This window comes from Lygodium microphyllum, chromosome 3 (assembly GCF_053477565.2).
Source record: "Lygodium microphyllum isolate KBCC chromosome 3, Lygodium_microphyllum_v1.1.10, whole genome shotgun sequence".
Lineage (NCBI taxonomy): Eukaryota > Viridiplantae > Streptophyta > Polypodiopsida > Schizaeales > Lygodiaceae > Lygodium > Lygodium microphyllum.
Genome location: NC_141137.1, coordinates 152,706,910 through 152,995,267, shown reverse-complemented (window position 1 = coordinate 152,995,267; position 288,358 = coordinate 152,706,910). Strand labels below are relative to the sequence as shown.

Here is a 288,358-nt window from a genome sequence, read left to right as displayed (position 1 = left end):
TTTGCAATACTTTTAATTATATTTTGTTCCTTGCCATGTGGTCCACATGCTCTCCTACTTCCATCACATCACCATGTTGGCAACAGTGATTGCTCTTGATTGTATCTTTGAAGCTCTTGGCTGTTAAAAAATATTTTTATCATTTAAAAATATCACATACTAATGCAAAATCTCTTGGTACTTGATTTCCATACCTTGAATTTGTTAATACAAAAACACTCAATACTCAATCCCCACACCCTAAACTAGTTAGTGCATAAGCTCTTCAATAGTTCTTAATAAGCAATGGATAGAGACTTGAATACAACCTACAACACCACACTTTCCCTCTCAAAGATTGGTATAAGGAATTTGTGATTATTGGGGTATAGACTTGCAACGGACCTTTTCGATAATTCTTACACTTAAGGAGATTTTTGAAGACTTTCTCATTGAATTTTTTGAAGACTTTTTTTTTTTTTTTTTTTTTTTTGCAACCCATGCCCATAGGGCAAGAGGTAGTCATGCCCAAAGATTTCGAACTCTGGTATGGTAGAATTTTGAATCCTATGGAGATCTTACATTGTTGCATGCAAAAAATTGCCATGAATTGCTTGGCGGTGACCCTCAAAGACCATAACACTAGACAAGGGTCACTGCCAAGTAATAGAGTCTACCTTGTGGGAATGGATTACCATGAATTGCTCCGTGTTGTGACCCTTGAAGACAAGAATACTATATGAGGATCACCACCAACAAGAGATAGAGGTTACCCCTAGGAAATGGGTAGCCTTGAACAAGAACATTGAGTATTCAATGCTTGGTGATTTTTTGGAAACAAAATAAGGCTTTATTAGTGAAAAGGTCATGATGAGATTGGCACTGTCATCACAAAGCAGCTTCTTGTGGGGGCAGACTCATAGTGTCGACGGGCCCAGTGGAGGGCAAGAAGGCTCAATGACTAGGTATAACAGAGCACTAGGCAAATGCAAGAGTAAGAAAACAACCAAATGCATGTAGAGTCTAGTTTTGTCTCGTCTCTTCACCAATGACGAGCTAGACCAAAATCTTCCATCTTCCACGAGAGGAATACCCACTTATAGAGAGTACTAGTAGCATCTCAACCTGAGCCCATGATAGAGCTCATCTCACCAGACTACATTGATGCTTACAAAGAGCATGAGCATCACCCTAGCTTGACCCTTGGATAGAGCCCATCGAGCCCCATGATCTTGAAGCTTGACCACTAGTGCTAGTCCCAACATGATCCCGAGCCCAAGGCCTAAGTTCCCTTAGCCCACGAGCCTCAACCCGAATCCCAAGGTTGAGTGCTTGCCCCCCACAAGCCATGATTGAGCCCGAGCCTTAGGTCCAAGTGCTCCCTCTGCACGAGCTTGAGCCCTCAATCCAAGTGCCCCTACCCCATGAGTTGGAGCCCCACCTCATGAATCAGAGCCCCAACCCCAACCCCAACCCCAAGTACCCTCAACTAGGCATCACCATAGCTACTAGTCCCTGCCTCTTCTACACAATGTTTATCCTTTGGCTCTACTTTAGCTTATCCCAATAGACCTTACTAACCACCACCACTTTAGATCATTCTAACAAACCTCACCAACCACCACCACTTTTGATGAAGGAGAGGTGTACTCTTGATAGAGAGATGTGGCTAACTTGGGGGGGTGTAGTGTTAGACCACTTGGGTCTTTATATCCTTGAGAGGGTAGCAGATGGAGGTTGAGCTCAACACTCTTGACACTCAAGCGTTATCCCATCATGATGAAGAGGTGTTGACCTGTTCTATTATGGTTTCCATACAATAATAAGTTCTTAATGTTTGATGTTTGGGAATATTTATCCTTGATCCCATTAGGTATGTTGCTGTAATCATCTTTTTTAACCCCCCTTGTTTTTGATAGCTATGTTGTAACTTTGCTACCATTGCGCCTACACAATTTTGTATAGTCTTGATCTGCTATTATCAAGGGGTCTACAAGATGAGAGCACCTCATACCCTATAGTTTTAAGAATGTCTCCTTACATGAGGATGGATGATGTGTGATTTGTTTTCATTTCCTATCATGAGCAATAAGTTCTTGATCAAGAGCATTGCTTGTTTGTGTTAGAGAATACCGATATAGTTCTACTCTCTCATAATTATACTGTCTCATTAGGCCCCTGAGGCAAGTTAACACAATATTAGTGAGTTTGGGAATCTCCCAATTCCCATTTTTTGAATACTAAAAAGGTGGCACCTGGATAACATTCCCATAAGTTTCTTAAAACCGTACGATGTGACCTATCATTGGAAAGTGCTTGAAAAATGGAATCTATTGAGCTATAAAGCACTGGATTTGGAGTTATAGTGTTCAAGTTATGACAAATCCAAAGATTTGACCACGTGTCCCAAACTTATGGGAAATTCCATATTCCCCAATATGGTGTTAGTTGGTTTCAACACTGTCTTGGAGATTTCTTTGATTGTAGATCTTGCCCATGTGTTGGAGCTTGGCCCTAAGTGCAATATAGTTCCAAGTCTATATTGGAGACCTCTTTGGATGCATAGCTTGGCCTTGCATTGAGGGCAATATAGTTTAGAGAATACTAATATAATTCTACTCCCTCATCAAGGCCTTGAGGACAAGCATTACATTGAGAATGCCACTATAGTTCCACTCCCTCATCAAGGCCTTGAATGCAAGCATGGAACTCTAAACACCATCTATCCTAGTTTTAGTACTAGTGCTTTGTAATTCTTATCTTGTTTGATGATTGAATAGGGATCACTAGAGTCTTATATTGTACAATATGTAGATATATATATATGTTATTTTACAAATAGTGATGGAAAGGGCTACCACAAAAGATTTTGATAGTAAGTATCATGTCTTTGCTTTGAGATTACTTTGTGCTCTTTGAAGGTGTTGTCAAGAGAATAAATTTGCCCTATGTCTCTAGAGGCACATATAAGCTTGTAAGCTACATGTAGAGCCTTCTATATAATTAGGAAGACCTTGTGGGTACCATGACTACATGGATTGTGCGAGTCCGATAATAGCCTGATGATGATGTTAATTGCGGGTGGAGAATATGCCTCAACATATTTCATATCTTGAACACTATATATGATTTTCCAAATGTGAGTGGTTTCTACAATACAAACTTATTTTTGCCAATTGAAGCTCACATTTTGTATCTTTGTTTTTTGTGCATAATATTAATATATGAAGCTACTCTAATTTTGATGTCAAAAAGTTCAAAATCACTACCCTTTATTTTATTGTAGCTTGGATTGCCCAATGTTATAGGGAGGAGGTGGTTTGAAGATATGAATTTGCGAAAGAGAGTGCAGAGGTGGCATGAGGAGAAATAAGATTAGTTAATGGCTATGCATTCATATGAACAAGCCATATAGCAATTTGAAGTTGATATGGTAGATGTTGGAGAATGGGTATAATTGAGGGTGGCTTTGGCGAGTAAGTCACAAGCAGTGGATAGTGGCTGCGATAGGGGTGAAGAGAGGGGAGCCAATATTCAAAGGTTTGTGGCATGATATGGATAATGCCACATGTCCTTACATGCGCATGGCATGTCATGTGGGCACACACCCCCTTCAATCACTTTGTGTAATATTTAGTAGTCAATGTGACTTGTAAATTATTTCACACACACACACACACACACACACACACACACACACACACACACACACGCACACACACGCGCACGCGCGCGTGCGCACGCGCGCGCGTGCGCACACACGCACACACGCACACACGCACACACACACACACAGAGGAGGGAGAGGGAGGGATAATACCTTTCTAGAATCTTGTCATCTTGAACCCTTAGGGAGTGAAAGGAAAGATTACCCCAACAAAAAAGCTATTATAGATGAGAAGGATGACATGGCCAACCTAAGAGCAAGAGAGGAAGGCCAGCATGACCTATGGGATAATCAATTATGACTATATGTAGTGTGTTACAACTACATGGAGAAGAAACAATTATCATGGATGATGTAAGAACTAAGATGCCAAGAGGTTGGGGTACAAAACCTAGCATGGATATACATAATATATGAACATGGCAATAATATACATGATTGATGTACATATAAAAAAAGAAATCCTTGATTTATCATTGTTAGATATAGTATCAATCTTTTCCCATGTGTACAAGAAGTTGAGGGGCCTACCTCTAGCTTGAGCAATAATCTCATGTATCCTCTTGTGCATGTATTGTAGGTGCATGGGTCCAAATTTAGGATGTCTAGATTAGCAAAGTTGGACTACTTAATGAAGTAACATCCTTTGTGTAGATGTATAAGGGGTCCATGTTTGGAGATCGTCAAAGCTCCTAGATGCATATGGGTTTTCTCTAAAGTTGCTTTGTGCGTAGATGTAGATCCGTCTATGTTGGGGCCTCCTCAATACTCCTAGATGCATATGGGGTTGCTTTAAAGTTGGTTGGATATGAGAAAAACTATAAGCTACATTTGGATAGGCCCTTAAATTATCAATTATTTTCTCTTTAGAAGTGTCTCCTTAATCCATTGTATCTCAAGAAGAAAGACACTCATATATATTTGATCCTTGTAATGCAAGACTCTTAATAGTGGCCTGAACATGTCTATGAAGAGATAGTGAAAGTACATTGAATCTCATGATAGGTCAGACAATGGAAAAGCTAATATTCTCTATCTTTGATTGTAGCCAACAAATTCGGCATATGCGCTCCTTAAGAAGTATGGATCTATATCTACTAGTGTCAATCTCCTTAAAAATTATGGATGTACCGATGCCAATCTCTAGTTGATGTGAAGAGGCTTGCAACTTCCCGACAAGACACTTGATCTTTGAGAGAGATGGCAACCATATATTTGAGAAGAAAAATAAATGCATCATTTGTAGTGTCTAGGAGATGCTCTCGATAGAATGCCATTATCATCCCCAACTCTTGTATTAGTATTAGCCATGTCCTCTTAGTATCCAATTGAATAATGTCTTATTTGATGATCTTGCAAATCCCTATTTAGTCAAAGTGAGGAAAGGTGCATCCAAAGAATACCTAAGGGTGGTAGATGGCAAATATTAAGACTACATAACTCAAACTAGGATGAGGTTTGGGGAATCAAGACCCAATAGTGCATATCCATGTTTGGGTAACTCACATAGATTGTGTATGAATCATATTGATTCGGTGAGGGATTCTACCACAATTGGTGTTAGCCCTAACTTAGCTTTGATGAGCTTGTGTGTGGGACCAAAGCCTTACATCTAAACACCCTACAAATAATTTACACCAAGGGTCTCTCCATTGATCTCCATCCATTATATGTGCAACTTGATTGATTATAGTGATTAAGACTAGGTTCCCATAGTTATACTCCATATAATAATGTGGATGTGACCAATTTATCAAATAGCTACAACATAGTGAAGGGCTCCTAGAACTACATATGTGATCACATGCTCTCTAAACTATCCATTTTTTTGAATTCTCCAATGAGTCTAGTCTTTTACTACCTCTCTCATATGAAAGATAGGCCATGTGAATAAGAATCCTAATACATGCATAAAAATTCACATCCTCCATTTCCTCCTATCCATAGATAATACATGTGCCAATCTCTTGACCCATTGTGGTGTAGTCTTAAATACCCTAACCTTAGTTTTGATCTAGGATCAATGAAATGCCACTATCTTTTGCATTGGAGTATCCAATCACTGGCTAGCTGATAGCTTCCATCTCCTTCTTGGGAGATACAGTCCATGATCTCATCAATGTATAATGTAAATAGGGTCCAGGAGAGAGGGCATCCCTATTTACCACCATATTAGAATGAACATGTGCGGATAGAACATTAGATGTCTATACCCTATCAATCGCCCTCATATATAATGCTAGAACCACCCAAATGATCTCTCTAAGAAATCTCATGTGATATAGCTTGTGTATCAATCTATCTCTTAAGACTATATCAAATGATTTGTGGGAATCAAGAAAGCAACATTAATTCTGTCTCCCATGAGAGATCTATCTACCTCAATAATGACTCTGTGAGTGCAATCCAATGTAGAAAAGCCTTTGTTGGATCTAACCTATCCCTATGCTCTAAGATCCTCTCTCTCTACTAATGACTCAACTCATGCTAAAAAAAGGGAGCCATATAGATTGGCCAATATGTGACCATAGTAGGATAATGTCATAATTAAGAGGTTAGGTAAGATTACCTATCTTTGCGTAGAGGTACAATGTTGTAATATATATGCTAGAAGTCATGCTAACATATCTCTAGCATGTATTAGGTGCCTTACTAACAAGCTATCATGATTTTGTGACTTTCTTATGTGAAGTTGTCAATAGCCTCTTGGACCATGCTCTACATGAAGAAAGTAGATGTTTGTGGAAAAGCTTCTAGTGGATTGGGGCGGGGATGTTGATATGCCAATGTGATTGCCCCCATGTATTAAGAGACATAATAGGTGTGGTTGGAAAACACCTCTAGAAAGTCACCAAGCCTCTTTGAAATCCAGGCTCAAGAATAATTATTACAAGTCTCTCTTGAACTAGGCTAATGAAAACTCTCTCCTTTTAATGCATGATGCTTGAAGAGTAATTGTGCCTATTTGTAAGCAATGGTTCCAAGAGCCGCCTTGCTTTGTAGATGAGTTCTAGTCTCATGACATTCATAATCATGTGTAAATTTTTTTAAGGCATCGTGAGCTCCCTACATGGGATGTGAGTGTCGAAAAGCTACACCTAAAATTGCATGTAAAGCCTCGATGAACCATTGTGTAAGCTTAGCATATAACGAAATGTGGAGTTGGCATAATATAATTTGGATGTCTCCATTGAGTATATATTCTCTATCTTTTTGTAGAATTAATATATCAAGTGGTGATGGTTAGCCTTATGAGGGATCTTGGCCATGAGTAACAAGGACTATGAAAATGGTCTATTGCAACCCCAATGAGTGAATAAGATAATGAGATTCTTAGACATGTGGGATGAGCACAAGAGGGTCGATTACATAGACCACCTTGTAAGCAAGAATATCTAGATATACCATTGAGTTTGGCTAATCCATGTGATGTTTCCGTTTGTGTAAGGTACCACATGTACTATGTGTATTCCCCCACATCATGGAATTCTAGTTCCCTAGCTCATGCAAATCTTGCTCTTATAGCATCTTCTTAGATGCATTAAAGAAAGATACATGTGTGTAAGCCTTCCTTGAGAGCTTCAAATGTCCTCATCAAATATGGTAAATGGTTATTATACCTTGGCTAGGGCATATCAGGATGTCACAGGAAAAATAACATATAGTAATTTTCGGGACCTAAAATGGGCCCGACATTGGCTCTCTAGCACTAGCCGGACCTCGAGGACACACAAGACACCCCACACAGCCTCGTGGCTAGGAGCATCTAAGACTCACTCTACACTAACTACTAAATTAAATAACAATTTTGCATTTGTATTAGGACATAGTCCAATGTTTACATTCCCTTCTCCTCAGAGGGAGATCCCCATTCCATATAGGTCTAATACCTCGTAGCACAAACATAGGGGAGCACCTCTTGGCTGACTGCTGTGGCTCCATTGCGACTCTCCTACACCTCGGGGATTGGCCCAATGATGCATCACTCTAACCTAAAGTACACACGATACAAGATCCACTCTTTCATATTGAACGTATTCCAGGAGATACCATGTGTCCTTACCAAATAATTCCCCAAGAAAATGATAGACTAACCTACAACTTAGGTCATCTCACACACTGAAGTGTAGGTCATCATAACAGAAAACATGTGCTATGCATCCACTTCTTTGTATTTTGATACCATGGTTGATATGCACATGCAAAGGTGTATGATCCTAAAGTGCTTAAACATAATTTTCAATTGGAAACATGTCGTGCACAAGTAGGTTTTCCAATGCTCATTTACTAACTCGTTGTGGCAATGTGAGGATAGCACTGAGATGACACTCATGCTACTATCCTCTTAATAAAAATACAAAGAACCCTATATCATGATATGCATAAGCAAAATCAGCAATAAACAACACCCAACTCGCATCATTCAAACACCCCATCCCCTACTTTTAGGTAGTGCTTTTGTTGCATAGGTATAGGGGTTCATTTTGTCATGTTTTGATGTATGAAAAGTGATAAATCGCGAAATTTGACAAAGTGATAGGGAAAACTAAGGCTAAACCTCATGCTTCGCCACTACCATACATTCACAAACTCATTATATTTTTTCTTATTTTTATGAAGTGTATTTCTATTTTTCCCCTTATTTTCTCTTATTTTTAGCATTTATTTGTCAATAATCACTATTATTTTTTGATTTTTCTCATACCAATCATTTCAACATACTGAAATTCAATTTTATTTTCCATTTTCCCCCATGGGAACACATTTCACCCACTCGAAACGATAAAACTATCATTTTACCCTTAAAAATTGCATTTTGGATTTTGTGGGATTTAAATAGCACATGTAAATCATTACGAAATCAGAATTTTCTGATAAACAACAATTAAACATGATGCAATCAGCACTCAAACAAATTTTCATCTCATAAGAACATCATTTCCATCATAAAATGTCGAAAAACCTTCATTTCCTTCATAAAAAATAGTCATACCATATTTCTACAAAACCCGAGACGCATTGAGTGACTGCATGACCAGTAGACGGAGGTCCATCACTCTCGATTCCATGCTGCACATAAATCTTCAGCATCTCCATTAATCTCAGTCATCATTTTCTTCAATCTCCTTTCCGATTCCTCCTTCAAGGTAGTGCACATGAACAACCCATAGAAGGGAGAGGAAGGGAGGAGAGAGAAAGACTAGAACAAGAACTTAGCAACCGGGCAGCCATTGGAGGAGTGAAGAGTGGCAATGGAGAGTGAAGGAAGCAAGCATCAGGCTAGCATAATTAGTTTATATGGTTGCATTGAGGTAGCAAATGGCCTATAGTCCCTCCTCTTCAAATCATCATCGTTTGCAAGGCGCCATTTTTTTCCCTTCATGCCATCATAAAAAATGGTTCCCTCCCCCTTCACGTGAATTTTTGGGGGGCCCCAAGGGTCACATCCTTTCTCGATCCTTAAATCTTTTTAGACTTGGCCCTTTGGTCTTGGCTCTCCTTTTTGGCCTTTCTTTTGTGTCCGGTGTCCGTTTCGCAAGCTAAAAATTCATGCACACTCGTCTCAAAGTCCCCCTCTGCTGGGCATCTCTCGAGATCCAATTCAAAAGTTGAGAAAATTGTAAAAAATTTTGCAACTGTCAGTCGGTGCATCTTGAAGTACTTTCAAAACCTGTCTTTGACTTGCCACTTAAAATCGAACTGACTGTAGTTGTCACCTTCAACAAAATTTATTTTTCCCTTGAAATTCGGATTTTTTGGCAAACTTTAAGCACTTCTTGGAGTCAAAAATCACTACTCAGTAATCTATAAAGGATACCTCAAATTATCACTTACACATATCTAGCATGCTCATATCTACAAACTAATTGGATAATTGGATATACTTCCTTCCTCAACAAAATTTCCACACTACTTGATCTATGGCTATTATGTTCAATACTTGTCTCTCTCTTGTATGTTGACTCTTGTCTATATCTTATCACTTGTAAAAGCGTGTTTCATGGGTCCTAATGTGTCTCTGAAGATCCTCTCCCCATGATCACAACTCTCCCTTCCCTGCAAAAAGCTATCTCACCTTTTTCCCTAGTTTCCTTGATTCAAGGAACATGCACTTCCTCATGCGAGCCAATCTAAGGTAGTTTGAAGTCATCGTTTAAGGATATACCTGTCCCCTTTAGTGTTGTTGTGTTAATAAATCCTTAGCCTCCATGGTGGGAAAGCATAAGATGGGGGCACATTCTTTCAAGCTCTCCCTCGGTATCCACTTTCTTTCCCAACCTCCAAGGTGATGCACCTAAAGTCTCCTTAGTACTTGTGTTCATGTATAAGTCCTTAATATTCTCTTCCACAAAATCATGTGCTTTCAAACCTATCACTTGCATGCATAGTACTTGTAACTTCTCCTCTACTCCTCTTCGAACATATCCTTAATGATGGTGGTAACGGGGGTAGAGTTTAGAGTTGAGATGTACCCTTTTTAACCACTTGTATTCATTTCTTTACTTTCTCCACCTACTTTTGACACTTCTTGAGCATCTCCATTCAATAAATTACCTCCTTTGTACCCTTCCTTTTCTTGAAGATTATGCATATTCTCCTAAGTGCATGACATTTAAGCTAATAGAAGACTTACCAAGCTAGTGCAATTCATCTCTAGCATAAGTAGATGAATGTTATATCTACCTTTTTTTTCTTATACAGATGGTGCAAATATGTCATGCCAACATTTTTTGAAACTTTCAGCATTTCTCATTATTAAACATTCACTAAATTCTTTATCCTAACACAATTCTAAATGTATTTGGAATCTACAAACTCCCCAAAGGACAATAACAAAGTCATAAAGTAGGCTAATAACATCAAGTCACACTCATTGGGTATACTTATTATGAGCATAGCCATAATATGATTTTTGCATCTATCTTATTCAATTGTTTGTACCTATATTTTCTAGGATACAAAGGTAATACAACTCATTGGGCCACATTATGGTCGTCGTATGTGCTATTTTGCTAATGATCATTGTGTTAGCTTTCAAGTTTGTAAATCTTGGAGTGCCAAATATTGGGAAGCAAATGCAACTTTATGCTACGGGTGATTTACCCAAATACTCCTCTTTCATATCAAGTTGTACCAATGGTCATCCTTTGAGATCTCAAAAGAGATGGGTCCATCCCCTAGATAACTAGGGATTTCATGAGAAGTACATTTAGGTGGTTTATCAAATGCTTCTCTTTTATGTCAACTTGGAACTAATGGCCATTCTTAGAGATATCAAAAGAGATTGAGGCTATCCCCCAGATAACTAGGGATTTCATAGGGTTCTACATTTAGGTGGTTTACAGGCCTTAGATGCTAAGTTGGAACTTAAGGTTCTTCTTTGACATGTCAAAAGATGTTGAAATTGTCCCTAGGTAGCTAAGGCTGTCATAGGAAAATACATTCAAGTGGTGTCTTTGATGCCAAGCTATAATTGATGGTCCTTCTAAGGGATTTCAAAAGAGATTAGGTCCATCATAAGGTAACTGAGACTTTCATTAGGGAGAAATTTAGTTGGTTTATTAGATACTCCTATTAAATGATGTCAAGTTGGAATAAATGGTCATTCTTTGAGATATCAAAAGAGAATGGGCTCCTACTTAGATAACTAGGGAATTGAAAATAAAAAAACTCCAAACTTTGGGTGGTTTATTAGGATACCATGCTTTAATGTCAAGTTGGAACTAATGGCTCTTCTTTGAGATACCCAAAGAGATTGGGCCCATTTCTAGATAGCTGTAATGATTGAAGCTGAGAGGAGAGTAGAGAATGAGCTACAGAGAGAGAAAGAGAGGAGGAAGAGAAAGAAAGACTAAAAAAGAGAGAGAAAGGTAGAAAAGAGGGAAGAAGGGAGGAGGATCCATGGAAGCTTAAGGTGAAGGTGAAGAGTACGTTCTTGATGATAAATGGTTACCCTAAACCCTCGGGCCTCTTACACCTTATATACCCCAGTCAATGTGACTAGGTGTCTAACCCCTAGTTCCTATGTATCGTGCTTGTTACAATCCATCCCCACCCTGAAAGTTTTTGCCCTCAAAATGAAGATAGTTGGAGGGAAGTGATAGATGGGCTTAAGGAGTGGGGTGCAGAGTACTACTCTGAGCAACATTACAATGAAAATGGGTGGGTAAAGCTAGTGTAATGTCCCCATTACTTAGTTTATTTTAATGTGCGTATATATTCCAAAGAAATTTGATTTATGTTGCACATTTTTAAAAAGCAACTCTAATTATGAAACTGACTCTCATTATAAAGATAATTGTTATTATTATATGCCAGTTCATGGAATAAAGACTTGGGAGACCCTCCCAAGACTACCTTATTAAGACTATGTTTGTAGTATAGAACAACAAAAAGAACTAGCCTAGTGGATAGTCACTTTGGCAGTTAAGTGCACTTGGGTGACAACACTGTCGGGATGGGTAGCCTCTCAGGAAGATTTTCCTACAAGGTAGTGGGAGCTTCTCATGCATAGCCAATGGCGCTCACCTGGCATTGGAATTTTTCCTTAGTCGGAGTATACATGACATGTATTTTTATTAACAATCAGCATGAGATGCATTGGAAGGGAAACATTGGGTCGTTTCATGAGATGCAAGGATGAACAAAAGAGCTTGGATAGGGATTACCTTAGCAATCCAGTCCTACAAGGTAGTGGGAGCTTCTCATGCATAGCCAATGGCGCTCACCTGGCATTGGAATTTTTCCTCAGTCGGAGTATACATGACATGTATTTTTATTAACAATCAACATGAGATGCATTGGAAGGGAAACATTGGGTCGTTTCATGAGATGCAAGGATGAACAAAAGAGCTTGGATAGGGATTACCTTAGCAATCCAGTGACTCACTGGCTGCTACTTATCCATTTACAAAGGCTTATTACTCACTTAGGATTACTCCAAACCATACATGATCAAGAAGGAGTTTATATCACCAAATGTAATTGATTTAGGATTAGTCATGATGCATTAGGAGGCAAATGGGGTATTAATTTCATTGGAACATGCATACAATAATGGATTGAACTAGTGAAGTCTATGCAACCTTAATATCTCCAACAAAAGGAATTAAGCTCAGTAAGTGGATTAAGATGAGATACCAAGATTAGATTGACATACCTCTTCAATGTTTGGGGAAGACATTTAAAGCATGATCCACCATGATGCCAATTTCTTTGTAAATCAAGCATGATTGGTTGGAGCATTCTAATGGATGAAGCCTTCAAGCATTCAAATGCTTCCACTGATGATGGGGCTCTCAAGCTTGTAGCAAGCTTATCCTTCAGTGATGGAAAGCTTCAAAGAGATCTTTGATGGCTGTCCACAAGAATCCCTTGTATGTTAAGCTCCATGTCTTCAATCCAAGTAAAAGGGACAAAAGGGACTGAAGGATCTAGCTATTTAGGGCACGGAACATCAATGAACTAAACCTTGCTGTAGAGGTGGGAGATCAAATGTTGAAGAATGAGGGCTAAGATCTGATCAAGGAGGTACAAGAGAGCTACGGATGCCATGGGAAAACATAGGAGGATTGGGTAGAGCTAGAAGATGGAGTAGCCAGGGCAAGGAACACAAAATGTGCCGCAATTTGTAGGCTATTCCCTGAGGCAGCTACTTGGAAGTAACCCTTCATAAGGGTATTGATCTTGGTCCTGGAAGGGTGGGAAAGACTCATGGAGTCTCAATTGGGTACATTTATGGCTACTTTGAGGGGGCGAGAGAAGTTTTTTCTACTGAGTGGCTATGGCAGCTTGCATGGGAAGAGAGATAAGGGGGTTGAAGCAAAAAGTAATTGAGTTTTTGCTCTCTTCTAACTTCTAAGTCTCTAAACTTTCCTTGGAACCCCTAAAAATTTCATGAAAAGGAGTGATGAACTAGTAAGTTATCCATTTTACCTCCAGATATAGTCTCTAGCCATAGCTTCTACTTGCTCCAAAAAGTTGAGACTAACTGTGGTCCTTCTTGCTATACCTGTACCTATAACCTGAGTACTAGGGTTTGAGATTTGAAAAAGGAGAAAGAGAAAAGAAGAAAAAGACCAAATCCTGATGCTTTGATACCACTTGTAATGAGTTCAAGAGAGAGAAAGAGAGGAGGAAGAGAAAGAAAGACTAAAAGAGGAGAGAGAAAGATAGAAAAGAGGGGAGAAGGGAGGAGGAAGCCATGGAAGTTGAAGGTGAAGGCGAAGAGTATGTTCTTGATAATAATTGGTTTTCCTAAATGGGGCCTCTTACACATTATATACCCCGGTCAGTGTGACTCAATGTCTAACCCCTAGTTCTTATATATCCCACTCATTACAATAGCTAGGACTTTCATAGGGAAGTATATTGAGACGATTTACATACTCCTCTTTGATGCCAAGTCCATGTTTGATATGTTAAAAAAGATAGGGCCTATCTTTGGATAATTGGGGCTTTCATAGGAAATATATTTAGATAGTTTATGAAATAAACCTCTTTGATGTAAACTTGAATTGATGTCCTTCTTTGAGATCAATAGATACTTATATTATTGCCATAAAAATAAGATGTTGTTTATTTATTTTATATATCTTATTGTTATTATTATTTATTTACAGCACAAAAACTTGTTGCACATGTATATACATGTAATACAAGCTACGTCATGCTAGCCGGTTAATGCATTTTCTAATTTTAGTGAGATTATTAGTAGTCCGAGTAATGTGGATCCAATTATATTTACCAGTGCGGCACCTTTGGGGTGTAAGATTATAATTTTGGGTGATTTCAAGTTTTTGTTTACCATCAAAGGACTCCTTTAAGTTTTAGAGAAGGCATCTCACAACTTATTCATCAATTGTGATCATTTGATCAACTCTCTCTCCTCATTATTCTCTCATCCCCCTTGCTACTGTCTGATGCCCACTACACTGACTCTTAATGCTACATCTTGGGGTTGACTGTTGTAGCCTTGTATCTTTCATCTATTAGTCAGTCTGTTCCTCTTCTCTCCTATGTTTGATTTTGTCTTCTTCTCTATTTGCTTCATGTTTCCTTTCCTTTGTGCTATATAGTGTGCATGCGCTGTTAGAGGGGTTTTAGTCAAAAGTCGTATCCACTGGGGATCAGAGATAGAAGGAAGTAGAGAATATGAGATGGAAGAGAAGAAAAAGAATAAATAAGAAGTACACAAGATAAAGACAAAGCTTAATGAATCAAATCACTATGTATTGATAGAACCTAAAATTCCTTGTTTGGCATTATTTAGAAGCAATCTTCAAGCATTAGATCTCCTACAGCTCCCTCGTAGTCCAAAAATTTCCATCAAACAACAACTTCTTCTCTGCTGCTCAGATCACAAATCTCCTTATTTTGTTGGCTTCGAAAGGGGGGTAAAACTTCAGGACACCTACTCAAAATTCTCCCAGATCACTCCTCCTTCCTCTCCCAGTTTGGAGCGTTGTTTGCTACCTGTTAACTGCAATCGCACTGCAACGATTTTGTTAATCCTTCTTTTTTCATGAAATCTCCAAAATTGATTGAAAAAGCCACTTACTTTTTGCATGTCACCCTATTCTATAAGTTTTCTATAACTTTTTAGGATATTTACAAGATATAATATATAAAAGATAAAAAATAGGCTAAACTTGTCCAAAACTCTAGTATTTTTAAACCATCCATACTATGGACACTAGCACTAATGACTATGATGACATTGACTCTCTAGATCAATAAGAAAGTTGGATGATGATGCACTCTAAAGTTTTTCACACTGTGTTTGCGTGTCCGCGTAGTGGTACAACACCCACCCCCTCTAAATCTACACATCCTTTGGTATGTGCCAAAATCCTAGTTGTCACCAAATTCTGAGTCCTTCTCATCCTCTACAACCATATCCTTTGCTTCTTCGTCTTCCATATCTTCTTGGCTAGCCCCTATATCATGCCCACTATTTTCTTCCAATTCTGGCAAGGCTTCTTGCCTCTGGAATAATTTGATTATTTTCCCTACTACTGGAAGTTTTATGGCTGTCCCATCCAGCTCATATAATGCATAAGTAGCATTATCAAACACCTGCCTTACCACATAGGATCCAGATCATCTTTTGGAGACTTTATGCATGACACTATGCTGGTTGTCTAAATTTCTATCATAAACTAGTATCCAATCTCCATCTTGTATGGTTCTTGGCCTCAATCTATGTCTTTTGTCAAACCGTTTCTTGTTCTGTATCCTTGCTACCCTTAACTTTGTAACTGCTGCCTCTATGTCTTCTGACTTTATTTCCAACTATCTAATACGTAAAGCTAACAACTCCTCTCAATTCAACTCCTCTTCCCAAGGTAATACACTCCATGTGACTGTCATCTCTTCTATTGGCATGATAGGTTTTTAACCATACATCAATTCAGCAGGCATATATCCTTGTAATAGCATTATGAGTTGTTCTGCCAGCCCACAAAGCATAAGGGAGAAATCGTGGCCACTCTTTTACCTTCTTTCCATATGCTTTTGCCAATGCCTTTACAATAGGTGGATGACCTCTTTCACTTTTGCCATTTCCTTCAGGATTATAAGCTGAAGTTAAAGCAAGATTTATCCCCAACCATGCAAAGAAATCATGAGCTTCATCTGCATCCAGCTCACCCCTATTTGTTGTAATTTTGCCCACACAGCCATACCGACAAAAGATCTATTCTAAGAGAAAAGTACACACTACATTTGTTGTCTTAGTATGTAGAGCTCTCCCTTCCACTTGGTTAGTCAAGTCTTCATGAGAAAATACAAGATATCTCATTTGCCAAAAGACCTGTAGGCATCGTGACTAAATCCACCACCCACTTAAAATGAAGAGACAATGGATATGTGGGCTGCAATCCATCCGAATGTTTCACAAATGAACACATTTGACATGTCGTCCATGTTTTCACAAAGTGAGAAACATCCTTATACATACCTTGCCACCAATATCTTTCTTTGATCTTTGCAAAAGTACCCCAGATACCTCTATGGCCAGCCCATAAGCTTTCATGAAAATCTTGCATAATGTTTACTTGTGAAGCTCTGTCACCCAAAACTCGCGATGGCATACCCTATTTCTTTTTAGCATGTTTCGACAAGTATCCATCTTTTAAGAAAAACACATAGGCTTTCGTCTTGATCTTCTTACACTCCTCATCCAACCACACATTTCTCTTTGTTAATGTATTGAGGTATTGACCAATTCTCAGCCACTCTCTTATATATTTGTCTTCTAGAAACACTTCTACACAAGATACAAAACATCTAAAGTGTCTACTCTTTGCTATCCAAGTTTTTGTTATTAGTGCTGTAGCAACTCCTTGCATTGCTAAATTGACTCTTACAACATCATTTTCAACTGCAAGAAAGTCATATTCTTCCTCCTCATCCATCATCCCATCTTCATTCTCATAGCATGCCCGAGATAACATGTTTGCCACTGGATTATCTCTTTCTACAATATGCTGAAGTTTAGGGTTCAAAGATTTGATGTATGCAATCCACCGAAGCATAGCAATGTCCGAGGGGGGTAGCACAACTAGTAATCATACCCAATATTGTCAAACAATCAGTTTCAATGACTGCATGAGCATCCATAAAATACTCCTTATCCAATTTAAGGGCTATCACAATTCCCCATAATTCTCTTTTTACTTGTGGATACCTTCTCTATCGTTCAATCAATACTTTAGCACCAAAGCAAACTGCATATCTTTGCCCTTCCTTATCATCTTGCTCAATTGCCCATCCAATCCTGATTGGGCTCGTATCAACATTAATAATGATAGGCTGTCCATGTGAATAATTAGCTTTTTTCAATGTAGGAGCGGATTTCAAGAGCTGCTTCAATTTCTTCATTACTTTTTGATGCTTCCTTTCCCAACGAAATCTCTGACCTTTCCTCAGGAGCTGATATAGAGCATCAACTACATGTGCAAAGTAAGGAATACATATCAAATAGAACACACATGCACCCAAGAATATATGCACCTTTGATACATTCGTACATACATCTTGCATTCTATCAATCCTATCTATTTTGGCTGGTGATGGTCTCTGCCCCCATAGGGCCCACACATATGCCCAATAATCAAATCCTCTTCAACTCCAAATATAGAATTTTGTCCAGAAAGAGTTAAATGCACCTCTTCTAGACACACCAAAATCCTTTCACAATCCACAATATGGTCTACAACAAACTGTCTGCATCCATGAGCATCCATCTCTTCATTCTTTTCATCCATTGCACACCCTTTGATTGGAACATCATCCAAGAAGGGCATTGTCAATTGTGGTATAAAATCCCCGAGTATCCTATTCATAGCATTTGTCATGTGTGCCACTGAGGTTGTTGCACCCTGTGGGAGAGTATACATCCATACTAACCCCAAGGGAGTCTTCATGGTCGTGATATCCTTACTCTCAATCCTTGCTCTCAACTGCAAGCTGAAACTGATCATACCCTGAGTAAAGATCACCCAAAGAATAGATCACTCTGCTTGTAAAATCCTCTGCAAATTCATCAACCACAGGACTTGCACCCACATTTCTTATGGTCACTTTATTGATCGGTTGCATGTATTGAATAAATCTCAAAGCCCCATTATTTTTGGGCATAGTAAACCAACGATTTGAGTACGAAGCTGAAGAGGGCTCCAGGATCTTCATGTAAATATTTTCATTTAACAAACCCATTAACTTTGGCAAGTAAGCTTTACGCACTGGAATACGCCTCAAGTTCCATGGCACATGTGGCACAATAAATAGGAGAGACAACATTAAGATCCACACAACCTATTTTAGTTGGTTGAAATGCGAATGCTTTTCTATGCCAAGCCAACATTTGTATAAAACAATTTCTTTCAGCAGGCAAAAGAAACCCTTTTGCACCAACTTTCAATTCCTGTAATGTTTTAGCTATAAATTGATGACTTGTATCTTTAAGATCCCATAAGCTTGGCTACCTTCACACTTTTTCATACATACCCTCACTTTCTAGTGGAAGTGACAAAGCAATTGGTTTAACCTTTTTGTCAACTGTCTTATACTTTGTCTCCACAAGTGGTTCAACCCATTGTAATCCTTCTTGCTGAGCAAACAATGCTATAACATCATACACGTCCAACGAACATATTGACAACACTCTATTTTCAGCTTCATTTTCTGCATGTATAGTTGCTAAAATTTCAGCCAGAGTGTCATTAATATTTGGCCCATAAAAGATGACTGAAATGCCTTCACTTTCAGCTAACAACCCTGGTGCTCTCATTTCCTTAGTAGTCCGTTTCATAGATGTGTTCAGCCTTGCACATAGCTTCCATAGGCTTAAACCAACATGAACTATTTGTTGTAAATTAATAATAACCAATAGTAAATATATGCTTCATTCCATCAAGAGGTGAGTACATCCTTTGAACGGCCCTACTGTAGCCTTGCATTACAGCAATGCTTAATGAAAATCCAGGTCGTGAATTCCCTTGCATTTGGAGGCAAAGAAGACTCTCGAAGCATATATCAATTCCTAGGATGATTAACACAAACAATAAGAAATTGGACTATTTTCCTCCCATCCTTGCTTTTGACTCTTGCATAAGCAGAACCATCATCAAGCACCTTTGTTTCCATATGCACTCCTGTAATATAGGGCTGTCCCAAAATCACTACATATGAGGAATTATCTTGCACAAAGAAGTGTTGCTCTTCTCGTACATCACCAATCGCCACTTTTACATTAGGACATGTAGCATAGAGCTCCCCCAAAGAATTATTTGCAGCCCTCATATGCCAACCATGATCAATGTCCACAGGCCATGCACCATTTTCATACAATCCACACTCAATGACATTAATCTTAGACCCATGGTCAAGCAAAGCAACACAGGGAGTTTCATGCTCTCCTATTTTCACTACTGTTTCAGTGGTAGCCTTGGCCCAATGATTTCTTGTGTAATGACTTTGAGGAATAAATCCTAGAGTCTCTTCTCCATATTGTTGCATTTGCCTTACTCCACCATGCATATTGCTACAAGAAAATGCATTTTCAACCACATTCTTCTATTTTCTACATGCTATCCACCACTGATTAGTAGCATCCTACATAGATAATCCAGTACTTACATCATGCTCATATTCAGCCCAAATACCCAACAAACCAGTTTCCTCTTCAAATTGCAGCAATGCACTAATTGTATCACCAAGAAATAGATGCTTCCTCTTAATTATATCAATGATTTTATGATGAAATTCCCGCTTGGCGATGCCAAGCACCTATCCCAAGGTGAATTCCACCTAACTATTTAAGATCCGTTCTTCAAGAACCTTCTTAAGATCTATGGCTATCTCAATATCAGTATGCAACTTATATCCTAGATGTTTGCCCTTCTTTTTGCCTTCTTGTTTTCTATCCTATTTTTTCTCCTCACTGACCTATGCTCGGAAGGTGGATGATTTGTAGCTTTAGGCTGGATCCACACTTCTTCTTGTCACTCTTTTAGATGTCCTTCCATTATCTTCATTTCTCTTTTGTTTCTCTTCCACAAACACATCCGTGTTTTGCACTTTTGCTAAACATGCATACATTGAATATGCATCTATCTGTGATTCCTAACCAATTATGTCACAAATGTTACCTTGCATGAGACATTTCACTATCAATAACTTTTCTATTTTTAGCTGCATGCAAAGCATGTGTCCATATTGTAGCCTTTGGACCAACCATCACTTGGCCATGCATTTTATCCAAATGTAGACAAAAAATAGAAGCATGTACAACTGCATGAGCATTTTGAACAGCCAAGTCTTCCAACAACTTTTGCAAACCTCCCTTTCCAAAATTCAAAGCGAGAGACAATCTCGTTTCTTGTGCATAGATCTTGCCATCTTTCCAAAAGCACAATCCTTTCTCTCATGCTGCAAACTATCACACCACATACATATTTTCCTTGGTTTAGGGGGCTACTGCCCGTCCTCTTTCCTCTTGTCCTTTTTCATCCAATTTTGCGACCTTCAATTGAAGATCCCACATGCCTTTAACCAATTCATCTAATATATCTTCCCTAATAGTAGGAACAACAGGTACATCCATAGGTTTAGCCATAGAAGTGGGTGGCTCATTGGATACATAAACTATTTTGGCCATAATAGTGGGCAAGCTAGAGACACACAATATTTCTCTTCTTCTATGCTTTTTCACCGGTGCAGTAATAGCTTCCTTGACATGCCTCCACTTTATTTTAAGACATGTCTTTGTAGTATGATACTCTAGCAAATCATCAAGCTTGCTGTTCTGCAAGATCTAAATTGACTTTCAAATTCTCTTAATAATTATGTAGCTTGCAAAGCATTCATCACAACAATTTCTGTTTGAGCAGAAACCTGCATCACCTATTGTTGTTGTTGTACCTACATAAGCATATTCATATTCTGCACTAACTCTTGCAAAACATCACTGGAAATTGTGCTCAAAGGTTCTCCCATCTCGTCTTTCCTTTTAATGACCTTTCACGTTGGGTTCACCAATATCAGAGGTGTTTTAGTCGAAAGGTCGTATCCACTAGGGATTAGAGATAGAAGGAAGTAGAGAATAGGAGATGGAAGAGAAGAAAAAGAATAGACAAGAAGTATACAAGATAAAGACAAAGCTCAATGAATCAAATCACTATGTATTGATAAAACTTGAAATTCCTTGTCTAGCACTAAGAAGCAATCTCCAAGCATTAGATCTCCTAGAGCTCCCTCATAGACCAAAACGTCCATCAAACAACAGCTTCTTCTTTGTTGCTTAGACCGCAAATCTCTTCATTCCGTTGGCTCCGAAGGGGGGGTAAAACTCCAGGACACCTATTCAAAATCCTCCTAGATCACTCCTTCTTCCTCTCCCAGTTTTCACAGTGCTATTTGTTGCATGTTAACTGCAATCACGATGCATGCAAATTTGCCAATCTTTCTTTTTTCATGAAATCTCCAAAACTGGCTGAAAAAGCTACTTACTTTTTTGCATATCACCCTATTCTAGAAGTTTTCTATAGCTTTTTAGGATATTTACAAGAAATAATATCTAAATATAAAAAACATGTTAAACTTGTCCAAAAATCTAGTTATTTTGAACCATCCATACTATGGACACTAGCACTAATGACTATGATGACATTGACTCTCTAGATCAATAAGAAAGTTGGATGATGAAGCACTCTAGAGTTTTTCACACTGTGTCCGTGTAGTGGCGGTATGACAACGCATGCAAACATACACTTACATATAAATGTATATATAAATATAAATATAAATATATAAAAATAAATACACACACACACACACACACACACACACACACACACACACACACACACACACACACACACACACACACACACACACACACACACACACACACACACACACACACACACACACACACATGTATATATAAATATAACGATACAAATAAGTACACACACACACACACACATGTGTGAGTATGTATGATACTAATAAGATTTCTAAAAAATAAAATCCTAACTAAGTCACTCATATATACCCTTTTATTCTTTGATTTATTGTAATAATATTTTAATCTCAAATAATAAAAATAATTATTTAAGTTTTCATTTAAATTAGCATATAAGTGAATCTCAAACTTGGAGTTCTTATGTTTGTTTAGGGCTAGAGATACTCCATTTGATGTAGATGAAAGTTTGAGACTATCGATGCATCCCTATGGGGATATCCTTGATTTCAACTTGGATGGTCTTATTGATATCATTGGATTCAAGAGGCCCCAACATCTTGGAGATTTGTTGTAAAGCCCACAAAAACCTTGATGGGCAACATGGCTAGATTGTATACGGGCCGACGTCCAAGCTAAACACGGCACTCCTTTATTAGGAACCTGTTGGGATGGCGTGTTTTATTGGGTGAGGGTTAGGGCAATCCTTTCTCAAGTCTCGAGTTCCCTAGGCCTCTATACAGGGTGTTGGGTGCCTATCCTTGTGCTAGCATAATGTTGGCATCTATGGAGCTATCAATCATAAGGATTAGAAATAAGTAGCATAGTTTGACAAAAAATGAGGCTTAAGGGTTTGGCCCTATAATAGCATTTGCATGACCTAGTTAGGCATACTTGACCATTAAAAAAACATGGCTAGATTATGCTATGTGAAGAATATATTTTTGTTGAGATATTAGCAATCACACCTAATGTAGCCTCTTTGTATGAGGAAGTTTTGGGCTTAGGACATGTAGGTAGACTGAATCCCATATGCATAGATAGGAAAACTGTAGCCATCCAACAACTATAAAGCATTGTACTTGACTACCACTTTTCATATATGAATGAATACATGATGATGCTTTTCTTTATTAGTCAGTGTCAGTCTTGTACCTTTCATTCCTACACAAGATTGTGTTTATGAGTCCAAGATTTCATCTTGGAACCTAATTCACTTGTGTAACATTTGTGGTCTTCAATCAATGTCATCATGAGTTTAGTCTATGCTTACAAGCCACCATAGCCATGCTCTAGATCCACGTATTTTAACATGGTATTAGAGCTCAGCTAAGCATGGACCAACTCTCCTTTCACTCCTCTCAGCTCCTTTCCATCTTTGCTTAGCTCAGTTTGAGTACTGGACCCTATCTCCAACTTCATTTGCATTCCTACCTTCAATGAAGCTTCCATGGCAGCCATAGCCAGCATCACCCTGTCAGCTTGAAGCTTTCATATCTCTCTCCACAGACCAAATCTCTTTGAACTTCCTTCTAGAGGCAGTTTTGGGCTTAGGATATGTAGGTAGACTGAATCCCATATGCATAGATAGGAAAACTGTAGCCATCCAACAACTATAAAGCATTGTACTTGACTACCACTTTTCATATATGAATGAATACATGATGATGCTTTTCTTTATTAGTCAGTGTCAATCTTGTACCTTTCATTCCTACACAAGATTTTGTTTATGAGTCCAAGCTTCCATCTTGGAACCTAATTCACTTGTGTAACATTTGTGGTCTTCAATCAATGTCATCATGAGTTTAGTCTATGCTTACAAGCCACCATAGCCATGCTCTAGATCCGCGTATTTTAACATGGTATTAGAGCTCAGCTAAGCATGGACCAACTCTCCTTTCACTCCTCTCAGCTCCTTTCCATCTTTGCTTAGCTCAGTTTGAGTACTGGACCCTATCTCCAACTTCATTTGCATTCCTACCTTCAATGAAGCTTCCATGGCAGCCATAGCCAGCAGCACCCTGTCAGCTTGAAGCTTTCATATCTCTCTCCATAGACCAAATCTCTTTGAACTTCCTTCTAGAGAAGTGTTTCTCTACTTCTAGAGCTCCTCCTTGGCACCTCAATCATTGAGATTGGGCAACTATAGCTTTAGCATTGCCTCTTTTCAGAGTTGCTGCCATAATTGTGTTTGTGGACAACACCTACCTACCTCTGTTGGAGTAGCTATATCTCATCAACCAGCCATATCTATTCAAGATTTCTTCTTGAGAGTTGTTCTTTAGGTCAAGGCACAACTTATTGGTACAAAAATCAAGGAGATTGATGCACACCATGCCCGACATTTGTATTTTCCCAAATATGGGCACAGTTTTGACAGCGATCACTTTGAAGGCTTAGATCTCTCAACTCGGGCAAAACCAGTACAAACCCTCTTAGGGGGAGTTAGATCCATTAGTGAGGGTCCTTCATCTCAAAGGGTCTGATCAGATTCAACCTGTGGAGCTCGTGGGAGCTCATTTACCTGTCGTTGGTCCCTGTTTTGTGGTCCCTGTTTTGACAGGACAGCCATAGCCACTTACCTTCAAACTAAATTTTCCTTCATTTTCTCTCTCTTGCCACTTAAACCAAGCCAAAGGCCACTCTAATATGAAGTTTTTAGTAAGCATTCAACCATCAAATCAGTAAGGAGGGAAAGCTATGAAGAGTTTTTGAAGATCATTAAGTCAAACTCAAGCAACAAACAAAGTGAAGTACAGACAAGAAGAACTACAATGAATCGAAGATCTATGTGAAAAGAAATGCTAAAAACCACAAGGGCCTTATGGTCCTTGATCCTATTTTTTATTGACTTTTTTAGCCTTGTATTGCGTAGCCCAAATGTCTTTATCATAAGCTTGTAAACTCCTCATGTAGCATTGTACTCGAGCCTCTATAAGGCCCCTGTTATAGCCTCTGGATGACCATCATGTTTGTGGTGCCCACACTTAGCCTTTTCTACGATAGCCTCTGGTGTTTTACTACGTTTTTGGTGTGCCCACACTTTGCAGATGTTACTTTCACTAAAGCCTCTACACACTTTGTACTTTCTGGTTATGATTGAGGAGGGAAGTTGAGATATTAGCAATCACACCTAATGTAGCCTCTTTGTATGAGGCAGTTCTGGGCTTAGGACATGTAGACAGACTGAGGAAAACTGTAGCCATCCAACAACTATAAAGCATTGTACTTGACTTTTCATATATGACTGAATACATGATGATACTTTTCTTTATCAGGTAGTGTTAGTCTTGTACTTGTCAGTCCTACACAAGATTGTGTTTATGAGTCCAAGCTTCCATCTTGGAACCTAATTCAATTGTGTAACATTTGTGGTCTTCAGTAAATGTCATCATGAGTTTAGTCTATGCTTACAAGCTGCCATAGCCATGCTCTAGATCTACGTATTTTAACAATTTTTAGACTGAATCATGTTATACTCTAATTTACTTTTTGTTATGTGTAATAGACATTGTGTAAGAAACCAATGAATTACACAATAATGAGCTGTTGAAGATTGATTTATAAGCCTTGCATAAGTGAAAATGAAGGCCAATGACTATGTAAATGGTAATTTTGAGTTGTGTAACCCTTCAATATTGAAATGACCTTAACTCAATGCATCATGGACATCGAGAAACATAGTATCTTCTAGGAGGTTCTAGAAGGTTCTAGGGAGATGGAGGTTCTAGAATATTCTAAGAAGATGGAAGGTTCTAGAACATCAAGATTGCTTATATAATTGATTATGTCATTAATGATATCATCGTCTATACACTTCTCTTTAACATAAACTCTAGTATAAATAGGGGGTCTTAGGCTACAATACCTTCAGTTTTGCCAACATTGAGTGTTAGGATCGTGCAAGGTAAGTTTTCTCTAGTTCTAGCTCAAGCCATGAATCTCTAGTTCTTATCTTGTAGTAAGAAATATATTGTTGCAATTCATCCTTTTGTAATAAATGAATTCTTCTTCAAGTTATTCTCTTGTAAGTTATGAGGTAGCAATCATTGTCCTTGCCAAGTTCTTGTCGCTCTCACAACACTTTGGCAAGACTCCATACTTGATCTTGCTTATTTATGATAGATATGGTGGTGAAAAGTGTCATTGCCACTTTACAATTTAATAATTTCTTGTTACTTTTATAATAATTTGCCAAGTTCTTGTTTCCCTCCTAACAATTTGGTAATACTTCATACTTGATCTTGCCTATTTATGATATATATAGTGATGAACAATGTCATCACCACTTTACAAAATATTCAAGAATAGATTCAAGAACTTCATAATTACAAGTGGAGAACACCCCAAGCTTTAGGGTTGGCCATCCAAGATCTTCAAAACCAACTCCAAAAACTCTTGGAGGCAAGTATACATCAAGAAGTCCTTTTAACATCTTGTAGATACCCCCCTAGTTACATGGAGGAGCCAAAAGTTAGCCTATTTGAAATGTTTGAGGCATTTTGAAGCAAATGCAATTGCTCATCCTCATGCAACTTGAGCACTAATCATGGTGATGCTTGTCAAGTGGGGCTTATAATCACACTCGTCTAAGGTACAGAAATCTCTTTATATGTAACCTTACTTGAGAAGAAACATCCTCTGCTTTATGATTTCAAAGCTCTTATTCAAGAATTCTTAGCTATCTTTGAAGACATCGATAGAGCTAGAGTTACAAAGACTAAAATAAGAAGTCAATGTCAAGGATCTAGACCGTTATGCATATGAATTCTGACAACTCACTTGTGATTTGGATTGGAATGAGGATTAGCTTATTAAACAACTTCATTGGGGATTGAATGATGATGTGAAAGTTTTTTTTTGACAATGACAAGAGTTTACAAATCAACCGACTTTATTTCTCATAAATAGGTTATGATAATCAGCTATTTAAGAGACATCAAGAGAAGCACCATGGGGCTGTAAAATATTACACGGCGCAACGAACAGAATCTGAGAAAGAGATAGAGAGTACACGACAAATAAGAGGAGAATCAGTAAATTCTTTAACTCCAAACAAGTGATACAAAGATGGCTCTGTCCACCCGTGCGCTTCCACTGTGTGAAGCTTAGATGGCGATCTAGACAAAAGATAGGTGAAGAGCTTAAGGCTAGCTGGAACAACAACTCTGACTGGGTGAAAGATGAGTGTTAGATGGCTGCGAAGGGGTTTAGATTTTATAGCCCGTGAAGGTCGTTAGGTCGGCCTGCTGACCGACCTACCATATGAGCCTCCACTAGTCGGCCAGGGAATATTCCCTGGAATATTCCAGGGAATATTCCCTTTACCATCGGGCCGGGGGTGCTGCCCCCGGACCCCCGCCAGGGGGGCCGTTGGCCCCCCTGGGACCCCCCCAGCCAGGGGCCGCTTCCGCGGCCCCCGGACCCCACAATAGGGGCCCCTTTTAACTCCCTTACCACGCAACTCAATGCAATGTGCCTCGAGTTGCTACCAGCTTAACCACTCCGTCTAACCCAAAGATTAGACCCACAACAGTCACCTTTTTGCCATCCGATCACATAGACCTCATCTGATATACAAGTCAGGACTCAACCAATGTCCGGGCTCACATTTGGCTTCTCCTCATAATGGGGGCCTTACAACTTTGAGCACCATGGATCATTGGTAGCACCTAATGAGGGTGGGGCATTGATCATATCTAACAGGGGCTTTAATAGGTCTAGATACCATGATAACAATGACCTCCCAAGGAAGGTAATAAATCTATATTGACTCTATGTAGATTGATTTGGCTCAATTCAAGCCATTGTTAGCTCAAAAAAGGCAATGACAACACTCTCGAGGATTATGTTTGTATTATAGAGGACCTGAGCATATTGGTCAATCTTTTTCTAATGGAAAACATGCATACTTAGATGTAGTAGGGGCCAAGCAATTGGGTGAAAATTAATTCTTATAAGGCTCCTCCTTGTTTGCTAAGGCTACTTCAAGTTTTATGTTGTCATTAAGAGTTTATACACTAAATTGACAACTAGATGTTAAAGTATTTTTGGGCTTTGTTTCATGGATGAGAATTTTGTTAGGCGACATGGTATTAGGATTGTGGAGACATCTAGCCTAGTTCGTGCAAAAGTTATAGATGGCTATCCTCTTACTTCACATGATGTTAGGTATGAAACTCATCTTATACAAGTAACATCAAGAGACTAGTTATAGATGGCTATCCTCTTACTTCACACGATGTTAGGTATGAAACTCATCTTATACAAGTAACATCAAGAGACTTGGTAATAACCATAGTATTCAATATTGTATGTTGCCCAAGCAATCTAGTCATCATTTGTCTACCTTGGCTCAAACTATACAATTCCAATATCAATTGGAGAAATTAGAAACTTGAGAAAAGGCCAATACAAGTTTCTAAAGAGGAGAATGCAAGGCCAAATCATGTTGGGGAAAAGGTATTTATGAGAGTAGCCAAGAATAAGCCTAGTTTTTTAATATATACTTTGCCAGTCAAATTGGTGACAAAGGTAGAGAAAAGGCATACTATAGCTCTCCCACTCTAATATCATGATTATCAAGATGTGTCTAAAAATAAAGAAGAAGATATGTTTCTCAAGCATCGACCTTATGATTGTGCCATTGAGTTACAAGAGAGATCTCAATCACCCTTCGGCCCACCAACCTATAAGTTATCTTAATATAAATTGGTAGAGCTAAGAAAATTTATTGATAAGAATCTAGGAAAGGGTTTCATATGACACTAAAAGTCACCAGTAGAAGATCCAATATGATAAATTGTCAAAAAGAAGAATGACTCTCTCTGTATGTGTGTCAACTACATAGAACTCAACAAGATAACCATTAATAATCATTATCCACTTTCCTTGATCCCAGAACTCTTGGAGTGACTTGGACGAGAAAATATATTCACAAAGATTGATATTTGTGGAGCTTATATGATCTTGTCAAAATAAGATAAGATAATGAATGAAATACAATTTTTCATACAATGTCACAAATCGTGTGGTGGGGGGGGGGACTTGCTCAAGATGCTGTGCCGAACGAACACACATAGAATGCACAAGGAGAAGATCACTCAAGAGACAAGAAGAGAGATGCAGGCCAAAACGTTTTCTTGCTAGTTTCTTTTTCTTCTTCCAGACACTTTACAATGTACACAAAGTATAGATAAGATACAACATAAAGGAAAGTGCCCTACTAAGTCAAACAATGTATAACCGACTACACTAGTCGACTGGCGCTATAACTATGCTAGCTGTAAATAGGTGTAACAACCTAAATATAGTAAGTAATGAGTTAGTGGCCATGTGAGAGTCATAATGACCACTGACGTGCTAAGTGTAGATGTGTGGACCCATCTAACCAGGCGATCCATCATTAATGTCCGCATGTGTTGAGCTTGTCATCTCAACACTCCCCCTCAAGCTCATCTGCATCTCTGCAACTCCAAGTAAGCTTCAAAACTTTTGAAGCTTCTCTGTACCTAATGCCTTCATGAAGATGTCAGCTATCTGATCATGTGTGCTGACATACACCAAGTCAATCTCACCTGCTAGTACCTTCTCTCTCACAAAATGGTAGTGTACCTCAATATGTTTTGTCCTGGCATGGAACACAGGGTTCCTAGCCAACTATATACTACTCATGTTGTCACAATAAATGACAACTGGACCTTCCACCTGCACATCTAAATCAGCCAATAACTTTTGCAGCCATACTACCTCACATGCTGCAACAACATCAACTCTATACTCAACCTCTGTACTCGACAAAGCAACTGTAGATTGCTTTTTGCTGCTCCAAGTAACTGCTGGACTACCAAGAGAGAACATGTATCCATTGGTAGATCTTCTATAAGACATACTACCAGCCCAATATGCATCTGTGTATCCAAACACCTGTACATTTGTACCTGCCTCATAGAAAATTCCATAATGTAATGTGGACTTCACATATCTCAATATGCGTTTGACTGCATCCAAATGTGGCTTTCTAGGTACTTGCATAAACTGACTCACAAGACCAACAACGTAGCTCAAGTCTGGCCTTGTAATGGTCATGTAGATCAAACTCCCCACTATCCTCCTGAACATAGTATGGTTTTATCTCATCCCCAACATCAACACTCAACTTTACATTTTGCTCCAACGGGACTGAAAGTGGTTTGCATGCTGTCATGCCATACTCGGACAACATATCCAAGCCATATTGCCTATGGGACAACCATATACCATCATCACATCTGATCACCTCAATGCCAAGGAAGTACCTTAGCTCACCTAAATCCTTCATCTCAAACTTCTTCTTCAAAAAATCCTTGACTTTAGCAATCTCACTATCACTATCACATGCAATAATCAAGTCATCCACATAGATGACTATGATGAACCTGCATCTCCCTTTCTCACATAAAGTGAGTGATGAGCATCAGAAACATAAAAGCCAATACTGACAAGATACTCTCTAATCTTGTCAGACCATACTCTAGGTGCTTGCTTGAGCCCATAGAGCGCCTTCTTTAACCTGCACACATACATGGGATGCTCTAAATCTTCACAACCTGCTGGGCTGATCCATATACACTTCTTCCTGCAAATCACTATGCAAGAAGGCATTCTTCACATCCATTTGCTGCAACCTCCAACCTTTGGCTACTGCCAAAGAAATCACACATCTGACAATTGCCATCCTAGCAACTGGGCTGAAGGTTCCTAGCAACTGGGCTGAAGGTTTCTTCATAATCTATGCCATATGTATGGGGATAGCCTTTTGCAACCAGCCTAGCTTTGTACATACTAATAGAACCATCTGCATTGTGCTTAATCTTATAAACCCACTTACATCCAATAGCTTTCTTTCCCTTCAGTAATGATACTAGATCCCAAGTCTTATTGGCCTCTAATGCAACCATCTCCTCATCCATTGATGCATCCCAATGAGCATGACCAACAACCTTCTCAAAACATGTGGGCTCAATATCCTCAATCACATTCACCATATAAGCATAATGGTGAGCTGCATAACCTTCAAAACCAAATCTATTAATAGGGTATCTCATCCTACTAGACCTGCGTACCACTGGATCGCTCAATGGAGTCTTTGCATTGATGTGTGCTCTCTGCACACCTGGAGTCCTCACTGAAGGAATGCCAAGCTCATCATCCAAGCTCTCTGAGCCACTGGAGTCTCCATCAAGAACTGCATCAATGCCATCTGACACTTTATTCTTTCCTTTGTCTTTACCTGTAGTGCTACTAGATGCACGTGAAGATGTAGAGCTACTCCTTAGTCTCCCAGACCAAGGACTACCAGATGATGTCTCTGGTCCACTAAGAGTCCATGATTCTTGCTTTTCAGCCTACACATGAGTGTCATGATCATCATCATCATCCAATGCATCACCATTAGATGCATACCAACTGCTCATTTCATCAAAGATGACATCCCTGCTCACTTTGAACTTACATGTGACAGGGTTATAACAACAATACCCTTTTTTCTCTAAAGAGTATCCAATAAAGACACACTTTTCAACCTTTGGATCCAGTTTCTTCCGCATCTCATCTGGCACATGAGCATATGCAATATAGCCAAACACTTTCAAGTGTGAGACATCAGGCTTCTTACCTGTAAAACATTCTCTGGGGGTCATACCATGAACTACAGCTGTGGGAGTTCTGTTCATAATATAAACAACAGTATAAACAGCCTCAGACAAAAAATGCTTAGGTATATTTTTTTCAGCCATCAAGGCGCGTGTAACTTCTACAATATGCCTGTTTTTCCTTTGTGCAACCCCATTTTGCTATGGGGTATACCTGCATGTGAACTGTCTCTTTATCCCATGAGACCTCAAAAAATCACTGAACTCATTCGAGAGGTACTCTGCCCCTCCATCTGACCTCAAGCACTTTACTTTCAATCCTGTTTCTCTTTCAACTGCAGCCTTGAAAGTTCTAAAGTGCTTAAACGCTTCACTGTTTTCCTTCATAAAATATACCCATCGCTTTCTAGAACAATCATCAATGAATGTGACAAAGTATGAACTGCCTCCAAGAGATACATTTTGTGTAGGCCCCCAAATATCTGTATGGACAACATCAAGGATATTTCTTCTTACATCTCTGTCATGTGAAAAGGGTTGTCTTGCCTGCTTACCAAACTGACATGCTTCGCATACCTTATGAAATTCTGCATATCTAAATGTAGGCAAACCTGTAACCAACCCTTTGGACTGCATTAATTTCAGCCTTTGTACATTTGTATGTCCAATGCGTTTGTGCCAAATTTCAATATCTGCAACAACACATTTTCCTTTAGCATACATAGCAGCATTCATAGTAGGAATTCCAGCATCCAGAGTAAACATACGTCCAACTCTACTTCCCTTTGCAACCAACTTGCACTTGTCATTGAAGTCTTCTACAAAGCAACCCTTTGTATTAAATCTGATTTGCAGCCCTTGCTCTACCATCTGACCGACTGACACCAAGTTCTTTGTAATAGATAGCACATGTAATACATCTGAAAGACTCTTTGTCTTACCATCATGCAAGGACAAGGGAACTTTTCCAATGTGTGAAATTGGGTGGCATGAATCATCACCCATCTGCACATAATCTATATTTTGCAAATCCTGCATCTCTTGAAACCATTCTGCATGGCTGATCATATGATTGGATGCACCTGAATCAACATACCAAACATCATCATGTATTCCCTTTCCTATAATAGAATTCAAGATATGTTGCATAACAAACATACATTCATTTTTGTCTTCATTCTGTCATGAAGACGATATATAGTTTCCTTGCTGCAACTTACCACTGCGAATATCATCTTTCTTAGCATAACACTGGGCTGCAATATGACCTGTTTTGCCATAGTAGTGACACACAATACCAGAGTTGTTAGAACCTCTGTTGTGCCATCCACCTCTTTGTTCAAAGAGGAGAGAGAGATAGGGAAAACACCATATCCATGAGCCTTCGGGCTCCCGGGCTCATTTCTTCATATTCCACACTCTAAACTGAAAAGCACTCACACACTACAAGATAAAGTGACCTAGTGTAAATGTAGACTAGATTGACTAACTCTAGTCAGGTCACTAACTGACTACTAACCTGACTTATTTAATGTAGTCACATGTATACAGCTGTACACACTAGCTGTCATAGATGTCAGTCATAGATGAAGACACACTGACAGTGAGCTTGATTTCTAACACTCCCCCTCAAGCTCAAAAACAAAACTCAAATCATCTGCATCACTCCAAGTAGCTGTCTAAAGTGAATGAACTTATCTTTACCAAGTGATTTGGTAAAGATGTCTGCTACCTGGTCTTCAGTCTTCACATGCTCCAAGTCAATCTAATCTGCTAAAACCATTTCCCTGATGAAATGATAGTGAACCTCAATGTGTTTTGAACTTGCATGATAAACAAGATTGCTTGCTAACATAACACTGCTCAAATTGTCACAATACATCTTGACTTTGCTGTCCAAGTGTACTCCCAAGTCATTCAACAACTTCTGTAACCACTTAGCTTCACAGGCCGCTAAGGCCGCACCACGATACCCTGCTTCCGTACTAGACAATGCAACTGTAGGCTGTTTCTTACTCTGCCAAATTGATCATGCTACTACCCAATCCAAATGCATAGCCACTGGTTGACCTCCTGTCATATGTGCAACCAGTCCAGTCAGCATCAGTGTACCCCATCAAGTCAAGGGGTTTCCCATATGCATAAAACAGCCCATGATCTGTGGTACTCATTATATATCTCAAAATTCTTCTGACTGCATCCAAGTGTGGTTTGCGATGCTTCTGCATGAACTGACTGATCAGCCCCACAGCATAACTCAAGTCAGGTCTAGTGATTGTGAGATAAATCAAGTTGCCTACCATCTGTCTGTACAGAGTAACATTCTCAATCTCTGTCCCAACATCAATCTGCAGCTTGACATTCTGCTCCAAAGGCGTATCCATAGGCTTGTAATCAGCCATACCATATTTCTGTAACATGTCATGAGCATACTGCTTCTGTAGCAGCCATATGCCTTGAGGTGTAGAGACAACCTCAATCCCCAAAAAGTATTTCAACTCTCCAAGGTCCTTGACCTTAAATTCAGTCTATAAACATGTCTTTATTTCAGCAATCCCATTTTCATAATCTCCTGTAATGATTAAGTCATCAACATAGACAACTAGGAAAAGATAGCCATTATCTGTCTTTTTCACAAACAGACTATGATCAGCATCTCCCAATCGGAAACCATGTTGCTGTAAATAACTGCTGATGCGAGCATTCCACGCTCTAGGTGCCTGTTTCAGCCCATATAATGCCTTTTTCAGCCGACATATATGTGTTGGAAATTCTAGATGTACATAGCCTTCAGGCTGTTCCATGTAAACCTCTTCCTGTAATTCTCCATTGAGAAATGCATTCTTTATATCCATCTGCCATAGTCTCCAGCCTCTAGCTGCTGCCAAAGTAATCACAGTTCTAACTGTAGCCATCTTTGCTTCAGGTCTGAAAGTCTCCTCATAATCAAGACCATACTGCTGCGCATACCCTTTTGCAACCAGCCTGGCCTTATATCTTTCCAATGATCCATCTGATTTACATTTTACCTTATACACCCACTTGCATCCAATAGGTGTTTTGCCCTCAGGCAACTGTACCAAATCCCATGTACCATTTTCAGCCAAAGCTGAATATTCCTCATCCATAACAGCACACCAATTCTCATCTGCAGCTGCCTCATCAAACTTACTTGGTTCTCTAAAACCTGTTACTTTCGTCATATAAGCATAATGACGGGCTGAATATCCAGTGTAAGTATACCTGTCAATAGGTCGTCTGACCCTCTCTGATCTCCTGAGCTGTGGCTCACTATGAGCTTGCCTCTCATGAGGCGGCACATAACGGCTCTGCCTAGCACATGGTGTCATAACAGTCGGAATCCCCAATTCACTATCTAAGCTATCACTAGTAGATGAATCATAACCTGCAGTGAGTGGACCTGTTACATCTTCAAAAACCTTTTCTTTTCCCTTATCTGTTCTCCCCCTCACTGACATATTCATGTCAGTGGATGCAGTAGTGCGACTCCGTAATCGTCCTGTCCAAGGACTCACTGTAGGTGATACATCACCTGTCTGACCAGTCATGGAAGTACTCTCTGTAGGAGTATTTTCAGCATGACTCATACTGGGTGAGCCATCAGTAGGCACTGCAACAGGATTCCCATACCAAGATGCTAACTCATCAAATACTACATCTCTGCTTATGAGTGTCTCATGCGTAGAAGGTGCATAAGACTTATAAGCTTTCCATTCCTGTGCATATCCAATAAACACACTTTTCACTGCCTTAGGATCCAATTTCTACCTCTTCTCATCCGGTATATGCACATATGCAATGCTGACAAATACCTTCAAGTGTGAAATATCAGGTTTATGACCATACAACCGTTCATACGGAGTGACATCATGAATCCCTGCTGTAGGGGTTTTATTCAGCACATATACAGCAGTCACCACTGCTTCAGCCCAATAACCATTTGGCAGACATTTCTCATTCAGCATAGCTCTAGTTGACTCCATCAAAACCCTGTTTTTCCTCTTTGCAACACCGTTTTGCTGCGGTGTATAACTGCATGTGAGCTGTCTTCTGATCCCATGTTTAGCAAGATACCTGTCAAAGTAGTTTGAGACATATTCACCTCCTCCATCTGATCTCAAACATGATATGTAACAGCCCAATTCATTTTCAACATGTTTCTTGAAGTCTTTGAATGCATCAAACACATCATCCTTATGTTTCAAGATATAAAGCCAAGTGTACCTGCTGAAATCATCAATAAATGAGACATAATATCGTGCACCGCCAAAAGAAGCATTATGTGAAGGACCCCAGACATTAGAGTGTACCAACTGTAAAGGCCTAGTGCTGTTTTTTACATGTCTCATGAAAGGAAACCGTGCCTGCTTCCCAAACTGACATGCAAGGCATACATAACCAAAATCATTATACTTGAATTTAGGTAATCCAAGTACTACTTCTTTCTGCTGCATAGATTTCAGCTTTTGTACATTGACATGTCCAATCCGCTTGTGCCAAATCTCTACATCCCGAATGGCACTCTCATCATGTGCAAACATGGCTGCCTTGAGTCCCGGAATGGTCGCATCCAATGTAAACATCCTGCCATCCCTTCTGCCCTTGGCAATTAACTTGCAGCCATTTCCATACTCCTCAATGAAACACCCATCTTTGTTGAACCTCACTTGCAAATTTTGTTCTGCCATTTGACCCACAGACAACAGATTCTTTGTTATGGTTGGTACATGTAATACATCATGCAGGCCTTTCTTCTTGCCATCAGGCATCATAAGAGGAACAATCCCTTTATGCTTTATGTCATGTTGGGTGTCATCCCCAGTACATACATGACCATGTGTACCTACAACCATCTCATCAAACCACTCTCCATGCGGGGTCATGTGGTTTGACGCTCTAGAGTCAATGTATCATTTGTCATCTCTATCATGTCTCGATGCATTTTTAGATATATGCTGCATGGCAAAGAGTCTATCAACTGACTCATCATGAGCACCACTGGAAGATGCATAGTGCCCATGTTGTCTGCCCTTTGCCTTCATATCTCCTTGCTTCTTGTAACAATCCTTTGCAATATGCCCATACCGGCCACAATAATGGCAGTCCTTGTCCCTGTTGGACTGATCAGACGACTGCCATGAACTAGAACCACCACCTCTACCTCGGGGTGATCTCCCCCTGCCTTTAAACCCACCAGATCCACACTGGCCTTGTGTATTTGCACCATGCCAATTACTCTGCTGCTGCTGCTGTCCATAAGTATTACAAGTGTCACCACGACCTCGAAATGAACCACGACCTCTAGATCCTCTACCACGCTGGCTAGAGTACAAGACAATGTCTCTACTCTGAGATGCACTAGAACCTGTATTCAAACCAAGTTTGACTTCCTCATGCAGCAACAAAGCAACTAGCTCTTCCCAGCTAGGGGGATCTTCTTTGACAGAAATGGAAGTGTCAAAAGCTTTGTACTCTTTGCTTAAGCCATTCAAAGCAACAACAATCATATCATCTTCTGATACACTTGAGCCAATAGTAGCAAGTTGATCAGCTATGGTCTTAATCTCCGTGGTATACGTCTGGATGCTCTTGCCATTCCTAGACATGTTGTTGAACTGCTGTTTCAATTGGATCTTTCTTGCATGTGTCATGGTTCCATAATTTTTCATCAGTATGTCCCAAGCATCCTTCGGAGTCTCACATCCAGTGATTTGAATTACCATAGCATCAGATATACATAAGGAAAACCAATGCAACACCTTGCATGCTCTTTCATTCCATAGCCTGTAGGCTCTTTTCTGTTCATTTGTTGGATTGTGTGCAGGCAACTCAGGAGCAACTTCATCTCCTGTACATAAATCCCAATAACCTCTGCCAACCAGAAAGTTTTTCATTCTGAATTTCCATAATGTAAAGTTTTATTATCCAACTTCTCTCCAACTATCTGAGTGATATTGTCAGTCCCATGTGCATTAGCCATGATGCAATAGACTATCTATTAAGTGCCTGATTCCCTGCAGTCCAATAAGTATAACTGACTAAGTTCAATCCGTAATAGTTTATGACAGTTTTCTGCACTAAATTGCAGAAAAAAACCAGGGTATTTCAGCCCACTGACACCCCAAAACAACCCACAAACAAGTGGTCTCAACTATAGATATAATTATCAATACATAAGCTATGTGTTTGCTTCAGCTTAAGCTTCTGTAACCTCATTGCCAGGGTACATACATGCAGACTGAAAACTGTAAACTGTGAGTAACCAGCAGCAATTTCAAGTCCACAACTGAGTGTGGTAATCATGTCATACATGTTCCAAAATCTCCCAGGTAGCTGCTAGTACATTTGGTAGTCAAGACATGAGCATAAGGGCACAGAACAGTGCATAACTAGCACATACAAGTGTCAACAAATTCAGTTGCAGGTTGCAGTCAACCAGAATTCACCATACCAAGCTCCGAGAAGCTCCAAAATTTCTTTCAACCATGTCATACATTTACTTTGTAGTGGCAAGTTCAATACATGAGCATTTGAGTAGGCATAGACAACCTGTCTTCATTGACCAATGACATAACCTTCATGAGATGTTTGTAATTAACCAGGACAGTGTAACTGCATTTACTTCAGCTTCAGAATTCAGTTTTCAATGATGCTCATTGCTTGCTTCAGTCCTCCATACATTCAGCATGTATAGGCCAGTTCATATAGATGATGGAACCCCCAAGATGACCTGTATTGCTTGAGTAATGCATAGTACTTGTCATTGACTGTGTATGACAGTTTTCAGCCTATCAATGATTTTCAGATCTGAGTATTCTGAGCAAAAGATCTCAGCTCCAAGACATTTGATCCAATGTATACATGCTTTGACACATTCTTGTGCTCCAAAGATGCCTTCTGAGTGTAGTACAAGGTTCTTGTGTGTCAGTAATGACTGAATGCATGCTGTCCATTCATGTTTACAATAGTTTAGAACTGATTACAGGTCTGTGTTTGTTACTCCAGCTCATAACAGAGCTCCCACACAAGCATTTACTTCTTGCACACTTCAAATACCTTCAATAGTGAGCATACATGCTCTATGAACCTTGTCCAGGTGCCCCACTGAAGATTGACAGGTTGTTGTCCACCCAGATCAGCAGGCGCAGATCATGCAGAATTCCAGGCCTTGTTTTCAGCTGGTCCTCCTCATCATGAGGCTCAATGACCACTTGCAGATGCTCAAAGATGCCCACCAAGGCTCCCAGGAAGGCCTCAACCACAATGATAAAGCATGGAGTCCAAGATGAGCAAATGCATACCTTGACAGAGTAATGGCAGCCTGTTCTTGTTTTTAAAAGACCTTGTTCTTCAGCTTCTTCAAGTCTTCTTGACTCCTTCCTGCTCCAGAGAGCTCAACCTGGAAATGCTTTGATACCATGTTCAAAGAGGAGAGAGAGATATGGAAAACACCATATCCATGATCCTTCAGGCTCCCGAGCTCATTTCTTCATATTCCACACTCTAAACTAAAAAGCACTCACACACTACAAGATAAGGTGACCTAGTGTAAATGTAGACTAGACTGACTAACTCTAGTCAGGTCACTAACTGACTACTAACCCAACTTATTTAATGTAGTCACATGTAGACAGTTGTACACACTAGCTGTCATAGATGTCCGTCATAGATGAAGACACACTGACGGTGAGCTTGATTTCTAACACTCTTTCTCTAAAGCTCCCCTTGCCTCTAAAGTTACCATGACCTCATGAAACCTGCATATCGCCAAATTGTTGATTCAATCTGTTTTTTTGGTTGTTTCTATCACGTCTTGTACCACGGCCTCTTGAAGAGGACCTGCGACGTCCCCTTCCTGAACTGGAGTAGAAAGCTTGGACCTGTTCACCACTTTTTTCAGATGTCTCACTCTGCATGTTGATCTCTTCAGTGATCATAAGGGAGACCAACTCATCGAAATCTGAAAATGGCTTACGATCTCTTCAGTGATCATAAGGGAGAGCAACTTATCGAAATCTGGAAATGGCTTTCTGACATATATGGAAGTTACAAAAGACTTCCAAGCCTTTTCATTGTTAAGTCCACCCAAGGTAAACGACACCAAATCATCATCATCGGGCATTGCATCAATCGCTGCCAAGGCATCTGCAATGCTCCTTACCTTCAATGCATACTCATTGATAGACATCTTCCCTTTCTTCAATGTATTTAACTCTTGCTTGAGTTGAATCTTTCATGCCTTTGTATTTACGGAAAACATACTTTCAAGTATGGTCCAAGCTGCATATGAATTCTCTGCATTTCTAATATGTCCCAGTATATTATTGTCAACTACTGCAGACAGCCAATACATGACCTTTTTGTCTTTTGCATTCCATTCCTTCCGTGCCTTTGTCTCTTCTACAGTTGGAGGATCACTCACCTCCGGCTCCTTTTCTTCACCTGAAACAAACTCATAGAGGCCTTTTCCAATAAGGAAGTTCGTGACACGGAACTTCCATGAAGGGTAGTTGTTCTTGTCGAGCTTCTCAATGATGGGGTTTCCACTGTTCTCTACCATTATTACAAAACTAATACCAAACAACAAGCAAATCTTCTACACCCTCGACCTGTAGTGCACGGCAATACACCAGACAACCTTTTTCAATGTTTGCTCAACAATACATGCAATCTGCAAAACGAATTTGCAAATAAACCTTGTGTTTATTTGCTAATAAATACCTTTGAACTTACAGATCTGAAATCTGTAACCTGTGCACCTGTATACGGCAGACATAGCTGAAATTGTAGGATACCTCGAACTGCTGTCCGCAACCTTGCGAGTCTAAAATAGGGCCTAAAATGACCTCGGATGGCCAAAATAGTAGCGGATAAACCCTAAAGGGCTTATTTGCAGAATACACAACGCTCTTCACGCACACCAAATCTCATTGCAATCTGAGATTTTTGCTCTGCCCTGCTTCCAGTGCCTCCACAGGCACTGTCCAAGAGAAGAAGTAGAGAATGGAAGAGCTTCTTACCCGTTGCTTGCTTGCTCGAATCCTTGGCTCCTCTCCTTTGCTTTAGCCTTCAAACCGGCCTCAATCAGTGGTGCAGCTCTAATACCATGTCACAAATTGCGTGGTGGGGTGACTTGCTCAAGATGCTGCGCCGAACGAACACACACAGAATGCACAAGGAGAAGCTCACTCAAGAGACAAGAAGAGAGATGGAGGCCAAAACGTTTTCTTGCTATTTTCTTCTTCTTTTTCTAGACACTTTACAATGTACACAAAGTATAGATAAGATACAACATAAAGGAAAGTGGCCTACTAAGTCAAACAATGCATAACTGACTACACTAGTCGACTGGCGCTATAACTATGCCAGCTGTAAATAGGTGTAACAACCTAAATATAGTAAGTAATGAGTTAGTGGCCATGTGAGAGTCATAATGACCATCGACATGCTAAGTGTAGACGTGTGGACCCATCTAACCAGGTGGTCCATCATTAATGTCTGCATGTGTTGAGCTTGTCATCTCAACATACAAGGTATGGACACTTTGAATATGTTGTTATACCATTTGTGCTTAGAAATGCTCAAATATCTTCTGTCTAATGAATGCTATCTTTCATGAGTATTTAGATGAATTTATGGTAATATATTAAGATGATATTCTAATATTTTCTAAGAATTAAAAGGAGCATAAGAATAATGTATATCTAGTTCTTAATGAGCTATATGAAAAGGGCTTGTGTGATAAATTGGAAAAGTGCTCCTTTGATCAACCAAAAGTGGAATTCATTGGATATATTATCTCTCAAAATGGAGTCTCAATGGATGGGAAGATACTGAACACTATTCTTGAATGGAAAATACCAAGATCAATTCTAGATGTGTATTACTTCTTAGAATTCACAAAATTTTAGCAAATCTCCATTAAGGATTATTCCAAGATCAGTGTATCACTTACACAATTAATTAGGTGCGTGGCCAAACTTGTTCTCTTCTTGCTTCTTTCTCTTGCTTTCTTCTTGTGCACAAGAGGGAGAGAGGAAGTGTGTGAGAGGGAGAGAGAGTGTGTGTGAGAGTGAGGCATCGTGGAGAAGCTCATCTTCTCCTCTCTTCATCATCATCATCATCTTCTCCTCTCCTTTGTCATGCACATGACTATGGAGTTCAAAGCTTAGATATTGGAGATTGAGCTTGCTTGAGAGCACATCTTGGATCATGGAGCTACTGGTGGATTTGTGGAAGAAGGAAACTTGATAGGCTTCAAAAGTAAGTTCACTACATTTGTGTGTGGAGGAGTGGCATGGCTATGTGAGAGGTAGCCATAGCCCTCAACTTGAAACACTTGAAGTAATAAGTGGTCCGTGGGTCTTGGTGGTTTGCTCGCAATAGGAATGACATTTTGGTTCCATAGTCGGAACCAACGGATTCAAGCTTGAGTACTTATGTGCTCTAAATTGAGTGATAGAGTAGGATTCCATCTCCAAAACAACACTTGGTTTTAGGTAGAAAGTGAGGGAGTCAGAGGCCATTCGATCTCTCTTGTGAATTAGTTTAGGTTTAAAAAGCTTTTTGTGCATTGGTTAGAGTAAGAGAAGTGTATTTTGATCAAATTTGAGACATTAAGGTTTGGAAAATAAGGAAAAAGAAGGAAAAGATAAGTCTCTATAGAAGTAGGAATAGGGGAATAGAGAAAGAAAGAAAATATATTTTTGATGTTTGGGAAGAAAAATAGAGTGTAAGGGGAGAAAGAGAGAATACAAAAGTGAAAAGGGGGAAGAGAGAGCTCATTTGCACATTGTGAGATTGAGAGACAGCTATTGAGAGAGACAAAGAGCTACATGTCTAGAGGTAGCAACAACAACAATCCTTGACAGATTCACATTTGAGTGCTCCAGGTATGTTCTGAGTGATATTCATTGAATGAGGTTAGCACCCTAAGTGCATTAATAGGCACTGCATTTGATCAAGTTCATCCATTTCTTTTAATTTCATGCTTTCCTTGAGTCACTCGATGGCAACCACAGGCCTCAAACAATCAAATTTCCATCAGGGTGCTCATACGTCTCGAGCCACTTAAGTCCACCGAGATGTTTGGCTAGAATAAGAGTCCACCCAGACTGAGACTTGTCTTCGAGTCTTGGATGGCCAGGACCTCAAGCTTTGATTGGTCGAATTGGACACTCACACATGTATCTCTTGTCTGAATCTGAGACCACTTAGATGGCCACTTTTCTTTAGGAGCACCTTGGATCGTTGAGTCTAGGACTCAGACGAGTTGTCTAGAACTCTAAATTTTACCATTTTTGGCCACTCTAAGACTTGTTAGGGCCTACAGCTAGGTGTCTAGTAACCTAAGTTGGAATCTAGACCAACACATGAGACCATAGAGTTGCTTGTACTCAAAACTTTGACCTAATAGTTCAGAAGTGACTTAAGTAACTGATTATTGGCTACTTACCCCTAATAGAGACCTAAGTTGATTGTCTCAATTGAATACCCATTAGATCACTTATTAAGACCCACAAAGGACCCAAAATTGACTGTGAAAAAAGTTGCAATGGTATAAAACTAATTGTATATGATTGACTTCATCGAAGGTTACACTCTGCATTGTAGACACTTAAGTGCATGTGAAAGAGGAAAGTCTAATTTTGCACAACTCACATTGAGTCACACTGCTTTAGCATATAAGTGTTTGGATTAACAAGGAGCACACTAAGCTGGATTAATCTAAAATGAACCCACCAGTAGGAGTGCAACCCTAGAAACTAGACAAGTGACCCAAGACACCAAGAACAAATGTTTAGGGAAGATAGAACCATTAGATTATTGAGGGAAGGAAGGACTGGCCAAGATTAGAGACACATCTTTAGCTAGCCTAATTGACCTCATAGAAATACTAGTGGTTTGGGAAACAATCATGGATCACATTGTAACACATAGTGAGCTATAACTAGGAGCAAAGGGCTCAGAGGTTGCACCAAGAGAGAGAGCTCAATATGAGATTCACAAGATCCTAGCAATATTAGGTGGAAACAAAACAAGTGGCAATGCCAATAGGGATATAGCCTTACAAGATGACTTCACAGTGAGCAAGCTACTCACAAAGCAATATATTGACAACACTAGCACCAAGCAAAGTGGAGGAGCCTTGGCAGCATCATTGCTAACTGGGCTGGGAATCACCCCAAAATGCAAGGAGCCAAATGGGTGCGCAAGCCACCACCGAGGTGCCTCGGAGAGAACCTGATGTGGATGTTGATCGTCCTAGCTCTCCTGAAGATAAAGAAGATCATAGCAGCTCTCAATGTCTGTCAATGATGCCTCTAATGTAGCACAGGTGATTATCTTGTCACCAATGCCATAGTGCATAAATGACCATGGATTCCCCTTCTTTGGCTAGATCGCCAAAGTGTCCCCTCATGTGAGCTCTAGATGAAAACCACCCGCTCTCTATCAAATAACCATCCGCTCTCTATCAAATAACCATCCCATCATGAACCTAGATGTCAATCCTAGCTCTGGGATTTGAACCTGCCAGACTTCGGTCGATGCGTCATGGACGTCCCCCTCGCTAGATCTTGTGCATCTATATAGAAATATAGACGAGGCATAGCTACCCTATCTCACCACCCTCTCACACTCCCTCTCTAGCACTGGAGAGTCATGAGGGATGACCTCATCACCATCGCTAGAAAGTAGCTAAGGAAGGGGCCACTAAGCCCTTTCCACAATCTAAAGAAAAGGATCCCTTCCGCGCCTCGGACTTTGCCTTGGCCGAAGGATCTGAGTTAGAATCTGAGGTAGATGATGACTTGTTGAAGGAGTTTGCATCCTGCTTTGTCTTTTGCTCCTTTTTCTTCCTGGAAACCATTAACTCTTTGCAGTCCTTCTGTAAATGCCCTTCTTGCCACAATGGTAACATTGGGCCTTTGACTTCATCAACTTCAAACCACTCTCTGAAGATGCAGAGCCTCACTTGAACCTCCATAATGTGATGGAACCCTCCCATGTAGTCGCAAAGAAGCCTCATGCTCAAGTAGCATCGAGAACATATGAAGAAAATTGATACGAGTTGTAGATGTCTATGCCTGTAAAGCATTCGCCAATCCATCAAACTCCCGAGGAAGCTTGTAGAGTACCGTACCAACAAGATGTGTCTCTGATGGGGCAGACTACATAGTGCAAAGCTAGTCTTGGAGTTGGTTAACTCAAAGTAGGAATGATTGAATCATATCTTTGGGTTCAAACTTTAGTTGTTGGAGCTCGCCATAGAGAATAATGACCCGCATGGTGGAAGGAGCCTCGTACATCAACTACAACTTCAACCATACATCTGAAGCTCTCCTGTAGGAGGTGATCGCTGGTAGGACTTCTTTGGAAATACACTGAAGTAAGGTCGAATAAGCACAAGTATCATCTGAATCCAATGTAAGCACTTCCTCCTCATGGTTGTCTTCATCAAAATAAGATGGAACAGGAGAAGGCAGTTGAGGACGTGCCATAGCTTTGCCAACCATGTACCATAACCACTTTTGGATAAACTAGGCCTTTATCACTGCACTCCACGTGTAATAATCAGATCCATGGAGCTTGTCATCACAGTGGATGTGCATGGAGGAGCCATTTGTAGAGGATTTAGAAAAGAAGTAGAGAAAAGAAGGGATTTTGAGAGGGAACATAGCCAAAACACGAGCACAAACTACAAAAAAAAAAGTTCACATACAATATAACCCAAAATCTGATCAAAATAAAACAAAAGCTACTATAAAGAGTCAGGAAATCAATCAAAAACTACCAAAAATAGCAAAAATGACCTTCAAATGCAAGCGCCCAGTCAAGAGGAGATGCTGAAGCACCAAAACATAGACTAAAACAGACATGCAAGTTGTACAGATACTGACGTGAGCAAAAAACACATGTAAAATAGGCCATTTGGTTGGAGCAGTAGCCACTTGATCAGCAAGGGTGAAAACAATCCTAAAATTATCAAGAAAAAATGGCAAGAACAAAATCCTAAAATCTAATACCATGTTAGAAGTGATGTAGCAATGGAAGTATAAACATAAGCTGTAATAAAATATTGAAACACAAAACAAAGAGAAAGGGAAAGAAAAAACACAATGCACATGAGTACTCAGATGTATGCTCAGGAAATGGAATCCATATAACAAGACACAAGACTGTACAGAAGCAATGTGAGTCACTGACTATGGAGGCATTGGCACATGCTCCCTCTCTTCCGGCTGATGAATGAATGTTGAGGAGGGAGCATGAGAATATATAGGCCAAATAAATGCCAAAAATATGACTAGTCAACCAGCATTAAATGTTGGTTGATTGGCTGCAAATAATGCCAAAACACAACAAATACTGGCAAATAAAATGCCTAAAATATCTATGTGCCCAACCTGTTGTACCATATGTACAGACCCAACCATGAACTGACTAATCCGCTAACAAGTACAATCTCATGAGTAGTGTGTGTATTATGGAGGGAACCACCTGCCACCTGAATGTCTTGATCTTAGGTCTTGGCCTTGTGCAAACTGCGAAAGATTTGGGTAGGATGCTATACATTGCTGATTTCCAAGATGGTTGCCATACCAACAACCTTACACTCAACCATACTATCCATGAGTTAGGAAGCCTCACTTTGGAAGGTGAGCCCCTGTGGCTCTACGTGCACTGAACAATTCAAAGCTAGCTTAGCATCAATCCAATAGGAATCCCTCGACCACCAAGACCTATAGTGACCCATACCCATTCACCAAAGTGACGCTCCATTGCACTTTGTAGAGGAACCACTGGAGTAAGACTCATATGTGAACCCTTATGTCTCTTATGACAAGGAAGGTAATCCCATGTTGATGGACTTTAGCCTGTGTCGAGCATGGCTTTAGACAGAGGAAGAGGTAGAGACCTAGGACAAGGGAAAAACTATGAGCCCATAGCATGTTGAATGTGTGGCTATCCAGAGTATATCTCATATTTCTACCTTGAGAAGGAGTAAGAAAAAAGAGAGAAGGCAAACTTGAGGTGTCCTGAATATAGAGTTACACACATTTTCATTGATTGCCCTAGGTGAAAACCTTCCACTAGTTCGGCAATCATACCATCTATGCTACTTAGACTCTTTTGTGTTGAGCCACTTGACAACAATGCCACACTTGTCCCCATAAATGTAATGAAACGATCCCAAACAAAACATGCCGGCATCTCATTATCTAGATCTAGTAACCTAGATGCATCCTTTGTAGAAAAGAAGAGATGATGAAGGAGAAGAAAGAGGTCTGAGGAAAAAGTGACACTTAAAATAGAGAGTGTGACCACCTTAACAAAGGGGCAAAGCAGGTTACAAATGCAGAAGTAGAAACATTTGCTTCGAAGATGAGGGAGAAGGAAAGTGCTAAGGTTGGAGAGTGTTTTGATCCCAACCAACAATTAAAGGTTGTGGATAAACTCAAGGAATGGATAAAGGAAGCACATACTAACTTGCGAGATGCTGAACTTATCATTGAGGATGAGATCAATGAAGTCTCAACCATGAGCCCACTAGTCTCTCCCACGTACTTGAGAGCAGGAGAGGTAACATCACCACATGCACAGACACATAGGTAGAGCATGGATACCATGAATAGACAGGCCACCCAAGAGCATTGGCAAGAAGCCCATGAAGTAGAGGAGGGAAAGATGGTTGGAAATTTGCTAACCACACTAATATCAACTCCCGTGCAACATTATCACTAGGAGAATTGCTTAGGCAAAACCCCGATGTCATGTTGCTATGTGGACATAGTGTGGAAAACACTGGAGTACATCATCATTTGGCTTTTGTATTAATCTAGAGAGTCAATGTCATATTAGTCATTAGTGCTAGTGATCATAGTATGGATAGTTTCAAAATACATGATTTTTGGACAAATTTAGTATATTTTTGATATTTTGGATATTATTTCTTGTAAATATCCTAAAAACGTGTATAAAACTTCTAGAATAGGGTGACATGCAAAAAGCAAGTGGCTTTTCAACCATTTTTGGGATGCAAAAAGAGGGGCTTCCGAATTTGCATGCAACGAAATCGTAGTTTTCAAGCAGCAAGCAACACTCTGCATTTGAAGGAAGAAGAAGGAACAATCTAGAAGAATCCTAACTAGTTGTTTTGGGGTTTTATCCCCCATTCAAAGCTAAGAAACCATTAGATTTGTCGTCCAAGTAGTAGAGAAGAAGCTAGTGTTTGGAGTGCATTTTTGGTCTACCAGGGAGCTCTAGGAGATCTAATGCTTGGAGATTGCTTTTGAGCAATCCCAGACAAGGATTTTGTTTATCTTCTTAGGTTCTATCAATACAGTTCTTTGAATCATTGAGCTTTTTCTTAATATTGTGTAAAGGCTTTGGTAGATTTGAATCTCTTGCCTATTCTTTTTCTTCTCTTCTATCTCCTATTCTCTACTTCCTTCTCTCTTTGATCCTCGGTGGATATGAATTTTCGATTAAAACCCCTCCAATATTGGTGAACCTAACATGAAAGGTTATCAAAAGGAAAGACAGGATGGGAAAACCTTCAAGCATAATTTCTAGTGGTGTTTTGTAGTAGTTAGTGTAGAATATGGACATGCTTATGTGGGTACAATAGCAACAAGATGAATGCTCTGCAAGCAATAGAGCGTGAGATGAAGTTGTTTAATGGCAAGAATGTATTTATATATTTTCATACCTATGCTCAAAAGATGGAGTTCCTTGGGGTGGCTCAACTTGCATGGAGCTAGTATTTTGTACGGGTCACTGTACATGAATTGAAAACCTGAGTTACAGAATTGTACATGCACAATGTTGACTGTGTATCTTTCAAGAAGACACTTAGGGAAGAATTTTACATTAAAGACACCACTTTGATTACCTGCAAGACTTTCCAGGAGTAGGTTCTACAACCTAATAAGAGTCTTGTGGTGGCTATAGAGTTATTAAGAGAATTCGAAAGTCGATTTGAGCAGTTAGATCTTGTAGAATAACAAGCTCTTACAAGTTAGAAAATCGAATTGTTTCTACAAGTTACAAATCATAAGTTTCAAGAGAAGATTGATGATTTGTTAGAGGATCAGACATTAGAGACAAGGCTTAAAATACAGCGGAGACATCTTAAGGAAGCTTTTACTACACTGATGAAAAAGCATAGAAGAAGAGAAAGATTGCAGTATCTAGCTTGCCCACTGCTATGGGAAAAAGAGTTGATGTATCCAACAATCCACCCACCTCTGTGGCTAACTCTATGACTACACCTGATGTTCCCACTATTAGGGAAGATGTATTAGATGAATTGGTTCAAAGCATGCATGATCTTCAGTTGAAGGTCTCAAAATTAGATGAGAAACGATAAGAGGAAAGGGGACAAGCAACAACCCCTAAAATAGGGAAAAGATGTGTCTAGTGTGATAGTTTGTGACATGAAAGGAATGATTGTGCTGCTTATCAAGAGACCTTGGCACAATAGCTCATCTTTTGGAAAGATACCAAGATCCATGCACGAGAAATAGGACTGTCTCTTACTTTGAATTTTGGAAAGGGAGGTATGCAGAATTTATTGAAAGACTTGGCTGTTTGAAATGCTTATGTGGATGTACATGCTTCTATTTTTGGTCTACAGTTGGATAGAATGCTTGGCCAAGTTAGTCCGAAGGGTGCAATATGGACACATGCTTTGTATGTAGCTGAAAAGAGGAAAGTTACTAATAGTGAAATGTCTCATGCAGAGCAAGACATTCATGACATAACTAGCTAAGAATCGTTGGTAGATGCATATTCAGTGTATGCATATTTAGCAAATGTGCAAAATATGGGTATACTTGTGGAAGAGAAAAGAAAGAGAGATGAAGATAATGCAGAGACATATAAGAGAGTGACAAGAAGAAGTATGGATCAGTTTAAAGTTGAAAATTAGCCACCTCTTGAGCATGTTATGGAAGAGGTTGGGTAGGAGCAAAAATATAATAGCAAACAAGAGGGCAAAATGAAGGTCAAGCGATCGGGATATAAGCTGCAGTTTGATATTGAGATAGACACGAATCTTAAGAAGGTTTTTGAAGAACATGTTTTAAATAGTCGAGTGGAATTCACCTTGGAAGAGGTGAATTCCACCTCTTAAGAAGGTTCTTGAAGAACATGTTTTAAATAGTCGAGTGGAATTCACCTTGGCAGAGGTGATTGGCATCACCAAGTAGGAATTTCATGATGAAACCATTGACATAATTAAGAGGATACATTAGTTTCTTGTTGATACCACTGGTGCATTGCTACAATTTGAAGAGGAAACTTGTTTGCTGGGCATTTGATGGGCTGAATATGAGCATGGTATAAGTGCTAGTTTATCTATGCAAGATGCTGCTAATCAATGGATAGAATATGGAAAAGAGAAGAAAGTGGATGAAAATGCATTGTCTAGTAGCAATATGCATGGTGGAGCAAGGCAGATGCAATAATATAGGGAAGAGACTCTAATATTTATTCCTTGGAGTCATTACAAAAGAAATCATTGAGCAAGGGCTATCACTAAAATGGTAGTGAAAATAGGAAAGTGTGAAACTCCTTGTGTTGCTTTGCTTGATCACGGGTTTGAGATTAATGTCATGGAGCATGGAATGTATAAGAATGATATTGGCTTTGGATACTGATCATGGTTGGCATATGAGGGCTCCAAATAATTCTTGGGGGAGCTCTATGCTACATGTCCTAATGTAAAAGTGATGATTGGTGATGTACAAGAAGAGCAACACTTCTTTGTGCAAGATAGTTCCTCATATGTAGTGATTTTGGGATAGCCCTATATTACAGGAGTGTGTATGGAAATAAAGGTTCTTGACGATGGTTCTGCTTATGCAAGAGTTAGAAGCAAGGATGGGAGAAAAGCAATCTAATTTCTTACTCTTTGTGTTAATCATCCTAGGAATCGGGATATGCTTTGAGAGTCTCCTTTGCCTCCAAATGCAAAGGAATTCAAAGATCCAAATTTTCATTGAGCACTACTGTAATGCGGGGCTATAGTAGTGCTATTCAGAGGAGATGTACTCACCTCTTGATAAAATGAAGCACATATTCACTACAAATTATTCTTCGTTTAGAGCAAACTGTTCATGTTGATTTAAGCCTATGGAAGCTATCTGCAAGGCTGAATGCATGTCTATGAAATGGGCTACTAAGGAACTGAGAGCATTGCCATTATTAGCTGAAAATGAAGGTTTTTAGGCCTCTTTTATGGGATCAATATTAGTGACACTATGGCTGAAATTTCAATAACTATACATATAGAAAATGAGGAAAAAAATGAAGTGTTGTTAGTATGTTCTTTGGACATGTATGATGTTATAGCATTGTTTGCTTAGCAGGAAGGATTACAATGGGATAAAGTAGTTGTGGAGACAAAGTATAAGATGATTGACAAAAAGGTGAAACCAGTTACTTTATGACTTCCACTAGACAATGAGGGTCTATATGAGAAAGTGTTAAGGCAACCAAGTTTAGGGGATCCTAAAGATATAGGTCATTAGTTTACAACTAAAACATTACATGAACTGAAAGTTAGTGCAGAAGGGTTTATTTTGCCTACTGAAAGAGATTATTTTATGGAGGTGTTGGCTAGGCATGGGAAAGCATTTGCATTTTAGCTAGCTGAAATAGGCTGTGTGGATCCGAATGTTGTCTCTCCTATGGTAATATTTATTATGCCACATGTACCATGGAACTTGAGGCCTATTCTAGTGCCTAAAGCTTACTTGCCAAAGCTAATGGATTTTCTAAATGAAAAGATTTCCATGAAGATCTTAAAGCCCTCTTCAACCCAGTACTTAAATCACTAGTATGCCCAAAAAGAATGGGGCTTTGAGATTTCTTCAAGGCATGCAGCTGGTCAATAAGTGACCATAAGAAATGTGGGTGTAGGTCCTATGGTTGATGAATTTGTAGAGGATTTTGCAAGAAGAGAGATCTATTCTTTGGGTGATTTTTACTTGAGATATGATTAGTTTTAGCTTGTAGTTGAGAGTAGGGATATCACAAACATGAAGACTCTCTTGGGGTTAGTACGGAGATGTACTCTCTTGCAAGATGCAATGAACTTAGTGGCACACATGACAAATGCTATGAATAGGGTACTAAGGGATTTTACACCACAATTGAGAATGCCCTTCTTGGATGATATTCCAATCAAAGGGTGTGCAATGGATAAAAAGAATGAAGAGATGGATACTCATGGGCGCAAACAATTTGTTGTAGACTAGATTGTTGATTGTGAAAGAATTTTGATGCATCTACTAGAAGAGGTGCATTTAACTCTTTCTAGAAAAAAGTTAATCTTTGGAGTTGAAGAAATTTTGATTGTTGGGCATATGTGTGGGCCCTATGGGCAAAGACCATCACTAGTGAAAATAGATGGGATTGATAGAATGCAAGATGTATGCATGAATGTATCTGAGATGCGTAGATTCTTGGGTGCATGTGTGTTTTATTTGATGTGGATCCCTCACTTTGCACATGTAGTTGATACCCTATATAAGCTCTTGAGAAAAGGTCAGAGGTTTCACTGGGAAGAAGAAATTAAAGCGGCTCTTGAAATCTACTCCTACATTGAGAAAGAGTGATTATTCACATGGAAAGCCTATCATTATTACTGTTGATAATACGAGCCCAATCAGGATATTGGATGGGGAATTTGGCAAGATGATAAGGAAGGGCAAAGATATGCAATTTGGTTTGGTGCTGAAGTATTGACTGAATGGCAGAGAATATATCCACATGTAAAAATAGAACTAGGGGGAACTGTGACATCCCTTAAATGTGATAATGAGTATTTTATGGGTGCTTGTGTAGTCATTGAGACTGATTGTTTTCTAGTAATGCATGTGATTATTAGTTGTGCTACCCCAAACATTTCTATGCTTTGGTGGATTGCATACATCAAATCTTTGAACCTTGAATTTTAGCATATTGCAAGAAGAGATAACTTAGTGGAAAACATGTTATCTCGAGCACCCTATGAGAATGAAGATGGGATGATGGATGAGGAGGAAGAAAGATGACTTTCTTATAGCTGAAAATGATGTTTTGATTAGTGAAATTGAATTGGAAGGTATTATAACTACATGTACAACTCTTATTAATGCAAGGGCAACATTAAATGTAGTAAATATAATAGTTGGTTTATTAAGTACAAGTGTTGTAAGAGTGAATTTAGTAATGCAAGGAGTTGGTACAACACTAAGAGAAGCTTGGAGAGCAATGAGAAAACACTTTAGATGCTATGTATCTTATGTAGAAGTGTTTCTAGAAGACAAATATGTAGGAGAGTAGCTAAGACTTGGTCAATATCTCAGCACATTAACAAAGAGAGATGAGTGGCCAGATAATAAGTTTAAGAAGATCAAGAGGAAAGCTATGGGTTTTTCTTAAAAGATAGGTACTTATGGAAATAAGCTAAGAAGAAATAGGGTATGCCATTGTGAGTTCTGGGTGACAAATATTCACAAGTAAACATTATGTAAGAGCTTCATGAAAGCTTATACGCTATCCATAGAGGTGTTTGGGATACTTTTGCAAAGATTAAAGAAAGATATAGGTGGCAGGGCATGTATAAGGATGTTACTCACTTTGTGGAAACATGTACGACATGTCAAATGTATTTATCCATGAGACATCATGATGGATTGCAGCCCACATATCCCTTGTCTCTTCATTTAAAGTGGCTGGTGGATTTAGTCACACCTATAGGTATTTGGAAAATGAGATATATTGTACTTGCCCGTGGAGACTTGACTAATCAAGTGGAAGGGAGAGCTCTACATGTACCAAGACAACAAATGTAGTGTGTACTTTTCTCTTGGAAGAGATCTTTTGTTGGTATGGGTGTGTGGGAAAAATTACAATAGATAGGGGTGAACTAGATACAGATGAAGCCCATGATTTGTTTGCATAGTTGGGGATAAAGCTTGTTTTAACTTCAATTTATAATCCTGAAGGAAATGGAAAAAGTGAAAGAGATCACCCACCTATTGTGAAGGAATTGGCAAAAGCATGTGGAAAGAAGGTAAAAGAGTAGTTAGGATTGCTTCCTTAAGCTTTTTGGGCTGATAGAACAACTCATAATGCTATCACAAGACGTATGCCTACTGAATTGATAACCTATCATGTCGATAGAAGAGATGACAATCATATGGTGTGTGTTACCTTGGGAAGAGGAGCTGAATCGAGAGGAGTTATTGGCCTTACGTATTAGACACTTAGAAAGAGGAGCTGAATCGAGAGGAGTTATTGGCCTTACGTATTAGACACTTAGAAAGAGGAGCTGAATCAAGAGGAGTTATTGGCCTTACATATTAGACACTTAGAAAGAAAGTAAGAAAAAATAGAGGCATTAATTGCAAAGCCAAGGGTAGCAAGGATACAAAACAAGAAATGGTTTGAGAAAATACATATATTGGGGCCAAGAACCATACAAGATGAGGATTGGGTGTTGATTTATGATAGCAGTTTGGACAACCAATATAGTGCCATGCATAAAGTCTCCAAATGACGGTTCAAACCCCATGTGATAAGACATATATTTGATAATGCAAGTTATGCATTAAATGAACTAGATGGGATAGCCATAAAAATTTTGATATTAGGGAAAAGAATCAAATTATTCAATAGGTGAGAATCTACTACCTATGAGTTGCCAAAACTGGATGAAAATAGTGGCCATGATACTTGAAGGGCTAGCCAAGAAGGTATGGAAGAGGAAGAAGTAAAGGATATGGTTGCAGAGGAGGAGGAGGACTCAGAATATGGTGACAACTAGGACTTTGGCATATATCAGAGGATGTACAGATATATCAGAGGACTTTGACATATATCAGAGGATGTATTGCTACACGAACATATTGTGAAAAACCCTAGAGTGTATCATCATCCAAATTTCTTATTAATCTAGAGAGTCAATGTCATAATAGTCATTAGTGTTAGTGTCCATAGTATGGATAGCTCCAAAATATGAGATTTTTGGACAATTTTAGCCTATTTTGGATATTATTTCTTGTAAATATCCTAAAAAGATGTAGAAAAATTCTAGAGTAGGGTGTCGTGCAAAAAGCAAGTGACTTTTCAACCAATTTTAGGAGATCTTATGAAAAAAGAGGGACTTTTGAATTTGTGCGCAGTGCGATCACAATTTTAAGACAATAAACAATACTTCAGACTGGGAGGAAGAAGAAGGAACGATATGGGAGAATCTTGATCAGGCTTACTTGGGTAGTTTTACCCCCCCCCCCCCCCCCTTTTGGAGCCATTGAAACTATCAGATTTTCCATCTGAGAAGCAGCAGAGAAGAAGCCAGTGTTTGGTGCACGTGTTTTGTCTACTAGGGAACTTTAGGAGATCTAATGCATGGAAATTTCTTGTGAGTAGTCCCAAACAAGGATTTTATTTATCTTCTTAGGTTCTATCAATACATAGTCCTTTAAATCATTGAGGTTTGTCTTAATAGTGTGTAAAGACTTTGGCAGATTTGAATCCCTTGCCTATTCATTTTCTTCTCTCTTCTATCTCCTATTCTGTACTTTCTTCTCTCTCTAATCCCCAATGGATACAACCTTTTGACTAAAATCCCTCCAACTTTGCACTATGGCAAGGGTTGAAGCGATGGGTAGAACAAATTGACAAACAGGAACCATAAGCTTGCTTGATCATGATGCCATGACACATATACCAAGCCTAAAGCTGAATCCAATGTCTAAGTCCCCACAAGTGAATGCCTTTTGGAAAGGCATTGAGATGCACATAGTCTTACCTATCATTGCCCTAGGAGATACTATGAAAAAGGGGATAGTAGACACAAGAGCAAGAGTTAGTGTAATTAGCCATGTAGTCCTACAAGCTTGGAGAAACCCATCGGTAGAAACTACATGGTTCAATGTCATTCTAGCGAGTGGAATGAAGGTTAGACCTTTCAGAGTCCTGAATGAAGGATTGTCCTTTAAAGATAGCGAGAATCGAATTCTCCGTGAACTTTATAGTCATGAAGGGAGTGGATTATGATATCTTGCTAGGCAAACCTTAGATGAGGAATGCTTGAGTGATAGAGGATTGGGATAATGGCCCGATATTCTTAGGCAATAGATCAGAAGCAGTCTAAGTAGATATCAACACTTGGAAAACCTTGCTAGTGGAACTAGATGCCATCTCTACCATGCTAAAGGGTGACTCAAAGGCTAAAAGTGAGTATGGACCTATAACAAAGTACATTCCTTGTCTTGAGGATGAGCATGATTGGTCGCATGTATTGGCAACCATTGATCTTCCATTCTCAGAGGATGAGAATGAATATAGGCAAGTTGTAGACTCAATTAGCAAACCCAACAATACCATAACTTCAAACCTACCCACAATGCCCCTATGTATGATGGCTAGGAGTTCCATCAACTGACAAACACCAATCACCTATCGCATCCCAACTAACAAATTGGAGCTCCACAAAATCCTTGAGTGCCTATCAAGTAAACTCACTACCAATCTAGCTGCAAACTTAAAGCTCTGCAAGGATCTCATGGAAAACAAGGAGTGGTGATGGATTGAGGTGCACGACTTAAACTTGTCATATAACTAGACTCTCATAACAAGTGAGAAAAAGCTTGAGAGAAGGAACCTTGAAAATGATGCACATTCCAAGTATGAGGATTCTGAGGATGAGTACGAAGACTACAGTTTCATCAGTGAGGGAAGCGAAGAGAAAGTAAAGACCATAGAATATGACACGAATTGAAGAGTGATTGAGCAAATCAGAGCAAACACTAAACCCCAAGAGGTTAACATGTTTAAAGTGAACAAAGGAGTTTCCAAGGTAGATTGTGATCGAGCTTGGCTACAATGCCTAGAGGTAGTAGAATATGAGCAAGAAAGATTTTTTCAGCCTTGCACCACACCATTATTTGGAGTGGAGTTAGCCTCGGAGCTATGAGCACCAAGGGAGACAACCTCTTCCAATGAGGATAGTGAGTACAACTACGAGAGTTAGAGGTGAGCTCTGATAGTGACCCCAAAATGCCTCAACCACTTGGGTCCAAACATACCAAGGGGGACCTCCTAGTCCACCTAGGCTAAAAGAGGAGAGAAGGAAACAGCCAAAGTCTTCCAAAGTTGAACGATAGAAGAAACCCTAAGACCTGTCTAAGCACTTCAAAAATTTCAAGAATGGTCATTGAATAGTGGTGTTAGTAGGAGCCAAGTGGAAGGGGAAGGCAAGTGAACACATCGAAGGACCAAACAAAGTTAAGGAATTTGACTTGGTGAGGGAGGAGGACAAACCTCAACCCATGTACATAGCTGACAACCTATCTACGGAGAAGGAAAATAATCTCATAAATCTCTTAAGGGAATTCTCTGACATGTTTGCATGGTCCTTAGATGAGCTAAAAGAAATGAATTTGAGTATCGTAACTCATAACATTTCAATGACTCTCTCCTGATGCAATACCAGTGAAGCAACGATCATACACAATGAATCCTAAGTATGCACATGTAGTAAAAGAATATTGATAAGCTAATGAAGGTAGGATTTGTTAATGAAATAGAGCATACAGACTTGGTATCACCCATAGTCAGTCATGAAAAAGAATGGAAAGATTAGAGTGTGAGTAAACCATAAGAAGGTCAATGCAACTACAAAGAGAGACAACTACCCATTATCAATACACTGAGCACATGCTAGAGAGAGTGGCAGGAAAGGAGCCTACAACATTCTAGATGGCTTCTTAGGATATAACCAAGTGCAAGTCCATCTGGAAAATAGACACAAGATGACATTCGCCACCAAATGGGGGGTTTGCCCACATAGTAATTCCATTTGGATTGACCAATGCCCCTGCTACCTTCCAGCACCTCATGTGTGCTATCTTCAAGGATATGCTCAGAAAATGATTGGAAGTATTCATCGATGACTTGTGTGTCCACGCCAATTGGGAAGAGTACTTGGAAAAGCTATGAATAGTCTTTGAATGGTGTCAATAATATGGTCTCTTACTAAACCTCTCAAAGTGTCAATTTTTGGTGAAGCATGGGTGTATTTTAGGGTACATTGTGTCGAAAAGTGGGATAGCCATAGACTCCTTGACAATTAGGGTAACTATAAGCCTTCCCTCTCCAACCAACTTCAAGGGAGTTCAAATCTTCTTAGGCCACATAGGGTACTACCGATGATTTGTGCTAAACTATGAATTTGCTAGACCTTTGTACAAACTATTCATAGTATTCGAGTGGATCAAAGAATGTCAGCAAGCCTACGAAAGGCTTAAACACACTCTAACTTTAGCCCCTATCTTAAGATCCCCAAATTGGTCCATTATCCTCCATGTGCACATTGATGCATCAAAACTTGCTGTGGGGCAATGTTGTGCCAACATGGTGAGCATACCCTTGACAATCCAGTGAGCTTTGCTAGTAGACAACTCATTGATACAAAAATGAACTATTCCATAATAGAGAGGGAAGGGTTAGCCATGGTGTTTGCCATCAAGAATTTTAGACACTATCTTTTGGAAACACCCTTTACCTTCTTTGTGGATCATCAAGCATTTCTTTATCTTTTGAATAAACCATGCACAATAGGATGCATTGCTCAGTGGTTACTTCTACTTTTGGAATTTGACTTCTCTATGGTACTTTGCAAAGGTAAACAACACAATATGGCAGATTACATGTCCCACATACCCATAGGTGAAGTGGCTAGATAGGGCATCAGTGATAACCTACCAAATGCACATCTTTTAGAATGTCCAACAAAACGATATTTTTTTAGACCTGACCTCACACCTTATTGGGCAAATGACATATTCCACATCCTAGAGAATGACCCATAGAAAAAGCTAGGTTAAGGAGACCGATCTTGTGAAGATCCAACCCTATTAGTTGATCATTGATCAATTGTATCAGTTAGGATAGGATGGACTCTTAAGAAGATGTGACTATGAACATCAAATGCATGGTGTCCTCATGGAAGCACATGACAGGATTGCTAGAGGACATTTCAGTGGAGACACCACAGCAGCACGCAAGGTGCTTTAATCTCAATTGTGGTGGTCAATGCTAATCCACGATGCAACTAAGTTTATGAAGCACTATGATGAGTATCGATAGACCAAAGCCCCTAATATTAAGGACAAAATGGAGTTGACCCCCCGATGATGGTGCACCAACCATTTGAAAAATGGAAAATTGACTTCATTGGTCTAATCAACCCTGCGACAGCATAGTACTCACAAGCCAAGTACATCATTGGTGCCATAGAGTATCTCACCAAGTGAGTGAAATCTTGAGCAACTCACAAAAATGATGCTAGGACCATAGCCAAGTGAGGAAATAATCTCAAGGTGGGTTCGATTGTCCCATAGAGTTGGTCAATGACCAAAGTCACACACTTCATCAATGAAGTGATTGCTAACTTGTTATCCACCTTCTTAATAATCCATAAGAAGTCCTCACCATATTACCCTCAAGCCAATGGTCAAGCCAAATCCATGAACAAGATATTGGTGAATGTCTTAACAAAGGTAGTCTCTCTGCTTCACGTAGTGACTAGGACAACAAGCTCATAGCAGCTTTTATGGGCTTATAGGATGGTCTACAAAACAGCCGTAGGATAGACCTAATTCAAATTGACCTAATAATCGAAGTGATTCTACTAGTAGAGTTCTTTGTTCCAAGCTTGAGACTTGCAGTCTAGGAGAGATGGGAGGGTAAGGAAGCATGGACAAATTAGTTGGGTAGAGCTAGAACACCTAGCTGAGATTCATCTCATTGCAACCCTTGCCTTGCGAGAAGGTGCAATGCAAGAGTTGGTTTGATAAACACATCAAACAAAGAGACTTCGGGCAAGGATACCTAGTCTTGTTGTACTCTGCCAAGGAACACAAGCAGAAGATGAAATTCAAGGGATTGGTACCTTTCAAGGTTTGCAATATTAGTAGAATAGGAAAAACGTGGAACTTAAAACCCTAAAGGGGGAGGGCATAGGCTTTTTCAATGCAAGTCTCATTAAAAAGTATTACCCTCCACATCCACTTCATGAACCTCCAATGATGGAACCACCAATGAATGTAAGAGTTGCAACCACCATCACTAAACTAGAGGAGGAGGATGCGGAAGTAGTAGCACCAGTCTACCTATGAATAACCATGATGACTGCTCAAAAGGCATACACATTTGATGCACTAATTGATGAGGATATCTTAACATATGATCACTGGACCGTAACCCCAATTGTAAACAACCTATGCAAAATTCAGCTTGTTTTGGGGGCAGTCCTATCCAGTCTTAGGGAAATGCAAATTAATGGTTTCTATTGAGACTCAGAGCCTACCCATCATCTTTTATATGCTACCTAATAAGCAAGGTTATTGGTGAGGAATCAGTGTTGGGTCACATGTTCAAAAAACAAGCTCACTGTAATGTTGACTATGACTCATAGCATATCCACCTTGCTATCATGGCAATGTTAGAATAGTAACGGCTTTTAGTAAGGGCACCAAAATCATCCAAGAGTCTACAGTGCCATTGATAGTTAAATTTAGTGTCAACCCTAAGGAGGGGGGTATTGCACCACAACATAATCCCATAGTAAAGTCACATCAACATCTAGAGACCACAACCAAAGCTACGATCCAAACACTTAAGTGGGTAAGTGGGTCCCCAAGCATAGATCACAGTCTCACAAATACCAATCATTTGGAACTCATAGTTTTTGTGCTTCACACTCTAGATCTAAATGGAGAATTTGGCACTCCTATAGTTCATAGGTGATTAGGCCACATTGGGTTCCAACAGCCCTATTGCGAGCCCACGACTACTATGAAGATAACACCTTGGTGTGGCTGCCTAAACTTACAAGTGGCATGTATGATCCTCAATTTCATGCTCCAAAAACTAAAGCCCAAAAACATAAATCAAAATAGGGGAAGAGAAGAGCAGTGCTCAATCCATGAGTGCTTCAATGGTTTATCGACCCAAAGCTCAAACAAGCATCAAAATGAGCGACCACTCGTGAATGAGCTCCCACCTAATAACTCTAATGTGATTATCACAACAAAATTGATGACAAAGCAAGCATCAACCATCCTCCAAACTTCTCAAACCAGGCTCATCAAACCAATGATAATCCCAACGTGAAACTACCACATCCCAACTTGTCAAGTCCAACAAAACCAAAGCCACTGATAGGCCTTAAGCCACGCAACAACGATGATACATTCTTGAAGTGGCTTCGAACATGGCCATGGGCATGGGGGATGACTTGGTAATGTGCATCCTATGATTGGACTCAGCTTTATTTTGTTTGATAGAAGCTATGAACATTTGGACTTAGGCCTACTTGAGGAACCCACAGCAAATGAGATACATTCCTTGCAATTTTCTTGGAAGAATACAAATTCATCTTCACTAAGATCTCCACCATTGCAAAAGAGATGACTGCCAATGAAATCTCACAAGAAAAGTCCTTGAGCCAATGCTTAATCACGTCCTACAAGAAGAGAAAAATTCCCATGCCACCATGGGAGCTTACAGAGATCCAACAATTAGTTGAGTCTGAGTCCACTTTCTTATGCAAGTGGTATACTCTGCATATTTCATGGGCTCAAGAGGGTTATCAAATCATGAAAAATATGAAGCAATGATGTGCGATCAAGAATTTTGAGTACAATCCAACGTATGTGGCCCCAACCTCATTTAGGATATTAGCCATGATAGGAAACGGACATTAGATGACAATATCATGCTACATCCATACTTGGATAGAAAACTGGAGAAACTCTGCATTGCAACCCAAATCAACTTAGGTGACCTCTTGATTGACATATTGACTTACATCACACGAGTGAGCATTCATCAACAAGATATGTATTGTCATGTGACACTAGAGTATAATCTGAAGTTTTATGACTGGCTCTTGAAAAAGTAAGGCACACCACATATGCTTTGAAGGCCCTTACACCTTGATTTCCACAATCCTAGGAAGGATTTTCATCATTTCCAAGGGAGAGGGGATGAAAGTGGAAGATGAATGAAAAATCAAAATAAGAGGAATTGAACTTCAAAGAAAAGGATGAATGATTGTTCTTCTTCTTCTTGTAAATATGCTCCATTAAGTTCTTGTGTAAAATGTATGAATTGATTGATATGAAAATCCTCCTTTCATGATTTATACCTTTCATCCTCTAATACAGACCTTTCTAGTCACTTTACCTTCTGTGCAAGAAATGCAGAAGAAATGTCCTTTAAGGAGAACTAATTGTGGGCTGTTATGTGGTGACAGAAACCCAAATGGCAAGGTAGTAGGATAAAGCCAACATGCCCCTATTCTTGAATGAGAAACAAAGAAGATACAGTTTAGCCATGGAAATACGTGTGTTCAACCAACTAAAATACTATAGCATCCACAACCTGGGGAGGTTTGTGACATCTGAAAGAGGCCATTAGGCAGATAATAGAACAATGCAACCTTGCCAACTTTTTGGAGAAGGTGGGGCAGTATATCAACCATAGCAAATGCACTGAGTTCATGAGGACCTGTGATGCCTAAAAGAATAGTGGTATGATAATAATTAGGCAAGGAGATGCCACTAGGAAGGGTGAAAATAGAACTTAGCCCAAAAATTGTGGAGAAAGCCCTAGGACTAGTGGACAAACTAGATAAAAGGCCCAAGATAGATGTCTACGGAATTCTAGGAATGGACATAAAGAAAGTCTACACAAATAACGAAATCAACTTGACTGACATCCTTAATCCCACCACCATCAGACTACAAACAACGATGGTCCAAACACTATTCTCAAGCCAAAGATACAATGTCCTCATGAACAGAATAGGAGTGCCATTTCTTAAGTGCCTTGTGGCAAACACACTAGATGAAATAAAATGGAAAACCTTTTCAAAAAAACAAACCACATCAACAAAGATGCTAGCAATAGTGCCAAAGGCAGCAGGGGGAGTCTTCGCTACGACAACAGAATCAAAAAGGAATAAACCAGCTTCCAAGGCATCAATCGTAGGGTTTGGAGGGATCCTAACGGCTATAATTTAGGAAGTCTTGGGGGAGGTGGAAAGAGAAGAAGTGGTGGAGGAAACCCCTGAACTGTCTCACTAATCTAAGAGGAGCATTGCTCCTTCACTCTAGTGAGCCCTCCTATTTCATTTTCAACAAAAGAGCAAGGGGAGGAAGAATTCAATAGGGATTAGTAGGAAAAAATAGAATAAGTTCCTAATGAGAAAGAGGCTGACCAACCCACTCAGTAGCAAGGAATCTTGAGTGAAAGGAGAGTCGGTGAAGCAGCAAGGCTTGGAGCTGTCAAGACAAGGAGGAAGAAGAAAGATCACACTAAAAATCCCCATCAATAGAACCCGATTTACCACAGAAGAAAATAGAGAAATGCAAAGGGTAGAAGAAGAATCTAGGAGGCTTGAAGAGGAGCATAGGAAGAAACAAGAGAAAGATAAAGAAAGACTGAGATACGAGGAGGAGGAACAAATAGCCTTGGCTAATAGGAGGTCAATAGAGTAACCCTCCCCATCTCAAGAATTAGCAATGATGAGCCCCACTCAAGAGGATGTGCCAAGCACAAGTGAAATGGTAGAAGAGGCAGGATAAAGACTAGTGGTGGAAGGCAAGGATAAGGTCCCTCTACATGCAATCCCACCAATCATGGTTACCCCAACAATCACCCCAATGCAAGAAACCATTGAAGGGGCAATTAATGAAAGCAATGTCATGGCTTGGATTGTGCAGTATTTAGTAAGAAAAGTGGTAGAACTTGCACCTACACCAAGTGAATGAGCCCCCCTTATAGGAACTTGAAGGCCAGTAGCAGTTGATACCAATTCACCTTAAGGGCCGAAGGTATCCTATTTGGAAGTATTAACCACTTTGGTATCTTATCCATGCATGACACAAAAGACTACAACGATTTGGTAAAAGAAATTCAGAGCCAACTTGATAAGATGATTGAAGAGAAAAAGGTTGCACTTGTTGTGGAATTAGAAGAAGAAAAGAATGCCTTTGCAACCTACAGGGTAGGAAAAATGAGGGCAATGAACATCATAAGTAGGGAGATGATTGCAATAAAAGAGGCCTCAAAGGCAAGGCAAGGTTTAGAAAGCCTAAAAGATCTGTACAATGAGAAGAAAGAGACAATCATATGTCTCTAAAGAAAATGTACGCCTTCAACTCCATGGAAAATAGACACCTAGAGCTAGAAAATGAGTTAAAGAACCAAAAAGAGGAGGCAAGAAAAGAGTTACATGTGGCAAAAACACAAAAAGATGAAGAGACCACGAGGAAGTTGGTAGAGTTGCACAACCACCTTCAAGCGACTCTCCACAAACAAGCAATCCTAAAGGAGCAAATAGAGCACCGAAACCAAGAAAAAGGATAAACGTATGTATTATGGTGGGAACTAGAGCAGGTAATTGCCACTCTAGCCCAATACTAGAATCAAGGGCTAGAGCGAATGAAAGAGAAAGCAGAAGAATGGGCAGCTAAGAAAGAGGAAAAAATCAAAGACTTAGCTTACCAACTAGCCCATTCTCTGAACACCTCATGGAAGAGAGCAAAGCAACTGTAGAGATAGGTATGTTGAAGCAACAAAGGGCTTTTTTAAACACAGTGTTAAATATAACATAGTCAAGAGAAGAAGAGACCCTTGAGAAAGTCAAAAGGAAGTTAGAGCAGTTGGCAACAAGGAGAGCACTTCAACATGGCCTCCATGCCAAGACACCCAAACCTAGCATCGGCTTAGGAGTGGAAGAGCAAAGAGCCCATTTGATCTCAACCAGCCTAACCATGAAAGAGCTCGAATTACTAGGGCTTGGGGAGTTGAAGGAGTAGATGCAGCCTCTTCCACAAGAGCCGACAGAGTCAATCCATGAAGAAGGGCTAGACTTGGAGCATGACCCAGTGGAGGAAGAACAACTATATAGTAGATGAAGAAGTGGGCCAATATATTCCTTGATTCAATAAATGCCAAGAGAGGGATGATTCTTTGATCCCTCTCAAACAAGAGGATGGAACTCAAAAATGGATGAAGAGAGAGTCCAAGAACTATGAGACATACCTCAAAAATACTTGAAGAAGTGGTGGAAGGTTACCCGAATCAAGAATCCATGCTTCTTCTCTAATTTAGCCCCCATGGATGGAAGTTAGAGATCTCAGTCAGAGATGAATCTTGCTCAAATGAGTGCTAGGATTTGGGGAACCCCTCTGCAACCACAAGCATGACTAGAAGAGCAAGGGGAGAAAGCCATACCACTCTAAAGAATGGTGGAAATGAGGCACAAGATGCGGAGAGACCAAATATAACTAGGATGTGAAAAACTTCAAGACAAGCTACAAGTTCCACATGTGGCTATCCCTCAAGGAGAGGAGCACAACCCTATAAACTGGGTCCAATAACTTGAAGTGTGGGAGTAATGAAAAAATTACAACTGCCCTTTGGACTTTACCTTCACCTTCCCTCAAATTCTAGATAGGGTACTATCTCCAAGGGTGGTGGAGGATGTAATAAAGCTCTCAAAGATGTTAGGGAGGAGATAGTTGGAGGAAAGAATGAGATATTCCATGAGGTGGCAGTAGGAGCTTGTCGATTATTGGAAAGACAAGGCAATAGAGATGCCCTAGAGAGTGGAAGGGTACGAGGCTCAATCTAAGGCATAGAAACATTTGGGACTCTAACTTAGAGGCGTAGATGGCTTTCTGTATCACCCTACCACACGAGAAGGATGATCCTACCTACATGTCCTACTTACAGGGGATAAGACGTAACTTCAATGGGGAGGTGCATGGTAGGTATGACTTTCCTATGATCTACAATGTGAATGCCTCATGTCTCTTGAATAATGCTTGACCTTCACTAAAAGGGACCTCCGTCCATCAATAGAAGGTTTCCTAAGAGATTTCTCCTCATACCCAAATCTTGCTTTTATTATCACATGTAACTATCTCCTCCTTTTGCGAATACTACTAAAACAAAAACCTACTGCAAAGAAAAAGTGATTATCACCTCTTTTTTTTTATATTAATGCAATAATAGATAGTTGTGCAATGGTCCATGAGAGCCACCCTTTTGCCAACATTTTGTATGAGCCTATTAGAGGATATGCATGATAATAGGTTCACTAGGTGCAAGCACCCATTTTTGTCATCTATATCCCTCAATGTAAGAGCTAACTTAAAGGGTTATATGCAAAGTAGGGCCTTCCTAAGCAAATCCCTTAAGCCTCCGTACAATTCTCTGTCCATGAATGGGATGCCACTTAATGTGCTCCCTTTGTAATCCAAAAAAGAAGAAGAAAAAGAAGTAGAAAATAAAATAAAAGAAACAAAAAAGAAAAGAAAAAGGAAAGGAAAAAAGAAAAAGAAGAGAAAGACATGGAAAAGAAAAGAAACACAAAAATAAAATTTGAGATCCGTATGTCTATAATCTATGAGTGTCACAATCATTACACCTAGGGACCACCCTAACCATCTCCTACTTCACAACTTAGGGTACATTAAGGGCAAAACATTTTGATAGACATGTATCCCTAAGTCACTCATAGCACCTTGTTTTACATGAACTAGATCCTCAAGTGTGGGACAAAACCTTAGGCTTGTCGGTCCATCTCCTAGTTCCATAATCACTTGCATAGTGCACTACACAGTGAGTAGACACAACCCCCTAAGAAGTGCAATATTCTTCTTTTCAGGTACATTGTATGGTGGCATGGCAAGTCAACAACTACGAAGGCCTTCTCCAACCAACCATCTGTCTCCAACATCGATAACCTTAAAAAATCTACTTCACAGAGCATTTTCAATATGGCCTACCTCTCCAAAGGCACTACAAACCATTCCACACCAACCCTCAACATTTTCAGCCCATAGCATCATGTGATATGGGATTGGCACTCAACTAGAAGGGGAGTAATATTAACCCTCAAAAGACCAAGATGAAAATTCTAGAAAATCAAAACCAGAAGACAGTCCAAGACAAGAGGAAGATGGAGGAAAAGGATGCAAAGGGGAAGATATTAAGACACAAAGTGTAGGAAAAATCTAAATGTAAGAGGAAGGTGCACATGAATAAGCATGCTTTAATATTTTTACAAAAAGAGCGCTAGATGCCTTGTAATTCATCTTGTAAAAGAGCATCGGTCTCTCTCCCATGCAAGTTGTAAATAATGAGAGGCACAGGTTAAGGCTAATGCTAATAGAAAGAAGGAGGAAAGAGAGTAGAGAAATGGAACAAAAAGGGAATGGCTGCCCAAGGAGGGGATAGGGCATATAAAAGTCAAAAAATGAATGAAGAAGCTCATTCTTGGTGTCTGGTTAAACTTGCTTTCTTCTTACTTCTTGCTCTTGCTTCCTTCTTGTGCATGAGAGAGGGAGAGAGTGTGTGTGAGAGAGGGAGAGAGTGTGTGTGAGAGAGGGAGAGTGTGTATATGAGAGAGTGAGGGACCCTAGAAAAGCTTATCTTCTCCTCTCATCATCATCATCTTCTTATCCTCTCCTTTCTCATGTTCATAGCTATGGAAGTCGAAGCTTGGAGCTTAGAGATGGAGCTTGTTTGAAAGCACATCTTAGATCATGGAGCTAACAATGGATTTGTGGGAGGAGGCAACTTGATCGAATTCAAAGGTAAGCTCACTATATTTTTGTGTGGAGGACTATGTATGGCTATATGAGAGGTAGCCATAGCTCTCGGCTTGAAACACTTGAAGCAATAAGCGGTTTGTGGGTCTTGGTGGTTTGCTTGTAAGAGTGACAACAAAGGCAAAATGCTTTGTTGAGAGAATTTCAATGTGAAAATTTATAGGATTCTCATCAATCAAGATCATGACAAGCTCAATAGAATTTTCCTCTATCAAATCCTTGATGAAGTGATAGCACACCTCAATGTGCTTTGTCTTCACATGGAAGACCAAATTCTTGGCCAAATAAATGACACATATAGAACTTGAATGCAGTGTAGGGATCACATCAATAATACCAAGGTCTACAACCATATGGCCTAACCAGAGAGCCTACTTGCAAGCCTCAATGGATGTAATATAGTTTGCCTCTGTAGTAGATAGGGCTGTGCATTTTTACACCTTGGATATCCAAGAAATAGTGCCTTAGCAAAGGTGAAGACATAGAGAGAGGTGAACTTCCTACTATTATTTGCATATCCTGCATAATTATAGTATATCCCATGAATCTTGTATCTTGGCTACCATAACATATACACATATCTATAATACCTTTAAGGTACCTCTCATGATACCCTTCATGGCAACTCAATGCTGCCTACTAGGTGTATCTTGGCTACCATAACATATACACATATCTATAATACCTTTAAGGTACCTCTCATGATACCCTTCACGGCATCTCAATGTTGCCTACCAGGTGTAGTCATATATCATGCCACAACTCCCACTCCATATGGAATCTTGGCCATCTCAGCCTTTTGCATCCCAATAAAATATGAGGCCTGTCTCATGTCATTCATCCCAAAGCTATTTTTAAGCTACTTTTTTAAGGCATCCAGCTCATCATGGGTACTCCTAGCAATCAACATATCATCAACATAGAGTACCAAAATCATATAGCTTTGCAATCATGAGTCTTCTTCTGTATAAACATGAATCCATATCACTACTTATGGGCATATCCTTAGGAATGCATGTAAGCATAAAATTTGTGGTACCATTCCCCAAGTGCTTGCTCAAGGCCATAAAGGTTCTTTTTCTCAACTTACACACTAGATGTTCCTTGCCTTTTTTGTCAAAGCCCTTAGGCTATTACATATAGATATCATCATGCAAGTCTACATGTAAGAAAGTTGTCTTGACGTCTATCTGATAGAGGTCTAGATCAAGCTATGCAACCAAAGCCAAAAGCAAGATAGGGTAGTAATCTTAATATTAGGAGAGAAGACTTCATCAAAGTCAACACCATGCTCCTGCTTAAAACCCTTAGTGACCAATCTGACCTTATAGGATGGCTTGGGGCATCCAAGGGTGCTCTTCAACTTGTACACCCACTTGTATGGCAAAGCACGTTTTTCACTAGGCAAAAGAACCAAATCCCATGTATGATCTTTCTGCAGTGAGTCATACTTTGACTACATGGCCTTCTCCCAAGAGTGACTATCACCTTTACACATTGCCTCATCATAGGTAAGAGGATCACTAGCATCTATCACCAGAACCTAATCCCCATAAAGGATGCAAACTGATTAGGTTGGTATCCATGTCTAGTATATTGCCGCAAAATAGGCTATGGAGCCTATACCTTTTGTCTAATGTCATGATCCTAGGCCACTAAAGCATCAACCTACTGTAGGCTATCTAGCGAGTTATACAATAATAGGAGCCTCCTCCTGAATATCACCTTGCATACCTCACAAAACTACTCAAAGGATTTAGAGACATGCCCTCCCCTATTATCATAATGTAAGTATTTTGGCATATGCCTAGACTAGTTCTTAATAAAAGCAAGCCAATACTAAAATGTAGCCAAGACTTTTGATTGTTGCTTTATGGGATATGCCCAAACCTTATGCAAGTAATAATTAATGAAAGCAATGAAATACTATGTGCTACTTAAAGACTTGCAAGGGATAGGTCCACAAACATTACAATGAACAATATCCAAGGGCCTACCTATGCATGTAATGCTAGACTTTTTATATGAATTATGAGTCTTCCTTGCCATAAAGACAATGATCACAAGAATAAAACTACTTATAGTCAAGGGACAAAAGACACTACAAACAGGTAAGCATTTTCATTCCCTTTAATGACATCTACCCAAGGTGGAGATACCTTTACTATACATGTGGTAATACAACCACTACCAAAACATGGTCAATGGACCAAGATACAAGGAAAGGGTAAAGAGTGCCAAACTTGGTACCTCATGCTAGAAAAGATTTCCATGGCATGCTTCCATGAGAAATCACTAAAAGAGACACCATAATTTATATCCACTGCCTAAAGGAAATTGCAACTGAACATCTCCAATACCAATAATATCTAATTCTATTTCATTACCCAATCTGACAGATCCTATCACCAAGGACAACCAAGAATCTTGTGACCACAAGTGATAAAGTTCTGCATTGTTTCTATTGCAAGGAGTTAGGTCATTTCAAAAGGTGTGATATGGAATGAAGCCCCTGAATCAAGCAACCAATACTGAGCATAGGTAGATGAGGCATTAGTTAATTGTGAAACATAAAGAGAAGATGCTACAAGTATGTAGTCATAATCAAAATCATTCTGCACAATATTAATCCCTTCAATCTTAACACTGGACTTACTAGTGATAATGTTGCGATCATCATTCTTTTCATGCACTTTATCCTTTCCCGTTTCCTTGCACTTGTCATCACATATTTTCTGGCATTATGACTGAATATGACCCTACTTCCCACAATAGTGACAAGTCAATGTGGATTTATGACCATGAGATTTATTACAAGACTGTCTGCGTGGTTGAAAACAAGACTTTTGAGAGTCTCTCCCATGGAGATCATTATTGCTCCTACCATTATTGCCTCTAACTGTCAAAGCATGAGAGGTGTGTATTGACATTCTTAATGTTGACTTCTTTATTCAAGAGAACACACTCTACACCCTACAATCTTAGCCCATCAATAGGTATATTTGCATGCATAGTAGTATGGAATGTGTCCCATGACTCGAGTAATGTAACCAACAAAAACAAGGGAGGAAGATTGTCCTTAAATTCAATTCCCTACAAAGATAATTTGATGAAAATAGAATGAAACTCATTTAAGTGGGTGTACATGAAAGTCTTCTTCTTCATAGGTCCATGAGTTACTTCAACCCCACCAATACATTTGAGAGGCAGGGCTTTGCTTATCATAGACATTGAAAATCTTGTCCCATAACTCCCACGCAATCTGCCCATCATAGACAACATTATAGTAAACCTATGTAGAGAGTGATAGAATGATTGTAGATCTATATAACTCATCCAGTTCATCCCAATCCTTTACATCAAAGCATTTGGTCTTTATACCCCCTTGTCTCACTGGCTCAATCTACAATTTTAGCACTATTGCTGTAATTTTTGTCATCCAACTTCTCAATGTTAAAGATAACACTATCATTCGACCCATCAGCCATAATACAAGAAATGAAAGTACAATCCAAGATAAATAGGTAGCTGTAAATAATAGCAAAACAGCCCCAAAATCATAGTCAATAAATCAAGGGCTAAGCATGAGAAATTGCCAAAATGGTGAACTATCCACAAATTATAATCAAGTAATTGTCAAATCCAAGTGGCTTCCCTAAGATAAAATGCACAAAACTAAAATGATAGGATGTTGTAATAAATTACAGTAGTATGCCAACAAACAACTATGAGTAACCAAGAAAGAAAGATCAGGATCAACCTGCACTGAAAGTTGTCACAACTGCAATGTGTTAGTAACCATACATGCAGTAGGCATAGATATTATATACATACAAGATATCAAGGTAAAGACAAGAGAACTGTCAATTGTATAATCCATTGAGCAAAGCTCAAGACAAAAGCCATAACTATGTAAGCTATTAAAGTAATCAAGTTATGTAACCACAACCAAAAGCAATGTAATGGATCCTAAATCTCAGCTTAAAAGCATGCCATAGTATATCAGAAACTATATATAAAATCAAAGTAGTAGTACATTCATTGAGTATTCTATAAAGCATCAATGAGCATTAGACATGAGTTTTTCACTAATAAATATTTGTTGCCATGTTATTATAGCATAATGATAGTGAAACCTAAGCTATTTCAAGCTCAAATTACTCCCAAAAGCATAAGCATACCATTCCGGCACCAAAATAACATCCCTAAAGCATCAAACATATATTATGGAATTTGTTATTTGTTGTCTAAACCAAAAATATTCTATTTTTGTGGAATAGAGAATTAAAAACTGCACAAAATTAACTCTGTGAGTGCTTACATATATGGCTCTTGTCACACTCTTCATTTCTAGCTACAAAACACATAAATTCAATATTGTATGGAAAAATTATGGCCAAAATATGATAGTGCTGTCAAGCTACTATAGCTATCCATGACTTAGATAGCATGCTTTGTATCCACTCAAAATGGATAAAATGACTGCTTCTCATCTCAGTAAGCACTTAATAAGGCCCTATCTAAGCCTTGGAAGCTCCTCAACAAGCGGTGTAGAGCAAGCTGAAACAAGCCGGAAGTGTTGAGAAATGACAAACGATGTATGCTCTGGGTAGAGATGTCCTAAATCCCATATGCAAAGTGAGGAGAGTGGAACAACCCAACTTCTATAAAGCATTGTACTTGACTATCACTTTAAGAATCATGAATACAATATCATGATGCTTTCCTCTTTCCATTGGTATAATTTTCATTGTCAGTCCAATACACAAGAGTGTCTTTATGAGTCCAAGCTTCCATCTTGGAACCTAATTCACTTGTGTAACAAGTGTCTACTCATTGTCCATGTCAACATGAATTCAGTCTTCATCTTCCAACCTCCATAGCTCTTGCCTTGCTCTATATCTGACATTTTAACATGGCACTAGAGCTCAATTGAGCATAGTCAGCTTTATCAAATACATGTTTTTCCTAAATAATACTTTTAGGACCATTGTACTAAAGTTTCCTAAATTTTTAATATTTTTTCTATTTGTTAGATACTTTAGAGCATGTTATAAAGACTTACTTTCAACAAATGGGAACATTATAAATTTACACTTACACAAACTATGTAGAATAGACACTCCCTTACATGTAACTTTAACTATTTCATGTGTGTTGCGAGGAATGTGGTTACTCTGCAAATCATTGGACTACTACTACTGACACTATGTTTGACCATTGATGCAAGCTCTTTGGGCCTTACAATCACTCCAACATCCTTTGTTCATGCATAATCATGGCTCACTTGCTTCTATCTCACCTATCCCCCCTCTCTCATATGAACTGGTTTTTATGGTTATGGACGCATAGGAGAGAAAGACTAAAAAGTCTTTATTTTGATATGCTTCATATCAGCCTATAAGAGTGGTATAATCAACTAGAGAGTGAAGCGTAGGCTTGGTTTCTATATTCACATGCTTGATTTGGTATATCATAGGAGGAGGAGAAGTAAAATATCATCTCACTTTTTTTTCACGTTGTCCATCTCTCCATTTGTCTTCTCTCTTCACTATGGAGCATGTACTCAGTAGCATGGCACAACCATCATGACGATGATGATTGATTTTTGGATTGGAGTGCTGTGAAAACATGTGATGCATAATGTAGAGTAATTTTATGTCACTATAATAGATTATATTATGCATAGAATAACACATATTGGGAGTGTACCATTGCTTATAAGAATGGAATTGAGAATAAGCTTGGGGATGTACTCTATTTCCCACTATCATAAAGAACCTTGCATTAGTTAGAACAAGGCTTACAAGTGTGAGTTGATACATTTAGATTATCTATAGAGGAGTTTTGCAATGGAAGGCTGCGCATGTTGATTTGCTAGAGGCCACAAGAAAGGTAGACATTTTATATCGGATGTTGGAACTCTTGATCCTCTATGTGTGTGTGTGTGCGTGTGCGTGTGCGTGCGTGTGCGCTCAAGCTAGAGTGTGCAAAATATTTGACATGTTGTTTGAATACATTTGTCATTTGGTATGATATGTGCAATCCATGTCCTTTAGAATGCATAATACACACCCAATGACACAACATAAAGCAAAACATCAACTTGAAAGGAAGCTCTATATATATCCCAAATATCCACTTGAAGGGTAGTTCCTTCTTCACTTTGTATCAAAGGATGTCAATGCCAATGCTTCCTTTTGTCTAGGATGAGTGGACTTATGCTAATAGTTCAATGAACCTCTATGTGTGTTTTGAAATATTTACTAGTATTAATCTTACATGTGTGAAGTATTTCAAGATAATTGGAGTTTTGAGGTCAATTCTTGTCATGATCTCACTCATGTTAGGTGACAGGTAGGACGAGATCCACCACCAAAAAATAGAGAAAGGACCCTCCATTGGTAGTCACATTGATTTCTAGAAAAACCAAAAGTAAGGAAAGACAATGCACATGCTTAAGCAGACACATTTGAGGTAATCCTTCATAGGTCTATGGGAGACCCATAAATCTCAAAAGTGTGTTGAGATTTGCATATCTAGAATACGATTCCAATGGCTTTGTAGGAAGGTCATGTATCTTTTTGGGAAGCTTTTGGAATAGATATTCTAGTTAGGCAAGATTTTGGGGGTTAATGCCCCTACTAATCCTAACCTACGTTTCCCTACCATGTATGGAAATGCTCAACTTAAGTAGTTCACATAGCCTCCTAAACCCCAACTTTGAAACCATGCAATGAACATCAATGATTATAACATTTGTAATTAGTACTACATGCTTGCTTATGCATGTGAGGACTTTTGGGCCTTGCAAGATCATTGCTTTATTGATTGCTTTGCAAAAAATTAAACACTAATATTGGGGAAAGTACCTTGAAGTTACTAGTATCTCCAAAACTACTTTAAAATTTGGATCCATGAACAAATATATAAAAGCACAAAATCTAGTGATTTTTACCTTAAAATTGAGCTTAACTAGCCCAAAATCGTAAAAAAGATTGTAAATATGATATATTTTAGCTATAGATAAATTTTAAGGGCAACAAATTTTTAGCTCTGGCCCAATTTCAAGGAGTCTGCTCTTTTAGCTTTGATATGGTACAAACCATGCTAGATATCAAAAATTGTCTCCCTATAACTCTATTGGAGTGCAAAATCACCCCAACAGGTTTGTGCTATTGTAGACCAACTTAGAGCTAAGAAAACTACCTCTTTAGGACTTCGTCTAGAGCCAAATTAAGCCATATTTATAATTGCTATCAAGGGATTTAGGCATGTTGAGCTTATTTTTGGAATCAAAATCACTAAATTGTGATTGCTAATGTATATTTTGTGTAGGTCTATTTTTTAAAATAAATCTAGGCTACTTGTAACATCAAGTTGTTAATCTAAAAACGGATGAACTTTCATGGACTAGTTTGCTTTTTTGAAAACCTATTATTGAACATTTCTCACAAGATCTCACCTATCTTATTCTCAAGGACTTAATAATCTAGCCAAATCGATCATATTTACAGTTCTTTCCAAGATTTTTGGGCATTTTGGGCTCCTTTTTAGGGTTGGAATAATTAGTTACCTACAATACTTTAAGTTTAGGAAATAACAACAAAGTCCATGTAAGGGGAGAAACCCACAAAAGGAAGCACCAAGAAACTAGTGAAGTGCATAAAAAAGGCTTTTTATCTATAGGGCCCTTTTTGTATGGATTCACATTTTAAAAATATTTTTGTGATAGTGGTAGTTCAAGTTGCTTTACCCAAAAAGGAGGTTCTTTCATGGACTATGCCAATAATCTTTTCTCATAAAAGCTTCGCCTATCTTTAAATTATCTCAAAAGCTTGCCTAAATAAACTTGACAAAAAAATTCCCCATGTAAGAATACTTACTTAATGTTAGATGGAAAATATTTGTGCAATTGATGCTATAGGAGGCCTCTAAGGTTGACTACTAAGGCATTGCAATTATACGTGTGTTGTTCTTATACATGCATATCAAGTTACCATCATGGACAAGGACTAACATATGCTCGAGATGGTTGTGCAATAGATTGCTCCATCTTGCACAGTTTATTGACCTAAGAAATGGGATATTCTTATATGTCCATCTAGGGCATTGAGAGATGAGGTAAAAGTGGTAGAGGTGATCCATTAGGTAAATACTAGGGTGAAGTTGCAAGCAAATACAAGAAAACGTGAGGAGCTAAAATGACTGATGTTGAAGCGATAGTAATAATGAAGGAATAGGATTCCCAATGAAAGGTTAAGAGAAAAAGATTGACAATGAAAGGATTCAACATATAAAATAGATCAAGGAGATATGTGAAATTAATAGGCTGTTTAGTCTGCCTTTTTATACCTTAACAAATGGACAAAGGCAACTGTCTCTACACATTATAAATTTGAATGTTTTGATGGATCCTGAAGCGAATGTGTGAGGCTTCTTCTCTAGGGTTGAGGTGGGCCTAAGGAGGCAAAAGTGCCACATGGACTATTCATGACAAGGAAAAGAAGGACAAGTTTTGTGCCTTGAGGCATGAAGGACTTAAGCTACAAGGAGCTTTTTCTTTCTGAGACAATGTGGCAAGGTTTTTGTAATCGCCTATAGCAAAGGTTTTACAGAGCAAGGTTTTACCAAGTGACACAGTCAAAGAGCGGGCGGGGGGGCGGCCCGCAATATGTAATGGACATCTCCCACAAGTTGGGTAAAACCAAGATCAGTGATATTTAGATAAGCTCTTTGAAGAGCTTACAGAGAGAGGCTTGAGGGCCTCTGTTTTTAAAAACATTTGCTGGAGCTTCCATGAACAGCCTCATTCCTGACAGGCCATATCCCAACACATGCAAAGGAGGAGAGTTCATCAAGCTAAGGCCAAAGGCTTGGGAGTTCATCCAATTCCTTCTTAGGCACTTTCATCTTTGGATCTAGTCCTTAGTAGCTCATCACAATTTCACACCATTGTTGACTCATTCTTTACTGGGGCATTTGTACTTGGATGAATTTGTCTTCATCTATGAGCAATCGTGATATTATGAGGATCCTAAAAGGAGTGTATTCTCAAAAACGGTGAGTGGGTTTACTTTCAAAGCCTTTAGTGTAAGATAACTCTTGGTGGAAGAACATTTTGTTAATTGATGCTACCTTGGAAAAGGAACCATTCAATCTATCAAGTCCATGTGTATCTCTTTTACTAGTTTGCGTGGTGACATTGATGATTATCTAGAAAAGATACGCATTCTCTATTCATATGGATCGTATGAATATTCATATACTCTACAATTGCATACACTATGCACCCATTGTAGCAAATATCACTTTGGAAATATTGTCGCATCTATATCTCTTGCAAAACAACCATTAGTGACAATTAACATAGAATATTATTTATTGCCCAATTGTCTAGAAAGTGCACCTTTAGTTGTGAAGTTAGAAAGTAAGGATTGATAGTAATCTGAATACACTAATATGCCAAGGAGTGGTTAAGAAACAACAATTATCCAAAAAAGTTCAAGGAAAGCTAGGTTTGATAATCCCAACAGGAACGCTACCACAACCACACACTGTTCCTTAACACAAAATATCATCTTAGGTCTCAACCTATGATCCTTTCTTCAAAGTACTCTTTATGATGGATATCACTCTCTATCCCCACAAGAAATTTTCCCATCTACTACTTGGTGCTAGTCCTAGTTGATGTTCCTTAAGATGCTTGGCTTGGTTTCTTGTTTGGGGTTTTCTTTAATTAGGTGTTGCTAAAGTTTCCTAGTTGTCAAGAATCAAGTGGTGGGGGGAGTTGCTCAAGATGCTGCGCTGAACACACACAGAATGCACAAGGAGAAGCTCACTCAAGAGACAAGAAGAGAGATGGAGGCCAAAACGTTTTCTTTGCTAATTTCTTCTTCTTCTTCCACACACTTTACAATGTACACACAGTATAGATAAGATACAACATAAAAGGAAAGTGGCCTCCTAAGTCAAACAATGCATAACCGACTACACTAGTCGACTGGCGCTATAACTATGCCAGCTGTAAATAGGTGTAACAACCTGAATATAATAAGTAATGAGTCAGTAGCCATGTGAGAGTCATAATGACTACCGACGTGCTAAGTGTAGGCATGTGGACCCATCTAACCACATGGTCCATCATCAATGTCCGCATGTGTTGAGCTTGTCATCTCAACACTCCCCCTCAAGCTCAACTGCATCTCTGCAACTCCAAGTAAGCTTCGAAACTTTTGAAGCTTCTCTGTACCCAATGCCTTCGTGAAGATGTCAGCTATTTGATCCTATGTGCTGACATACACCAAGTCAATCTCACATGCTAGTACCTTCTCTCTCACAAACTGGTAGTGTACCTCAATATGTTTTGTCCTGGCATGGAACACAGGGTTCCTAGCCAACTGTATACTACTCATGTTGTCACAATAAATGACAACTGGACCTTCCACCTGCACATCCAAATCAGCCAATAACTTTTGCAGCCATACTACCTCACATGCTGTAATAGCAGCATCTCTATACTCAGCCTCTGTACTCGACAAAGCAATTGTAGATTGCTTTTTGCTACTCCAAGCAACTGCTGCACTACCAAGAGAGAACATGTATCCGCTGATAGATCTTCTATCAGACATACTACCAGCCCAATCTGCATCTGTGTATCCAAACACATGTACATCTGTACCTGCCTCATAAAAAAGTCCATAATGTAATGTGGACTTCACATATCTCAATATGTGTCTGACTGCATCCAAATGTGGCTTTCTAGGTACTTGCATAAACTGACTCACAAGACCAACAACGTAGCTCAAGTCTTGCCTTGTAATGGTCATGTAGATCAAACTCTCCACTATCCTCCTAAACATAGTAGGGTCTTCTATCTCATCCCCAACATCAGCACTCAACTTTACATTCTGCTCCAACGGGACTGAAAGTGGTTTGCATGCTATCATACCATACTTGGACAACATATCCAAGCCATATACCATCATCACATCTAATCACCTCAATGCCAAGGAAGTACCTTAGCTCACCTAAATTCTTCATCTCAAACTTCCTCTTCAAATTGCCCTTGACTTCAGCAATCCCACTATCACTATCACCTGTAATAATCAAGTCATCCACATAGATGACTATGATGACCAAATCTGCATCTCCCTTTCTCACATAAAGTGAGTGATCACAACATCAGAAACATAAAATCCAATATTGACAAGATACTCTCTGATCTTGTTAGACCATGCTCTAGGTGCTTGCTTGAGCCCATAGGGCACCTTCTTCAACCTGCACACATACGTGGGATGCTCTAAATCTTCATAACCTGCTGGCTAATCCATATACACTTCTTCCTGCAAATCACTATGCAAGAAGGCATTCTTCACATCCATTTGCTGCAACCTCCAACCTTTGGCTACTGCCAAAGCAATCACACATCTGACAGTTGCCATTCTAGCAACTGGATTGAAGGTTTCATCATAATCTATGCCATATGTCTTGGCATAGCCTTTTGCAACCAGCCTAGCTTTGTACCTACTAATAGAACTATCTGCATTGTGCTTAATCTTATAAACCCACTTACATCCAATGGATTTCTTGCCCTTTGGCAATGATACTAGATCCCAAGTCTTATTGGTCTCTAATGCAGCCATCTCCTCATCCATTGATGCATCCCAATGAGCATGACCAACAGCCTTCTCAAAACATGTGGGCTCAACATCCTCAACTAGTTTCACCATATAAGCATAATGGTGAGCTGCATAACCTTTAAAACCAAATCTTTTAACAGGGTATCTCACCCTGCTAGACCTGCGTACCACTGAATCACTCAATGAAGTCTTTGCATTAACGCGTGCTCTCTGCACACCTGGAGTCCTCACTGAAGGAATGCCAAGATCACCATCCAAGCTCTCTGAGCCACTGGAGTCTCCATCAAGAACTGCATCAATGCCTTCTGAAACTTTATTCTTTCCTTTGTCTTTACCTTTAGTGCTACTAGATGCACCCGAAGATGTAGAGATACTCCTTAGTCTCCCAGACCAAGGACTACCAGATGATGTCTCTGGTCCACTAAGAGTCCGTGATTCTTGCTTTTCAGCCTGCACATGAGTGTCATGATCATCATCATCAACCAATGCATCACCACTAGATGCATACCAACTGCTCATTTCATCAAAGATGACATCCCTGCTCACTCTGAACTTACATGTGACAGGGTTATAACAGCGATACCCTTTTTGCTCTAAAGAGTATCCAATAAAGGCACACTTTTCAGCCTTTGGATCTAGTTTCTTCCGCAACTCATCTGGCACATGAACATACGCAATGCAACCAAACACTTTCAAGTGTGAAACATCAGGCTTCTTACCTGTAAAACATTCTTCGGGGGTCATACCATGAACTGCAACTGTGGGAGTTCTATTCATAATATAAACAGCAGTATGAACAGCCTTAGACCAAAAATGCTTAGGCATATTCTTTTCAGCCCCCATCAAGGCACGTGCAACTTTTGCAATATGCCTGTTTTTCCTTTCTGCAACCCCATTTTGCTGTGGGGTATACTTACATGTGAACTATCTCTTTATCCCATGAGACCTCAGAAAATCACTGAACTAATTTGAGAGGTACTCTCCCCCTCCATCTGACCTCAAGCACTTTACTTTCAAGCATGTCTCTCTTTCAACTGCAGCCTTGAAAGTTCTAAATGTCAAGATTGTGGGAGAGAAGGAAGGAGTCTCGCTTGAAGCTTTCTTGCTTGCACAATGGGGGAAGACACACAAGGGTGGAGGCTGAAAACAGTTTTTCTCTTCTTGGTTGTGTAAGCCAAAAAGAACTCAAGTACAAAGAAATAGAAGAACCCTATATATGGATCTCAAACCAAACTCAACTAACTAAGGTGGCATACTAATTGAGCCTCGAACGAGAGTAGATAAGGATAGCTATCATGTAGCTATTATTCAGGGGCGGTGTACCAACCGCATCTGCAACTGACAAGTCGGTGACATAAATACACAACGGTCACCCTGGCGTATCACGAGTGGAGCTCGATATCTCAACACTCCCCCTCGAGCTCAATCCCAATTCCTGCACACCAAGCAGGTCTCTGAACTTGCGCAACTTCTCTGTGCCCAATGCCTTCGTGAATATGTCAGCTACCCGATCCTCTGTGCTGACATAAACTAGATCAATAAGACCTAGTAAAACCCTCTCTCGCACATAGTGATAATGCACCTCAATGTGCTTTGTTCTAGCATGATAGACTGGGTTATTTGCCAAGTGTATACTACTCATGTTATCACAATAAATGACAACTGGCACATCTGTAGACTGATGCATATCATAAAGTAGCTTATGCAACCAAGCTACCTCACATGCAGCCATTGCTGCACCCCTGTACTCAGCCTCTGTGCTCGACAAGGCAACTGTAGGTTGTTTCTTACTGCTCCAAGTGACTACAGCACTCCCAAAAGAGAACACATATCCACTGGTAGATCTTCTATCAGAAATACTACCAGCCCAATCAGCATCAGTGTATCCATGCAACTGTATCTGAACCCCAGTCTCATAAAATAGTCCATATTGCAATGTGGACTTCACATACCTGAGTATGCGTCTAGCCGCATCCAAATGTGGTTTCCTTGGAGCCTGCATAAACTGACTTACCAATCCAACAGCATAGCTCAAATCTGGCCTGGTAATAGTCATATAAATCAAACTTCCTACTATGCGTCTGTACATAGTAGGGTCTTCTAGAAGCTCACCTGCATCTGTGCTCAGCTTCACATTCTGCTCCAAAGGAACTGAAATAGGCTTACAGCCTGTCATCCCATATTTGGATAGCATGTCCAATCCATACTGCCTCTGCAAGAGCTGTATCCCAGTTGGTGATCTAATCACCTCAATGCCCAAGAAATAACGCAGCTCTCCCAAATCCTTCATCTCAAACTTCTGCTTCAATAGCATTTTCACATGAAGGATATCTTCATCACTGTCACCTGTCATAATCAAATCATCAACATAAATGACAATTAGCATAATACCTTTCTCTGTTTTTCTCACATAAAGTGAGAAATCTGCCTTGGAAATCTGAAAGCCAATAGTGACAAGATACTATCCTATCTTGTCAGACCATGCTCTAGGTGCTTGCTTCAAGCCATACAAGGCTTTCTTCAACCTGCAAATAAACTCAGGATGAACAGCATGCACATAACCTGGTGGCTGCTCCATATAGACCTCTTCTTGCAAATCACCATGCAAGAAGGCATTCTTTACATCCATCTGATGTAAAGACCATCCCTTTGATGCAGCCATAGTAATGACCGCTCTTACGGTTGCCATCCTTGCAACCGGACTGAATGTTTCTTCATAGTCAATACCATATGTTTGTGCATACCCCTTGACTACTAATCTTGCCTTGTATCTGTTCACAGAACCATCTGCATTGTGCTTCACCTTATAAACCCACTTACAGCCAATTGCATTTTTACCTTTAGGCAAAGGTACCAATTCCCATGTAGCATTAGCTTCCAAGGCATCCATTTCTTCATCCATGGCTTTCTCCCATTTTTCTTTTCCCATGGCTTCCTCAAAAGAAGTGGGTTCTGGTTCCTGTATCACTTTGACCATATATGCATAGTGAATGGCTATAAATCCATCATATTTCAGCCTATCCACAGGATACCTAGCTCTCGTAGACCTGCGCAAAGTAGGTTCACTCCCAGGTGCTCTCAAAACATCCTTGGTCTTCCTTACTCCAGGTGTAACAATAGAAGGAATACCCAACTCATCATCAATGCTCTGTTCTGAGCCACTGGATTCACCATCCACATAAGAATGACCTACATTCACATCAAACATGGGCTGATCAACCTTCTCTTTTCCTTTTCGTGATACATGCATACCACTATCTGCATTACTTTGAGAAGATTCTCCTGATCTCAATCTGCCTGTCCATGGCGAAGAATGTAAACCACTGCTAGAGGACGCTCCATGTCCACTAATATTTTGTGACTGCTGTTGTGAATTTTGTGCAGCATTACCATTTTGTGCATCTACATCATCAATCACATTTACTGGTTTATACCAGCTACTCATCTCATCAAAAACATCTCTGCTCACTGTAAACTTACGAGTAGAAGGGTTATAGCATCTATACCCTTTTTGCTGCAGAGAGTAACCAATAAAGATGCACTTCTCAGCTTTTGGATCCAACTTGGATCTCAGCTCATCTGGCACATGTACATAGGCAATGCAACCAAAAATTTTCAAATGAGAAATATCTGGTTTCCTACCAGTATACCTCTCCTCTGGAGTCATTCCATGTATTGCTGCAGTGGGAGTCCTGTTCATTATGTAGACTGCTGTAGCAACTGCTTCAGCCCAATAAAAATCTGGCAAGTCTTTTTCATTGAGCATGACACGAGATACCTCTCCAATATGCCTGTTTTTTCTTTCTGCAATTCCATTTTGTTGTGGGGTATGACTGCATGAGTATTGCTGCTTTATGCCATGCTCCTGCAGGAACCTTGCAAACTCATTTGAGAGGTACTCTCCCCCTCCATCTGACCTTAGGCATTTTATTTGCAGGCCTATTTCTTTTTCAACCATCGCTTTAAGAGTTTTGAAATGCCCAAAAACTTCAATTTTCTTTTTCATAAAATACACCCAAACTTTTCTGCTATAGTCATCAATAAAACTGACAAAATAATGATAGCCTCCAAGAGATGCAGCTTTAGTTGTCCACACATCAGAGTGGATTAATTCCAATGGCTTCTTACTCTCTTGAACATGTCTAGGAAATGGTTTCCTTGCCTGTTTTCCAAACTGACAGGCTTCACATACCTTATGCATTTCTGCAACCTTGAATTTTGGCAATCCTGCAACAATATTTTGGGCCTGCATTGATTTAAGTCGTTGTACATTAACATGACCAATGCGTTTATGCCAGATATCAATATCTGCAACTACACCGGTCCCATGTGCAAACATTCCTGCACTCAATTCAGACATGTCTACATCCAATGTAAACATTCTGCCCTTCTTCTTTCCTTTTGCTATCAAGCGACCTTTATTTTTCATATCCTCAACAAAGCATCCATGAGGATTAAATCTGACCTGCAAGCCCTGTTCAACCATTTGACCAACAGAAACCAGATTCTTGGTGATATTCGGGACATGAAATACATCGGACAGGTATTTCTTTTTCCCATCCTGCATAGACAAGGGAATTTTTCCAATCTGCACAATAGGATGTGCAGTATCATCACCAGTCTCCACAAATCCTGGTTTTTTCATTTTCCTTGCATCCTCCATCCATTCTGCATGACCTGTCATGTGGTTTGATGCACCTAAGTCAACATACCATACATCGTTGCGTTCTTCTGCACTTGTCACAGAATTGTTCATGTGCTGCACCATAAACAGATGCTCATTTCTGTCATCACCCTGTCTACTAGAGGATGCATAATTTCCTTGTTGCAGTTTTCCATTCATGATGTCATTCTGCTTTTTATAGCAGTCTTTAGCCATATGACCCATTTTACCACAATAGTAGCATTCAACATTACTGTTTGCATTTTGGCCTCTTTGCCATCCACCACGATCTCTTTGGCTCCCCCTGCCTCTAGAGTTACCACGTCCTCCTCCATAGGACTGGTTTTCTTGAGTTTGCTGCATATTCTGATTTCTACCACGGCCTCCAAATCGGCCTCCTCTACCTCTGCCTCTACCTCTTCCAGCATTTGAGTAGAAGACAGCTTCTTTTGAAGTTCCTCCTGAAGAAGATGCACCACCATTTCTTTGTTCCTCAGAAATTAGAAGAGCAATCAGCTCCTCAAAATCAGGAAATCTTTCACGAACTGAAATGGATGTCCGAAACTGTGCATAATCCTTTCCTAGACCATTCAAGGTCACAGAAACTAAATCATCATCTTCCACTGGTGACCCAATGGAAGCAAGTGCATCGGCAATCTTCTTCACCTTCATGTGGTAGTCGTTGATGCTCATATTTTCTCTTTGCACATTGTGCAACTCTTGCTTGAGCTGCATTTTCCTGGCTTGCGTATTTGTGCTATACATTTTTGACAAAGTATCCCATGCCTCCTTTGGCATACTTGCATCTTGAATATGCACAATCATAGAGTCTGAAATGCTGATAGACAGCCAATACATAACTTTCCTGGCTCTCTCATGCCATGCTTTAAATGCCTGCATTTGCTGTTGATTGGGAACATCAGGAAGAACTGGTTCTTCTTCATTTCTTGCAACAAATTCCCAATATCCTTTTCCCATAAGGAAATTCGTCATTCTAAACTTCCATGCTTGAAAGTTGTTCTTGTCAAGCTTTTCAGTGACAATCTGTGAAAGAGAATCAGATGCCATTACAGAAGACTGCAAAAAATTCTGTCACTGCAAAAACCACAGCTTCACCCTCACAAGGGAAAATCTGCAAAACTGGCGAAAGTGGTATTTGACCACCCAGTCACTTCCTAGTGACGATTTTGCATCAACAGGAAACAGGGATGATTCTGTAACTCCCAATGTCTCTGTGCACAAGCATACAATGCAATTTTTACAGTAACTATTCACCGACCTGTAGAACAGTGGCTGCACAGCATAAAATTGGGCCTTTTCCTGAGTGCGTGCAGAAAACTTCCGCCTCCAAAACAGGCCCCGAAATGGCCTCAAATCAAAAAAACAAGGTCGCCAAGGGCTAATGCCCTTTCCCACAGCATATACTGCCCTCTTGCTTCACTGCGAAGGGCGTCTCAACCTGAGACAATGCACTCCTGCACTTTTCGGCTGTGCTACCTGCAGAGATCTGCTCCCGAAACAGAAAATGAAAGCAACACTGCTCCTCTTACCAGAACACCGTGAGCTTGGCTTGCTTTCTTGAGCTCCTTACCACGAACAAGGCTCTGATACCATGTCAAGATTGTGGGAGAGAAGGAAGGAGTCTCGCTTGAAGCTTTCTTGCTTGCACAATGGGGGAAGACACACAAGGGTGGAGGATGAAAACAATTTTTCTCTTCTTAGTTGTGTAAGCCAAAAAGAACTCAAGTACAAAGAAATAGAAGAACCCTATATATGGGTCTCAAACCAAACTCAACTAACTAAGGTGGCATACTAATTGAGCCACGAACGAGAGTAGATAAGGATAGCTATCATGTAGCTATTATTCAGGGGCGGTGTACCAACCGCATCTGCAATTGACAAGTCGGTGACATAAATACACAACGGTCACCCTGGCGTATCACGAGTGGAGCTCGATATCTCAACACTAAAGTGCTCAAACACTTCGCTCTTTTCCTTCATAAAATATACCCACAACTTTCCAGAATAATCATCAATGAATGTGACAAAGTATGAACTACCTCCAAGAGATACATTTTGTGTAGGCCCCCAAATGTCTGTATGCACAACATCAAGGATATTTCTGCTTACATCTCTGTCATGTGAAAAGGGTTGTCTTGTCTGCTTACCAAACTGACATGCTTTACATACCTTATGAAATTCTGCAACTCTAAATGTAGGCAAACCTGTAACCAACCCTTTGGACTGCATTAATTTCAGCCTTTGTACATTTGCATGTCCAATGCGTTTGTGCCAAATTTCAATATCTGCAACAACACCTTTTCCCTTAGCATACATAGCAGCATTCATAGTAGGAATTCCAGCATCCAGAGTAAACATACGTCCAACTCTACTTCCCTTTGCTACCAACTTGCACTTGTCATTGAAGTCTTCTACAAAGCATCCCTTTGCATTAAATATGACTTGCAGCCCTTGCTCTACCATCTGACCCACTGACACTAAGTTCTTTGTAATAGATGGCACATGTAATACATCTGAAAAACTCTTTGTCTTACCATCATGCAAGGACAAGGGAACTTTTCCAATGTGTGAAATTGGGTGGCATGAATCATCACCCGTCTGCACATAACCTGCATTTTGCAAATTCTGCATCTCTCCAAACCATTCTGCATGGCTGGTCATATGATTGGATGCACCTGAATCAACATACCAAATATCTTCATGTGTTCCCTTTCCTATAACAGCATTCAACATATGCTGCATAACAAACAAACGTTCATTTTTGTCTTCATTCTGTCGTGAAGACGATGCATAGTTTCCTTGTTGCAACTTATCACTGCGAATATCATCTTTCTTAGCATAACACTGGGCTGCAACATGACCTGTTTTGCCATAGTAGTGACACACAATACCAGAGTTGTTAGAACCTCTGTTCTGCCATCCACCTCTTCCTCTAAAACTCCCCCTGCCTCTAAAGTTACCATGACCTCCTGAAACCTGCATATCGCCAAATTGCTGATTCAATCTGTTTTGCTGGTTGTCACTACCACGTCCTGTACCACGGCCTCTTGAAGAGAACCTACCACGTCCCCTTCCTGAACTGGAGTAGAAAGCTTGGACCTGTTCACCACCTTTTTCAAATGTCTCACTCTGCATGTTGATCTCTTTAGTGTGATCATAAGGGAGACCAACTCATCGAAATCTGAAAATGGCTTTCTAACATATACGGAAGTTACAAAAGACTTCCAAGCCTTTTCATTGTTAAGTCCACCCAAGGTAGACAACACCAAATCATCATCATCGGGAATTGCATCAATCGCTGCCAATGCATCTGCAATGCTTCTTACCTTCTGTGCATACTCATTGATAGACATCTTCCCTTTCTTTAATGTATTCAACTCTTGCTTGAGTTGAATCTTTCGTGCCTTTGTATTTACAAAAAACATACTTTCAAGTATAGTCCAAGCTGCATATGAATTCTCTGCATTTCTAATGTGTCCCAGCATATTATTGTCAATTACTGCAGACAACCAATACATGACCTTCTTATCTTTTGCATTCCATTCCTTCCGTGCCTTTGTCTCTTCTACAGTTGGAGGATCACTCACCTCCGGCTCCTTTTCTTCACTTGAAACAAACTCGCAGAGGCCTTTTCCAATAAGGAAATTCGTGACACGGAACTTCTATGAAGGGTAGTTGTTCTTGTCGAGCTTCTCAATGATAGGGCTTCCATTGTTCTCTGCCATTATCACAAAACTAATACCAAATAGCAAGCAAATCTTCTGCAACCTTCAACTTGTAGTGCACATCAATATACTAGACAGCCTTTTTCACTGTCTGCTCAACAATACATGCAATCTACAACCTATTTGCAGATAAACCTTGTGTTTACTCACTGGTAAACACCTTTGAACTTATAGATCCAAAATTTGTAACCTGCGCAGTGCCTCCACAGGCACTATCCAAGAGAAAGAGTGGAAGGATGGAAGAGCTTCTTACCCGTGGCTTGCTTGCTCAAACCTTGCTTCTTCTCCTTCGCTTCAACCTTCGAAATCAGTCTCTCTCAGTGGCGCGGCTCTGATACCATGTTAAGAATCGCGTGGTGGGGGGAGTTGCTCAAGATGCTGCGCCGAACACACACAGAATGCACAAGGAGAAGCTCACTCAAGAGACAAGAAGAGAGATGGAGGCTAAAACGTTTTCTTGCTGATTTCTTCTTCTTCTTCCACACACTTTACAATGTACACACAGTATAGATAAGATATAACATAAAAAGAAAGTGGCCTCCTAAGTCAAACAATGCATAACCGACTACACTAGTCTACTGGCGCTATAACTATGCCAGCTGTAAATAGGAGTAACAACCTGAATATAATAAGTAATGAGTCAGTGGCCATGTGAGAGTCATAATGACCACCGACGTGCTAAGTGTAGACATGTGGACCCATCTAACGAGGCGGTCCATCATCAATGTCCGCATGTGTTGAGCTTGTCATCTCAACACTAGTTCATTATGAGAGTTTGAGTTCTTTATTTAGAAGTCTTGAGGCTCAAGAATTTTTAGCTCATCTTGGAAGGATTCTTCGTGATGTATCTTCTTAGTTGCTATTAATTACAATGCTCACATAGAATTGATTGTGATCAAATTGGACATGTGGTTGTAAACCTCGATATCAATGAGTTTTTTTTCCCCCTTAATTAACAAGATCTTCTTCCACCAAGAGAAATCTAAACGAGTGCATTCTCAAAAGCCATGAGTGGGTTGGCTTTCAAAGCCTTCTAAATATACTAAGATTCCTCTTGGTGGAAGAACACACCTAATGGCAAGTTTATTTTCTATAAGCTTGCCATTAAGTATACCATTAAATCAAAAGGAAAAATTTACATGTGTTGCCACCATGTATTTTGCAATGATAGTCTCTAGTGTAAGTGATGGGCCAATCAAGGAGGTTCTCATCTTCCCACGATGATAGTAGTCTCAATTGCCCACGTGTGTTTCTGTTGGTAGTTCATAATAGTAGTATTTAGAGATATATTCCTCCATCCACAAGTGCTATCCTACTTCTCCCCTCGTATTGTAGCCATGCAATATGCAAGTGAATCACAATTATGCCTCCCATGATCCACTCACTAGGCAACCGCTACTCCTAGCATGAGGGGCACAAATCTACATGAAAGATATAAACAACATTAGTTGTGTTAGCAAACTTAACATACAAAAACCTGAACAATAGAAGAATGTTCTTACAACTTATTATGTGTAGGGGTAAAGTGTTCCCCATATGCCTCTTAAACAAGCTCACTTAGCATGTATATATACTTCACTAGACCCACCTTGATGGTTTGCTTCCTAGTCTCCCACTTGAAGTCCTTCACCTTGCCTTTCCACATTCTTGAATACATTTCTAGTGGTCATCGTTCAGCCTTCGTGGTTGCATGAGGAGCCAAGAGCTCTTCATCACTCGGCCTTCTGCTGGGGGTAAAGGCGCCTCCGCCTAGCCGCCCGTGTATTACTACACTGACAACCACAGCCACTGCACACTATAGGTGGCGGGTGCCCATCACCGTCACTTTATTCTTTATTCTTTTAGTGATAGTTTGAATAAAGAAAGGCCTAGTTACACATTGTGACTGTTGGAGTTCCCATTTCTTGTCTCTCTCTTTCTTACTCTTGCTCTCCCACCATAGCTCTCAAGTGCAAGCTTCGATCATTCTCTCCTTTCAACTGGTATCAAAGCATAGCATCCCGACTCTTGAGCTTGGCTCGTGGCATTGGGTCTCCTTCCCGATAGCCATAGCTCATTCTCTTGAGCTCTTGCCACTCCCCGGCTTCCCGAGCTTCTTCTCGGCATATTGAGGCACCATCAGGGCATTGACATTGAGGTATTGCTTCATTATTTCAAATTTTTTACTTCAGTCCATAGGTCTAGGTAAACAGGGCAACCACCATTGAAGCTTCCAACCTTCATATCTCTTTGCTATCGGTTGTGGGCTTCTAGAGGCTTGTACCCAAGCCCCCTTGGCTCATGTTTGAGCCCTCCAACCACTCTAGAGTTTCCACATGGACCAGTAGGACTAGCAACAACTCCACACAGATTTGTGCATGTTTTGTGGATAGCAACACATCAATTACTCCAACCCCAACTCTAGGTTGGCATTAAGCACTTGTTTGGGGCTCCATTTCAGGCCTTTTACACATGTATTGATGCTTGGCATTGATCCTTTGGGATTAGGCATTGGTTGGTGGCTGAAAATAGTGTTTCAGGATTGTTATAAATAGTCCACAGACATTTGATGCTAGTGCTACATTCACAGTTTATGCCTATGCTTGTTTTGGCATGACTACATAACCGGTTTGATGCCTATTGCATCCTGATTGACTTGGGGATTGAGGCTACATGTAATGCTATGATTTTGGCCTGATTGTAGGGCTAGAAATACTCAGTTTATAATAGTAAATACATGCTGAATACTCTTGGGCTGAAGCTATCTTTCATGCTTTGACATATGCCTACTGGTTCCAGGTGTATGTCTTGGGTTATGTTATGATGTATTGATCATTGAGGGACGGCTCTGAGCTTGTCATTGGATCCGGATGCTTTTGGAAGCTTGAGCTTATTTCAGCCCGCACTTATTGACATTGGTCTATGCTTGATAGTGGTCGGTGCTTTGACAGTTATATTCTCCTTGGGTACATGCTTACTTGACGCCTACGGCTTGATGCATTTGTCTTGGCACAATGTACCATGTAGTTGTTGAGCTTTAGTACTCTCTGAAGACTTGGCTTGGATTCTCATTTGCTTTGGTGACATGTTTGGGTGTTTGCTCAAGGTCTTGATGACTGTTTGGTGCTGATTTATGCCCGTTTATGGCTGGTCGTGTCTTGGCTGTCATTTATTGACTTGGTGCAGTGATTTGGTCAGCAATTGACTCTCACAGTACCCTGTTGTCATTTATTACAGCAAGCATATAACTCTAGACTGACATGGATTTTTCATGCTGAAATATTCTAAAATGATGTACTTTCACTAGTACTTGGTGGGCACCAGCTTTGGTTACACTTTTCTCATCATTTTCTCTTGATTTTGGTGATTTTTTTGTCATTTTCTGCAGTAAACAGCAAGCAGTTTTGAACTGTTTGCAATCTTCCAGTCTACATTATGGCAAGTTCGTCTACTAATCATGCTATTTTCAACATCACTAAGCTTGATGGTATAAATTACTCTTATTGAAAGAGCCAGATTTGGTAGGTGTTGGTGTAGAAATCGCAGATCAAACCATTGAGGTTCAGTGGGCAGCTGCTTGCAACTATGCCAGATGAGGAATGGTTTGAGCTTTATGAGTTATGCAAGTCCACTATTGTATTATCTCTCACAAAATAGGTTCATTACAATGTATTTGAGGAAGAACATAGCGCATGGCAGTTGTGGGATAAAATCAATAATCTCTATGACAAGAAAAGTCCTGCGAGAGTGAGATGTATCGGCTGAAGCAGCTTATGGATTTGCGCATGAAGGAGAATGTGACCATGTCTGCTCACTTGAGCTAGTTCCATGCTATACTCAAGAACTTGACTTCGCAAGACATCACTTTTTCAGAGGATGTCACTCCTCTTTTGTTGCTTGGTATACTCTTAATGAGTCATGGGATGTATTTCGCACTGCATTATGTGCCTCTGCTACTACCTTGAAATTATCTAATGTTGAGAGTACTCTTCTGCAGGAAGAGGTTAATCGTAAGAAATTGGATGCCTCTTGTGTGTCGCATGCTATGACAGTTAGAGGCAGGAATGATGGATATGGAAAGCATGGCAGTGGCAGTGGTCGTGGACGAGATTCTCAGAAATCTTAGTCCAAGTCTCGTGGGAAGTCACGTAGCTTATCCCGTGGCACGAATGCAGATGTTACTTGTCACCATTGTGGAAAAAAGGGCCATATTAGGCCACAATGCCATGAACTGTGCAATGAAAGGCGCAAAGATAAGGGGAAAGACAAAGTGCAAGATAAGTCTTCTGATCGCAGCATAGTGCCTGCAAAGTCCAGTGTTAAAAGATACACTCTATGTATGCACAGTGTTGGCTCTTGGACTCAGGTGCGTCCTTTCATGTGACACCTTACCGAGAGTGATTTCATTCATACCGTACTGTTTCAGGTTTTGTGCACTTGGGTGATGATAGCTCTCTTGACATTGTGGGCATTGGTGATGTTAGGCTGCAGTTTCCTTCTGGCAGTAGTTTTGTTATGCAGGATGTACGTCATGTACCTACTTTGACATGCAGTCTCATGTTAGCTAGTCAGCTTAATGACACAGGTTATCATGTATCTTTTGGAGACTCTGCATGGAAGATCACTCGTGCCAAAGAATTATCTGATGTTGAGAGTGCTCTTCTGTAGGAAGAGGTTAACCGTAAGAATTTGGATGCCTCTTGTGTGTCACATGCTATGACAGTTAGAGGCAGGAATGATGGATATGGAAAGCATGGCAGTGGCAGTGGCCGTGGACGGGATTCTCAAAAATCTCGGTCCAAGTCTCGTAGGAAGTCACTATGAGCTCTTTGTACACCTGGTGTCCTGACTAAAGGAATATCAAGCTCATCATCCAAACTCTCTGAACCACTAGAATCTCCATCAAATCCCAAATGACTAGTAGATGCATCATTCTTCTTTCCTTTGTCTTTGCTTGCAACATTTATAAATACAGCCAAGACTGACAGCCTCTATCCCTTGATTGTATCCGCTTCTTCCCTTGATCATGTTTTGTCTGTGGGTTCTATCCCACATGTATCTCTTTGGCATGCCTGTTTGGGCCATATGTCTTTGAAGGGAATGAAAATGCTTTCTGGTACTTACTGCCCCTTGATTATGCATGTTTTGATTCATGTGAGCATTGTCTTTATGGCAGGTAGACTAGGTCTACGCATAAGAAGTCTGGTAGGCCACGCATGGAATTGGTACATTCGGATGTCTGTGGACCCATGCCTTGTCAGTCTCTGTGGGTGGTGCAAAGTATTTTGTTACTTTCATAGATGATTTTTCACAAAAAGTTTGGGCTTATCCCATTAAGCTGAAATTCGATGTCTTGGCTGTGTTTCAGAGATGGCTTGCATTGGCTGAGAACCAGTTTGGGTATATGCTAAAATGCCTAATGACAGATAATGGGGGTGAGTATGTCTCACGTGCTTTTGAGCAGTTATGTGATGATAGGGGTATTAAGCGTCAGTTGACCACCCCCCCCCTCCCCAGAATGGTTTGGCTGAGCGGATGAATAGAACCATCCAGGAGCATATACGCAATATGCTTAGCCATACAGGCCTACCATAGAGCTTTTGGGCTGAGGTAGTTAGTACAGCTATGCATGTCATAAACAGATCACCTTCTAGTGGTTTGGATTTCCAGGTTGCAAAGGAGGTATGGACTGGAAAACCTCCCTCTTATACGCATCTCCGTGTCTTTGGATGTGAGGCATTTTGCCATGTTCCCATGGACAAAAGAAGTAAGTTGGATCCTAAGAGTGTCAAATGCATTTTCCTTGGTTATGGGGATGTAGGTGAGATGGGTTACCGTCTCTGGGATCTGTAGACGCAGAAAGTTATTCGCAGTCATGATGTAGTCTTCCATGAAGACAAGATGCATAGGCAGCCTCAGAGAGTTGTTGAGATCCGCGTAGGGTCATATTTCAGGAGGAGCCGAGAGCTCCCACACAGCCAATTGGACAACCTCCAGCTGCATTAGATGCTCATGGTCAGGGTGTTGGACAAGCAGTTGGGCAGGCAGTAGACCTTGCCGTGAGATAGTCTACTAGAGACAGACGTCCACTTGATAGATTTCAGCCCTCGATGCATTATGTCTTGGTTATAGATGCAAGAGAGCCTTTCACCTATGATGAGGCTATGCACAGGGGTGATAGTCACTCCTGGGAGAGGGCTATGCAGTCTGAGATAGACTCCTTGCATAAGAATGAGACTTGGGATTTGGCTTCCTTGCTTGAGGGCAAGAAGGCTTTGCCATGCAAGTGGGTGTAGAAGCTGAAAAGTACCCCTGAACACCCCAAGCCGACATACAATGCTAGACTGATAGCAAAGGGTTTTAAGCAGAAGCATGGTGTGGACTTTGATGAGGTCTTTTCTCATATGGTTAAGATGACCACCCTGCGCTTAGTCTTGGCTTTGGTTGCTCAGCTTGACTTGGATTTATACCAGATGGATGTCAAGACGGCTTTCTTACATGGAGACTTGTATGATGAGATTTATATGGAGCAGCCTAAGGGCTTTGCAGAACCTGGTAGGGAGCACCTAGTGTGCAAATTGAGAAAAAGTCTTTATGGCTTGAAGTAGGCACCTAGGGAGTGGTATCATAACTTTGATGCCTTTATCCAGTCACAGGGCTACAGCAGGAGTGCTATGGATCCGTGTCTTTACACGAAGAAAGCCCATGATGGTTCTTTATTGATTTTGGTACTCTATGTAGATGATATGTTGATAGCAAGGAAAGCTCATGATGAGCTAGATGCTCTTAAGGCTCAACTCAAGAAGAGCTTTGAGATGAAAGATCTGGGACAGGCCGCTCACATACTTGGTATGCACATTAGACGCGACAGGCATCAGGGACTCCTCTACTTGTCATAGAGGGAGTACATTCATAAAGTCCTTGAGCGCTTCCGCATGCAGGACGTAAAGCCTATTAGTTGTCCATTGCCTTCTTATGTGAAGGTATCACAGGCTGATTGTCCGCAGACAGATGAGCAGAGGGCCGAGATAGCCAAGATTCCCTATGCATCTGCAGTGGGCAGTCTTATATATGCCATGATAGCCACTTGTCCAAATATTGCCTTTGCAATTGGTGTTGTGGCATGCTATATGGCTACACCTGGCAAGAAGCATTGGGATGCCGTGAACGGTATCATGAGGTACCTGAAGGGCACTACAAATAAGTGCCTATGCTATGGTAGCCAGGATACAGGAGTCGTGGGGTACACTGACTCTGATTATGCAGGACATGCAGATAGTAGGAAGTCCATTTCCGGCTATGTATTCACCTATGTTGGAGGTGCTGTTTCTTGGATGTCCAGGGTGCAGAAATGCACGGCTCTTTCTACTACAGAGGCTGAGTATGTTGCAGCCACTGAGGCTTGCAAGGAGGCCATTTGGTTGGGTCGTTTGGTTGCTGACCTTGGTATTGATGCTATCCCTACATTGCATTCGGATTCTATGAGTGCTATTCAGTTAGCCAAGAATCCGATCTTCCATGCGAAGACAAAACACATTGAGGTGAGGTATCACTTCATATGTGGGGTCATTGAGGACCAGTCTGTTGACCTTTTCAAGATCTCCACTGACCAGAATCCTAGAGATCTGCTCACAAAAAGCCTCTCTACAGAGCACTTTACCTTCCTCACGAGGTTGATGGGCGTGGGATGAGATGACGTCTTTCCTCATCCTGTTGTACATGTGTACATGTTGTACTGTCTTTTTTTTTTTTTTCCTTTTTTCTTTTTCACTCCTCACTAGGGCAGATTCGCCTTTAAGTGGGAGGTTGTTGGGGGTAAAGGCGCCTCCGCCTAGCCGCCTATGTATTACTATACTGATAGTCACCGCCATTGCACACTGCAGGTGGTGGGCACCCATCTCACAGTCACTTTATTCTTTATTCTTTTAGTGAAAGTTTGAATAAAGGAAGGCCCGGCCACACATTGTGACTGTTGGAGTTCCCATTTCTTGTCTCTCTCTTTCTTGCTCTTGCTCTCCCACCATAGCTCTCGAGTGCAAGCTTCGATCATTCTCTCCTTTCACCTTCAAATCCATATTTTGCATTGAAGAGCATGGCCTTCTGTCAAGATCGAGTATTTCCAATTTTCCCATATAGGGATGAGACTTTATTGTTTGAATTAGATAGGTCTTTGCATTGTGTGAGAAAATTAGAAGGATGAATGTGAAACAATCGAGTATTTCCAATTTTTCCATATAGGGATGAGACTTTATTGTTTGAACTAGATATGTCTTTGCATTGTATGAGAAAATTAGAAGGATGAATGTGAAACAATGATAAGGTGGTGAAAGGCTTTGTGAAAACTACTGAAATGAAAAGGTAGGGTTCAAGGATTAATAGAAGGTTAGATTTGTGGATGTTCATGTTGAGCAATAAGCATGAGAACTCTCCTTATACTAGAGAGGATAAGGGTAGCTAGGTGTAAATGGACTAGAAGACAGGGGAACAAAGGGAAACCCTAACCCTAACTCCTCCAGAGGCTATATATAAACATCCTAAAGTACACACTCAATGATGAGGAGAGTGTACTAGTTGTACCTTGAACAATTGACTAAGGAAGATCTTATTTTTGTACTTGAGCTCTCTCTCTCCCTCTTGTGCACACTCTCTCATGCTTCCAAGTCTGATCTTCAACATGGTATCAGAGCCAACTTTGATCCCTCGGCCTTTCTACACACCTAAGTGCACAAGAAGAAATCTTGTCTTCTCATTTGCCCTCATTTCCACCATAGCCAGCTTGACCCACCTCTGTTGGAGGACTTGGGGAGAGCAGAGGAGAGAATTTCACCTTCTAACTTCTTCTCGAGATATTCTCCTCAGCTTAGGGCAACTTGGCGTGGCACATCAGAGGCCGACATAAGGTATCGTGGAGGGCAGCATTGCACAAATCGTGAAATCTGGCGCAGATTTGCAGGCGGCCTGATACAAGCTTAAGCACAACATGTAGAAGGCACAATCATGGGGGCCACCATAGGCTTTCAAAGCCCCTCCAGTGGGCCATCTCCCTCTAAGAGGGTTTGAAGAAATTCCTCCTATGCTGGTGGCTATGAGCCAAACCCTAACTGTGGGTTTCTAACAGCCATAGCCAAGGAGCTTCAAGCTCACTCATTTTCAGCTTTTCTCAACCTGGGCATTATCAACAGTGATTTTAATCACTGAAAAAACACTTGTCAAGATTTGTTCCTGCCATATGGAGCTTAAATGCAGAGTGCTTCTCAATCCATGGGAAATATTAAGCTTGTAAAGATCAACCGACATTATGAGTACTAGAATGGATTTTGGTAAGAGTGCTTCTTAGCACTATTGATGCATTCAACTGATGCTCCATATTGTTTGTTGATGGTAAACCAGAGATACGAGTATTATTGTACTCTCCTCTGATTCATCCCATAGCATAGAGTTGATTGATAAGCTATGCTCCACCAAGAATTCCTCTAATAGGCCACATTATCAAGAGGAGCGTGAAGTCCAGTCAAAGCTCACCTCATTGAAACCTAGGAAAATAGTAAAGCTTAAATCAAGGGTTGTTCAAAGAACATGACCTTCTAAATCCTATCTTGAGATATTGCATATGTATGATTTCCAACCTTTTTCAACTCTACAACTTTAAAAGTTGGTTATAATTTGTAAGGCTATCAGTTCTGCTATTCGGTTGTACTTGGCCACATGTAAAGGACTAGACACTGCCATTGCTTAAGGCAATAGGTAAGACCTTTCTATAATGGCCATGGCCCATGCAAATGTAAGGCCTCAAATTTACAAGTTTGATGGAAAAGATTTCCATCCCTGACAAGTTTTGATAAAATATAAAATGATGGAACAAGGCTACTGGCTCTTCATAAAAGGAACCAAAGTGATTGACCCATCCAATCCCCTTGATGTAGAAGATTATGAAAGAGCTCAAGCCATCATCATTCTTCATTTAGATGAATCTTTTTAACTCATCATATTGACCAACTCTCCACTGCCAAGGAGAAGTGGAATGAACTTGAAAGGCTTTACGATGGTACAAAGAAGAATTCCAAGATCTTTCTAAAAATTGAGTTTTTGAGCTTGGAGTATAAATAGAGAGAAGATCTCATTGATTTTATTTCACATATGAAGGGGCTTATGACACAGTTGGCCTTCGTTCAAGCACCCATTCATGATGAAGATACCATTGCAATCCTTCTGAAGTCTTTGAAAAATGTATTTTCAACCTTTGTGACTACCCTAACTAATATCCCAAACCCAACCTTGGCAAATACCATCCAATCATGCCTGGATAAAAAAAAGAGAAACCATACTGAAGAGACTTCAACATTTACTTTCCATAAGCAAGTGTTAGTCCATACAGCTTCTACTAAGTGCTCCTTCTATCACAAAAAAGAATATACTGTGAGCAATTGGTGGAAGAAATATCCTAATAAAATGAAGTGCAATAAATGTAAAAAGACCAAGCATATCACCAGTAAGTGTCCCAATGTTCCAGAAGTATCTAAGGAATTAAATGCCAACTTTGCCTCCCAATCCACACATGACCAACTCTTTTGAGTCTTATAACACTCTCTACTTATGACATTCTTTTGTAGCCTGATTTATAAAGGCATCCCATTGTAGATTAAGGGGGGAATATCCTATCATGCTTTATCCAATGCCACCTGGCATTGAGGGGGGGTGTTGAGAAATAAGCATGGAAACTCTCTTTATACAAGAGAGGATAAGGATAGCTAGGTGTAAATGGATTGGAGAACAAGGGAACAAAGGAAAACCCTAACCCTAACTCCTCCATAGGCTATATATAAACATCCTAAAGTACACACTCAATGATGAGGAGAGTGTACTAGTTGTACCTTGAACAACTGACTAAGCAAGATCTTATTCTTGTACTTGAGCTCTCTCTCTCCCTCTTATGCACATACTCTCATGCTTCCAACTCTAATCTTCAACAATTCAAAGAATGACAATAGTGGGAGTTTTGATGAACACTCAATGATAAGGAGAATATACTAGTTGTACCTTGAACAACTAAGCAAGATCTTTCTTGTACTAGAGCCCTCTCTCTCCCTCTTGCGCACACTCTCATACCTCCAACCCTAATCTTCAATAGTTCAAAGAATGACAAGTGGGAGTATTGATGAAGATTTTGAAATGCAAACTTTGAAATACAGTTCCCCATGGGAGAAAATAGCTATATTTTCCCTCCTTTCAACCATTAATGCATTTGGTTGTAGAAATATCCTCTTTTCAAGGGACTTCAATAACATTCAATGTAAACATGGACATTTCATGGAGCAATTTTCCTAACAAACTTATCTTTAACCAATGTAAAGAAAGGCAAGTTCCCAAAGTGACCAAAATTTGATGTTCAAAAACTATATGAAAAGCCAGTTCTATAACTAAAATACAAAGAAAATTGCTGATATTGTTAAGAACACAACAAAATTCCAACCTATATAAAATACTAAAATGCCCTTACTTGGTGCAAATACACTAAAAATGCCATCTTTTATTAGAACTGTTAATATGAAGAATTAAAAACATTACATTGCCCTGCCCTCATTCTCATTGGGTGCACATGCATTAAAGTGAATTTTTTGAGTGGTTTTGAAAATTTACTGATACTGTATGCATGTCGGAGTTTGGTAATAAGCTCCTGACCTCTCATGCCTGATGTTAGGCACAGATACACCCTCCTTGATAATGTGGCATAAACTCCCAAATTATACTCTCTCCTTAGTACTGTAGCATAGACTTCCAAAATATAGTGTTTACACATTTCCAGATCCATCCAATGTTAGACCACATCTTTCAGCAAATGTGCTAGATTTTAATATACACAATTACATTGTCTACATATTTCCACATTTATCAAATGGCAAGACCATGTTTGTCATACAATACACTCATTTCCAAGTTTCCTTTGCGGTCCTCTTCCTTTGTGGAAGAATTTAGAAGAGGAAAGAATTGTGAACCAATTACTTGGCATGCCAATCTGTTGAGATGACCAAATAGGAGTCCAGGCTTGAGCCATCTAATAAGGTCCAGACTTGAGAAAGAATGAGGCAGTAAAGATATAGGTACATTTTGAAGCAAGAGCTGTGTGCCTGACACATCCTTGTATAAGCTCTGAGTTGATGCTATGGTGAGACATTGATGGGCAGCGGCTGGAAAACCTGGCATCCAACTAGATTTCATTCGGCTGAACGTATATACAGACACCGCAGAGCATCTGCATCGAACTTGGCAGTTATGGATGGGACAAAGTAAGGGGCAATCACCAAAAATGCCATGAAAAGAGTGAACTGCATTGAAAACATCAGACAGCCATAGGTCATTCTCAGCCATAGAATCTTAAACAACTACAAATGCATTAGGGAATGGACGAGTCTTACAAGCATTGGGAACGTTAGAAAGTGCCAGACTGGCCAAAGTGCATAAAGGAGCCTGCACAAAACAAAAACTAGACATTAGCATAACTAGAACTTTTGCTGACCTTGTTATGCCTTTGTGTTTCAAGATTCCAAAAAGTCCCACAAGCAATAGATTACTGCACAAAAGCCATCAGCAGCAATGTAAGATATACTAGATCTTCCAAATAACTTGCCCAAACAAGGTAAATCTGCGATTAACAGAGACTTTTGCCCAATAAATCTGGGTTTGTGGCTGATCTAGATCTAAACACTTTTGAGTCTAGCAAGCAAACACAAGTAAGAACCAGCAAGATGAATACAAGGGGAGGGCCAAAGGTTGAATTCCCATGAGCCACATGTGCACTGATGGTTCACACCTGCCTTGCGTTGCCAGTCTCAGATTTACACAGGCAATTGTCAATCACAATTTGTGCAGAGGAACCCAGCCAAAGCAAAAATTGTGCACAAGGGCTGAGTCTCTTCCAAGCCACTAACGTGCTCAAGATTGTGGAGTGGAGCTACCTGTGCACACACACACACAAACAAGAAAGGGACATCTGCCAAAAGAAAAAAGCTTATTTCTTGTAGATCCTTACATAAAGAGCCAGTAGGTATTCTCAAATGGGAGACAAGTTCATCTCCACCATTTGATCTTCAATTTGCAGAGAAGCCCATGTATGCAATGCAACAGTTCACAAACATTTTTACTATCTGACGACTTAGAGGGAAAAACATATGCAAGTCCTGGAACCTGGAAGGGAAATTATGGAAGCAACAGCTATCTGAAATTAACCTAACAAACGTGCAACAGGATTAAGAAATGAGTTCATTTGGAAAAGGGCTTACAGCATGAAGGCCATCAATCCAAGGGCTGTTGCAGCAGGAATGGCCCCAGAGGTGATGACTTCAACCCTGTCTTTCCCTGTTCGCATGCGAAATGCTAGGTAGATGAAAATGCCAAGATCCACCATGGCACATACCAGTCCCAGATTGAGAGGTGTTCTGCTCAATTTATCAACAGACGATGGAATACGTCAGAGACTTAAACAAATGAGCAGAGCAGGGAAGGAAAAAAGGGCCAATTGCACTACATGACAGAGAACAAGACAAGAAATAGGGACAACATACCTCCGGATGCGTGTGTCAGTGAGAAGCAGGGTAACAAGATTCGACCGGAAATCGCCATAATAGATTATGAAAGCAGCGGATGCGATCCAGAGAAGATTTTCAAGGCGGAGGCGCCACAGAGATGTGGAGAAGGAAGGAGAGGGAGAGGAAGATGGTGATGGAGATCGGGAAGACGCAAGAAAAGAAGGAGAAGAGCAAAAAGAAGAGGGAGAGGAAGAGGAAGATGAGGGTGAGTCCAGGAATTCCAGACTGTGTGGCTGCTGAGACTCAAGCTCCACAGGATGATGGCCAGATGGAGACCCATACACAACCTGCGAGAGGCTGGACCTTTGCCGCACCTTCAGAAGTGACATTGCTGCTGAAGGCGAAAGGTACAAGATGATAGCAATTCTCTGTTAAACTGAGAATGTATGTACACAGAGGAATGCCATAGCCAAGATCACAAAACGAGATGAAACAAGATTCGTCCTGCACACAGACGAAATCCAAACATGCTGTCACAAGAAGTTTTGGACTTGATTGGCATGTCGTGAATTTAGACAACATCATGAGCTTCTGCAAGGGACGAACTGCATATCCGCCCAGGCGCGGTTGGGGGCAGGGGACTGCTGGCCAGGGGTGCGGCACCTAGCCAGGTATACCGTGCTCCCGAGTAGAAGCTCATGATGTTGAACGATGTACCCCGGACCCGCAGCCCCTCCCCCCAACCACACCTAACCGTGAATGCGGTGCCTCCCAGTTAGAAACTCATGCGTAAGAAGCTCATGATGTTGGAAGTTGAACTCTGTAGGGAAAAACACGGGAAAAGATCCCCTTCTCGTGTGAGTCACCCCCATAACTTGTAAGCACAGTAATCTTGTCTTTTGATTCCGATATAAGAGATCAAGTGCATTGCAGATTTGGCATGCAGTTGTGATTTCACCTATTCTGGTTTGAAAGATCAAGTGCATTGCAGATTTGGTATGTGCTGCTGCAGATGATGCATTTCCCAGGAGCAAATTTACAAATCTTTATGAACATGCCATGGCAATGTGCCGTGAATTGAACAATGCACAGGTACATGCACAAGAATCGAGACACTCCAGGCCTAGAAAACAACTCTTGGTGAGCAGATCGATACCTTCTTCTTTCTGCTGATCGACCGATGGAGAGCAATGTATGCTTGCCCTAATTCCCCCTTCGCAGCTCACATGCGAGGCCCAATGAGTCTTCTTGCTGCACACGAGGTCTACCAAACGGGAAAGGGATCGCAGATATTTTGCTACGCGAGAATGGTGTTTGGAATCTCTTTTGGTTGGAAAGGACTGACAAGGGCAGAAGAGACGATTCTGAGACGAAGATATTTTGTTCACCAAGAAGAACAAGAGCAAAGGACAGCGCAGAAGAAGAAGAAGAAGAAGAAGAAACACCACTGGGAGAACATGAAGCAGTAAGTAGTACCTGAATTCTGACGATGACGATGATGGTTGGAGAAATTCTTTTGGGAATCTTTCCAGCTCTGCAAATCTTGGACTTTTTCGTCTACAGAACTTTTCTTCTAGAGCCTATACGATTTACAAATAGCTTCACCTTTGGACAATGACTAGGTTTTCCTTCACATCTTGCAAGGTGCCCGGGTCTTCTTATAAGTGACATAACCCTAGATTTTAAACTTAGAGAACCTTATCTTTTAATATTTTTCGTTTTCCCAAGCCTACCAATCTTCTTCTATTAACGGAAAGCTTAGCTTTGGCAAATAAGGGACTTTGGAGTTCAGCCACATGGCAATCTTACAAATTTTTAATGTTTGAAATGTTTTTTTCTCTCTGTCTCCTCTCCAGTGGTTTTGAAATGTTTTTTTCTCTCTGTCTCCTCTCCAGTGGTTTTGAAGTAGAAGAGAGGGCTTCCGAAGCTAACCTTAGATCTTGGCACCATGGACTCGAGACCTATCCACCCAAGGGAAACACATCTCTCTCTCTCTCTCTCTCTCTCTCTCTCTCTCTCTCTCTCTCTCCTAAAGGAGGGCTACTAATATGATGATTGTTTGAGAGCTCTTGTAAAAAAGTCTTGACAATATCTAAGCTATCCTTAACTACAAGTTCACTAGGCTCCTTAAACAATTTATGAGGAGACAAAAAGACACCTGAATTGAGATGCTAAGAAAGTGTATCATCATATGTGACATAATTAGATGTGAATAAGATCAACACATTGGAAAAATCAATCTCTAAACTCTTTGTTATGGATTTCTACATACCCAAGATTGATGCCTTCTTAATCTCTCACATGAAAGAATGCTTGAATCATTGATATGTTTGTTAATGACTTGAGCATTCTTCCCCAAATTTGGTAACCTTGAATTTGTTGAAATTTTTACAAGCCTTAGCTACATCCTACTTCTTCCCACTTTTGTACTCATGTTGATGCTATTATAGGGCTTCTCTCATGTGATATTTGGGTACACTCTAATTCAACTAGGTTTGATGGTCTAATTCAATAGAGTTGCATTGGGTTGGGTGTCAACTAACATATGCTATGAGAAGAAAGATTGCCATAATTTTGGTGTCCGTGTTGCTACCACGATTGTTATTACTAGTGTTTTAATAGTCCATAGATAATTATTGGCACTAATGTTTTTGCAGTCGAGAAAAGTAATTAAGTATTGGTGTGGATACTACTATTGTTGGCATTATCTTTGTGATCCATTAAAGTATTGATGTGCTACTAGTGTTGGCATTGTTTTTGTAATCCATTGAAGTATTGGTGTGGATGCTACTATGCGCACTCGTAATAAATTAAGGTTAGGATTGAGTTCTAACCAATTTATTTATTTTATAGTTGAAGACTGCTAGGTATTTACTTTTGTTGGTTTAATTTTATTATTTTCTAACAATTGTGAATGCTTCAGTTGATGTGTAGAGCAGACCAGTGGTGGCATTGGGAAGCACTGGAGGATAGCGTATATTCAAATTATTATCATTTTTTATGGGCGCGCATCTTAGGCATGGCGCCAATATTTTGACACGCTTATTTATTGAAGCACTTGATATTTATTTATTATTTTTGTATGTGCATGGGCGCACGATTTAAATATTTGTATTGGACATTGTATTTGGGTACCGCCCGATTTCTTGGGCGTCCAATAGCTTTAATTCTTTAGTGGAACAAAAGCAAACACAAAAGCTAAAGCGTGCTAATTGTAAATTGGGCTATTTTTTTAAGCTTGGAGATGAATAATATATAAAATACATGCTTTGTGGAGCGCTCACACAAGGCATGGGGAAAAATTGTACCCAATTAGTCTCTTGCTTCATGTCGTGCTAGCTTTCTTCCTTGTTCTTTGTGCAAAAGTAGAGTTTTTTTGTTCTTGGGGACCTTCCGGTGCTCACTACGCGTGCATACAGCATCCGATCTATGCACCAGTGGTATCAGAGCGAAGCTGAGATCGAGAGCTTCTAATTGCCTACCATCTCGTGCGAAGGCGGAGCTCTTGGAACGATCGAGCTCTACAATCAATCTCATGGCGAACGAACAATACCAGCATGTTCTTGGCAGTCAAGAACCCCCTCCTACATACTCAAATTGTGAAGAATCTGCTTTTGCAGGGCTGAGGACCATGCGGGAAGCTTTTGCAGGGCGGAGGACCATGCGGGAAGCTTTTGCAGGGCGGAGGACCATGCGGGAAGCTTCTTCAACAAGACGTTTTCTTTCTCTGCTCTCAGATAAGCAATTATCATTAAGCTTAGATTAGAAGCTTATTAAGCTTTAGAAAAAAAGCTTTTATTAAGCTTAAAGCCCCCCAATTTTTCCATCGACGACGGCAGTATGTACTGCACGTTGCCGAAACTGTCAACGGTGTCCTTTTGTCCTCACGAAATTACAAAATTTATGTAAGCTTTAAAATTCAAAGCTTTCTAAAGCTTCAAGTTTCAATTCCAACCATGTACCATAGCGGCAGTTCCTACACGGCTAAACATGAACCTGTTTTTAATTCTCTGGAAGCCCCCGTTTACACCTGTGGACTGACAGAACCAGATTCCAACGAGCAGTTTGCAATACACAATATACACGCAAGATTATTTTCGGGAAGACGACGGTGATATCAAATTCCACATCCGCAAAGAAGAAATACTACAAAAAAGCCATTATAAAAAAAAAGAAATAAGCCTTGTAAACCCGACTTTGAGCTACGCTCATTCCACTAACAAGATTTCGAGTGTGTAAGGTTTTTTGGAATTTTGCAAGATGTCTGATCAAACCATGGAAGATTTTATGGCTGAAGGTGACCTACCCGAATCAATGATGGAGCAAAAACTAGATTTGATTATGATGCAGCTTCAAGAGGAATGAAGAGCACGACAAACCTTGCAAGCTCAATTGGCCAATCTGCAACGATCTACTGTTGACCAAGATTGACCGCAATTTGAAGATCTTATACGACGTACGATCGATGCAACACTTGAAGCGCAATCTATTTGGAAAGAAGCAAAGATAAGTAAAAGAAATTTCAAATTTCATACTTTCAATGGGTCACGCGATGGAAAGACTATACTTGCTTTTATCAGTCAATTTGATGATTATTTCCATGAAGAATAGTATGCTCAGAAAGACAAAATTAATTGTGTCACTAATCATCTAGTTGACCGAGCATCCCTATGGTGGATTGTTGTCCGCAAAAGTATTGATTGTCCTACAACTTGGGAGACTTTCCAAAATAAATTTTTGCAAAATTTCCTTCCACCCCAATTCCACGAAAAAGCAATCAAACAATGGGATCTTCTGCAACAAAGGGATTGTGAGCCTATTTCACAATATACCGAGCTTTTTTGGAATGCTTTATTGCAACTACGAATGCTTGAAGATGTACCTGAGGCAACCCATAAACGCAAGTTTATGTCTAGCTTACTTGGACATTTTTATGCGGAGGTCAACATGTTCAAGCCAACGACTCTCGAAGATGCAATTTCCTTGGCCCATGACAGTGAATACAAAATTCGAGGATGAGAGAAGCGACCACAACAATTTCAAACTAATGGTAACTTTGGTTCAAAAAAATTCAATTCAAATTTTTGAAGATTCAATCAAAGTTGTTTCCTTCCATCTTCATTCTATAAATCTTGGACACGACCACCTGCTTTACCATCAAACACAAATCCAAACCCTAAGCCATCTCTCTAGTAATCCCAACATTCCTAAACTTCCTGCTATTACCAATAATGTATCCAAAGCCAAACCCATAGTCTGTTACAAATGTCATCAACATGGACACCTAGCGGCCAATTGTAATCCAAAAAGCCAACTGTTCATATCAATTATTTGGGAGCCACAGAAGATGAAGAACATGAGATTTCACGGAAGACGATGACGACATTGGTACTACTTCATATACTTTACTAGGTATGCCAAATCCCCATTCTTTATTAACGATGAAATGTCTTGTGCATGGTAAAGAAAAGACTATTGTAATGAAGGAGACCTAGGAGAGAGAAGGAGAGAAGGGAGAGACTGCAGAGAGGAGAGAGAAAGAGGGTGACGAGGAGAGAGAAATACTAGGAGTAGAGAGAGGAAGGCAAGAAGAGGAGAGAGAAATGGCTGGCAGCCATGGAAGGACAGGGAAGAAGGTGAAAGGACAGATGTATATTCATAAAAATGGTACCTATGCAGTGTCCCTTACACCTTTTATACTTAGGTCAACTTGACCTAAGTATTTCCCTCCATTACAATCCATCCCCACTCAAAATGAAGTTTTTGTCCTCAAAAACAAAGATCGGACTTATTGGTATAGCCAAGTAGTGGGCTGCAGAGTCTACTCTATACAGCGTTACAAGTGGCAAAAGATAGTGGGGAGGGGGGTTTCTTGGCATAGACCCAGTAAAAGATTGCCTAATATTCAAGAGTAGTACTAGTCTATGCAGAGGGTCAAGGTCAGCCTGTAGCCACCCGGATCAAAAGGGAAAGTGGTATCGTTGCCATGCATTGGATCAGCTTCCATAAGGTCAAAGTCAAGTACAACTGGAAGCATGATCAATATGGTGGTATTCGCTAGCTCTTCCATAAGCCTCTCAGGCATCACCATGCTCTGTATGACTGAAGCATATGAGGCTGAAGTCACCATTGCATGGACTACATCAGCCCTTAAGTGCTGCATATTCATGGACCCTGAATTCTTAGTGATGTCCAAGCATTTAAACTATAGGTCTGTGGACTGAAGGGGCTCCTACATGGGGTCATGATCATCCAAATCCATGTGTTGCCCATGATCTTCTTTCTTGAGCTGAAGTTCTTGTTGTGGATGTTGAGATTCAGCAATCACACTCACTAAACAACCTCTTTGTATGGAGCTTCAGGGCCAAGGACATGCAGGCTAACCTATCCCATATGCACAGTGGTGCCTACTAAAGTTTCCTACTTTCCTATAAAGCATTGTACTTGCTTCCTTTTCTTAATGCAATGATAGTACTCTTTTCTTTTCAGTGAAGTGTCAATGTCATTGTCCACATACACAAGATTGTGTTTATGAGTCCAAGTCTCAATCTTGGAACCTAATTCACTTGTGTAACAAACAATGTCTTTGTCTTCTCCATCATGATTCCACACTTCTCCTTCCATCCACCTTAACTCACTGCCATGCTCTAGATCCCGCATGTTTCTCAACATGGTATCAGAGCCCAGTCGGGCATGGCTCAGCTCGGCTTAGCTCTCCTCTGCTCTCTCTCAGCTCATGTTAATCTCTGGTCAGCTTAGTTCCATCCCATGACTTCATCTCCCAACTCTACCCTCACTTAAGCTTCCATGGTAGCCATAGCCAGCAGCACCCTGTCAAATTGAGCTGCTTATATCTCACTCCACAGGTCAAATCTCTTGGAGCTTCCTTTTGGAAAAGTATTCTCCAACTCACAAAGCTTCCCTGTATCACATCAATCCATGACATTTGGCTATTTGAAGCTCAGCATTGTGAAAATTCCCAGTCATTGCCATAGTCTTCAACTATGACCTGCAGGACATACCTTCCATGGAGCCTTCATATCTCTCTCTGTAGAGCATATCTTCATGAACTTTCTTCTAGACATATCTTCCTCTACTTAGGGCGCTCCCTCCTGGCACAAAAATCGACCACATTGGTGATCTACAGCCCTGGCATTGCAGACATTCGACATCGCTGCCCAAATCTGCGTCGTGCCTGTTTGTCCACTCTGCGTCGCACGCCATACAGGCCGCGATCTTGACGAGGAGGATAGGGCTTTTGAAGAGCTTGAAGTAAGCTTCATTTCCATAAAAAAAGTTTTGGAAATGATCGACCATAGCTCCTGCAATCTGCAAAAAACCAGGCCCCTATCTGAAACCCTAAACTGTCAGCCATAACCAAAATCTCTCAAGCTTCTTTTTTCCTCATTTTTCTCACTCCTGACACTAAACCAAGCTAAAGCCCACTCTAATCCATTGACCCAGCATCAAATCAAGGAGGGGAAGGACCTGAGAAGATTGAAGAACGATTGAACGATCCCGAACAAGAAGAATCAAGCTCAACATCAACACTGACATAGTGTGTTTTCACACTGTCATTAACTGTGTCTCTTGACACATTGCAATCTACTCTTCTACTGATAAAATCTCAGAATTCTAGTGTTGATTTGCTGCTGATCTTGCAACCTCAACATGGGAAAAGACTCTCCAAATGCTCGATTCAAAGGAGTCGGGTTCCACACTTGGCAAACCCGCATCAAGCTCATCTTGATGAAGAAGGGTCTTTGGGCCATCACAAATGGTAAAGAGAAGAAACCCCGAGATACGGACCTTGCAGTTACTTGGCAGAAGAATGATGACAAGGCACAAGCCATCATCAAACTGGAATTGGACGACAGCTACATCCATCATGTGGATGCCTGTGACACGTCCCATTACACTTGGGATAAATTGGATACCCTATTTGGTGCACAGTCAAAGTCGTTCGTCTAAGTATGGTCTATTAATTGAATTTTTTCGACTTGATATGAAGCCTCATACATCTCTGGCATCCCATCTGAACTACATGGAAAGCCTGCTCACTCAACTTGCAGGAATAAAGCTAAAAATGGATGAAGATGTTTGTATTGGTGTCTTGTTAAAAAGTTTGCCTCCTGCCTATGATAATGTATCAACCACTCTAACCAATATGCCTGATCCTCAACTTGTTGATATTAAAGCCTCTCTGTTAGAAGAAGAAAAGAAAATTAAAAGCAAAGAAGAGCCCAGCACTTCAAAGGATGAACAAATGTTATATGTAAACAACAGATACAAAGGTAAAAAGGAACCGCTCTTCTGTGACTTCTGCAAAAGGACTGGACATACTGAGAAGTTCTATCATGCTAGGAAGAGGTCCCAAAAGGCCTATCTTACAGTTGTGAAAGAAGAAGAAGACCATGGACCAAAAGATGAAGAAGAGATGAAGATGAAGACCACCAGGATCGGAAGGACAAGACTCATCAGTCCTTCTACTCTCATTACTCTGATAGACTGTTTTAAAAGCCTTGTACTTCCTTGCCCTAATTGCTTCCTGCCATAAGCTTTGTAAACTCCTCATGTAACTTGGCATTATAGTCCCTGTACACTTTGTGAGGCCCCTGTTATAGCCTCTAGATGCCCATCATGTTTTGGTGCCCACACTTAGCCTTTTCTGTGACAGCCTCTGGTGTCTACCATGTTTGTGGTGTGCCCACACTTTGCAGGTGGTTCTCATTACAGCCTCTACACACTTTGTGCCTTTCTAGTTGTGATTGAGGAGGGGTGTTGAGATTCAGCAATCACACTCACTAAACAGCCTCTTTGTATGGAGCTTCAAGGCCAAGGACATGCAGGCTAACCTATCCCATATGCACAGTGGTGCCTACTGCAGTTTCCTACTTTCCTATAAAGCATTGTACTTGCTTCCTTTTCTTAATGCAATGATAGCACTCTTTTCTTTTCAGTGAAGTGTCAATGTCATTGTCCACATACACAAGATTGTGTTTATGAGTCCAAGTCTCAATCTTGGAACCTAATTCACTTGTGTAACAAACAATGTCTTTGTCTTCTCCATCATGAGTCCACACTTCTTCTTCCATCCACCTTAACTCACTGCCATGCTCTAGATCCCGCATGTTTCTCAATAGTGGACCCATACCAAAATGGTCTTCAACAAGATCTTCTCCATCCTTTGCATCATAATACTCTAATACCAAAAGTATTTTGGCAGTCTTTGCCCTGCATGTGGCTTGATGATTACAAAATATTGGCTTGATGATTACAGTTGTTGTAATGAAGGAGACCTAGGAGAGAGAAGGAGAGAAGGGAGAGACTGCAGAGAGGAGAGAGAAAGAGAGAGAAAGAGGGTGACGAGGAGAGAGAAATACTAGGAATAGAGAGAGAAAGGCAAGAAGAGGAGAGAGAAATGGCTGGCAGCTATGGAAGGACAGGGAAGAAGGTGAAGAAGGTGAAAGGACAGATGTATATTCATAAAAATGGTACCCATGCAGTGTCCCTTACACCTTTTATACTTAGGTCAACCTGACTACGTATTTCCCTCCATTACAACTATTTTACATGATGATGGGAGCACACACGACTTTATTTCTACAAAATTAGTCAAAGAATTGAATTTACATATTGTTTCTATACATTATCACATCAAGGCTGCATTCTTAGGCACTAGATATAATGGAACACAAGAGATGCATGACTTAGAAATTAAAATTGGTGATTATATTGAATGTAGAAATTCCTTAGTGGTGCCTTTGCAGTCTAGTGATATTATCTTAGGAATGCCTTGGCGACATCAATACAATCCTGATATAGATTATTCCATGCATTCAATGAAAATTCATTCTAATGGGAAACAAATCACATTGCATGGTATGCATACTTCCAATAATTTTCCATTGCTTAGTTGTACTCAGACTAAACGTGCATTACAGAAAAGTAGCAAATCCTATTTAATATGGGTGAATGAAACCGAAGCTAAAGAAAATCAGATGCATCCTAGGCACACGCAATTTCTTTCACAATTTCAAGATTGTTTTGCTACTGACTTACCACCCGGATTACCACCTGTACATTCTGAAGATCACAAGATAGACCTAATTCCTGGATCACAACCACCATGTAAAGCACCATACAGACATAACCAAATTGAATAGAAAGAAATTCAAGCCCAAATTGTAGAATTGTTAACCCGAGGACTTATTAGACCTAGTAGTTCTCCATTTGGTGCACCTGTCTTATTAGTGAAGAAGAAAAACAATACCTATCGCATGTGCATTGATTACCGTGCCTTAAATACAATCAGTGTTAAGAATAGATATTCGATTCCTAGGGTAGATGATCTTATGGACAAGCTACAAGGATCTGCCATATTCAGCAAGATAGATCTTAAATCTGGATACCATCAAGTAAGATTGGACACATCTGATATATTCAAAACTGCATTTAGAACACAATTTGGACATTATGAATTCCTGGTTATGCCTTTTGGTTTAACTAATGCACCAGCCACATTCAGTCGTATGATGAATCACATATTTTTGAAGCATCAGCATTGTGTCATTGTTTTCTTTGATGACATATTGGTTTTTAGTAAGAATGAGAACGAGCATTATGAACATTTATCTTTGGTTTTTAAATTATTAAAAGAGAATCAATTATATGCCAATCCAAAAAAGAGTGAAATTTTCCAAACAAAAATTGAATATCTAGGACATATTGTTTCATCTGAAGGTATTAAAGTTGACCCTAAAAAGATAGAAGCAATTTTGAATTGGCCGATACCCAAAAATGTGCATGAATTACGTTCTTTCTTAGGTCTTAATGCTAGCTTTTACATAAAATTTGTGAGAAATTTTTCATTGCTTGCATTACCTTTGACAAAACTATTAAAGAAAGGCATTGTGTATCATTGGTCCGACAATCAACAAAAGTCCTTTGATTTACTAAAACATGCTTTAACTCATGCTTCTGTATTGCAATTATCTGACTTCAATAGACCATTTTTCTTAGTAGTCACTGATGCTAGTGGGTCTAGAATAGGAACAGTCCTTATGCAAGATTCTCATGCCATAGCCTACTCTAGCTTCAAACTTAAACCCTCTGAACTTAAGTATTCTACCTATGATAAGGAATTGCTAGCTGTAGTATAAGCTTTATGTCAATGGAAACATTATTTAAAGGGATCTAAATTCATGATCAAAACTGGCCAACAAAGCATTAGACATCTCCTTAGTCATATATGACTGACACATTAAATGGGCTGCTTTTATTCAAAGTTTTCATCCACTCATACAATACCAACCCGAAAAAGAGAATGTTGTTGCCGATGCTTTAAGTAGAAGACCAACTATTCATAATATTTTCGTGATATCTTTTGACTCTCTTCTCCCTATGAAAGACACTTATGACCAAGACCCTACTTTTCAAGCCGATTGAAATAAACTAGTTGCAAATAATTGGATTCCCATTGATTCATTGTCTTACACTGATGGATTTATGTTTTATGAAAAAAGATTATGTGTGATTGTTCCATTTCGATCATTTGTTTTACATGAAATTCATTGTCCCCCATACCAAGGCCATAGAGGCACTATTTCTACTTTGCGTACACTGATTGAAGATTTTTATTGGCCACACATGAAATCTGATGTATCTAACTTTGTATGTGAATGCTTAATTTGTCAAAGAGTTAAAAGACACCATGGTAAATAATATGGTTTATTAATGCCTTTACCAATTCCAGAATGACCATGGGAACAGATTTCAATGGATTTTATCACTGGTTTGCCTGATACTAAAGCTAATCATGACATGATTTGGACTATTTTTGATAGGTTTAGCAAACAAGCATATTTCATTCCATGCAAGAAAACATTAACTGCATCTCAAGTTGCTCAATTATTCTTGAAAACTATTTTCACTAGTCATGGTTTGCCAAAAGTTATTATTTCTGATCGTGATTCTAGATTTTGCAATAATTTTTGGATTACTTTATTTGCTAACTTAGGAACAAAGATTGATTTTTCATCTACAATTCATCCTGAAACAAATGGCCAAACATAAGCTACTAACAGTACCATTTTAGATCTTTTGCGTGCATACACAATTTCAAAACCACAAACATGGGATACACATTTACATTTACTTCAGTTTACATACAATAACACACCACATACAGCTGCACAGAAAGCACAATTTGAAATTATTTATGGATATAGATTGCCTATACCTTTTACATCATTGTCAAACAAAGTTCAAGTTGCTGATGATATTGCTAACATGCATGCTACTATTTTTTATGAAGTTAAAGATATGATTGCCAAAGCCCATAAATCATACACAAAACAAGCCAACAAGAGAAGAAAAGCTATGAGTTTCAAAGTTCATGATTACGTTTGGTTACGAATTGAAAAGCGACGATTACAAAGTGTTGACAAACACCCTGTTGTAAAATTAGCCCCTAGATTTTATGGACCTTTTAAGATCATTCACAAAATCAATGACAATGCATTTAAACCAAAATTACTACAACACTGGAAAATTCACAACACTTTTCATATCAGTTTATTACAACCTTTTAGAGGATAATTACCTGTACATCCTGTATATGAAAACCCTCCTTTACTAGAAGAAGAAACTGAAATCCTTGAGCCTAAAACTATTCTAGATACTGACTTTATGGCCACTAGAACTGGCCGTAGATATTCTAGATATTTGGTTAAGTTTAAAAATCATCCTGTTGAAGAGGCCCAATGGATGCACGCTTGAGACCTAAGTGCTTACCCCACACTGCTGGCTCCACATTGAGCTAATAGCAATTGAGGACAATTGCTATCCCAGCCCGGGGGTATGATGGCAGGAGGCATATTCCACGGTGGATTTCGTGAAGTTTTGTGGTGGATTCTGTAAAATTTTTATTTATTGTCGGGGCTTATACACAAGGTGGATTCCTTGTGTGAAAAGTTGATAGGGATGCCTGTCCTTTTTAGGCGTCTTGTTAATTTAATGTGCAAGTACGTGATTCCATAGCAAGTGATTCCACAAAATATATATTTAAATTAGTAGACGTTTATGAGTTTAGAGTGCGCACTCGTAATAAATTAAGGTTAGGATTGAGTTCTAACCAATTTATTTATTTTGTAACTGAAAACTGCTAGGTATTCAATTTTGTCGGTTTAATTTTATTATTTCCTAACAATTGTGAATGCTTCAGTTGATGTGTAGAGCACGCAGCGGTGGCGTTGGGAAGCACTGGAGGATAGCGTGTATTCAAATTATTATTTGTTTTGATGGGCGCGCATCTTAAGCATGGCACCAATATTTTGACGTGCTTATTTATTGAATCTCTTGACATTTATTTATTATTTTTGTATGCGCATGGGTGCACAATTTAAATATTTGTATTGGACATTGTATTTGGATACCGCTCGACTCCTTGGGGACCCAATAGCTTTAATTCTTTAGTGGGACAAAAGAAAACACAAAAGCTAAAGCGTGCTAATTGTACATTGGGCTATTTTTTTGAGCCTGGAGATGAATAATATATAAAATACATGCTTTGTGGAGCGCTCACACAAGGCACGAGGGAAAATTGTACCCAATTGGTCTCTTGCTTCATGTTGTGCAAGCTTTCTTCCTTGTTCTTTGTGCAAAAGTAGAGTTCTTTTATTCTTGGGGACCTTTCGGCGCTCACTATGCGCGCATATACAGTGTTTGAACTGTGCACCAATTACATAAAATGCAACCATGTTGAAGTGTGTTTGTTTCTCAAAGGTTGTTTCTCTCAACAATTTGGGAGTCATTCAAGAATGACTAATCCATGAGTGCACATGCAAGTAACATTTTTCACTTTAAAGTATAATGCCATTCATTAAGCATTGCAGGTAGCTATATCATTTACTCATGTAGGAGTTCAAAATCTCCTACACCTTTTCCCTCCTCTTAGTTTATCTAAAACATTAATGTGATGGTATGTAATGTCTCATGGCTATCCAAGTCCCATAATAGAGATATGGTATTGAGATGTTGCTAATACAAGTCTAGATGGATCACTTTGGTGGAGGTGTCCTACTCTGAAAAGACAATGTAACATCCATGTGAACAAAGTTCAAGGTGACCCCAAATTCTTCATGCTTGTGAAATGGGGGATATCCTTTCTATAAGGCCATATATATTAAGTTTTAAAAGCTTAAATGATAAGCATTTTAGCATACCTTTTTGCATTTTCTTTTATGATGATGAAAATGCCAAAACAAAAAGTGGTAATAGCAAAGCTACAATAATATAGGCTTAGTTGGCCATTTTGAGTAGGGTGGTGCTTTCAAGCATGATTGTAGAGTTGATATAAGGCATTGCGGTGATCAGAGAAGAAGGAGGAGGGTGAGGTTGTGGGTTGTACTACTATAGGTCAACTTAGAGAGGAGTTAGAAGATATTAATGGAACGTGGAGATGTTTGCAGTGTTGAAAGTTGCTAAATGCCAACTTGAATGTGCAGAGGAAGAAGATGAGGAGATTGTGAAGGAGTATGAGATGGCGGCAAGCATGTGTGGAGGTTGACAAGAGTGGAAGTACCATCATAACAGTAGAGTTGACCAAAGATTGAAGGTCCTAGTTTCCATCTTGAACTTACATGTATCAGTTTCATCTCTAAGTGATTTATATCATGAAAATACCCTTACACGCTGTATTTCACTTGATCACGGCCTAAGAGTGCAATATTGTACCCAATTTTGAGCTATACTGTGGTTTGACTTTTTATCTTATAAGAGCATCAAACCCTTTGAGTTGCTAACCAAGGCTATTGTGTGGTGTACTTTTTTCTAGGATTGGATTGGTGTACTTTTTCTAAGATTGGAGTTGTTTGTAATTGGAAGTGTCCTTAGGTTGTGCTCTTCTTCTTACTCCTTTTACTCATTACAATGTGACCAATTATAACTTGTTGATGGTTTTTCTTCCTTCTTTTGCACACTATACAATGTATACAAAATATAGGTAAGATACAATATAAAGGAAAGTGACCTACAAAGGCAAACAATCATAATTGACTACAGTAATTGGCTGGCACTATAACTGTGCCAATTGTAGGTGGATGTAACTAACCAAATGTAATATAAGTAATGGCTCAACAATAGTGTGAGGATCATAATAACCACCGACATGCTAATTGTAGACATCCAGAATCATCTAGCTAGGTAGATATAACAAACTAAATATAAAATAAGTAATGAGTTAGTAGCAATGTGAGGATCATAATGATCTCTGGCATGCTAATTGCAAACGTCCAAAACTATCTAGCTAGGTAGTCCATTATCAATGCCCATAGGTGTTGAGATTGCCATCTTTAATACTCCCCCTCAAGCTCCACTATATCTATGCAACTTCAAGTAAGCTTCGAAATCTTCAAAACTTCTCTACACCCAATGCCTTCATGAAAAAGTCAACTACCTAATTGTATATGTTGTCATATACTAAGTCAATCTCATGTGGAAGTACCTTCTCACTCACAAAATGGTAATGCACCTCAATGTGATTTCTCTTGGCATGGAACACAAGGTTCCTGACCAATTGTATGGTGCTCATGTTGTCACAATAAATAAGCTGAACCATCTACCTCTACATCCAAATTGCCCAATAACCTTTGCAACCATATCACCTCACATACTGTCATAGGAGCACCTATGTACTCAGCCTTTGTACTTAATAAAGGAGCTATAGGTTTCTTTTTGCTACTCTAAGAAACTATTGCATTACCAAGAGAAAACATGAATCCACAGGTAGATCTTCTATCATACATACTATTAGCCCAACCTACACATGTGTATCCAAATACCAATACATCTTTACCTACTCCTAGAAAGATCCATAATGCAAGGTGGACTTCACATACCTCAATATACATTTGACTGCATGATGCCAGGAGGCATATTTCACGGTGGATTCCGTGCCACGGTGGATTCCATGAGGTTTTACGGTGGATTCCGTAAACTTTGATGACCGGGGCTCATACACAAAGTGGATTCTTTGTGCGAGAAGTTGATGGGGACGCTTGTCCTTTTCGGGCGTTTCATTAATTTAGTGTGTACATGGGTGATTCCATAGCGGGTGATTCCGCAAAATGCATATTAAATTAATAAACGTTTATGAGTTTAGAGTGCGCACTCGTAATAAATTAAGATTAGGATTTATTTCTAACCAGTTGATTTATTTATGTAGCTGAAGACTGCTAGGTATTCACTTTTGTTGGTTTAATTGTATTATTTTACTAACGATTGTGAATGCTTCAGTTGATGTGTAGAGATAGCAGCAGTGGCGGAGGAAAGCATTGGAGGATAGCGAGTATTCGATTTATTGATATATTTTGATGGGCGCATACCTTAGGCATGACGCCTATATTTTGTCACGCCTATTTATTGAGGCGTCGGTTATTTATTATTATTTTGTATGCGCATGGGCGCACGATTATGTTATTTCTACTTGGACATTGTATTGGGCATGCTAGACTATTTGGGCACCGTCCATTAGCTTTATTCCTATTTTGTGCTAAAGCAAACTCAAAAGCTAAAAGCTTGCTATTTTGTAATTTGGGCTATTATTTGAGCTTGAAGATGAATAATACATAAAATACATGCTTTGTGGAGCGCTCACACAAGGCATGGGGGGAGATTGCACCCAATTGGTCTCTTGTTCATGTCGTTCATGCTTTTTACCTGGTAATTTGTGCAAAAAGTAGAGTTCTATTGTTCTTGAGGACCTTCCGGCATTCACTACACGAGCGTACAACATCCAATCTGCGCACCAGTGGTATCAGAGCGAAGCTGAGATCAAGAGCTTCCAATCGCTACCCATCTTGTGCGAAGGCGGAGCTCCTAGAACGATCGGGCTCTACGGTCAATCTCGTCGCGAACGGTCGATACAGGCAGATTCCTGGCGATCAAGAACCCCTGTTTCCATCATCAAACTGCGAAGGACGGATCCAGAGGCGGAGGACCACTCCTATATCTTCTTCATCAAGTCGTCAAGAACAGAGATAAGTAAAAAAAACTCCATATCTTCAAGCTTTAAAAACTAAAGCTTAAGAAGCTTTAAGCTTCTCAAAATTTTCGTGAGGTCTCAGAAGACGTCGCGAAAAATTCACCGCGTGGAAAAACGCCCCCCCCCCCCCCCCCCCCCCCACGATTTTCGCCGTTGTCAGTAGATTAAGCTCCCGAGCTTAATCACTTAAGCAACAAGTTACTTAAGCATTAATCAGTCAGGTCACACAATCAGATTCAGCAAGTCTATCAAGTCTAAGTTCTGCAAGTTCCACAAAGCAACTAAGTTATGCAAGTCTACACACTCTGCAAGTCAGACAAGTCAATTGGAGTCAAAACTGACTTCTATTCAAAACTCATAGAAGGGTTGTTCCTGCGCAGAAACTCCAAACTGCAAAGTTGTTCATTGGAAGGTACTCTACGTATACGTAGGTTTGCTGAAGCATTTTCAGCATACGAAGAAGGATAAAACACAGATTTTTCAAAGATTGTGAAAGCCACACCCAAAAATACATAAGCCTTGTATTCCTGAACTTGAGCTACGCTCATCCCGCTAACTTGATTTTGAGTGAGAAAGGTCTTTTGAGTTTTGCAGGATGACAGAATCACATATGGATGATTTAATGGCTGAAGGCAACCTACCTGAACCTACGATGGAGCAAAAGCTGGATTTAATTATGATGCAATTGGATGAAGAAAGACGGGCTAGGCAAGCATTGCAAGTTCAACTAGCAACTTTACAAAGATCGTCTACCGACAAAGAAGAACCTCAATCTGAAGATCTTATCTGACGTACCATCGACGCAACTCTTGAAGCTCAAACCATCCGCAAGGAATCAAAGATAAGTAAAAGAAATTTCAAATTCCTTTCAATGGCACTCGAGAGGAAAAAACTGTTATTGCATTCATTAGTCAGTTTGACGACTATTTTCATGAGGAAACATATGCAGAAAAAGATAAAATCAAGTGTGTCACTAATCATTTAGTGGATAGAGCATCTCTTTGGTGGACAATGGTACGCAAGAGTATAGATTGTCCCGCTACCTGGGAGAATTTCAAGAAGAAGTTCATGCAGAATTTCCTTCCTCCACAATTTCATGAGAAATCTATAAAGCAATGGGATCTTCTTCAGCAACGGGATCATGAGCCTATTCCTCAGTACATAGAGCATTTTTGGAATGCACTACTCCAGTTACACATGCTTGAAGACGTACCTAAAATGACACACAAGCGCAAGTATATGTCTGGACTCCTTGGGCATTACTACGCTGAAGTTAACATGTTCAAGCCTGCTACTCTTGAAGACGTAATGTCATTAGCTCATGACACTGAAGACAAGCTGTGAGGTAGAGACAGACGTCCATAGCAATTCCAAGCCAATGGTAACTATGGATCTAAGCAATTCAACTCAAATTTTAGAAGATTTAATCAAGGTCGTTTCTCTTCATCATCTTTCCGTAAAAATTGGGCAAAACCACCTGCTTTACCATCTAATGTCAATCAAAATCCTAAGCCTATTCCACAGCCAAATCCTAATGTACCTAGACTCCCTATCATTGCAAACAATGTAACCAAAGCCAAACCTATAGTATGCTATAAATGCCACCAGCCTGGACATCTAGCAGCAAATTGCCATTCGAAGAAGCCACCTGCCCATATCAACTACCTTGGAGCAATGGAAGATGAAGAACATGAAGATATGCCTGATTTCACGGAAGATGAGGACGACACTATTACTCCTTCAGATACTTTACCAGGTATGCCAACTCCACATTCTTTATTGATTATGAAATGTTTAGTGCATGGAAAGGAAAAGATTATTTTGCATGATGACGGTAGTACTCATGATTTTATTTCAGCAAAGCTAGTAAAGGAATTGAAGTTACAGACTGTACCTACGCATTATCGTATTAAAGCAGCATTCTTAGGCACTAGGTATAATGGTACACATGAAGTGCATAACTTAGAGATTCAAATTGGTCAATACACTGAAAGAAGAAATTTTCTAGTTGTTCCATTACAGTCGAGTGACATTATTTTAGGTATGCCTTGGCATCATCAGCATAACCCAGATATAGATTATTCCACACATTCAATTAACATTAATTTTCAAGGAAAACATATTACATTGTATGGTATGCATGCATCTAATGTTTTTCCACTGCTTTCGCATACTCAAGCTAAACGTGCATTACGCAAGAGTAGTAAATCTTATCTCATTTGGGTGAATGAGCTGCAAGTAAAAGAAAATCATATGCACCCTAGGCATAAATAATTTCTTACACATTTTAAAGACTGTTTTGCCGAAGACCTACCACCTGGTTTACCTCCTTCACGTCTAGAAGACCATAAGATAGATTTGATTCCTGGTACACAAGCACCTTGTAAAGCACCATATAGGCATAACCAGATAGAGCAAAAAGAAATTCAGAGTCAAGTTGAGGAATTACTAAATAGAGGATTGATTAGATCTAGTAGTTCTCGATTCGGTGCACCTGTTCTGTTAGTCAAGAAAAAGAATAATACCTATCGTATGTGCATTGATTATCAAGCTTTAAATAAGATCACTGTAAAGAATAGGTATCCAATTCCTAGAGTTGATGACCTTATGGACAAATTGCAAGGATCTGCTATATTTAGTAAAATAGGCCTTAAGTCTGGTTATCATCAGGTGAGACTAGATAAGTCAGACATATTCAAGACTACATTTAGGACACAGTTTGGTCATTATGAATTTTTAGTGATGCCATTTGGATTGACTAATGCATTTGCTACATTTAGTAGAATGATGAACCGTATATTTTTGAAATATCAGTATTGTGTAATTGTCTTCTTTGATGATATTTTGGTGTTTAGTCAAAATGAGAAAGAACATTATGAGCATTTGTCATTGGTTTTCCAGTTATTAAAAGATAATCAACTGTATGCAAATCCTGAAAAGAGTGAATTCTTTAAAGCAAAAATTGAGTATTTAGGTCATATTGTATCATCTAATGGAATTAAAGTTGACCCTAAGAAAATAGATGCAATATTGAATTGGCCTGTACCTAAAAAAGTGCATGAGTTACGATCATTCCTTGGTCTTGCTAGTTTCTATATGAAGTTTGTACGTAATTTTTCATTACTTGCCTTACCATTGACTAAACTTCTCAAGAAAGGTATTGTCTATCATTGGTCCGAAAATCAACAGAAATCCTTTGACTTATTGAAACATGCATTAACCGATGCCCCTGTCCTACAGTTGCCTGATTTTAATAGACCATTCTTTTTAGTAGCGAACGATGCTAGTGGATCAGGAATAGGAGCTGTACTTATGCAAGACAATCATCCTATAGCCTATTCTAGTTGTAGACTAAAACCCTCTGAACTGAAATATTCCACATATGACAAAGAACTATTAGCTGTTGTACAAGCATTAAGACAGTGGAAACACTACTTAATGGGTTCAGAATTTATGATTAAGACCGATCAACAAAGTATTAGACATTTACTTAGCCAACCCCAAATATCTGATCGACATATCAAATGGGCATCTTTTATCCAGAGTTTTCATCCTATCATTCAATATCAACCCCGAAAAGAAAATGTAGTGGCTGATGCATTAAGTAGAAGTCCTGCCATTCATAATATATCTGCTATATCTTTTGATTCTTTGATTGCTATGAAAGATACTTATCATCAGGATATTACTTTTCATGCTGATTGGAATAAATTAGTTCAAAATAACTTGATTCCTATTGATTCACTGTCATATAATGATGGATTTATGTTTTATGAAAAGAGATTATGTGTTACAGTTCCATTCAGATATTTTGTTTTGAATGAGATTCATTCTCTCCCATATCATCATATCTACTTTACGTACATTAACTGAATATTTTTATTGGCCGCATATGGACACTTATGTATCTAACTTTGTTTCTGAATGTTTGATTTGTCAAAGAGTTAAGAGACATCATGGTAAATAGTATGGATTACTTATGCCTTTGTCTATTCCATCTAAACCATGGGAACAAATTTCTATGGATTTTATTACTGGTTTACCTAATACTAAATCTAACCATGATATGATTTGGACAGTAGTAGATAGATTTAGTAAACAAGCATATTTCATTCCATGTAAGAAAACTTTAATAGCATCACAGGTAGCACAATTGTTTTTGAAAACTGTTTTTACTAACCATGGATTGCCAAAAGTTATTATTTCAGATCGTGATTCTAGATTTTGTAACAACTTTTGGATTACTCTGTTTGCTAACCTAGGCACAAAAATTGATTTCTCATCTGCATTTCATCCTGAAACTAATGGACAAACAGAAGCCACTAATAGCACTATTCTAGATCTTTTACGTGCTTATACTATTTCTAAACCTCAGACATGGGATACACATTTGCATTTATTATAGTTTGCATATAACAGTACACCACACACATCTACAAAGAAAGCACCGTTTGAAGTGATTCATGGTTATAGATTATCTACACCTGTTGCATCTTTGTCAAATAGAATTCAGAGTGCTGATGATATTGCTAGTATGCATAATACTATTTTTGATGAGGTTAAAGATATGATTGCCAAAGCCCAGCAATCATATACCAAACAAGCCAATAAGAAAAGACAAGCAATGAATTTCAAAGTTGATGACTATGTTTGGTTGAGAATAGAAAAACGTAGACTACAAAGTGTAGATAGACACCCAGTTGTGAAATTAGCCCCTAGATTTTATGGACCATTTAGGATCATTCATAAAATTAATGACAATGCATTCAAGTTAGAATTACCACCTCACTGGAAAATTCACAACACATTTCACATTAGTTTATTAAGACCATTTAGAGGCCAATTACATGTACACCCTGTTTATGAAAACCCACCTTTGTTAGAGGAAAATACTGAAATACTTGAACCTGAAGCTATCATAGATACAGATTTTATGACCACTAGAACTGGCCGAAGATATTCTAGATATCTAGTTAAATTTAAGAACCATCCTGTAGAGGAAGCACAATGGATGCACGCTAGAGACTTAAATGCTTTCCCCACTCTCTTAGCTCCACATTGAGCTAATAGCAATTGAGGTCAATTGCTATCCCACCCTGGGGGTATGATGCCAGGAGGCATATTTCACGGTGGATTCTGTGAGGTTTTACGGTGGATTCCGTAAACTTTGATGACCGGCGCTCATACACAAAGTGGATTCTTTGTGTGAGAAGTTGATGGGGACGCCTGTCCTTTTCGGGCGTTTCATTAATTTAGTGTGTACATGGGTGATTCCATAGCGGGTGATTCCACAAAATGCATATTAAATTAATAAACATTTATGAGTTTAGAGTGCACACTCGTAATAAATTAAGGTTAGGATTTATTTCTAACCAGTTGATTTATTTATGTAGCTGAAGACTGCTAGGTATTCACTTTTGTCGGTTTAATTGTATTATTTTACTAACGATTGTGAATGCTTCAGTTGATGTGTAGAGATAGCAGCAGTGGTGGAGGAAAGCATTGGAGGATAGCAAGTATTCGATTTATTGATTATATTTTGATGGGCGCATACCTTAGGCATGACGCCTATATTTTGTCACGCCTATTTATTGAGGCGTCGGTTATTCATTATTATTTTGTATGCGCATGGGCACACGATTATGTTATTTCTACTTGGACATTGTATTGGGCATGCTAGACTATTTGGGCACCATCCATTAGCTTTATTCCTATTTTGTGCTAAAGCAAACTCAAAAGCTAAAAGCTTGCTATTTTGTAATTTGGGCTATTATTTGAGCTTAAAGATGAATAATACATAAAATGCATACTTTGTGAAGCACTCACACAAGGCATGGGAGGAGATTGCACCCAATTGGTCTCTTGTTCATGTCGTTCATGCTTTTTACCTGGTAATTTGTGTAAAAAGTAGAGTTCTATTGTTCTTGGGGACCTTCCGGCATTCACTACGCGAGCGTACAGCATCCGATCTGCACACCACTGCATGCAAATGAGGCTTCCTAGGTACCTACATAAACCAACTCACAAGCCCAATATCCTAACTCAAGCCTAGGATTGAGCTCACCCAAATCCTTCATCCCAAACTTCTGCGTCAAATGTTTATTAACATCAACAATCCATTATCACTATCACTTGTAATAATCAAGTCATCCACATAGATGACTATAACAACCAAACCCACATTTCTCTTTCTCACAAAAAGTGAGTGATTAACATCAGAAACACAAAAGCAAATGTTGACAAGATACTCCATGATCTTATCTAACCGTGCTCTGAATGCTTGTTTTAGCCCATAGAGTGTCTTCTTTAACCTGCACACATACGTGGGATGCTTAAAATCCTCCACAACCTACTAGCTACTCCATATACACTTCTTCTTGCAAATCACCATGCAAGAGGGTATTCTTTATATCTATTTGCTATAAACTCCAACCTTTGGTTTACTTGCCAAAGCAACCATACATCCTTAGGGGGGGGGGCTTCCATCAAAGCCTCAATCACTTTATTCAAGAAATGTATACCATAGTTAGAGAGACAAGTTCTTTAGGTGGACCAAAATAGCAAACAATCTACTCCAAAGTGAAACTAGCCATCTCCTTGGCATTATTATTCATCATAGCACGAGCTTCAGACCACTTTGTAAAGTAGTCTGCCGCCACAATGATATAACATCTCCGTGTAGTAGACGAAGGATACACATGTCTAATAAAATCAATACCCCACTTTTCAAGGGGCAAGGTCACTAGAATTGGGTTTATCGATCTCTTATGATTTTCCTTAACATCATGTCTCTGACAAACATCACATATTTAAAAGCATCTTGGAAAACCATTGGCCACCAATATCTAGCACATAAAGTAGTTTGGGTGATAAGCCATCTAGGAAAATGGGACCCACATCTAAATCATGGCATTCCTCTAAAATCAATGGTATCTCATTCGAAACCATGCAGCAATGACTATACACTTCATCCAGTTCCCTTTTGTACAAGACACCAGCTATAATGGAAAAGTGAAGTGCTTATTGCTTAATCTTCCTCTTCTTGGATTTGGAAAGAGCTTCCATTAGGTTGTGGATAGATAAAACACAATAGATGCATACCATGATGGAATTGTGGCTGTATCAATTCTACATAACTCTTCACAATCATTGATGTCAATCCACTCTTCCTTAGGCTCACCAAAATCCACGAAACACTCAACAATATCTTGCAATTTTGGTAGCTTACTTTGAATCTCATAGTCAAACTCCTATACAGATGTAAACCACTTGGCCAAAAAATCCAAGAATTGAAGCTTATTCAATAATAAGCATAGTCCCTCAGTCTTGGTGAAGGACACCACCTTCTCATAAAGAATGTAATGTCTAAATTTCTTGGTGGTGAACACCATAACCAAACATACTTTTTCTAAATAACTATAATGAAGCTACCTAATTTTTGGCTATTAAATGTGATTGGATGATAAAGCTATGCTTCCCAAATTTTGTATAGGCAACACACTTGATGTTGTGCATAGTCATAGCCATAAAGATATAGAAAACTTTGCCCCTTTGAGGAGCCTTAAGTACTTGTGTTTTGGAAAGTCCCATCTTAACATCCTCAAACACTACCTTACATGGTTCATTCCATTCAAACACATGGTTATATGACAAGAGGTTTGTCAAAGGTAAAGAACACTTAGCTAACGCATTAATGAACTGACAATAGTACTATACATATGAGATAAAAGTATGAACCTCCCTAGAGTTGATGGGTGGGCTCATGGCCACAATGACTACTATTTTCTCAAAATCAATGGGAATACCAACCATACTCATACAACATGGCCCAACAACAGGCCATACAAAATCTTGAGTACATACTTCCAAGGATTTAGTACGATATAGTACTCACGGCAATGAGCTCAATAGTGACTTTCATACACTCAAGCTCATTGAGACGGACCTCACAAGACCAACCCCCATGGCTATGTAGCCATGAGCAACTAGCAATAGACTAGGAACTCTCTCTCTAAATCTTAACACATTGCCTTGTAGTCCCAATCTCCTAACTGTCTGCCCTTAACTCCAAGTAGGAGTACCCAAACTCAAGGTATCTAATACACCGCACAAATGTCACAAAGGCACCTACTTGGTTGATTTTCGTTGCCTCAAATCATTAGCGTACTACCCAATTAGGGATTTTATCTGTGAGTCCCCTCAATTTTTAGCATAAAGGTAATACTTACTCTCCACTCATCTTCACTAGAAACCCCTTTGAACCCTTGGGACTAATTGGGTTGGATCTCCTCACCCGTTCGGTCAACATAGGAATCAATTGTTATGCAACGATATATACATAAAAATGCTTCAATGCATAGTGTTCATGAGAGTGCACAAGTATTTATAATGCAAGAAAACAAGAAGTGGGTGTAGCAATTAAACCTTTATAACATTTCATGACTTTTAACTACATATTGCATTGATGTTGTATACATTCCCAAAAGCATTGATTGTTCCTCACTCGTGATACTTTTGGGTATATATTTCACATATGATTGCCCTAGTTATGATATAAAAACAAAAAAATAATATTCTCAACATTTTTCATCAAAATTTAATATATCATTTTATTTAGATCACTATGCATGGCACTGAGACCAACCTCATGCTACCAATATGCATGTTTCATGCTTAAAAACCTTAATTTTTCGAAATTCCAAAAAGAAAAATATGATATTTTAGCATGTCTAAGTTTAATAAAATTCTTAGTGTTTTTCTATTTATTGATTTTTTGGCTAATTATTCTTATTTTTTGGTATTTTTATTCATAAAAATCAAAATTTTCAATTGAATTTATTTGCTATAAAAACTACTCCACTTACCCATTGATCGCCTACATGCTATGACACAAACAAGTCATCCAATGGTTCCCAAGGTCGCTAATGCTTACCATATTGCTAACGTGCTTGAGGAGTCCTCCATAAAGACCAACAATATGCTACAAACCATTTCTTTCACATAACTCTCACCTCTCCCTCTCTTTCATCAATCCCCCTTCTCATAAGAATTGCCATTATGCAAGAGGAAAGGGAGGAGAGAGAAATTTCATTTTGATGGAGAAGAGAGAAATACTAGAAAATCAGCATTTTCATTTTCCCAAATGAAGCCTCAAAATTTTTATGAGTACATAGAGGATGGTGAGGGGGATCCATTCTTCATGTTCTTTGTGAGAGATGATGCATATGATGCACACAATAATCATGAGAAGCTATGAAATGTGTTGCCCAATTATCTTATTCTTTATTCCTCTCTCTCTACAATTCTTACATGAAAAAAGTGCATACATTAAGTGCCCCTTCAGCCTTTGGCCCATGTCCCATTAAATTTGATTCATACCCTTTCAAATCTTGGCCAATTTCCAATCTTGTAGGCTGCCCATACAATATTCCTCCATAAATTAAGGTCTCCTGACCTTAAATTCTACTCCAAACACACGGAATCAATAGCCAAGTGATGGCTAGATGCTTCTTCATTATTTGTAGACTTGACTTTGTGCTTTGCTACATCTGGAACTTCAAAATGTTCCATCTCTTGTGCCTTGGCCAATTTGCACCATGAACCAATTTGGAGCCTAAAATGTTCATTTTCTCTCACAAATAGGTCCTTGTGAATCTACCTAAAATTGTCCAAAATCATAAAAAACACTTACTTAAATCTGCCTCTCATAGCCTTATTATCTTGGTACTTTGTGTTGATGATATGTTGATTGTTGGGAGAGCTTATGAAAAGCCAGATGCTTTGAAGATTAAGCTCAAGAAGAGCTTTGAGATGAAGGACATGGACTAGGCCTCATATATTCTTGATATGTGCATCATGTGCAATAACTCTAAGGAGCTCCTTTACCCATCATAGTAGAGGTATATACAAAAGGTGCTTGAGCGACTCTATATGTAGGATGTTAAAACCTATTACCTATCCTTTACCATCCCATTGAAGGTCAGTGAGGCTGATTGTCCCCAGTTAGATGAGAAGAAGGCTAAGATGACCAAGATCCCTTATCCATCAAAGTGGACAATTTGATGTATGCCATGATAGCCACTCACTCTAACATAGCATTTGCAATGGGAGTTATGGTATGCTATATAGCTACACCTAGCCAACGATATTGGGACACCATGAAGGGCATCATGAGGTACCTAAAAGTTGCTATAAATATGTGCATTTGATATAGTGGTTAGGATACTATAGTCATGGGTTACATTGACTCTGACTATGCAAAACATACAAATAGTAGGAATTCCACTTGTCGATATGTATTCACCTTGGTTGGAGGTGTTGCTTCTTGGATGTCTAGCGAGCAAAAATGCACTGCCTTATCTACTACTGAGACAGAGTATATTGCAACCACCAAGGCTTGCAAGGAGGCCCTATGATTAGGCCATGTCAAGCACACAGGTGCAAGGATGGTCCTGATTAGTAGCCAAAAGTAGCATTCGTAGTTGGCAACTAAAGTGGCAATCAATGCTTAAGGCAACAGCACAGTAATGGAAGGTGGTGTTTTAACCACAAATTGTGCCTAAAGGACTTTAAGATACCATGGGTAGCCAAAGTCTACAAAAGTAGCAAAGAGGAAGTAATGAGAGTTCCATATCTACAAATTGTGACCCCTTTGTCCTCATTGTATTACTATGCATGCAGCCATGGCCATCTAAGTTGTTCCTTGTGTTTCTTTGAGGGTGTTACCCTTGGAGATGCACTTCATTGACTGAGTCACAGACATCTTCTTGCAAGACCATGATGCTTTGCATATAGTGCACTAAACTGTGCCATTTGAACTATGATTATTTTCTATGGTAAAGCCTTTTGATAATCTTTCTTTCTCGCTATAGAAAACAAATATGCAATGTTTGATGGTGCCAAGATGGCAATCCACTCACAATTCTAAGCCACCAGATAGAATAGATGCCTAAAATTTGGAGAGATTTCATAGTCTCAAACAAGGTGATGCTATAGTCTAGAGCTATACAACTCATTTTATGATGTTGAGAGAACAAATGTCCCTAAACACACAATCCACTAGTGAAATGTTGCACTTCCTATATATGCAAGTGGTGCATAAATCGGATGTTGGATGCATATGTAGCAAGCGCCGGAAGGCCCCCAAGAACAAATAACTCTACTTTAAGCTCAAAAATCAAGAAGATAGACTTGCATGACATGAGGCAAAAAGACCAATTGGGCACACTCTCCCCCCATGCCTTGTGTGAGCGCTTCACAAGGCATGTATTTATAAATTTATTCATCTCAAAGCTCAAAAAATAGCCCAGTTTTACAATAAACATGCTTTAGCTTTTGTGTTTGCTTTTTCCAAATAAAGAATAAAGCGGCTGGGCGGCCCAAGAGCTGTGCCCAAATACAATGTCCAATAATAAAATATTTAAACCATGGACCTGCGTACATACAAAATAATAAATATTTGTCAAGCACTTCAATAAATAAGCACGCCTAAATAAATATTAGCGCCACACCTTTAATGATAAGATACACACCCATCAAAAATGATAATTCCTTCTAGGTGATTTGAATACACACTATCACCCAATGCTTCCCAACGCCACCACCGCCTGCTCTACACATCAACTGAAGCATTCACAATTGTTAGAAAATAATAAAATTAAAATGACAAAAGTGAATACCTAGCAGTTTTTAGCTACAAATTAAATAAATAGGTTGGAGCTCTGTCCTAACCTTAATTCAATATGAGTACACTCTAAACTCATAAACATCCATTAATTTAAATATGTATTTTACAGAATCACCCATTGTGGAGTCACCCACGTGCACATTAAATTAACATGACGTCCAAAAAGGACAGGCGTCCCCATCAACTTCTCGCACAAAGAATCAACCTTGTGTACGAGCCTTGGTAAATAAATATAGTTTTACGAAATCCACCACAAAATCTCATGGAATCCACCGTGTAATATGCCTCCTGGCATCATACCCCTGGGGTGGGATAGCAATTGTCCTAAATTGCTATTAGCTCAATGTGGAGCGAGCAGTCTTCCCCTCCTTGATTTGATGCTGGCAACTTTAGATTTAGTAGGCTTTAGCTTGGTTTAGTGGTAGGAGTGTGAAAATGGAGTAAAAGATGAAGCTTTTAAACTTGTGGCTATGGTGTCCCATAGTTAGGGTTTTTAGCCTGACTGAGTTTTCTGCTATAGCAGCCCGTAAACACGATCATCCGGCGTCAAACTCGAGCTGGAGGTAGCTTAGGACATGGGATTACAAAGCCCTATGGTCACAGAGTAAATCACGCAGCGTGGAGAGAGAATCGATGTACGGACTGGAAACAGGCATAGAGATTACAGTGAGCTCGAATTTCCACAATATTGCCTTCTGATGTGCACAATCTTGAACTATGATGTAATAGGAGGTTGCGCCCTGACCTAGGCAAGATATCTCCAGAAGAAAGTGGGTTAAGATATTGACTATGGAAGGAGATCAAGAAGCTCCAAGGAGGCAGGGTGCAGTCCTGGCTATGGCAGACAACAGTTCAAGATGAAGGTCAAGTTGAAAATGGAGTCATGAGCTGACATTGAACTAGACTAAGGTGTGGACATGAGCTGAGAGAGTAGTGTCATGCCCGTCTGGGCTTTGATACCATGTCAGAATGAGCAGGATCTAGGCATGGTAGTTAGTTATGGTGGATGAAAGGAGAAGAGTAAACTCATGATGGAGGAGACAAAGACACTATTTGTTACACAAGTGAATTAGGTTCCAAGATTGAGACTTGGACTCATAAACACAATCTTGTGTATGTGGACAATGACACTGACACTTTACTGATAAGAAAAGAGTACTATCATTGCATTAAGAAAGAAAGCAAGTAGAATGCTTTATAGGAAAGTAGGAAACTGCAATAGAAGGCACCACTGTGCATATGGGATAGGTAAGTCTGCATGTCCTTGGCCCTGAAGCTCCATACAAAGAGGTTGTTAGTGAGTGTGATTGCTGAATCTCAACAAGTGAGGGGCTTAAAGCACTTAGGTCACGGGCGTGCATCCATTGGGCCTCTTCAACAGGATGATTTTTAAACTTAACCAAATATCGAGAGTATCCACGTACGGCCAGTTCTAATGGTCATAAAGTCAGTGTCTAGAATAGTTTTGAGTTCAAGGATTTTAGTTTCTTCTTCTAACAAAGGAGGGTTTTCATAGACAAGGTGAATATGTAATTGGCCTCTAAAAGGTCGTAACAAATTGATATGAAAAGTATTGTGGGTTTTCCAATGTTGGGGTAAATCTAATTTAAATGCATTATCATTGATTTTGTGAATGATCTTGAAAGGCCCATAGAATCTAGGGGCTAACTTAACAACACGGTGTTTCTCAACACTTTGTAATCTTCTCTTTTCAATGTGTAACCAAACATAATCATGAATTTTGAAACTCGTAGCTTTTCTTTTCTTGTTAGCTTGTTTAGTGTATGATTACTGGGCTTTCGCAATCATGTCTTTGACTTCAGCAAAAATTGTTGCATGCATATTGGCAAGATCATCAGCAACTTTAACTTTGTTTAACAATGATGTAACAGGTGTAGGCAATCTATGTCCATAAGTGATTTCAAAAGGTGCAATCTGTGTAGCTATACGTGGTGTATTATTATATGCAAAATGAAGTAAATGCAAGTGTGTATCCCATGTTTGTGGTTTTGAAATTGTGTATGCACGCAAAAGATAAAAAATTGTACTGTTAGTAGCTTTTGTTTGCCCATTTGTTTTAGGATGAAATACAAATAAAAAATTAATATTTGTACCTAAATTAGCAAACAAAGTAGTCCAAAAATTATTGCAAAATCTAGAATCGCGGTAAAAAATAATAACTTTTGAAAAACCATGGTTAGTGAAAACAGTTTTCAAAAACAATTGAGCAGCTTGAGATGCAATTAATGTTTTCTTGCATGGAATAAAATATGCTTCTTTGCTAAATCAATCTACAATAGTCAAAATCACATCATGATTAGCTTGGATGTTAGGCAAACCAATTATAAAATCCATTGAAATATGTTCCCATGGTCGTTCAGGAATTGGTAAAGGCATTAATAAACCATATTGCTTACCATGGTGTCGCTTAACTCTTTGACAAATTAAACACTCATATACAAAGTTAGAAACATAAGATTCTATCTGTGGCTAGTAAAAATATTCAACCAATGTACGCAAAGTAGAAATAATACCTCTATGGCCTTGATATGGGGAACAATGAATTTCGTGCAACACAAATGATCGAAATGGAACAGTTACATACAACCTTTTCTCATAAAACTTCCATCAGTATAAGACAATGAATCTATTGGAATCCAATTATTTGCAACTAATTTATTCCAATTAGCTTGAAAGCTAGGGTCTCGATCATAGGTATCTTTCATAGGGATAGGGAAATCAAAAGATATAATAGAGATATTATGAATAGTTGGTCTTCTACTCAAGGTATCGGCAACAACATTCTCTTTTCCGAGTTGATATTGGATAAGGGGGTGAAAACTTTGAATAAAAGCATCCCATTTAATATGACGATTAGAGATTTGCGGCTGACTAAGGAGATATTTGATACTTTGTTGGTCAGTTTTGATCATGAATTCAGATCCCATTAAATAGTGTTTCCATTGATGTAAAGCTTGTACTACAGCTAACAATTCCTTATCGTAGGTAGAATACTTAAGTTCAGATGGTTTAAGTTTGTAGCTAGAGTAGACTATGGGATGTGAATCTTGCATAAGGACAGTTCCTATTCCAAATGCACTAGCATTAGTGACTACTAGGAATAATGGTCTATTAAAGTTAGGTAATTGCAATACAGGAGCATGTGTTAAGGCATGTTTCAATAAATCAAAAGACTTTTGCTGATTTTCAAACCAATGATACACAATATCTTTCTTTAATAATTTTTTCAAAGGCAACGCAAGTAATGAAAGATTTCTCACAAATTTTCCATAAAATCTAGCAAAACCTAAGAAAGAATGTAATTCATGCACATTTTTAGGTATCGGCCAATTCAAAATTGCTTTATTATTTGTAGGATCAACTTTAATACCGTCAGATGAAACAATATGTCCTAAGTATTCAATGTGGATTTGGAAAAAATCACTCTTTTTAGGATTAGCATACAATTGATTCTCTTTTAATAATTTGAAAACCAAATATAGATGCTCATAATGCTCATTCTCATCCTTACCAATATGTCATCAAAGAAAACAATGACACATTGTTGATGCTTCAAAAATATGTGGTTCATCATACGACTGAATGCGGCTGGTGCAATAGTTAAACCAAAAGGCATAACAAGGAATTCATAATGTCCAAATTGAGTTCTAAATGCAGTTTTGAAAATATCAAGTGTGTCCAATCGTACTTGATGGTATCCAGATTTAAGATCTATCTTGCTAAATATTGTGGCCCCTTATAGTTTATCCATGAGGTCGTCTACCCTCGGGATCGGATATCTATTCTTAATAGTAATCTTGTTTAGGGCACGATAATCAATGCACATCCTATAGGTGTTATTTTTCTTTTTAACCAATAAGACAAGTGTACCAAAAGAAGAACTACTGGGCCTAATGAGTCCTCGGGTTAACAATTCTTCAACTTGGGTTTGAATTTTGTTCAATTTGATTATGTCGATAAGGTGCTTTACATGGTGGTTGAGAACCTGGAATTAAGTCTATTTTATGATCTTCAAGACATGTAGGTGGTAAGTCGGCAGCAAAACAATCTTTAAATTGTGAAAGAAATTGTGTGTGCCTAGGATGTATCTGATTTTCCTTAGCTTCAATTTCATTCACCCATACTAAGTATGATTTGCTTCCTTTTCTTAATGCATGTTTAGCCTATATGTGACTAAGTAATGGAAATTTATCTAAAGTGTGCATACCATGTAATGTGATTTGTTTCCCATTAGAATGAATATTCATTGAATGCATGGAATAATCTATATCGGGATTATATTTATGACACCAAGGCATTCCTAAGATAATGTCACTAGATTGCAAAGGCACAACTATGAAATTTCTGTGATCAACATAATCACCAATTTTAATTTATAAGTCATGAACTTCTTGTGTACCATTGTATCTAGTACCTAAGAATGCAGCCTTGATGCAATAATGAGTTGAAATAGTATGTAAATTCAATTCTTTGACCAATTTTGCAAAAATAAAATTGTGTGTGCTCCCATCATCACGTAAAACAATCTTTTCTTTACCTTGCACAAGACATTTCATCATTAATAAACAATGAGGATTTGGCATACCTGGTAAAGTATCTAAAGTAATACCGATATCATTATCGTCTTCTATGGAATTGGGCATTTCTTCACGGTCTTCATCTTTAGTCGCTCCCAAGTAGTTGATGTGAATAGTTGGATTTTTGGATTGACAATTCACTGCTAAATGTCCAAGTTGATGGCACTTGTAGTAGACTATGGGTTTGACTTTGGAAACATTATTGGTAGTGGCTGGGAGTTTAGATATGTTGGGATTTGGTTGGAAAGATGGCTTAGGATTTGGATTTGTGTTGGATGGTAAAGCAGGGGGTCGTGTCCAAGATTTACGGAAAGAAGATGGAACAAAGTGATTTTGATTGAATCTTCGAAACTTAGAATTGAATTGCTTTGTATCAAAGTTACCGTTAGTTGGTGATGAATGAAATCCGGTATGGCAACCTCTATACTATGCCAAACTTCCTTCTGTCTCACAAAGTGAATGAGGTAAGGGAACCACCTAGTCATGGAAGAGCGGACTAGGACGCTCTGCAAGAGGGAGAGGAGCTTGTGAGAAAGAAGAGACGAAAACTAAGAGAGGAAGAGAGAGAGATATATATATATATATATATATATATATATATATATATAACTACAAAAAATAGATAAATCAATAAAACTTAAGAGGGCACAAGAGATGGAGAACCCTCAAGAAATAACCAATATACACAATATGGATACCAATAGCATAGGCTTATTACACTGTAGAGCATACATAAGCTATAGTAAGGGAATGAATTGCATAAGCTCATGAGAGAGAATGGGGAAGGCTCAATAGGGTTGAAGAAGGCATCTTGGCTCTCTCTTTTTTTTTTGCAAATTACAAAGGAGAAAGCCTTCTTATATAGGCCTTGAGGGTGTTTAGGGAGGAGGTTAAGATAGAATAGGAATTAACACCACCAAAGCTGCATTAAGGCGGTTCCACCAATGTGGAAGCTCCATCTAGATGTTTTGTTAACCAATTTTGTACTTAATCAAGTTCCATCATAGGTGATTTGTCTCCATTCTCCCCCCCATAGCTTGAGTCCAAGAGCTCTCCTATAAAAAAATATAGAGAATCTTCATAAAATAAGATCATATCTAGCAATAATGGAGAGAGAGTAGTGAGAATTCATACATTACTACTACAATTAAGGATGATTTGAGGGTGATTTAGGAGGGGAATTCTAATGGTCTATTAGCTTGAGAGAGAGGAGAAGATAGGGGAAAGGGTTGGGAGTCTAATGAATGATGTTTTATGGAAGTATTAAGTGTTGGGAAGAAAGTGTGGGTGTGTATAAAATTGGGAGGTGGTCTCCACCGTAGTTGGAAAGAGTTGGCGGCCACCATTTTGTCCATATCTCTCGACTCGTAGCTCCAACAAATTATAAAAAAATACCAGTTAAAACTTCAGCTCACACGCTAAAACTTTCATGTTGAAATTTTTTTTTTGGATCAGAGTGGAAGTATTTTTAAAAAATCTTACAAAATCATGTGCCTGATTTTTCTTCCACTAATGCTTCCAAGAAGGGTCCCATTTGTTTGAATTATCATAAGGCTCCAAAGCCATGACATTATGAGCCTCACATGCCCTTTGAATGGCTCCAAATCCATTTCATGTCTATCCTTTTCACATTACACATTTTCCCTTCACCTTTCTCCATTGATCTTTACTCTTCACCCCCCCTTGGTAAACCAATCTATGAAATATTTCCATCCATTGATTTCTTGGATTTCCCAAGAGGTTGTTCCCACCCTCTTCTTTATTTCAAACCTCCAAATGTACAAAAAATCAACAAAGTGTTAGAAAAATATTTTTTTGTGATTTTCTCGGATCATATAGCCACCCCCAACCTGGCTAGAGGTATTTATGTCTCTAGACACTCTTTGGTATCTTGAGCTGACCCCACCCTGATGTGATAGGGTTTTAAGTGCCATCCATTTACCTTGGTCTTGTGCACTTTTCCCTCAATTTCTTGAAGTTTGTAGGAGCCATTGTTTGAATTTTTTTGTTAGCCAAAACAGTCCCTCCCACCGGTAGAGAGACTTGCCATCCTTTATTTTATCAAAGCGATTGTCATATCGAAGCACTAAAGATCCCTCCTTGATGTTTTTATCTGTTAGCTTCTTATTGAACTTTCCTCTACGCTTCTCAACTTCCTGGGAGTAGTGGTTGATGGCTTCTTCACGATCCAATTGTAGCCTTTCTAGGTCCAGTAATCTTTGATGTAACTTCTCCTTTTGAGAGCCTACTGTGCCACCTAATACCCGAAGACTAGCTAATTTCACCTCAATAGGCAAAAGAGCCTCTTGTCCATAAACTAGATGAAAAGGTGTGAATCCTAACATGGTTTTGAAGGAGGTTTTGTAAGCCCATAGAGCTCCACTAAGGTGCTTGTCCCAATCGCAGGGCCTTGAATGTACCTGTTTGCTGATGATTTTACAAATAATTCCATTTACCTTTTCCACCAATCCATTGCATTGAGGGTAGTAAGGGGTAGAGTGTCGACGTTGAATATTTAGCTTTTGCATGAGTTTACCCACCACATTAGCTCTAAACCCTGGTCCTCTATTTGATAGTATTTCAAGAGGGGTACCAAACCTACAAAAAATGTGGTCAAAGATGAATTTACTCACTTCCTTAGCAGTGATTCTTCTAGTTGGCATAGCCTCGGCCCATCTAGTCATGTAATCTACCCCCATGATAATATACTCTTTTCCTAATGGAGTGCGTGGTAGAGGCCCTATGGCATCAATTCCCCACTTCTCAAGGGGTCCATAGACCTTGATTGGGGTTTGGGGTTTTGCTATGAGCCGTCGTGGTCCTGATTTCTGACATTCTTCACATGTTTGACACCAATATTTGACATCTTAGTGTAGACTGGCCAAGTAAAGCCGGCTTGTAGATCTTTCTACTTGTGATGTTGTGTGCAAAGTGGCCTCCACACACATCATCATGGCAATTTTTTAATATTTCTTCAATTTCTCATTTTGAAGGCACTTTCCTAAGCACACCATCCTTACCAAGACAATACAAACTATCATTTACCATGCGATATCTTGTAGCCTTCCGAGCTAGCCACTGTCTTTCTCCCTTAGTCAGGTGTTGGGGAGCCTCTCCTTGCTCTAAGAGGTGTAGAATATCTTCTAAGTCTTCCTTGCCTTGCTGAAGTGGGGATTTGATAGCCATTGCTCCCACCATTGACTCATTCAGCTTTGATGATGCTAGATGGTCAACATCCTTGTTCTGGTCTTTTGGCACATGATGTACTTGTGCCTTCCTAAAGCTTCTCATAAGAGATTTGGCCTCTCTCATTTTACTAGAGAGGTTTGTATTTTTGCATGCCCATGTACCTTGCATCTGCCTTACCAATAGCATGGAGTCTCCAAAGGCATTCAACCTCTCAATTGAATTACTAAGACACCAACAAAGACCATGAATTAAAGCTTGATATTCTGCCTCATTGTTAGAGTGGACACCTTCCAAGATGATTCCTTTACCATAGATTTTCTCTCCTAAAGGAGAGAAAACAACAATGCCTATGGATGCCTTATCCTTAGTTCTCTTGTATGCACCATCAAAGTAGAGGCTATAAGCATCTACAAGAGTCTTTATGGATGGGGGTGGTGAAAGGTTCTTTCTTTTCACCTGAGATTTTTCTCATAGCACCTATTTGTCAAAATATCAGCCAAGCGTGCTCAAGTTTTTTTTTCAACATGCACTATATAATCAAACTCTTAAAGTCGGACCACCCACTTTGCTATTTTGTCAGAGATTTCCATATGTTGTAGTGCATAGGGAAACATATTCTCCATAGTGATGATCACAAACCTCTTTGGAAGCAAATATGGCCGAAATTTGGTTACTGCAAACATAAGGGCCAACACTAGTTGTTCCATGGAGGTGTAAGCCTTCTCTGAGGCTTTCATGAGGCGGCTGGCAAAATACATAAGTCTCATGCAGGATGTTTTTGGATCTTTTTGTAGGAGAGTAGCACCAATGGCCTCTTCTCCCACTCTAGGATTTACAAAGAATGTTTCTTCCCAACAAGGTTGGAGGATTATAGGAAGTGACACCAACATTTTCTTTATCTCCTTAAAATGTCCTTCACTTTGTTCACTCCATACAAGTGTTTCTTGGCGTGTCAGTTGGCTGCAGGGGATATATGGCCTGAGAGAGTAAGTGTATAAATCTACCCAAATATCTTACCTTTTGTAAGAAGGAGACTAATTGTTTGATGGAGGTTAGGGAAGGTAGAGCTAGCAATGTTTCTACCTTTTTTGGATCTACCTCAATTCCTTAAATTGACACTACATGCCCTAGTAGTGTAACCTTGCTTTCCCCAAAGTGACATTTATCCTTATTTAGTTGTCCACCCAACCTAGCTAAGTGAGTAAATCCTTCATCAACCTTGCATAGATGTATGTTCCTTGAGCTGTAAATACAAAATTCATATATGAAAACCCTTATGGACTTACCAAAGTAAGGCTGGAAGACCATATTCATGAATCGTTGAAAGGTTGCTGGGGCATTTGTGAGACCAAAGGGCATGACCCGAAAGGCAAAATAGCCCCATGGTGTGATGAAAGTGGTCTTCTTTTGATCCTCCTCTGTAATGCGAATCTGGAAGTAGCCAGAGTAGCCACTACACATTGTATACCGCTCATGTCCAGCTACTTCATTTAAGATTTCATTCTGAAATGGGAGAGGGAAGTGGTCCCTCTTTGTTGCAGCATTTAGTGGCTTGTAAGATATGCATACTCACCACTTACCATTTTTCTTTGGACTTACTACTATTGGGGAGACCCATTCTGAATCTCCCACTAGGTATATGAATCCTGCATTCAAGAGTCTCTTCACCTCCGTCAACAGTGCATCCTATTGCACAACTTCCAGTCTTCTCAATCTTTGTACTACAAGTTTGCTTCCTTCTTTGAGTTGGATGTGATGCTTCACTGCAGTGACAACTCTAATGTGAGTATAATCAGAAATAAACAATGATGCATGCTTCTTGAGAACATTCACATAACCCTCCCTTTCTTCATTCTTTATATCTTGGATATCATCTTCTCTAGGCTAGCATCCCACACATCTTCTCCTTGGATTCCTAGGTTAGCTTCTGATGAGGTAGGTTCCTTTAAGGTGACGCCCATAACTTCGAGAGTGCTATCACTCTCTCCACTTGAACTCTCTTCCTCTTCTATCGATGAGGAACATCCACTTGAGCTCCACTCATCGGTAGACGTTTCTAGTTCAAGGTTCTCTTAACGCCCACTCTTCAAGTTGTAAACCACCTTTTGATCGTGGCCACCCACTTTATGTGGCCTCAACTCTAGATCCCCTATTGCCCAATCTTGCCTAGCTCCGATGCCCATAAGCCAAGGTCTCCCTAGGATGAGAGGATATCCTTCTCCCTTTACTGGCATCACATAAACATCCACTACTGCAGTGATTCCAAAAACAAAAACTCTAAAAGCTTTCACTACACCCACACATGTGACTGCATCATTGTTGGCCATTTTTTCCCTAAAGGTTGAGGATTCCATTAGTTCTAAGCCTAATTGATGCATAAGCTTTTCTGTCATGACACAAACCTCTGCTCCACTATCAATGTATGTTTTTTGAACCCATTGACCTTTGATTTGAGCCTCCACTAAAGGCACTATACCTTTGAGGCCATATGCCTTGATTGCACTAACCATTTTACCTTGCCTTGACCTTGTGCTTACCATTTTTTACCATTGTCATCGTAGCTTTGGAGAGGCATGAAGTAGTTGTGGCCAAGTAATTTTTGGCCCTTGAGAGCTCACATCTGCTATCAGATCATAAGGTTGTGTTCGAGAACCCAAAGGGAAGTCAAAGATATCAATTTTAGACCTAGTTCGAGTCTTTCTCTTATTCCCTTCATCTCTAGGTGCCCGTGATGTACTTGCCTCATTGATTGCTTCCTTGCTTGCCTCAGTTTGGACACGTACCCGCTTGATAGGCATGGTCTCTACTACATCTACCTTCATCTTACCTCTTGCTATTTCTTCTTGGAGCCTTCTATCCCTGACCACCTCCTCTAGTATTATGACATTAACATTTGGATGAACAGCAAGGGTTTCAGCTTGAATATAAGGTGGTTGTAATATTGCAGGTCGTGACTGCTCTTGCTCTTGAGTCCTAGCACGGGGAGGGCTTACTTATTGTGGAGGACCTCTGGCAGGGTGATCATATCTTCTTCTAGGGTGAGGACAATTGTACATGCCATGTCCATTTTCTCCACAATTGTAACATAACATCTCCCTTACTTGTCGCCACATTTGTGGTCGATTCCTACCATTCCCCTCGATAGGTCTTCTTGCACCTTGCACAAGATTCACTCTCAAGCCCTCTAGTTGATTAGTAAGATTGTTTATTTGTTGAATCATGTCTTCTTGACCTCTAACAAGGCCTGGTACATTAGATACATTTGGGGGAACTTGAGAGGCCTCCATAGTTGTGATGTTGTTTCCCAAAACTGCTTGGCTAGCTTGGGCTTGGTAGAGAATCTTTCGATTCTTTTCCCTAATGATTCTCAAAGCATCTTCAAAAGTGTTTGGAAATTTCACCTTTACCTTCTCCCTGAGCAAGGGGTACAAACCTGAAATAAATCTATCCTTTTGAAGGCAGTTTGGAGCTCTCTCACCACGATTCAATGAGTCTAACCACTGTCCCCAAAGCTTAAAAAACCCTTCCTCATAAGTTGCATAACCATAAGGATCACTTTAATGGAGGGCCAAAAGCCATTTCCATAACTCTTCAGCTGAGTTAGTTTGTTGAAATCTTTGCAAGAAAGCTGCATTCAATCCCTCCCATTCAGCTCTTTGGGCTAGATTTAGAGTTTGGAACCACATTCTAGCTTCTTCCTTGAGCACCAAAGGAAAAGCCCTCAACTTTAATGCTTCATCATCCCTCCCAAAGACAAGGAAGCCCATCTCAAGGCTGTCCAAAAAATCCACGACATTTTTTCCATTGAGCCCAAAGAAGTTTGGAAATGCCATGTTACCTTAGTAGAGTACAAAGATAAACACGTCTAGACTTAAGTTGTATTTTATGAGGGAAAGGATGAATGGGTTCATAGATGCATTGATTTCAACAAGACGTCTAGGCCCCAGTATGCTTCTAATAATACCTTGGAATCTAAGCTTTGTGCTGGCTACAATATGCACAGTTTGCATAGCAAGAGGTTGGATTGGTCCATAGAACTCGTGGTGATTCATGAGAAACTATTATAATAAAATAAAGACATGTACATTGAAGGATGCATTGTAATCTAGCATTGGGAAGATTATAGGTTCTGGTGATACAAGAATCTCCCTTAATCTTTCAGTCCCAAAGTACATGACAAGACACTACTGGAAGAAAATCTTCCTACTAATGCATACATTAACTCGGATGTTTTGTACAGAGTGGAAGGTGTAGAAATTTAGGCCATTATTATTATTTATAAGTGGAGACTACTTAAGGGAGTAGAGCGAATGCACTTTCTTGAATTATAAAGGATTTTCCCCAGAGCGTTTCTTTCTGGAACCCACCAAGTTTACTATACAGAGAATTTGCTCACCAATGATTGTTCTTGCCTTAGTGTATCCATCCTCAGCGACATATATTTCATAAGGTGTGATGGCCACCTTTTCAACCACACCCAATCTTCGAGCTAGCAATAGTTGAAGGTAGTCTCCATACTTTGCACATCTACAAAACTCCACACCATTCATGCATAGTTGTCCTCCTTTGATGTGGATTAGGCCAAAGAGAGAGGGATTTGATGATTTGGAGATGAGGACCTCTTGAAAGAGCCTTCACTTTGTTTACAAAACACTCACCACAATTATGAGAACCTAGAAATTGATGGCAACAAGATTTTTTCTGTTCTGAGAGAATGGAATTTCTAAGGTGAACACCTTTTACCCGCATACGTGCCATCATACGGTAGGCATACTTCCTTTCTTGGGCTTTGTAACGTGTCCACTCATATCTTCATGACACTTCTTAGCAGCCCATCAGAAAGGATGTCTAGAAAGCTCCGCCTGACACTCCCATGGAATGTTACGGGGTTTGCAATCTAGGACTTTTTGCGTCTGCCACGTAGCGGAAGTATTCCGATCGTTCCCACTTAGGACCGACTTGAATTAGGGTTTTTCCTATTAGTCATTTCCTAATGGCAACTAGCGTCGAACCCAAGCGAACTACTTTACGTAGAAACGCTAGGTCCGAAGTAGATTCACGCTGCACTTGGTTCAAGGAAAATGAGAAATGAGAGGGATGCGAAGCTCAACCTCTCTGCCATAAGACATAGTCCCATTCCGTTCCCCTAAAACAGTGTAAATCGGGATCAACTTATAACTCTAGGTCAACACTCTTGTTGTTCGTGTTCCTTGAACGATCTTCCTGCTGTCCATCTTGATTGAGAAAAGTTCTTGGCCAACTGGGACCACCCATCCGTAGGACGGACCTATGGCCACGTCCACCGCACTTTCCTCAAGTTGTTTTAGTTATTTAATTACTTGACACATTTAGTTGGACATGTATTAATCAGCTTCCTTGATTAACCTATTAGGCACTCGTTCCTTCACGTAATCATATCACTTGACATAGAAAAGCAATGTCAAACAAGTTCCTTGTTAAAATGTTATCATATTTATCTTGGAAATACATAAAGTCCAACCCGTAGGCTTATCCACAATCCGCCCGAAGGCTATCTAGCAATCCACAGGGATCACTAATCCAAGTTTCCACCCGTAGACTAGTATGCGGGCCTCGAGATCCAATCCCGAGTCACGTTAGCCTCTTGTGTAGAGCCCGGAAGGCGAGGGATTTACGGTCAGAGCCCCCCCTGGCACCCAACTGTCCTCCTGCTCCAAGTAGCGCTTAACGGAGAGACCTCTCGCAGCGGGTTTGGTCCACCTTCCCGGCACGGTAAACAACCCCCTTGGTTAGGGTCAGGCAGGCAGTCGGGGGTAATTGAAGCTGTCCCTCCCTTCAGGCCTTCAACCTGAAGTATTAAATATCCATTTAACCTTTAACTCATTGATCAAACAAAGCAAAACAATGCTCTTAAATCTGTAACAAGCACAAACATTTCCATTGGTCATTTATTATTGGCCAACTGCTAAGGAATGAATCCTTTTTTTCGAATGCACCCAGCACTCGCTCCGGAATGACTTGCGACTTGGCAAGATCCCCTATATCCTGGGTTAGGGCCGTACCCTATTAACCCGGCTTGGTCAATTACTTAAGTTCATATGTTATTCTAATTTATGGGTTTGTCCTTTGCTCTAAGTAATTATCTCTACCCCAGAAAGATGCTATATTAGGACGATTATTCATCCTCTTGCAAGATAACTTGCGTAAGAATCTGCCAACCTCATTCCAAGTGCACAAGTGTCGCATCGAACTATGGGGCTATTCCATCCATCAAATGGAGTCACGAAACAATCTGTTCCTGATTACATTAGGCTGACATTGTCAGTCCTAGGGTTCCAAGTTCCATATTTTTAACGTAAGATTCTTAGGGACAACCCCTAGATCACTTCTCAAGTATGTTCCATTGTCCCTGCATTCGGTGAATGGGGGCAAGTATTTAGGGTATAGGAGTTTCGGTTTTAGCAATACGTGCGACTAGGTCACGTATTAAATCCTAGTGAGTTCTTTGGAATTGAATTAAATCTTTCTAAAACGAGTACTCCGCGTGTTTAGGTGTTTAGGTTTATGCCAATTTAATCTATCTATTTTTGGCGATAATTACGTTATGCTATCGTTTCCATAACCACATGACTCATTGTCTATGTGTAAGTTGATTTTCAAATCCCAACTTATCGATTTAAGATTAAGCATAGGTTAGGTTATAACCTAATTCCAATTTATCATCGAAACTAAAATATTTGATAATTTTTTTTTCGAGGACTTGCAAACAATATTCATGCTAAAACAGGCAACCTTTTACTAATAATTATGCAATTGAAAAACGATAATTGACTAGAGTTATGCAACGTAAGAATCATTTCATGCCTTGCAATTCCCTATGGGTTATTAGCACTTTCCACAATGGCTCATTTGCGAAGAAGATATGGCCTAATAATGCGACATGCAATGTATACATCCATGCCTAAACGGAGTGCACTATCTTAATTCCGTTTTTGTAAATATGGACATTAATCTAAGTTCAGTTCATTGAAATGCACAAAAACTAAATGCATATCAATTTTTTGCTCACTTTATTTTTGTTTGTTTTATTGAAAATACTTGTGACCAAACTTGTTCGTCATAAGCTAATTCTTTTAAATTAATCAAAGTATTCAAGACAAAAATTGCATCCTATCTCCAAAAATTATCTACGCACGATTGAATTGTAACAACGAAAAATAAAAATTAGGACTTGGGGTGAGGCGTCCACGTGGATGCTAGGAGACAATCCTCCTGCGGTTGCGCCTTGGGCTTTCTTAGGAGGCATCGCGAATGCAGCCTTTCCGTCATGGATGTAGCTTTGCAAACTCCCTTTTTGAAATACCACTGTCCTTTATGAGTCTTTTGTTCTTTCCTTTCGTAGAAGCTCTTTGAAGGGATACTTGTGGAGGAGGGGAGAAACCACAGAAAGGGTTCCAAACCCAGAAGGGGGTGTTTCAAAATCCTCCGCGAATAAGGCCCATTAAAGCCATGGGAAAGGCTTAATGGCCTTTTAAAGACTCACAAGAAAGGGGAATAAAAGGTGTAGAAACCCTTATGAGGGATTTTGTATGGGGAAAGAAGGTGTCAAAAGACCCTTAACACTCTCTTTCCTTTTTGTAAGGGGGTAAAAAAAAAAGGGTCCTTAGGGAGCCATTAGGAGGGAATTATTGCTAGGGTAGAAAAAAAAACTTAAGGGTCCATATGAGGGCCCTTCACGGCAAAAGTCGGGGGGGGAAAGGGGCCTAAGGGAGCCCTTAGGGGGAATTTTGAGGGGGGAAAAAAGGGGCCTAAAGTAAAACCTTTTTGGGAGGGGGGAAAGGGGGCTTATAGAGCCCTAAGGGAAAAATTTGAGGGGGAAATAGGCAAAGGTGTGAAAGGGGGATCCTAAGCCCCCTTGGAAGCTTCCAGAAGTTTCAAGGGAAGCTTCTGTGCTTGTAACGTGGAATGGAGAGGGACAACGAATCGGACTGATGGCAATGACAGTGGCGACCTGAGACGTAGTTGGCGGCAGCTCACGGCATCTCCCTTGCTCTTATGGCAACACACGGCGTTGCAATGGCATCGTCCACCACCCCTCTCATCCCCTCTTGCCGGCCAGCCTCCCTCAGCCTGCACCCCCTCGATTTAAATAGGGGAGGGGATAAGATCCTCCCTCCCCCACGCGTCGAGGCGCATGGGTCTCCCTCCCTTCAAGCTCCAGCAAGGAGCGTAGTGTCCACCCTTCCCTCCCTCTCCCCCAGCTCGACAGTCGGCTGGGGGAAGGAGGGAATAAAAAAATTTGCCTAATTCAAAAAATATCATCCCTATGATTATCCCTATGACCCCTTCCCAAGAGGGAATTCATATGCGGAATGGGTATTTCTATTACGGAGTTATTACAGGCTTTCTTGTGAGACCATTGTGGGAGTCGTAGACTTCCACCAACTTCAAAAAGAGTTGGTGAAGGCGTTGGAGAAGAGCCACTTGGAGCACTTGTTGTAGATGATGCACCACTGTGTATTGTATCGTCTCGCATAAGGAGGTAGAGAATTGTGGATGAGAATGTTCTCAATGGGGGCACTAATTTATGATGAAGGAAATTCGGTATGGCAACCTCTATACTATGCCAAACTCCCTTCTGCCACAAAGTGAATGAGGTAAGGGCACCATCTAGTCATGGAAGAGCGGACTAGGACGCTATGCAAGAGGGAGAGGAGCTTGTGAGAGAGAAGAGAGGAAAACTAAGACAGAGAGAGAGAGAGAGAGAGAGAGAGAGAACTACAAAAAATAGATGAATCAATAAAACTTAAGAGGGTACAAGAGATGGAGAACCCTCAAGACATAACCAATATACACAATATGGACACCAATAGCATAGGCTTATTACACTGTAGAGCATGCATAAGCTATAGTAAGGGAATGAACTGCATAAGCTCATGAGAGAGAATGGGGAAGGCTCAATAGGGCTGAAGAAGGCCTCTTGGCTCTCTCTTTTTTTTTTTTGCAAATTACAAAGGAGAATGCCTCTTTATATAGGCCTTGAGGGTGTTTAGGGAGGAGGTTAAGATAGAATAGGAATTAACACCACCAAAGATGCATTAAGACGGTTCCACCAATATGGAAGCTCCATCTAGATGTTTTGTTGACCAATTTTGTACTTAATCAAGTTTCATCATAGGTGAGTTGTCTCCATTCTCCCCCCCATAGCTTGAGTCCAAGAGCTCTCCTATAAAAAAATATAGAGAATCTTCATAAAATAAGATCATATCTAGCAATAATGGAGAGAGAGTAGTGAGAATTCATACATTACTACTATAATTAAGAATGATTTGAGGGTGATTTAGGAGGGGAATTTTAATGGTCTATTAGTTTGAGAGAGAGGAGAAGATAGGGGAAAGGGTCGGGAGTCTAATGAATAATGTTTTATGGAAGTGTTAAGTGTGGGGAAGAAAGTGTGGGTGTGTATAAAATTGGGAGGTGGTCTCCACCGCAGTTGGAAAAAGTTGGTGTCCACCATTTTGGCCATATCTCCCGACTCGTAGCTCCAAAAAATTATAAAGAAATACCAACCAAAACTTCAACTCACACGCTACAACTTTCATGTTGAAAAGTTTTTGGATCGGAGTGAAAGTATTTTTTAAAAATCTTACAAAATCACGTGCCTGATTTTTCTTCCACTAATGCTTCCAAGAAGGGTCCCATTTATTTGAATTATCATAAGGCTCCAAAGCCATGACATTATGAGCCTCACATGCCCTTTGAATGGCTCCAAATCCATTTCATGTCTTTTCTTTTCACATTACACATTTTCTCTTCACCTTCCTTCATTGATCTTTACTCTTCACCCCCCCTTGGTAAACCGGTCCATGAAATATTTCCATCCATTGATTTCTTGGATTTTCCAAGAGGTTGTTCCCACCCTCTTCTTTATTTCAAACCTCCAAATGTACAAAAAATCAACAAAGTATTAGACAAATATTCTTTTGTGATTTTCTCGGATCAGTTGGAAATTGTTGTGGTCACTTCTCTCGTCCTCAAATTTTTTCTTCAGCATCATGGGCCAAAGAAATTGCATCCTCGAGAGTCATTGGCTTAAACATATTTACCTCCACATAAAAGTGACTAAGCAGACCAAACATGAACTTGCGCTTATGGATCACCTTAGGTACATCTTCGAGCATTCAAATTTCCAATAAGGTGTTCCAAAAACCGTCGGTATATTGCGAAATAGGCTCACGATCTCTTTGTTGTAGAAGATCCCACTATTTGATTACTTTTCGTGGAATTGAGGTGGAAGAAAATTCTACAAAAATTTCTTCTGAAAAGCCTCCCAAGTAGTAGGACGATCAATACTTTTGCGAACAATAGTCCACCATAGCGATGCTCTGTCCACTAAATGGTTTGTGACACACTTGAGTTTGTCTTTTTCGACATAGTGTTCTTCATGGAAATAATCAAAAAAACAAACAAATAAAAGTGAAAACAGTCTTTCCGTCATTTAACCCATTAAAAGTATGGAATTTGACATTTCTTTTACTAATCTTGGCTTCTTTCTTGATGGATTTTGCTTCAAGTGTTGCATCGATCGTACGTCGTATAACATCTTTGGGTTGCGGTCCATCTTGTTCAATAGTAGATCGTTGAACAGTGGCCAATTGAGCTTGCAAAGTTTGACGTGATCTTCGTTTCTCTTGAAGCTGCATCATAATTAGGTCCAATTTTTACTCCACCATTGGTTCCGGTAAATCACCTTCAGCCATAAAATCTTCCATATTTTGATCGGTCATCCTGCAAAATTTCAAATAACCTCACACACTCGAAATCTTGTTAGTGGGACGAGCGTAGCTCAAAGTTGGGTTTACAAAGCTTGCTTCTTCTTCTTCTTTTCTAATGGCTTTTTGCAATCTTTCTTCTTTTTTGCGGTGACGAAAATTGATGAATGTCTTCTTCAAGCAGGAAATATACTGCGTGTATCAATTTGCTTGCAAACTATCTCTATCAGAATGCAAATACAAATAGGGGCTTGTAGGAATTGCAAAACCGGTTTGGGATTAATTTTGTGTGAACTGTTGCTATGGAGAAGACTTAAGATCGAAATTCTGAAGCATTAATAAGCTTAAAACTTTAAGATTTTTTAGAAAATCTTAACTATTGAAAATTAAACATGGCAGGATGGTGGTATGTTGACGCCGAATTCATCGCTAAGGAGTACCTGCTGCCGCCATCAACGTTGAGTTTTGGAAAAGCTTAAGATTTTTAAGCTTAATAAACTCAAACGTAATGAAAGTTTCTTCTCTGTTCTTTGTTATACCAAAAACTTACAAAGGATCTTCAGAGGTGGTCATTCGCTTCTTGGGTGTGGTTCTTTGAGTTTTGATAGCACAGTAGGGGATTCTTCATCGCCAGGAACATGGTGGTATTGATAAATCATCGCGAGATTGACTATAGAGCTCATTCATTCCAGGAGATTCACCTTTGCGCGAGATGGTAAGCGATTGAAAGCCCTTGATCTCAACTTCGCTTTGATACCACTGGTGCGCAAATCAAATGTTGGATGCGTACGTAGCGAGCACTGAAAGGTCCCCAAGAACAAAGAACTCTACTTTAAGCTCAAAAATCAAGAAAATAGACTTGCACGACATGAGGCAAAAAGACCAATTGGGTACAATCTCCCCCATGCCTTGTGTGAGCGCTTCACAAGACATGTATTTATAAATTTATTCATCTCAAAGCTCAAAAAATAGCCCAATTTTACAATAAGCATGCTTTAGCTTTTGTGTTTACTTTTTTTCAAATAAAGAATAAAGCGGTTGGGCGGCCCAAGAGCTGTGCCCAAATACAATGTCCAATAGTAAAATATTTAAACCGTACATCCATACGCATACAAAATAATACTTGTCAAGTGCTTCAATAAATAAGGGCGCCTAAATAAATATTAGCACTACACCTTTAATGATAAGATACGTGCCCATAAAAAATGATAATTCCTTCTAGGTAATTTGAATACATGCTATCACCTAGTGCTTCCCAACACCACCGCCGCCTACTTTACACATAAACTAAAGCATTCACAATTGTTAGAAAATAATAAAATTAAACTGAAAAAAGTGAATATCTAGCAGTCTTCAGCTACAAAATAAATAAATAGGTTGGAACTCTGTCCTAACATTAATTTAATACGAGTGCACTCTAAACTCATAAACATCCATTAATTTAAATATGTATTTTGCAGAATCACCAGCTGTGGAGTCGCCCATGTGCACATTAAATTAACATGACGCCCAAAAAGGACAAGCGTCCCCGTCAACTTCTCACACAAGGAATCTACCTTGCATACGAGCCTTGGCAAATAAATATAGTTTTACGAAATCCAGCGCAAAACCTCACGGAATCCACGTGGAATATGCCTCATGGCATCATCAAGGCTTTAACCGAGATATCCTTAAAGCCTTGGCTTTGAAAGATCTATCTAGTAATAACCTAGAGTATTTCTACCAACATGCCATTCACATTGAGGTGTTTCTAACTAAAGAGAAGTCGAAATAAGTAAAGAAATTGGCAAAATCTGTTGATAAAACCCATCATATGGAATCTAGTGACTCTAATATGAACTCAAATCTAGAGGAGGAGAGTAGCAATGATGAGGATGACTCTGAGGATAAGGATTGTTGAAAGCCCATAAAGTCCAAGATAAAGGACAAGGGCTGCAAACCCTCAGAGGGTGCTCAAAAACATGTAGTGAAAACCCTCTACTATACCAAGTGCAAAAATCTGAGTCATCTGGCAATGAACTATGGTCTTAATTAGTAGTGGTGCAACATATGCCATATGGCCACTCACAATATAAAGGTGTGCCAATACAATACCATGAGTCAGATGGAACACCCTAAGACATGGCAATGCACGTGAGCAGCACAACCTACCAATTGGCAAAGTGTAAGAGGAGTGTAGTCTACCCATTGGAATAACCCTAGCCCATTAACAGCAATAGCACCGGCAATTGCTTATATGCAATGGGATTACCCACCCGCTGTCGAAGGGATTTGAAAGCAATGTCGCAACTTCAGAAGTCCTTGATAAATTTCAGGATAAAAGATTAATCAATTATGACATTTACAACCTTGTAGATAAGTTCAGATAAATGTATTATCCATGTGTAGCATTTGTTTGTTCCAATACATTCAGATACATTCAGATCCTTTTAAGAATCATCTTTTAACGTGACTGAAATCAGTAGTCTCTATTTATACAAGAACTGAAGTCTCAAAGTACTATTTTTGATATTAATTCTTCAATGGCACTCTTGATGAGCTTCAAGAAAAGATACAGAGAACACTTGGTCACTTGGAAGAAAGTCTGGACTGTTTCTGAGCAATATTCATCAATCAAAATCTCTCATTTTCTCTTCAGATGGTCGACGGCTCCAGTTCAGAAAAACTCTCCCTAATGAAGCTCAAAGCATGCCTAGCAGCTTCTGTGGCTATTGAATTTTCTTCAATATGAATCCTGAAAGGTCTTTGCTCCAAAGCACCCTTCCAGTCCAGACAATTATCCTCCTCTTCTTCACACTCCGTAAAGCTCACTGTTCATCGAAGTTGCCCAGAGAACCAGTCCCCTGTTACTTAGATCATGTGTGATGACATGTAAGAAACGTGTCTTACTGGCCCATCCAAATGTGGAGCAGTCCAAAAGTCTGAGAGCCGTTTGTATTACGACCGACATATGCCATTGATTAAAAACCCCTCGTTCTGAGTGACTGTGGATGAAGTTCTCATCAGGGAATTTTCCTCCATATATGCTTTTCCCTTCGTAGGATTTGTTTATCCAAGCCTTCCATTCAACTCAACAACAATCTTCCTAGCCCTGTGGTCATCTACCAGCTCAAACTCCCCAATGTATCCAAACTTCTGCATGACCGTGAGAAACTTGATGAACACTTTCGAGGAGGGCTTAATGAGAACCTGCCTCTTCCCACGTTTCTCTGCATTGTACATGTTCTTCAGGCCGTCCATGCTTCCAACTCAGCAACTCCAACATCGTATCGTGGACTGATGACTCCACACTTGTTCAGCCTTCCAACCTTTGACAAGCTATGGCGCCATTAAAGCGTGAGAAGGACGCTCATTCCACAGGCAGAGTATAGAGAGAGCTTTAAAGCGTTTGGCGCAATCATCCACAGTGAGAATTGTGGTCTGTGAACTGTTCTGGAATTCAGCTCTCGATTAGGCTTCCAATTTCAGCATATGGCGGTCCCCTGGCAATGCAATCCGTCATCGATTTAATAAGTCTTTTCGTTGTGCTGAACTTGAGACTTGCAATAAAAAGGTTATTCCCTGGCTTTCCAAGACCAGTACTTGGAGGAGATCGTGCCCGTATGCTTGGAGAATGTCTGCGCGTAGATCAATAACTGGAGGGAGGGCTTCATCGTCTTTACAAATTCATAAGCAATGCTTCATCTTCTGACTCGTCAACTTTGGCTTCCCATCCTCTGACTCTCCCGACGTCACAGCTCTTCTTCCTTGTCTTCAATTTTGTCTTACTTGTTATAGCCTCTTCCAATACTCCTCCAAAGAGCATAATCATTGATGCATCTACGATCAGATGACGGTGCCTATCTTCCTCTCTGTCGCATTAGCAGTCGGACTCCTTTGCTGCGTCTTCCCACCCGATACTCTGTCTGCCCTCCTCGTAGCTCTCCCTTCAATCCTTTTTCCTGCGATGCTTTTCCTTCCGCCCTCATTCGATTGAGGAGCCTCTCTTCCCTCCAAAATACCTCCTTCTCAAAATAGCTCCAAAAGCTTCTCCTTTTTCCCCTCAAAGCACGGCTCTCCTTTTCCCTCCTTCTTTAGCCTTTCAAAAATCCCCTCTTTAGCCTTCGTAGCTCACATATCATTATTGTTGGTTCAAATTCAAATTATCTATTCTAGAGCTTGTAGAAGTTTTAGCTTATACAAAAGCTCTTGGCTATACTGCATATCTCTAACAATTGTAGTTTGAAAATCACCTATTTTTCACATTCAAGGATCAGCATTAAACCACAACTCATCAGTTCTTCACCTTCAATGGTCCGCATCTCATCTGTTCTTCAAATTCAATGATAAGCCTTAGCTTCTTCCTTCTCCTCCGATGCGTGTGTAGTCACATATGCATGCACCTGTGTGTGCTCATGGCCATGGCCACCGTGCTCCCATGGATGCCACAAACCCAGAAGGACAGGGCCATCCTCTTTCGCTCTGTAGAAAACCCAAAACCACATGATGAAGCAGCCTCAGTCATTAAGCTTAAACCGTGAATCCGTCCAACAGTCAATGGCTCCTCTTTTTACTGAGTCTACGAGCAATAGTGCTGATGGATTTTGGCAAACAATGATTCCAAACCTTTTTGCAGCAACATGTATCAACATAGGCTGAAAGCATCTCATCATGTTCACTCATGCGTAGAAAATAAATGTAAACACAACAACTGAGTATATACAAAGTATCAAATCACACACACAATTTTTGGGTGGTTTTCACACCTCGAATGCACAGCAATACAACATCCACCCCCTCTAATCCTGCGCATCCTCCGGAAGGGCCAACTACCAATGATCATTATCATCAAGATCCACAAACAAATCAATCTCTTGGTTATGCATTTCCGGTAGATCAACAAGATTTTCAGCCATATCATCTGTCCCTTCCATTGGAGTTTCTTGTCGTTGTTCTTCTCTTGAAAATTCTTCCAATGCATAATCCTCATCATCTCTTTTCTTGAAAATCTTGATTCTTTTTCCAGCAATTGGCACTCTAAGCACTGTCCCATCCAATTCTGTCAGCTCATATGTTGCATTATCAAAGACATGTCTGATTATGTATGGCCCAAACCATCTTTTCACCATCTTCCAAAAAATCTGCAATAACTTCCTCATTTCCCTCATGGCTCTAGTGTGGCTCTCATCCCAAAATAATTTCTGCCACTTTCGAAACAGCTCATATAAACAATTTGCTATGTGTGCAAAATGGGGTGTCCAAGTCATGTAAAACACACAAGCTCCAATGAATCTCTGTATCTCTGAAGTGGTAGAACAATACTCCATAATCTTGCCTATAAAATCCACTTTCTTATCCACAATTTTGTATTTCGTGTCAACCCTAGCTTCATTATGCTCTTCTGCATTACATAAACCTTGCTGTAAATCAGCAATTCTGCACTCCAATGGCTGAATATTCTCAGCCCTCTGCTCTATGAATTGCATAAAAACAGCCCCAAACTCTGAATGCTGAAATATTTCAGCAGTAAACTCTGTTGGCTGAAAATTTTCAGCCCTCTGTCTCTCTGAAAGCTGATCATAACCAGCTGGAAACTCTGTTTGCTGAATTTCTTCAGCACTCAACACTCTTTGCTGAGTTTCCTCAGCCTCTGACTCAATCTGTGACACAAAATCTGCAATTTCATGAAACATGTCCAGGGACTGCACTAATACATTACCATGACAATTCAGCATATCAGTTTTCAGCATATCTCCCATCTCTGTCATCGTATCTACACAAATCACACTGTCATACATACCATCTATGTGCTCATCATCCTCCAAAATTCCTACATTTTTCAAATTTTTCTCCTTCCTGCATATATACTGCCTGGCAGCTCTAGACAATCTAGAAGTCTTCTGATAGCTCATCGAACTGTTTGCTGAAATCCCAACATAACCGGAGGAGAAAACACTGCTGCCAGGAGGCGAGAACTCCAATCTCCTCTCCTCTGTACCACCATCGTCTCGCGAAACGGCGGTACCTAGTGAAAACCCGAATCCCTCACAGTGGGTAAGGGTGCATCTCTGAGAGTATCCCTGTTTCTAACATGATTCACACATACAGTCATAAACTGAACTGCTCTCATACCATCTTTACTGCGAATCCGTGCATAAGCAGATCCATCATCCATGACCTTTGTCTCCATGCGCATCTCTGTAATGAATGGCTGACCAAGAATTATGGGATAAGAGCATGAATCCTGCACAAAGAAATGAAAATCCTCCTCTACATCACCAATAGAAACCCTGACACTAGGGCAAGCAGCATATAAATCACCTGCAGTGTTATTGGCGGCTCTCATACGCCACCCATGCTCTACATCCATAGGCCATCTGTTACTCTCATAAACTCCACGAACTATGAGATTAATCTCTGAACCATGATCAACCAATGCAACATAAGGCACCTGTTTCTCTCCAACCTTTACCATCGTCTCTGTAGTTGCCCTAGCCCAATGGCTTCGCGAAAAGTGACTACACGGTATCAAAACAGGCTCATCAATTTCAGCATAATGCATAGGCTGAACCCTCTTCTCTACCTGCGGCAAAACAAAAGCATTATCAACCATAACCTCATCATCATCATCATCCAACTCTCCAATCAAAACTCCCTGTGTATCAGTGGTAGACAATGCATGTCTTTTCCTCTTCAGGACCTCCTGAAACTGATCCTGAAACTCTCTTTTTGAGATGCCCAAAATCTCAGAAATAGTGAAAGTCACCTCACTGCCAAGTATCTTATCATTAAAGATTTTCTTCATGTCTGTAGATGTCTCAATATCGGACATCAATCTGAATCCTGGCTGCTTTCTCTCTCTAGGCTCTTGCCTCTTTTCCCTCTTTGGAGCATCCTCCATCTGTCGATCTGGCCCTGGTCTTGAAGACGGTCCTACAGTAGTTTGAGTAACAAACTCACCCCCTCTAGTCTTCTTAGCTGCACTTGGATTTTCTTCATCCCTCTTACGCTTCTCCTCAACAAATACATCTGCACCATGAGATTTAGCCAAATAAGCATAAATAGAATACCTGTCAACAGGCGAGTCCCAACCTGTCTCTGATCTGATGCTAGAGCCTGCGCTATTCAAAACAGTTTGCTGAATTTTCCCCTTGTTTGTAGTCTCCATAGCATAAGTCCATAGTGCGGACTGAGTCTCTGATCCCTTTTCAATCTGTACTCCATATGCAGAAGCATCACCTCTAGCCGTCACATAAGAAGTACGCGCAGCCATGTCCTCCACTAACTTCTTCATTCCACCTTTACCAAAGTTGGTAGCAAGTGGAGCTCCTGTCTCAGTCAACCAAATCTTACCATCTTGCCCCCAATATACCAAATTCTGCCTCCTTGCATCCTGGAAAGAGTCACAATCCCTGCAATGCTGATGCTCCGTACTATCACACCAAATACATCTCCGATCTCTCCTAGGTGCACTAGGAGCACTCCTAGGTGCAATAGGAGCACTAGAAGAAGTAGCAGGCGCAGTCGAAGCAAACTGCTCCTTCAACTTACCCACCAACTCCGCTTTGACTGACTCAAGTGTCAAATCTGTGATACCTTTGATTATGTCATCAAGAGAAGTAGGCACCGATGGAGCGGATGGTTTTGGAGCAGAAGGTGTAGGCATCGGTCGTGGAACAGGAGGAATAGGTGGAGTAGAAACAGTAGGCACTGGCATAGGCCAAGAAACTGGCTGAGGAGGAGAAGAAATAACAAGGATAGAAGTAGGCATAGGAGCAGATGATGGTGTAGGTGTCATGGAACCATTCTGTAGACGAGTCTTCCATATCCTCCTCTTAGTCAAAGTCGAAACTGCATCCTGAGCATCCTGCCAATCAGTTTTAAGACCCATAGGCTTCGTGCAATCTTCAAGAAGCTCACCCAATTCTTCTTGAAGAGCAGGATCTGCAGCTTGCAAGAAAAGTTCAACTTTTTCAACATCTAATGCTCTTTGTTCAATGGCATCAAGCTGACTATACCTTTCCTCAAATTCTCGAATCAACTCCGAAGCAGCAAGACCTTTTTTTGGCATGTAGACCCACTCTCGGAATGACCACCGAGTAGCCATACCAAAGTTCTCAAGGAAGTATTCTTCTTTTAGAGCCTTCTTAAAATCTTGCCAATGTGTATTTTGAATAAATAGATCAATCACTTTTGTCCTCAAAGCAGGTGTGACAAGACGAAGGAAGTACTTACTCATAAGTCCAGCAGGAACTCCAAAGAACCCCATCTTGATCTCATATGTCTTCAAATATGCTGAAACATTACGCCCGTCAAATAGCTTCTTCTCACTCTCAACTGCTTCAACAGCCTTAGTCGCGCTGTTTGCATTCTCCTGCTCCGAGTAGAGTTGCCTTTGCTGAGACAACTGCTGTTGATGCAATTGTTGTTGCTGCTGCATATACATTTGTGTTTGCTGATTTTGGAGCTGCATATACATGGACATATTCTGCAAAATCTGTTTTAGATCCTCCGTTGAAGTACTTGACGCAGCAGTCATTGAGGGAGCTGAAGTAGAGGCAACTGGAATTGTAGAAGAAGCTGAAATAGAGGCTAAAGTGTCTCCCATCCTGAAATTTCTGCGACGCTTTCACGTCGGGTTCACCAAAGATGTCGAAGGGATTTGAAAGCAATGTCGCAACTTCAGAAGTCCTTGATAAATTTCAGGATAAAAGATTAATCAATTATGACATTTACAACCTTGTAGATAAGTTCAGATAAATGTATTATCCATGTGTAGCATTTGTTTGTTCCAATACATTCAGATACATTCAGATCCTTTTAAGAATCATCTTTTAACGTGACTGAAATCAGTAGTCTCTGTTTATACAAGAACTGAAGTCTCAAAGTACTGTTTTTGATATTAATTCTTCAATGGCACTCTTGATGAGCTTCAAGAAAAGATACAGAGAACACTTGGTCACTTGGAAGAAAGTCTGGACTGTTTCTGAGCAATATTCATCAATCAAAATCTCTCATTTTCTCTTCAGATTGTCGACGGCTCCAGTTCAGAAAAACTCTCCCTAATGAAGCTCGAAGCATGCCTAGCAGCTTCTGTGGCTATTGAATTTTCTTCAATATGAATCCTGAAAGGTCTTTGCTCCAAAGCACCCTTCCAGTCCAGACAATTATCCTCCTCTTCTTCACACTCCGTAAAGCTCACTGTTCATCGAAGTTGCCCAGAGAACCAGTCCCCTGTTACTTAGATCATGTGTGATGACATGTAAGAAACGTGTCTTACTGGCCCATCCAAATGTGGAGCAGTCCAAAAGTCTGAGAGCCGTTTGTATTACGGCCGACATATGCCATTGATTAAAAACCCCTCGTTCTGAGTGACTGTGGATGAAGTTCTCATCAGGGAATTTTCCTCCATATATGCTTTTCCCTTCGTAGGATTTGTTTATCCAAGCCTTCCATTCAACTCAACAACAATCTTCCCAGTCCTGTGGTCATCTACCAGCTCAAACTCCCCAATGTATCCAAACTTCTGCATGACCGTGAGAAACTTGATGAACACTTTCGAGGAGGGCTTAATGAGAACCTGCCTCTTCCCACGTTTCTCTGCATTGTACATGTTCTTCAGGCCGTCCATGCTTCCAACTCAGCAACTCCAACATCGTATCGTGGACTGATGACTCCACACTTGTTCAGCCTTCCAACCTTTGACAAGCTATGGCGCCATTAAAGCGTGAGAAGGACACTCATTCCACAGGCAGAGTACAGAGAGAGCTTTAAAGCGTTTGGCGCAATCATCCACAGTGAGAATTGTGGTCTGTGAACTGTTCCGGAATTCAGCTCTCGATTAGGCTTCCAATTTCAGCATATGGCGGTCCCCTAGCAATGCAATCCGTCATCGATTTAATAAGTCTTTTCGTTGTGCTGAACTTGAGACTTGCAATAAAAAGGTTATTCCCTGGCTTTCCAAGACCAGTACTTGGAGGAGATCGTGCCCGTATGCTTGGAGAATGTCTGCGCGTAGATCAATAACTGGAGGGAGGGCTTCATCGTCTTTACAAATTCATAAGCAATGCTTCATCTTCTGACTCGTCAACTTTGGCTTCCCATCCTCTGACTCTCCCGACGTCACAGCTCTTCTTCCTTGTCTTCAATTTTGTCTTACTTGTTATAGCCTCTTCCAATACTCCTCCAAAGAGCATAATCATTGATGCATCTACGATCAGATGACGGTGCCTATCTTCCTCTCTGTCGCATTAGCAGTCGGACTCCTTTGCTGCGTCTTCCCACCCGATACTCTGTCTGCCCTCCTCGTAGCTCTCCCTTCAATCCTTTTTCCTGCGATGCTTTTCCTTCCGCCCTCATTCGATTGAGGAGCCTCTCTTCCCTCCAAAATACCTCCTTCTCAAAATAGCTCCAAAAGCTTCTCCTTTTTCCCCTCAAAGCACGGCTCTCCTTTTCCCTCCTTCTTTAGCCTTTCAAAAATCCCCTCTTTAGCCTTCGTAGCTCACATATCATTATTGTTGGTTCAAATTCAAATTATCTATTCTAGAGCTTGTAGAAGTTTTAGCTTATACAAAAGCTCTTGGCTATACTGCATATCTCTAACAATTGTAGTTTGAAAATCACCTATTTTTCACATTCAAGGATCAGCATTAAACCACAACTCATCAGTTCTTCACCTTCAATGGTCCGCATCTCATCTGTTCTTCAAATTCAATGATAAGCCTTAGCTTCTTCCTTCTCCTCCGATGCGTGTGTAGTCACATATGCATGCACCTGTGTGTGCTCATGGCCATGGCCACCGTGCTCCCATGGATGCCACAAACCCAGAAGGACAGGGCCATCCTCTTTCGCTCTGTAGAAAACCCAAAACCACATGATGAAGCAGCCTCAGTCATTAAGCTTAAACCGTGAATCCGTCCAACAGTCAATGGCTCCTCTTTTTACTGAGTCTACGAGCAATAGTGCTGATGGATTTTGGCAAACAATGATTCCAAACCTTTTTGCAGCAACATGTATCAACATAGGCTGAAAGCATCTCATCATGTTCACTCATGCGCAGAAAATAAATGTAAACACAACAACTGAGTATATACAAAGTATCAAATCACACACACAATTTTTGGGTGGTTTTCACACCTCGAATGCGCAGCAATACGACACCGCCCCCCTCAACATGGGCCATGGAGGATACGAGATGAATCAAGGAGGCAGAGGAGGATACTATCGCACCTAAATAAACAATATTTCTAGAGCACATTATAGAATTCATTTTCCATCTAGAGAAGCTCTTGTAGGAGTGAAGGATTACTTTCTAATGTCCAACTATTTTCTATAGTAGCAATAGCAGATTAACTCAATGTCGGGACTAAAAGTGGGCCTAACATTGGCTCTTGGGCTCTAGCCAGACCTCCTAAACTCACCTAAACAACCCCATGGCCTCGCGACCAAGAGCATATGGACACTACAAACTAATTGAACTATTGCTAAATCATAATCCAATGTGTTGCCCTTCTTGACTCCAAGCAATTAGAGTGCCCAAACAGATTGGTGTCTAGCACCTCATATCACATACACAGGAAGCACCCCCAGCTGATTATTGTGGCCCACTATGGCTCTCCTACACCCTAGGAATTAGCGCCCCAAGATGCATTCTTTCAACATAAAGCACATGTGAAACATAGTTCTCTCTTTATATTCGCTCCAAGAGATAATTCAATCCTTACCAAATCAGGCCCCAAAGGAAACGATCATCTAAACCTACAACTTAGGGAACCTTGCACTCAATGTGGGTCTAATATTCGCAAATAAGTGCCATGCATCTACGAGATAATACTCATGATACCACATATAAAATGTAGATGAAAAGTGAATGCCTTTAAGTGCACAAACAAGTAAGCTTATTGATCAAATAGTGTGGATTGTGCACAAATAATTATTTTCAAGACTTTACTATAGCGTAGTGCATCGTTGCTAAGGCAGTACCAAAGTAATTCGTGCTACTGCCCATCTTTGAAGACTTAAAATGAATGAATCCTATATGTCAAGATATGCATAAAATCAGATTTCAATGGATTCTTAACTCCCCACAACCCTTTCCCCTACCATTTATGGTTTTGCATTCATTGGTAGGTGTAAAGAGTATTTTTATGTGTTTTTCGTATATAAAAAGCAATAAATATGCACTTTAACATAAAGAATGCAGATAAACTAAGGCTAAATCTCATGCCCTAGTCCCACCATATATTCACAAGCATATCCATAATTTTATGTAAATTTTCCATGCGTAAAATCTAAATTTTCCCTTTTTCTTGATTTATCTTATTATTTATTTATTTATTTCTAATTTTCAAAAATGTAGAGCTTGCATGAACCAAAAACCAACATCATTCTTCATATGACCCCATATGAACACCAAAAGAACCATGAAAACTCATAAAACCGTCAATTTTTCCAAAATCTCGCAATTCTTGTATTACAAATTTTCTTGAATTTGTCGATACCAACAAGCGCAATAGAAAGTTCTAATTCTCTGGATGAAAATGGAGCAAGTGCAATAAAAGAATGAGGCTCTTTGGGTCCAAGTACAATAGCAGTGGGGGGAGGTATAGGAGTAGCAGCGGTGTATTATGGCCTGTCAAGAGGCTCACTTGGATTTTGTGGACTCCATCTAGGACCGAATCCAATGAGTGGAAAGGAACTCCACGTTCCTACATGAACATATGTAGTGGTCACCAATCATGCTAGCTTTATGTGCATCAATCTAGAGGTTCTACATAGGAGTTGTATGACATCTTCCAAACACAAGTGCACACAAATCCTGGGATGAAACAATGCAAAAATTTTGGGCTATGCTCATGGATTCCTATTTCTAATTACCACTCTTGCCACATTTGGAGGATAATCCAAATGTTGATACCCAATCCTAGCATTCAGCCCATGGTCACCCCTACCCAGTCATCTACCACTAATCCTAAAGTAGGCATCCCCTCTTCTTCTGCTCCTACTTCCTCTCCTTTTGCCCATAGTCTTGACAACCACACTTCAGAAGGAGGCTACTTCCCCCACTACAACATGTGTTCTCCAAGGCATGCCCATAGAGCTTGGCAAGGCAAAAACAACCTCATCTCCTAGTTTGTGGCTACCACGAATATTGCAACTCATGGTAGAGGTCTCAAACCCCTTCTAATCCATGGAGATCGGACTCAAGAGGAGAGGAAGCATGCCTTGCAAACTCGGGGGGTTCACTATATATATATTCTCTATATAACGTGTGTTCATGGCCAGTTTATAAATATCCTAATCTATGAATTTTTTTTGAATAAAACACAACCCTTTTCTATTCAATATGTAAGTAACCCCTTTATATGACACCCTTCTATATGTAAAAAATGGTATTTTAAAAACCCCTTGTTTTGAACTCACGCTATATATACATATATTCATGAGTGATTCCCCCCCCAAACATCCAAGACATAGCTTGGAACCACCCTAGTGTTAGCCCTGGCTGGTAAAGGTAAGAATGTAGTTAAGAAAGAGCCCATTCCCCTTAGTGACGATGAAGCACCCCAAAGAAGCCTTGCCTAGGACTTCTTTGATTTCTCAATAGGGACTTTCTCTAAAGACCCCAAATGACTTCAACTCATGAAACATTGCAAGGCCCTTGAGAAATAGTAGGATGAGGTCCTAGAGCGAGCTGAAGTGCTCCAAAATGATCATTGCCAATTGTTGGTTGATGTGAAAGCAAAGACGAAGTGCTTGTGGAAGCATATATTGCCATCGATTCGACCAAACAATGTAGTGGGATGTTGTTTCTTCTTTTGATGTGGTCTAGTGACAGCCACATCAATAACAAGACCCCACACTCAAGCAAGAGCATCCGCTACTCAAGGCCCCACACAGAATAAGTGCATCCTATAGAAGAAGTCTATGAAGGATCCCAAAGCTTAGTAGCACCTAGAGTAGAAGTTGCCTAAGCTCGACATAAAGTTACACATCAAGGTGGAGCAACTTAAAGGGAGGTTGATATATGTGGAAACCATCTCTTTAAAGTGCATCATGCTCATTCACTCCTTGGAGGATATTGCTAATTTTCAAGTAGAATGAGTCAAACATTTGGAGCATCACCTTGTGATAGCAAGAGTGGAGCGCGATCAACTTCATTAGGTTGTTTGGATGGGTGCTTACTACCTAAAAATCTTGGCTACAGAACTGTTCACACACCACATTCCCTAGCCATCCCATTGGAAACGTCTAGACCTCTAGCTCTAACAGCACCATTTGAACTACAACCTGCTTTCACCCTTACCACCAACCCTTCTTGAATAGTGCCTAGTTTGTGACCTTGGCCCCCTTCCCTTCTAGTTCTGCCCATCCCTCTAAAATCACCACTATTGGCTTTGCACAATTTTGGTATGGCCCTTGCACCAACACAGCCACTAGCAATACCCTAGGATGATACTCCCACTTTGAAAGATGCCCAGAGATATTGAGGAGTGACTCATATGGGTTCAAGTCTTGCATGCATGCCATGTGTCAAGCACACATGTAGGACAATTTGAAAGTGGTAGTTTAGCCACAAATTATGGTAGAAGAACTTCTAGACACCACGAGCAGCCAATGGCTATAAAAGGAATGGAGAGGAAGTGATGAGAGTTCCACACCTACAATTGGGACCTCTTTGTCATCATTGTATTTTTTTGAATGCAAACATGGTCATCTAAGTTGTGCCTTGTGTTTCTTTGAGGGTATTACCCTTGGGAATGTATTTCATTTCATGAGTCTGTCTGTTCTTAGAAATGTCTCCTTGCAAGACCATGATGATTTGTATATCGTGCATTGACAATGCTATTTGAATATATGAGTATTTCTTATTTGGTTAAGGATTGTCTATGGTAGAGAATTTTGGTAGTCTTTCTTTTGATATATTGTAATGTTGAACTTGCAATGCCATCATATCCCTATGTCAGCTTTGAGTAAGTTAAGACTCTATTGTCCCATAGAGTTGGTGCAATTTGCTTGCACTTGGCGACCACAATTGGAACTTGGACCTAATTACAACCTTGGTATTACTGCTACTCCTACATTGTATTCAGATTCTATGAGTACTATTTAGTTGGCCTTTGGTCCTCTAGCACTTGACACACATCTTGGAAACTCCCTGGTGAAAGGTAGAGCCCAAGTAGGAGCATACAAGGGGAAGTAAGAGAAAAATAAGCGCTAAGTGGATGGAGAGAGAGAGAGAGAGAGAGAGAGAGAGAGAGAGAGAGAGAGAGAGAGAGAGAGAGAGAGAGAGAGAGAGAGAGAGAGAGAGAGAGAGAGAGAGAGAGAGAGAGAGAGATTATATGGGAACTACAACATCCACAATGGGTGACTAACCTTCCATTATTCAATAGTCCCTAAGAGAATAAAGAATAAAGTGACAGTGATGAGCATATGCTATATGCAGTGTACATGTATGTGATTACATTGTGTGTAGTAAATACAAGGCGGCGTAGGCATCACAGGTGCCTTTATCCCCAATACCCTCCCATTTAAAGGTGGATGTGGCTCTAGTGAGGGAAGAATAAGAAAAAAGTGACAAAGTATAAATGTACATAAAGTACAACAAGATAAGGAATAGACACAATCTCATCCTACACCTATCATCTTCCTATGGAAACAAAAATATTTTGTTGAGAGACTTTTAGTGAGCACATCTGCAGAATTCTCATCAATCAAGATTTTGATGCTCAATAGGTTTGTAGGTACTAGAAAATGTTAGGTACAAGGAGCTAATATACTAGTGCAAATCATGTTGATGTTGCTGCCCAATGTGCTAGTCGTATTACTCACTTCAGAGCCTTTGAACAATGTCTCTTGAATCCCTTCGTTAAGCCTCAATGGGTGGGAAGAAGTGAGAGAAAAATGCATATCTCGGGAAGAAGGGGGCTAAGATGCCATGAAACCTTCAAGTTGAAGATTTTATCACGAGTTGAAATAATGATGAAGAAGCATCTTGAGTGGTTGGCTTTGATATCAGCTGGAGGAAGAAGCCCTAGTGAAAGCACGAGTAAGGGAAAGCAAGAGAGATGAAAGCTATGGAGGATGGAGCAAGAGAGAGACACACAAGATGTGAGAACTCCAACACTCATAATGTGTGACCATCCTTCCCTTATTCAATAGTCATTGAAAGAATAAAGAATAAAGTGACAGTGATGGGTACTTGGTTCTTGCAATGTATAGGTGCGCGATCATGGTGTGTGTAGTAAATGCATGGCAGCATAGGCACATACACCTTTATCCCCAACATAAGTATGTAAAAAATATATGAAACACATATATAAAAAGTCATTTCTTTTGAACCCATTTGATATGCTTACATATTTCTGAGTGACCCCCCTCCTTTTATGGATTCAATGGGTTGGGTCACCCTATTCCATGGTTGTTGAGGCAAGACAAATTTCAAGGCATGCTTTTTGGGAATTTTGACAATTTTAGGCAAATCTACAAGGTGTTTGTGAGTGAAAATGAAGATTTTAGGCTCCTAAGTGGTTTGTGGCGCAAAATGGTCAAGGCATAAGAGACAAATAATTTTGAAGTTTGAGATGTATCAAAGCACAAAGTCGAGTCTATAAATAATGAACATGCTTTTTGGGCATTAATTTTTCATATTTGGGGAGGAATTCGAGACCGCAAGATCTTAATTTGTGGAGGAATAGAGTCTGAGCAGCATATGAGATAAAAAATTGGTTAATATTTGAAGGGGTATGGATTAATTTTAATGGGGCATGGGCCAAAGGATGAAGGGGCACTTAATGTATGCAATTTTTTCATACAAGAATCGTTAAGAGAGAGGAACAGAGAGTAAAAAAAGTGGGCACCATTTTTCAAGGCTTCTAATGATTATTGTGCATGGAATATGCATCATCTCTTGCGAAGAACATGAATAATGGATCCCTCTCACTATCCTCTATGTGCTCATGTAAATCCTATGGCCTAATTTGAAGAAAGGAAAATGATGATTTTCTAGTATTTCTCTCTCCTCCCTTTCCTCTTGCATAATGATTATTCTTATGAGAGAAGGGAGATGGGTGAAAGAGAGAGAGAGAGAGGCGAGAGTTACATAAAAAAATGGTTTGTACCATATTGCTAGTCTCTATTGGGGGTCCCTCAAGTGTGTGAGTGGCTATGGTAAGCGTTAGCAGCATTGGGAACCACTTGACATCTTGTTTGTGTCATGGCATGTAGAAAATCAATTGGTAAGTGGCCTAGTTTATTGTAGTATCTTGTATCTATACTATTACATAGAGATCTATTAAATTCTTTACTTAAAAAAAAAAAACTCATAGTAAGGGATTTATAAATATTGCTAAAAAGTCACATAAGGGCTAAGAAAATATTACAAAATAGGTTACATAGGGATATATAAAACATGCCTTGAATGCACGTGATGCCTAGGATTTATACATAGTAACTTACCCGAGGTGTTCCTTGTGTATGTGATATGAGGTGCCAGACACCATTATGTTTAGGTAATCCAATTGCTTGGAGTCGAGAAGGGTAACACATTGAAGCTACAATGTAGAAATAGCATCTACAAACAAATTCTTTGGATAAATCTGTTCATAGCGTCTATACACTCTTGGCTCAAGACTGTGTGGATGTTTGGGTGACTTTAGGAGGCCTAGCTAGAGCTCTAGAGCCAATGTCGGGTCCATTTTTAGTCCTAACACATGCACAATGTCATCATCATCAAGTACAGCTGATAGATCCAAGAGCTTCCACAATACTCTTGATCTTCAAGGCATAATCATTAATGGATAGGTTCCCTCTTTTCACTTGGTTCAGCTCTCTGGCTTGAGTTGCAGCTTTTTGGCCTTTGTATTTACTTCGAATAGTCTTGCCAAAATTTTCAATGCAATAGCAGAGATTTCAGATTCCTACAAATAGGCCATCATGCTATTTGTGATACTGATAGACAACCAATACATGACTTTACTATGTGTTTACTCCCAATCTTTCTTAGCCTTTAACTATTCTATAATAGCATTTCATGTAGGAACTTCAAGTGCTAGTCCCATGTCTCCTTCAATGTAATTCCAAACATCTTTGCCCTTCAAGAAATTTGTCATCTTGAACTTCTATGCATGATAATTGTTATTATCAAGATTTTTGTTGACAATTTGGTTGAAGTTGCCATGCATTTTGACAAAATAGAAAACCTTACAAAAACTTGCAATCTGCAAGCAAGCTCATACTAGGTGCACCATAACTACACATGAAGCCTTTTTCATTGGCTACACAATAATAACTACAATATGTAATCTTTATAAAAATGCCTATTGTGTCTACAATCCACCAAACACCTGAAACCTTATAGATTAAAAATCTGTAATCTGTGGACCTATAAAATAGTGGACACAATCAAAACTATAGTATATCCAAAAATTACTATTGGGACCACTTATAGGTCCATAATGGAGGTCAAAATAACCTTAGATGACCACTTGTAGGTTCAGAATGAAAGGCCCTGAAGGGATACAATACATATGCCATTTCACCAAGTCTCACTACAATTGGAGACTGTAGCCCTACCGACCTCAGGAGCCTTCTATAGCTATGACCTAAGGAAAATCAAATAAGGTGGAAGAGCTTCTTACCCATTGCTTGATTGCTCAATTTCATTCTCCAATGCCTTCACCTCAACCTTCAATCGAGCTTCATGTAGTTGTGGGATGGTTCTAATACCATGAAATAGACAAGAGGAAAGAGAGGTGAAGCATTTAAGAACACACACACACACACACACACACACACACACACACACACACCCCACACACACACACACACACACACACCCCCACACGCACGCACGCGCGCGCGCGCGCGCGCGCACACACACACACACACACACACACACACACACACACACACACACACACACACACACACACACACAATGGAGACTTAAGAACATTGAGAGATAGGGCTATTATCTTCTTCTTTTTCTTCCACACAAAAGAACTAAGTCTACAACATGATAAAAGAATAATATGAAAGTACCATAACATATGTACACGCTGAGACTAAGTGTGAACTTGCTAGGAAAGAACAGATGACACAATAAATATGCCATAACCAAGGATGGACTACGTGGGTGTAGTCTAGATGTAGAATTGCTAGTGTATCCTCATGTCAGTCACCTAACACGCCATTGAATAATATCATGCCATATCACCAAAACATATAGTGGATGCCTGCTCTCATGTAGAGCTTGACATCTCTATAAAGGGCTTTATGGAAAAGGGCAAGAAACACCTAGTGTGCAAGAGCCTTTATAGCCTTAAGTAGGCATTTTAGGAATGGTACCATAAATTTTATACTTTCATGCATTCACATGGATATACTTGTAGTAATATGGATCCATGTTTATGCACAAAGAAGACTTGTGATGGGCAGCAGCTCACACACTCAAGCTCATCAAGACGAACCTCACAAGACCAACCCCCACAACCCTGTGTCCATCAGTGAGACAATTGGGAATAGACTAGGAACTCTCTCTCTAAACCTTGACACACTATGTTGTAGTCCAATCTCCTAACTGTCTACCTCAAACTCCAAGCAAAAGTGCCCAAACTGAAGGTATCTCATACACCACACAAATGTCACAAAGACACCTACTCCGTTGATTTCCATGACCTCTAATCATAAGCATACTACCTGGTTAGGGATTTATCCCATCAATCCTCATCTTTTAGTACAAACGTAACACTTATTCTCCACTCATCCTCACTAGAAACCCCTTTTGAATCCTTAAGACTAATCAGCTAGGATCTCCTCATCCACTTGATCAACATATGAAACCAATTGTTATACAATTGTATATGCATAAAAATGCTTCAATGCATAGTGTTCATGAGAGTGCACAAGTGATAAAACAAACAATCCTTTATATCATTTCATGACTTTCAATTACATATTGCATTGATATTGTATAATTCTCCAAAGCACTGAGTGTTTCTCACTCATGTTACTTTTGGGTACATATTTCACACATAATCGCCTTAAATATGATATGCAAACAAGAAAAAACATTATTAGCATTCTTCATCAAAATTTAACATGTTATTTTATTTAGATTACTACATAAGGCACCAGGACCAACCTCGCGCTAGCAACACACATGTTTCACCCTTAAAAATCTTAATTTTCTAAAAATATAAAAAGTGTGATATTTTTACATTTCCAAATTTAGTAGAGCATTCTTAGCATTTTTCTATTTATTGGTCTTTTTAACATTTTCTTAATTTATGACAATTTTATTCATAGAAACTCCAAAAAACTCAAAATAGCCAATGTTAAGTACTAATAATTATCTTCATACCTTCCTTTACATGCATTTAAAACAAATTTTCAATTGGATTTTATTTGCTAAAAAGAATTGACCACAAAGCAACTCCCAATGGTTCATAAAATCTCTTAGTAGTTCTAGTGAGTATGAAAATATCATTGTAATATTCGACATACAAATATAGATTTCAAATTTTTATCAATAAAAGTAAGATTTTAAAATAATTTCTAGATAGAGACATCAAGTATATAGCTAGAGCATGCAATTCTCAACCCAGAACTAGTTAGCAAAGGGCATTCACGTTAGTATCTTTATGGCTAGCATTGCCTAAAGCTATGATGCACAATTACTAGGAAGCTAGACTAGCCTAGAGTTAGTCTTAGATGTCTTTAATAAAAAAATACAAAACTAAATACTTTGACCATCCTATTACTATCTTTGGGCTTGCTTACATTGCAATATTGATCTTGATGTTGCACTATTATGGTGGTAGTAGGGCTCTAGCAAGGTATATCATTATATCTATTGTATCTAGTTCATCTCAAAATATCCTCTCCACCACTACTCTTTTCTAGATCAAAGGCATATATGTCGCACACACACACACACACACACTCACTCACTCACTCACTCACTCACTCTCTCTCTCTCTCTCTCTCTCTCTCTCTCTCTCTCTCTCTCTCTCTCTCTCTCTCTCTCTCTCTCTCTCTCTCTCTCTCTCTCTCTCTCTCTCTCTCGGAGATGACAAGAGATAAATGCTACTCAAACCATAATTCAAGCAACACAATGAAGCCACGCTTCATTTGTACTTCAAGGAGGTAGGTACATTAAAAGCAAAAACATGTTGTATTTCTATAGCCCACAAGTAAATTCTAGAATAATCCACATAGTTGATTTTTACATTTGCAAAAAACTTATTTTGTGTTCCTTTATAAAGTAGATGTAGCTATACAAAAAATGTGAATATACAAAATACACATGATGATTCAATGAAAACATACGGTTTTTGATTTTTGCATTTATACAAAACTTATTTTGTATTCCTTTACAAAGGAGATATAGCTATACAAAAAATGTGATATACAAAAATTTTCTCCAATCCATAAATGTGTTCTACTCAACACCTTGGCATTTTCAAAGCTAGAGTCCATAATACTGATTTTGACATGCTTAGATGCATCACCATGATCCACTAGTCGCATTCCTGACGCAAATATACAAATATAAAACATTAACATGAAGGAAAATGCCAAAAAATCACTCTATAAGACTTTTTTCCTTCACTCAATTTACATAGGAGATAATACTAAAAAAGAGAAAAAATAATATTCGTTTATCTATCCTCAATGGTCGTTTACGAATTCATTGAAAATCTTCCGATCATTTTCATCAAGCTCATATTTGTTATTATTATAATAATATGTGAGGTTTGCAAGAGCAATGACACTTTCAATATCTATCATATCAAGGTCTGTTAAACCATATGTAAAGGTCCGTGTTCCCTTTGATTTTTGATACCATCCAAGTTGAACCTCCACTCCCAAGGGCCTATCTAGGAGGCTAAACCCTCTCTTGTCAAACCATATGTAAAGGTCCGTGTTCCCTTTGATTTTTGATACCATCCAAGTTGAACCTCCACCCCTAAGGGCCTATCTAGGAGGCTAAACCCTCTCTTGTATTCCACATAGGTGCCACCAACTTTTCTTCTCATCTTTTGAACTCGTCCTAAGTACCACACACTTTGCCTTTTATTTTTTAAATACTTTTTGAAGATATTATCAATAGTCTTGTGATCTTTCCATTGGTATGCTCTTCTTAGAAGAACACAACACAATCTGAATCAATGCCAAATAGTTTGTCATTTGTTTGAGTATGATGTTTCTCCTCCTTATTATAGTATACTCCTTCTCGCACCCTTGAACCACCCTATCTTTGGACAATGTGGGATTGCCATTGAGTTGACTTACCAATGTTGATTTAAAAAGAAACCTATTATTGTCAATCTCCTCTACTGGATTTACTTTGCTCTTTTCATCTAACAAAGAATCTACTACATGTCTTATCTCACTTGTGGATACATCCTCCTTTGAATCCACTCCATCATTTGTAGGAGTTGAAGATTCCTCACTTGTATCGGAATCTTGGAAATTTGAACTAGCATAAGCATAAAAAAAACCTTCAGACCAAGGCTCTATCCACCATTGCTTATCCTCTTTACCTTTTGGTTTCATTTGTAAACGTTCACAAATGTGGTGAGCACTTTGTAATCCCCTTTTCAAGGCATCAATTATCTTCTCATCAGTTGAAACACATCTGTAATCACCTAAATTTTCTTCTTCCATGGTCTCCTTGAGATTCAAATCTCTCCATATATGCTCTTGTTTCTTATGGGCAAGTGTGAATTTTACACTATTCTCCTTGCACTCAAAATATGAAAGCCTATTCAAGATCCCTATACTATGTAGCATGTCCATCAAATCATAAGTGCACTCTTGCCCAACCATGCTCCCAACTTTGCTAAAGAAGATTTCAACTGCATCAGATCCAGTCAAATGTATTGGAAGTTTCTTATTTGAATGGAAGTCTTTAAAATATTTTATGAGTAGTACAATAAAGTGGCACGAGAGTTGTGCATCTAGGAATGCCTCCTTACTAATAATTTTTTTTGACAATGTATATGTGGCATGTTTCATAATCCAAGATCTCCAAACTTGAAAAAAGAATGCCACTTTTACTGCTAAATAGACTCTCTCCACCAAGCTAAAGTGTGAAGACAAGAAAATACTCTCTCCACCAAGCTGAAGTGTGGAGACAAGAAAATATCAATGTAGTCTCCTACAATTTCAAGGTAAGCTTGTGTTGTTATTGGCCTACCCCAAGTTTAGGGAGGATACAACTCCATCATGGTTGTGGTTGACATGCTTACTAAGGTTGCACACCTTATTCTAGTGAAGACAAACTATAAAGCCTCAAACATTGCAAGATTGTTTATCAAGGAGATATTCAAGATACATGGGCTACCTAGAAGAATAATTAGTGATCGTGATTCTCTCTTCACATCACAGTTTTGGAGAGCTATCTTTGAAGCCATTGGGACTCAACTCTATTTTAGCACAGCTTACCATCCCCAAATGGATGGCCAAACAGAGTGAGTCAATCAAATCATTGAGGATATGCTTAGGGCATACTACTGTCATAAGCCAAAAATGTGGATTCAATACTTACCTTTGGTTGAATTTGCCTACAATGCTTCTTATGAACAAAGCATTCAGATGACCTCTTTCTAAGCATTGTATGGTCATGACTGGCGAAGCCCCCTAAACTTCTCAGATCCAACCTTGAGGGTTGAAGCTTCAAGGCAAATGTTGGAAGAAATGGATGACCAAATAAAGTCAATAAGACAAGACATCCAAGTTGCCAAGGATAGATAGAAGGCATACACGGATTTGAAGCGTCAAGATGGAGTCTTCTAAGAAGGAGACATGGTCTTCATTTGCATACACCCTAAGAAGAGTTCCCTATCCTTAGGAGATTGCAAGAAGCTAAGTCCAAGGTATTGTGGGCCGTACAAGATCCTCAAGTGCCTAGGATCTAATGCTTATAAAATGCAACTCCTTGAGAACCTAAAGGTTCATAATGTATTCCATATCAGCCTATTGAAGAAGTATGTACCTAATCCTAACAATGCACTTGATGACCAATAAGTTGTAATGCCTAGTCAAGGAGTCCTTGAACTAAGGTCTGACAGGATCTTAGATGTTAGGAAGAGACAACTGAGATCCAGAACCTTGAGAGAATGCCTCGTCCAGTGGAAAGATTATCCTGAAGAGGATGCCACTTGGATAGATGAAAGCACTCTCAACCATCAATATCCCCAGTTTATCTCGAGATGAGGACATCTCGAATCCTCCAAGGGGGAGAGAATGTAATATTTCTACCAAAAATATATATTGAGTCCATGTGAATTCTCGGCATTTGATCCTGGACGGTACGAACTTAGATGCGATGTAGCATTATCTCCTTTTGCAAAAACTGGGACTCTGAAACCGCAGATGTCACATGAATCCCCTCTTAGGAAGAGGTCATGGGGATAAGAATATTTGATTTGGATAAATAATAGTATAGTGAATTTATTATTATTATTATTCCCCTTATCCCCCCAGCCGACTGTCATGCTAGAGGGGGAGGGGAATAGAAGGTATGTTCAAGCTCCTCCATGGCGCTTGCAGGGGGGAAAAGGGCATGCGTGATGCCACGCAGGGGAGGGAGGATCCCCCCTCCCCTCACCTATATAAATTGAGGGTGTGTAGGCAGAGAGGGATGGCTAAGGCACTGCCGTTAAAGCCAAAAGGAGACGCCGTCGAATTGCAAAGAGGGAGAGAGTGAGTCTCTATGTGTAAATCGTGAGGAAGGGAGAGATTGAAGATGCCACCCAAGCCCAGCAGAGCCAGCTGCCATTCAGCCCATTCGTCATGTCATCTACTGCCAGCTCGGTGAGAAGTCACCTCCTTTCCCCTCCACGTGAGAGTCTGAACCCCCCAGAAGCTTTTGGAAGCTCCTTGGAACCTTCCAAGGGTGGGCTTCCTAAGCCCCCCTTCCTATAGCTTCTTAAGGCTACCCCACAAATTCCCTCCTTAGGGCTTTTAAGCCCCTATCCCCCCCCTCGTTTGCCATTGAAGGGATTTTCATGTGCTTCTTAAGCCTTTTCCCCCCATGAAAAAAATTCCTTCTTAGCCCTTTTATACCTTTTTTTCCCCCCTTTTTCCTTTCCGCCAAGAGTTATTTTCCTTTCCCCCCCTGGGATTCAAAGCCCCTTCTCGTGCCCATTCATAATACCTTTCAAGTGGGTTGAAATCCCAGTTACTTCGTGATTTAACCCCTCACTAGCGGGTTATACATTCTCCTTCCTTCCTTTTTCGATCCACTAAGACCGTTTAAAACCCTCCCGAGGTTTAAGCACCCCCTTTTTCGTGAAATCCCTACCTCAAGGAGGAAGCCTTCTAAAACCGTTTCCGACGGACGGTGCAAGTTATCACAAAGGGAGCTACGGTGGAATTTCAAAAAGGAGTTCGCAAAGCCGCATCCAAGACAAAAAGGCTACATTCGCGATGACTCCTAAGAAAACCCAACGTGCAGCCGCCAGGAGGATCGTCTCCTAACATCCACGTGGACATCTCACCCCAAGTAAAGGTTTTCCTTCCTAATTTTTATTTTTACGTTGTTAAAATTTTACGTGCGTGGATGATTTTTGGTGATAGGATGCATTTTCCGTCTTAGATATTTTGGTTAATTTAAAAGAATTAGCCTATGACAGACAAGTTCGGTCATTAGTATTTTCAATAAAACGAACATAAATAAAGTGAGCAGAAAATTGATATGCATTTCTAGCAAGTAGTTTTTGTGCATTTCAATGAACTAAACTTAGATTAATGTCCATATTTACAAAACGGAATTGAGATAGTGCACTCTGTTTAGGCATGGAAGTATAAATTGCATGTCGCATTATTAGGACGTATCTTCTTCGCAAAAAGTCATTATGGAAAGTGCTAAGAATCCATAGGAAAGTGCAAGGCACGAAATGATTCTTAAGTTGAATACCTCTAGTCAATTGGTATAAATATTGTTTTTCAACTACATAATTATTAGAAAAGGCTGCATGTTTTAGCATGAATCTTGTTCGTAAGTTATAGGATGATTAATTGGAATTAGGCTACAACCTAACCTATGCTTGATCTTAAACTGGAAAGTTAGGATTTGAAAATCAACTTACGCATAGATAATAAGTCATGTGGTTATGGAAATGATTGCGTAATTATCTTCAAAAGTAGATAGGTTAAATTGGCATAAATCTAAACACCTAAACCCGCGGAGTACTCATTTTAGAAAGAGTTAATTCAATTCCAAAGAACTAACTAAGATTTAATACATGACCTAGTCACAAGTATTGCTAAAACAGAAACTCTTATACCGTAAATACTTTCCCACATTCACAAAATGTAGGGACAGCGGAACATACTTGAGAAGTGATCTAGGGTTTTTCCCTAGGAATCTCTCGCTAAAAAAAGATGGAACTTGGAACCCTAGGACTGACAACGTCAGCTTAATGTAATCATGAATAGATTGTTTCGTGACTCCATTCGAAGGGTAAATAGTTCCATAGCTTGATACCACACTTGTGCGACAAGTAGTAGAGTCACACGATCTTGTGAATTGAACACAAGAAAATGGCCAAATTCCTCGGAATGAGGTTGGCAGATTCTTACGCAAGTTATCTTGCAAGAGGATGAATAATCATCCTAACAAAGTATCTTTCTTGGGTAAAGAATTGAAAGAAAAAGACCAACCAATAAATTGGGATAACATATGAACTTAAGGTATTGACAAAGTCGGGTTAATAGAGTACGGCCCTAACCCAAGATATAGGGGATCTTGCCAAGTCGCAAGTAATCCCGGATCAAGTGGTGGATGCATTCAGACAGAAGGATTCACTCCTTAGCAGTTGGCCAACAATAATGACCAATGGAAATGATTGTGCTTGTTACAGATTTAAGAGTACTGTTTTTCTTTGTTTGATCAATGAATTAAAGGATAAGTGGATATCTAGTGCTTCAGATTGAAGGCCTGAAGGGAGAGGCAGCTTCAGTTACCCCCGACTGCCTGCTTGACCCTAACCAAGGGGGTTGTTAACCACGTCAGGAAGGTGGACAGAATCTGCCGCGAGAGGTCTCTCCGTTGAGTGCTACTTGGAGCAGGAGGATGCTTGGGTGCCAGGGGGGGCTCTGGCCGTAAATCCCTTGCCTTCTGGGCCCTGCACAAGAGGCTAACGTGACTCAGGATTGGATCTCGAGGCCACCATACTAGTCTACGGGCGGAATATTCTTGGATTAGTAATCCCTGTGGATTGCTGGATAGCCTTCGGGCAGATTGTGGATAAGCCTATGGGCTAGACTTTATGTATTTCAAAGATAAATATGATAACCTATTAAAAAGGAACTTGTATGACATTTATTTTCTATGTCAAGTGCTATGATTACGTAAAGGAACCAGTGCCTAACGGGCTAATTAAGGAAGTTGATTGATACATGTCCAACTAAATGTGTTAGGTAATTAAATAACTGAAACAACCTGAGGAAAGTGCGGTGGATGTGGCCATAGGTCCGTCCTACAGATGGGTGGTCATGGTTGGCCGGGAACTTTTCTCAAATTACAATGGATAGCTAGAATATCATCAAAGAACACGAACAACCAAAGCGTTGACCTAGAGTTATAATTGATCCAGATTTACGTTGTTTTAGGGGAACAGAATGGGACTATGCCTTATGGTAGAGAGGTTGAGCTTCGCATCCCTCTCGTTTCCCATTCTCCTTGAACCAAGTGCAGCGTGAATCTGCTTCGAACCTGGTGTTTCTGCGCAAAGTAGTTTGCTTGGGTTCGACACTAGTTTCCGTTAGGAAATGACCAATAAGAAAAACCCTAATTCAGGTCCGGTCCTAAGTGGGAACGGTCGGAATACTTCCGCTATGTGGTAGGCGCGAAAAGTCCTAGATTGTAAACCCCGTAACATTCCATGGGAGTGCCCGGGCGGAGCTTTCTAGACATCCTTTCCGATGGATTGCTAAGACGTGTTGTGAAGATACAAGTGCACATGTCACAAGAAGCAAGAAAGAGCTGAAAGGACTAGATGGTGGGCCTAAATTATTAGGAGATATTATCCTCAACAGAGTAGCCCAATATTCAAGGGAGGATACTTGGAAACCCTAGTTCTACGAAGAGTTCGTTAGGAGGAGGAGGAAGCCCTAGCACTTCCTCTCTCCTAGTCTGTCAGCCCGCTTCAAGTGGGGTAATAGTTCCAACAATGCAGAGACCTTAGGAAATCCAGTTGTCATGGCGCAACCCATTGCAATCCTAGTAGGGGCGCCAAATCTTCTAGCCTTAGGATTTCCTCTACCCATTTCTAATGGGCTAGCAGCAAAGGAAGATGTAGATCTTTATAATAATGAGTTCTAAAAGTTAATGCTCAATTGTCAAGTCCAAGATGAAGGACACCTTATGATGTTCTTCAATATGACTATGAAAGGATAAGATATTGTATGGTATCACAACATACAAGCTAAAACCATAACTATGATTTATCTATTTTTTGCAACATTCCAAAGAGAGTTTTCCCTTGAAAGAGGAGGTCAGTGTATTGGCTACGTGTTCTCAATGTAATTACATCAAGAACCTCATGAGAATGTTCGAGGATATGCTAAGAAACTTAAGGAAGTGTTTTGCAAATTATAGACATATATTACCATTCCCATTGCTTATCAACTACAATAATTTTTGCACAGGCTGGACTTTAGCATCCAGGTGCAATTGAGGAGCGTTGCTCCTGCTGACATTGATACGGCCATTATATGAGCAAAGGATGTACAACCATGATTGCAAGCGGACTACGCCTCTAGGGCATATTCAAATTTGATTTTAGGGCTTGGAATTAATTTGTCATTAACCAATGGAAGTCAAAGGGTACATATGATCAGTTTGAATGGGGGAGGAAACATAATGCAAAGTGTGCCTATGCTACCAAATCTCCGTAATACGACTTTATTGACAGCTAGTCAGATGGCTTCACTGAATAATGAAAGCCAAATGAAAAACCCTAATGTTATTCCACTTAATCAACATAAGAAATCGATCCCTAATTAGTTGGTTAGACTTCCTGAACAACAAGTGGATGATCATGGCTATGAGTCTAGTGTATCAAATGTGCTTGGCAAAGTCAATTACATGATGAAGCATTATACTAATATGATAACAAGATAGTATAGAAAAATTTCCATAGATGTTAATTTTCTAAAGAAGCAACAGAACTTGATAGGAAATCAATGCCCTGAAGAGGGTGTCCCATAAAGATTTAGTCATAAGTGGTATGGAAATTAGCACTTTCTAAGAAACTACCCTAATGTCAAGTGTGACATATATAGGAAGTTTGGCCACTTAGCTAGTACTTGTTGGAATAAGATTAGCTCTCTTGAGCAAGGGAGTAAGTAGCCAAGTCCAATAAATCATCCAGCACAAGAAAATAAATTTTAAAAAGATGAAGAATCAAAACAAATAGTGCAAAGAGGAAAAGATACCATAGAGAAGCTACCCAATGGTAGTGGTATCAAATGATCAAAGCTATGCATGTTAACACCACTGAGGCTTCCGATTTGTGAGCTATCATAAGAGGAATAAAGGCTAAAGAAGGTGATAGAATAATGCAAAACCTCGTGTGATAAACCCTAAAAAAGATGATAAGGGTACACAAGTCCTTAACCCTGATGTGGTAGTTGGTCCATTGAAAGCGGTTGATGGAAAAAGTGATCCCAATAAAGTGCTGCCAAAGAAGAAGATAAAAGCCAAGAAAGAGACACCAAATCCCATTCAATGACCAAGAGAAAGAATGGTCTGGGGGAGAAGAGAACCATTGCTAATTATCATGAATTTGATTTAGCAAGTTCTCTTTGCAAGGTGAAGCCCACGATGTGAATCTCCTATAGTTGATCAAGTTATCTCTAGGAGTGTGTTGAGATTCAGCAATCACACTCACTAAACAGCCTCTTTGTATGGAGCTTCAGGGTCAAGGATATGCAGGCTAACTTATCCCATATGCACAATGGTGCCTACTGCAGTTTCCTACTTTCCTATAAAGCATTGTACTTGCTTCCTTTTCTTAATGCAATGATAGTACTCTTTTCTTTTCAGTGAAGTGTCAACGTCATTGTCTACATACATAAGATTGTGTTTATGAGTCCAAGTCTCAATCTTGGAACCTAATTCACTTGTGTAACAAACTGTGTCTTTTCTATCATGAGTCCACACTTCTCCTTCCATCCTCCATAGCTTCCACCTTTGCCATGCTCTAGATCCCGCATTTCTCACATGGTATCAGAGCCTAGTTGGGCATGGCATTGCTTCTCCAGCCTCTCTTGATTCCTCCCAACCTCAATCTAGCTCAGTGTCAGCTCATGACTTCATCTCCCAACTCTACTCTCATCACTGAAGCTTCCATGGCAGCCATAGCCAGCAGCACCCTATCAGATTGAGCTGCTTATATCTCACTCCACAGGTCAAATTTCTTGGAGCTTCCTTCTGGAAAAGTATTCCCCAACTCACGAAGCTTCCCTATATCACATCAATCCAGGACATTTGACCATTTGAAGCTCAGCATTGTGAAAATTCTCAATCTCTGCTCTGTGTCTGCCATAGCCAGACAGGACCTACCTCACTTGGAGCTTCAATAACTTCTCAACTAGGCCATTTCGGCTCTTAATTCCTTCTAGGGAGTTTTTCTTCTACTCAAGGCGCTTCATCCTGGCACAAAAATTGATCACATTACTGCACCCTGACCCCGACATTACGAAAATCGTGGAAACCTATCCTGAACTGCGTCGAATCTGTTCGAGCTGCCTGCGTGCTTCATACAATCCACGATCTTGACGATTATCATGGGGCTTTGATAGCTTATGAAGTTAGCTTCCTAGGCATGTAAATTTTTTTGAAAATGATCAAGTATAGCTCCTACAATCTGAGAAAAACCAGGCCCTTGTCTCAGAAACCCTGATTCCACCATAGCCAAAATTTCTCAAGCTTTTTTTTCCTCAGTTTTTCTTTCTCCTGACACTCAACCCAAGCCTCTGTCACTCTAATCCATTGATCCAGCATCAAATCAAGGAGTGGAAGGACCTGAGAAGATTGAAGAACGACCGAATGATCCCGAACAAGAAGAATCAAGAATCAAGCTCAACATCAACACTGACATAGTGTGTTTTCACACTTTCACTAACTGTGTCTCTTGACACACTGCATTCTGCTCTCCTACTGATAAAATCTCAGAATTCTGGTGCTGATTTGCTGCTGATCTTGAAACCTCAACATGGGAAAAGACTCTCCAAATGCTCAATTCAAAGGAGTTGGGTTTTACACCTGGCAAACCCGCATCAAGCTCATCTTGATGAAAAAGGGTCTCTGGGCCATCACAAATGGCAAAGAGAAGAAACCTCGGGACGCGGACCTTGCAACTACTTGGCAAAAGAATGATGACAGAGCCCAGGCCATTATCAAACTGGAGCTAGACGACAGTTATATCCATCATGTGGATAACTGTGAGACCTCACAGGATACATGGAAAAGACTTGACACCCTGTTCAGTGCACAATCTAAATCATCAAAGTATGGTCTCCTGATTGAGTTCTTCAGGCTTGAAATGAAGTCTAGCACATCACTTGCCACACATCTCAATTACATGGAAGGACTCCTAACCCAACTTGCAGGAATCAACATTAAAATGGATGAAGATATTTGCATTGGTGTTCTACTTAAGAGTTTGCCTTCTGAATATAATAATGTATCAACAACCTTAATCAACATGCCAAATCCTAAACTTGTTGATATCCAGGCATCACTGTTAGAAGAGGAAAAGAAGCTAAAAACCAAGGAAGAACCAAGTACCTCTAGAGATGAGCATGCATTATATGTTGGCAACAGGTACAAAGGCAAGAAGGATCAGCTCTTCTGTGACTTCTGCAAAAGGACCGCACACACCGAGAAGTTCTGCCACGCAAGAAAGAGATCCCAAAAGGCCTATCTAGTCGTAGTCAAAGAAGAAGAAGAAAATGGAGCAAAGGAAGAAGAAGATGAAGATGAAGACCACCAGGATCGGAAGGACAAGACTCATCAGTCCTTCTACTCTCATAATTCTGATAGATTGTTTTAAAAGCCTTGTATTTCCTTGCCCTAATGCTTCCTGCCATAAGCTTTGTAAACTCCTTATGTAACTTGGCATTATAGTCCTTGTACACTTTGTGAGGCCCCTGTTACAGCCTCTGGATGTCCATCATGTTTTGGTGCCCACACTTAGCCTTTTCTGCAACAGCCTCTAGTGTCTACCATGTTTGTGGTGTGCCCACACTTTGCAGGTGGTTCTCATTACAGCCTCTACACACTTTGTGCCTTTCTAGTTGTGATTGAGGAGGGGTGTTGAGAATCAGCAATCACACTCACTAAACAGCCTCTTTGTATGGAGCTTCAGGGTCAAGGATATGCAGGCTAACTTATCCCATATGCACAATGGTGCCTACTGCAGTTTCCTACTTTCCTATAAAGCATTGTACTTGCTTCCTTTTCTTAATGCAATGATAGTACTCTTTTCTTTTCAGTGAAGTGTCAATGTCATTGTCTACATACACAAGATTGTGTTTATAAGTCCAAGTCTCAATCTTGGAGCCTAATTCACTTGTGTAACAAACAATGCCTTTTCCATCATGAGTCCACACTTCTCCTTCCATCCTCCATAGCTTCCGCTGTCGTATTGCTGCGCATTTGAGGTGTGTAAACCACCCAAAAGTTGTGCATGAGATTTGTTACTTTGTACATATTTAGTTGTTATGTTTGCTCTTTCATTCTATGCCGAAGATGGAGAGTTGTTGGATAGCATTCTCTCACGGGCGAAAGATACTCTGAGGAGGATGCAAAGGTTATTGTGGTGCAAATTTTGAACATAGTATCCTTCTACCACTAGCAAGGTGTGAAGGCTATTGATTTTTGGTCTATCGGTTTTTGTCAAGCCAGAGGAGTCATGGAAAGTGCCTACTATGTTACACCTCATACAGCACAGAGGCTGATGTTTGGGAGCATTGGAGTTATTACTTATATTCTTCTTTGTGAAAGTCGGCTTTTTGGGGCTTTGTACTGAGTTGGGGATATTTCGGGCTGTAGAGAGCTTTATGGGCTGTTTTGTTTTTGCTTTTTCGGAGAACCTTAGCTTGGAATGGGGCTTAATCAGAAAATAGGAAAATGATAAAAAGAGAGGATCAATGTTGGATGGATTGGAGGGAAATCTGAAAAGGGAGGAAAGTTTTGAACGATGGAGAAAAGCGGGAGGGGGGAGCCTTGCTTTAAGGAAAAAGGAGCCTATTTTGGTAAAGGAGGAGATCAGGGGAGCACCCCGTCCCACTCACAATGAATCTTCGCAGAGGAAAAGCCAACCATAGAAGAAGACGACGCGCGGCATATCCTCAGTCTGGATTACCAGAGGCCCATGCTTAAAGCAAGAAGAGCAGCAATCATTATAACCACCACCGTAGCAGCAGCAGCAGAAGAAGAAGACGCAAATAAAACGCAGGAATGATGATGATGAAGAGGAGGCAACAACCGAGGCTCTGTGTGGCTCGAGGACGGCGACGAGAATCCCATCTCCTTTGCCACTCTGCCGTATGCGGACTCAGCTGAGGATGCGGTGGCAGTCTCTGATAAGAGAAGTATTGAATTCGGCTTGTGAAGCCCCGCAAGAGTTACGAGGAGATCATTAGAACCATTGTGAGTGTTGCCCAATTTCTCAACTATGTTGCCATGAATCCTACTGATTCAGAGCGTGTCGCATGGAATTATGTCAATGAGGATTTCAGCTCTTGGGAGACACAGCCCAGGCGCAATGACTTGCCTGCATATTTACCTCTTATTCGCCATCTTATGTCTATCGATGAACGATTAGCTGGTGCCACTGCTTTGGAAGGCATAGGTACAGGTCCCGGAGTGATGTCAAAGAAGAAATTTATTTCAGCAACAGAGGACGAGAGGGAAAAGCAGACAGAGGGAGACGCAGGAAAACTGTGGAAAGTTCAGGATGAAGAACAGAGGGGACTCGGCAACTGGGAAGATGACTCAGGGCGGATGTTGCTGTGATGAGGATGGAAAAGAAGAAGACGCAGATAAAACGCAGGGATGATGATGATTCAGCCGTGCTTGTCTGCTTTGCTTCTCTCTCTCTCTCTATACTGGATTGACGCCCGCAGCTCTCAACAACGAACGAGCTGATAAGGCTCCTTTCATCCATGACAGATCCGAATATGCCATCTATCCTTGCTTCTCTGAATGGCAAAAGAAACCGTTGCCAGCGTCTCTACGTTTAGATACTCAGAGCCTCTCCTTTGATGCCAACAGCCGCCATAATACTCTTGAAGAAATGATGAAATTCTTGGCATGAAGGAAGTGATCTTTTGGCCAAGATTTCTCGTAAGAAGCAGCACCTGGCTTTCTCGCAATCGGTATGTCACCATAATCTTGACGATACGATGAAATTGATGGCATGAAGGAAGACTTTTGGCCAAGAAATCTTGTATGAAAAAACACCTAGCTTTCTCCCACTCGGGTCTCTCTCTGCAGCTTGGCTTCGAAGCTCAAAGGCAACTGAACTTGTACTGGCCAACGGTCGCCCCTCCCAAGTTATGGAAAAATCGAATTGTCTACCGTTAATGGTGCTCAAACTCCTGATGGAATAACGGGAGAGGCGAAGAAAGCTCCAAATCAAACAGAAAAAGCAGACAACACGAGGTCTTGTTGATGATTGGAATTTTGAAGATTGGCACGATCCATCCTCGTTGTCATCAGCAAAGGATGTGAATAGGAGTAGCAAGAGCAATATCATTGAAAGCTTATATCATCTTTCCTTTATACACACACGTAGAGTGGATCTCCTTCATCAGTATTTTTTTATATTTGCTTTGCTATCGAAGTCTGAGAAGCATCTACATGAGGAATTGATAAAGAATATGACTTTTTATTACCTTATGGATGTCATCACTACTTCGGCCCCATCTTGTTCCTTTGAGTGAGCTTCTTTTACCCCAATGTGCTCTCCCTCAATCCACTGACACTGACTTTAGTGCTACACTAAAGACACAAACTAGCTGATCTATCAGTTGAAGAAGAGTCTATTTTGAAGATATTCTTTTGACGACTGGATGACATATCTGATGCTCTTGTATTCTGATTTATAACATAAAGTGGTTTTCTTGCGAGGCTTTTGGTTGCTCCGTCTTGTTACTTGTACTTGAACCAAAAATTGTAATACACTTAAACCCTGGCATCATATTCGTCTTGATTATTTATTTGCTTGATCTTTCATCTTGGAATTTCTCAAGAACCTCTGTGGTTGCGACATTGCTTTCGAAAACCCTTCGACACCGCCTTTGCCATGCTCTAGATCCCGCATTTCTCACAGAGTGCATAAAGAGTTTAAGAAGATTATTTGCACTCGGTATATTGTTGAGCCCTTGGGAATAGCTCAAGTAGGAAATGATTGGTTTGAACATGTTGAAAAGCATAGCCCAAGGTTAGTAGCATATGCTGATGGGATATTGGTGGAACGTGCCATTGTAGATTTTAGGTAAGTTACTCATGAATATATGTGTGCATCACGTGGGTTCAAAATAAGGTATTTTTAAAATACCATTTTTATACATTTTTTACATATAGAAGGGTGTAATATTAAGGGGTTATTTATAGATTGAATAGAAAATGATTATATTTTATTCACAAAAAAGTCACAGATAAGGATATTTATAAATAGGCCTTGAACACACGTGATGTAGAGGATACACATATAGTAACTTCCTCGAGTTCTAGATACAGGATCCTCTATCAACATTATGAGTTCAGAATTGATGGAAAGATTAGGGTTGGAAATCCAAAAGGGTGCCTCCACAATTCTCCAAATGGCAAATGATAGTTCAAGGAAACTTGAGGGTTGCATTATCAAAGTCCACGTGATTGTTACTAATGTGAAATGCATTGTGGACTTTAGGGTTATCAGGTTTAAAGGGCGGCCAAAGCTATCAAGTCTTGTTAGGAAGGCCATGGATCTCACAATCTGATTTCCAAGTTGATATATCCACTAGTCGTCTAATTTTTGGTAGAGGTGCTCAACGTGTGATAATGGATGCATATCCTAAATCTCCTCAAAGAGAGAGAGTACATTTATCTTTGTCAGAATTAGATACATTAGATGATCCATTTGGTAGTGGAATTTTGTCAAGTTGTGACAAGACATGTCACAAACACAGACCATGCAGCCAAAAAGAAGTAGAGAAAGACCAAGGAAGCTCAAGTAAAAAGTGAATGAAGAAGCTCATTCTGCCCAAGCAAGAAAGTTGAGGAGAAGGCAAGCTCACAAAAAACATGGGAGACCACGAAATATTCTAGCAAGGCTCTCTCAAGGATCAAGAAGGTCCTCTCAAAGATGAAGGAGGTCCTCCCAAGGATGAAGGAGGTCCTCTCAAGGATCAAGGTGGCTCTCTAAAGACTCTCACAAGGAAAGTGTGGGGCACAATGTAATTCATTTTATAAGAGTGCCAAGCTCCCTCCTGTGCAAGTTGTAAAGTCTAAACTTGCATAGGTGAAGGGATAAGGCAACTAGAAGGGAATAGGGAAAGAACCTTGGCAAGATGCCCATTCATGTAAAAAATGGGGATGGATGCCCAAGAGATTTAGGGCTTGTATATAAACCTGAAAGGTGAATAAAGAGCTCATTCTTTGGTGTGTGGCAAAAGTGGTCTCTTGTTCTTCTCTTCTTCTCTCCTTCTTGCTTGCTTATGTGTGCTTGACAGAGGGAGTGCAAGGGAGTGAGTGTGTGAGGGTGAGGGATCTTGGAGAATAAACTCTCCATCATCTCCTCTCTTCTTCTTCTTCTTCTTCTCTTCTCTTCTCTTGTCTCATGCGCGGCTATGGAGGATGGAGCTTAAAGGAGAAGGCTTGAGGTTTCTTGATCTCGCATTTCAAATTGTGAAGCTACCAGCTTGCATAAGGGAGCAAGCTACTCATTTGGCACTCGGATAAGTTATTGATGAATATATGTGTGCATCACTTGGGTTCAAAATAATGTATTTTTAAAATACAATTTTTATACATCTTTTATATACAGAAGGGTATAATACAACGGGGTTATATACATATTGAATAGAAAAGGGTTATGTTTTATTCAAGAAAAATTCACAGATAAGGATATTTATAAATAGACCTTGAACACATGTGATGTAGAGGATATACATATAGTAACTTTCCTGAGTTTGGGCATCAAGGTAATCTCACTACACCCTCATAGGATCGAAGGTGCGTGGATTAAGTGAGAGATAGACATTTGTGCTCGCTTGAAATGCTTGAAGTAAAAAGTGGTCCATGGGTCTTGGTGGTTGAGCATGAGCTCTCACTACATTTTGATTCTGTTGTGGCTGGGACCAATAGATTCAAGCTTAAGCACTTTCACACCTCAAATCGAGCATCAAAGTAGGGTTGCATCTGTGAACTAGTGCTTGAGATAGATAAGAGATTTAGGGTTTCTAATCTTGAAAACAAGTAGGTATTTTGGGTTTTTGATGAGTAGACAAGTAGGACAAATCATTTTAGTATTTGGATTTTGATTTTTGTTGCATTTAGAGTAGGATAGGATCAAGAAATCAAAGTGAATAATTTTAGGGTTTTTTCCTTAAACATGCTCAAAATAGGGAAAAAATAGGAGAAATATGGGCTTACAATCGATTGACAAGGTATAAGCACTAGCAAGGCGACAATCGTGCATTAGAACAAAGGTTTAAGACCCAAGCAAGGGGGGTGGAAGGCTCACTTTTAGCTTCTGTAGTAGAGAGAGAGAGAGAGAGAGAGAGAGAGAGAGAGAGAGAGAGAGAGAGAGAGAGAGAGAGAGAGAGAGAGAGAGAGAGAGAGAGAGAGAGAGAGAGAGAGAGAGAGAGAGAGAGAGAGAGAGATCTTGTGAGCAAGGTGAAACAAATGGATTAGTCGACTTGTGGTGGAGTTTTTTTGCCATCCTAGGTATATATAAACCTTGCCCCTTGTCTATTCTTACATTTTGGAAGGTTGTGAGGCTTGGCATGCGCAAAATCATTGCCATCAATTCGATTTTGGTCTGGATTGGAAATAGGAATGGTGAAATCAGATGGGAATTCCTAGAATCAGACTTGGACTATTTGATTCTAGATAATCGTATGATCCAATTTTGGAAATCAAATCACTTGGACACCACCCAAGCCATCCAATCGAACACATGGCCTATCCAATTCAGACAATTAGGCACTCACATGATCGCACTCACACAAGTCAGACCACCGAGGAATTGGACACAGACTTAAATCGAGACAAACGAGAATCGAACTAACGGCTATTGGGACCAGTGTAAATGAGACACATAACATTCGGATGCCAGAATCAGACCAATTTGAATTGGACACTAAAAAATTAGATGTCTAATTTTTGAGGATTGAATGCTGCAGAATCGGATACTATCAAATTGGATCGAAATTTTGACAAGAAAGATTGACAAATCTAGCACATCCTCAGTGAGGCAGAATACCTCCCACCATCGGGAAAGACTCCGAAAGCCTTATAGGCACAATCAACCTTAGAAATCACAGCCCGATGGCTAGACACATCTGTTGATAGTCACGTCAGCTTTTAGTCCCTTTTAGAGTTGTAAACTGACCCTTAGACCCCATTGAACCTTGATTGAGCTGAGTAGAGTAGCATAGATCCTAGAGACCAGAGAAAGTGGTCGATAATTGAGTATAAAGCCCTATCCGGCTGAGAACTTAGACCAAAGTGTGGAAGCTATATTCATTATCTTGTGTTTGCACCCACATTGTTTTCAACACTTAAAGTGCACTTGGAAAAACTGAAATCCTGATTTCGCACAACACATGAAAAAGAGTACCATGCACACACTGAGTGGACGTAAATTGAGGATTTTCTATAAATAAAAAAGGAACAAACTCAGACTTAATTAACATAATGAACCCACCAATAGGAGATGGCCCTCAAACTTAGATAGGGGATCAAGCAACCCCAATTGGTAGGACCAAGTGATAGAGACAACATGGAAGGTCAGAAACATTGAGGGAGAAACACCATTGGGAGCATGTTACTACCTGACTTGATCAACCTCATCAACAATTTATTGGAGAAGGAGACCCAAATATGGCAAAGCCCAATATAAATTGCAAAAACCAAGAGCTTGACCTGGGGGATTTTGCGGTCGCAATCCAGTGAATGGTGAATGAATATGACACACAAACTAGACTGGATCACAATGGCAAACCATTAAAAGACATTATTGCGGACAAAGCATAACAGCATATAAGTAGTAGCAACAGACTAGAAGATTACGATAGGACATTGAAATGTGAGAGGTTAGTTAGCCCTACTGAATAAGAATCGAACAGGACCAAATGCAGAGAGGGAAAGAGTGCTATTATGAAGTTAGACTTAACACTAAGCGAGCTTCTCATTGTTGAGAATCAGCAATCACACTCACTAAAACAGCCTCTTTATATGGAGCTTCAGGGTCAAGGATATGCAGGCTAACCTATCCCATATGCACAATGGTGCCTACTGCTGTTTCCTACTTTCCTATAAAGCATTGTACTTGCTTCCTTTTCTTAATGCAATGATAGTACTCTTTTCTTTTCAGTGAAGTGTCAATGTCATTGTCCACATACACAAGATTGTGTTTATGAGTCCAAGTCTCAATCTTGGAACCTAATTCACTTGTATAACAAACAGTGTCTTTGTCTTCTCCATCATGAGTCCACACTTCTCCTTTCATCCACCATAACTCACTACCATGCTCTAGATCCCGCATTTCTCACATGGTATCAGAGCTGAGAGAGAGCAGAGGAGTGAAAACACACTATGTCAGTGTTGATGTTGAGCTTCGGTCGTTCTTCAATCTTCTCAGGTCCTTCCCCTCCTTGATTTGATGCTGGGTCAATGGATTAGAGTGACAGAGGCTTGGGTTGAGTGTCAGGAGAGAAAAAACTGAGAAAAAAAAGCTTGAGAAATTTTTTGGCTATGGTGGAATTAGGGTTTCTGAGACAGGGGCCTGGTTTTTCTCAGATTGCAGGAGCTATACTTGATCATTTTCAAAAAAATTTACATCTTTGGTCAGCTTAGTTCCATCTCATGACTTCATCTCCCAACTCTATCCTCATTGAAGCTTCCATGGCAGCCATAGCCAGCAGCACCCTATCAGATTGAGCTACTTATGTCTCACTCCACAGGTCAAATCTCTTGGAGCTTCCTTCTGGAAAAGTATTCCCCAACTCAGAAAGCTTCCCTGTATCACATCAATCTAGGGCATTTGACCATCTGAAGCTCAGCATTGTGAAAATTCCCAGTCACTGCCATAGTCTTCAACTGTGACCTGCAGGACATACCCTCCATGGAGCCTTCATATCTCTCTCTGTAGAGCATATCTTCAGAAACTTCCTTCTAGGGGATTGTTCTTCTACTCAAGGCGCTTCACCCTGGCACATAAATTGACAACATTGCTGTGCCCTGACCCTGGCATTACAGAAATCGCGGAACCTGTCCTGAACTGCGCCGGAATCTGATCGAGTGCCGCTTCATACAGCCAGCGATCTAGACGTTTTTCATAGGGCTTTGATAGCCCATGAAGTAAGCTTTCTAGGCATGTAAATTTTTTTAAAAATGATCAAGTATAGCTCCTGAAATCTGAGAAAAACCAGGCCCCTGTCTCAGAAACCCTAATTCCACCATAGCCAAAAATTTCTCAAGCTTTTTTTTCTCAGTTTTTTCTCTCTCCTAACACTCAACCCAAGCCTCTATCACTCTGATCCATTGACCCAGCATCAAATCAAGGAGGGGAAGAACCTGAGAAGATTGAAGAACGATCGAACGATCCCGAACAAGAAGAATCAAGCTCAACATCAACACTGACATAGTGTGTTTTCACACTGTCACTAACTGTGTCTCTTGACACACTGTATTCTGCTCTTCTACTGATAAAATCTCAGAATTCTGGTGTTGATTTGCCTGGAAAACCCGCATCAAGCTCATCTTGATGAAAAAGGGTCTCTGGGCCATCACAAATGGCAAAGAGAAGAAACCTCGGGACGCAGACCTTGCAACTACTTGGCAAAAGAATGATGACAAAGCCCAGGCCATTATCAAACTAGAGCTAGACGACAGTTATATCCACCATGTGGATAACTGTGAGACCTCACAGGATAAATGGAAAAGACTTGACACCTTGTTCGGTGCACAATCAAAATCATCAAAGTATGGTCTCCTGATTGAGTTCTTCAGGCTTGAAATGAAGTCCAGCACATCACTTGCCACACATCTCAATTACATGGAAGGACTCCTAACCCAACTTGCAGGAATCAACATTAAAATGGATGAAGATATTTGCATTGGTGTTCTACTTAAGAGTTTGCCTTCTGAATATAATAATGTATCAACAACCTTAATCAACATGCCAAATCCTAAACTTGTTGATATCCAGGCATCATTGTTAGAAGAGGAAAAGAAGCTAAAAACCAAGGAAGAACCAAGTACCTCTAGAGATGAGCATGCATTATATGTTGGCAACAGGTACAAAGGCAAGAAGGATCAGCTCTTCTGTGACTTCTGCAAAAGGACCGCACACACCGAGAAGTTCTGCCACGCAAGAAAGAGATCCCAAAAGGCCTATCTAGTCGTAGTCAAAGAAGAAGAAGAAAATGGAGCAAAGGAAGAAGAAGATGAAGATGAAGACCACCAGGATCGGAAGGACAAGACTCATCAGTCCTTCTACTCTCATAACTCTGATAGACTGTTTCAAAAGCCTTGTATTTCCTTGCCCTAATGCTTCCTGCCATAAGCTTTGTAAACTCCTTATGTAACTTGGCATTACAGTCCCTGTACACTTTGTGAGGCCCCTGTTACAGCCTCTGGATGTCCATCATGTTTTGGTGCCCACACTTAGCCTTTTTTGCAACAGCCTCTGGTGTCTACCATGTTTGTGGTGTGCCCACACTTTGCAGGTGGTTCATTACAGCCTCTACACACTTTGTGCCTTTTTTAGTTGTGATTGAGGAGGGGTGTTGAGAATCAGCAATCACACTCACTAAAACAGCCTCTTTATATGGAGCTTCAGGGTCAAGGATATGCAGGCTAACCTATCCCATATGCACAATGGTGCCTACTGCAGTTTCCTACTTTCCTATAAAGCATTGTACTTGTTTCCTTTTCTTAATGCAATGATAGTACTCTTTTCTTTTCAGTGAAGTGTCAATGTCATTGTCCACATACACAAGATTGTGTTTATGAGTCCAAGTCTCAATCTTGGAGCCTAATTCACTTGTGTAACAAACAGTGTCTTTGTCTTCTCCATCATGAGTCCACACCTCCTTTCATCCACCATAACTCACTGCCATGCTCTAGATCCCACATTTCTCACACTCATGAAGTGACTAATAGACAACATGTCTGCAGAGCAAAACATGGTTGCACTATCAATATCGTTGCTTGGAGGACTAGGAGTTACCCAAGGCTCCAAGAGCCAGTCAAGAATCCCTGTAGTTGCGAAACAACTAGACAAGTACCAGCCAAGCAACGATCCCATATAGTTTTGTAGAGCAATTTGAGCAGATCTTTGAGGCTAATAGCCTTACAGATCTCTTCAAGCACTAACAAGCTTTTGGCATATGCTTAGGCTATAAGGGTAGGATATGGTACACAAGCCTATATGCTACAGAGCACAACAATTTCAATGACCTCAAGAGTTTCTTCATTAAGAGATTCTCATAGGCCACATACTCAAATAATCTTATCATGCGACTGATGAATGTCAAGTAGGAAGACGAAGAGGACATTAGGGACTACGCTACTCACTTGTGGAGTCTCTATAAGAGAATCCCACTAATGAGTGACCCACCGATACAGCGGTGTCTGTAGTGTTCATCAATAGAATATGTAGTGAGGAACTCTACATGCCTTGGTACGTAACTCAAGCTTGTAGAGAGATGCAATAGCTAGGGTCTTTGAAGAGATCATACGAGTGGACGACCAGTTTAAGGAAAGAAGCTCTAGGACCTCAAATTGAGATGATGCTGACTCTAGAACCCTAGAAAGGGCAATGCCCTCTAGCAAATGGTCAGGCCCAAGAAACCAAGGTAAAGGGAAGGGCATCTAGGACCCAAACCCAAAGCTAGTAGATATGAAAACGGAGCTATCCAAGCTGCAAGAGATGATGAGAAGACTTCCACGATCACACGTCCAATGCATGTATTAAAGAAAAAAGCACCTTCCAGCCAAGTGTTAGGACCTTAGGTCCTGATCTTGTGCCAATTTTGGAAGGTTCGACCACAATGCCTTACACTACACAAGACTTCCGCGGAGACTCCCGCACTTATAGCCTTACAACTAGCCTTACCTAGAGAATAGGCCTCCAAATTTCTTTGGGAGAGGAGCCCCATTGGTCCTCCCAACACATAACGATGCAAAGCTAGCCATCCCTAGGATAGAGATCAATCCCACAGGCATACCTAGGCCTCATGGACCTTACGTAGCCCATCGATCGAGCGATGCTCTAGTCCACTACATGAAGGAACTCATTGATGAGGAGCCTTATATGAACCCCTATGTCTCATACAATGAAGAGGGAAATCTAGTTCTCATGGACTATCGACTAGTGCTTGTGATGGTGTTAGGAAGAGGGAGATGCAGAGGCTTAGGAGGGAAGACCCAAGAGCCAATTTTGTGTTGGTTGACCCAGAATAGATCTCTTGCTATACTGCCTCAAGAGGGATCAAGCCAATCAAGATAAGGCTAATCTCATATGTGTTGAGTATGGAATCACTTACCTTTTTTTTGATTACCCTAGGCGGAGACCATCATCTAGTTCGACAATGATACTATCACTTCCATTAGGGTTGTTTGGTGTCGAGACACTTGACGGGGAGGCCACACCCATCTCATTGCATGTTATGACCCGTGTATAGAGACAAAGAATGATGGCATATCATTGCCAGGGCCTAGTAACATGGATGTAGCCTCAATCAAAAAGAAAAGTCCTAGGCAAAGAAATAAGAAAAGCAAGGTAAAGGTCACATTGAAAACCGAGAGCACAATGACACTACCTATACTGGAAAGAAAGTCACGGATGTTGAGGCTAAAACATCTGCTCCAAAGACACTTAAAAAAGAAAGTTCCAAGGTAGAGGAGCACCCCAACATGAAGTGTCAACTCATAGCCCCCATTGAAAAGGTCAAGGAGTGGGTGAGAGAAGCCTAGAAACACCTAAAGGATGTTCAGACCATTTGGAGATGAGATTGATGATCTCTCTAGCGTAAGCACACCAATTTCCCCCACATGACTAAGAGACGTGCTCGCACTTCAAATCTTGCCGCCTAGACATAGCTTGAATGCCACATGCCACCAAACTAGTTGAGGCCATTGGCCAAGAAGCGTAGAACTAGGAGAGAAGCAAGCGGGTAGCAATCTTCCCACAACACTAGTGACCACCCCCATAACTGTGAGCTTAGGAGAGTTGCTTAGGCATTATTTGATACTATGGCAGGAGCTAAAGCAATGGGTGGAAGGATCAATGGAGCAAGCTACTACTGACTTGTAAGACCACAACGTGGAAATGGAAATACCGACCCTGACACTGCACTTAGTACCCAAGTCTTTGCATGTTAATGCTTTCTAGAGAAAGGCACTAAAATGCACACAGTCTCGCCAATCCTAGCTCTAGGTGATACTACGAGGAAAGGGATTGTAGACATGGCGTCCTGAGTTAGTGTACTTAGCCACTTAGTACTCTAAGATTGGGGTAACCCACCTATCAAGGATGCTAGCCTCAATGTCACACTGGCTAATGGAACAAAAGTGAAGCCATCGAGAGTGCTAAGAAATTAGCCATTGAAGATCACAAGAGTTTAGTTCTTTGTGGACTTTATACTCATGAAAGGAGTGGACTACGACATCCTGTTGGGCAGGACCATGGATGCATAACGCAGGAGCAACATAAGAATTGGGTAACAGTCTGATCTTCCTAGGCATCTTCCTAGGCAATTGAATGGAAGTGGTAAGAATGGAGATGGATACTTGGAAGACTACACCAATCGACCTAGACACAATCTCAACTATGCTCAAGGGTGAAGATTAAATCAAGAAATCTTATGGGCCACTAACTAAATATATCTCTTGCCCTGAGGATGAGCGAGATTGGATGCATGTGCTAGCCACAATTGATTTTCCATTCTTAGATAATGAGGAATATGAGAAAACTGCCCAAGGCACTTAGTAAGCCCAGAGACATGCCCTTAGTGCCAATCTCCATGATGGCTGGGAACTCGCATGGGTGACCCGTCTCTATCATGTTTCACGTCCCAAACAACAAATGAGACCTCCATGATATCTTAGAGAATCTAATGGACAAATTAGTCCATAACCTAGCCACAAATCTTAAACCACTCAACAATCTCTTGGATGAACCCAAGTGGTGATGGACCAAGGTGCACGACCTAAAGTTGACGTACAATTGGGCCTTGGCCCCACTGCTAACAAGGAAGCATAGTTAGGAGATGAAAAGAAGTTGGATGAGGATGATTCTGATGATGAGTATGAAGATTGTTGTTTTTCCAATGATGACAGTGAAGAAGAGATCAAAACGATAGTGTACAACATGGAGGGGCATGAGATTGAACAAATAAGAGTAGAATCCAAACCATAGAAAAAGAGCATCTTTAAAGTCAAGAAAGGAGTCACATGAATGGGCTATGATTGCACTTGGTTGGAGCACATAGGAGTGATTGATTATGAGAAAGTAGGTCTTGCCTAACCAAGTGTCACACCAATACTCAGGATGAAATCACCATATCAAAGCTATGACCTTCAAGGGAGACTCCCTCTTCTAGCAAACATGGAGAGTTTGATTCCGAGTTGGAAGTAAGCTTGGACAGTGATCATGAGATACTCCAACCACCTATAAGACCAAATGCACCAGAGGAGACCTTCCAATCCACCTAAGACACCCAAGGTTAAAGGAGAAAAAGAGGAAAAAGACTAGGGATCCACAAGCTAAGGAGCAGAGGAAGCCGCAAGACCTGTTGAAATGATTCACGAGATTTAAGAAAAGTGAGAGAGTTGTGGTCTTGCTAGGAGCCAAAAGACGAGGGCAAGCGAGTAAGCCTATAGAATGACCTACCAAAGTCAAGGAGGTCAATCTAGCTGAGGAATGGGAGATGCCTCGACCTATTTTTATGGCTAACAGCTTCACTAAGGAAGTGGAAGCAAATCTTATTCTCTCTTACAAGAGTACATAGATGTATTCACTTGGTCCCTTGATGAGCTGAAGGGGTTAGATTTGAGTGTAGTGACTCGTAACATCCTGATGACACTCGACACAATGTCAGTCGAGCAACAACCGTATCTAATGAATCTTAAACATGCTCACGATGTCAAGGAGGAAATTGATAACTTACTAAGAGCACAATTTATTTATGAAATTGAGCACACGGATTGAGTGTCACCCACAGTGATCATGATGAAGAAGAATGGAAAATTGAGAATGTGCGTTAATTACAAGAAAGTCAATGTTGCCACGAAGAGAGACAATTAGCCACTACCATAGACTGAGCATATGCTCAAGAGGATGGATGGTAAAGAGGCCTAGAGTTTCTTGGATGGCTTCTCTGGATAAAATCGAGTGCAAGTACATCTGGATGATAGTCACAAGACCGCTTTCGCTATTGAGTGGGGTGTCTTTGCCTACGTAGCAATGCCCTTTGGGTTGCCAAACACACCAAGCACATTTCAATGGCTCATGTGTACCATTTTCAAATATATGTTTAAGTGAGAGCTAGAGGTATTTGTCGACAATATATGTGTCCACTCCAATTGGAAGACATACTTAGGAAAGCTCCGAGTAGTCTTTGAAAGATGAAGACTATATCATCTCTCGTTGAACCCCTTGAAATGCAAGTTCTGAAAGACATGCTTAGGTGAGAGCTATAGGTATTTGTTGACAATATATGTGTTAATGGGACATATGGTGTGATGACTACTTTTTCTTCTAGAGTTTGACTTCTTTGTGGAAGTAGCACTACATGGCCGATCATATTTCTTGCATACCCATAGAAGAAGCCACTGGTGGATAGGGCATCACGGACGACTTTCTTGACATGCACCTATTTAATCTATCCAACAAAAGGGACTTGTTTAGAGCGGACTTGATGCCTTATTGGGCAGATGACATATTCTAAGTGCTTGAGCACAGACTACTTGAAAGACCTATCAAGAAGGCTTGACTTAGGTGACTCATCCTTAAAATACAATCCTATCAGTTGATAGCAATACAAATCTATAGGTTAGGGCATGATGGCTTGCTCCATAGATGCATATGCAAACATGAGATTCATGACACACTTGTAGAAGCACATGACTGAATTGCAGAAGGACACTTCAACAGAGACACAATGGCCCATAAGATACTACAATCTCAAATGTGGTGACCTACTCTCTTTTGAGATGCAACACAATTTGTAAGGCACTGTGACGAGAGTGCCAATGGACAAAGGTACTCATTCACAAGGACAAAATGGAGCTAATTCCAATCATTGCAAGATGACCATTTGAGAAATGGGGGATTGACTTCATTGGACTGATTAGTCATGCAGTATAATACTCACAGGCCAAGAACATCAGACTATCTCATCAAGTGGATAGAAGCGTGAGCCATGCGGAAAAATGATGTTTGAACCAATACTAAGTTTCTTTGGGAGGACTAGGTGATCTCACACTTTAGTTGCCCCATTGAACTAGTTAGTGATCAAGTCACACACTTTATTAATGAATTCATGACACAAAAATAGAGTAAAGCAATTCCTTCTTAGTAGTGCCTTTTACAAAAATGACATTTTACAAATATTTTCTTGTTCAAATGTATTATTCTCTCCAAGTTGTGTTTCCCAACTAGTATTAGAACTTCCAAGATGACACAATCTAGAAATCGAAGGGTAGTTGATAGTTTGTAAGAGCTTGATGAGTTTACGACCAAAGTCCCCCTAGTATCCTTGCCTCTTCCTATCGACTAGAGGTCCCTAAAACAAGATCTTTGGCATCATGATTGGTCTAAACTCATTAACATGAAACAAAAAAAGAAAAACCCCTTGGAGGAGGTTTTATTCACGTTGGCCTTGGGGAGGTCCATCACCATATCAAGAACACTGTCTTAGTTGGTGTTCTGTGTTCACCGGATTACTACCTCAATCAATGATTTGTACTCAGTCATCCATATTTTAACCTAATGATTTTGGGAAAGTTCAGTATCTAGCTTACAATCACAAACATCTTATTTCGAATGCATTACACATAAACAATTGTTAACAAGTTTATTTCCAAGACAAATCTTTTATTTCCAATACTAATAACATCGAGGAAAATTAGCATAAGTGAAAAAATAACTTCTAGAAAAATTAGCATGTGGCAAGTTAACTTTGAGACAATGTAGCATAAGTGGAAAAGTAACTTTGAGACATATTAACATAAGTTCGAGACAAATCAACATAAGTGGCAGTACCTTCTTCCAATAGTCTTCTTGAACTTCCTCTTCCTTGGGGATTAGTTTGGACTAAATTTAAGCAAGAATCTCATACTTAAGGATAACTTCCTTACAGTTTAGTGGGTCTTTGCCTACAATAAAAGAAAATCTTGGTTAGTTTAATTATTAACAATACCATTTGGCAATTTCATCTCAAGATCTCTTTTATATTGAGGGTTAGCATTCATTATTACCCATCAAATATTTCATTTGATCAACACAAAAATAAAAAATATTAAATCTTTTAGGGATACAATATCTTCCTTGTACTCGCTTAGGTTCATCTTGTGCAAACCCAAGTTACCCCTTGGAATGTGCTTGTTTGATGGTATTTGCAGCTTCATTTGTAATCTCTATGTACTTGCCATTCCGTTTGTAGTAATTGTGTCTACAACGTTATTGGCAACTACTGCCTTTGCAACCTTCATAGCTTTCTTCTTCAGGGCCATGGTCTTTAATCGTGAGATCACAAAAAAAGAGAATTTGGCAAAGGATCTTGGAGGTAATTAGATCGACAAAATTTGACCGGGGGAGGGGGGAAGGAAGCAATCACCAAGAATTCCAAGAAATCAAGAAGAGTATTGATTCCATAGGGGAATAGGATAGAAGGGACGGAGGAATTGAGTTTGAGAGTGCAGAAAGTATCCTCCTTACCTTCTTGATGAGAAATTCTCATTTTCATGCTTCTCTTGCCACCCCACCTCTCTTGCTCTTACTCCTGAGAAGGGCCTCTCCTCTCTTGCTCCAACTACCCTCAACAACTCTCCATGCCTCATACTTATAGCTTAATTGGACAAGAAGGGTTGTGGCTAAAAGGAAGTGCTCTTTATGGAAGGGATCTTAGCAAAATCAGCAATTTGAAGCTTCCAAGATACAATCTAATGGTTTTGTTGGCTCCAAAAGGGGGGTAAGACGCGTGCAATTTTGCCAATCCTTCTTTTTGCATGAAATCTCCAAAACTGACTGAAAAAGCCACCCTACTCTAGAAGTTTCCATAGCTTTCTAGGATATTTACATTAAATAATATCCAATATATAAAAAATATGCTAGTTTTGTGCAAAAATCTAGTATTTTTGGACCATCCATACTATAGACACTAACATTAGTGACTAATATGGCTCATAACTCTTGTTTACATGGTAACCGGTCACACGGGTGGTTATAGTTCCTGTCAATCCAGAAAAATATTGGGTTACGATCCTCAGATCCTTTTGCTCAAGATATTCTCTATTTAATGATTTTAGAGTTATTCAAGTCCATTCTACGAGAAGTCGGCAATAATTAAAATCAAAGTCAAGATATCATATCCTCTCCCCCTTAGAGGAATCAAGATGTCCTCATCTCGAATGAAACTAGGGATATTGGTTACATAGTGATTCATGGTCAATCCAAGTGGCATCCTCTTCAAGGTAGTCTTTCCACTAGATGCGATATTCTTTAAGGGTTTTGCTTCTTAGAGTCTTCTCCTGCATGTCAAGTATCTTTTCTAGTTGAATTTTGAGGACTCCGTGACTTGGCTTTACAATTTGTTGGTTGTTAAGTACATGGTCTGGGTAAGGGACATATGATTTCAATAGGCTAATATAAATACATTATGTACTTTCAAGTTATTAGGGAGTTGTAGCTTGTACAAATTTGGTCCTAAATACTTTAGCACCTAATATAGTCACAATAACAGGGACTTAGCTTCTTGAATTCCCCCAAAGATAAGGAACTTTTCTTTGGGTGAACTTGTAAGAAAACCATGTCACCTTCTTTGAAGATGCGTTCTTGCCTTTGTTGATTGGCATATGCCTTCTGTCGATCCTTGGCGGCTTGAATATCTTGCCTTATAGCTTTCACTTGTGCTGATCCATTTCTTCTAGCATTTGCCTAGATGCTTCTACCCATAGGGTAGGAGTGGGGTAGGATAAAAAAAAATTAATGGTGTAAAACAATCTTACGTATATAGTTCTTGAAAAGGAGTCATCTGAATACTTTGATGGTATGATGAATTATAGTAAAATTCAACTTAGAATAGGTATTGGATGTACCATTTGGGTTCCCTATTGTAATAAGCCCTTAGTATGTCCTCAATAACTTGGTTGATCCACTTTGTTTAACCATCAATTTGCAGATGGTAAGCAGTACTAAAGCAAAGCTGGGTTCCTAGAACTTCAAACAAACTCTTCCAAAATTTTGAGTTGAAGAGAGAATCACGGTCTCGCTGATGATTCTTTGGGTAATCCATGTAGCCTAAAATTTTTCTTAATGAAAAGCTCGATGATATTAGAAGCCTTGTAATTGGTTTTTACAGGAATAAGGTATGTAACTTTTGTTAGCATATCAATGACTACCATTAGGGAGTTATATCCTCCTTGTACGAGGAGTAATCCAACTATGAAGTCCATGTTGATATACTCCCATTTCATTTTAGGGATGTCAAGTGGTTGGAACTTTCCTGGCAACTTGATATGCTCTCGTCCTTAATTTGTTGACAATTTAGGCATTCGGTGATATAGTTGAGTACATCACCCTTGAGTCTTTCCCAACAGAAGCTTCTTGTGACTGTATTAAGAGTCTTAGTATAATAACCAAAATGGCCCAAAAATGGGGAATCATGAACTTCCGAGACTATTTTTCTTTTGAGTTCCTGACCCGAGGTGTCCACCTATAAAAAAAATCTATATAACGTGCATTCAAAGGATATTAAGAAATACCCTTTCTTTATATGCTATAAGGCTTTAAAATGACCCCTTTCACTTTGTTAAACTTATGGATTTTTTCAACTTGTAATTAAAAAACCCATTTTGTAAATATGATTCTGTAAAATTTACTAAATATAATACCCTTTCTTTTGAACTCATGTGGTATCTTACATGTTTCATAAGGTGTGGACTCACTAGGGTTTGTGACTTGCAGGAATACGTAGTCTTGTCTTGTAATAGGAAAGCTCCTCGTTTATGGAAAAATATTGATACTTATTCTTGAGCTTTGGATTTGAATCCTTGATGGAAATTTCTCTTAACAAGCTTTGATAGCTTGGATCCTTGGTGCCTCTTCACTAGCCATTTCTATGAGAGGGTTATTGGGCATTGAAATCATTGTGGCAAGAGTTCGAGCCCTAGAGGGTTCTTCTAGGATTATAGCATTAAGGAATTATTTATGGCTTAGGGCATCTGCAATCACATTCTCCTTGCCTGGTCTATACATGATTTCAAAGTCAAATTCTTGCAAGGTCTCAATCCATCAATGTTGTCTCATATTGAGATCTAGTTGAGTAAAAATCCACTTTATGCTCATATGATCAATGACTAGAGAAAACCTATTACCAAGCAAGTAATGTCTCCATAGTTTAAAGGCATGAATTACAATAAGTAATTCTAGATCATGTGTGGCATAGTTTCTTTCATGGATCTTTAATTTTCTTAAAGCATAGGATATTGGATGTCCTTCTTGCATATGCACACAATCCAAAGGAAGAGAGCTTGTGTCAGTTATGAATTCAAATTCTTTGCTAATGTTAGGTGGCCTTAGGATAGGGGTGGTTACTAAAAAGCTTCTCAATGCTAGATTGTTCATTGGAGGTCCATGTAATGGAGACCTGCTTTTCGAGAAGGTCGGTGAGAGGTGCAAAGACTGAGGCATAGTCTTTAATGAAGACTCTATACCAACCCATTAGCCCTAAAAAGATCCACACTTCCTTGTCAAGGGTGGCCAGTCCTATACATCTTGGACCTTGGTAGGATCAAAATGCCATTTGCCGATACTATGAACCCTAGATATTCAATCTACTTCTTGAAGAAAGCACATTTATTCTTTTTGGCATAAAGTTAGTGGGACATCATTGTTTCAAGAAGTGTTCATAGATGTGGTTCATGGTCTTCTTCATTCTTGGAATACATTAGGAAATCATCAAAGAAGACAAGGATGAAGTCGTCAAGGTAGGGTTGGAAAATGTATTGCATCAACCTACTGAAGGTGGCAAGAGCATTTATTAACCCAAACGACATCACAATAAACTCATAATGACCGTACCTTGTGTTAGAAGAAGCTTTAGGATTATCTTCCTCCCTAATTCTTATTTGATAATATTCTGGTCTCAAATCGATCTTTGAGAATACCTTTGCTACCTGGATTCGATCAAGCAACTCATCTATCTTGGGAATTTGATATTTATTGTTCAGTTTCACCTGGTTTAATCCATGTTAATCGATACAAAGGAAGAGTGTTTCGTTTTTCTTTTTCTGAAATAAAACCAGGGCTCCCTGTGGTGAATTATTTGGCTAGATGTATCCTGGTCTAATAGCTCCTTGAGTTGTTCTTTTAGCTCAATGGCTTTAGGAATTGACATTTGGTAAGGTCATTTGACAGGGAGGCAGCACCTGGAATAAGTTGAATTTCATAATCTATTTCCCTTGCTGCTTGGTGGGAGCTCTATCAGGTCTTCTGGAAAAACATATGCATATTCTTTTAGCCAAGATGGTTGATCCTTAGCTTCACTATCATACTTAGCCTTGTTGAGTTTAATTAGATAGATGGGTAATCCTTTCTTTAGTCCCTTTACTATTTGGGAGGCTTTATCCAAAGGAGGCTTTAACCAGTTGAGAACCTTAGGATTTCTTACTTCTCCCTAAGTGGTTACTTGTTCTCTCTTTGAGTTATGGAATGTGATTTGGCCATTTCCGCAATGGATATGTGCATTATTTGGAATTAACCAATCCATACCTAGAAGACATTCATAAGCCTTGAGGTTCATAATTGGGAAGAAGAATTGCCACCCCAGCTAAATTCTACCTTGCTAGTTTGTTGTGTTGATAGAACTTCTTTGCCATTTGCTAATTGCACAAGCATTCTAAGTGTGAGATTAGTGTTTATGCCTAGCATTTTTGCACATTTTGGTGATACGAAAGAGTAGGTACTTCCATAATCAATTAAAATTCGAAAGGGTTTACCTTGATAATCTGTTGGTGTTTGAATTACTGAGAATTGATGATTTGAATCCTTCTTATTGAGAGTGGTATGTACTCTAGCTCTTTTCATATTGGATTCCATCATGGGATCTTTGTCATTGTATTGATCACATTTAGGTTTATTCCAGCAACCTTCCCCCCCTGGCATCTTGGCTTTGCCCGCGAAACTAACCTTGGCTAAGCTTCGGGCACTACCTCTTAAAATGTCATGGTTCCTTGCAACAGAAACAACTTGGAGTCTCATTGCTCCTTCCTATGGGTATAAAGTTTCCTACGGCATTTGATTTAGCTTTCTTCGTTTTGTTTAGTTGGTACTATCATTGGGCTCTTTTTGCATAACCTTGGAACTTGCCCTTATTCTGACTATTTTTGTTCCAAATTTTTACATTTCTTGGCCTTTGTTCAATTTCCCAAGCTATTAGAGATGCTTGAATCAATGCATTTTGTAAATCCGATGGTCTTGTTGATTCAAGATGCGTATTCAAGGGCAGATTTAGACCATTGCAAAAATTGGATACTTGCTGTGAAACATCCGTCATAGGTGCATATTTTAAAAGTGTTACAAATTTGGAGTAGTAGGCTTCTAGGCTTGGGCTTAATTGCTTTAGATTGAAGAACTCATTTATCTTTTGGGCTTGATATATGGGCAGAAGATATCTCCCATGTATCACATCATTAATTTTGTCCCAAAGTGATAGCACTTTTGGGCGTTCTTTGGTCCTTGCACCATTGTTTCCACTAAAGACAAACATCTCTTGTGAGTTTTAGCTTGGCGATCATGGCTTGATTTGACAGTGCAGTTCTTGCAATAGTGAAATAGTCCTCCATAGATTCTATCCATGTTTCTACTTCAGTTGGAATGTCCCTTCCTTTACCATCAAACTCTGATGGCTTGTACTGCTTGAGAAGAAATTTCTTCTCTTGGGCTTTTGTAGTATTGATATTTGGGGTGATGTTCTAAGAATTATGCAATTTTATAATCAATTTTCTTTCCAATTATATTCAGAAAAAAAAATCACTTTCTTACTCTACCTCATTAATTTAGGAGGGAAATTATATACGACTTGCCCTTCTGATAATAATCAGGGTTTATACTTCAAAAGAGAGTTTTAATTTGTAATCATGAAAAAATGTCTATCTACTAGTTTTGATTTATCAAGGAGACAAACGGATGGATAAAAATAATTCTTTACATCAATAGGAAGAAAATATATTATTCGAGTAGTTTGGGAGCAATTATTATTCTTGGAAAATATTGTCCTACCATAATCAAGGCATGGCATTATGATACATCCATTGCATAGTAATTAGGATTCCGAGAATAAATATCCAAAAATCTATATTTCAGAGGAAGATAAGGTAATCCATCTTTCTTGTAGTTGCAGCAATCGGAAACCATGACCTGATTAGTTGGTACAACCCTTGTAACCTTCTCATATATGTACCAGTTTATTTTGACCTATCGCCCTCTAGTGAACATGTTTGAGTTTACTCTGGTCTCATAGAAGAGAAAATTTCTTGGAAACCTTAAGGGCTTCCATCCACCTTAATCTCTTTAAATTATTTTGGAGGTAAGCAAGATGATTTGCATCAATGTAACAATATTCTCGGCTTAACATCCATCGCCTTTCGTAATACAAGGGTAAAGGATTGTATATCTGACTAATATCTGTGTCATCTAGTTTCTTTAGCTAAAACTAGAGAAGTGCATGAGGGTTAAGGGCCAATTCTGAGACTCCCCAAGCCACTTGGACGGAGTCAAGTTGCACACCACAATGGCAGCGTCGAGGATGATTTCGTTAGATCCAACAATCCAAGTAATCACAAGGCACACAAACTTCCAGATAACAATAAGGACATAGGAGGAAGGGTTTGATATACCTGACACATGCGAAGAACTCTCAGATAGCAAGATCAAATCCAATCACCAATGGAAGCTCTCTCTCTCTCTCTCTCTCTCTCAATGCTAGGGTAAAAAATGAGCTCTTCTATGATCTCCTGGTCCTTAAACCCCTTCCTGGGCAAGGTCTTGCTATCCCTAATCACTCACTTACCGACATTAATAATTTAAAACACTCTTTTTTTCCCGTTTACCACGATAAGTATCCTATTTTGCCCTATTTTATAGCAGTAAACACTATGCTTTTCCAATCTGATTTCTTAATCCTAACCTACGCTAAATGCAACAAGAATCGAAAGCTAATAACATAAATGATTTCCCCTTCTTTTTTCCAATCATAAAACAACTAAATAACCAAAATACTTACTTATATCGAATATTTAAAAACCCAAACTTCCTACCTATCTCAAGCTCCGTTTCAGAGATGAATCCCTTACTTTGATGCTCGGTATGAGGTGTGCAAGTGCTCAAGCTTGAATCTATTTGTCCCAAAAAACGTAACCAAAATGTAGAGGGAGCTCATGCTCAACCACTAAGACCCACAGACCACTTATTGTTTCAAGCATTTCAAGCAAGCTCTAATGGCTATCTCTCAGCTAGCCAACACGCCTTCGAACCTACGAGTGTAGTGAGCTTACCTAGATACCAAAATGAGGTGCCTCCTCCCTTGCACACACCTGTATCTCCACAATCCTAGATGCTAGCTCAAGCATCCTCAAGCCTCCTTGAGAACGGAGTTTTGATGCCGAGAAATGCTTAAAAATAGCTAAAGTTTACGAATATCAAGGGAAAAATATTCAACATCGAAGGCGGCGGCTCCAGCTAGGACGATTTTAAGCATCAAGTGCTTTAAAGGTGCCCGAGCGACACTTGTTGATTTTTGATCATTTTTCAGACTACCGTGTAGGTTGTCAGGAGTTTTCAGCCAATGTGGGATGTCAAGCCGGACGCCCAGGATTTTTCAGAGCTCAATTTGGAGCCCGGATGGGAAAATGGCCACAAAATGGTCAAGATATGAAAAGGTGGACACTTGGGAGGCCAAAATTGGGCATGCCGTTTGAGTTTGGACACCCCCTTCAAAATTTTAAGCATACAAGGTGAAAAAACGTGGAGAGAGAATGAGGGATGAAGGCGCCATCTTCACGCCCCATTTTTGCGCCTCCATGGATGGAGATGGTGATTGCAGGTTACAAACAACCCATCCAACTGATGTTACCCCTGATCTTCTCCCTCTTGGTCGATCTTATCGCCTCTCTTCGCCCGTACAATGGTGGCCTGAATGAAGAGAGCCAATTCTAGTATTTCTCTCTCCTCCCTCTCTCTCCCTTAAGGGATTGTTCTTGGATGGATGAAGACATGAAGAGTGTTGTTCTTGAAGATGCTGAGCATTAAATGCATGCTGGAAATCAGTCCCGTAATCAAGACCAAGAAATCGAGACCTGAAAATAAGCGGTAATGCTATTTTTACAAAGAAAAATGATCTTTTTATGCTATTTGGGTTATGAAACCTTGTTCATATGGGATGAAAGTTCATTATGATATTGTTTGCCATGAGTTTCAACTGTTTGCAACCTAAAAATCAGAAAATATAAGGCTACATGGTCGAAATTAGTGTTAAAACCCGTAAAATACGTGTTTTAAGGATAAAATTGGATTTTTGCTATATAAATGAGAAATATGATATGTTACACCAACTAAATCTAAGTTTTTTTCTGTCAATGGGCCTTAGGGCCATCCTTGAAATTATCTGATGTTGAGAGTGCTCTTCTGCAGGAAGAGGTTAACCGTATAAATTTGGATGCCTCTCGTGTGTCTCATGCTATGACAGTTAGAGGTAGGAATGATGGATATGGGAAGCATGACAGTGGTAGTGGTTGTGAGAAAAATTAGTGAAAATTATATCTATGTTTGTGCAATGTATAACGATGGCAAAGCATGAGGTTGGCCTTGATTTGTCCCCATTTCTATGTTTTGTGCGTATTTATCAGTTTCTAAAGGGAAAAATGCATAGAAACCCTATCTAACTGATTAATAATACAAAATGCTAAGAGTTGGATGAAGAGGGACTGAAACACTGAAAGATATAGAAAAGATTTGATCTATGCATTGCACTTGGCAGATTAGAAACGGTTTAAATAAAGAGGATGGTAGCATGAGTATATGCCTCGGTGCCTCCTTTCAACGCAGCACACGTTAGTAAAATTCATGGAAAGAATGCTTTATGCACTATGCACGATGCTGATTTTTCTTTTGTCTAAGCACATAGCCATACACGATTTGCATTAAGCATAATAATTAAAAGGTATCAGCAAAACCTCCTGGATGCATGGCACCTGTCTTCCTTAGGTTGTGACCAACGATGAGTGTGAGAGGATGTCCTAAGCTGTAGGTTAGGTCGTTGGGTCCTAAGGGGAAATTGTAGTGAGGAATGGTACATCCTAGAACGTAAAATATTGGTACCTTGAGAGGAGTTTGCGTTTGTTTGTGTTATATGTTCAGCAGCGCATCAAAGGGCCAATCCTTGTGATGTAGGAGAGCTGCAGTGGGGCTCCGACTATTAGTCGGTGGAGTGCCTCCATATGTGTGTGATCGTGGCATTGCTAATGTATAAGGGTTCTCCCTCTGAGGAGTTTAAGGGAAACATTGGACTATAAACTATAAATGCATGAATTAAGCTTTAGGGCAGTTTATTCTTTAGCATTAGATTGACACTCCTGGTCCGCGAGGCCGTGAGGGTGTTTGTGTGTCATGAGCATGAGGTCCGGCTAGTGCCATAGCCAGTGTCGGTCCATTTCAGGTGCCATCAGTGGTGCGTCTACCGGGAGCTGCCTATAAGTGGCGGTCTTCGAATCTTGGTCTCATAAGGGACTTGTTAGCTTTATTCTATTGGTCGATAGCCGCCTTGAACCGGTGGATATCAAATTAGTCTGACAAAAACCTTGGTCATCAGTATGACGGTCAATCCAAGAAATCCCCAACACCCAAAGGATACTTTGTCTATCTTGAACAGTCTAGTGGGATCTTTGACACGTTAGGTGATTGACTATTTTACTGTTTGCCCTGAAAGTGATACCATGCTTGAGTTTGGGTCACTATGAGAAAATACCCATGGAGCTACCTCTAAGATTAACAGCCCATGGAGATTAGAGAAAAGGGAAAGTGAAAGTAGTGCTAAGATGACACAATCATCTATGATCATTCATGATGATAATATCATGGAAAAGACTATGACAATGATGGTTAATATGCACATAGGAGGACATGATGATTATGATCTAAAGATACATCCGATGCTAGTGCCCGATGCAATTGGGTACCATAGTGTGATTGCCAAGATCCATAAAGCATTGGATGATGTCCATGTGTGTGGAAAACCATTGTTAGTAAGGAAGATTTCATTAGGACCTATCCTAAGTTCTAGCAAAGTGGTGGCAGATGAGAATAGGCTTACTAGAACACCACTAGCAGATGATGGGATAGATTCCCTATTGCAGAGTGTTGGACTCCCTAAACCACTTTGTGAGTTGGTGGAAAGGGAAGTTCATGGAATTAGTGACTCTTCCACACCAGTAAAGGTGGAAATGGAAGAGATTAAAGACCCTAACACACTGGTATTAGGTCAAGAGGAATACGAAGATTTTGATGACCCAATCTTGATCCCAAAGGAGAGGAATAAATGCCCTCCTCTTTATAGGGATCTCCCAGTGTTTTATGGGTTGCCAAATGAGGATCCAATGATTCATTTAAGAGAATACGACCTAACTTGTAGTGCAAGTGGGTTTGACGATATACATCGGATGCTTGTATTCCCAAGTACCCTAAAGGGAGAGGCAAGGAAATGGTACTGGAGCCTCCCAAGAGGGTTGATCAAATCATTTGAGGAGTCTTGTGATAGATTTATAGATGAGTATGAAAAGAAGCTCCCTATGATTCAGGTCTTAGGGCGGCTTATGCAGTTTAGACAGGAGTCTTATCTTTCTGTTAAAGAGTATGCTAGAGCCTTTGATAGTACTCTTAGGCTTTGGCCAAGAAGAGCCAGTGCACTACCAGATGATGTGCTATGTGAGCTCTTTCTGAGTGGCTTAGAGATTAATATGCAAATCCAAGTCGAACTGTGGAATTCTAAGTCGTTAAGGGAAGCAAAAATGCATGCCATTGATTATGAGGGTCATATTCAGAAATGTTGGGAAAACTTTTGGAGTTTTCCCCGCTCAGTACAAGTGCATCCTAGCTTCCAACAATTTTTGCAAGAAGACAACTCACTTGTTGATACCAAGGCAGCCTATGAGGGGAACCTTGGTGGCCAAAATCTCAAAGCAGAAAATGGCCATCCTATGAGTAGTAATGACATGCCCATCAGTGAAAAGGTTCCAAGCCATGTAAGTCCCATTAGGGCTTGCAACACTTCCACGAGAGGTAGTTGTGATGGCAACATGGATAGAACCAATGGGCCTATGGGTGCTGATAAGCATTCTATGTGTGGTTCTAATTTTGTTGCTAGTAAGGCTCTTGAGAGACCTTTGGTATTGGAATCATGCTTCTGGGTGGATGTTGTTCCCTTCAATGAAAGCATGGTTCTTATGGGGGAAAATTTGCAGTATGGATGTAAACAAGTAAAGGCATCTTTTGTAAAGAGGATGAAAAATGCTAAAAGTCCACCTGTGCTTCACAAAGGTCATAAGGATGTGAGGCCATTTGGCCATAGGGATAAGTTTGCATTGAGTTCGTTAGACTAGTGCAGCAAATTGAGGGAGTGCAAGAATATTAAGGGAAATGTGAGATGGGTTTGGAGACCCAAAATCTCCAAAAGTATGGCAGGAGTGTTGGATGCAAGGCCAAGGATCCCATCTGGATATATTCTGTTGAACCCCCAAGAGGATAAGACTGGATATACATCTGACAATATGCGCTGCCTTGGGATACACCCATGTGATGTGCCTAGGCTTGAAGCTCTAGCTAGTTTGGGTTGCAGTACTGATTTATGTGAACACCCAAATAGGGGAGGTTCAAATGAGTACAAAGCTATGATTCTTTCTCCCAAAGGAGCCACTCAGCCGCTTGAACGACTAGTTTATTCGGATGACAATAAATGTGGGACATGCGAGTCCACTCAGGCCGTTCATTCAGCTCATAGTGCCCAAGAAGGGATCGGCCTTATTGATGAGTTATTTGTGGAAAGGCTTGGACTTGTATCTCTACAAAAAAAAGGAAAAAAAAAACCTAAGATAAAAAAACACAAGATCAAGCTTTTAGCTAGCTTGCATGAGTAGCATGGGGCTAGTCGACCTATTATATGCTATCCTTGGCACCCTGGGTACTCTGATAGGGTGTGATGTATATGCCAAGGATATCAGTATTACGTAGACTAAAATGACCTATCTATTTTTAAGCTAGGAAGGCTAGCTGCTTTGGATATTACATCCAGATTTCGTTAGGCCAAGAGGGCCAGTTGTCTGTTTAGTATAGGTGCGGTTAATGGTTTCTTGTTTTAGTTCTGTGCTAGACAGGTTCGAAGAAGAGCTTGGAAGGAGCCTTTCATTGCGTGGAAGCTTCTTGTGGCCCTATCCAAGTGATATCTCTTCTTTACGAGTACCGTGTTTTTATGCTATATGTGTCTGTGTACTTGTAGGGGATTTTCTTTTCTTGTTGGGACCGGCGTCCAAGGCATGAAGTCCCAGGTTTAGGTTAAGTATGACTGAGGGAGGCCTGAGTAGTCGTTGCCTCCTGTAAAGACATTGTCAGATATTAAAAGACCTGTTTTAGAAGGTAGTCCTAGTGACCTTGTTCTGCTAGCTTGCTAGGCAGCCGTTCTAGGAGTTCTTGTTAGTTGTGAGGCAGTTAGAGAAGCCTGTAGAAGATAAATCATTATGATAGAGAGAAGAGAAACCCTGAATATCTCAAAAGACAATAAATATATACAAAGGTGTGTAAAAAGGGGTTTTAACCCCTATAAAAATAGAAAAGAAAAGAAAGAAAAATTTATAAGCAGTTGATCATCACCTAGCGAAGGCCTGGTAGGTTCCTGGGGATGAATCAGACCCGGGGCTGATACCTTGTCTTCCTAGGGGTGGCATCTTGCTAGAAAAGAAGAAAGTAAGAAAGGTTGGAGTGAAAATAAAAGTGAGCGTCAGAAAAGGATTAAGTGTCGCCTTGCGAGGGCTTGGTAGGTTCTTGGGTACCGAGACAGAACCTGAGGCCGATGCCCTGTTCTCCTTGGGTCACTACGCTCAGCTCCCTCCTTTTTACATGCCTGAGTATGGAAACATAAAAACCTAAAAAAAAAAGAAGCAATGTGCTAAAAGAAAATACTTCTTGATCAGGCTATAGGAGTCCTCGTCTAGTAGGAGCTCCTGGTTGTGTTGTCCTTAGTTAGGTAGGTAGTTCAGACCACCACTTAGGGCAACCTCTTTGATAGTTCTTTTTAGTTTGGCCATGTTGGAGCAGTTGGTTAGTGACTAGCTTCGGACCTTCTATCAGATCATGCTAGGCCTACTCCTTGTGGATGTCATGCCTTGGTTTTGTCAAGGGGTAGGGTGAGCATTGCTATGTGTTTTAATATGTATCTATTTTGTATTAGCTTGATGCTTCCTTTGGTTGTTGTGTGCAGATCTGTTGTGGGATTTAATAGGATGAGTCGCCCTATCCTGTGGTTGCCAATGAGAGCGGAGTTTTGATGCCGAGAAGTGCTTAAAAATAGCTAAAAATTGAGAATATCAAGGGAAAAATATTCAACGTCGAAGGCGACGGCTCCAGCTAGGATGATTTTAAGCGTCAAGTGCTTTAAAGGCACCCGAGCGACACTTGTTGATTTTTTATCATTTTTTAGACTGTCGTGTGGGTTGTTAGGAGTTTCCAGTCAACGCGGGATGTCAAGCTGAATGCCCAGGATTTTTCAGAGCTCGATTTGGAGCCCGGACGGGGAAATGGCCACAAAATGGTCAAGATATGAAAATGTGGACACTTGGGAGGCCAAAATTGGGCATGCCTTTTGAGTTTGGATCCCCCCCTTCGAAATTTTAAGCATACAAGGTGAAAAAACGTGGAGAGAGAATGAGGGATGAAGGCGCTATCTTCACGCCCCATTTTTGTGCCTCCATGGATGGAGATGGTGATTGCAAGTTACAAACAACCCATCCAACTGATGTTACCCCTAATCTTCTCCCTCTTGGCTGATCTTATCGCTGTCTTCACCCGTACAATGGTGGCCTGAATGAAGAGAGCCAATTCTAGTCTTTCTCTCTCCTCTCTCTCTCTCCCTTAAGGGGCTGTTCTTGAATGGATGAAGACATGAAGAGTGCTATTCTTGAAGATGTTGAGCATTAAATGCATGCTAGAAATTAGTCCCGTAAATCAATACCAAGAAACCGAGACCTAAAAATAAGTGGTAATGCTATTTTTACAAAGAAAAATGATCTTTTTATGCTATTTGGGTTATGAAACCTTGTTCATATGGAATGAAAATTCATTATGATATTTTTTGCCATGAGTTTTAATTGTTTGCAATCTGAAATCCAGAAAATATAAGGCTACATGGCTGGAATTAGTGTTAAAACCCGTAAAACACGCGTTTTAAGGGTAAAATTGGATTTTTGCTATATAAATGAGAAATATGATATGTCACACCAACTAAATCTGAGTTTTTTTCTGTCAATGAACCTAAGGGCCATAGCCCACAATCAATTTTCATTTTGAGTCATTATTTATTAAAGAAATAGGAAAAAATACCCAAAAATAAAAAAAAGGTTTAAAAATAGGAAAAAATAGGAAACGAACTGAGAAAAATTAGGGAAAATTATATCTATGTTTGTGCAATGTATAACGATGGCAAAGCATGAGGTTGGCATCGGTTTGTCCCCGTTTCTATGTTTTGTGCGTATTTATCGGCTTTTAAAGGAAAAAAATGCATAAGAACCCTATCTAACTGATTAATAATACAAAATGCTAAGAGTTGGATGAAGAGGGGCTGAAACACTGAAAGATAAAGAAAAGATTTGATCTATGCATTACACTTGGTATATTAGAAATGATTTAAATAAAGAGGATGGTAGCATGAGTATATGGCTCGGTGCCTCCTTTCAACGCAGCACGCGTTAGTAAAATTCATGGAAATAATGCTTTATGCACTATGCACAATACTGATTTTTCTTTTGTCTGAGCACATAGCCATACATAATTTTCATTAAGCATAATAATTAAAAGGTATCAGTAAAACCTCCTGGATGCATGGCACCTGTCTTCCTTCGATTGTGACCAACAATGAGTGTGAGAGGATGTCTTAAGCTGTAGGTTAGTCATTGGGTCCTAAGGGGAAATTGTAGTGAGGAATGGTACATCTTGGAACGTAAAATATTGGTATCTTGAGAGGAGTTTGCATTCGTTTGTGTTATATGTTCAACAGCGCATCAAAGGGCCAATCACTACAATGTAGGAGAGCTGCAATGGGGCTTCGACTATTAGTCGATGGAGTGCCTCCATATGTGTGTGATCGTGGCATTGCCAATGTATAAGGGTTCTCCCTCTGAGGAGTTTAAGGGAAACATTGGACTATAAACTATAAACGCATGAATTAAGCTTTAGGGTAGTTTGTCCTTAAGCATTAGATTGACGCTCTTGGTCCGCGAAGCCGTGAGGGTGTTTGTGTGTCATGAGCATGAGGTCTGGCTAGTGCCATAGCCAGTGCCGGCCCATTTCAAGTGCCATCACTCCTCCATCAAGCTCCATCCACCATAGCTACGCGTATACAAAAAGAGAAGAAAAGAGAAGAGAAGAAGAGGAGAGGAGATGCTGAAGAGCTTTACCCTCTTAATCCCTTACTCCCACACACTCACTCCATCACACTGTCACACTCCCTTTCTCAAGAGTATACACACAAGCAAGGTGAAGAGAAGAAGAGAGGACTCTTGTTAGCCACACACCAAAGAATGAGCTTCCATTCACTTTTTGAACTTTATATACAAGCCCTAAAATCCCATGGGCACCTATCTCTTTTTACATGACCGACCGTTGTGGTAAAGTCCTTTTTTCTATTTCCCTCTTCTCGCCTCATGCCTTAAGCCTATATGCATCTATTCTTTTAAAAATGGCACATGAGGGAGCCTGGCGCTCTTTTACAAGAGTTTTTAGAGTTTTTTGAGGCACCTTCAATTTAAAATTGCGCTTTTTGCCTCAACTTAGCTTTAGGGGCTGCCTCTTGTGCCTTTGCTATTTTTCTGTCCTTTTTTTTCTCTTTGCTTCATATTTCTGCCATCTTGAATTGAGGTTAAGAAAGGTAGCATGGTTGAAGGTTGGTTGGTGTCTGAGGCATTAGTGCATATTTCATAGTGGATACCAATGGTGGATTAAGACAACAATATGCTATGGTCACTGAAGGATGATGATAGACTGACCATAGATATGGTGGTTTGAAATGGGGTAAAAAAAAATGATGGATGGTACAATGGAGGAGAAAGTGAATCCTTTTTGTATGTTGCACCATGCCTCCATGGAGAGGTATGAGCAAGCCATGAAAGATCAAGAAGAAGCACGATCTGAATTTTGACATAGTATGCACCATCAATCGATTGGATATCCTAGGGCATGGAGGAGATGCCATGGTTTATGTCTATACAATGGTTACATGGAGCTTTGATTGCAACCTCTCGCGAAGGGGTGGAGGTCTCTACTGAGGAGCGGAAATTCTCAAGGGAATGTAGTCCAAAGGTGACCACATGTTTTATAAGATGTCATATCTAGATTTTATATGTGACAACTAATTAATTGTTTCAATGTATAGTACAAAATATGCAATACAACATGGTCATATAGACGATATTTCCACATGGAACGTATCAACAAAATGCGCTCCACAATGGATTGTGGTGTCATGGCAAAGTTCGAGCAAGAGAACCGACAGTGAGCCTTGGATCCAAACACTATTATAGATTAGATGGAGTATTTTGGGAACTTGCAAAGAACACAATATTAGTGAGTTTGGGAACCTCCCAATTCCTATTTTTTGAATACTAAACGGTGGCACTCGGATAACATGCCCAGAAGTTTCTCAAAACCATATGATGTGACATATCATTGGAAAGCGCTTGAAAAATAGAATCTATTGAGCTATAGAGTACTTGATTTGGGGTTATAGTGTTCAAGTTATGATAGATCCAATTATTTGACCATGTGTCCCAAACTTATGGGAAATTCCCATATTCTCCAATATGGTGTTAAAGTATTATCACGGTGGATTATCGTAATTTCTCCATGATGCTATTCGATGTGCAAATGTTCAAAGTGGCACTGAAAGGATTTGGGGTAACTCTTCGATGAGGTTCAATCCATTTGGATTTCTCAAAATAGATTCTAAAAAAAAATGGATGGATTTGCACGATACATTTGTCTTATCGGCCCATTGTGAATAGGTGCATGAACTCATGTTTTTCTAAATTTAATTACAACATGGTATATGTCACAAAATGTTAAATCTCTCTTGTATGTGATTTTGAATATGTAATTTTCTATCCAAACCCCTGACAATCTCGATGGTGATATGCTGTGCCTTCAACTCCCAGAAGCGCAAGAGTATATGATAAAAGCAATGTTCCTAGCATAGATGAGGACAATATGCAGATAGAGGGGTCAATATTGCAAGGGGTGGAGGTTGCCTAAACCTTGGAGCATAGAGGGGAGGCTAAATCGGGTAACAATAATGGAAAGATAGGAGGCCAATAATTATTTGAGAATGAGGTGGACTCATTATTTTGTGGTGATCTTTCTATCGACCTTCCAGTGTATGCGGAGTTGTGTTAGGAGATTGACATGGGACCATAGGCTATGCCATACTTGCAGCATCCACCTACTCAATTTGTTGATGGATCTCTTATAAGGGTACTCTACATTAGGGCCAAAAACACTTTCAAAAATGCACTTTTGTTAATCACGGGATTAAGAAACAGGCCAAAGAGAGTTTGCCATGTGTGCAAGAATATGGTATTCTTGTCTCCTCTTTTTTAGAGATAGTGGAGTCCATTTTGTGATTCTCTCCTCTTTTTTAGCCAAAATCCCCAAAGTCTGACATGTTTTGGAGTCCCAAAGACCTTATTTACTCACAAATCTGACAAAATACGTGACAGAGATGTGATGAAATTAATAATGAGTTTTTTGAAAGTTAGGAGATCTTTCAATATCCTTTTTGGCGCCCAATACATATTCATTTGTGTTCTTGATGCTACTTTTTAGTTCATTCACCCCTCTTTGAGCTTCTTTCTCTGCGCTTTCATTCTTTTCATGGTTTCCTCTGGGCGCCCTTCTCGTTTAATACACTCTTGCACAGTCTATAGCCAGGGAGCAGATGGAAATTGGGAGCCCAAAACCTTTAGTGTAAACGATTGGGTTACCATGCTGCCATCTTGCAAGGGCTCTCACAAGGTGAAAAGAAGAAAACGAGATGATATAAAACATCACTAGAAGGGGCATATCATTGCCTTCAAAATTATGCCCGAAGGGTGGTTCGTCAAGGTGCAACATGTTTACATGGCTAAGGATATGCACTTGCCTCCAAACAAATGGGTTCCCCAACAAACACATTGTAAGTTATTAGTTGAATATCGTATGTAAATCCTTTCCACTTAGGCAAGTACTAACAACCAATTTGTCATTGCAGATGTCTTTCCATCAACAAGTATTGAATGGCAACCTGTGGAAAGCCTAAGTGGGACTTTCCATGGGATTTGATTACAGGAGATACAAACTAAGATTGGGTATTTGGGTTCCCTTGGATTCCAATACAGATTGCACACCGTATAAACTTGTGGTGCACATTTTGCCGCATGAAGAAGTAAAGGAGGTGAATGTTACTTCCAATTGGAGTCTGAAAGATGTGAGGGATACCTTGGAATTGCTAGACAATACATCCCCTAGATATAAGTTCAAAGTGAATGTCGTAACAATTAGTAAAAGAGCCGAGCGCTCTTTCTCTTGTACGAGTTGTTTGTCTCCCACAATTGTGAGTTTTGAGCCTTGAGAATGAAAACTTTGTAGGAATTTATCTTAATTGACTATCCTTAAGATATTTCTTAGTGGGAACTCATAAGCTATCATAAAGCAAGTTACCTTTTGAATGTATAGAAATAAATGTACATTACATTCGATTTATAAGTGAAAAAGAAGTTCATTACATCATGAGGTACAAAAATGTCATATAGATGTACAAAGCCAAAATAATAAGGCTTGTGTATGCTTATGTTTGCTCTTTTTATTCTTTATCTACTTTCTTCTCCTTTGTTGGCTTTGTGGCTTCTTTATCGATTTCTTCAAAGATGTTTTGTCTCACAGGGCCTTTCTTCTTTGATTGTTGAAAGAATTTCACCTTCATAGGTACTCTCTTTTCTTGGGGTTTAAGAGGGGATGGATCAAATTTCAAAGAAGAAAGCATTGTCATTCCTTTTCTTTTAGACTCGACAGCAATGGTCTTTGTGGCTGACTTACCATTACCATTTGGCATTGCCATTGCCATTGCCATTGCCATTGCCATTGCCATTGCCATTGCCATTGCCATTGCCATTGCCATTGCCATTGCCTTTGCCTTTGCCCTTGCACTTGCCCTTGCCATTGCCTTTACCCTTACCCTTGCCCTTTCCCTTGCTTACGCCCTTGGCCATTGAAGTTTTGGGAGGAAGAGGGGAGCGGATCATATGGTGTGATTGCCTTGTCCAAAATCAACTCAATGCATCTCTCCCTTATCCACCAAACATAGGAATCAGGATAGTCTCTACACTGTAAGAATAAATGTTATAAGTTAGTGGAAAGACATCATGATAAGGGTCACACAAAAATCAAATGAAATTAATAACTTACATTCACTCCTTCTGTTTGTAACAACTTTGAATCCACTGTTCTGCAAATATTTGATATAACTCTCCATCCACAAGAATGCACATCGCTTTGCAATGGAACTTCTTGTAGAAGAAGCGTATAAGGCTTTTGAGGATTACCAAGATCCTCATATGTATTATCTAAAAACGTAGAAACAAGTCTACCAGCACTACAAAAGGAAGCTTTGTTAGTTCAAAATATTTTTTGTAAGTATAATCAAAGCAAGTAATTTTCTTTCAACATACATTCGTGCTTGGCCATAAACACCGTTGAGAGAGTTCATAAAGATAATTTCTCTAGTAAGATAGTTGATATAGATAAGACTCCAATGCCCTCTGCAAATTCAAAATAGAGGTGAGCATTTGGGTCAATCCTATTGTTGAGGGCAGTGAACTTGGCTATATACACTTGGATAGATTTATCTCCTTGCTTATGATTGTGGAGTCTTTTTAGCTTCTGTGCATCTATTCAATCGAGTTGAAATCTAATAGAAATGTGGTAAGTACATCATTCCAAGTTGGCCACCTATGCTTTACTGCTAGCCAGGTTGCAACCTTTCTTACATCAAAGGTTTGAATACAATAACTTTGTGAGGCTCATTGACTTGACTAGGGAAGTTGACAGTGTGAGTAACATCAAACTATTTGATGAAGGCATCCAGATCCTCATTGAAAGATCGAGAGAACATCACAAATAAAATATTGGGTGGGTGGACCATTAGAATAGGAGGTGAAGATGTATGAGGGGGGTATTGGTGGGATAGCAACTGGTTGAACAGAAGCCAAGAAATGACTCATTAGGTTTAGTGGAGTAGTGGGAGCAATTGATGAAAGTGCAAATGCACTATCAGTCCAAGGAATGGAACACGAATGATACTTTTGCAACTACAAAGAGTGTTATGCTTGAGACACATCATCACTGAGGATAGAAGAAGTCTCCAAGAGATGGTATTGTTTGGCCTTGATTAGTTTGGGCACTGATGAGACCTAGATTGTCATATATAGCCTAGAGCCAAAACTGCATTGGGTGGACCTTTTGAATGTGTATGCATTCAACTTAGTGCATGAAGGAATGATGATTGTGGTCATCATGTGTACGAAAGAATGGTGCAATATTAGACCCAGATCTTGCAAATAGTTCCAGTGAGAGAAGTGGATCAACAACATATATGGCTCTACGGATATCGAGAGTGAGAGAGGAGACGAATGCCCTGCAGTCAATAGCAAAAGCTATTTGAATCGATCAAAATCAATACAAATTACATATAAAATATATTTGAACCTATAAGCCTTACCTTATGCAACAAAAATCAACGGAGTCAGATAGTTGGACATCCCTTTTCTCCAACATGGGCTCGTCCTCGGGAGATATACTAAGGTAATCCTCCTCAAGTTCCATAGAAACATTCACAAGTATTTGCCCATACATTTTACCTATCCTCTCGTAGTTGATGGGACCAAGTGATGCGGCTTTCCTCTTGTAAACTTCGTCTTCAGTTTCCAAGGCCTCCTGCCTTTTTTCTCTCAAGATAGACTCCTGCTGAGTGGCACCCCTTGTAGAGTAAAGGTGAGTTACATCCTCAACCTTTAGCTTTTTCCCTTTCTTGGACAATTTCAGGAGAATGTTAAGGATTTCAAAGGCTTTTTAATCATTGGAAGGCAAGGGCCTCAACACTTTATCGAACCTATACCTGATTCTGCTGATCATGATGAAATCTTTATTCATTAGGGTAATTCTATGAGCATGCGCAACAACAATGTAAGCATTGTTCATGAAATCAATGAGAAAATCTTCTGCAACCTCTTGTAGAGCAAGAATTGATGAGAGTTGCCACTTCTTATGAAGACTAGAGATAGTTGCCACTCTAGACAATCTGTTAGAGATTTCTTTAACAACTCTTATGAAAGAAGCCTTTGGAATCATGTGCTCTGTAGCTCTCTGGGCTTTTCTAATCTCATTGAAACACCTCTACATGTAGAAGAATCGAGACTTCGTCTTTTTCTTTTGTGGCTTGAGAGGCTCACTGGCTATAGTAGAAGTAGGCTTGGGTGCGATTGGAGGGGATGAATCCTTCACAGGGGAAGTCTCACCCTTTACTTCTTCAACTTCAGGAGAAGAAACATTCTCTGCACTGGAATGCTTTAACTCCATGGAAGATGCCATGCCAACACCTGGTGTAGGGGGATCTCTGTGGCAAAATGCTCTAGGGCCTCTGATGGCCTAGCCTCAGCAATATTTGAAGAGAGTTGCTCCTCAGATTCATCAAATTGTAACTTCCTTCTACCTCCACTGTCCTTCCTATCTACATTAACTTTTCTTGCAGTTTGCCTTGTCCTTGCCATGCAGAGGAGGAAATAAAAGAGCCAGAAAGACAAAAATGAGATAGGAATTTTCTAGAAAATCTGACAAAAGGGCAGCAAGCACGATACGACACAAGGAAGAACAAACAAATAAGATGTATGTTAGCATTCGCGTCGTATCGGAGATGAGGACAGTGCGAGAAGAAAGCCCGATATGACGCAAGATGGCAATTAAGTAGACCACCAAAGGACATCCTCGCTCCGTATCGAACAAGCATCCACAAAAGGCCGCGGGTAGCAAGGAAAAAGGACACAAAACGGCATGAAATGAGGAAACCTGGGAGACGTTTTTTGACATTCGCTCCGTATCAAACAAACAACCATGAAACGGCACGAAATAAGGAAATTGGGAAAGAGGCAGAAGCACCCTCGCTCTCTATCGGGCGACGGGAACCAATACGACGTGATAGGACAGGGACACAATAGGCGCAGCACTCAGATCGCTCCGTATCGGGCAAGCACGGCACGAGAGCTCGAGAGAATGTAAAGTGTACATGTAAGCAAAAGGATCCCTTATATACCCTCGTCAACCATGCCACGTGTCGGACATGTGTCTCACATTGATTGTGCCACGAGTCTGCCTAACGTCTATATGCCATGTTTCGACTAACGATCTGTCCACGTGTTTGCCACCTGTTTGTCGACCACGTGTCACCCAATGGGTAGTGCCACGTGTCGGTGCCCAATGGCTAGTGCCATGTGGCATTATTGCATGCCCTACATAAGGAGGTGTCAGTCATCTGTACGGCTTTTTCGGTTGCCTTTGCGGACTTCTCACTATTCTCCCAATATGGCGTGAGGGTGAGTGTTCATGTTTTTTTCTTTTGCCTGCTCGCGTTGTTTTAGGCTTAGCTATTCTTGTCTTGCTTGGGCGCGGTGTTCGTTTCTAGACTCCTAACCCGATACTGGCGTTGTTTCGGGTGCGGCCCTTTGCTTTCAGAGATTCTGGTTTGCATTCCCGATACGGCACGAGTACGAATATTCATGTTTAGCGTTTGAGTCTCATCGCGCCGTATCGTGCAAGCGTTGGAAATATGTCTATTCTGCCAGGGACTGGGAAAAGGAGAAGGGTGTCTAGAGGCTCAAGGGCTTCAACATGTGATGAGTCTGTGCATTGTGTTTCTTCCCCATGCTCTGCCACCAGTGTCAGAATGCCAAGCATATCTCTAGGGAAGGGAAAGTCTGCAATGAGAGTTCTTGGAGTATCAAAGCTTACTGATGTCACTCCATCAGAGAGGTTTCTTGACTTTATCCTTCAGAATGGCATGGATCCCTCTTTCTATGGAGTTGTTAAGAATGTCTTTAATCCTGATGTCACTCCATCAGAGAGGTTTCTTGACTTTATCCTTTAGAATGGCATGGATCTCTCTTTCTATGGAGTTGTTAAGAATGTATTTAATCCTGATTGGGACCTTGACAGTGTTTTGCAATATTGTAAAGAATATTTTTTGGAGGACTTTTTGGAGTTTGAAAATCTAGCAAGTCCTGCTATTGAAGTTGATACAAAGGAATATGTCCATGTTCCCATTGGGTCAACAAGCAATGAAAAGTTAGTGTTTATTAAGAGGTGTGGTGCCCACTCTCTGGACAGGTTTTACGCAAGAGGCATATTGTGCTCCACTCATTCCAAGAACTGCAAGATTATGTCAAAGTCTGTTGCTTTTATTGTTTTCACCCTTGTCAAATATCCTCTGAAAGCTGATGAGCAATAGTTGGAAGGAGCAAAGTCTACTAGCTTTTGTATGTTAGATGACCTAACAGATGAAAAGGAAATAGAGGAGGTTGTAGATGCAGATTTTGAGGCTTCTAGCTGAGAAGTTGGATGTTGCTCACTTCAAAGCTGAGACCATCATTGAGGAGAGCCAAGGAAATGCAAACCCTACAACTGATGAGAGTTCTCACTATACTGTTGCTTCTCTACTATCTATACCTTTCAAGGAGAAGGAGTACATTTTACTGTCAGATATTCAAAAGCTTTTCAATCTTAGAGAAGATTATTGTCTAGCCATTATTGTAGAGCTTTTGATGCTGCAAATGGGATAGTTGGCACAGAGAATGAATCAAAGGAAGAGATACTCAAACTTGATAAAGAAACTGTAGATGATAAGTTTATTGATGTTGGTGAGGCACTCTCTCTTTGTTTTGAAAAGGCAAAATATGCTGAGAAAGGGTTGAGTATTACTGATGACGAGCTCAATCGCATGCAAAGCCAACTTAGGATTTCCAATTTTGGAAGAGAGGAGTCTGAATATGTTAAAAATTTGATAAACACTAATGAGACATCATCATCAATAAATTTATGGAATCCAGTTAAATTGGAGTACGATGAAAACCAAGTGGTACGATTATTTTGAATTTGCTTTTACACATTGGTAGGTTTGAGTTTCACACTCATTTGGTATGGGTGTTATTTGCAATTGGAGATTGCTGATTCAGATAACTTCTTGGGATGTGGCAAAGGATCGAGAGCTAGTGGTAGTACATTGAAAGACATTGCACTCGGCCACTACTTAGCTAGGATTGACCCTAATTCCTTTTTAGTACTTCATAGTAGTTTCTCAGAGGATGCAGCATGGCCCATACTTTGTATTAAATCTCTTACAAGGCTTCTAGGTTTCTCAGGATTACAATATAATGCCCACAAAGTAATGCTTTTAGAAAAGACTGCAGTAATTAGGATTTTTGGCTACGGTCTAGGTTACTCTGCTTCTAGAGCAGGATACTTTTTGGCATTCACATCCTATGCCTTGGCTACAAATCGAATTGATGTAAAATCTATAGCTAGCTACAAGAGAAGAAAATTTCTATGTTATAGAGGAAAGATTCTTGAGGAGGAAGAGAATGTGAGAGTTTTGGAAAACTAGCTTTGTATATATTCTATCTTATATATAAAAGTGTGACTGCTCATGTGTCATTGCCATCTTTTAGCTCCATTCTTTGAAGTTGTCGTAAAAAAAACCAATTGAATAGCTCCTCCAAAGCATTGCTTTTTGTAACTCCTCCCCCATATCTTGTGCTTCAAAAATAACTTGTGTGTGCTTGATAGTGGGATTTTTCCATGCCTTGGCTACTATAAGTTGCTAAGGGACCATGCTCCTCCACAAAGTAAGGCCCATGAATATGAAGAATATGTTGCAATACAAAGTAACATTTATTTTATACCAATTGAAAAACTTGTCAAAATAAATCCATATTAAATAATTGTTACTTTACCAGATAAAAAGTGATATATTTTTCTCCCCATGCCTCTTTTATCGCTTGAACAAGATTTGTGATTGATCTTTTGAACTCTTCCACATATGTATATGTTGTCTTATGTTGCCTGAGGAGTTTCAGAAAAACATCAAGGTGTATCCAAACCTCCATTCTAAGAAACGCAAGCCTTGGCATGCTTGCAACATTTGTTGTGATCTCACATAGCTCTCTCCAACACTCCCAAGCTGCATTCACCAGCTTTCCTGAATGGTTTCCTAAGAATCATCTAGCTTTTGAGCCTCCCATACAGACATCGGCCAAGATATCTCTTGTTTTTCCTAAAATTATTGGATCCTTTCTCAAGTGAACTTGGCCTCCATGAAATTCCATTTTCGATAGTAATGCCTCGCATTTATCAATACACTCATCTGATAAAGATAATGGCTTAATGGAATATGCGTAGTCAAGATGCAACCTGAGAAGCTTATCGATTATTCTAATATCTGCATGCAAAGTACAAATATTAGCATTCTTAAGAGAGATTGAAAGAATGGGATCCCGGATGTCTTTTATGTTTTTAAATTTACTCAAATTTATAGAGTCTCTATTTGGGGCTCTTCTTACTAGTCGCAAACTACTCCAATCTTTGGATCCAAAACTTTCCATGTAATAAATGCAAGGATATTTGGCATTTGCACCATTACATATTCCAAGCATACATTTAATAGTTTTTAAATCAGCACTCATATGCCATTCCATATTAAAATTACCAACCCCATCAACTACCAACATTTCACCTTCACTTTGAGACTTAATGATATTTGGAATACCTGTATGGTTGAACAACCATTTCAATGTTTGATGATTTTCGATTGGTACCTGGGCTGCACCAATCCACCAAATCTCCATCTCAGATTGGATCTTATGCAATGGAGCTTGACCCTCACCATTGTTATGGTCCAATGCCATGTTCATGAGGCGAATGCTAATTCTTTCCATCTTTCGTCCCTTTTGAATTTGTGCTTCATCCAACTTCAAGGCAAACTTTAGAACGCCAAAAATTTCTTCTACTGTGATTTTATACATGTGAACCATTGCAATTTGCATCTTTTTTAGATCAACCCATATATTGTTAAACACATTGTAATTAAAAATTGCATTTTTTTTGTTTTTCATAGGACATAGACCTTTCGATGTGAATGTAATCTCCAAAAACATGTGGAATCTTGCGATTCATGGCAAATCTTGCAGTCAAAACTGCAAGGGCTCGGGGCAATCCAAATACAGTTACCCTATTGCGTCTAAGATTTTTAAACCATAATTTAGAGATAGCATGATAACCTTTCCGACTTATACCCATAGTATCACACGTCTCTACAATTTCATTTGCTTTCACTATGCCTTTTAAGTCCTTCACTAACTCTCTAAGAGTTGGACCTCTCAAATCCGCATTTTTGGGTGACTTAAGAATCCTCAAAATATCTTTCTTATTCATGGTTTTCTTCAAAAGTTTGATTCTTTCCTCATTCTCTCGGATATTGATGCCTAATATGTTAGAGACATATTTCTTTGTAAGATTTAGTCTCCTTTTCTTTGCTCTCTCACACAAGTTGGTTATATTTTTTAATGGTCTCTTCCTCTCTCTAAATCCTACTAGAGTTTCTCTCAAGCATGTTAGCTTATCCTGCAATGACTTATTAACATTTTTCAAAACATCAATCTGACTTGTCAACTCTAAAATATTTTTTTGTGCAGTTTCTAGTGCCTTTTTCATTTCGTGCATTTGAGCTATATATGTGTAAGATGCAGAGTATAACCTCATACAGTAGCCAAGCATCCCATTGTAACCTTCTCCAACATATCTTGTATAATCATGGACATTGAAAAAAGGAGGTGGTTTACCTGTAGAAGGATCCCTGGGATAAATATTTCCGTCCACCCACAAATCTATATGCTTTATTCCTTGTGCTCGCAACCTGTTGGCTTCGATATCATCTATCAATACTCGATGATGTATACTTCTCCAAGATGTGCAAATCGGATCTAGCTGAACAGTTAGCTTGTATTTATGTGTGCTTGTGCCTATGTTATTTGAAGAGGTATTGCTAGACATTTTAGCAAATGAACCGAGCAAGAATCTCACAGTGATAGGAAGCAAGTGCAAGAAAAAGAATGGCAAAAGAGAATAGTGTGTAGAAAGAAAACGCGGGAGCAAACAAATGCGATTTTTGTGCAAAAATATTAAAAATACAAAATCTCTTGAGTTCCAAGACAAAAACGGCCAAAAAGGTGACCCCTGACCTGGATTAAAAGATGAGAGCAATTAATGGCTGACCTCTTCAATGAACCAAATATTCTCTCATTAATCACATCTGGACAACCAAATTTAGAGGTTTTATTCTTCCTAAACCTCAACTAATTAGCAACTTAATCACTTTCTTACAAGTGCCATTTTTGAAGCGTTTTTGGTCCTAATGAGAATATGCATTTTAAGTAATATCATTTATTAAAGAGTGATATTACCGTGCTTTTCTTGAATCTTTATATTGATTATGCTAACATCAAGTTTTGTCTATGCAAGTGACCTTTATGGATATTTGAATAGCACCATGAGCTGAGGGATGAGTGACGAGGAGCTACACGAGATCTTCACACATATGTTTCCAGATTAGATGGCTCAATTCAGAGATATGGTAGACTATCTCAAACACCATCAGGATACTATTTTGTTAGATCTACTTCGGTATGCTCTGATGCTTTGATTTCCAGTAGACAAGGTCATTGCTCCACACTTGGGCCGGATGGAGGGAGTGGTTTTGGGGGATGGTGTGGAGACGTGGATGCGGTGAGCCCACAGTCGACTTGAGATAGAACTGCTACTCCTTGCTCTCGTGCAAGTTCTAAAGAGGGTGGCTCATGTGCTTGTTGTGGAGGTACGGATGTAGTGTCTCTGTCTCATCATTTTGGTGGAGTTGTATCACCTATGGGATTTGTCAAACCTATGGGGACGTCTACTCTAGCCACTCCATCACTCATCCACAGGTGGCATCCCTATGGGTGCTACTCTAAGAGACACCATCCCGTGTGTACACCAAATGTACAGGGGTCTCCTGGATATGCCCAGAAGCACAATCGTAGGTGGGAGAGGACACATCTTAGACATACCCCATAGGGGTATGGATACCTTGTAGATGATAGGATAGGAGCCATCATCATGAATGATGAGGGGAGGAGGGTGATGGCTCGTATGAGAGAGTTATGCCAACAAGTTTTTTTGGCACAACGTCTTGATCATGGGAAGAACATACCGGAGGGGAGCAATGACTACATAGTAGCATCCTTACATGAGGAGTTTCCATTACCCACTACGGCAGATAGGTTTTCCACAGACTAGATGATAAAATGCATATGTGCGTACATGTCACATAGATGATTGGACACATGCAAGGCACTTAAGAGTAGGACCTCGAAGCACAAGTGGCTAGACACAGATGACTAGAATTGACTCAGGGAGGTTGCTACAAATTCTCTACGATATTGGAGATAGCAACACAAGGTAGTGAGGGCACAACTGGAGGCAGGAGTGATCCACCTTTTTGGGAGTGGCGGCCACAGGAGTTATTTGGAGGACTTTGTAAGTTTTGGTTCTATTCTTCTCACTTATTTTTTTGCAATAATGCTTGTATTGACAATCGTGTTTGTAACCATTGTATTTTGTTTTCTTTTTAGCACTCCATTACAAACCGCGATCCCACCGATCTAGACACTTGATATGTAGAGAGACATGGTCTCACTGCATTGATCGATAGGTTGTATGCATGTGGCGACCTAGTAAGTCACTCATCTTTCTTGCCCATAGTTACTATTTTTAATTAAAATACATTATTGTATGGTGGGCTAATGTGTAGCTATTTATTTTTTGCAAAGTTCGTTTGATGCTCCTTTGCATCGGAACAAGCTTTCAAATGGCAAGGATTTATAGTGCACATCGTCTTCTTTTTTGATCCTGTGATTTATGTAGGCATTTTCTATACACTATGTTATTATCATCCTTTGTATCTTGCCATGATTCCATGAACGCTTTCATTAATTGATCTTGTAACTATTTTATGTATCAGTCTTGTGGATTCAAGTACACTTTGCCTTCATTTTGATGACCATTGTACACTTTACATGTAATCCACTTGTAGAATGTAAATACATCACATAATGCTATATGTGGTAGGGCAACACAATTTTTTTCTTCTCTGTAACCATCGCTATTAGTGTCACAAATTACTGCATGCATCACAATTTGCATTGTAAAACGTCACTATTGGCATCTCTACCTATATTGTTATTGGTGTCATTATAAGGACACATATAGCGACGCCAATAACAATAGTTCTATGGAGACACTAATATTGATGTGTTTAGCAACAACGGGAGCAATTTTTTGTGTGAATATTTTCATCGCTTTAAATGTCGGTATGAGGCCTATATCTTGTAGTGCATCCCAAGTAAAATGGTACGTGCATTTTAGTTGTTGCAATATTCCTAAAATATACAAGTTGAAAGCATGGTTTCATGGTACAAAGATTGTACCCATTTTTAGTTTGTCCCTTTTGTTCTGAATGGAAAAGTTGGAGCGAGTTCGGTAAAATTTCAATGCCTGTGAAGAGAATTTTGTAGCAGAAAGTTGAAATAAAAAAAGAATGGTAGGAAGCCCAATCATGGTATGGATATCTAATAGTTTGAATGCGTGGATAGTGGTGGTTGCATACGAGCTTTCATTTATTGATATTTTATATATCATTTTAGATCTTGCATGGGAGCTGTTTGCCTGATTCTATGCTCTACTAGATGACATGTGTCTTCTTCAAGATCAGTGGTAAGGACTCATGTGTCTAGGCTCTCGCTTTCTAACATCTCTTGTGATAGTTGAAGGCATGAAGCTTGAGGCTTTTAGAGTTCCATTTTTTCCTGGTGCTATGAGGATGCCAGTGAAAAAATGTGCACTAAGAGTGAGACCTACAGCTATTGCAAAGAAATAGTCCAAGACAAAGGAGGAAAAAATAGCCACTACTAGAGCGAGAAGAAGGCCCACAACACTAAGAAGCAATGCAATAGTACATGATCTGGAGAACCAACACATGGGATGGGTTGATTGTTGGAGAGGGAAAACAATATCTCTTTGATGAGACCATGGAAAAAATATTGTTTGTGTAGGTGAGTAAATCGATAAGAAAGAAGAGAAGTAAGTAGTTGTAGCATCAATTACATGATTAGATATAGATATTGGATTAATTTTTGGTGCTATGAAGTACCTAATTAAATATTTGTGCATTGTAGGGGAGAAAATAATGGATTAGTACCTTGGACTTAACAAATTTTTCTTTATAGCTAAGGAACTACACAAGGAGTATGGCTTGAGCCTTGAGCAAAAGGTTGCTCAGGACTTGACTGATGCTGATCTTCCCAATAATTAATGGCTCACACTATTCAAAATATGGTATCAAAAGAATACTAAGATATACACGAACCATCTATAACCTAGATTTTTCAAGGATTTTAGTCTACTTTTCCTCAAGGTGTGCCAAGCCCCCTATCATGTAGGGAGATCATGGCAAAGTTTGCTAGGTACTACGCATTTGAGAGATGTAGTGCTCCAAACAAAGATCCATCAACATATAATATTGCATGGAAAAAGTTTGGGGCGAATATACTAAGCATGTGCAAAAGCAAGCCTAGAGATATGGAAAGTAAGTTGAACAATTGGAGGAGGGAAAATGGCATATTTTAGGGTGGTTTGCCTAGGTTGAATAAAAAGATCAAGTGCACATAGGCTGCGAATGACATCTACATTGAAGAGGATAATGTTGTGAAGTTTGGACCTTTTGAAGAAAATTACATTTCTCATTTGCAGGGCATTACCTACAGGATTTGAACAAACTCTATGTAGAAGTTATATAGGTCACATAAGCTAAGGGTAACTCAATGGAAGAAGGTGAGTGTACTAAGGCCCGAGGATTCTAATGCCATGGCTAAGTGAACTAAGGATGACATTACCATGTTTGAGTAATACCTCAATGAGCTCCACCAACAAGGTCCACCTAATTGCTAGAGACCTAAAAGAAGTGTAGGCCAATCTGAATGCGTCAAAGCACATGGTTTGTGGGCTCGGAATAACCATAGATTTGTAGCTTCTTGCCCAGGATATAGAAGCTCAATAGGTACTTTTGCCTTACCTTTTAACATTTTCTTTTCCTTTGGTAGCAATTGTACTCAATTGGCCTAGTCTTGTTTGTATTTAGGTGTAATTTGAAAAATGGACCATTTTTGTATAATTTTGTACTTTTTACACATAAAAAATGAATAAATATTAACTACAAGAAGTATGTAGAGTAGGACATGTAAGTAAAAGGAGACTAATTTTTTGGATTCCATGAAACACTTGCATCCTTAAAATTCCAAAAGGTTGTAGCAATAGTATTAACTAATCATGTAAATCTGCAAAGTTGAGCTTGATTCTTTGCAAGTGGTAATGGTAGCTTAGGCCTTATGGAAAAACCACAAAGTTTCTAGTTCATTCTCACCGTAGGAGAAGCATGTAAACAAGAGATGGCTAGTGTTCAGCCTCAAAAGTGGTCTAGATGCCCAAGAGGGATGGGGAAACCCTAAACCCAAAAAGCATGTATTAAAAGGATGAGAATGAATAGAATAAGCTATTAAATTATGTATATGTAAAATTTGCATGATTGCCTTACAACTTTTATTATGATAGAGAGTGAGGGTGAATGTGAGAGATTAAGAGAAAGAGAAACAGAGTGAGGGTGAGGGACCAAGAGGATCTTCTCGTCTTCTCTCCAAGCACTCTCTCTTGCCATACCCATGCTTCTCTTTTGTATGTTAAGGTCCTAGAGAGTTAACTCCAATGCCACATGAACCTCATCCTTCACAAACATGATAAACATACACACCCACCACACACATAGACAAACACACTTAATGCACATATGCACACATATATGCCTACAATTCAAACTTGTGCATATACACACATACCATACACACATTGCACACACATTGCACAACACATGCACACACTTAACACACATACACATACTCACATCTAACTAATGCCCATACACATACACAATGCAAGCACGCACATGCGCGCGCGTGCACACACACACACACACACACACACACACACACACACACACACACACACACACACACACACACACACACACACACACACACACACACACACACACACACACACACACACACACACACACACACACACACACACACACACACACACACACACACACACACACACACACACACACACACACACACACACACACACACACACACACACACACACACACACACACACACACACACACACACACACACACACACACACACACACACACACACACACACACACACACACACACACACACACACACATGCAAATCCTTAATGCACATATTTACAGACATTATACACAATAGTGGCACTATAGATAACACATCACACATGCACACTACACCCAAGGTGCCTATGTCTACTTGGCTTTTTACTCACCTCTAGCATTGCCCTATTCACATAGGGGGAGTCAAGGGGAGGGAGGAGGGAATAAAAGTGGCATGCATATCACCCCATAGACACAAAACATATGGACACATCACCTAGTTTATGTGATACACGTACATGTTGCATATGTTGTGTGTGTGCATAACTTTCTCATGATTTATTCTAGTACTACCCCATTGGAGAGGAGGGCCAAGGGAAGGAGGAGAGGGAAATGATATACACAACACATTTTGCATCAAAATGCCCTTAGACACTCACACTATATCCATCACATTAAGATACACACATACATCATAGTATTTCTATGTGCAGCTGTTTACATTCGTGCATCCATGTGTGCATTTGACCACACACATGCACATCCATATATATTTGATAACACACATGTGTATCCACACTACTAGGTGCATCTATCACCCCACATAGTGCATCCATGTGCATCCATTAGCTGCATCACCTACCTATGCATTTGTGTCCGTTCAACCACACGTAGTGCATCCATGTATGCATTTGATTGTACATGTTCACATCCTTATACCTTACTGCATCCAATTCACTAGGGTGCATCAACCCGCCACACATACTATGTTTGATTGCACATAGTGTGTCCAATCACACATAGTGCATTTGTATGTGTTGACCACACAAAGTGCATTCTGTGTGTTTGACTACACATAGTGCATCCATCTGCACACAAGTATGCATCTACCTATTGTGTACATCCATAGATGCACATATGCATCCATACCCCTGTATGCACATGTTTACATGTGTGTAAACACTCATAGGTCCCTAGGCACATATAATACACATCAAGCATCCATTCACATGTACATATGGCATTCGTAGAGCACTTCATTGTGCATTGTGCATACACATACTTCCACTCCACCGTACCCACACCCATGCATTACATCATTGTCACGCATATATATAACCCCCTAGTCACACACACCACACCCAATGTATCTACACTACTCTTAGGTGCACTCATATGCACACAAGGATTCTTGTGTGCATCCAATGCACTAAGCATATCTCCTTGCACTAAGAACCTATTCACACACAAATAGTGTGCTTGCACATTAACCACACCTTATGGCACTAGACCCTGCAAAGAACACCTTGTGCTTAAGCACCTCATTCCCTTGCCACACACATACTTGAATGCATCCCCCATTAATACAAATTGGATACAAGGTACATAGGTTAGACCACAACCTAGGACCCACACACTCATGCATTCATATTACACCCCTTGTCCACACACACCTAGGACCAAGGCACATAGGTTAGATCGCATCATTCCATGTGTGTAAAACTTTGCTATGTAGTGAATTTTGAGATGCAGATATTAAACCCAAAGTGAAACCGCAAGGAGTCGAGCAAGAAAGACCTTAGATATGAGGAACCAATGATGTGTGAAGCCAATGCAAATTGGAAGCTCAAGAGCCAAAAAAAGCAATAGGTACCACAATCCTTACAATCATTGTTGAACTATGACTAGTATATCAAGTGCTACAAGATCCATGAGTGTTTGAAAAGAGAAGAAAGATTGCTTGTGCACTTTTCACTTGTTCAAAATTGAACTCAAGAAAAAGTACAATTGTTTTTCTCATGCTAGTCAACATGTGATTGTGGAAATTAGAACCGACAGAAACACAAAGTCTAGGGACATGTAAAAGGAAATACAAGAGTTCTTAAACATAGAAAATGGACCTAGGACTTGTAACTTTCTTTTGTTATCCAACTCTTCACCTTCATCACACATGAGAAACCCTAGTGCCAACAATAACTCTTGACTTACTTCATGAAGGTTGTGTGCCTTGATATTAGAACTCTCTACATTGATCTTAGGATCTATGAGGTTGAATGACCAAGTGTACATCCTAGGAAGTCATAAGGTTGTTTACCCTCCCATTGCCACAAAGGAAACCACCATCGCACTCAACTTCAGTCAATCAATCCTTCACTTTTCCAAGTATTAAAACTTAAAGAGAAATCACATGCTTAGAAAAGCCAAACTTCTTCTTCAACTCTACAACACAACAAACCAACTACAAGATCAAATGTAAACTATATTTACCCAAATCAGACAAAACCCGACTGCCATGGAAGCAACTCATGAGCATAGCGCTTGTTGGAAATTCCATCATTTAGGCCATGTGGCTTGCTTTTGTCCAACAAAACAAACCAATTCTAAGGACCCTATATGCATTCAATTCACCTCCATGTGTCACAAATGTTTGGAGTAGGTAGTATCTAGTAGAAATTTCCATATGTTTAGTGGCCCTAAAATTTCTACTTGCATAGCAAAGGCTATTGCCATTGACCCTAAAGATGATGAGCTAGTTTCACCTATCTACCTTAGGGTCAAACTAATCACAAAATGAGAGCAGATGACTGAAGTTATCATTGAGAAGAAGGATCTAATTATAATATCCTTACCTATGAAGCTTGGACTTGCATAAGGTAACCCAAACTAGTGCCTACAGATGCTACAGTCACTCCTTATGAGGGATCACCATAATCTCTTCTAGGAAAATGCAAAATCTTAATGGCCTTAGAAACTAAAGGCTTGCCAACTATGTTTATAAATTCTTTCTAAAATCGAGAGGATGTCGAGAAGTAAATCCTACTTGGTAGACCTTTAAAACTTGCAACTTTGTGTGATATCAACTACAATGCACAAGGAATCCACTTGACCCTCCCTGGTGTCAACATCATCACAATCTTTAGCAAAAGAAACCTCAACATTACTCAAGACAAGGTTAAGAAATCGACTTCTAAGCTAGATAGAAACTCAAGTGATGAGACTCATAAGTTATTTGAGAACTATTGAAGGTAGAATAACAAAAACAAATGCCCTTGAATGTGAAGTTTCCTAGTCTTGCTAACACTACCAAAAATAGACCCTTGTAGAAGAAACAATAAAGATCCTCAAGATACCACCATAAACACCAATGGAGAGTTAGCACAATAGTGCAATGGGTTCCCAAAGCATTGTTGCATACTCAAGGGTACTACATTGGAAATCGATGGATTTGGTTACCCGAGCTACCAATGTCACCACCTCCGTTAATCATAGCCTAAAATAAATGAAGGAAATGACCTAAAAATGGATCAAGGCCTAGGACAAAATCCACTCAAGCAATTGAGCAAGTAGAGATAGAAACCAAGAAGCCAACCTTCATCTATCAAAAAAATAAGAATCAACCTAACATTGATGTACAAGTGCTTAATGTAGTTGTCAAATCCAAGGAAAAGATGATAATGACTCTTGAGCCATCAAAGGGGAACCAAAGTGTCCATCTCATGGTACTGCTCAAAGTGCATATGACCACCAAGTTAAGAACAAGTTGCGCCATCAAGAAGCATTGAGCAGAACACCGTTAAAAGGAAGTGAAGTAAATTTATATCAATGGGACCGAGTGGTCTCAAGTACTAGTAGTCCCATTGGGAAAAGAAGTAGACAATGTGAAAGTATCTAAAGTGATGAAACTAAAGCCACAATGGGAAGTGATGAACTATCCATCGATTGGGATCTAGAGTCTAACTTTGCTTCCAAAAATTTATTTAAAGAACTAGTAGAGGTCTTGCAGATAGAGTGAGTATCAAATTTAGGATTATGATCCTTATTAATAACTTGCTACAAAGGAAAGTCATTGCAAGGTATACTTGATCTAGGGTTAAGATCCCTATTTAAGAAGCCCAAGGAACATGCATGGTTTGACTTGATTCAAGATTTTGGGCTAGGGATATTATTTAGAGAAGAAATGGCTCACAATCCTATAAGACTATATGATTTTACCCAATTTGGGCTACTCTATGAGATGAAGATCCCGATGCTCACATATAGAGATTGGAAGTAACTTGTGTCGCAAATGAGATAGTTGATGATGATCAAAAGCTTCATATTTTACCTGTAGCATTAAAAGATGAAGCGATGAGGTGGTATGGTAACCTAGATGCTCGACATAAGGGGACTTATACCATCTTATAAGAAGCATTCTTAGAAAAAATTTGGTGGCAAAATTTCCAAGAAAGGTGAGCCATTCAATTGGACTATTTGTCTTAAGGGTCGATTGACAATGTTGAGCACTATATGGAGCATATGGAAATGATTATTTGAAAGATGAATTGAGCCCTTTGATGAGCCAACCAAAAGGCATAAATTTATCAATGGGCTTGATCCCAAATTCCATAAGCATATTGGCCTATCTAAGAATGTGGGAAGAGGTGCAATTAAGGAAACTTTGATAGAATATTGAAGTACTTCAAGTGGGCTACCTAAGAACGTGTCATATGTGACCGTTCCCCTAAATCTATTTGTAGCTGCAAGTTCCAATATGTTAAGTGTACCTTTTGATTCATACACTTCAATTCTAGCTTACATGATGTAGACAGATATGCCACTATGCCTCAAACTCAATCTACACTAGACAAAGCTAAAGTAGCAGACATAATAGTAAAGTTTGTAGGAAAATAAAAAGAGAAGATAATGTTTAAGCACCATTAAAAGAAATTTATTCAATAGTGACACAATCTACGAATACACAATAGCCTTCAAGTAGTTTGACTACCAATCCACCTCGATCAAATATGTGGTGTGGTAACTGCCATGGATATGGTCTTGTGACTACTGAATGTTCAACATGATCAAGGCTAATGCCAAACCATCCATCATTCTACACCTATGATCGCCTAAAGGTAGGGTTCTACCTGAATTAGATTCTCCTCAACATTGCTTTGAACATATGTTAATGTGTGTGCCCTTGACAAATCCTAAACTTCAAGTGAGAGTAGCTCCATTCCTTGAAATATTAATATCCCTGAAGGGGGAGAGTAAAGAGTGAGTGGAAACAGGGAATAAAGCTCATGATCTTCAAGAAGCATAGGAGGAAATAAACTTAACAATAGCCTTCGATAATTGCTTGAAATAGAACCTACATGCCCAATACAAATTTATCATAAATTAGTTCAATGTAGAAGAAAAAGAATCAACATGAGTGCCTCTATAGTAAATACAAATGCCTCTATATGCCAAATACAACTTTATCATAAATTAGTTCAATGTAGGAAAAAAATAATCGACACTAATGCATCTTTAATAAGCGCAAATGCATCCAAATGAAAAATAACTAATGAGGTAAAGATAATACTATTTGTGGATTTGGGAGTGCCAATAATACATACTACCATCAATAGCGCCCACTTTTTGAATGAAGTACAATTGGATGGTGGATCAATAGTAAATCTAATGTGATAGAACAAAACAATGCAAGAACTAGGGTTGAAAAATCTAGAATCTACTCAAATAGATTTACTTGTGGCTGATCAAAGAAAAGAAACTCCTTTACGATTACTTTCTAATGTGAAATCACGTGAATGATTTAATAGTCCATTCTTCAATGAATATCTCTTCGTATTCTATGTTATTCAGTTGACCTTGATTATAACAAGCAAGATGCACTCAAGATTGGTATAAAGGTTTAATTGTGATTGGTCCTCAGACTGATAGGGTAAAAAAACAAGCTATCTCGAAGGGGTTTTTGAGAGAGTTAGGAGATGAACTAGTTAGTGAAATGGATGAGAAGTCAAATAGTGAGTTTTATGATTCAAAATTAGAGAGAATTGATAACAAATGCCCTTGTGCTTAGTTACTTAAGACATAACATCTAGCAGGAATGAAAAAAGTAGAAGTGAATGGAGTACATCAACCTCACAAAGTAGAATAGATAGGTATTGGTGAATACTCTATAAATTTCTCATTTGATGTTGATTTTGATAGTGATATTACCCATTGGTTATCTACATTAGAAGATACAACCCTAGACTATTTAGTGGATTTAGGGGAGACGGATAATGGTTCTAATATTGCAAGACATAATGACAATGAATCAAATGATTCATTCATTGAAACATATCTTGGATTGTCTATGAATAAGGAGGACAACAATGTTGAAGATGTTTTTGTTTTGAATATTATGGGTCAAAAATATTTTCCACTAATGACTATCATTCATCATTGTTCGCACATGTTGAATTTTCCATCTCAACAGTCATGACCTTAAATAAAATTGTTATTAGATAAATACAAGTATCTTCTAATGCATGTTTGGGGTGTCCATCTCTGCTTGGATTGTGTTGTGTTCTCACCATGGCAACAAAGAGTTCAATGTATGCAATAAATTTTTTGTTACCTTTAACAAGAAACATTTAGATCTCTCAAGACTCATGGAAGCTATTGAGCAACAAATGGTATCATACGCTATGGCAGAGGCCACCTACCATTAATGTGTTTTAGAACCAATTATAAGTGTGCTAATTGTAGCTAGGTTGTCCATGGTTTAGTCTACTACTAAGCCCCAACAAGGCGTCTATAACTTGTTTCACGTATCAACATTGGATTTAAGCAAGCCTATTTAAGCCATTCTTACAAAAGAAACCCAAAGTTTCCCTTCCTACCCCCACTAGGCAAGGATCTATGGCTCCAAGGGATAAGGCGGATTGTGCAAAGATATTATGATTCCCAACACATACCCATGTGTGTCTCATTGAAGAACCATCCAACTAGGAGTATACTAATCCCTAGCTTACATATGTTGAAGAGAGTAATGCAATCCTCATAGACTACTACCTGATTTCAATTATGATGTTAGGATGTGAAAAAGAAAAGAGTCACAAGCCAACCACATGAACCAATTGAGTATTGGAATTATGGTCAACCAACATATATGCCAAACAATTGCTCAAAGAAATTAGAACCTTGACAAGTAGATAAGGCTGAAAAAAGATTGAATAAGTATGGCATTACTCATATACACGTATCAAGTTTTCCTAAATATAAGGCATTGAGTAGCAGTAGATTCAAATACATGAAGATGAACATTTTAATGAGGAAGGTTAAGGCCATAGGAATTGATTGTGATGACAAAGATCTAGTATCACATGTACCTTGCTTAGGATACGCATCATTGCAAAAAGAAAGCACACCAAATGTGCTCTCATTAATGAGGGTAATTTGGATCTCAATATCCTAACTTATGACACATCAATAGAAGTTGGACAACCTAAAATCACAACCACAAATGCAGCTATAAAACCTTCTAGAGGATCCCAATACTTCATATTAGGAAAGTGCATGACTCCCATATGATAGAAACTAAAAGTGTGCCAATAATGTTTTACATGCTCCTCATCATCAAGATGTGTGCAAGGAAGTCCTAGTTGGAAGACTTTTCAACCATGCAACCAAGTGTGATATCGATTAAAAAGCACAATACATACATTTGATCCTATTGATCATCAAGATAAACATGAATTCTAGTAAACATAATCTTTTCTATTCTCAAGGGAAAGGTAAAAATAGTATTAGAATCAAGCACCATCCTTATTGAGGATTATATAGATTTGTTCAAAGAGTTACTCAAGGCTTATGAGGAGAAATAAAATACAATTATTAGTAAGGCTCGTCCAAACAAAGACAAAGGGAAAGCTAAGACTACCAAAGTACAATGTCACGGCTCCTACGGTTACCAAAACCAAATAATAAGTGATTTCATTAAGAAGAATCAAGGGAGAATCAACTCAAAGCCATGATGATTATTTAAGAACTTCTATGTGCTTAGGGTTACTAAGTGAGAAATTGATGCATTTGGTTACAAAAAAAATCTATATAGACCCATTAACCATTATACTCATGTAGACATTGAAATCCTAGTCAAAGAGTAAGCCTACATTTGTAGATGACTTGTAATGATTGTACATGAAATTTTGGAGTACATTTCCAAAGCTATCTCTAAGAAGCTCTACTTTGTTCCCCCATTCTCTTGTATTTCAATAGCTCAGATTTGCCTAATTGTAACAAAAGAGCCACTAAAAGAGTGGGAAATTTCTTGCTCAATAGGGAATATGGCATTGGTCCCATAAACCAAATTAAATGGCATATTTTGCACTATTACCTTGTAAGTAGTTTGATAGGCCCGAAGTGCCTCATAAAGATGCTTGTCCTAATCTCATCCATGAGAAGCGATTGTTTTAGTTAAAATCCCAAAAGTAATTCGATTAGTTGCTTCTACTCAATCATGTGCTCTAGGATAATAAGGCACTAATTTGGATGATGCTTAATCTTATATAATTTAATTAACTCACTAATCAAACCATTTAAGAAATAGAAATCTCTATTGCTTACCGATCTCAGTGGGAAACCAAAGTGTATAATAATATTTTCATAGGTAAACTAAGTCACCTCAATGGCTTTATTTATCTTGAGCACTTTTGTTTCTACCCACTTGGTGATATAATCAATACATGGTAGGATATATTGATTATATTTGTACCCTATAGGCAGATCAATCAGACCCACAAAATCAGTTTCCCATTTCTCAAAAGATACTAACGCCAATATGGGTATCAAAGGTGTAGCCAAAGCTTTTAGAAGGTTAGCTAGTCCTTTCACAAATGTCACATTTCCAACATTAATAATAAGCATATTTAAATATGATAGGCCACTAATAACCAACTGGTAGAACTTTCCTTGTGGTTAGTTCATTAGCAAAATGGCCACCACATGGTTCATCATGCAAAAGTTTGAGAACTATAGAAACTTAGTCTTCCCTTATGCATCGTCGATAAATACACTCTTTGGAAAAGAATTTATATACTTGAACTCTCCATGCTTGGTCATGCTATCATCATCATCTAGATCTAGTGTCCTCACTAATGCTTTGGGAGGCTATGTGGAGAGACTGATTTGTCCATCATGAATCAACAAGTGATAGCATCCTGGCGTAGGTGACAACTTCTTGTGCATATGCTATATCTTTCTGCTATAGATTAATGCTTTCTATGCATGTGACAGATTTTTAGTTAATAGGGCGTTATTTTTTTTCTTTGGTAAAAATAGATTTCTGGGTGATTACAAGATTGAGGATGTCTTACTAGTTAAGACCTTTGATAATAAGAGGAGGAGCTTCTTTCCAAACACTCTTTTGAGTGGAGATGTGATTATTATGATTATAGTTGATGAGAGGAGTCCCCCATTCACACCCATCCCTCTTCTATTCATCTTTCACAAAAGAACCCATCCTTAGTTAAGATGCCATCCTTGACTCCCTTTGTATAGTGTCTATCTTACCTTCATTACCCAAAGAAAAAAAACTTGATGGTTCAAACTATTTGTTGTGGTCATGTAAGGCACTACAAGAGAAAGGCCCTATAGATGGGCACTGTACACGCGAAAAAGCGGGCGCGCTTATAACCGTGTGTATCAGCGCATCTATTTACGCTAGTATATAGAACGCGTCTATATATCCGTGTTTATAAATGCACCTATAGATGCGAAAATAAATGCACATATTTTTCATTTCTCATAAAGTCCCTAAATATGACCAAACCTCTTAATAGCTAGTATTTGTTTGAATACATTACCAACTTTACTTCTTCCTGAGTATTACAAATATACATCCAATCATTCAAAGCTAATTATATATGTGTGATTTCATGCCCTATATGCATCCAATCATGCCCTATACAAATGTGATTGGATAGGGCATGATTGGATGTACATACGACATAATTACACCTGGATCATAAGGATAGGATATACATGTATAGGATCATAAGGACGTGATATACATGTATATACGACATGATATACATGTATAGGGCATACATGTATATCATCCAATCATGCCCTATACAAATGTGATTGGATAGGGCATGATTGGATGTATATACGACATAATTACACCTGGATCATAAGGACATGATATATATGTATATACGACATGATATACATGTATAGGGCATACATGTATAGGACATGATATACATTACCAACTTTACTTCTTTCTGAGTATTACAAAAATACATCCAATTATTCAAAGCTAATTATATATATGTGATTTCATGACCTATATACATCCAATCATGCCCTATACAAATGTGAATGGATAGGGCATGATGATTGGATGTATATACGACATAATTATCAGAGAAGTGATTGATACATGCACATGTTGCATCTATTGTGCACTTAATCTAGCCATGGTTAAAACTTATAGATCAAAGGTTGACTTGTGCATGTGCTATATATATATATATATATATATATATATATATATATATATATATATATATAGAGAGAGAGAGAGAGAGAGAGAGAGAGAGAGAGAGAGAGAGAGAGAGAGAGAACTGATCAATACACTCACATGTCTCATTTGTTGTGCACTTAACCTAGCCATGCATAAACTTATAGATCAAAGCTTAATCAGTGATTCAAGGGAGTACCCTCACTTTTTAGGGTAGTCCCTTGATTCTCATTATTCTCTAGGAATATACATCACAATCAATACAATCAAAGCAAAAGCAAGACATGCATGCCAATTCATAGCATGAGTAGATTGATGTAAATCAGTTGGCTTGTGCATATGCAAGCTATTACAATCATGTCAAGGTGCACTTATAGCTCACATATAATTTTAGATAAGGTGGACCACATGTAGCCAATGTGCACATGTCCTCTTTTCATCATCTTTAGCCAGTGTGTCCACTTGTTGGTGACTAAAATAGATCACTGTAAGGATACTTTGCAATACCAACAAGCCAACTACAAATCTCTTATCTATGAAATGTATAAGTAAATTAACTTGGTTAATTTGATGAGGTCAAGTTTTCCTTCCATGGATAGTGTGGTTGGCTATCTACTTCAAGGTTATGGGAACTTGCAGAAGTTAATGGAGCATCCTAAAAATGACGATACTCTAATTACTATATCAAGTCACTTTGTGTACATATCTTTAATTGATTGATGGATAATATGCCTTTCTCTATCTCTTTCATATACACCTTCATTGCATTATCTCTCTCTAGCTAAAAACCATTCGTGCTTTATCCACCTATTGATACTTGCATGCAATTGCAAGTGGGATGGTCTAGTAAGTCACCACATATGTGCCAATTAACTTGCCAATGTGTTATCTCTTATCCTCAAGCTTTGTTATATATGTCACCACATAGGTCAATTGATTTGCTAGTGTACCATCTCTTATCTCAAGATTTTCTATATATTTCACCAGTATTCTCAATCAAAAACATCATATCAAGCATATCTTACATTAATCAAGCAGATTGGCCAACCCAACATAAATGAAATTGTATGAATAGCAATGTGGATCAAGATCTTAGCTTAAATCAATGACACCTTTTTGCACAATATAAACTGTTAGAGTTTAACTACAATATATAATGCTTGCAAATAAGAAAGAGGCTTGATTTGTTGGACCACTATGCACATACAATCTATATATGTCATATTCCCTAAATGCATGCATTGATACTTACAATATGGAGGCAAACATTTTGATATTAAAAGACTAGGAAAGTCATGTCATGTTGATCCAAAAACAACCAAAAGCTAGCATCTAATCAGTTTAATTGTTCCTGCACGTCTGTCAGTGCATGTAATAGGTATTATCTGCGCGTATACATGCGCAATTACACGCGCTTACAGACGCGCTACGCAAATATAAAAAAATTTAAAAAAAGTTGTGGCTTTCTTTTCAAACCTGTGCTTTCCTACGTTTTTTGCGTGTTTTTTGCAGTTCGAGCTCGACATCACTACTCATGTCTATCTATCACTTCATGAAGATAATGAGGGAATGAAATAAGAGTAAAAAGAGGACAGGAGGAAAGAAGAGCCAAAGAGTAAAGAACAAGATCCAAATAGCAAGGAAGAGAAGAAGATTCAAGCAACTTACCAAGGGAAGGGAGAAGGAGGACAAGGAGCTTGCAACCTAGCCGCCACCCGTCGGAACAAGCAAAGAAGGTGAGTTATTCTTCTCTCTCTCAATCTTGTTTTCTTTCTCTGTTTGTTTGTATCTCTCTCTCTCTCTCTCTTTACATACTATAGACTGTCATCTATGGAGGTTTTTTTGCGCGTTTTTTAACCAAGTTTGAAAAAAATGGTCCGACTGTGCACGTCTGTCAGTGCGTCCAGATGACAGTGTAGACGCAGGTATAGATGTGGAAATAGATGTGCTGACAGATGCACATAGAGACACAGATATAGACGTAGCATGTAATATGTTTTATCTACACAGGGTAATATGATTTTTCTTGTGTAGATGTGGAATCCTGGATCCTCCAGCACTAATCCTGAGTTGGAACGCATGAACAACACCTTAGCGGAGTTTTCTAGAGGTGTTAGTAGCTTTTTTGGAGGTTTTTCAAACAAGGAACAATTCATGGGGGAGATGACCAATTATCTTGATCGCCCTCCCACTGCAGAGGAGGTTTTCAGTGTGATATCTGGGACACCTATCACATCTTTGCCTAGCACTGCCGCACAAATACCAAACCTTGGCACGCCTCTACTAACAGGTACTCCACACACTATGCATACACACAGATCAGCTGATGCATAGGGATCAACTGAAGTACATGGCGAAGCACGTGCATCTGCAGAAGCATGTGCATCGAGTGAGATAGAGGGTAGTGCCCCTCGAGGGAGAAGGGAGAGTCATGCGAGAGGATAAGGAGGTCGAGGGCTTTGTGGGGGTTACCTAGGAGGTGGCTCTCGATCACCCTCACAGGGAAATGAGAGAGGTGAGCCTCCACAAATGTATTACTCTGTCACAGATGTTGGTGGTATCTTGCATGACTCTGAGGGGAGGGAAGTGATAGCCTACTTAAGGAGTGTTGTGCATGCCACATACAAAGATTGCATGATTCCCTTCAAGCACCAAAAAAATGGTTTGTGGCAAGAGGTGCTGCGGGCAGTACATAGAAGGTACCCTAATCTCGAGAATTCACTATTCTCAGATGATTGGGGATGGTCAAAGGTGAGAGACACGCTTCATAACAAGAGGTCTCACCTTATGACATGCGCCAATGAATGACTGCGGAGACAAGAGTAGGGGCACCCTAGATATGGCCGACCACCCAATTGCCACCGCAGGGAGTGGAAAGAGGCCAAGAAGAGAGCAACAGAGAAAATGACAAGTCGCCAGCATGTAGAGGCGCAACGTATCCAGATGGCAACCATGGGATCATCGCATTATGGATCGGGTGGTAAGGAGTCATGGGAGGCTGAGTTTGTAAGTATTATTTGATTTTTTTAAAATTAAATTTTGTAATTTGTTTCACTTCATTATATAGTGTATTCTAATACGTTGTATGTTCAAATTGTTTTGTAGTATCATATCATTGGTAGGATGCCTACTCCTAGAGAAGTAGGCTACCATCGAGGTCATAATCGGGCGTCCACTTATTGGCAGCATTTCTACAAGGAGGGACTCATCACGGAGAAGCAATATAATTGTGCCATGAGGATTCCACCACCAGAAGAGGTATGTTTTATTTTTTACATGAAAAGTATAGGTAACTCTATTTATTATTTGTAATGGTATTTATATACCTTAATCCTTTGTGTAGGCGAACCCTGATGCAGTTGAGGATAGCAAAGGGGGGACTAGCAGTAGCAGTGGCGGCAATGGCAGTGGCACAAGTAGCGGTGATGGTAGCGATGATGATGCCTCTTCTGAGGAGATGTAGAAGAGCCCCATGCATGCATGCCTCCCCTTGGCTTGTAATTTTCATTTTTGATATGTATTACTTTCAGCTAGTGCTTGCGACCATGACCATGCTTGAGGTCACAAGCACTAGAAATCATCATGTAAAAACGTTTCATCGATATATATGAAATTTCGTGTTCTACATACATTGTTTGTTTTCAGTACAAAAATCTTCAAAATAATCTTTCTCTGTTTTCCCTAAGCATACAATTTGATGTTGATGGGGGGAAAAAAAACCAGAGAGCAAGTTTTTTTTAATACCTTTGTTTTGTGTATCTATGAGCGCGTCTAAATTGCAAGATAAATGCACATCTATTCTCGTCAAAAACTTGCAGAGTAAAGCTTTTTTAGATGCGTAGATACATGCCTGTATAGATGCACAATATGAATATATCCACTTTTTTATAAATATGATTATATATTTACATAGCACGTCAATTATGCATGTCTATATGAGTGTGTAACTCTGACTATAAGCGCTCTTTTAGACACGAAATTGTAGACGCAGCAGTAGACGCAGTAATAAAGATGCTCGACATATTTTATCAGAGTTCAAATATTGCGTCTACAAGCGCGTCTATGGATCCTTTTTGTTGTAGTGAGGTAGAGGGTATACTCAAGACCTTCAATCTTTGGAGTCTTGTTTCAGATTCCATTCCTCATCCTAAGGAGGATCTAGCAGATGGAAATTCTATGGACCATGCAATCTTGTGGGATTGGCTCAATTATCGATCCCAATCCTTTCTCTTTATGAGTTTTTAGGATTCTATCCTTGTGCATATTCAAATGTTGAAGATCGTGGTGGAACTGTGGAAGAAGCTTATGGCTTTGTATCAGCACAATACATTTTCCCACAAGATTTTCCTTGAAAAGAACCTATAGATGCTCCATCTTTATGATTACTCCTATATGGAGCATATCATGAAGATGGAGAACATGAGAGGTAAGCTTGCATCTCTTGTTCTGATGGTATCCTCTAAATACATGGCTATGATCCTTTTGACTCAACTACCATCTCCTCAATTTGATATCTTCTACATGCACCTCACCACATTAAGGATCCATAAGACACTTTTATGGAAGGAGCTTTCATCGCCTGTCTTGTGGAGCATGAAGAGTGACTCAGAGAGGTTGGGACTAGTGATTTTGGCTCCACCAAGGCATTTATTGCAAGTACATGTGCAGGAAAGAAGAAGAAGAAGTCACATGTCAAGAATAAGAAGTAAGAGGACAAGAAGGATGATTAGAAGGAAAAGAAGCCCAAGTGCCCACAGTGGGAATGTTGAGATTGCAAGCTCAACATGTGCATACATTGATGATGGATTGCCTCACTAAATGAGTCCACACATCTACACTTAGCACATCAGTGGCTATTATGATCCTCACAGGCCCTTTGAGTTATCACTTAATTTATTTAATGTGTTACACCTACCTATAGTTGGTAGAGTTATAGTGCCAATTGATTAGTATAGTCAGTTATGTACTCTTTGAATTAGTAGATCACTTTCCTTTCTTTGTGTCGTAGATTGTATTGCATAAGGAAGAAGAAGGAAAAACCAACAAGAAAACATTTTGGCTTCCATCTCTGGTCTTGTGTACTTAAGTGAGCTTCCTCTTATGTATATGGTGTGTGTTTGGCATAACAACTCAAGAAAGTCTCTCCATCACATGATTCTTGATATGATATTAGAGCAGTGCCATTGAGAGATACTAGTTTTGAAGGATTTGAGCAAGCAAGAAATGGGTAAGAATCTCTTCTATTCTTTCACTCTTTCTCTTGGAAGTGCATGTGGAGGCACTGGAAGTAGGGCAAAGTGAAAGTCTTAGATTGATGTCAGATTTGGTATGTAAGTAGAGCATTGAATATTCTACATATGATGTTCTTTAGGAAAATTTCACAGCATTTTTAGCCATCTAAGGCTATTTTCGGTCCCATTTTAGAGCCACAAGATTAGGGACAATAGCTTCAAGGTCTAAAGTTGTTCATACTACTGTCTATATTATGAACAAAACTCCCATAGCTTCATATGCCAGATAAGCTATGAAAGAAGCTTGATCCAAAGGCTAAAAAATTCATTTTTATTGGATACTTTATAGAGTAGAAAGGGCATTGTTATCATAACGTTGTCATAGGTGAGTTCAGAGTGATAAAGGATGTTATTTTTATGAGATGATTAGTTGGTTTGCATCTAGTGAGGATTCATTAGATAATGATGATGAAGATAGTTATATGTAAAAAAGAAAGCTAGAATCTACGAGCCTTAGTGGACCAAGAACATCATCTGGTATTATATCTATAGTTAGCCCCATATCTTTAGGTGCATCTACAAGTGTTGCAGGAAAAGACAAGGGGAAAAAGAAACTGTCTAATGGTAATTATGCATCTACTAGGAATTTGGGGTTCGATGAAGATTGCTGTGGTTCAGAGATTTTGGATAATGAACTTGGTATTTCTTTAGTCAGGACACAAAGTGTACACACAGAGCACATGATAATGTAAAGGTTCCACTAAGTGATCGAGTGGTATGCAAGTCTAGCAGGGTCAGATACCCTATTAAAAGATTTGGTTTTGAAGGTTATGCAGCTCACCATTATGCTTATATGGTAAGGTGGTTGAGCATGTTGAGGCCAATTTCTTTGAGGATAATATTGGCCATGCTCACTGGAATGCAACAATGGATGAGAAGATGGCTACATTAGAAGCCAATAAGACTTAAGATGTAGTATCATTTCCTAAGGGAATGAAGGCTATTGATTGTAATTGGATTTACCAAATCAAGAATAAAACACCATATTGGGGAATATGGGAATTTCCCATAAGTTTGGGACACGTGGTCAAATCTTTGGAATTGTCATAACTTGAACACTATAACTCCAAATCGAGCGATCTATAGCTCAATAGATTCCATTTTTCAAGTGCTTTCCAATGATAGGTTACATCATATGGTTTTGAGAAATTTATGGGCATGCTATCCAGGTGCCACCTTTTTAGTATTCAAAAAATGGGAATTGGGGGATTCCCAAACTCACTAATATTATGTTATAATGAAAATGGTTTTGTCACTAGCTAGTATAAGGCTAGGATTGTTGCAAAAGGCTATGCTCAAACATATGGCATAGGTTATGAAGAGACATTGAGTCCAATTGCTAGAATGACAACTGTTAGATGTGTGACTTCTTGGTAGGAGTCAAAGGTTGGAGTTTACAACAAATGGATGTCAAGAATGCCTTGTTGCATGGTGAATTGCAAGAAGAGGTGTATGTGGAGCAGCCATCAGGTTATGAGGATTTAGAGCATCTGACATATATGTGCCAAGTTAAAGAAGGCACTCTATAGGTTGAAGCAAGCACCTAGAGCATGGTGTAACAAGAGCAAATAGTATCTTATTAACATTGGCTTTTATATTTATGATGTTGACTACTCACGTTATGTGAGATAGGGAGATGCATGCTTGGTTATCATAGTCATCTATATGGATGACTTGGTTATTAGAGGTCAGAGTGATAGTGGAATTGCTAAAGTTAAGAAATTTTTGAAGAAGAAGTTTGAGATGAAGGATTTGGGTGAGCTAAGGTACTTTCTTAGTATTCATGTGATTAGAAATGATGATGGTATATGGTTGTCCCAAAGACAATATGGCTTGAAGATGGTATGATAGTATGTAAGTTTGTTTCAGTGCTACTCGAGAAAAATGTGATGTTGAGTGCTAACGTTGGGGATGAGATGGAAGACCTCACTATATTTAGGAGGATAGCAAGGAGTTCGATTTACATGAATATCACAAGGCCAACTATGATGTTGGCATTATCACTCAATTTATACATATACCTAGAAAGCCTCACTTGGATGCAATTAGACGTATATTGAGATATGTGAAGTCCACCTTACATTATGGACTTTTTTATGAGGCAAGTGAGGAGATACATGTATTTAGATACACAAATGCAAATTGAGCTGATAGAAGATCTACCATTGGATTCATGTTTTCTCTTGGTAGTGCAACAGTTACATAGAGCAACAAAAAGTAACTTACAATTGCCTTATCGAGGAAACATGTGAGGTGGCATGACTACAAAGTCATTGGGTGATTTGAATGTGCAAGGAGATGTTCCATTTTTCATTCACTAGTACAACATGAGTAACATACAGTTAGCTAGGAACCCACTTTTTCATGCTAGGATAAAATGCATTGAGGTCCATTACCACTTTGTGGAGAGAAGATACTTGCAAGAGATATTGACTTGATATACATCAACACACAAGATCAGATAGCTGACATTTTCACAAAGGCATTGGGAGTAGAGAAGCTTTAAAATTTTTGAAGCTTACTTGGAGTTGCAAAGATATAATTGAGCTTGAGGGGGAGTGTTGAGATGGCAAGCTCAACACATGCGGACATTGATGATATATCGTCTAGCTAGATGGGTCTACACTTAGTATATTAGTGGCCATTATGATTCTCACATGGCCACTAGCTTATCACTTCTTATATTTAGTTTGTTACACCTGGCTACAACTGCTATAGTTATAGTGCTATCAATTAGTATAGTCAGTTATGCATTGTTTGACTTAGTAGGCCACTTTCCTTTATATTGTATCTTATCCATACTTTTTGTACATTTTATTGTATGAGGAGGAAGAAGAAAAAACTAGCAACAAAATGATTTTGCCTCCATCTCTCTTCTTGTGTTCTTGAGTGAGCTTCCTCTTATGCGTATGGTGTGTGTTTGGTGCAACAACTCAAGCAAGTACCCCAACCATGCGATTCTTGATAGGGAAGGGCACTCATCCCAAATAGAAGTGTTGGAAAAAGTACCCCCATTTGAAGCCATAGGAGAAGGATTTGAAGGATTCAAAGGTTGTCAACAAAGTCTCTCTTTGTGCATATATTTGTCAAGAGGGGGATACAACTCTTGCTTCTTCTGCTCATTGTGATAGTGGGGCCTTTTTTAACATGACCTATAGATAGGATTGTCTTCAAGGATTCTAGAAGAGGCATAGTCACCATTGGTGATAAATCTATTGTTCCTATTCCAGAAGTAGGGACTATTCCTTTGTTGCCTAACATGAAACCTTATTTAGCCAATGTTCTCTATGTACCAGATTTAGGTTTTAACCTCTTGTCTGTTCATATTCTTATATAGCTTGATATCCACATGGTATTTACATAGGATGCACTAATAGTGGAGGATGCTTCTACAAGTGTATTTTCTTTGGACAAGATCCTAGCAGGGTGGCCTTTATACGCTCACACTCCTAGTCGCTTGGCCTTTCCACAAGCTTGGGCTACTTTGGCATGCTCAATATGGTCATCTCAAATTTGACACTATAAGATGGGCTTCTTGAAAGAAGATGGTGGAGGGGCTGCCTAACTTCCATTCTATTCTATAACGTGTCCACTAGAATCATCTAGGACACGTCTTAGCAGTCCATCGGAAAGGATGTCTAGAAAGCTCTGTCCGACACTCCCATGGAATGTTACGGGATTTGCGATCTAGGTCTTTCCGCATATGCCACATAGCGGAAGTATCCTGGCCGTTCCCACTTAGGATTGACCGGAATTGGTCATTATCTAACAGCAACTAGCGTCGGACCCAAGCATACTACTTTACGCAGAAACGCCAGATCCGAAGCGGATTTACGCTGCACTTGGTTCAATGAGAATGGGAAACGAGAGGGATGCAAAGCTCAACCTCTCTGCCATAAGGCATAGTCCCATTCCATTCCCCTAAAACAACGTAAATCCGTTAAGACATAACTCTAGGTCATCGCTTTCGTTATTTGTTTTCCTTGACGATCATCCCACTGTTCTTCGAGATTTTGAGAAAAGTTCCCGGCTAACCGGGACCACCCAACTGTAGGACAGACCCATGGCCCATCCTCCGCACTTTCCTCGGTTTGTTTTAGTTATGTAATTATCTAACACATGAATTTGACATATAACAATTAGCTTCTTTAATTAATCCGTTAAGCACTGGTTCCTTCACGTAATCTTATCACGTGACATAGAAAAACAATATCAAGCAAGTTCTTTATTAACATTTCATCATTTTATCTTTGAAATACAAGGAGTTTCGCCCGTAGGCTTGTCCATAATCTGCCCGAAGGCTATCCACTAATCCACAGGGATCGCTATTCCAAGCTTCCGCCTGTAGACTAGTATATGCGCCCCGAGATCCAATCTCGAGTCACGTTAGCCTCTTGTGCAGGACCTGGAAGGCGAGGGATTTACGGCAAGAGCCCCCTTGGCACCCAAGCGTCCTCCTGCTCCAAGTAGAGCTCAACGGAAAGACCTCTCGCGGCAGGTTCGGTCCACGTTCCTGGCGCAGTCAACAACCCCCTTGGTTAGGGTCAGGCAGGCAATCACGGGTAACTGAAACTGCCTCTTCCTTCAGGCTTTCAACCTGAAGTATAGGTATTCATTTAATTTGTAATTCATAAATCAAACAATACTCTAAAATCTCTAGCAAGCACAAACATTTCCATTAATCGACCTTCTTGTTTGGCAAACTGCTAAGGAATGATTCTTTCCTTTCGAATGCATCAGCACTCGCTCCAAGGTGTCTTGCAACTTGGCAAGATCCCTTATATTCTAGGTTAGGGCGTACCTTTTTAACCCAACTTGGTCAACCCTAAAGTTCATTGGATACTTTAGTTTCCGGTTTTTAACTTTCCTTATTTAGAAGCATATCAAAGAATACATCCTTTTGCAAGATAACTTGCGTAAGGATCCGCCATCCTTGTTGAGGGTATTTAACCTTTCTTCTTGTGAATCAATCACAGAATACTCAGATCTGAAAATCAATGACAGGCTGAAAACTGTCATACACAGTCAATGACAGAATACTCAGATTTGAAAATCAATCTGACAGGCTGAAAACTGTCATACACAGTCAATGACAAGTACTGTGCATTACTAAAGCAATACAGGTCATCTTGGGAGTTCCATCATATATATGAACTGACCTATACATGTTGAATGCATGGAGAATTGAAGCAAGCAATGAGCATCATTGAAAACTGAATTTTGAAGCTAAAATAAATGCAGTTATACTGTCCTGGTTAATTACAAACAGCTCATGAGGTTTATGCCATTGGTCAATGAAGATAGATTGTTTATGCCTACTCAGATGCTCATGTATTGAACTTGCCACTACAAAGTAAATGTATGACATGGTCAAAAGACATTTTGGAGCTGCTTGGAGCTTGGTATGCTAAATTCTGGTTGACTGCAACCTGCAACTGAATTTGTTGACACTTGTATGTGCTGGTTATGCACTGTTGTGTGCCCTTATGATCATGTCTTGACTACCAAATGTACTAGCAGCTACCTGGGAGATTTTGGAACATGTATGACATGATTACCACTCAGTTTTGGACTTGAAATTGCTGCTGGTTACTCACAGTTTACATTTTTGAGACTGCATGTATGTACCCTGGCAGTGAGGTTATATAAGCTTAAATTGAAGCAAACACATAGCTTATGTATTGACAGTTATACCTACAGTTGAGACCACTTGTTTGATGGTTGTTTTGGGGTGTCAGTGGGCTGAAATAAGTTGGTTTTTTTCTGCAATTTAGTGCAGAAAACTGTCATAAATTGTTACGGAGTGACAGTCATACTTATTGGACTGCAGGGAGTTAGGCACTTGATAGATAGTCTATTACATCATGGCTAATGCACATGGGACTGACAATATCACTCAGATAGTTGGAGAGAAATTGGATAATAAGAACTTTACATTATGGAAATTCAGAATGAAAAACTTTCTGGTTGGCAGAGGTTATTGGGATTTATGTACAGGAGATGAAGTTGCTCCTGAGTTGCCTGCACACAATCCAACAAATGAACAGAAAAGAGCCTACAGGCTATGGAATGAAAGAGCATGCAAGGTGCTGCATTGGTTTTCCTTATGTATATCTGATGCTATGGTAATTCAAATCACTGGATGTGAGACTCCGAAGGATGCTTGGGACATACTGATGAAAAATTATGGAACCATGACACATGCAAGAAAGATCCACTTGAAACAGCAGTTCAACAACATGTCTAGGAATGGCAAGAGCATCTAGATGTATACCATGGAGATTAAGACCATAGCTGATCAACTTGCTACTATTGGCTCAAGTGTATCAGAAGATGATATGATTGCTGTTGCTTTGAATGGCTTAGGCAAAGAGTACAAAGCTTTTGACACTTCCATTTCTGTCAAAGAAGAGCCCCCTAGCTGGGAAGAGCTAGTTGCTTTGTTGCTGCATGAGGAAGTCAAACTTGGTTTGAATACAGGTTCTAGTGTATCTCAGAGTAGAGACACTGTGTTGTACTCTAGCCAGCGTGGCAGAGGATCTAGAGGTCGTGGTGACACTCGTAATACTTATGGACATCAGCAGAGCAGCAGAGTAATTGGCATGGTGCAAATACACAAGGCCAGCATGGATCTGGTGGGTTTAGAGGCAGGGGGAGATCACCCCGAGGTAGACGTCCATCCCTTCTGCCCTTGTAGTTGCAGCCATTTCCATACTCCTCAATGAAACATCCATCCTTGTTAATCTGCCTCACTTGCAGATTATGTCTTGCCATTTGACCCACGACAACAAATTCTTTGTTATGGTTGGTAGACATGTAAGACATCATGCAGGCCTTTCTTCTTGCCATCAGGCATCATCAATGGAACAATCCCTTTATGCTTTAAATGCATCGAGACATGATAGAGATGACAGATGGTACATTGACTTTGGAGCGTCAAACCACATGACCCCGCATGGAGAGTGGTTTGATGAGATGGCTGCAGGTACACATGGTCATGTATGTACTGGGGATGATACCCAACATGACATAAAGCATAAAGGGATTGTTCCATTGATGATGCCTGATGGCAAGAAGAAAGGCCTGCATGATGTCTTACATGTACCGACCATAACAAAGAATTTGTTGTCGTGGGTCAAATGGCAGAACATAATCTGCAAGTGAGGTTTAACAAGGATGGATGTTTCATTGAGGAGTATGGAAATGGCTGCAAGCTAATTGCCAAGGGCAGAAGGGATGGCAGGATGTTTACTTTGGAAGCGACCATTCCTGAACTTAAAGCAGCTATGTTTGCTCATGATGAGAGTGCCATCAGAGATGTAGAGATCTGGCACAAGAGAATCGGACATGTCAATGTACAAAAGCTGAAATCTATGCAGCAGAAAGAAGTAGTACTTGGATTACTTAAATTCAAGTATAATGATTTTGGTCATGTATACCCTGCATGTCAGTTTGGGAAGCAGGCACGGTTTCCTTTCATGAGACATGTAAAAAACAGCACTAGGCCTTTACAGTTGGTACACTCTGATGTCTGGGGTCCTTCACATAATGCCTCCTTTGGCGGTGCATGATATTATGTCTCATTTATTGATGATTTCAATAGGTACACTTGGCTTTATATCTTGAAACATAAGGATGATGTGTTTGATGCATTCAAAGACTTCAAGAAACATGCTAAAAATGAATTGGGCTGTTACATATCACGTTTGAGATCAAATGGAGGAGGTGAATATGTCTCAAACTACTTTGATAGGTATCTTGCTAAACATGGGATCAGAAGACAGCTCACATGCAGTTATACACCGCAGCAAAACGGTGTTGCAGAGAGGAAAAACAGGGTTTTGATGGAGTCAGCTAGAGCTATGCTGAATGAAAAATGTATGCCAAATGGTTATTGGGCTGAAGCAGTGGTGACTGCTGTATATGTGCTGAATCGAACCCCTACAGCAGGGATTCATGAGGTCACTCCGTATGAACGGCTGTATGGTCATAAACCTGATATTTCACACTTGAAGGTATTTGGCAGCATTGCATATGTGCATATACTGGATGAGAAGAGGAAGAAATTGGATCCTAAGGCAGTGAAAAGTGTGTTTATTGGATATGCACAGGAATGAAAAGCTTATAAGTGTTATGTACCTTCTACGCATGAGACACTCATAAGCAGAGATGTGGTATTTGATGAGTTAGCATCTTGGTATGGGAATCCTGTTGCAGTGCCTACTGATGGCTCACCCAGTATGAGTCATGCTGAAAATACTCCTGCAGAGAGTACTTCCATGACTGGTCAGACAGGTGATGTATCATCTACAGTGAGTCCTTGGACAGGACGATTATGGAGTCGCACTACTGCATCCACTGACATGGATATGTTAGTGAGGGGGAGAACAGATAAGGGAAAAGAAAAGGTTTTTGAAGATGTAATAGGTCCACTCACTGCAGGTTATGATTCATCTAGCAGTGATAGCTTAGATAGTGAATTGGGGATTCTATCTGTTATGACGCCAGGTGCTAGACAGAGCCATTATGTGCCGCCTCATGAGAGGCAAGCTCACAGTGAGCCACAGCTCAGGAGATCAGAGAGGGTCAGACGACTTGTTGATAGGTATACTTACACTGGATATTCAGCCCGTCATTATTCTTATATAACGAAAGTAACAGGTTTTAGAGAACCAAGTAAGTTTGATGAGGCAGTTTCAGATGAGAATTGGCGTGCTGATATGGATGAGGAATATTCAGGTTTGGCTGAAAATCGTACATGGGATTTGGTACAGTTGCCTGAGGGCAAAACACCTATTGGATGCAAGTGGGTGTATAAGGTAAAATGTAAATCAGATGGATCATTGGAAAGATATAAGGCCAGGCTGGTTGCAAAAGGGTATGCGCAGCAGTATGGTCTTGATTATGAGGAGACTTTCAGCCCTATAGCAAAGATGACTACAGTTAGAACTGTGATTGCTTTGGCAGCAGCTAGAGGCTGGAAACTATGGCAGATGGATGTAAAGAATGCATTTCTCAATGGAGAATTACAAGAAGAGGTTTACATGGAACAACCTGAAGGCTATGTACATCCAGAATTTCCAACACATGTATGTCGGCTGAAAAAGGCATTGTATGGGTTGAAACAGGCACCCAGAGCATGGAATGCTTGCATCAGCAGTTATTTACTGCAACATGGTTTCCGATTGGGAGATGCTGATCATAGTCTGTTTGCGAAGAAGACAGATAGTGGCTATGTTTTTCTAGTTGTCTATGTTGATGACTTAATCATTACAAGAGATGATGAAAATGGGATTGTAGAAATAAAGACATGTTTACAGGCTGAGTTTAAGGTCAAGGATCTTGGAGAGCTGAAATATTTTTTGGGGATTGAGGTTGTCTCTACACCTCGAGGCATATGGCTGCTACAGAATCAGTATGCTCATGACATGTTACAGAAATATGGTATGGTTGATTGCAAGCCTATGGATACGCCTTTGGAGCAAAATGTCAAGTTGCAGATTGATGTTGGGACAGAGATTGAGAATGTTACTATGTACAGACAGATGATAGGCAGCTTGATCTATCTCACAATCACTAGACCTGACTTGAGTTATGCTGTGGGGCTGATCAATGAGTTCATGCAGAAGCCTCACAAACCACACTTGGATGCAGTCAGAAGAATTCTGAGATATGTAAAGGGTACCACAGATCATGGGCTGTTTTATGCATATGGGAAAACCCTTGACTTGATGGGGTACACTGATGCTAACTGGGCTGGTTGCACATATGACAGGAGGTCAACCAGTAGCTATGCATTTGGATTGGGTAGTAGCATGATCAGTTGGCAGAGTAAGAAACAGCCTACAGTTGCATTGTCCAGTACGGAAGCAGAGTATCGTGGTGCGGCCTTAGTAGCCTGTGAAGCTAAGTGGTTAACAGAAGTTATTGAATGACTTGGGAGTACACTTGGACAGCAAAGTCAAGATGTACTGTGACAATTTGAGCAGTGTTATGTTAGCAAGCAATCCTGTTTATCATGCAAGATCAAAACACATTGAGGTTCACTACCATTTCATCAGCGAAATGGTTTTAGCAGATCAGATTGACTTGGAGCATGTGAATATTGAAGACCAGGTAGCAGACATCTTTACCAAATCACTTGGTAAAGATAAGCTCATTCACTTTAGACAGCTACTTGGAGTGATGCAGATGATTTGAGTTTTGTTTTTGAGCTTGAGGGGGAGTGTTAGAAATCAAGCTCACCGTCAGTGTGTCTTCATCTATGACCGACATCTATGACAGCTAGTGTGTATAGCTGTCTACATGTGACTACATTAAATAAGTCAGGTTAGTAGACTAGAGTTAGTCAGTCTAGTCTACGTTTACACTAGGTCACTTTATCTTGTAGTGTGTGTGCTTTTCAGTAGAGTGTGTGGAAATGAAGGAATGAGCTTGAGAGCCTGAAGGCTCATGGATATGGAGTTTTTTCCCTTTCTCTCTCTCTACTCTTTGAACAGTTTGGGCTCAGTGGAGAGTGTATTAGTTTAGACTATCCCATCCCAAACCTCAATGCAACCTTGTTATTTTCTGGAGACTTCACGTGGCCAGAAATATTACATATTCACACTTTGTGCCCTAGCTCTTTGAGGGGCAAGCAACATAGGTAGCCACATCCCCAGGCTACCACTAGGAGGGCTTCTACCCCACTTGAGTTGGTTCACACTGACCTTTGGGATCATATGGGCATGGACTTCATTGGGAAGACTAAGTATCTAACACTAATTGTAGATGACTTTAGTTGTTATATTTGGCCCTATTTTCTAGGGTACAAGAGAAAGGCATACTCCTATTTTTGCAAGTGGAAGGTTTTTGTGGAGACACGAACTACTTCTCAAGTTCATGGTGTATGAGTAGATCATGGTGGAGAGCTTACTTCTAGAGTACAAGAGCAATGCATACTCCCATTTTTGCAAGTAGAAGTATTTATGGAGACATAAACTAGTTCTCGAGTTCATGGTATATGAGTAGATCATGGTGGAGAGCTTACTTCTAACATATTTTCTTAGTTTTGCAAGGATTATGGAATTCAAGTGGAGTGTAACCATCCAAAAACACCATCAAAGAATGGTGTAGTGGAGTGTGAAAATCAAACCATGCTAGAAAGAGCATGATTGATGTTGGAGCATTAGGATTTTCCTCATACCATTTGGGGTGATGTAGTGGCTACTACAGTTCACATATGCAACTATTCCCCAACTCCTACATTATAGGACATGACTCCCTATAAGGATTTCTTTGGTTGAAAGTCCTGCATGTCTCACTTCCACATATTTGGATATGATGAATTTGTCCATGTGGACAAGAAGAAAAGGAAGACAAAGCTTGACTCAAAGTCCATGAAGCTCATATTCATGGACTACAACACTACTACGAAGGGCTATCCACTTTATGACACAACGATAGAAACGCTTGAGGTGAGTAGGAATGTGATCTTTGAGGAGGCTTTAGTCTCAAAGGATCCTATTGATGGTTCTATTCCAAGTGTTTGTTTGTCATTAACTAACCCTCCCCCACCCTCAATTACTCTCCTTCCTTCTAGGTTGCCTCTTTGCACTCCTTTCTTGTCTTTGAATAGGACCTCCCTCTCATCCTTCTCCACCCTCTACTGTGGCTTATCTACCACCTTTGATGGATGTAACTACTACTTCTTCTTTGTCACATGTTTCCACCCCTTCATTCTCCCCTCTACAGTCTACTAGGAGTGATTAGCTATTAGAGGGGGAGCATTCTTCTTCAGATAAGGATAATTTATATTCCCTTGGTGAGGTGGAGTCCCTACCCTAGACAAGAGCATTACAGATACCGGACACTACTCACTTTCCCTCACAACAATGTGTTCCTATTCATCACAATCCTCATTTATACTGACTGCTCATGTAGGATTCATGTGTTTCTCCTATTTGTGCTACTCCTCTAGTTCCACATAGATCAACTCACTTAGAGGCCTAGCAGAATGATTCACTTTATGTAAAATATGTTATTATGTCACAAATTCTTCATGCTAGTGAGTTGAGTGAGCTCTTGCACAAGATATTTAGTGTCAATCCATGCAAGAGGAGCTCAATTATATTAAGTGTAATAAGACTTGGGAATTGGTTATGCATCTCCCAAAGTAGAAGTTGATAGGTGTGAAATGGGTTTATAAGACCAAGTACCTTGTAGACGGCTCCTTGGACAAGCACAAAGCTAGGCTTCTTTCCAAGGGTTTTGCTTAAAGATCATGTTTAGACTATTTTGAGACTATTTGGCTTATTTTGGCTCTTACATCCCACCATTGTTGGCATGTTTATTAGATGGATGTCAAGTCTAGCTTCTAAATGGTGTGCTTGCGGAGGAGATCTATGCTTCTCAACCTTTAGGTTTTCTTATGCAGGGGAAGGAGGACCATGTCTACCTATTGTAGAAGGCCCTCTATGGCCTGAAGCAAGCTCATCATGCTTTGTACAAGAGGATTGATCACCTATTTTTACAAAGTGAGTTCTATTGATTAACTTGTGACCCCAACCTATACTTCAAGGTTGAGGGTGACATGTATGTCTTTCTCATTTTTTATGTAGATGATTTTATTATTACAAGGAGATCTACTTAGAATGTTGATCATCCTCAAGAGATTTCATAACAAGAGTTTAACATGATGGATCTTGGCATCCTCCACTTCTTCCTTGGATTGGAAATATATCATATGGCACATTGCATTTCTATTTTGTAGAACAAGTACATTTTCTATCTTCTCTTGGAGTTTGGTGATTGTCAACATGTTTCTTTCCCCATGGACCTAGAGCCTAAGCTTTTGGCAAAGGGAGCCCCACATCTAGATGCCACCCATTATAGGTGTCTTGTTGGCTCCCTCATCTGGATTATTCACACCCAATTGAATGATTCTCTTTTTCTATCATTGTTGTATTCTTTCATGAAGACTCCCATTCAAGAGCATTGGAGAGTATCCTTGTGCATTCTTTGTTATTTACAGGAGACTCAATCCTATGAGATCATGTGTGGAGAGGGGGATGATTCTGACTAGGAATTTGATATGGATTCGTGACAGTCCACTATAGGTTTTTTCTTCTCCCTTGGATCAGGAGTTATCTTGTGGAGAAGCAACAAGCAACCTACTATGGCCCTTTCTATAGAGGTAGAGTATCATGCCTTATGCTCTATAGCTATGGAGATGGTTTGCCTTCGTCACATGATATTAGAGATAGATTTTCTCACCTTGGACCTATGGAAGTACCTATGGGAAACTAGAGTGCTCTAGCTCTGGCAAAGAACCGTGTGTTTCATGATCACACAAGCACATCAGGACTCAATATCAGTGTGTTTGAGAGCAGATCCTAAATTTCGAGTTACTGGTGGCCTACTCTCCTACATAGGGCAATGCAACTTACCTCTTCATGAATCCTTTGTGCAAGACTTCTATCCTTCATCACATGAGGTTGTTGGATCGCGTCAAACACTTCCACAATTTGAGAGGGGATATTATTCTGCATATGTTAGTTATGAGTATGCCATCTCCTAGTTGTGAGCTCTTGTCACCAATGTCTAATGGAGACATAGGAGGTTTGGCAATTTAGATGCATTTTCTTTATTTGTTAGCTTCTTGTGTGCATTTCTAGGCCAATTACTACTTTCCACAATCTATCTACACTTGTTGTGGATATTTTCACTAGCATTTGGGATTTTTTTAATGTCACCTCTATTTTTCTTTTTCTTTTTTTCTTCAGTGGTGACCAACATTAAATGATCGTTGGTTAGCATTTATGGTCCCTATAGAAGCAAGTTGGTTTTCACTATTTGGCTATTTATAGCTAGCCCCCACTTGGCAGACACACACACACTCTTTAAGCTTCATTCTTCTCTTTGCAGGTGCATACTCTGACACCCCGACTCTCTATGATGCTTGGTGCTGCTATCATCATTAGCCCAATCTGGTGCCCTCACTGAAGCTTTGGACTACATGTAGGGATTGATTAGTTCATCATCATTATATTAGCATTATTCTTTATCTAGTACAGTATTCTTCCTTTATCCTCTCTCTCTCTCTCTCTCTCTCTCTCTCTCTCTCTCTCTCTCTCTCTCTCTCTCTCTCTCTCTCTCTCTCTCTCTCTCTCTCTCTCTCTCTCTCTCTCTCTCTCTCTCAACTTCTCTCAATGTTCCTATTTTTCTTTCGTTGCACACTCTCACAGGAACTTGAATCATCACAGTAAAATGTGATGCATTAGGAAAGTCATCCTCCATGCCCTCTTCCTTATCTGATGTTAATAATCATGAAAGATGATATTAAAGAACATAAGAATTTCTAGGATGAGTAATTATTTGAAAATCAAACTCCTGAAACAATAACATCCAATGAATCACTCATATAAACACTATATTAGGGAATTTGGAGATTCTCATATAGTTTGGGAATTCCCAATATAGTTGATATTTGGCCACATGATCAAATCTTGTCCCCTTGAAAGTGAAGTCTATCCTAATTACTATATAGGTTATCTTTCCAAGTCCCACTTTGAAGATGGGTTAAGATTTAGCTACATGGCCAAATCTTTACCCCTTATTTGAAAGTGGTTGATTGAAAGTGATATTTTATGAAGAAAATACTTTAAGGCTTCATGATCAACATAGATAGTAACTTTATTTTCCAATAAATAATGGCAAAAATTCTCCACTAAAAATACCGTTGATAAGAATTATTTCTTATGAATTAGCAGTGGTATAGCATCACTTAGACTTTGACTTGCATAATAAATTGGATGATCCACCTTATTGTCATTTGCTTTACATAAAATAGCCCCATAGCAAGCATAGATGTGTCTAGCAGGAGTATGAAATTCCTTCATCCATTCTCAGGGTACTAGTACTAGTGCCTAAATTAAGTTTTTCTTAAGAAACTCAAAGGTTTCTTCACAAGCATTATCTCAATTAAAAGAGAACAAATTGGTTAGGGGTGATGTTACATTTGCAAAAGTAGAAATAAATGATCGATGATAGTTTAGATATCTCAAAACTCCTTGATTGGTTTAAGATTTTTTGGTGGTGGAAACATGAAAATCTTAGCAATTTTATCATGTTCTATGACAATACCTTCCTTAGAAACAATATGCCCCAACAAGGTTCCTTTTAGAACTCCAAAAATACATTTATCAGGATTTAGTGAGATACCTACTTCATCACTATGTTCAAATACTTGTGAAAATAGCTAATTCATTTCTTTTGCTATCCCATAAATACCTCTATCTTAATTATATCCACCTCATGCTCTTCTATTGAATAGTGCGCGAGGGAGATGAGGAACGGAGGAAGAGAGAGGACAAGAGAGACATGAGACACCGAAAGTGGAACCCCAGAAGTGCATCAAGTGAGCACACATAGTTGTTGGAAACTGCGAGGAAGATGAGAGACGAAAGGAAGAGAGGAGAGAAGAGAGATATGAGACACCAGAAGTGGAACCCCAAAAGTGTGTGAATTGAGCACACACGATAGGAATATATAGAGGGGACCTGGGGCGCTATATATAGACAGACTATATATAGCTAACATGGGCGCTATATATAGAAAGACTATATATAGCTAACACCCCCGCTCAAATAAAGGTTCCTTACTATGGATGAACAAACCCTTGGGGGCTCAAGGGTATATATAGTTTGTCTATGTATAGCATCCCTGGTCCCCTCTATATATTCTAACTATGTGTGCTCACTTGATTTCTAGGGTTCCACTTTCGGTGTCTCGTGTCTCTCTTCTCCTCTCTCTTCCTCTGTTCCTCGTCTCCCTCGCGCACTGTTCAACATCTTCAACATATAATGGGAACTATTTTACAATGTTTAATCATAGGCACATATTCTAATATCTCCATCAAAACATTTTTGAGAAGACTATGCCCATAGTTGCTTTTGGTACTTCATCCCCCACATTCACAGAATGTACCAAGGCTACTTTTGGAGGATCTGATTACTTTAAGGTGGTGATGGAAAAAATAAGGTTAATATTGAATGTGAAAAAACACAAATTGTGAGGTGGGTGGAGAAGGCTTGTCTATGTAAAGATGGGGAGGAAGCTTCTAGGGGCAATACCGACAGACAAGATACCAAAGCAGGAGAACCATATTGATTTATAGGATTAGTCTTGGTGTTTATCCAGTCTATATCAAGAAGAATGCAATAGGTGTTGAAATTCATCATTACAAATGTCATAAATAGACTAAAAGGTTTAAGTTCCAAGTCACTATTTTGAAGTACTATTAAAGATAGAAGCACTATTCTTTATGATTCACCATAACTTAGTCAATGAGTATCTTATGATCTTGTTGTGAATATCTTATGTGAAGTGACTAATACTATATTAGAGAATTTGGTAATCTCACAAGTTCCACTTTCAAAAAAGGAGTATCTTATGATCTTGTTGTGAATATCTTATGTGAAGTGACCAATACCATATTAGAGAATTTGGGAATCTCACAAGTTCCACTTTCAAAAAAGGAGTAAGGATTTGATCAAGTGGTTGAATCTTAACCTCATATTTGAGAGTGGACTTGGGGGGATTGCTTATATAGTATCTAGGGAAAATCCCTATAAGGTAAAATAGCTAAGTTCTTTTGAACATCATCACATCATTTCTATTTTATAAACACTTGATATATAAAGCAAAGATATTCATGTGGATCTTGCTGGATTTGTACTTATCCATCACAATAGTAGCTTTCAAATCTCTATTGAACTTTATAATGTCCTGTGAAAGAATTCCCATTTTGTGAAATTTATGGATGCTACATATGTTGAGACTACTTTACAATGATGGGAACAATACACTCATGTCATGAGAAGGGAGAAAAACACTAGTGCTATTAGTTTTATACTATTTTATTTGTCTTCTTAGCTAGAGAACACTTAGATCGTCATTGATCTTATGTTCGAAGGAGAGATGGGCCACTACTAAAAAGCTAAAGTGATAAATAAGGAAAAGCATTAGGAAAAAAATGAACTCACAAATGGGCCTTTTAGCCCTCCCTCTCTCCTCCTTAAAACAAGGAAAAGAGGAGAGAAGAATAGTAAAATAATCCTCCTCTCTCTCCACTTTTGCAATCTTGTTTTTCCTTTTTTATATTATCTACAAAGATATACTCATATTCCTTCTCTCTCCTCATTCAAGAAGTCTTTTTCAACCAAATTTTATATTAAAAAAGGAGTTAGTTATGGGAGTGTGGTGCTTCGTTTCAATGCAAAATGATTAGTAGATATGCGGTAAATGATTTTTTAATCGAGAACAAGGAAAGTAAAATTTCGGAAGTTCCTTTTAATATATTTTGGGGATTTTTTATATCCTAGCTTTTGGTCAAAAAACAAACCAACTGGTCAAATTTCGTGTTTTTTGGAGATGTTTTTGGAGGCAAAATAGAAATATCTAAAATACGAAAAGTCTTGGACATCCCTACCCTCTGAGCTATTTCTCCCCATATCTATACTCTCTCATGGCTCCATTGTGACCTCTTCTCTATGTTTATGAAACCTTCATTAACAAAGTGAATTACTTACACCCTCCTTTCCCTTGGCACCTTTGTGTGCCTCTCTGTGCATCTCCACTCTACCTCTTGTGACAACCAAGTAGGCTCCCTGTTTCTATTAATAGTAAAATGAAGACATGAAAGAAGGAGCTGCATATTGAGGTAGAGATTGAATATGCCCCATTATTCAAAAGAACCTAGAGTACCAGTGTCAACCCTCAGGTTTTGCAGAGTTACAGGTAAATGGGATTGAAACATGTGGATTTGTGGGTTGATGGGGGAATCTATCAAATTGACCCCTTAAACAATAGACCTCCAACTTTCTCAGGAATCAAAAATTTGCTGAAGTATGTGTGCGAGGGTGAAAATGGGTTACTTGGTTATACTAGGCGGCTCAATGATCAGGTGTTCAAAGTATTTACAACTTGCCAAGCAACCATAAAAAATTTCCATGATGTGATCACTGCACATCAACTTCATATACAACAACTCATTGGACAAGTGATATAACTGAATGACACTATAATTCAACAAAACAATCGAATTATTTCAATGCAGGACACTATCCATGACGTTGGTATCTCATATGAGGAGGCAAAGGCACAATTGGAAGACTTGAGAAAGATCAACAGTAAGTTAACATAGGAGCACAAAAAGGAAAGGAGAAGCCAATCAATGAGTTAATTGTGAATAGTGGCTAGTGCAAGCGATGTATCAAAGCATGTAAGGTAGCTCAGAAAGAGAACCTAGGTGAGGGTGAGGTTGGATCGTGTATTAGTAGATTGTTGAAGGCAAGTACACTGGAAAACACTTTGAGCAATCATAAGTTTAAGGCTGTGAAGGAAAAGGTGATTGAGTGCACATTAAAAGATGTGTCAAATGAGTTCTCAGCCTTGGATGCACAATCTATTTGTGATAGGCCCCGCATTAGCACAATGACTTACTCAAAGATATTCAAAGGTGTGAAGGCTAGGTTTGGTTGTGTGCTGAAGAGAAATAGAATCGTGCCTCTTCCTCAACCTTCAAAGTTAATAGAGGCCCAAAGGCAACTTAATACAAAGGTTTTGGAGTTGATAGGAGATCCCATGCATGTTCAATGTGTGGAAACACTAAAGGTTGGGACCAAAAATGCATATGAGGTGAAGTTCATCGAGCTCAATAATTATTATTTAGATTTGAACAAGGTGCAGTCGGCAATGGTAATGTACTACAATATGTCTATTGAGGAATATAATGGTAAATTGCAGTTTGTTATAAAATTAGATGAAAGTGAGGTCATCAAAGGAGTAAAGCTTGAAAGAGTTAGTGTAACTCTGATGAATAGAGCTTTACACACTACAACAAAAAGGCCTCTTAGACGTGCTCATGCGCATCTATAAGGCCGTCTAAATGGGTGTGTACCGTTTCGTGTTTATAATCGCGTGTATAAGGAAATCCACATGCACCGATAGATGCGCATATACACACATAAATAAACGTGCACACCAAAATCAAAATTATAATTTATTTAATTTTTTTTGTGCGTCTATAAGCGTGTCTACTTGGAAGATTAGACGGGAACATAGACACGTGTATAGATGCGCTTTTACGTGCGCCAGTAGACGTAACTGCAAAACCAAAAATATCATTGTTTTAAAAAAGATATTTAATTTCTTTTTATTAATTTGAATTATATAGCGCGTCTATGGGCACATGTACTCTGTATTTTAGACTCGAGTATAGACGTGCATTTTCTGTAATTTAGATGTGCAAATAGACGTGAAGCACAGAATTTCCAGAGAGCATGTGGTTACTTTGCTCTCTGGTTTTTTTTTTTCCCCTTCCATACATCAAATTTTGCATTTGGAAAAAACACAATGGATCTGAAGGCACGAGAATTGAAAATAAAAATCCATGTATTCATTATATATAAAACACATTTACGTGGGGAGTTTAAGTGCTTGCGACCTGAAGCGTGGCCGCAAGCAGTAGGTCATAGAGGAGGTATGGTGCTCCTCTACGAATCTGAAGAACAAACATCTTTGCTAGCACCACCATCGCTACTGGTGTCGTTATCCCCCTCCTCACTATGCTCGACATCGGGGTTCGCTTACACACACAAAAGATCAAGGTTGCTTACGTACAATTACAAAGAAAAAGTTATAATTAGCCATACTTTTAATAGAAAAGTAAGGAAAACATACCTCCTCTGGCTATCGAATCCTCATAGCCCGGTTGTATTGCTCCTTAGTGATGAGACCCTCCTCATAGAAGTGAAGCCATGTGGCTGCGCAGTTATGGCGTCGATGGTAACCTACCTCTCTAGGAGTAGGTATCCTACCAACGATAGTAGTCTGCAAAACAATTATGAGACACAATGTATTAGAATAAATTATATAAATAATTTTAGAAAATATAAATTTTAAAAAACTAGAAATCAAAATATACTTACAAACTCTACCTCCCACGACTCTCTGCTGCCCGATTCGTAATGTGATGATCCCATAGTTTCCATTTGGATGCGTCGTGCCTCTGCGTGCTAGCGGCTTTTCACTTTCTTTGCTGCTTTCTTCTTGGCTTTCTTCCACTCTATGCGGTGGCACATAGGTGGTTGGCTATAGGCTCCACACCCCTCCTCTTGTCTCTGCAGTGACTCCTTGGCACGTGTCATGAGGTGGGATATTTTGTTGTGAAGCAAATCCCTCACTTTTGAGCGTCCCCAATCATTCGAGAATCGCTGACCCTCAGGATCTGGGTACCTTCTATGGATTGCCCTCAGCACCTCCTGCCACAAGCCGCTTTTCTGATTCTTGAAGTAAATGAAACAATCTTTATACACGCATGCATGACGCTCCTCATGTACGCCATTGCATCCCTTTCTTCATCATCATGGAAGATGCCACCAGTATGTGTAACTCTATAGTACTGGCATACAGGCTCCTCTAAGTGATCTTCTGGTGAGGATGATCGCTCGCCACTTCATAGGAAACCCCCACACAAGCCTCGACCTCCCCCTCGACTCTCCCTCCTCCCTCTCTGTCAACTACCCTCTGCCTCACTGGATGCATGTGCTTCCACAAATGCACATGCGTCAGCTGATGCTTGTACTTCAGCCGATGCATGTACAGGCGTTGTACGTGGAGTACCTGCAATTGGGGTTTGGACATTTGGTGTTTGGGAAGCAGTGCCAGGCAAAGACGTTAGAGGCGTTTCAGACATGATACTGAACACCTCGTTTGCTATGGGAGAGCAGCCAAGGTGTCTAGTCATCTCTCCCATGAAGTCCTCCTTACTAGGAAAACCTCCAAAAAAATCATTGACCCCTCTACTGAACAAGACCAATGTATCATTCATGCACTCTAAATATGGGTCATTTCTAGATAAACCAGGATACGACATCTGCAAATAAAACACAGGAATAAGACAAATTTGCTAAACTATAATATTGTGTAATTTGTACTATTGTGTAATATGTTTGTACAATTCCAAAAATAAAAGCTTGTTTTTTTATCAAAGCTGGCGCGTGTATATTCGCATCTGAGATGCAGAATAGATGTGATCTCAGACGCTTCCCCGAGGTCAAAGCCTTTATTTTCTGAGTAGAGCACGTGTATTCTCGCGTCTAGTATGCAAAATAGAAGCGCTCAAAGGCGTGGTACCACCATGGAAAAAACTGAGCATGGCACGTGTATGCTCATGTCTATCATTCATAATAGACGCGCTTAGAGACGCGATTGCAGACACAATAACAACAAACACAGCTGCATGTCTATATATGTGTCTGCTCTAGAATCTACACATGCTATTAGACGCGCTAAGTCGGCTGCTCTCTGGCCGACAACCGCCATGATTTTTTTGTGATAAAAAAACTTCAAAGTCATAGAAAGAAAGATCCTAATACAGAAAGAGAGAGAGAGAGAGGGAGGGGAAAGAGAGAGAGAGAGAGAGAGAGAGAGAGAGAGAGAGAGAGAGAGAGAGAGAGAGAGAGAGAGAGAGAGAGAGAGAGAGAGAGAGAGAGAGAGAGAAGACTCACCTTGGGTCTTTGGTGTGGACGGGTGGTGGCGCTGCTTCCTTCTCCTTCTTCCTCTCCTTCGTGAGTTGTTCTCCCTTGATGCTTGCTGCTTGTTGTCTCCTCTCTTTGCCTCTTGTTCCTCTTGTTCTCCTCTCTTTTGTTCTCTCTTTCTTCCTCTCCTTGGCTTTCTTCTCTTTACCTGTCTTCTTTCCCTTCTTGTCTCTTTGAAGTGAAAGAAGAGGTGAGTCATGAGGAGGTGAGTCATGAAGAGATTAGTGGAGGTAGACTGCATGTCGGCTGAACTCGAGCTCCAGAACGTGCAAAAAAAGTAGGAAAGGCACAGTTTGAAAAGAAATCGCTTGTATCTTTTGAATTTTGACATTTGTGTCTATTTTTGCGTGTATATGCGCATCTAATTTTACGTAAACACGCTAGTTGACGCATATTTAGACGTAGGCATAGACGCACATTTAGTGCGCTTGCGTTTTTATCATAATTAGTTTTTGTATTTAAGATAAGTTTTGATAGTAAGTTTTTATCATAAATTTTTATGTATTTATGATAAGTTTTGTGTATTTAAAATTGAATATCTTAGAATAATTAATATGCCTTGAAGTTTTTATGTAAACATATTAATAACAAATTTGATGTTGTCATGAATTAGGTTTAATCATGGTGTCGTCATCACCTAGTACATGATAGTACATAGAGATAGCAGATGACAATCCAATGATATACATGATGACACCATAATGGATGATATGCATGATATAGTACAAGATGAACCTCGTGAGGATGTTCAAGGAAATGTAGAAGAGGAAAATAATGTGGTTGATGATGATGAAGTTATTGAGCAATATAGCAATACATCTGATAGTGGGATAGACTTATTTTTTTTGTTACCTCTTGGTAACATAGACCTAGAAGCAGATAGTTTAGCAAGGGGTGATCTCATTGAAGATGAGATGGATCATTCACTATAACATACTTAATTCGCTTAATGATTCAATGTGTATTCCTAATTCTATGAAAAATATCATACGGACATGTGCATACTCAAGAATCAATAGTCAAGTTTAAAGCTAAATTGAATTTTCCATAATAAAAAGGAAGTATTTTTTATCTTCTTCAAGTAGAGAAATTACGAGATACATGCAATGCTTGCTACTAATTGTATAATAAGGTTTGTGTTGCTTGCCGCTAATTAATTATATCATTAGAGAGCAACTGGAGGAACTGTCATTCATTAGAGAGCAACGAAAAAATAATTATTAACTCTGGTTTTTTTATTATATTAAGTCCAATTTCAGGTGGTTTAATAATTATGCATCTGAAAATGCATCTATATTCGTGTCTTTCTGCACGGATATATAGACGAAAAATTTGCGTCTATTTACACGCTCTTTTACACGGGCATATAGATGCAATGGTAGACGTGCCTGACTTTGCGCATCCAACATGCGCGTCTATGACTCGTTTCTGTTGTGGTGACAATCCGACAAGGATAACCCAGGGAACTTTAGTGTTCAATTTGAGCGCCATGTGTGGTGGCTCGCTACATTTGAAGTTCCTAAGGAAACATTTGAGGTGTTGCAGCTATTCTTTATGCACACAAGCATTCCAAGCATCATCGATCTCATCAAGCACATGGTGAGATGCTCTCGGTTGAAAGGTATGGTCAATACTTGGTTGAATGGCATCTTGCAAGAGACTTGAAAACTTTAAAATGCATTTGTGGAATCTCCAATGGTGCAAATACAAAGAATCCATGCCTATATTTCTTGACAGAGAGGGTGGAAGGAAAGGACGAAAGAAGAACCTGGCGAAAGGTGACAAGTGCTGCATCGACGCGCAATAGAGAAGATCCCACTTGGAAGCCCATATTCAACATTCCCTTGGATCGTATTCACATTTTTTCATTGCATGCTTTTGTCAGAATCATGGAGAAACTTGTATATGAATACATTTTCTTTACTTATAGGATGTAACCATAAAAAGAAGCCATTGCAACATGTAGGAATGTGGAGCAAGTGCTATCAGAAATTGGGCTACACAAGCATCAAGCGACGATTGAAAAAGATGAGAAGAGATCAAGAAAGTATGGTAACTTTCCAAAAAAGGCTTTCTTTGGAGGAGCAAAGGCTAGGAAGTTTCTCTCAGTACCCATCAATGAGGAAGGGAATGTCATGGTTCATAGGCCGCAGGACTATGATGGGTGGAAAAAGTTGCATTTTGCAGTTCTTGATTGAAGTAATGGAGGAAAAGTAAGATTGGCCAAAGCTAAGGTTTGGATAAGTCTTAACAAATTGGCTCCCTTACTTCGCAAGATGGTGTTTAACAATAAAGATAAGCAAGAATTTATCAATGTTGTGCATAGCTTCTACAAAAACATGGTGGAAGCATGGGGCAAAAAGCTCTATCACACATTACATGGTGCATACTAAGTTAATATTTTAAAATTGTACGAATTGTATAAACTATTGAGAATATTTTTACTTATGTGTGATATGTATCTTTGTAGCATATCCTTGAGGCACATGGGACATACTTTGCAGAAAAGGGAAGCATCGGAATTTGGTCCACACAAGGGATCAAAAATTCACATTGGATAGCACATGGTGCATACCAAAGAAAAACTGATCATGGTGGAGGGGTGAATGGTAGCAATCCAATGATCCAATTGCTATCTTGGTGGTATAGGATTATAGTAGTGGATGAAGCTAAACTCTTGCAAAAGAGAGCAAATGAAAGTGCTATTGAATCGGCTACAGCAGACATGATGGAATGTCACTAAAAGAGTGTGTTATGAAGCCTCAAGTGCCAAAGAAAACCATGCCAAGTGGCTAGAAACAAGGCTTTGACAAGGCATCAAATGGGTTTGAAAAGAGCTAAGATAGTAAGATGAACAATGTGAGTCAGTGTGAATGCAATTCATAGTTTAAGAGAGAAAGAGAGAGTGTGCATCTATGTGAATGAGTCTCACAGTTTAGGGTTATATAAAAGAGGGTTTCACTTTCTATTTTATTCATTGAGTTCTCACATCTTTTGTGCAGGAAAGATGGCTAGGTCTAAGGTAGTTGCAAATAAGCTTCCACTCAGAGCATGTTCAGCCCCTTAGAGCATCTACTAGCTTAGATCCACCCCCTTCTCAACGTAATCCACCTTCCTCAAGTCACCCTCACAAGGGTCCTCCTCAGCATCCCCACAGGAAACACAAGTGCAAGCTAGGTACACTGGCCTTGAGAGAAATTAGAAGGTATCAATGCTCTTTTGATCTCATCATTCCGACAGCGAGCTTCTCGAGACTTGTTTGCGAGATTGTGCAAGACCTCTACCGCACAGAAAGTAGAAGGTGGTTTTTAACACAAGGTCAGGATAGACCTGATCGCTTCACAAAAGGATGTTGTAATATTCCTGCTCAAAAATATTACTAAAACCAACTCCCCGCACGCCGCGAAACTTCTCGTGCAAAGGTTATCTTTCGTATTGGAATTGCCGGCAGTTTAATCCATAACCCACACGCGTGAAATCGAGACCTCCGCATTGGCAAAGCAAGCCCAGGGTTCAAATTCGCAAACTGCAAGTAAACACCCTCTTGGGAGGGGAAAAATGAATAATATTAAAGCAAAATTTTTTATGTTTATCCCTCTCCCCCAGCCAATGCATGGCTGGAGGAGAGGGAGTGAGGGGAGGGATGGGGCTAGGAGGGAGTCGTGGGGGGCTGGGTGCACAGCCCATGTGGTGGAGCTCCCCTCTCCCCCCTTGGCCTATATAAACCCCCCCTTAGTGGGGAGGAGGAGGGGACCGGGTAAGGACCACGCCACACTATAGAGGTTGCATGGAGAGAAGAAGTCGGTCGTGCTGTTGAGGGAGGTGGCCGCCATGCTGACGGTCAGAGAGGGGAGGAGAGACGAGGCTGCCACTCTAAGAGGCAAGGGCTGCCTGCTGCTGCCATGCAAGCCACCATTGGCCATTGCCATTCTGCCTTTAGCCGCCAACTGCCGGGTTGCAGCTGGCAACATCTGCCTTACGGCAGGGGACAAGGGGCTCCTTCTTGTGCTGCAGCGTACACTCCTTGCTACCGCCATCCTGCCATACGACATAATCACTCATTACCTTTCTTTTTCCCCTGTCAACAATCTTCTCCTTTCCCCAGCATTGACTTTTTTCCCCCCACGTGGATGTGGGGAAGTAGAAGCTTCCTAAAGGTTTGTAAGCTTCTTTTTTTTAAAAAAAGGCCTAAGACCTTGTGCACACGGGGTCTATCCCGGGGTTAAAAGCCTTCCCTTAAAGCCCATTTTCCATAAGCTTATTTCCCGCAGCTTCATTCGTAAGAGCCATTTCCACAAACCCCCTCGTAAGGCCTCAATTTTTGAAACTCCATTCATAAAAGCCCCTATTCCCAAGAGCTTTTGTAGGAGCCCCATTTCCACAAACCAAGCTCCACAAGGCCTCCCATAAGCCCAAATCCCGCAAGATCAGTAATCTCAAGGATCCGCACTTCGGAAGGAATCTTCGATGAATGAGGGAGAAGGGCAAGATCTTGAAGCTACTTACCAAGGTTGGAGGAGACTCACCGATCGCGTAAGGATAAAGGCAAACCGGAAGTCCGTAAACACGCCTACGATGGCCCCTAAGAAGTCACAAGGCATGCCTGCAAAAGGATCTTCTCCTAATATTCATGTGGATATTTCCTCGAGCCCATAAATCTAGGTTTTTACTAATTTTTATTCCACACAAAAGTATTGCATTAATCACGATAACTTCATGGATTAGGAAGCACCTATGCATGCTCAAATTCACCTAGTCAAGTTAAATGCAACTGGAATTAAATCGACTATTTGAACAGTTATTAGAATTAGTTCATGACATGAAATTGGTCATTGGTATTTTCCATATAAAGAAATTGTCTATCCATTTAATGTCCTTAATAGTATGTTCCCATGTCATGCATTTTAAAGTGACAAGCCTAGAAACCTATTGCCTATCATTATAAGGTCCAAATTATTAAGTGCGCCTTTGACTAGACATGGAAAGATTAAGCACATGTCGCATTTTTAGGTAAATATTCATTGTAATGATGCGTTAGGGAAAGTCGTTATCACCCGTAGGAAATAGCAAAGCACTGAAATGATTCTATGAGCTTGCATGAAATAGGTTAACGCTAGCTTCAATTGGCATGAATTTCATTTAACTACGTTGTAGTTAGGGAAGGATTGCATGTTGCACATTCCGCATGCAAGAATTTCATTCATCAAGAGTTGTATTTAGGGAAAGGCTACATGGTTTATTAAGGCATGAAATCTTAAAAGCTTAGAAAAAGAATTGTGGGCATGATGCTTGAATGTAAGTCCTAGTAGGTTCAATGGTAGTTATTCTAAAATTTATCATGCGATTTGATTTTTACAAGAAAAGTTAGGGTTATTGCGAATTTAGAGATACGTAGAAGCAATGAATCGTGTGTTTACATGAATTGTGAGATGTTACAACTAGCTTTCTCCTTTAGATCAAGTTAACATCTCTAGGAATGGTTCGTCCTTGTTGTAAGACAAGTAGATCGAATTATCTAAATCACCTAACCCACAAGGGATTCACATAGGATGGTTCAACCGATACGATAAGTAATCCAAGTGCTAACTAGGGTTTAGCACATTAAGGACTCGGCCTAGTTTCGCACTTGTTGCCAAATCGAAACCCTCATACCCAAAGGTCCTACCCACATTCATGGAATGTAGGGACAATTGGATGCTCATGCAAGTAACGATCTTGGGTTTCTACCCTAAGGATCATTCGTTCAAATGTTAAATCTCGGTTTGAGTTTGGAATCCCTAGGACCACCGGCCTAGTGCAATTAGGAATGGGTTGGGTAAGAAGACACCCTAAACCCTGCTTCTCGTTTGGAGATAATTTTGTGACCAAAAAATGCCGTTCAATGGGTGAAATGATCCCATGGAATAGATGTGACACTTGTGCAACAAGTTGCAACATCGCATGGACTTGTGGTTTGTTCACAAGAGAGTTTTACCATTCCTTGGAATGAGGTCGGCAGGCTCTTGCGCAAGTTTATCTTGCATGAGAATGAATAGTCATCCTGCTACATCAACTTTCTTGGGAAAAAATTTTCCAAGTTAAGGAAAATTAAGTATTTGCTTGGAAGCAAAGGATCGGTCAACAATTTGGGGCGACATGGCACTAGGATTTTTTGTTAATGTATGAAACCTAAGGTATTGGTTAAGTTGGGTTAACAAGGTATGGCCCTAACCCAAGGACAAAATGGTTAACAAACAAACCCTTGGGGATCTTGTCAAGTCGCAATTGATCCCGGATCGAATGCTGGATGCATTCGGAGAGAAGGATTCACTCCTTAGCAGTTGGCCAAAAATAAATGACCATTGGATTTGATTGTGCTTGTAATAGTTAGGAGCACTGTTTGCTCAAGGAACTAAAGGATGGAAATATATTTAAATGCTTCAAGTTGAAGGCCTGAAGGGAGAGGTAGTTTCAGTTACCCTCGACTATCTACTTGACCCTAGCCAAGGGAGTTGTAGCTGCACCGGGAACGTGGACCGAACCCGTCGCGTGAGTCTCTCTGTTGGGCACTACTTGGAGCAAGAGGACGCTTGGGTGCCAGGGGGGCTCTGGCCATAAATCCATTGCCTTTCGGGCCTTACACAAGAGGCCAACCTGACTCGAGATTGGATCTCGAGGCTCGTATACTAGTCTACGGGCAGAATCTTGGATTAGTAATCCTTGTGGATTGCTGGATAGCCTTTGGGGGGATTATGGATTAGCCTGCTGGCTGGATTTTATTGATGTATTCCAAAGATAAATATGATAACCTGTTGAAAAGGAACTTGTTTGACACTGATTTTCTATGTCAAGTGCTAAGATTACGTGAAGGAACCAGTGTCTAACTGGCTAATTAATAAAGCTGCTTGATGCATATCCAACTAAATGTGGTAGGTAATTAGACAACTAAAGAAACCCTGAGGAAAGTGTGGTGGATGTGGCCATGGGTCCGTCCTATGGATGGGTGGTCCCAGTTGGCCGGGAACTTTTCTCAATCGAAATGGACAGCAAGAAGCTCTTCTCAAAGGAAATGAACAGCCAGGGTGTTGACCTAGAGTTTAGGTTACAAAAATACCGATTTATGCTATTTTAGTAGAGCGGAATGGGACTATGCCTTATGCATCCCTCTCGTTTTCCATTCTCCTTGAACCAAGTGCAGCATGAATCCACTTTGTCCCTGGTGTTTCTGCGTAAAGTAGTTCACTAGCTGCCATTTAGGAAAATGACCATTAGGGAAAACCCCGATTCAGGTTGCTCCTAAGTGGGAACGACCGAAATACTTTCGCTACGTGGCAGACCCGGGAAGTCCTAGATTGCAAACCCCGTAACATTCCATGGGAGTGCCGGACGGAGCTTTCTAGACTCTCTTTCTGATGGACTGCTAAGACGTGTCCTAAAAGGGAACAGGTGGACACGTTACAGTTGGTATCAGAGCGAACCAACGAAGGATCTATCTTTATAAAAAATCTTAATAAGAAGAAGTAAAGAAAATAGTGCTGTTAAGAACATTTCCTTACTTTCCATGCTGTCTTGCAGAAGTATGAAGCATGGAACAGATTCTTAGTGTTCCAAGTCATGTTTATGATCGCGATGCATTCCTCAAATTATCGATGAAGGATTGATATGATGAACATCCTAGTGTTGAGATATCGAGCTCCACTCGTGATATGCCAGGGTGACCGTTGTGCATTTATGTCACCGACTTGTTAGTTGCAGATGCGGTTGGTACACCACCCATGAATAATAGCTAGATGATAGCTATCCTTATCTACTCTAGTTCGAGGTTCAGTTAGTATGCCACCTTAGTTAGTTGAGTTTGGTTTGAGACCCATATATAGGGTTCTTCTATTTCTTTGTATGAGAGTTCTCTTTGGCTTGCACAACTAAGAAGAGGAAAACTGTTTTCAGCCTCCATCTTTGTGTGTATTCCCCCATTGTGCAAGTGAGAGAGCTACAAGTGAGACTCCTTCCTTCTCTCCCAGAATCTTGACATGGTATCAGAGCCTTGTTCGTGGTAAGGAGCTCAAGAAAGCAAACCAAGTTCGCGGTGTTCTAGTAAGAGGACCAGTGTTGCTTTCATTTTTCTATTTTGGGAGCAAGTCTTTGCAGGTAGCACAGCCGAAAAGTGCAAGAGTGCATTGTCTCAGATTGAGACGCCCTTCACGGTGTAGCAAGAGGGCAGTATATGTTGCAGGAGAAGGGCTTTAGCCATTGGTTGCTCTATTTTTTTGATTTGAGGCCATTTCGGGGCCTGTTTTGGAGGCTGAAGTTTTCTGCACGCACTCAGGAAAAAGGCCTGTTTTATGCTATGCGACCACTGTTCTACAGGGCAGTGAAAAGTTACTATAGAAACTACATTGTATGCCTGTGCGCAGAGACATTGGGAGTTACAGAATCATCCTTGTTGCCTGTTGATGCAAAATCGTCACTAGGAAGTGACTGTGTGGTCAAATACCACTTTCGTCAGTTTTGCAGATTTGCCCTTGTGAGGTTGAAGCTGTGTTTTTTATAGTGACAGAATTTTTTGCAGTGTTCTGTAATGGCGTCTGATTCTCTTTCACAGATTGTCACTGAAAAGCTTGACAAGAAAAACTTCCAAGCATGGAAGTTTAGAATGACAAATTTCCTTATGGGAAAGAGATATTGGAAATTTGTTGCAAGAAATGAAGAAGAACCAGTTCTTCCTGATGTTTCCAATCAACAGCAAATGCAGGCATTTAAAGGAGGGCATGAGAGAGCCAGAAAAGTTATGTACTGGCTGTCTATCAGTATTTCAGACTCTATGATTGTGCATATTCAAGATGCAAGTACACCAAAGGAGGCATGGGATACTTTTTCAAAAATGTATAGCACAAATACGCAAGCCAGGAAAATGCAGCTCAAGCAAGAGTTGCACAATGTGCAAAGAGAAAGTATAAGCATCAATGACTACCACATGAAGGTGAAGAAGATTACAGATGCACTTGCTTCCATTGGGTTGCCAGTGGAAGATGATGATTTGGTTTCTGTGACCTTGAATGGTCTAGGAAAGGATTATGCACAGTTTCAAACATCCATTTCTGTCCGTGAAAGATTTCCTAATTTTGAGGAGTTGATTGCTCTTCTAATTTCCGAGGAGTAGAGAAATGGTGGTGCATCTTCTTCAAGAGGAACTTCAAAAGAAGCTATCTTCTACTCAAATGCTAGAAGAGGTAGAAGCAGAGGACTGGAGGCCGTCGTAGAAATCAAAATATGTAGCAAACTCAAGAAAACTAGTCCTATGGAGGAGGACGTGGTAACTCTAGAGGCAGGGGGAGCCAAAGAGGTCATGGTGGATGGCAAAGAGGCCAAAATGCAAACAACAATTTTGAATGCTACTACTATGGTAAAATGGGTCATATGGCTAAAGAATGCTATAAAAAGCAGAATGACATCATGAATGGAAAATTGCAACAAGGGAATTATGCATCTTCTAGTAGATAGGGTAATGACAGAAATGAGCATTTGCTTATGGTGCAACACATGACCAATTCTGTGACAAGTGCAGAAGAAAGCAACAATGTGTGGTATGTTGACTCTGGTGCATCAAACCATATGACAGGTCATGCAGAATGGATGCAGGATGCAAGGAAAATGGAAAAATCGGGATTTGTGGAGACTGGTGATGATACTACACATCCTATTGTGTAGATTGGAAAAATTCATTTGTCTATGTAGGATGGGAAAAAGAAATACTTGTCAGATGTATTTCATGTCCCGAATATCACCAAGAACCTGGTTTCTGTTGGTCAAATGGTTGAGCAAGGCTTGTAGGTCAGATTTAATTCTCATGGATGCTTTGTTGAGGATATGAAAAATCAAGGTCGCTTGATAGCAAAAGGAAAGAAGAAGGGTAGAATGTTTACATTGGATGCAGACATGCCTGAATTGAGTGCAGCAATGTTTGCACATGGGACTGGTGTAGTTGCATATATTGATATCTGGCATAAATGCATTGGTCATGTTAATGTACAACGACTTAAATCAATGCAGGCCCAAAATATTATTGCAGGATTGCCTAAATTCAAGGTTGCAGAAATGCATTAAGGTATATGAAGCCTGTCAATTTAGAAAACAAGCAAGGAAACCATTTCCTAGACATGTTCAAGAGAGTAAGAAGCCATTGGAATTAATCCACTCTGATGTGTGGACTACTAAAGCTACATCTATTGATGACTATAGCAGAAAAGTTTGGGTGTATTTTATGAAAAAGAAAAGTGAAGTTTTTGGGCATTTTAAAACTCTTAAAGCTATGGTTGAAAAAGAAACAAGCCTACAAATAAAATGTCTAAGGTCAGATGGAGGGGGAGAGTACGTCTCAAATGAGTTTGCAAGGTTCTTGCAGGAGCATGGCATAAAGCAGCAATATTCATGTCGTCATACCCCACAGCAAAATGGAATTGCAGAAAGAAAAAACAGGCATATTGGAGAGGTATCTTGTGCCATGCTCAATGAAAAAGACCTGCCTTACTGGGCTGAGGCAGTTGCTACAGCAGTCTACATAATGAACAGGACTCCCACTGCAGCAATCATGGCATGACTCCAGAGGAGAGGTATGCTGGTAGGAAACCAGATATTTCTCATTTGAAAATTTTTGGTTGCATTGCCTATGTTCATGTGCCAGATGAGTTGAGATCCAAGTTGGATCCAAAAGCTGAGAAGTGCATCTTTATTGGTTACTCTCTACAACAGAAAGGGTATAGATTCTATAACCCTTCTACTCGTAAGTTTACAGTGAGCACATATGTTGTTTTTGATGAGATGAGTAGCTGGTATAAACCAGTAAATGTGATTGATAATGTAGATGCACAAAATGGCAATGCTGCACAGAATTCACAGCAGCAGTCACAAGATATTATTGGACCTGGAGTATCCTCTAGCAGTGATTCACATTCTTTGCCATGGACAGAGGCAGATTGAGATCAGGAGAATCTTCTCAAAGCAATGCAGATAGTGGTATGGAGGTATCACGAAAAGGAAAAGAGAAGGTAGATCAGGCCATGTTTGATGTGAATGCAGGTCACTCTTATGTGGATGGTGAATCCAGTGGCTCAAAACAGAGCATTGATGATGAGTTGGGTATTCCTTCTATTGTTACACCTGGAGTAAGGAAGACCAGGGATGTTTTGAGAGCATCTAGAAGTGAGCCTACTTTACGCAGGTCTACCAGAGTTAGGTATCCTGTGGATAGGCTGAAATATGATGGATTTACAACCATTCACTATGCCTATATGGTCAAAGTGATATAAGAACCAGAACCCACTTCTTTTGAGCAAGCCATGGGAAAAGAAAAATGGGAGAAAGCCATGGATGAAGAAATGGATGCCTTGGAAGAAAATGCTACATGGGAATTGGTACCTTTGTCTAAAGATAAGAATGCAATTGGTTGTAAGTGGGTTTATAAGGTGAAACACAATGCAGATGGTTCTGTGGATAGATACAAGGCAAGATTAGTAGTCAAGGGGTATGCACAAACATATGGCATTGATTATAAAGAAACACTCAGTCCAGTTGCAAGGTTGGCAACCGTAAGAGTAGTCATTGCTATGGCTGCATCAAAGGGATGGTCTTTACATCAGATGGATGTAAAGAATGCCTTCTTGCATGGTGATTTGCAAGAAGAGGTCTATATGGAGCAGCCACTAGATTATGTGCATACTGTTCATCGTGAGTTTGTTTGCAGGTTGAAGAAAGCCTTGTATGGCTTGAAACAAGCACCTAGAGCATGGTCTGATAAGATAGGACAGTATCTTGTCACTATTGGCTTTCAGATTTCCAAGGCAGATTTCTCACTTTATGTGAGAAAAACAGAGAAAGGTATTATGCTGCTTGTCATTTATGTTGATGATTTGATAATCATAGGTGATAGTGATAAAGATATCCTTCATGTGAAAATGCTATTGAAGCAGAAGTTTGAGATGAAGGATTTGGGAGAGCTGCATTATTTCTTGGGCATTGAGGTGATAAGATCACCAAGTGGGATATGGCTCTTGTAGAGGCAGTATGGATTGGACATGCTGTCCAAATATGGGATGACAGGCTGTAAGCCTATTTCAATTCCTTTGGAGCAGAATGTGAAGCTGAGCGCAAATGCAGGTGAGCTTCTAGAAGACCCTCCTATGTACATGCACATAGTAGGAAGTTTGATTTACATGACTATTACCAGGCCAGATTTGAGCTATGCTATTAGATTGGTAAGTCACTTTATGTAGGCTCCAAGGAAACCGCATTTGGATGCGGCTAGATGCATACTCAGGTATGTGAAGTCCACATTGCACTATGGACTATTTTAGGAGACCAGGATTCAGATACAATTGCATGGATACACTGATGCTGATTGGGCTGGTAGTATTTCTGATAGACAATCTACCAGTGGATATATGTTCTCTTTTGGATGTGTTGCAGTCACTTGGAGCAGCAAGAAACAGCCTATAGTTTCCTTGTCGAGTACAGAGGCTGAGTACAGGGGTGCAGCAATGGCTGCATGTGAGGTAGCTTGGTTGCATAAGCTACTTTATGATATGCATCAGCCTACAGATGGGCCAATTGTCATTTATTATGACAACATGAGTAGTATACACTTAGCAAATAACCTAGTATATCATGTTAGAACAAAGCACATTGAGGTGCATTATTACTATGTGCGGGAGACGGTTTTACTAGGTCTTATTGATCTAGTTTATATCAGCACAGAGGATCAGATAGCTGACATATTCACGAAGGCATTGGGAGCAGAGAAGCTGCGCAAGTTCAGAGACCTGCTTGGTGTGCAGGAATTGGGATTGAGCTCGAGGGGGAGTGTTGAGATATCGATCTCCACTCGTGATATGCCAGGGTGACTGTTGTGCATTTATGTCACCGACTTGTTAGTTGCAGATGCGGTTGGTACACCGCCCATGAATAATAGCTAGATGACAGCTATTCTTATCTACTCTAGTTTGTGGTTCAGTTAGTATGCCACCTTAGTTTGGTTTGAGACCCATATATAGGGTTCTTCTATTTCTTTGTATGAGAGTTCTCTTTGGCTTACACAACTAAGAAGAGGAAAATTGTTTTCAACCTCCACCTTTGCGTGTATTCCCCCATAGTGCAAGTGAGAGAGCTATAAGTGAGACTCCTTCATTCTCTCCCAGAATCTTGACACCTAGATTGTATTTATAACCCATCACCTTTGTACGTGGAATAGAGATGGACAGGTGACTCAAGAATCTACTACATAGCTGCCCACCGATTTGTGTACCTTCAAACCAACCTAAAGAGAATCAAGTGGTTGGAGGACTTGAAGATCATGAAGCTATTCATTTTTGTTGAGGCTCATGTAAACACAACTTTACATGTCGAAGTGACCCCCATAATCCCCGCCGACAGGATCAAGGTGTTGGGACGCTATGAGAAGAATGGATACCAAAGGAAAGGATACCCTAATCTCCCGATGACTTATCGATTCCTAAAGATCCATGACCCAAATCCATACTATTATCTAGTTCCCATAGCTAAATGTAACAGAATATTATTCTCCTCGAACTAATGTACCAGTTGCTCTAGCATCCCAAGAAATATTGTACTCCGAAAGGGCTATGCCCATATGAATGAAATAAAACTTCTTTTTATCAATGGTTGTCTTGTCTATGGGAATTGATAAAAATTTAAGTGGCTAGGTTTCTTGGCTGAAAGCTAAATTGGGTATGAAAATAATCATAACAATTAGCGAGTTGTTAACGCTAAGAATCCTCTATCGAGGCACAACCCCAGGTATAGGTTCCCAGTCCGTCCCCTACATCAAGTACGGCCGTGATTTAGGAGAAGAAATTTCTTCTCAAGCAGATCAAGCCGCTAGAATTTGATGTGAAAGGAAGGACTATCCAAGCTCATGCTGAGATTTGGATAGAGTCCATGGAAGATTACTTTGAAGCGGTCGGTACTGCACCCGCCAACCAGGCAATGCTCGCCAAGCTCAAGCTCACTAGCAAAGCCAGGCTTTGGTGGAATCAATGGTGCACAGACCAAGGGATCTCGGAAGGATCCGTTACCTGGGAAAAGCTGAAGAAAGCTATGTAAGGAAGATACTTACCACTTGCATATTGCACGCAGAAAATGAATGAGTTCTATGAGCTAAAGTAGTTGGGTCTGTCTCTTGACTCATACTACTCAAAATTCATCTCACTTCTCAAGTATGAACCACAAATGGATATGACACAACAAGTGTCGAACTTTTGTGACGGTTTAAACCCACGTGTGAATACCCGCCTCGAATCTATGTGCCCAACATATCTACAGGATGCACTCATTCGAGCTGCGCCCATAATTCAGGAGGTGCAAGCTAGGCCAAGAAGTAACAAGACTTGGTCTTATAGTGATCAGAACAGAGGAGCATATAGACCCCAAGCGAAGAGAGTTCAAGGTCAAAACCGGGGACAAAGAAAGAAAGAAAGGACCAATAATGTCAATAACTTTGTCCCTACCCAAAGTAATGGCCACAATCTCTATTGTTTGCACTACAATGAGCCGGGTCATTTCAAAAGGCAATGTCCCAAACTTGGCGGAGGACAACGTAAAGGACCTTTCCAAGGAACCGCCCATGGCCAAGGAGCTGCCACCCGAGGCAGAGGAAGGACCGCCTGTGTTGCCAACAGGGAATTGTGCAAAGAAGAAGACCCGACCATGGAAGCAGAGTATGAAAGGGCAACAGTCCATGCCGCCCTTCACAAGAAAGGCCCGAATCGCCAGTTTTCAATGATTCAGACACCATTTGACTATCAAGGTAAAGGTTTCAAAACCTTGATTGATTGTGGCAGTACACATTCCTTTATCTCACCAACTTGTGCAAGAAGACTAGGAATAGCCATAGTAGAAGCACCTACCTTGCTTGTGGAATTAGCAAATGGTCGTGAGGTCACTTGTACCAGGCAAACTTCTAAGGTGGAATTCTTTCTAGGAGGAAAGATGACTTCGGCCAAATTTAGGGTCATGAACCTAGGTATTCATGAGTGTTTGCTCAGAATGGATTGGCTTAAACCTAATGATGCCCACATTCATTGTGGAAAGGGCCAAGTTTCCTTTTGAAACTCTAAAGGCGAATTGGTCACAACTCAAGGAGAGGCTGGAAAGCAGAAAATTCATTTGGCCAAAGCATCTCGGATTGTGAAGGGAGTTAGAAAGGGACTACCCATCTACTTGATTAAGCTTAATAAGCTAGATCAAAAGGAGGAGTCTAGAGAAGGACCTTCATGGCTAAAGGAGTACGTGGATGTATTACCTGAAGAGCTGCGGCCTCAAAGGGAAGTGGACCATGAGATCAAGCTACTGCCTGGAGCTGCGCCAATAGCAAAGAGGCCTTATAGAATGTCCATCCCGGAAGCAATTGAGCTGAAGGAGCAAGTCAAGCAACTATTAGATCAGGGCTACATCCATCCTAGCAATTCACCATGGGGAGCTCCAGTGTTGTTCCAGAAGAAGAAAGATGGAACGATTCGACTATGTATTGATTACAGAGGGTTGAATCAATCAATGATTAAAAACGAGTACCCTATTCCTAGAATAGACGAACTTCTTGACCGTCTTCAAGGTGTGAGGATCTTCTCCAAGATTGATCTTAGGTCTAGATACTATCAAATAAGGATCAAGGAAGAAGATATCCCAAAGACGGCCTTCAACACAAGATATGGACACTTTGAGTTCCTAGTCATTTCATTCGGGATGACGAATGCACCTGCCACCTTCAATAGATTAATGTAGGATATCTTTAGGCCATATCTTGATGACTTTGTACTCATCTTCTTCGATGACACCCTAGTCTATTCTAAATAGAAAGAAGACCATGAACCCCTGCTTCGAATTGTCCTTGAGACAATGAGGGCACACAAGCTTTATGCTAAGATGAAGAAGTGTGCATTCTTCAAACCTCAGATGGAATATCTGGGATTCATCGTATCAGCGGAAGGAATCTCAGTGGAGCCAGAGATGTTCTAGAATGGCCAATACCAACAACTGTCAAAGAAATACGCAGTTTTCTTGGATTGACAGGATGGTATAGGGTCTTCATAAAAAACTATGCTTTGATAGCAGCACCTCTGATGGATTTACTGAAGAAGCAAACATCGATTGCATGGTCATCTACTGAACAATCTAGCTTTGATAGATTAAAGCAAAGTTTGGTATCAGCACCTATCCTAAAACTTTCGGATCTCAGTACGGAGTTTGAAGTAGCAACTGATGCTAGCACGCTTGCCTTAGGATGTGTGCTTATGCACGAAGTTCATCCTGTAGTTACTCTTCAAGAAAACTGAAGAGCCATGAGAAGAATTATGCTACCCATGATCTAGAGCTGTTAGCTATCATCCATGCTCTCAAGCTTTGGAGACACTACTTGTTGGGTAACAAGTTTACCCTAATAACGGATCATAAAAGTCTCAAGTGGATCTTTACCCAGAACAATCTCAACATGAGGCAATGTCGGTGGATTCAAGTGTTGGAGGAGTATGATTTTGAAATCAAATACCGACCTGGAAAGGAGAATGTGGTTGTCGATGCACTCAGCCCACAAGGCATTCCTTAATTCTCTAATCTTGCAAAATCCATCAATAGTTAGATCTCTAGCCACAAAGGTATCCATGCTAAACAACCCGATACTTGAGCTAGCTAGAGAAGAAGCATGCCATGATCCAACCTATCAAAAGATGCTAAGGGAGATTCCTATCAAGGATTAGGATCAAAAGCTACAGGCTAAGTATCATGAATTCTCTATCAATAGTGGACTTGTCTACTATAGAACGAGATAATGCATATCGGCAAGCCATTCACTTAAGCAGAAGATACTTTGGGAAGCTCATCATTCCCCTTTCTCAGGACATCCTAGCTATGCCAAGACCCTCAATGCAGTCAGGAAGAGCTACTTTTGTGAGAGGCTTAAAGGTGAAGTTCTCAAATATGTCATTGAGTGTTTGTCTTATCAACATATCAAAGCCGAGCATGTCAAAATGCCAGGAAAGTTGCAACCACTTGACATTCCCCAAATGAAATGGGAATTCATCAGTATCGACTTTGTTGTTGGTCTACCCCAAGTTCAGGAGGATACAACTCCATCATGATTGTGGTTGATATGCTTACTAAGGTTGTACACCTTATTCCTGTTAAGACAAACTATAAAGCCTCAGGCATTGCAAGGTTATTTATCAAGGAGATATTCAAGCTACATGGGTTTCCCAAAAGAATCATTAGTGATCATGATTCTCTCTTCACATCACACTTCTGGAGAGCTATCTTTGAAGCCATTGGAACTCCTCCATTTTAGTACAGCTTACCATCCCCAAATCGATGGTCAAACAGAGCGAGTCAACCAAGTCATTGAGGATATGCTAAGGGCACATTGTTGCCGTGAACCAAAAAGGTGGATTCAATACTTTTCATTGGTTGAATTTGCCTACAATGCTTCCTACCAACAAAGCATTCAGATGACCCCTTTTCAAGTATTGTAAATAAGATGCTTCAACCTTGAGGGTTGAAGCTTCAAGGCAGATGCTGGAAGAGATGGATGATCAAATGAAGTAAATAAGACAGGACATCCAAGCCACCAAGGATAGACAGAAGGCATATGTGGATTTGAAATGTCAAGATAGAACCTTCGAGGAAGGAGACATGGTCTTCATTCGTGTACGCCCAAAGAAGAGTTCCCTATCCTTAGGAGATTGCAAGAAGCTAAGTCCAAGGTATTGTGGACCATACAAGATCCTCAAGTGCCTAGGACCCAATGCTTATAGACTGCAACTCCTTGAGAACTTAAGGGTTCATAATGTATTCCATATCAGCCTACTAAAGAAGTATGTACCTAATCCTAGACATGTACTTGATGACCAACAAGTTATAGTGTCTAGCCAAGGAGTCCTTAAGCTATGGCTTGATAGGATCTTAGATGTTAGGGAGAGACAACTGAGATCCATAACCTTGAGAGAATGCCTCGTCCAGTGGAAAGATTATCCGGAGGAGGATGCAACCTGGATGGAAGAAAGCACTCTCAATCGACATTACCCCTAGTTCTTCTCGAGATGAGGACATCTTGATTCCTCCAAGGAGGAGAGAATGTAATATTCCCGCTCAAAAATATTACTAAAATCGACTCCCCGCACACCGCAAAAAACTCGTGCAAAGGTTATCTTCCATATTGGAATTTCCGGCAGTTTAATCTGTAACCCGCACGCGTGAAATCAAGACCTCCGCATTGGCAAAGCAAGCACGGGTGTTCAAATCCGCAAACCACCGATAAACACCCTCTTGGGAGGGGAAATATGAATAATATTAAAGCAAATTTTTTTATGTTTATCCCTCTCCCCCAACTGATGCATGGCTGGAGGAGAGGGAGTGAGGGGAGGGATGGGGCTAGGAGGGAGTCGTGGCGGGCTGCATGCACAGCCCACGTGGTGCAGCTCTCCTCTCCCCCCTTGGCCTATATAAACCCCCCCTTAGTGGGGAGGAGGAGGGGATTGGGGAAGGACCATGCCGTGCTGCAGAGGCTGCATGGAGAGAAGGAGTCGGTCGTGCTGTTGAGGGAGATGGCCGCCACGCTGACGGTCAGAGAGGGGAGGAGAGACAAGGCTGCCATGCTAAGAGGCAAGGGCTGCCTGCTGCCGTGTGAGCCGCCATTGGCCATTTCCATTCCGCCCTCATCCGCCAAAACTACCAGGTTGTAGCCGTCAACATCCACCTTACGGCAGGGGACAAGGGGCTCCTTCTTGTGCTACAGCGTACGCTCCCTGCTGTCGCCATCCTGCCATATGGCATAATCACTCATTATCTTTCTTTTTCCCTCGTCAACAATCTTCTCCTTTCCCCAAGCATTGACTTTTTTCCCCCCACGTGCACCTGGGAAAGCAGAAGCTTCCTAAAGCCTTGGAAGCTTCTTTTATTGAAAAAAGTCCTAAGACCTTGTGCACACGCCCGCAGGTTAAAAGCCTTCCCTTAAAGCCCATTTTCCATAAGCTTATGTCCTGCAGCTTCATTCGTATGAGCCCTTTCTGCAAACCCCTCATAAGGCCTCAATTTTCAAAACTCCATTCGTAAAAGCCCCTATTCCCAAGAGCTTTTGTAGGAGCCCCATTTCCACAAACCAAGCTCCACAAGGCCTCCCATAAGCCCAAATCCCGCAAGATCGGTAATCTCAAGGATCTGCACTTCGGAAGGGATCTCCGGCATACGAGGGAGAAGGGCAAGATCTTGAAGCTGCTTACTAAGGTTTGAGGAGACTCACCGATTGCGTAAGGGTAAAGGCAAACCGGAAGTCTGTAAACACTCCTATGATGGCCCCTAAGAAGTCACAAGGCGCACCTGTGGGAGGATCTTCTCCTAATATTCACGTGGATATTTCCCCGAGCCCACAAGTCCAGGCTTTTACTAATTTTGATTCCACGCAAAAGTGTTGCATTAATCACGATAACTTCATGGATTAGGAAGCACCTATGCATGCTCAAATTCACCTAGTCAAGTTAAATGCAACTAGTATTAAATCGACTATTTGAACAGTTATTAGAATTAGTTCATGACATGAAATTGATCATTGGTATTTTCCATATAAAGAAATTGTCTATTCATTTAACGTCCTTAATAGTATGTTGCCTTGTCATGCATTTTAAAGTGACAAGCCCAGAAACCTATTGCCTATCATTATAAGGTCAAAATTATTAAGTGCACCTTTGACTAGACATGGAAAGATTAAGCGCATGTCACATTTTTAGGCAAATCTTCATTGTAATGATTCATTAGGGAAAGTCATTATCACCCGTAGGAAATAGCAAAGCATGGAAATAATTCTATGGGCTTGCATGAAATAGGTTAACTCTAGCTTCAATTGGCATGAATTTCATTTAACTACATTGTAGTTAGGAAAGGATTGCATGTTGCACATTCGTCGCACACAAGAATTTCATTCTTCAAGAGTTGTATTTAGAGAAAGGCTGCATGGTTTATTAAGGCATGAAATCTTAATAGCTTAGAAAAAGAATGGTGGGCATGATGCTTGAATGTAAGTCTTAGTAGGTTCAATGGAAGTTATTCTGAAATTTATCAGGCGATTTGATTTTTACAAGAAAAGTTAGGGTTATTGCAAATTTAGAGTATGTAGAAGCAATGAATCACGTGTTTACGTGAATTGCGAGATGTTACAACTAGCTTTCTCCTTTAGATCAAGTTAACGTCTCTAGGAATGGTTCGTCCTTGTCGCAAGACAAGTAGATCGAATTATCTAAATCACCTAACCCGCAAGGGATTCACATAGGATGGTTCAACCGATACGATAAGTAACCCAAGTGCTAACAAGGGTTTGCACGTTAAGGACTCGGCCTAGTTTCGCACTTGTTGCCAAATAAAAACCCTCATACCCAAAGGTGTCCTACCCACATTCATGGAATGTAGGGAAATTGGATGCTCATGCGAGTAACGATGTAGGGTTTTACCCTAAGGATCATTCGTTCAAATGTTAAATCTCAGTTTGAGTTTGGAATCCCTAGGACCGGATGTTGTGGCCTAGTGCAATTAGGAATGGGTTGGGTAAGAAGACACCCTAAACCCTGCTTCTCGTCTGGAGATAATTGCGTGACTAGAAAACACCGTTCAATGGGTGAAATGATCCCATGGAATAGATGCGACACTTGTGCAACAAGTTGCAATGTCACATGGACTTGTGGTTTGCTCACAAGAGAGTTTTGCCATTCCTTGGAATGAGGTTGGCAGGCTCTTGCGCAAGTTTATCTTGCACGAGAATGAGTAGTCATCCTGTTACATCACCTTTCTTGGGGAAAAATTTGCAAAGTTAAGGGAAAGTAAGTATTTGCTTGGAAGCAAAGGATCAGACAATATGGAGCGACATGGTCACCGAGATTTATTGTTAATGTATGAAACCTAAGGTATTAGTTAAGTTGGGTTAACAAGGTATGGCCCTAACCCAAGGACAAAAGGGTTAACAAATAAACCTTGGGGATCTTTCTAAGTCGCAATTGATCCCAGATCGAATGCTAGATGCATTGGAGAGAAGGATTCGCTCCTTAGCAGTTGGCCAAAAATAAACGACCACTGGATTTGATTGTGCTTGTAATAGTTAGGAGCACTGTTTGCATTGTTTTCACAAGGAACTAAAGGATAGAAAGATATTTAAATGCTTGAAGTTAAACACTTGAAGGGAGAGGCAGTTTCAGTTACCCTCGACTGTCTGCCTACCAAAGGGGGTTGTAGCCACACCGGGAATGTGGACCGAACCCATTGCGTGAGGTCTCTCTGTTGGTCACTACTTGGAAGCAAGAGGACGCTTGGGTGCCAAGGGGGCTCTGGCCGTAAATCCCTTGCCTTCTGGGCCCTGCACAAGAGGCTAACGTGACTCTGGATTGGATCTGGAGGCCCACATACTAGTCTATGGGCGGAATTGATTAGTAATCCATGTGGATTGCTGGATAGCCATTGGGTAGATTATGGATTAGCCTGCTGGCTGGATTTTATGGATGTATTCCAAAGATAAATATGATAACCTATTGAAAAGGAACTTGTTTGACACTGCTTTTCTATGTCAAGTGCTAAGATTATGTGAAGGAACCAGTGTCTAACTGGCTAATTAATGAAGCTGCTTGATGCATGTCCAACTACATGTGGTAGGTAATTAGACAACTAAAGCAACCCTGAGGAAAGTGCGGTGGATGTGGCCATGGATCCGTCCTACGGATGGGTGGTCCCGGTTGGCCAGGACCTTTTCTCAATCGAAATGGACAGAAAGGAGCTCTTCTCAAAGGAAATGAATAGCCAGGGTGCTGACCTAGAGTTTAGGTTACAAAAATCGCGATTCATGCTGTTTTAGGGGAATGGAATGGGACTATGCCTTATGGGCAGAGAGGTTGAGCCTTGCATCCCTCTCATTTCCCATTCTCCTTGAATCAAGTGCAGCATGAATCCGCTTCATCCCTGGC

At 39.9% G+C, this 288,358-nt stretch overlaps 1 protein-coding gene across 5 annotated transcripts; it reads right to left on the bottom strand.

Annotated features, from left to right (window-relative positions):
• Positions 1 to 98,888: 98,888 nt before the first annotated feature.
• Positions 98,889 to 102,421, bottom strand: LOC148039047 (uncharacterized). 5 transcript variants are annotated; one of them, XM_087674924.1, is made up of 6 exons: positions 102,272 to 102,421; positions 101,952 to 102,135; positions 100,832 to 101,299; positions 100,550 to 100,705; positions 99,686 to 99,840; positions 98,891 to 99,595 (listed from the first exon to the last, which is right to left on the bottom strand). In XM_087674924.1, exons 3-6 carry the CDS (start codon positions 101,182 to 101,184, stop codon positions 99,162 to 99,164), a joined length of 1,098 nt encoding a protein of 365 aa, XP_087531050.1. In that variant the 5' UTR covers positions 101,185 to 101,299; positions 101,952 to 102,135; positions 102,272 to 102,421; the 3' UTR covers positions 98,891 to 99,161. The 5 variants fall into 5 exon arrangements, with proteins under 5 accessions (XP_087531051.1, XP_087531053.1, XP_087531050.1 ...); XM_087674925.1 differs by lacking the exon at positions 102,272 to 102,421 and having other exon boundaries at positions 98,889 to 99,595; positions 100,832 to 101,189; positions 101,952 to 102,253; XM_087674927.1 differs by lacking the exon at positions 102,272 to 102,421 and having other exon boundaries at positions 98,889 to 99,595; positions 100,832 to 101,186; positions 101,952 to 102,253.
• Between the last annotated feature and the right edge of the window lie 185,937 nt (positions 102,422 to 288,358).

What these genes read in the sequence shown, in the direction of transcription:
- LOC148039047 (XM_087674924.1), bottom strand. Translation starts at nt 101,184, where the DNA reads ATGTCACTTCTGAAGGTGCGGCAAAGGTCCAGCCTCTCGCAGGTTGTG. An exon ending in GGATTGATGGCCTTCATGCT is followed by an intron (nt 99,841 to 100,549) that starts GTAAGCCCTTTT and finishes GCTTTTGTGCAG; the next exon opens with TAATCTATTGCTTGTGGGAC. An exon ending in TTCTAACGTTCCCAATGCTT is followed by an intron (nt 99,596 to 99,685) that starts GTAAGACTCGTC and finishes TTTTCAATGCAG; the next exon opens with TTCACTCTTTTCATGGCATT.